The 288,358-nt window shown below is 39.0% G+C and overlaps 2 protein-coding genes across 6 annotated transcripts; both read left to right on the top strand.

Annotated features, from left to right (window-relative positions):
- The first annotated feature begins 6,139 nt into the window (after positions 1–6,139).
- On the top strand, positions 6,140–30,702 carry SERTAD4 (SERTA domain containing 4). Of its 5 annotated transcripts, none has more exons than XM_088147151.1 (4): positions 6,140–6,231; positions 20,380–20,626; positions 24,828–24,943; positions 29,084–30,702. In XM_088147151.1, the coding sequence occupies exons 2-4, from the start codon at positions 20,395–20,397 to the stop codon at positions 29,804–29,806; spliced, it is 1,071 nt and encodes a 356-aa protein (XP_088003277.1). In that variant the 5' UTR covers positions 6,140–6,231; positions 20,380–20,394; the 3' UTR covers positions 29,807–30,702. The 5 variants fall into 5 exon arrangements, with proteins under 5 accessions (XP_088003277.1, XP_088003313.1, XP_088003303.1 ...); XM_088147187.1 differs by lacking the exon at positions 6,140–6,231 and adding an exon at positions 14,710–19,599; XM_088147177.1 differs by lacking the exon at positions 6,140–6,231 and adding an exon at positions 14,710–19,692.
- A 61,801-nt stretch (positions 30,703–92,503) lies between these two features.
- On the top strand, positions 92,504–288,098 carry HHAT (hedgehog acyltransferase). The gene is made up of 12 exons (XM_088132577.1): positions 92,504–92,843; positions 95,646–95,678; positions 103,175–103,242; positions 112,835–112,948; positions 116,122–116,316; positions 119,620–119,832; positions 129,836–130,007; positions 154,301–154,451; positions 178,376–178,411; positions 229,875–230,076; positions 236,011–236,155; positions 286,992–288,098. The coding sequence occupies exons 1-12, from the start codon at positions 92,504–92,506 to the stop codon at positions 287,150–287,152; spliced, it is 1,830 nt and encodes a 609-aa protein (XP_087988703.1). The 3' UTR covers positions 287,153–288,098.
- The last annotated feature ends 260 nt before the right edge of the window (positions 288,099–288,358 follow it).

Below are 288,358 nucleotides of genomic sequence, written 5' to 3'. Positions count from 1 at the left end.
GTACTAATATGCCTATGGACTAGTTTGGGAAGATGGAAAGCAGATTTATTTAAGTAAGGAACCAGTGAATTTATATAATACTTAAATAAAACTAGGGCCAATACTCATCCATGTCTGATTCACCTCTTTACCAGTATTTCTTTGGTAATGTATCATTTGGTCATACAGAGAGAATTAATCAAATGGCAAAACAAATACATGAATGAGTCAAGAGGAACACTGAAGTTATGGTTGTGTAGAGTTGATGAAATCCTCAAAAAGAGAGCAGTGAGAAGCTTGAAGAACAAAAGTCAGTGTACAGTATGAATGATGGACACGGCAGAGGGAAGGCTGTTTTGCAAGGATAGAAAAGTATGGAGAGGTATAGTGGATAGATGGGTGTAAATTATATTTAGCTATATTTCCTTCTTTTCTTCTTCCCAAATTGTAAATTATGGAGCTGTGCAAAGAAATAAGATACAAAAAAGATGTTGTGAAGTGAGGCAAATTGCATCATCTTTGCTTTTTCATCAAAAAGAGTTGGATCTGTATCTCAAGGTGAATCTAAGCCATCTTGCATAGGCCTATCAAGCAAGCCTTAAGGAATGTCTGGCTCGGGAAAGATCTGTGAGCCTTTTAAATGCTTTGGAGTGCTAACCAATGTGTAGATAGAGATGATTTGGTAGACATAATATACAGACTAGAAAATCTTTTGACAAACTCCTTTATTAATACATCTGAGTGAATTTAATTATCATGCAATATATGATTTCTGGGTAGATTAGAATCTGCCTTAAAAAAGAAGCAGGGGTCCATTGTATAATAGCCAGTACTATTTAATTTGTAGGGATTACAGATAAGAAAGAGAATGGCCAGATTTGCAGATGACACTAACTTACTGATGATAATTGAAAATGTTAAGAGTTCCAAATAAGTGTTTCCAAATTGCTTCAATGGGTAAAATAGTGGAATCAAACCATAAAAATGATGGCCAATGTGCTGCACATATGAAAGCAAATTGCATGCTAGGATTATTACAGAAGAAAATTAAAGTAAATTTCACATGAAGCATTCAGTTCAAATGGTCCTCACAGAAATGGAAAATATGCAAAAAAGGGCAACCCAAATGATCAAGAAATTGTGCCATCTTTATTATGATGAAGAGCTTGAGTTATTTAAAGTAAGAAAAAAAGATAACTGAGGAGAGACATAATTAAGGTTTATAAAAGTGTGCATTATGTGGAAAGATGAAAGTTATCCATCTCACATAATATTGCATCATGGAGTAAGCTGGTAAAACCAATTAGCAATAGATTTAGGAAATCATAATTATCTCTTTATAAACTGCATAATTAATGTTATGAAAGTTGCAGCCCCAGGTGCTTGAGTTTGCCACTGTGATGAATTGGTGATGGCCAGGTTTTGAAATACAATTGGACAAATTGATGGGCATTAACTGTGATAGCTAAACCAAGGCTCCAGGTTTTGAGGCTGTATATACCTCTGATGTAAATTAGCAAACGTAACATTTACTTTAGTGAATAAAGACTTAAATGTAATATTTACTTTAATGGAAAGCCTTTTAAATTCTTTTCTTTTCCAGATGAATCAGCTCTATCTATCATCTATCTATCTATCTATCTATCTATCTATCTATCTATCTATCTATCTATCTATCTATCTCCTCTCTCTCTCTCTCTCTCTCTCTCTCTCTCTCTCCACCATTCAGATAATAAAAATAATAATGTACTAAACAATAAAACAACCTAGTTAAAAAGACTGTGCTTCTGTCACTGTGACCCAAGACTTGGGCAAATAGCTAGTCTTCACATGGAGCCAAAACAAACTCAACGTTGGCACCAGCCTGGCCTCCAAGAGGAGGGCATTCCATAATCAGGTTGCCAGAGCCAAGAAGGCATTCTCTCATGTCTTCACATTATATATTGATCCCACTGGTGGTATGCAGAGGTGAGTCCCTTGGCAGACCTTAATATTCAAGCAAGTATATTCCAGAGTGACAATCTCTCAAATATTAAAATCCCAAACTATTGATGGTCTTAATTGTCATACCCTGTACTCAAAACAGTCATACACTGACAGCCAATACAGTTCCTGTCTTGCTTAATAGCTGTCCATTAGGAGCCTGCAGATTAGGATCTAATGAAAGATTCACTGTTACTGATTAGTGAATGAGTCAGGCAAACATGCAAACCATTATTCCAAGCAGACAGGGCGTCAAGTGGCATTAGAATCATAGGGCCAAGGGAATGTAGAGGTCTTTTAGTTCCATCCCTACCCAGGGCAGAAATCCTCATACCAGCCAGGGCAAACAGCTGTCAACCTTTGCTTCAAAACCTCCAGTGATGGAACACTCATCACTCCAGGAGGCAGACTGTTTTGTTGCTTTCATGGTCAGGAAATTCCTCTAGATTCTTTTAGATCTCTCTTTGAAATGCTTCTACATCTTGGTTCTTAGTGTTATGAATACTAACTCAGACAATGTCTAGTCATGCAAACAGCTCAAAACAGGATCCCAGATTGATACAAAAATGCTGATTCGATTATTTTTGCAAATTTTAAAAATGCTTATACTTCTTTGTCTATTGGCTCTCTACTGTTAGTGTCTATACTCCAGTACCATGCCTTTCTTGGATCAGATTCAGATTCTGCAAAGCTGGGTTCCAGTGTTCTGGTTATCTTTTTTCCTACTTCAGATAGCTCCAGAATTCCTGCATCTGAGGCCCATCCTACATTATGTTTCTAAAATAAAAATAGCTATTGTGCTTTGTACTAGCTTCAGCTTCCATAACATATTTAAAATAGGGTTTAAGATAGACCTATATAAAATATATTACAATGATCTAAACAGAAAATTGTCAGTATATACAGCACTATGTCCAAAAGAAGTCCAGAAATTACCTTCAGCAGTGCATCTACTCATTGTAGGGAAAATGCAACTTATCTGGCAAGGCACTTTACAATTTCTGGAGCAATCAACAGAGCCTCCATCTTGAAGAGAGTTAGCTTCAGTTTATTGGTCTTCATCCAATTTTTATATCTCATAACTCCTGGGCTGCAGCTCTTCAGGCTGCATGGAAAATGTATAAATTTATCGGGGTGCTATCCCCAAGGTAATTTTTAAAAAATCCCCATAGAATACAGCTGCTTTTAAAAATCTGCTTTGAATACTCATCACTTTGTATCATCACAGTCAGTGTGTTTCATAGGTGAGCAGTAAGTCTAAATTTATGCTCTTTACAAGAAATACGTTGCAAGTATTTGAAAGATCTCTTACTCAAGACATCTGGAAATATTTGCTCTGCAGGCAACTTTCTTTAATGTGGTTGCTTTCTGAGTGCATTAGACTAAATTAAGGAGTTTTTTTTCCTCTTGGAGCTGATCATTATGGGGCACTGTTTTGGGGCAGTGGGATGGTAGATTAAATGATATTTAGTGTATTGTCAGGTTCAGCGAAAAATCTCTACAATTTTCACTGCAGATATAATTACATTTCTAAAGATTGTAACTCTTTACACTGCTTCTTTCACTTTTAACAATTTTAAACTTCTTTTTGTAGACTTACACAAAATCAGTTCAATTCATTTCAGTTAAACCTGTGTGTGCATAAAAGTACATAATACACAATACAGTTTGCATTTACAAAACAAAATCAGCTTGTCTAAATGCTAACTAAAATAATTCTAAACACCTAGATTTTAAACTGACTTTAAAAAAAAAATTTTTTTTTTTGGTGCCTTTGAGTCATTGTTGACTTCTGGCAACTGCCTGGACAAGTCCAGGCAGTTTTCTTGGCAAGATTTCGGAAGTGGTTTGCCATTGCCTGCTTCCTAGGGCTGAGAGAGATTGACTTGCCCAAGGTCATCCAGCTGGCTTTAAAGTTCTAAGATTAGAACTCATAGTCTACCAGTTTTCAGCTCAGTGCCTTTAACCACTGCACCAAACTGGGTCCCAGACTTCTTAATTATTAAATTTAATTTGAAAATAGGTAAAATACAATTGTCATATTTGGTATATACTTCAATATTCTTTATCATTTTGTTAATAGAATTGGCTATATTTGCAGATAATTCTCCAAACCATTTTTCCTTTACTATTGTACTTTTCCATTCTGACTTCCAAAACTGTATAGTAATATTTTGCTTACTTAATAAAGTAAAAAGTTAAAGAAAGCAACATATTAAGATGATTATTACCTTTACCTTATACTGTCACTTTGGATTAATCCTTGAAATTTAGTAGTATAAGGAACCTATCTGTTCCAGAACAGGCCTGTTGATATGAACAAGCTATTCAACTTTTGTCACTCTGAGATTTATAATCTTATTCTTGTTGTTTGCTTGTCTGCATGCTTGCAAAGGAAGCTTTCACTTTAAATAACATTTTACTAGGTCACTGTTTCCTTTCTTCTAATTAACACTCTCTAGCTCTATTTTTTGCAAAACAAACCTCATTCTAGCTTGTGCTATTGTGTGTGGTATATGTATGTTATTTGATAATATCATGATTTAATAAATCATGCAAAATAGTGTCTTCCTTGTTTTATTTGCTAATCTAGAGAGCTTTCTAACCAGGCTGTGAGATTACAATATTCAGTTAAATTTTACTTCTTTTTAAGTTAATGGAATAAATGGTTTGATATTCATAATCACTATTTTACCACCTGCAGTGCTTTGTTCTGCTTATTCAGTTGAGCCTGGGAACATCTAAGTTTGAAAAGAGAAAGGAACAAAAAGGTGAAAAGATTTAAATTCTTACACTTCAGAGGTAGAATAGGATCAGAATCTTCTCTTAACCTTCTAGTAAACCCTTAGGAATTGGAATTGAATGTTAGTAGTCGTTCTGAAATTCCTTGATGATGATATTTCAGAGATGTTTTAGTTCAAAATAGATGTTTTAACCTGTCCAGCGTCCTCAAGATAATAATCTAACTAAATACTATTTTCATAGCAAAGAAATTCCCATAGATTCACCAAAATGTAAAGCTGAGTGGAGCGGATTTTACGGAATGTATTCATTAAACACTCAGCATCATCAGTGGCAGTTAACTAAAAAGTTATTAGTTCAATCAGTTTTTGTTTTTTTTTAAATAGGCAGCCATACTCATGACTGCAGAGTTCCTGGAAAGTTAATGGTAAAGCCTTGCTAAATTGGACATGATGTTGAAATTGTTTACTAGTTCTCAGTTCCTTATTTGCACGAAACGTTGAAAGAGAGGTTGGTACATGGAGCCAACATTTATTTAATGCATCTAAAATTAAGCACAGAACTATCCTTTGCATTAATTGATTTTATTTTCTTTTATAAATTTATAAGGCCGCCTAACTCTAAGACCACTCTGGGCAGTGTAAACAAAAACAATTATACCAGGCAATTATATCTTCATAACTAGGATTTTCAACGTTCTTCCTTTCAGGGACAGAAAGCCTCAAGGCACAAGCAGGGCAAAAAGGCAAAAGGAGCTGCACAGGAGCATCTGGCAGTCAAAGGTGTTCTGCCTCCCAGACCCAGACGGAAACTCTTATCCTGCAGATCAGCCACCTCCGCTAACCGTTGGCCTTCCAGCTCCTCATCTGGTTCATATCAATGGTGCCTTGGCTTAGGGAGATGAAAGGACTGCAAAGAAAAAAATGCAGGGCTCCATAAACAACAATGGTCTCCTTGATGTGAACAAGTTAAGCCTCAGCCTGGGCAGCCCTTCTGCACCACAAGGATGCGGAAAGAGGATGAGAGAGGGCGAAGGGTCTTAACCTCGGGTGCCAGAGCTCCTTTCGTCCTAGCTGGAGGCTGACAGAGAGGCAGAGATTGCTGAGAGAACAAGAGAGTCTTTCGTCCTGTTCCCTCCCTTTGCCAGCTGCAGCAGGAGCTAGAAGGCGCTGGTTATATGCCTTTCCCTCTCTAACCCCGGGGGCATCCTGAGATGAAATCTGTGTGTGTGCGTCGGTGCGTGCGTGTGTATGTATGTATAATATCATATCCAGGGGTGTACATGAATGTGCAGAAACAGGACTGACTGGTTTCACACGCTTCTTCCTTTGGGAGCGAGTCTCATTAACATCAACCACAACAGCCTCCTGCACACAAGCGAGGGCGGGAGGAGGAGACAGTCCTCCTCCCCCCTCCCCGGAGCAACAGCGGACACTGAGGGCAAGCCTAAAAGAGGCCGCCGGCGGGATCCAGAGGGAGGGAAATATCGCCGCCGCCGCCGCCGCCGCTAGTCACGCAGAGCCGCGGGTAAGGAGAAGGTGGTCCGGGGCAACGGCAAAGCGGCTTGCGTGGCCCTCAAGCGCGGCTGGAGAGGGGAGGCGCTTACGGGAGGCGGGTGTGTGTGTGTGTGTGTGTGTGTGCGCGCGAAGGTGTCCAGGGTTGGCGGGGGCCACGATTTTTCTGGCCTCCGCTCAGCTTCTACCAGGCTGCATCTGCATTCTCTGAGGATGGCTCCTCAGCCGAAGGAAGGGGGTGGGTGGGACGGGATATAAAGCGCGCGTCTCTCTTAAGGTGCCGGGGCGCGGGGCGCGGGGGGCGGGGAGGACGGTGGTCGGAGGGAAAACCAAGGAATTTGCAGTATGACCGATCCTAAGGAGAGGCCAGGATCCCGCTGAGGACTCTGGTTCCCCTCTGGAGCGAAAAGGGGAGACAAGGAAGAGAAGCGCCCGGTGTGTTTGTCTGGGGTCTTCACCGTGAGAGGCGTAGCCGTCTCTTTTCTCTCACCAGCGCCGCCGTCATCACTACCCCCCCCCGCCGGTCTTTGGTGTTTTGGGGGGGGTGCGCGCGTGTATGTGTGAAATTGGCAGCCTCTCGTCGTTTGAGGAAGGGAAACTACGCGAAGCCTTGCGCCCTTCTTGCCCTCTTCGCGCGCTCTCTTTCTGTTTCTCTCCCGTCTTCGCCCGCCTTTGCTAGACACCGCGCTCTGTGCCAGGGTCTCTATGAGGGAGAAGCTCCCGACCCTTTTCAGCAGGTTATAAATAACCGGGTCACTTTAGTTTTCATTAATCGCTCCCTCTCAAACAGCCCCCTCCCTCGTTCAGCCTCCTTTCCCGAGGGCTCCTCGGGTTTTGGCGGATCCACCACCTCGCAGTTCCCCTTCGGGGGCGGGGGGAGAGCTGCCGGTCAGCCTTTTTGGGACTGGCCGGCAGCGCCTTCAGAACGTGGGTACGATTTCTACAGACGTGTCTGAGTGTCTGTGATCATTCACATACACATGTTTTGGTCACACACACACACACACACACACTTATTTTTATATTCTATAGAGATGACATGGCTAGCAAATGGGGTTTAGGCGAAACTATAACATTCAGTTAGAATATCGCCACTGACCTCAACTACTGTAAATGTGGATTATGTATGTGTGTGTGTGTTTGTATGTGTGTGTGTAATGTAGACACACAAACTAAAAGGCACAACTAACAGATTGTATATACAGCCACAAATAATGTACAGTAAGGTGAATTTCTGAAGCTGAGAAGAAAAATATATCTCTTGCAATGTTTGGAAATGAGATTATTTAGTCCACTTAGAAAATGTTGCCAGTATAAGTTGCATCAGTCTAAGAGAACCATTCTAAGTGTACTAAATAAGGCAGTAACAACAGAAAGACAATACAGCATAATACTAAGACATATAATGGCACATGTGTTAACTATGTTCTCTTTTAGCTCTTCTGTCACCTTTTTGTCCTAGCCAATTTTTGGAGGTGTTTATATGTAATATTTTGCTGCAGTGCCTTCGCATGTGAAGACAAATGATTCCCATTTTCCCTGTTTGCCATGATGACTCAATCATTAAAAATGTCCAACTTGATCTAAAAATGGCATCTTAAGTAAAGCCCCTAAGGTAAAGGGTGGGGATTTAAAAGAAGAAAACATTAAAAAGTTGTTACAGTAGCTCCCTGCATTGATTTTAATTTGGAATTAAGAGGTGATGGAGCTGCTGTAGACTTTTGCAAAGAATGGATTTGGTTTTGAGAGCATGTTGCCAATCTTTGTGATTCAGTTCCCTGGAATCCTACTTTTGGTATTTATTTCTTTTAGAAGGAATCTTGTAAAAGTATAATAATAGCTCTTAAACTTCATGGAAAGTAGCACATGATACAGCAAAGACAACTTGCCTTTTTTTCAGAACACTTACTTTGGTTTTGTTTGCATTATTCAGTGGACAGAAAAGAAGGCAGCAATATAATTAACTCATAAACCATCTAATTTATTGTGTCAGTGACATTTGTGTACTGCTGCAATGGGGTACAAATCAGTTGGAAAGGCAATTTTAATTGGTACTTATTTTAAAGAGAATAATTAAAGAATCAAAAGAACCAACATGTGATTTTAGAGATCTTGGTTAAGAGAAGTTTATCAACCCACCCAGGGCTCCCTTGACCTGTTTTTTCTTTAAGCCTAATATTATCAACATGTCATTTTGAATTTAATATTATATAATAACAATCTTATACATGAAACTCAATTGCTCTGCAGGTCTGTAAGTTATGTTGTATTAAGATTGTTTCCCACAAAATATCATGCATGTGATAAATGTGGCCTTTAAAAGTAATCATTCATATAAACGCCTTTGTATAAAAATATTTCATAGAGATTATTTATCTATGTGACTTTTCTGGGGTGAATTCATACAGAAGACAAAATATAATGGAATAAATCTAAGAAACCTGCTAATAGATGCATCTCAAAGTACTGCTGTTCTATTCAAAAAATTCATAGGAAATTGCTTTTAAGATAACTGGAACATTATATCAGAAACAACATTTATATACTCAAAAATATCAGTGTTATCAGTAGCTTGGTAGTGAAGCATGGCACATGGAAAAGATTAGTTTAGAATCTTAAACATTTTATTATTCTCAAAGTACTGACAGGTTCTTAATTGTTATATCATATGAAAGTCTTCCTAGAATTAACTCTATACAGTTCAGGTTCCTAGATACTCTAACAAAACAGAACTTATGAATTTGCATGTATCTTTAAACTGTGTATCCATTCAGGTTTGAAAGGAGACATACAGGTAGTCCTTGTTTAAACTGCCTCATTTAGTGACTGTTTGCAGTTATGACAGTGATGAAAAAGTAACTTTGTGACCAGTCCTTGCATTTACAGCCTTTGCAGTCTGTAAAGCAAAGGAAAGCTGAAGTAAGATAGTAAAATCATGATGTTTCACTTAGCAGTCGCTTCACTTAATGAACAAGTTGCTGGTCCCAATTGTGGTCGCTAAGCGAGGACTACCTGTACTCTTCTCATTTCTTTCACCATGAGTCATTCTTCATTAGGAAGTGTATGTACCATAGTCATATTAGAATTGAGAAGTGAATGTAATGTTTTTCATATTTTGTGCCTTCAGTGACTCTGTCCTGATGTAAAAACACTACAAACTTATTCATTATAACTATTGCAGTTATATCTTAGATATAATATAGATAGTAGATAGTAGATTCTAAAAAGTCTGTGTAGAAATGATGTCAGTTAATTGACATTTAATTAATCCCAACATTTTAAAAAGAAAGTGCAGGAAATCAAGCTATTTGAAACAGCTGTTTATAGGGATTTCAGAAGAATAGTAATGAATCCTAAGGCTATACACAGGAAAACAAGAAGCATAAAATGTAAAGGGTTTTTTTTTTTAAAGGAATTATTTGGGGCTTGGGGTTTTGTTTTTTGTTTTGGTTAATTGGTACCTTAAAATCATCTCTGAATAAGAAGACCACACTGGCATTTTATTTTGGACCTGTGAATACTCAGATTGGTTCCCTATATATTATTGCCCTGGCCAAAAAAAAAAAAAAAAAGTAAGAACTTCTTTTAAAAATGTCTTAGACTTTGGTGAATACTGATAGTAAAATTATTATTGGTTTGGTTGAGATGTAATGTAATTCCAATATTTTTGGAAACAGAGGTATGATAAATTTTAACAACGAAAATTGTTTTGTCACCAATGCCTTTTAATGAATATTTTTTATGAGTATAATTGTAAAACATAAATGTACTGAAAATTTATTATGTACTCAGGGAATACTAATATTCTTGAGTTATTTTTAAATTTGTACAAATCAATCTCTTTCTCTCTCTCTCTGTATGTATATGGCTCTAGACAAGGATAGGAAATCTGTAGCCCTCCAGATGTTGCTAAACTACAATTTCCAGCATTCTTAGCTAGCCTGGCCAATGGCAAAAGATGCTAGACCTGTAGTTCAGTAAGATTTGGAGACTGTTTTGTATTTCTAATTGCCATTCTAATTGCCATTTCCAGGCCAGGGAATTTTTGAATATTTCTCTGGAAAAAGAATGGACAGTTATCAGTGTAGGCAAGGATACTGATCTTGTTTAAAAGATGAGTATCTCAGCACTAGAATGTGATTTTGTACAGTACATGAATGTTGAAACCTGATTTAACCCTGTGCTGTTTTTGGAAAATAATACACATGTAATGCTATTATTATCTACATTTTCAGTGTAATACTTAACAGAAATGAGCTGGGTGATAATTATGTTGCCAGTCAGATCAGCACTTACATGAGAAAACTATGAACCAGTGTAACCTACTCATCACACATATTTAAATTTCCTTTGTTTTATCTCATTTTTTATTTTACCATTCCCTTCAACCCTTTGTTCATGGATATCAGCAAGTTCCTCCTTTAATCTTGAGATATATTACCTGTGGCCACATGTGACTTCCCAGAGCCTTGGGTATTGCTACTGGTCCCTTCCAAAATTGCCACTGAATTGGAATTGCATGCATAGGGACATGGACATCACAGATTATATAGTTCAGCCTATGAAAGAGAGTTCATAGTTGTACAATTTTAGTAATTGACACCTGAAAATACCCTTCTTGGCTCATAGTGACTAGCAGGAGGCAGATTATTGGATAGATCCAGAAAGTAATCAGTGTTTCATGTCTAATTTCAAGAGGGAGTGATTTTGGCCATTCTGAAGTAGGTATCAGAATGCTTTACAGAATTTTAAGAATTTTCCTCTAATCTTGAATGGAAAGATAACTGTGGTTCTTGGGCCCTTACCACTTTATATCCATTTCTTCATTATCTGATGCCATCCAGATATACTGGACTGTGCTTTTCATAATTACATATGAAACTAAACTTTTCCTAATCCCCAGCCAGCATGGTCAATGGATACATGAGTATACTGCCAGACACTCAGATGGGAAATTGGTTGTCTGCTTCTATATTCATTCATTCATTCATTCATTCATTCATTCATTCATTCATTCATTCATTCATTCAATATGTTTGACTACCCACTTGTCATATGACTCTGGGTGGCTAACATCCATTTAAAAACAATAATAAAACCACCAGCAGAATTAAAATACTTCACATCTCATATATCTACATCAATAATCCCCCTGCAGATGGGCTCACCTAACTTCCTTGCCTGAGGGAAAAAAGCAGGGTCTTGGCTTCATGTCTTAGTTCCATACAGAATATATCAAGTATTGTCTGCATTTACATATTTTCCAAGCCATCTTTACAGCCACCAGTGAGGGAGGGAGGGAGGGAGGGAGGGAGGGAGGAAGGAAGGAAGGAAGGAAGGAAGGAAGGAAGGAAGGAAGGAAGGAAGGAAGGAAGGAAGGAAGGGTTCCTAAGAATATTGAATTGTGAAGACAATAAAAATCCTATACTTACTGAATTGGAAGGAAGACATAAAAGGCTTGCTGTAAAATACTGCAAAGCTACTAAGTAAAATCTTTGACAATAGTTTTCTCCTTACATTAGCCATTCCCTGGCAAAATAAAAAAGTAGCAAAATGTTCCATTCTAGAAGCATCTGAATTCAGGGAAAAATTCAGTAAAACCAAGGTTTCCTGAATTCATATGGACTATGAATAGCTACAGCAATGCAGTTTCTCCCATCTTAATTATATGGTGGTAGGCATGGTGACAATTCTGCCTTCTTGCAAATTGTTAAAGGAGCAGCAATTTTGTTTCATATGTAATCTAATAAGAAAGTAGATTTATTACTCAAACAAGTGAACCAAAATACATACTGAAAAGAATTCAAGGTTCCATAAGCAAACTAGTATGTGTGATATAACCTTCCTTGAAGTCTTCTGTGTATCTGACAGATATAGTGAGATATTGCATTAGTGTAAACTACTGAGTTACCTTAACTGTTTGCAGTGGATAAAAATGAATGAATGAATGAATGAATGAATGAATGAATGAATGAATGCTTTCCCCTTGTGTTAAGTGCCTTGCTGAATTTACTAGAAGTCCTGCCCTACCATTTTAAATGCCAAGCTGGAATGACTACTTCTAGATGGATGCATGCGTGAATAGATATACTTGCCATTTGTTGGAGACATTAGAGTTGTTCTGTGTTTGTACAGTACTTTATTAAATTTAAACTAAATGTTCAGGGGATGTGCACAAATGTACAGAAAAGAAGAAACAAAAAAAGAAGAAACAAACAAAAAGCCTGAATGAAATGAAAAGCCAGAATGAAAAAAAAAAAGAAGGAAAATGCTAGTGCTGTTGATACATCCATAATACATCACTTTAAAGATGGAACATATATACTCTTGATTTGTATGCAATGACTTACTCCACTAACTGACATATTTAGTTAAACAGACATTGGGATTATCTCTCCTTTAAATTAATAAGGTTATGCATTATACCAGCCATGTTTTTACCCACTAGACTCTGCATTAGATGAAATGGGTATCAGCCAATACAAATTGATGTTAGTTTTAATTATTACCTTTTAGTCACAAAATTTAAAAATCAAGTAATGCTATTGTCAGATTATTATAAATACACACTTCTTGATCCAAGGGTGCAAATTCAATACATTTTCTCATTGTAAGTATAGATAAAGAAGAATGACTTCATACAACTAAGAAATCAAAGAGTTTGAGAATGAGGAATGCCACATGCTGTTGCTACAGAATATAGGGTAACTAATGAGGCCCTACCAATACCCAACATTGCTTCCATCTCAACTCTACTTTTTGGCCTGTAGGGATTTTAGTTAGATTTGCAGCATTGTTGTAACAAGTATTTTAAATTTAACTTCTGTTTTAGTGGCTTTCTAGAAGTGCATAAAGACCTTTTTTCACTGACATTGTGAATGGCATCATTACAGTTCTCTCATTAGCATCATAATGATTCTAAAGGAATAGTAAGTGAAAATGGAATAGTTGGTGAAAGAATAGCAAGAAAATGGTACTGCAAAATAGTCCGTCACCCAGCAGAACTACACTCATGCAATGAAATTTTAACCTTCAGGCTCCTTGGATGCCTCAGTGTGTTCTCTTAATATATGTAGTTGGCTGGCAACATGGAAAACCCATGGTAGCCTAAGGATTATAAATTGAATTCAATACAAATTTCATCTAGGCTTCAATACCACTGAAGCCCAGACAAAGCTTTGGAAACATATCTTAAATGAGCCTCAACTCATAAGATTCAGCCATCAGTACAAATCAAGCCTAGCTATGGACAATAAGGAAGCAGACTTAAATTTAGGCAAAATTCATTTTAAATGGTTCTTGATATCACTCTTACTTTATGCTCTTTATTATTTTCCTGTTTGCTGTTATTTCAAATGTTTTATGTTATTATTTCAGCTAATTTCATTTTATATTTTACTCTTTTAATTATTTTAATGTAAATCACTTTAAGGTTGCTTTGCCTGGATAAGAAGTTGAAAAGTATTTCAAATAAATACAGTCTATATGTTTAACAATAGCAGTTCCATGATGAAAACAATGTATAGTGACATCCAGACATTGCTGATACAATATATCACTAATGTGGATGGGCTTTATATTGCTAGCTTTTTGCTTGATAACCCTATAATCACTAGCGTGGAAGTCCCCAAATGCTCCTCTATTGTGGAAAGTTAGTTCAGGTTCTCATGGAGAAGACTGATTTTCAGTGTACAAGAAGGATATAGCAGGAAAATAACAGAAATATCCCATTATTCAATCAGGTGATTCTCTCATGGCATTATGAAGCCTACTAGCCTCAAGGATACTAAAGCTAGTATCCCTCCTAAAATATATTGGACATAACATTTATAATAGATTTGGGATGTGGATTCAGGTTTGCCAGATTGACAATTTCCTATTGAGTGAATCTTGCTCATGGGCATTATGTGATTATGATGTCAAAATGATGGCACATTGTAGACACAATTATTTAATTTGAATCAGTTGTGTCATGATGCAACAATGTAAATTGGGTTATTTGCATGATTATGTCATGATGCATGTGCCATCATTTGCCCTCTGCAGAGTCTTATGATCATGCTGGCTTCTAAAAATCTGACATTATGAACACACTATCTTATTTGGTATGGAAATCTGGACAGTGTATTTAGGTCTAGCCAATTGTATTATATATTCCTGGAATTCTACAGTTTTTACATTCCTATATTATATCTCACATGACACAAATTGCATGAGGAACAGAATGGGAACACAGTTGCAGCTACCCTTCCATCAGATCATCTTCATCTAGCCTTATTCCCTGTGTATGAAAGCAGAGAGTCATGTCTGGTACAGGAACCCAGTCTGTATATTTGCATGCAAAGTTTAGGTATCCCTGATCAAAGTTGATGTCTCAATGAATCCCTAAACGGAAGCTGATATAAGCTCCACATGGTGCAAAATTAAACATCACAGCTGTCTGCCAATTTGAATGCATATTCTTTATGTGCATTTGTTGACAGATTAAAATAAGAAAGCAGTAAATGTGGTAGATGCAAAAATTTGGACAACCTTCCAGTTGATTTTGTGTTACTTTTTTTTAACTGCAAAGTTGTTAATAAGTTTTTTTTAAAAAAAGATTGATTCATTAGGCCTACAATTAGCCAGCTGAAGATAATTCTACAGATGAACAAATACTCTGACCTTTCTAACCTTTTAGGTTGTGAATGTTGTTCTCCCTATATATCTATCTTTCATAACCATGGGCTCCTCCAAGCAGCTGTCTGAGCATTTGAAATTGAGGATTTCACTCTTAGAAAGCAGGAGAAGCCTATAAAAAAGTATCTAAATGGTTCCAGATAGTATTTTCAACTCTGAGAAACACTGTCAAGAAATAGAAGTGACATGGTACTGTTGAACTTATGGCAACATCTGGAAGAAAAAATATCTGCCAGAACTGTCTGAAAACTGGTCAGATTTGCAAAACAGAATCCATAGATCACTGCAAATGACCTGCTGAAAAGTTAAGCTGACACTGGAGTGGTTGTCATCAGGTCCATAGTACAACATTGCTTATACAACAGTAGTCTGGATGAGAGAGTTGTTAGAAGTAAATCTTTTCTTTGACCTCATCACAAAAGTCGTCTAAAATATACAAAAGAAAAACTTGATAAGCTTGAAATGGTTTCAACCAAAGAACTCTGAACTGTTTAGCTACAACCATATAAGATACATTTGGAGACAAAAGGCTGAGGCATTTGAATTAAAAACCTCCTTGCTAACCATTAAGCATGGGATGACTTTAGTATGGTTTGGTGTGGTATGGTAGCTGTGGCATAGGAAATATTGTAAAGGTGGAAGGAAGACTGAATTCAACTAAATTTCAACATATTCTAGAAACTAAGGTCCCACAGTTAATGAAGAAATTGAAACTGAAAAGTTGTTGGATATGTCAGCAAGACAAAAATCCAAAACATAACTCCAAATCAACTGTAAAGTTTTTTGATTACAGAAAATAAAGATTTAGATTTGGAATGGCCTAGACGTGAATATTATTGAAAATCTGTAGGGAAATCTTAAACATGCAGTATGTACATCCAAAGAGATCTAAGAATATTTCTGAACTAGAAGAGTTCTGCAAAAAAGAGTATGGAAAACATTCCAAAAGCAAGAATAGAAACATTCTGAAAATCTGCAGCAATGATAAATGCAAAAGCTGACCTTTGTATATTTTCAAGTATTTATTTAGAAGAGTTATGAAGTCAGAAGCACTGGAGCAGTAGAAGTAACATATATAGCTCCTGAACCTCATAATTCCTTTAGAAATTCATTGTGAGATTCATCTATGTAAAATTTTTTAGAACAGACATTAAACATCTGCTTAAACATCTTTATATGATCTCCTACTTCCTCATAAATTATAGGCGTGAGCAAATACTTCAGAAAAATGGACTGTCAGTATTTTAGCTGTAAATCATACACTGAAATGCAGAAGTTAATGATTAGACCCAATCCTAGAAGGATGATCTGTTCTTTATATGAAAACAATTTTCTGCATAATCTGTCTAGATTTTTCTGTTCCCCAATTAGTGTATGTATCTTAACACTTCTATAGCCTAATTTTCTCTTCTAAAATGGAAGTACTCAAGATTCTGGTCATGAACTACCTAAGAGTCTCACTCAATTTTGTTTCAGGAAGGAAAGAGTTGGTGGGTAACTGAAGCTGTAGTCTTATATACTAAGAGTTGAGAAATTGTGGTTTTCTAGGTGTCATTAGGTTTAAATCCTTATCACTTATCTCTCAAGACCACTGGTAAATTTGGCAGGGACTAATGGGATCTGGAATCTAATGACATCTGTAGATTCTGCTGCTCTTTATAGAGCTTAATTCTGATCAGACATGATAGTAGAACTATATACTTTTGCATATTCTTAACATGAATTAAACTGAACACTGGCAATAATATTGAGATACCAATATTCTTTAGGATATTTATTTATAGGTTAATTTATGCAATACAAATAATCATCTAAACAATGAAGTTCCTGATCCAGGGAAAGTTGGTGATACTAAAGTCTTTTGAAAAAAAAAATAGCAGCGAGTAATTTAACCCCCATTCATTTCAAAGGGATTTAACTGTGACTGAATTATTCTGGATTGATACTACTGAGGAGTCTCCTAACTGGCAGGAAATTGGGATCTGGTAGAGATGGAGTTATATGTGTGTGTGTGTGTGTAGTGTACATCCATACACACACAAGCTCGCATACCCATGTATATATACATTCTATGTGGGAAATGTAAAAGTAGCAGAAACCATGGCTATTTTAAAAAAATGCACATATGTGGTTCTGAAATCCATTCTACTAGCTCCTTCAACATATAGAATATGCAAAGGAGCATTGAGCTAAAACTGGAACACATATTTCATCTTTAACCCAATAGAAATATTGCCAAATCTTAACCATTCATGTTTGGCAATTAAGAGAAATAGTCACACGTTAGCCAGTGATTCTGGCCCTAGTCCTCCTATGCGCAAGACTAAGTGCAGCCCCCTTTGATTCTTGACTGAAATGACAAGTTGTTTTTCAGACATTTAAATACAATCCAGAGGAAATCTGGAATGTTCCTCATTTGTAATAGTCATTCTTAGTCTCATAAGAACAATGGTTGCTTTCTGAGAAGAGAGTGAGAGCGCTTCTAACATGCTTGAGGAAAGGGAGAGATGCAGCTCCAGGTTGATAAAAGTCTACAAAGAACCCACCTTGCTATCTTAAATGAATTGAAGTTTCCAGAGCCAGACGAATTATGTTGCAGTATGTTGAAGGAACTGACAGAATTGATTTCTATAAGAGCAAACATAGTTCCAATATTTAAAAAGGGGAGGTTTGGGGAAATATCAGAGCTATTTGTTTAATGGCTGTCCTAGAATAGATTGTGAAGCAACATGTCTGTGAGTTCTTGGGAAAGAGTGCTATATCACTAGGGGCCAGCCCGGGTTTGTCAAGATCAAGTCATATCAGATTAGTATTATGTTTTCTTATGGCAGAGTGACTAGTTTAATAGACTAAGTGAATGCTGTAGATATAGTGTACCTTGATCTCAGTACAGCATTTGACAAGTTCTGTTATGATATCCTTGTGGATAAAATGGATAAATGTGGAATAAAAGAAATTTGGTCCAGTGGATTTGCAATTTGTTGAACCACCACACTCAAAGGGTGCTAGTAAATAGTTCTTTACTGCCCTTTGAGTAGTTATAATTATCAAATGGGGTTACTTGGGATTCCATAATCATCTAAATGATATTTAACAACTTTATAAATAACGTAAGAGGAAAGGGAGGGAAGATGCAGATGACACCAAGCTAAAGAGACTGGCTACTACAAAATCCCAATTAAAAAATGAGCTCAGTAGGCTTGAGCACTGGGCTAAATCCAACAATAACACAAATGATATTCAACTGTGACTTATGTTTAGGTAAGAAAAAATAAATGCACAGGAATAGGATTGAGGAAACCTGGCTTGGAGGCAGTGTGCATGGAAAGGATCTAAGAGAACTAATTGACCATTGTGTGTGTGCCTTCAAGTCAGTACTGACTCCTGGCAGTTTGCTTGGCAAGATTTTGGAAGTGGGTTGTCATTGCCTGCTTCCTAAGGCTGAGAGAGAGTGACTGGCCCAAGGCCACCCAGCTGGTTTGTGCCTAAGGTGGGACTAGAACTCACTGTCCCTCAGTTTCTAGCCTGGTGCCTTTAACCACTACACCAAACTGGTTCTCTGACCATAACATGACCAAAGAAGATGCAACAGCTAAAGGACCAATGCAGTTTTGGGCTGCATTAACAGAAGCATTGTGTCTAGACAACAGAAATACTTCTTTTGTATTTAAGCTGGTTAGACTGTATTTAGGAGTACTATGTCCAGTTCTTGGAATCACACCTTAACAGGGATGTAGACAAGCTAGAGCAGGTTCAAAGAAAAGTTATCAGGATGAAAAGGGATCTAGAAGCCAAGCTTTATGAGGAATGGTTAAAAGATCCGGGCATATTTAACTTGCCAAAGGAATCACTAAGAAGAGATATGGTAGTGGTCTACAGATATCCGAAAGGCTCTCTTATTCAAGAGGGGGCAGATCTGTTTTTTGTTGAAACTAAAAACAGGACTAAGATCATGGTTTAGTGGACTCCCAAGCTCAGCAGGAGATTGGACTGGATGATCTATACAATCCCTGTCAACTCACTTATTCTATGAATCTGCTTTTATCTTTCCTTATTAATTTTGCCCAGACAGATTATAATTCTTAACATAATCCTGCCTTTTCATTCTCTATTTATTACCAGCACCCCTGCATTCTTACTCTGGAGAAAACTTGCCTTTTGGCAGTCATCAGTTGTCTTGAGAATATTCAGAAAGGAAAACAGAATTATTCTTGTTTCTTGAAGAGTAGAGAATAGAGCTGAGGAAACATCTGGCTTGTGCGCCAAGGAGTAGATGAATTACTGTAGAAAGCACATTGTAATGTGGGTTGCCTCTCCTCAGAAATTCTGTTTCTCACCCTTTCCCTCTCCCTTTCCCTCTCTTGCAATGAGATTGGATGGATGGCTTACAGCCTGGCTCTGGCCCCGGAATCCCTGCTCCTGTTTAATATTCTGCTTGCTCCACTGATGTTGTGCTTGGCTCCTGTGGGATTGCAACTCACGGCTTGAAACCGGAGCCAATTTTCTGTCTTAATCTCAGTGTTTTGACTGGAGGCAGATCCAGTTCAGCCCAATCGGAGCTGGTGGAAACAACTACCTAAGAGTCTCGCTCTGTTTCGCTTGGGGAGGAAAAGAAGGAAGAAGGGGGGGGGGGAGAGACAGAGAGAGAGAGACAGAGAGAGAGACAGAGACAGAGAGAGGCAGGCCAACCAACCAGCCACACGTAAGAGACAAACGTACAATGCCGTCGCTGGGATCACTGTATCTGGAGAGAATAAAGTGATTCCTCTGCAATTTGGGAATATCGCTCAGATTGGTTTGTCTGGATTCTTTCTTTTTTTCTTTCTTTCTTTCTTTCTTTCTTTCTTTCTTTCTTTCTTTCTTTCTTTCTTTCTTTCTTTCTTTCTTTCTTTCTTTCTTTCTTTCTTTCTTTCTTTCTTTCTTTCTTCCCCCCCCCCCAGCTGTAGAGGAAATCTGAATTAAGAGTGGAGAGCAGCAGCCAAGGGCTTTGGGGCAGACGGTCAGTGAACGGGGAGAAAGGTTTGCCTTTCTTGGGGAAGGACTGCGATCCTGAACCCTTTGGCTGGAAGTAAGACGAGACCCTGGAATCAGCGGCGCTTACTTCCACGTGAATCGCGGGGGAAAGGGTGGTTGAGTTCTCGGGATCGTCCTCCCCGTTTAAGCAGTAGGTGAAATACAGTGTGCTGAAGGGGAAATCGGAACCGAAGGAGAAGAGTTTTGATCCAGCTGCGCAACTGAAGGCAATCGGCGTCGAGCGGGTGAGAGAGGGCAACGGGTACGGAAGGCAAGCAGAGCGGGAGGAACCGAGGGCTCGGCGGAGATACCAAATGCCAGGCTGACTGCGGAGCGCAGGCACGCAATGGCCGCTGCCGGATAGGGTACGCCAGGGCAGGGCGAGCTCCGCGGGCGCGTGGCGGGGGAGGTAGGAAAGGCGGCGGCTGCCTGACCTGACTGGCCGCGCTATCTTTGTCTCCGTTTGCAGATCGGAGGCGCCGCGATGACTTTGGTGCTGCCCCTGAGCAGCTTCTGCGAGCCCATTGTCTCTTCCGAAGGAGCCGGCGAGTTCCAGCCGCTATGGGAAGCGCGCTGTTGCAATAAGAGCAGCCCCGCCTCGGATGCCGCCGCCGCCGCCGCCGCCGGCAGCAGCACCGCCCAGGGGCAGGCGCAACAGCAGCCGCCGCCGCAGGGCAGCGACGGCCGGACACCGGCTGGGCAGCCTCCACCCTCAGGTAACCCTACAGACCAGCTCGCTGTCCTCCCCGGGGTCCTCCTGGAGCGCAGTGCAGCGAGCCTAGAATTACTCCCCGTGTCATCCTCCCAACTGCCCTGTGGGGTGGTTGGCGCTCAAAGGCAGACTGGCCAGAAATGCCAGCTTCCATGATGGAGGGGACGTGGGAACTTGAGTCCGAGTCCAACATTTGAAGCGCTCCATCATATTGGTTCGATTGCTGTTGCTAGATTCTGCCTTCATTTCTTCCCCACAACCAATCTGTGAGGCAGATCAGATTGGGAGTTTTTAGCTCCGGATTATTCTGTGAGATTTAGAAGAGGTCTGAACTGACCAAAAGTATTTCTGGTTCAGGATTCCATTTCTAAAGGGGGTGAACAAACCAGATGCTAAAGGAAAGCTCACCAGCAGGGCACTGGGGCAAGATCCTTTCAGTCTGGCTGCTGCTTTTCCCCAGTCTCTGGCACTCAGAGGAGAGCTTTGTCCAAACATGGACATTTCATGCAGTTCACATAGTAAGTGGCCACTGAAAGGAAAGGCAGGGGTGGGGTGAGGTGCTGATGAACCAGAAAGAGATGCATTAGGGTAAACTGCGCTATAGAAAAGCTCTGTAAGGTAAAACTTTTAAACTTAATGCTTTTCAAGGAGAAGCTTTTGCTTAAACTGTTATCCTATGGTGGCTGGGTGAGCACCTAGCACGGAGGGTTGTCTCTGTCCCCACTGCTGCTTTGCCTTCCATGTCCCAAAAGCAAAAGGGGGCCAATATGTGTGTGTATGTGTGTGTGTGTGTGTGTGTGTGTGTAGTATGTGGCTGTGATCATGATTTGTGGTGGTGAATTAGATTTACTGGAGGCAAAGGCCTCCTTTGCTGGTTCTCCTGCCAATGGATTGTCTCTCTGATACCCTCTTTGTTCATTCAAGGGTAATTGATTATTTTAAAAAGCATTTTGCACAACTTTCTCAAAGGTCCTTTCTTCACTGTTAAATTTTTCTGAGCTCTGGTGAGAAAAATAGGAATAGGGACTAACTCCAAAGCAAACCCAACTTCTAGACAGATGCTTGGTAGAAGTCTGTTTTAAAAATTGAGAGGCATTTCCCAACATTAATCTCAGATTACCTGTGTGAGTGGTGCAGATGAACCTTGGAATTTATATAAAATACCTGTATTTAAAGAGAGAAAGAAAGAAATGAAGGAGGGTGTTTTTTGGAGTTAGACCTTATAAACAGGATGATATGGTAAAATAGTACATGGACTGTGTCATATTAGACTGTCTGGGGGAGCTCCTTGTATGATACTCCATAAAAGGTACACATTTTTGTTCCAAAGCCAAACCAAAGCTACAAAACTAGATACCAAGTAGAATTCTAGCACAGCTTCATTTTTTCCATTTTGAACTATTTCATTTTTGTATGGCAATAGCATGAGCTCCCACTGTAATCTGAAATGTTATGGACTGTTTGGACAAGTCTGCTAAATCACCCCCATTTAAGAATAATTTCTCTGTACTTAAATATATATTATGCTCTCTCACCTCACTGAGTTCCCACAAGAAGCCCCATCCCCTGTCTGTGTTCAGGACAAATCCTGGGATCTTTAGGGAAGAGGCTTTGACTTCCTTCCAGAGGGAATTTTGAATTGATCTCAGTGTGATGATTTAGGTGAGTGCTTCTCCTGCCTACTGTTGCATGAGAAGAAAAATGAAATAATCTGCTTTTATTATAGAACAAGCCCTAGCTTTGTGCTAGGTCAGAACTTACTGAATTGAAGTCTCCTTTAACCAAAGTTAGCCAAAACAAACTGGAGTCAAGTGGTTCCACATCCTTGCTGATTAACTAACTTTAATTAAAATGAATAGTATTTTCTCAAGTTTGGACATAATGTGGATTGCTGTAAACTAAGAGCAGAAACTTTCATAGTCCTCTTGCAGTAAGGAGGAAAGCAGACAAAGCTGAGGCTTATCATGATTTATTCCTGATCACTTGACCATGGTTTAGATGTATGTGTTGAGGAGCCTTTTCCTATAAAAGGCCATTGACCCATGGGGAGAGTCAGTGGGGGAGGCAGCTTCAAGTGATGATGAATGAAGTGAGATCTTCTGGTATATGAACCCAGTGCCAAAAATAGAGCTTTCAGCCTTGCAGGATTGCATAGTTCCCTTGCTTTCTGCTTCTGCACATTAAATTAGACCATAGGGTGCATGTGGTCTCTTAGCTGCAGATTTCCCACCCTGGTTTAAGTGAGCATCTTAACTGGACTAGAGCCCTGATTCTTCTTTGCCTCTATTCAAATATATGTAAGCAGATCGTAGTTGTTTTATGATTCTAAACATGCTTAAAGGTGCCTTATGTTAAATTTGGCTTTAGATTACACTCTTTTAGTGGTCTAAGAAGCATGATTTTAAATATATGTTACAAAGACTTCTAGGAAAGAAGGCTAAAATTAAAAATCCATATTAATAAAAGTAAGTATAAACTAAGTAGCTACTGATCTATGAGGTTCCCCCCCCCAAATGGTGTTGATTGTTTAGATGCTTTAATATTTTCCTTGTAGTAACTACAAACATTTTGTTAGTTGCCAAAACAATATTTTAGACATAAATAATTATATATACATGACTTATTCCGATACTTAGCATCAAAAACAATACCTGGGCTAAGTCCTGCAGTATCCTCTTTGAAAAGGAAGTTGGTGCTCACTCATCTTGTACACCTTTTATTTCAAGTTTCAATTAACACAGGAAAAAATACAATGATTCCCAAACAGGTGCCCATATTAAATACTAGCAATAATTAAAATTTCACTCTCTGTGGTAGCACACTGTTTGATTGGAGTATTATGACCAGACTAGATTATGGTATCCATCAGTCTCTAAAGAGCTCAGAGTAATTACATTTTGGCTACCTGTTCCAAATCACTTCCTTTATATTGAATTTAAAGAACATTTCAAATTGGTTCAGAGCAAATTATGCATATTTGATACACAAATTACAAATAAGATTTGTCTACCCATAAGGACACTGTTCTTTCTTGTCAGAAGGGGTTATTCAAATCTACTTTATCATCTGTAATAAGAGAGCTGTTGTGAAAGGAGATAAAAATTTGGAAAAATAAAAAACGCATGCCCTTGAGACAGTAGCATCATCATCTTACATTTGTCTACTCACATTTCATGGGAAATTATTTATTAGAAAATTGGTTGCTGAGAAATCAAGTTGTATGAGCAATCTCTCATTTAAAATGCAGTCACGTGGTTTCTGGGGGGCATCCTTGCAGAACATAAAATACTGTGCAACACCCTTTATGGTACAAGGGAAGGCTACCTGCGGAAGTAGAAGCTGGCTGCAGAAATTGTTGGGAAAAATCTGCTACTATGGTGCTCTCAAAGACAGAATGAGGTAGGATCTGGACCAAATAGAGGCTTTGGGTCAGAAAAAAAGATATGCTAGCTTTTGCATCCAAACACCAGTGGAGTTACACGCCATTGCATTGTCTTTCTTCCCTAGCTGTCTCAAGCGCAGCAGATTTTATGAAGTGGGAGTTCCACTTCCATAGAGGAACTCTATAGTTTCTTACCTCTGTGGCTCTTGACTTCCATAGAATTGGTTTATCTCAGCATTAATTATTCATCCTTATTAACATTTTAATAGCATCTCTCAAGAACATATAGGCATAAGGTAAAAGTATGAGATGGTGAAAAAAGAATATAAAAAGTTTTACTTTCAAGAATATCTGCCATAATTTCACTAAACATATTTCTGGTTAAGTCAATCTTGAAGATTATGAGTAGCTACTGTTTACTAGCAATGTATTAAACTTAATTAGTCTTTTTAAAATGGTAGTAAGTGCTAATTCCAAATACCAGTTCAGTGAAGAAAGCTGTAGTTTTTTTCAGATGGATTGGACACATAGAATAAAACTTTCTTAAAGTCAAGTATGTAAAGAATGTTTAAACTGATGTGACAACTATGCTTAAATAAACAGATTTGTTTCTTAGGAATCTTTCAGCAAAACCTTCCATTGGCTCAATATATTTTTCACATAAATTGTTATTAAATACATGTTTGTTTTGTTAATATTACCAAACAATATATAGAAATATATATTAGAGTTCCAACACAGTAAAGACAAGTGGAATATTTTTTCTTTTGTATCTGTCAGACACATTTTACATCATTTATCATATGTAATCTATTTTCCACAGGACTACACCACAGAGGGAATTCAAACCCTATAGCAACATCTAAGATCACATATTTTAAAAGAAAATATGTGGAAGAAGACGATTTTCATCCCCCACTCACTAATTGTACACCCAAAGTAAGTTTCAAAGAGCCATTACTTGTGAGTTTCTGATTTGAAGTTGTATAACTTGCATTTGCTTGAATGCAATGTATTTCAGTTTCCATAAATAGTAATATGTTTTTGTAAAAAAAAGTATACCTGCTTTTTCTAAACTTGTAATCTGTTAGTATATAGTATGAATTGGCTGATTCTTTTAGTTTCTTTATTGATATCAATTCTGTTTTAATGAACAAAATTTGGACTGGGCAATTTCTTTGTACCAGCTCAGAAATTAATACTTGGCTTCATGAGAATGGAATTTTTCATTCTCCTATTCCATACTTGACCACTGAACAAATTGGAAAATCTATGGTTGTTTGAGTACAGAATCTTTCTCACTCAAAACATTGAGTCCATCTCCCATTGCATGTACATCAGAGATGACCAATAACACTGGCTACATTATAGTAAGCCAGAACTAGGAAGAGTGCTGGTGTATCATGAAGAAACAACTTGCAGATGTATGCTACTTGATTGCTCCCACTTGATTCTTCTTGCCACAGAAGTGGCTAAACAAACCTCAGATGCTCTTTCCATCATTTGTTTACTATGATATTTAGGCCAGAGTTGGAAGCCATGGATTGTTTTTAGATCCCATTCTGGGCTTGTTCGGGAGTCTCAGATCAGGGTTTATAGTTGAAACATCAGTTCTTCCCAATGTTAATTTACTATATCTGCTTTCACGTGACATATAAATGCAGTCAGTATCTTTGGCTAGCTCTGATTTTTCATGCTAGGGAACAAGAATTCACTACTGTGAATGAGATATAAAATTTGAAGCAAGTAATCTAAATCTAGAAATCTAATAACAATTTGAAAAAATGGCAATTTACTGTCTTTTAATGACAGAGTAAATCTAACTACTAGGCCAAGGTGTCTGACCTATTCTAAAGACTGTCCAAAGATGAGCATATTATATGAATTTGTATTACTTGATAAATCTAATATCTCCTAGTTCAGATGTTATCTGTTGCCTATAATGAGGGAAGGAGATGGACAGAATGTTTTATGGAGATGAAGACACAAAGGTTCTGACTTATGAACCTGATGGGCCAATTCAAATCCCAGTTCAATGTGATAAATTTACTGAGAGAGCCTTCACAAAAAAATATTCGTCAGCCTGTTTTCTCTCTCTCATTTTAAAATAAGAGTCACTACTATCTTTATGAAGTTGTTATAAGAATGACAGGACAGCTTAAGTATTAGCATGCCTGTGTTTAGCCCGTTCAAAAAACTTGTGGTCCATCCACAATCAGTAACATTTAGGGGCATCTTACCTTTTGCATCACTCAAGGATGTGCCAAGGATACATGTTAGCCCTGCTACATTTAAGAAGAGATTTCTCTGCATAAATGCTGCAGTATTTATGCTCCGGGCAATTGATCCAAGGTTCTGGAACACGCTCTGTAGTTGTACTGCAGATTTGCTTTTCCCTCATGATCATCTTCAGATCTGTCATTAAAAAGTATAGCTAATGATTTTATTCTTTGCTTGTTGAATTTTATACTAAGACATTCATGGTATTCTAACATGCGAGTATGCTTTCATCTTGTTAATTTTCTCTTTTCACACAAAGTACAACAGAGTAGCTTTATCCAGTGGATGGAGTGATGAGTAGCCTCAGGGAATAAAGTCCCAACTTCAAGTGACACAAGTCCTTCCCCTCCAGGGCAAGATCCTGCTGTTAAACAAATATAGCCTCAAATTCACAGAATAGGTAAACAGAGTTGTGTAAAACATAAGGGAAAAAATTCCCTCTTGGACAACTTGTACTATCCAACTAGTGGTCATAAAATAGTGCGCAACCTGCCAAGTTCTTAAAAACTCAAGATGGTAAAATAAACACATACAAAATGAGAAAAAATGTAGCTAAGGCTCAAATCATAAGTTTGCATTTAGTGATAGTCTTGATGTAATACAGCAGTAGGTTATGGGGCTTTGGTCTTGATGTAGTTAACCACATTGAGACTTGAGCAGGAGGCACATTGTTTTTAAAGTAAACAATCATTGTATAAAAGTTTTCATTGGGCTGCAAGTAAGATAGGCCTACTTTGACCCTGTGATCATGTTAACCAAGTGCTTTGAAGATTGAGAAAAATATAGTAGAAACACCTTGACTTGTATACTGGAAGTGGGAAAAAGCAGGCAGAAGGGGATTTACCTGCCCTTTTTCCCCCTGCAAACATCTTTGCAGTCTTCCGGCAGAGTATGGAATATGGTCGAGGGCAGGACTGTGGGGTGGAGAGAAATCACCCAGGTTTTGGAAAAAGTAAAGACTAGACCTGTTAGCTCCCCTTCCCATGTTGCTTGAGGAAGTTCCATAGCGCTCCAGAGAGGTGTTTGGAGGATGCAAGTAGGAGAAGGTGATAGAAAAGCCTTCTGGGGTTTTTTCCATTCAGATACTAAGCATCCATGATAACAACAACCAACCACAACAACAGCAACACTGAATGTACAGCAACAGTAACAATAGTACAATTCCTTTATACTTAACTCTGTAGGGGGCCATGTAATTAAAAAAAACACGACAGTGACATTAAAATGTATTTGTTTCCATTCACCTGGCTTTCTTGATTGGGATAGGTAGTAAAATTACTATCATTGTGTTAATTGTGTATAGATGCTAATTTTAAACAGAAGCAGAATTTCTGCAAAGAGGAAGCTTTACTTTATAGCTTTGCTTAGGAATCAGTGACACAGAGCATGTTTCTGGGTGCGCTGGCTGGAAACTTTAATATTTGAGAACTAACACACATACACAGACACAAACATACAAGTGAAATGTTTCTGCAGAACAGCACTCTAGGACAATAGTATTTTACTGCATTTAGGGTACAAATCCTCACCTGTTTTATTCTCCATTTTCTCTTTCTTCTTCTCACAAGCATCTCATTATGAAATTAGACACCAGTTTAACAATCCTTATGACTGATTTTTTTCTTTCTTTCAGTCTGTAATAATACAGAAAAGGAGAACATTGCAAGGCTGCTATATTGTCTGGACATCTGGAAAATCAAAATTCAGTCCCCAAGGAATGTCAGAATTCATGGTTCATTTAGACCATGACTTTTTTGTTAAGTAGGATTGCCAAAAGTAGTGGTGATTTTTTGTAAAAAAGATAGTTTTCCACTGGGAACTAGACAGAAACCAGTAGATAGTTTTACCCCAAACATGAAACAGCCTGCCAGATGTTTATCAGTTTGTAGTTATAAGCAGTAGTAAGTGCAGTTGAATCAGAGGCCTTGAAGTGAACTATTATGTTTTTTTTAAATTACTTTACCTGGTGCTGAACCTTTATAATGAGATTTTTTATATAGAAACATGTTGATTAGTGTATGTGTATGTATATGTGTGTAGTTAATCCTGAACCTTTATAATCTGCTATTTTTGTTGCTTTCTGTTGCTTTTCTAAAAATAGGTAATTAATAATGGATTGAGCACCAAACCTAGTAATAGTGTATTTATTTATTAAACTTGTATACTGCCATATTTGAAATGACAACATTTTACAGCATAAACTAAATCAAGTATACAATTAAACAGACCATAAAGACATAGCACAAAATACTAATAAACAACCAAGGTGCTGCTACGATCAGTAAAATAATATCAAACTTCAAATGTCCCGCGGAAGAGTTCCATCCTGGCATTCTTATGGAATGACACCAGGTTTGGTGCCAGCCAGATCTCCTAGAGACGGCTGTTCTCCCTAAAATAATTATTCTTTTGCATATATTGTTCTATATAGTGGCAGGTTTCTGTTAAAAGGGCTCTTCAAAGGTGCATTAGTACTGAATTAGTAAACATTCAAGCACTGTGGTTTCTTTCAGTTGCTAGCTAGATCCAATTTCCTTGATTTAGGAAGTCTGACTTTGGTGCATGCGGCCTGTTTGATACGGCAGCTCTGACTCTGGGCAGCTCACAATGATCAAATAAAGAAATTACAATAAAATCAATAAAAGATAAAGATAAAAGTTGGTAGATTCTCCCATGCCAAAGAGCACAGCTGCCCAAATACTATATGATGTTTGGATGGATAAAATCTCAATGGCATGTTTCAATTAATGAACGCTACATTCCTTTTTATTATTATTTCCTCTCTCTTATTCATTTTAGACAATCTCTGTATTTGAGGAGCGGGCACATATTCTTTACATGTCTTTGGAAAAACTGAAGTACATTGATGACCCTGAAGTCTACCTAAGGAGATCTGTTCTTATAAACAATTTAATGAAGAGAATTCATGGAGAGATTATCATGCAAAACAACTGGTGTTTCCCTAGTTGCTCTTTTGGAGGTACTTCAGCTCAAGAGTGGTTCATGTCTCATGACTGTCCTTATAGGAAGCGTCTTCGGATGGCACGGGAAGACTGTGAAAAAATCCACACATGCTGTTTTTATCAAGAATGTGGCAGCCATTATTTAAGTTTACCATTATCTACTAATTCTGCAGTGGGGAATTCCACCTCTTCTTCTGTGTCTTTGCCAAGTTGTTCCCAACAAGTGGAATATGGTATCAACAGTTCCCCTGTTTATAGGAGTGATGAGCAGATACACGCCAATGAAATTTTCATTACAAATGCTGGGCCACATGGTAATCAGGACAAGTCAATATTAAGTAATGAGAAAGGAGGCCATGATATGGATAGAGAACGTGCTTCAGACTGGGAACCTATGAAAAGTGATCATGGCATAGAATGTAAAAACAAATATTACAATTATTTTGACATGGGTCATGATGACAAGAACAACATGAATGAATCTTGGAAGAAGTGTTTACGAAAAAGGGAGTGTTTACCAGGTAGCAAAGTATGTTGCAGTAAAGGAAATAAAATATGAACCATCTTCTGAATAATTTCAGTTTAGAAGCAAGCACAGTGTGTTGACATTATCAGAAAAAAATCATTTTGGATCAATTTTCTTATGCTTTTATAGAACTAATACAATTGTGTCATAAGCTTCATGGATACATTCAGTGACTGTGGAGCAGATTCCATCAAAGCGTATGTATGGTCTGCATCATGAGCTATTTATAAATACATGGGATCCTCATAAAGAGCACAGTTGCATTGTATACTTCCATTGCTGGAAGAACCAATAAACCATATGGAGAAAACATAATCCCTTTCATGTATCCCTTTGGGAACCTGACATGAATTAAGAGGAATCTTCTTTATGCTTATCAATTAATTATACATTTGATAAGCAAATTGTTACCAGCAAAGGGGAAGAATACTTTTTGCCCATCAAAATGGCTATGAGAAGGACTGCATAGAAATGAAATGGAATAGGCCCACCTTATGGTCCAGTACTGACATTATTCTAATGTATTTAAGTCTGGTTTAATTGATAGGGTACAATAATACCTTTTTATGGAGACTTAATCTGAAATGCTACATACAGCTCCAGCACATGCACAGTTTTCAGCTAAGCTGCAAGAATGAACAAGCCTTATAGTGGTTTATTGCTATAATGGCAGAGGTTTTTTTTGGTGCCTTACTTTTTATCTTAATTTTTCCAGGGTGAAAATTAAGTTTAAAAAAACAGCTACAGCAGGGATGTAATCTAAACAGGAAAAAATAATAACAGGGTGGATCAAATATTATTAGAATTCTGTCTCCTTTGAAATACAAAGCTTGATTTCCTATTCAAATGCCGCTAGTCATTCTTTTTGCTCAGTCGCTTTTTGATTTGCCATTTTTAGGAAAGGATTGAAGGAAAAAAAAAAAACACAATAGAGACGTGTCTCTTGTAAACAAGCATTAGCTCCTTGAATATTTCTATGGCAACTGTCTGTTGCTTTGATATTTTTTTTCCTTTTTCTTTCTAGCATAATGAAGTTCATGAACCAGTGGCATGTTTTATACTTTACTCTGTTTCACATCATTTTCTCTTTTCAAAAAATTGTAAAGAGCATGTACTGGGTTTTCATATAACTTTAGGGTTTTTTTTATTTTGGAAAAAAGCACAATGTTAATAAATGATGTGGTGATATAAGATTTTTATCTGAAATGAATGTAAGAGTTTCAATCTGTTTTTTTTTTTAAGATTATCTTGGAGAAAGAGGGGGATAATCTTCAATTATTAGGACTACATTTTGGTCATTTCTGGATTTCTCCATTTTAAAAATGGTCTGGCTAAAGTTCAGTATCTTTAATTCCAGGTAAAGCACACAATGAATTCGGTTCCATTTAAATGTAATTTTTATAGCTGAAAGAATCAATAAATGGGGGTAATCATTATTATATGACTTGACCACTTAAAGTTCTGCCTGAATTAGGAGCAATCATAATTCCAGCAAATACTTCATTTTTGCTGGATCATGCCCTTATTTTTTTCAGCAAAGAGTGAAGAATTTTCATCTGGATCCAACTTATGCTTCAGTAGAATTATGTTCCTAATTTATCAACAGAGATTATACAGTTATAACTTCCAGTGTTCAAAATCTGCCCACTTAATCCCCCTAAAAACTATTTACATTTTTCTCAACAGCTACATGAATTATTCAAACAATTATAAAATAATTTTCAGTTCCTATGCCTTATCCCATAACCTATAATTCCTGTTACTCTGCATGTACATCTTTGATGCAATTAATTATGAAAAGCATGAAATCTTGGATGGATTGTTGCTTCCTTTGTATAGAACATGCTTTGCATATAAAAGATCTTAGATTCATTCCTTACATTTCTCTTTAAAATATGAGGTGACAGATTAAGCAAAAGTCTTCTGCCAGAAAATCACTGCCAGTCAGGGTAGACAATACAGGGTTAAAACACAGTTTCCTTTCCTACATTCAGCATCTGATATGGAAGCAATTTAATTTAATTGCAAATACTGGGAGCTGAAATGTCTACTTTTTGACACTAGGAACTAGCTAAAGTCCCATCTATTAGCTTGTGTTAAGTGTATAGCTTCTTTCTAATCTCTTCGTCATCATTATCTACAGAGAGTGGATTCGTAGACTACACTAAACCATAATGTAGTTTGTTTTGAACTTAGACTGTTGTGAGACCAATTTAGCTTAGCATTGTATAAACCAGTCAATTTGGACAACAAACTATTGGTAAACTGTGTATTAGTGCAATTTATGAAAAAAATCTGAATCAGCTGCATATTTGATGCGGATAAGAGGTAGCATTATCTAGTAGGGTAGCTTCAATATATATTTCTTCCGTAAGATACACACTCAATAATCCTTATCTGTCTTAAATACTTGCTTAACTTAATTACCATTGTAGAAAGAATATTCTAAATATCCAAAGAGAAAACATCAAGAAAAGTTTAATTTAACTGGGAGTACAGATTTAATTTAAATTCACTGCATCCATGACAGATAATTAGCACAGTTTTATAGGAGAGTCTAAGAAATCTAGTTTATCATCATCAGTATGTCCCTGTATCAGGAACCAAGCTTTCCCTACAGGAGTCTGGCAAGCAAGGGAGCTAGAGATAGGATATTGGGGGTGGGAGTGGGGGTGTCAGAAAAGTCATGATGGTCCTTTGATTGCACAGTCATGGCTACCATCTTTACTTTTTTTTACCCTTCCTGTAGACACCCCTGGTTAGAGATTAGGATCTCTCATAAGGCTGTGTGGCTATTCTGCTGTGTATGATAGAATAGAGAGGAAGGCTGCTGAAGTAGCAGCTCATTTGCTGGGATCCAAGACTCACCAGGAAAATCTTAACTCCCTTGGCTCCACATCTAAGGACCAGGAAGCAGTCAGATGAGGTAGATGGGAAACATTTCAGCTCTAATAGTCAGGAAAGGGCCTGCAGTACATTGTGTTGTCACCTTTAAAAAGATGTCATTTACATTACATGACTCTGTCTTCAACTTTCTTCTGTACTTAGGAAATGCAAAGATTTCTAGGGCTGGGGCATTCAATGTGGTGTTGGTGGGCACCATAACAATGATCAGGCCATATTGTGACACCCACTGGACTCTTTCTTCCCTATGCAAACAAATGGAATCATATCATTTACTTGCACTGGGAAGATAAAATTCTGCCCTATTAAAAATGGGGGCCACCAGGGACACTTATAGAAAAGAATTTTGTCACCAAATGGACTTTTCTCTTTATTTCCAATTAATTTTAAGTGGAGAAGAACGCCCCCTGCCAGACTAATAAATGGACCATTCTATTTTCTTTTTCTTGCTTATTTTTTCTCTCTTTCCTTTCCCTCTATTTTTGTTTTGTATAGGAGAAAGGAAAACAGAGATAAAGTGAATAGGAGAATTTCCAACTTTTGTGATTGACTGCACTGACCAACAGTCTGTGGTGTGTTCTCATGACATAAACAATCATCCACTCCCCCTTCCCCCAATAATAGACATACCACGGTGTGCCAGCAGCAGCTGAATGAGAATAGATGGGTCTGTGTGTTGGTGGCCAATTTTAGAATCCTCCTAGCTTCTGCAAAAGGAAACAGGGAGGCTCTCAGTCCCTGCTTTGCTTCCCTTCCAGTTTTTCAAAGTCTGAGTAAAAAAAATTAAGAAACCCACACATGCTTGAAATTAAGGTTTAGGGTAAGGGATTTTCTTACCCAGATCCCATCCATTTCTGGTAATTCTTCATTCCCCATGTGGCCACAAGGAGGTGGATTAAAAACCAAAATAACCATAGAAATTGAATGCATAGACAACCCCCCCCCCTTTTTTTTACAGGACCTCTCTAGGACTTTGTCTTTATTTTAGATGAGATAGGAATTAGCTAACCATCTGGCTAGCAGTCTTGAATGGAGTTAATTTAACCTTAGGCAAGACTGTGTCTCTTTAGATCTAAATCCAACCCCCAAAGATTAGCTGATTGGGTCAACTCACACATTTTTTAATGCTCCTATGACACATACAATGTCCAGTGTATGAATATTCATGCTTCCCTCTCCCATGATAGCCATTTTATTGCTATGTCACAACTGTATGACATGTGCCCATAGGTCCAGAAGCTGGGGGAGAATTAAATATAAAATTGATCTATGCCAGTATTGGAAATTTTACAAGGCTAGCATTTCCATTTTTAAAAGGTTGTCCCACCTTTTTTCTCCAAGACAAAAGCATTTTTATTATTGCTATCAATATTAAATATAGGTCTCATTCATACAGTGTATGAGTAGGATCATTTAGTCATTTGTCCACATGGACCAATTTTTTAAAAAGCTGACTTTTCTTGTGTTATATTCAGTTGAGAACAGAAAGATCTGTTCTTTTTCCAATATATGTCAAACTTTGGATGTTTTAAGCTTAGATATTTAGGTATTTGTATACTAAGGTGATGTTGTAGTAAAGTGTGTTTTTTCTTGATATATATTTATTAAAATGATAAAAATCATTTTCATTTAAAAAATTTAACTCTGCTTTTTTTCTTTTTTTCCATCAAGAAAACATTTAAACACATATTTGAGCAAGTGAAATGTGACTGGTATGGTTTTAGTCGATTAGATCAGCTAAAGACATCAACCCCCCCCCTTTTTTCCTTAGAACATGTTATAATACTGTTTTGTTTTGTACACCAGTTGTACATTCTGAAAGCACTGATACATTCCTGAATGCAAGAAGAACTTAGTTTTGCTTTCCTAATCTGAAAATTGTTTAAGCGTATCTGTATGTTGTCAGCTGTGCCCATTGAAGATTTACCATCCAAGTTGTTCCAGTAAAACCCTCCCACCTGAACTAAAATTGGCTTGGAATTCCCAGACTACTGTGAGGCTGAATTCCTGTTTTCAGTTTTAAGGAAAATATTTCAGATGGTTATAGTCTGTTCTAGTGAGGAGATACACATGTATTGAATTAAATTAAGAGATTTTCTAAGAGACAATCTGTTCATTGAAACTTCCATAATGGAAGAGAGGAAAGGCATTTTTGGCAACTCCTGTGTAGACTCTGGAAATCTTCTTTAGGAGATTGGAGGATTTGCTGAAATGGCCAGGAAGATTCAAGCCATAGGATACAAGGGGAATTGGTTTTTAAGAGGGGTGGCCTCTGTTACATTAACAGCCCCAGAGAAGGGCTGCTTGATATTGAGATTAATTGTAACATAAAGGGTGTTTTCAACTAAAGAGCTCCTAATGCTAAGCTATTTTTTCTTTGCTTCCTTAATGGAGTTTCTCTAGGGAAAAATTGAGAGGTTATGGAAAAGAATAGGAAAGTTACAAATGAAAGGCAGTATTCTTTGGACCAGTGTTTCTCAACCTTGGCAGCTTTCAGGTGTGTGGACTCCAACTCCCAGAATTCCCCAGACAGCCAATGGATTGTCAGCATGATTACATAACAACTGCCCCTCCAACCATATCCATTGCACTAAGTGACAATGTGGTTTGTTTGATTCTGGCTCGGTACAAGTGTGATCCCTAAATTTTAGGTTCATTCACCATGGTTTACAGCTTAGCACAATGTGTGAATATGATTTTAATTTTGTAGATATTTAAAACAATAACAAGAAAAAAGGCTTAATGATTCACTGTTCTCAGACAGACTAGAATCTCTACATTTGAATTACAAAAAGTAAATTACAGCCAAACAACCTTCTCTAGTCTTTCTTAGGCTGCTTTGCCTAGTCTTAGATCCCCAGATAATTTTGAGCGACAGTTGTTCCAAGCCAGTATAGCCAGCATCAAGCTTGGCAGGAGTTATAATAAAATAATATCTGCTGACCCAATAGTTGAAGAAGATGAATTTGAAAATAATTTCCAAAAATCTGAACATTTCAGCAACAGAAGAGCAGATGAAGAAAGTTATGCTCTCTTATATCACTGGAAGTTGTTCTTTTTTAAAAAAAGAGCGCAGGCATTCAATTAAGATGTGAAAAATACTGTGCTATGTGATAATACAGCCCAATATGTATCATTGATTTTTTTTCATATTTTATTGGGATAACAAATTAAAACTATACTGTTTGATTAAATAATATGCCTAAGGAAAATAATTAGAAGACTAGATTATTTACTTGTCAGAAAGGAATCTAATCAACATTCAGCAAAATTAGAGAAGATAATATATTAAAGATAAGATAAGGATATCCTTTTATGGATTTATTTTATTTTATTATTTATTCAGTTTGATGCTGCCCAACTCCAAATGACTCTGGGTGGCTCATAATACACCAGAGAATATAAAATACAATATAACAAAAAAAAAAAACCCAACCCCCCCAAAAAAACCAAAAAAACCACATTATTAATTTGTTATGCCTTCTAAACAAGCTAAACAGATCTGACAACCATGCTTTGAGTGACCAAACTGGAACTAGTGAAATCACAAATGTCATCTGATGTTTGGTTTATACACCAATTGTACATTCTGAAAGCACTGGTACATTCCTGAACACAAATAGAATTTAGTTTTGCTTTCCTAATCTGAAAATTGTTTAAGTGTATCTGTATGTTGTTAGTTGGGCCCATTGAAGACTTACCATCCAAGTTGTTCCAGTAAAACCCTCCCTCCTGCTACCCTCTTTCCGATAACACAAAATGAACTAATTTTTACACTGAGACTTCTAGCATGGAGAGGCTTGACAGAACACATAAACCTGCCTTCTGGAAGAGTCTTGTCAAAGAACAATGCACAACACATGGTTTACATAAGCCATATTGTGATTTCTTTGGTTTGGGCTTAGCATGCTGAGCAAACTTAGCAAACTGTATTTTGTAAAACATGGTTTATAGTTTAGTATATTGTGTGAACTCAGTCAATAGCAGTTATTCAAAAACACATGGCTTAGTGTATATGTGAACCCAGTTCATTGTTGAAATAAACCATAAACAAAGAAAAATACACAGAGACACAGACATAAAAATGTATATATCAATGCAAATTATTACATACTTCTTTGCATGCTTACCAAACAGGATATCCACTTCTCAAATAATGTGCTAATTTTCAAACATCGCTAATTAGAACTATGCTGATCTTCACCATAGCACATAAATCAGAGATTGAAGGAACATGATGGTGAAGCCATTAATTTCTAACATTGTGATCTACAATGATATATAAGGTAGACAACCACATGTTTCCTTATATAAACAAATGATTAAACATTTTGTATGCCGTGTTTGGTTCTCTGTTAATCTGTGATGAGGCCATTATGTCTATTTCACTAATACTAATCAGCAGTGCTAATTCTGTCTTTTGGCATTTAAAAGTTAGCCTAATTAGGGCTTAATCCTGTGCACAACAAAATTTTGACCTTGGCGAGACCTTGGAGAGAAGTCACCATGAGTAATCTTTACTTCCAGGCAAGTACATTTCCAAGCATGAAAGTGACTGACTGATGAAACTCTACTTTGTTATTATGACCTCTTTGTTACCATAAAATATGCATGTGGTTGTAGAATAAGAATAAGGAGTATAACTCAAACAATACAATGAAGACAATTTTTAAAATATATATTTTTATACAGTTAGAAGAACCATACAAATACACACAAACATAGTATTACGAGCTCAGCATATGTGTGGAAAATCTCCAGTATGTTCAACATGTTCCAAATGACTCCACTACCAAGAAGTGGATTAGTGCTTAATATATACCAAAAAATTTCTACATCAGTGTATACAATTGTAAAATTATTCCAGAAGATAATGAGATTTTTATTAAACAGTTGCAGTTGGTCATGATGACTAGGAATTATGAGAGGTACAGCCTGATTTTTTTAAAAAATGGAAGTTTTACAAGCCGTCATCAACAGTGAGTTTAATTAGCAAGTTTTGAATATAGGCATTTCTAGTCATTATTTCAATAAAAATGGAAAATCATGTTTGTTGCTGAAGCAGATGGAAAGGATTGACTGAACTCTGATACATTGAGATTCCCTAGTGATATTGCAAAATATCTTCCTTAGGTCCAATTTTATTTTAATGCAGACTTTCTCCTGGCAGTCTGCCCAGATGTTGTGAAGCAGTTAATCCAGCTCAAGATTAATCTGAGAATGTAAGAGATGCATCCAAGACCATATAAGGCTTGATTTTGGCCCTTGTGAACTAAACAGCTCTAAATGTTGAGCGCGCAGAAGCTCATGAAGGATGTCAGAATGAGGTTTCACTGTTTTCCAAGTTGAGATAATGCCATTCCTACAAGGCAAGATGATTTTCTTTTAAGACTCTGGTAAGATTTGTAATCATATTTATCAGCCTAAATGATGCATTATGGAGTATGAAAAGTAGCCCCACAATTCTAGGAGGTTGTGTTGATTATTGATAACACCCAGTGTTGAAATCACGATACTTTCATTTCCTATGTGCTGGAGCAGGGTTTCTCAATCTTGACAGCTTGAAGATGTGTGGACTCCAGTTCTCAGAATTCCCCAGCCAGCATGGAATAGAATATTTAATTATATTGCATAATAGTCTACTGATATATCTCAGTCTCCCAGTTCCAAGAGGAATACAATGCATAAGAAGTATCAAGAGATTGGAGGAACCTGGCAAATTAAAGATATTAATGAAGAGTGAAGTGGGTAAGAGATCTAAATCAACCTCACAACTATGGGTGTGAAAGCCATAGAATGGAGAGATAAGGAAACGATGAACCAAAGTCAAGAGTAGGAGACATTCTCTCACCACCTCTGCCACCACCAACTGGCATCTTCCACTGTTTCCAAGTTTTAGCATCTGGAGAAGCTATTACCAGCTTCAATCCATCAAGTGTTTCTAGATCCAGATTTACTTCAATATTTAATTCCAAAAACTAAGAGTATGCAGGGAATCTGAATCCATGCTGAGGACCTACAATTTTAGAAGTAGCAGAATATTTAACATAAGGCTACCCTTTCCAACACCCCCCTCCCGCCTCGCTTGTAATGGGTTGGCTGCCTCTTGGCTATGATTGCAGGGCAGCTTGAAGCAGCTGGCAAGCAACTATTAGCATAACAAAGAATGGTATTATAGCATTGTTCTATACACTTGTGAGCCTTCAAAATATCTTGATGTTCATGTGCGTTTTACACACAGTTAAATTCCCTTTAGAACTGGGCAAGTTTAAAATGTGGTTTTGGACATCCATGGGAGAAAAATTATAGCTTTGTAACTTTGCCCCAATTTTACATGGATATATTATCTTTTGCAATATCTGCAGATCGTTGTCACATCCCCACCAACCCCTCATTACAGATGTAGTGCTGTATGCGTCTGAATAGATCCTTTCCTTGTGCTTTAACTTGAAGGCTTCTTACACAGTAATACATTCCCAAAGCAGAGTCAGTACTCAGGATGAGACTTAAGACACAACATACACAGTTTTGGAAGAACTGCAGCATAAATATAAAGGTGCATACTGTACATTCATTTCTTGCTTCTGAGGATGAATCCTTGATCACAGTTTAGATTTAGTGACACTTTAAAATGGCTGAAGATATCCCTTTTCATGGGCAAACTCCCATGATCTATCCAATCTCTTTCCCAATCCATGCCCTCCATGAATATTTCCTTCTCTCTGCTAGTTAGCACTGACCACAGGATTAGTATTGGCTAGTATGGAGTCACAGAGACTCCAAAAACTTAGGCATAAATGGCTTTATATTTGAAGGATCTCCTGCCAAGTCCTTTTGGGAAAACCCCTTTCCCTTGGTGGGACAGTAGCAATTATCTGATCAGCCACCCCTTTGTTTTCCCACAGTGTACCTGATGTGGCATTTCTCCAAGGCACTGTGGGTAATCGTATGCTTCTTAGGCATGTTACAGATACAGTCCCAGTTTCTCATGCCTGAAAGTAAAAAGATCATGAAATTGTACAGTCAGCATCTGTCAGAGTATACACCCAAAGGCCTATCTATATTTATTACACAATTATATGAAATATTCTATATTATGTAGTATTCAAGGTGTCAAACAATAAACTCACGCCCACACTTATGCTGCATAAAAACAGTCAAAATTGCAATTACTGTAGCTCAAATTGAAAAGCCGTGGTTAAAGGAAAAGCCTTGATTCTGTTCCTGAAAGTGGAAAGAATCAGGACTGAACACAGTACCTATGTTGCTTGGGAGCAACGTAGCAGAAGCCCATTTCTTGCATGCTCACCAAATGGATCTAACAAAGTGAAGGCATCTTTAAGACCATATAATCTTAAGTCTTGCCAATGTTTTCATTTGTTATTGTGAACTACATGATCAAACTAGTTTCGTGAGTCTCTTCATTTTATGCGAATACTTTCAACTGTTAGAAATCTTTTGTCCAGTTGTTGTCCTTCATTGGTGCTGTGTGGAAGAATTCTTCTGCATTTTAAAAAATGTTGTATTCAATGTGATGGATAAGAGGTGGCTTTGGATTTTTTAAAAGGATAACCTTCTGGCAAAATTACCATGGATGGAATATGGGTGTCTTGCACTTACCTTACTTAGTTAACCTCCACATATTATGTGTGTGTCCTGTCTTCGTGCAATTAACCCTCTAGAACCTGCAGTCCCTGTGGGTTTACATGCCTTATGAGGGATCTCCTCTCTGTTGTTCCTGTGTGCGTTTGCTTTGATATGCATTTTTACTTGGCTCCCAATCATGGCTCTGCTATGATCTACCATTCCTGGGAAGCAATAGAGTAAGGCATATCTTTGTGGCATTATCAGTGCCCAAGTTCTGACAATAAAGTATAGCCGAGTGCTCTGGAAAATAGGGATCTTTTTCTAAATACTTGCCCAGAAAGCTCATAAATACAGAGCCGACTCCCAATTGCACTGAGACCAGTTCACCCACCATAAGTTTTGAAGGGATTTTTTTTTAAAAAAAGAGTGCTTGTGTTTTAAAACAGATCATTGCACATGGACCAAGCAATTTATTCACCAATTTCAAAGTGATAAGTTCAGACTTTTGACAAGGGCAGTCTGTCCCTTTCCTGGGTGCTTGTAGGCAAGAGAGAGAGGTACCCCTTCCCATTTTGGTTCTGGTTCCACCTACAGCTGACTTTGCCTTTGCCTGTCACCATCAGGCAGCCCTCAGCAGGTTACTTCCACCTTTGGTGTAGAAGCTGCACGAAAACCAGGAATGCAGCATTTGCAGCCGGAGCCAATGTTATCAGAGGAAAGCACCTGGTGAAATGTACACAATGTCAGGACACCACTGTTGACCCCCGAAACTATTAGCTTTTGCTTCTTGTCCTCTTTCCTGCTGTTGCTTGCCTGCTCGCCCTCTTTAATGCATGGCCTACCAGAAGATGCCGAACAGGGCTAGAGTGGCTAATGGATCAGGTGCTGCACCAGGACTGGGGGGAGCAAAATATAATGACTTTTATCCAACTGTGACTGGCAGCTCAATCTACTTGGCAAACTGGTTATTGTAAGGACAAAATTGGAAGAAAAGATGATCACCTGGAGGAAAGGCAGGATATAACTGTAATAAGATTAGGGTTACCAGATATCTGAACAGGCAAAGGAGGAGGAAAGGAGGACACACTAACTGGCATCCATGACAAAAATTACAGTGAAAAACTGCAAAAAAAAAAAAAAAGTACCGTATTTTTCCGACTATAAGACGATACTTTTTTCTAAAATCCTTACCCTAAAAACTGAAGGGCATCTTATTCAAGGAAGTCAGCCAAGAATCGTGGTTGCAAAACTGCCAAACTTTGTTTCTGCAGAGAGGCTTCTTCCTATTGCTAGCCTCCAATCACGAGTGAAATAGCTTGTCTCCCAAACAGACTTCCTCCAATCACGAGCCTGATGTAACTGACGTCAGCTGATGCTGAACAAACCAATTGGAGGAAGGCTGTTTGCAGAGACAAGCTATCTGCAGTTTCACTCGTGCTTGAATGTAATCAGTTAAGCAAAAGAGCCTGGAAATAGAGCTGCAGAGAGACAGTTTGGACCTCCTCCCACCAAGTGTATCAGGTCAATGTTAACTAATTACTAAATAAAAATGTGTCCTGCACTATCTTTAAAATATAGATTTTTAAATTTTGGGCTGGAAAAGTGGAGGTCGTCTTGTACATGGGGGTGTCTTATTGTCGGAAAAATACGGTACTTAGGCCTACATGTAAATGAAATTATTTTTTCCAACATCAGAAAGACTGGTTTTTCAACTTCAATGTTTTTCCTACAAGTTATTTTCAAGTACATATGCTAGCAATAATATAGAATTGACAACATGCTTTTCAAATTTCACAGTAGAAATGTATGATGAGTCATGTGATCTACAGAGATAATAGATTTGAAGGGGTTCTATTGAAACCAACTGCTGGAATCAGGAAATAAATTAAATAATGTGAATCTAGGCTGTTGAATCTGTCAACGGAAAAGGGAAAGAAAGAAGCAGACAACTTACAAGGTCACAATACACAAAAGTTTGAATGACTACTGTTGTGAAAACAATCCCCAAAACAAAGCAAAACAAAACCACCACCCAAGACACTCAAAAAGCCAGACAATATTTGATTTTGAGTGTATGCCTGCCAGACAGGGGACATGAGGATAGAAAAGAGGACATGTCCTCCTTTTGCCAGATATCTTGTAACCCTAAACAAAATCTTCCAGCAGACCCAGACAATCCTGGCCAGGATTAAGAGATACTAGAAGCAAGAGTTCATAGTTGTAGGAGTAATATCCAGAAGGCCATAGGCTTCCAGTCCCTGGTGTAAGTTGTGCTAAGAGTAAGGCAAGTGAGTAAGAGCCACTATCTGTCTTGTTCTTTCCTTTTGGACAGTGTGCAGCCTTGGCCTAGAAGGAAAAGGCAGGTGGACTGAGTGGGACAAGAATGACAAGGAGCAGCCTTGTGCAGGGCATCTTCCCCAAATCTTGAGCCAACATTGTTTTGAAGCAATATTGTTATATTTTTGTCCTGCCTGCAGCTTTTCAAGATACAGGAAGCAATGCCCAAAGGGGAAAAAGGTAGGAACTCTGTTAAGAGGATTGGAAATCATACCTAAAAGAGTAACCAGCCCCCTCCTTTTCCCCCAGACCATCAGCCCTTCTGCATGGAGCTGATGCCTGGTAAGAGAAAGGGGAGATGCCTGAGGCAGGTAAGGGCATGGTGGATAGGGCTACCTGTGAGATCTGCCAGTGGGAGGTGCTGGGCAATGGAAATCTAGGTTATTTTCTGTCAAACCAGTTGCTAAGGGAAATTATACATACCAGGATTTAGAGTCACTGCAGAAAATAAAGAGAGAGCAGCAGAGCAATCAATGGCACAGTTTCCCAAAGCTGATCCTCCCTCGGGTCTTTTGTCTGTCAGAGAGGTTTGCTGCATACAGATGCTACATGCTTTCAGAAGGAGGGATTTAAAACTGAAATCCTCATCTGCAACTTTTCTTGCCTACCCCAGATCGAGAGACCCTGACAGGGCAGAAAAAAAAGTAAATCCCCGATTAGGTGACAGGTACTGTCAGCCGGTCCTCCCACCACCCCTCATGTATGTGTGGCGATGGAGGAAGACTGAGAAAAAGCTATGCCAGCCCTGTGTCATTCATTCCTATTAGATATTCCTGTCAAGCTGAAATATTTTTAACAAAAATATTTAACAAAAATATTAGCTGCTTATATACTGTACAGCACTGAGATAGAATGGAGTTCATAGCACTTGGGATGTGACTAGCCCTTTACAGTAAAATGTAACATTGATTATTAACCAGTATTATGATTAAAGTTCTTGAATACTCGCTTAAAGCTTGTTGATGCCTTGATATAGCTTGTTTTGTAAGCTGTGTTTGAATTCTTTTTGTGGAAAAGTTAGGAATAAATCTCACATATCAATTGCAAACTCCTTTTTTTCTGAGGGATGGTTTACCCACAAAAGCAGTAGTATCTGCAGTGTTGATGAAACCCTCAAGTCTGGGGAGGCATCCCTCCCCAAAGTATTAGGAAAAGACTCACGAAGCAGGGGGGGCAGGGAACCTCAAACAGCTCAGTGTTTGGGAAAGGATGGGAGAGGATGAAACCCAAGAGAAGGAGATAAGAGGGAATGGAGAACTCTGAAAAAAGGCATAGCTGGCAGGTTGGCCAGAACTGTGAGCAGGAACATCTCAACATTTTGTTGCAGGCTCATGTACATTAAACTAAAACCAAGCAATTATGTTTATGTGCATATTTTCAGAACTTAATTTCTGTTCAAGGCTAGCTATTTCACAATGATTTGTCATTTGCTATTTTGCGGGACTGTTAATTCTGCCTGCCCCATCAGATCCAAAACGGTTGGCACATTCCGGGTCCCTTGTATCAAGCAATGCCAGCTAATGGGAACCAAAAAGTGCGCCTTCTCTGTTGGGGCACCTGCTTACTCCCTGAAATTTGATAGTTCGGATCCTGTTGGCTTTTTGAAAGGCACTGAAGACCTGGCTGTTCCCACAAGCTCTGGCCCAGGACGTTGAGGGAGTCAAACTCTGAGTGATATTTATTTTTAGAAGTGCTTTATGGAGTCGAGTGATTGACCTTGGTTGCTAATTGTTTTGTTTTTGAGATTTGATGTTTTTATCTGATATTAACTTATTGTAAGCTGCTCAGAGTAATTTGGAATAGGGCAGCAGGCAGGCAGGCAGGCAGGCAGGCAGGAAGGAATTCTGATTTTGCCCACAGGAAAACTGTGTGTGCTGCCATTTATGAAACATGGCTGTTACTCTGCTGTGAATATCTAGACTTGAACATGCAGTATAAACTTTCGAAGAATTATTGCCTATGCTTTGAATACCTGGCCACGGTTGGTATTTTGCCCATTCCTCACCCACCTTTGCTTCACCCCAGGTTTTGCTCTCCCTTCCCTCCAAATCCTCCCTGAGTCTGCAAAAGCTGCACTTGTCAGGTGGTCTTGGCAACAAATTCCCAGATATAAAGGGTAGACGCTGTTCAGGGACAATCACCTGAGTCAACTAAGGATCAAAAAGCACCCCAAGACAGGAGGCAAACTGTAAAAGGATGCTGGAAGGAATTTGCAAAAAGCTGCTTTGTTTAAGCCTTCTAAACGAGACTGGACAAGAAAGCGAAGAAATACACGTAAGGAACACTTCCGCACCTGCCCTCAGGGAGGGATGGCCTGACCTAATAGCTCTTTTCTAACTTTAATCTCTGTGATCTCGCAGTTAATCATCACCTGTGAAATCCTTGCTCTGAGGGAATGAGAATTTCTCTTGTGGCCAAAACATTCGTTAAATCTTTGTCTAATAAGAGGAGCTTAACGTTCAACAACAAAGAGAGAACTTGGGCATTTTTTTCAGCAAGTTGAAATCATACAGAGTCCCTGAAGTTAAACTCTGCCATTTTATGTTTGATGGGTTAGTCTCATTTTACAATGGAAGCCCTTCCTCATTTCGGTCTCGATGTTTATGGATGCTCTTATGCAGGCGATTTTGAGAAATGAAATAGGGAAAAAATCAGTGTTGGTTCCAGTCTTGAGGACACTCAAAATGCCTTTTACTATGAGATGAATGATGAATGAGCATTGGAAAATGAGGAGTGAAATGATCGGTTCAGTTGATTCAAGTCATAACCCCACCCGCCCACCACACCCCAGTTACAACAGACATGACAGAATGAATCTAGATGCAGAGACTGGAGCAGGATTAGAATGCTGCACTTGGAATATTCTTCTTCCCTTTAGTAATTTATTGTTAAATTCTCTTAATTCCACCAGATTGGATCATAACCTAAAGATCATTATTGAGTTTTGTTTATGTTTGATAGACTGTGTTTGTGTGTCTGTGAGTGAACTTTCAGCTCCAAAGCAGAAGAAGAAATCTAGGGTAAATGTAAAATAATATAAACATCTGATGGATTAGCTGTCTCTTGTCCAGAAACGCCACACCTTGTAATTAGAGAGTCTGTTAGTCTCTGACACAGGAATGTATTGGGTGTGGGCCCTCTCAGATTTACAGGCTTTGGGGTTTATAAAGCAGCCCTTTTGGAGCTGTAGAGTTGATGGGCCTTTGTTTAAACTACAATACTGTTTAGAAACTCTGGCAGTTCCCTGGGAAACGTGGTATCAAGCATTTTCTTGCTAGAAGCCAAGGAAACTTAAATAGACATGTAACAAAAGAGTGCTGCAACTTTCTGAGCCAATCATTTATACTTTTAATGACTCTTGATAACCAAAAGTTATCTGGCCTATATCTTCAAATCTGGGAAAGCAAAATCTGCAGCTAATGGGCATTTTCAGTTCACCCAAACAAAAACTGGACAGTGGTTGTTCATGCTCTGGTTATTAAACTCCCTTTTCTTTACTCTCTTTTTTCTACTGTTAGCCTGATGGCACCTTTTCACTGTACAGTAATAGTACCAAGAGGGTTTAGGCCTACAGTGTGTGTAGCCTTCTTCAATCCAGTGCCTTTCAGATGTGCTGGAAATACTATTTCGGAAATTCCCAGTGTACCTGGATATTTAGCAAAGGCTAGTGAAGCAGGAAGAATAATCAACCTTCTGAATATGTTGGGTTACATGACTTCCAAATATGTTGGGCTTCAACACAACCGAGGAGGCTAAAGAGGATGAGATTTGTTGTTTAGCACATGTGCAGTCCTTGGGGCTCCCTGAGTTTGGCTGTTTTCTTGCAAATGTTTTGTTACCCAGCTAGGTAACATCTTCAGCACTAGAATGGAATGGGGTTTGCTCTCTGTTTATATACTGTGGCATGCCCTGCCAGTGGGGGTGGGGTTTTTTTTCTTCCTTTTCTGGTAGTTCCTTGATTAGGGTATCGTTTACTGCTTGACTGTATGTCTGTGATAATCTTGGTGTTAATCTCTGCTTATCTGGGTGATGATTGCTGGTGAGGAGATGTTCTGGTCTTTTGTTTCCTTTTTATTGTCTCCTTTGAATAGTGTGTAGATGTTGTTTATCTCTATGTGCCTGTTGATGGCTGCCTTGTCTGAATACTAGGCTTCCAGGAATTCCCTCGCACTTTTGGATTTAGCTTGGTCTAAGATGCTGAGAGTTTCCCAGTTGAAACTATGGTTAAGTCTGTCCAGGTGTTGTGAGATTAAGGAGTTTTCATTGTGTCTTCTGACTGCTAGTTGGTGTTCATGGATACACTCTGCTAGGCTTCTGCCTGTCCGTCCACATAGTGGTTGTTGCAGTCCTTACACTGTACATTGTAAATGACACCTGTTTTTTCTTCTTGGGCTACTGGGTCTTTTGGTTTGCTTAAGATGTTTTGGAGGGGTTTAGTTGGTTTGTGTGCTACGGAGATGCCATGTGGTTGTATTAGTCTGTTGGTTGTTTCTGAGACGTTTCTGATGTATGGCAGTGTTATCCTTTTCATAGCTTGTGTTGGTTGTGTTGTAGTAGGTTGTGTGGTCAGGCATTTTTTGATAAAGTTGAATGGATATCCATTTTGTTGGAAGATGTTGTATAGGTGGTCTTTTTCCTTTTTCTGCTGTTCTGGGTTGCTGCAGTGCATTTGTGCTCATTTGAATAATGTTCTTACACAGCTCCTCTTGTGGGAGGTTGGGTTGTTACTTTGGTAATGGAGTACTTGATTAGTGTTTAGCACATCCCCATATTGGGAGGATGAAATTATGTTGTCACTCTACTTACTATGGAAAAGCCACATTATAAGGAAAAATAAAATAATTACTGCCAAAAAGCTTATAGGCCCATAGTGCCCAATAATATATAATGCTGTATACATTACTTTTCTGAAAATTCTGAATGGAGGATTTTTGGCACATTCGTAAAGGTGCAGGTAAGCAGTAAAGGAAAGAAGGATATTAGGGAAATCTTTCCACTTTCAGAAACTCATAATTTAACATTTATAATGGTCAGAGGCAGAGGCTTCTAGATTTTTTTTTAATCGACAACACATTTTCCCCCCTGAGAAAGATGATGAGAGTGCTCCTAGTAATGCCATCTTCTACAGGCATATCTGGGGGAATACATGGCTGCTCCTTTCCAACTCATTTCTGGTACCTTTTTTCCCTAAGTATCAAAAAGAAATTAAGGAAAGGAAGAAGAAAGAAGCTATTGGACCTATCTCACATTGCCCAAATTGGGGAAATTTTGATTGCCCTACTCCAAAAAGTGAATGGCCTTCTATATGTCAAAATCAACTTCTTGTTTAGCTTTAAATGTGTGTCTCAATCAAAACAAAGCAACCCTCCCTACTTTGCCTACAAAGGAAAATAGGAGTATTTCTTTCGGCTTCTCTGCAAAAAAGACTTTTTGCAAAAGCCATTGGTTGTCATCTTGTCAAAAACCTCTTCCATGGTTCTCTGCAAAACCATCCTCATTATGTCACATGGACCAGGATTTCGATGTTCCTCTGATAAAAGGATATGACCCCTGTCCTTTTCTGTATGGAAATCTTGGAATAACTTCTGGGCATTTTTGCTGATCTTGATTTTAACTTCAAGGAATAGAATTTGAAAGTTGAAGAATAACCCACATTGTTGCTACTTTGCCTATCATTTTTGCCTATCATTTTTGCAGATACTTCAAATGTTTGATTTGCAATTTACAGCTTGTAAATTACAGCTACTTACGTTGCAATCCTGTATCCTACATATCCAGGATAGGCCAAACTGAGGTGAATTTGAATTAGCTACTCAGTAGATGTGCATAGGAAGGCCTTGATTATCTCATGATGATACCTAAGTCAGTTTGCTTTTATTTTATTTTAAATTAATTCCTAGAGCTTTGAAGGATGGTTCATTACAGACATTCCCATATGGCTGGTCCACCCAAGAAATACACTTTTATTTTTCTGGCAGGCTTTCTTTATCTTCCTACCATAACTGTATGACACATGAAGATTTAGCAGTTGAAGTTTTCAATGACATTTGTTGTCATGCTGGGAAATGCTTTACCAATTGAATCCATGTCTGTTATATTCCTGCAAAAGATATAGATTTCCTGCTGGGGAAAAAAAAGATGGCAACCCTATACGGCTGTGAATTTTCTGTTGGAAATACACCTTTATCTGCAGAACAGTGTCATGGCCATCTGTTTGAACAGAAGGAATGGAGGCAAATTTTATTGGCTTTGCATTTTAATGGAAACCTATCTAATTCATACTTTCCAAACCAATTAATGAAGTGAAATTGGTTCTCATTTGGTATTCACACTTTGCCAAAGTTTAATGCAGTTGTCCAATTAAAAATGTATATGAAAATTATTTATTTACTTAATATATTTGGGGGCCTCTTTTCATTAAAAATACTGCCAATGGAAATTATTTTTCTACAAATCCATGTATCTGAGAAAATAACATGTACAGAATGCATTATGTATGGGAAATGGGTTGTAAAATGTATAGATGTGCAAAATTGCATTAAAATACAGATTTTAGAGAAAATGTGCATAAAAATGCATATAATTTTATTTTTTAAAAATAAAAAATATGGGCCAAACTAGTTTTACAGGAAGCAGAATGCACAGATTGTGAAATAGACCATGAATTATTGGTTCAAATATACAGGTTAAACTTCAAGAATTTATGGGACAAGGCGTGTCAGTAAATTTGATCTGGAGACCATACAGTTACAATATAAATTCTATGTAAGGAAAATAACCTGTATGCTTAATTTATGCAAAAGAGAACCTGGGGAATTATGGGAAGTGATAAGAAACATTGTGAAACATGAAGAAGAAAACACTTCCCCAAATTTGAAAGGGTAAAAACCCTAAGTGTCTTTCAGAAGAATGTAAAGAGATAGCCAGGAAGGGGCAGAGAATAAAAAGCCTCAGGCAACAAGAAGAACGTGCAATGGATTTGTGCAACAGAACATAACATTTTGGGGCACTTCCACACAGCAGATTTTTCTCTGATGCACCTCCCATCCCTCCCAAACTAATCTAAAGCTGACTTTTGATTGTCTTCACTTCTGCCAGTCTTGAGAAAATGCAAGGAATCCACCAGCCAATTAGTTTCCCTCCTGCTGATCAATGAGAGAGATCAAAACAGGGCTCTCCATTCCATATAGACAAAAACAGTACGGCGAATGCTCTTTATCCATATTTTCAGTACCTATTGCGTGCACTTATTAAGGACTGATATGCTGATAAATGCTGTTTATATAAGCAGGGAAAATCAAGCCTTTTTATAGGGCTCGTGAAACTGACTAGAAACTGGCTAGAAGAATTACCAACTGATACAGTTGCCTGTATTAAAGTTTGGTTGTGGCCTGCCCTGAGGAAGGGCCTGCTAGTGCCCAGGAGGTTGGTGAAGCAACCCAATCTAACCCCATTGCTGCCAAAAAGGAGAAAAAGTCCAGCTTTGCTCCAGCATAGATAAACGTAGATAAACCAACATAGAGCCAGAAAAAAATAGAGTGACACAAAGATTCTGTGTGTGTATGGAGGAAAGCTTTCTTGCACCTGGAGAAAACACTTTTACCAGGACTTAGAATCCCAATGTGTTTTCATAATACTAATAACGTAAATGCCATTACCAGTCTGTTTTATTTACCTCCAGCTTATACATTTTTTCAGAGATATTGAACATTTCAACCTATTCATTTATTTACACTGCTACCATTCTGTTGTCTTTTTGTCTCATTGCTGAGCCTTTATCACAGACTTCATTCTCTTCATCTGCAGTGCAAATGGTAGAATTCACTGGTGGTTTATGAAAGGAAGCTGATGTTCACAAAAAAGCCTGTGAGATGAAATGTTCTCTTTCCTCTCTTCTTCCAATACTACTGAATAAGCACAACCAGCTTTCATGCATCTGAGATTAAGAGTAAAGGATTTTAAGGCTCAATTTTTCAGATAACCTTGAGCCCCGGGAACTCTCATTTTAGAAATCAGATGTTGCTGTCTGTGATAGTAAGAAACCACTGCCTCAGTACTAATAAAACGCTGCTCACAATGGTTTGTGCAAGTCTTCCTCCTCCTCCTTTAAAAACAAGAAGAAGAAGAAATCTGGCTGCAATCTGGCTTGCGTCTTCTGGAGCAAGCGTATGCTTTGTGTGTTCTCGTCTGCATTGAATGCAGATTGATCCTTGTATAATAATTCTGTGGGAAAATCCAGCCCTACCGGCATAACTGATTTGGCATGGCACTCGGCTTTAATTGCTTTCAGGTTTTCCTTGTGAAGGCCAAAAAACTGAAACCCCACATAGCGTTGTGCTGCTTTCCCTCTGCAGATGGAGTCTCTGTGGAATATATGGCTGAAGATTGAAATGTGCACATTGAAATGCAGTGGGAGGCTTTTAAAAGGCCCAGCAGATGTCTGACTGGTGGGCCTCATGGCAAATTAATGTTTTATTAGGCAGATTCTGTTACGAAGCAGGAGCATTTTCACTGGAGCCAGATCTTTCTCAGGCTTGGATGGACTTAGCAGGCCTGAGTTAAGAATGCAGCTTCAACAAGGGCCCGCAAAATAGATCTAACAAGTTGCTTTTTCTCAGCTTTCATTTCATAACTGCAAAGTGGGAATGATAATTACCAGTTGGCCATGTGCTTCTGACAGGGGTAAAGGGCCAGCATAGCTGAAGTCCAGTGTGGTAGAACAGAAATCTGTAGCTAACCATCATTTTTCTTTTTTCTGTATGCATTTATACAGACCAAATAATTTTGCTTTGCTATCCTGTGCACAAGTTTCTGGTGAAATCTCATCTGAACATAGTGGGAATTGTTTTTGGATATGATTTTCCAAATTTAATTTTATTGAACATTCATGTTTTTTTAAAAATCGGACATTAACATCTAAGAGAATTAATATTTACCATTCTCTTTATCCAAACTGTTCACAGATCTAAGAAATAGTGTTGGGCAGCAGTTAAGACATTACAGTATATTATATGACCAGAAAGATACAGATTTTAATTCCCACTCCCTAGTGAAGTTCTCTGAGTGATCTTGTGCCAGTAATTTCAATCTAATCTACATCGCTATGCCACAAGGGAGAAGAAGGGACAAGTTAAGAATGCAAGAAATAAAGATCCTGGGAAACATCCATTTGTACACTTAATAGGATGATTCCTTGGGGATGTTTCACATCAAAGTGGTGTTCTCTTCCTTTCCCCCCATGCCCCCACCCCCATTTGAAGCATTCTGAGCCATTTTCCAAAGTACTGAGTTTTTTCTGCCAGTCACAGAGAAGGTGTAAATTCATTTACACTGGTGTTGGGAATATAGTTGGGGAATGACAGAGTATTAGAGCTCAAGGATACACAATCTACAATCCACCTTTCCCATATTTTCAGATTTAATCTCTTTTTACCTTCCCTGATGATAGCAGCTTCAATACTGGTGAGATAAATAACATTGACCCTCTCTAGTCTTGCTTTACTGGTGTGTGTGTGTGTTCCTAGAAGGAAGGGATGACGAACACTGGGAGTGTATGTGGAGAATATATAATCTCAGCAGGTTCACCCAAGGAATGAAGATCACCCCAACTGCCTAGCTAAAGCGATCTGACACCTATATAATTTGATATTGCATGGAAGAAAGCAGTGGTAAACCATTCCAAGAAAACCACATGGATAGACATTATAAAATGATTGACAATAACATGATGGGCCCCTCAGGTTGGATGGCATTTAACATGCTACTGGGGAAGAGCTGAGGGGTTTTTGGAGAGTTAATGGTGTTTTTGACATGACTAGATGTCTTTGGGATGTCTAGTTGCTGATGGTGTCATGCAAGAAAAGAAAATCCAAAGCTACAAAGATAGAATTACAGTGGGAACACGGAACATAAGAAGCATGAACATGGGAAAGCTGTACATAATGAAATATCAGTGAAATGAAATGGACTAGAACTGTACACTTTCAGTGAGAATATCATTTTGTTTGCTACTTGAAAACAAAGAAGAAAGAGCATTGCTTTCATAGTCAGGAAGGATATAGCAAGGGTAGTACTTGGGCACAATGCTATCAGTGACTGAATAATATCAGTTGGACTTCACAGACAACCCTTTAATATCATGATTATGCTCCAACCACTGATGCAGAACAAATTCAGGTTGATGAGTTTTATGATCAAATTCAATCTGAAATCAACAGAACATGCAAGCAAGATATACTAGTGGAATGCTAAAATTGGAAATAGTAAGGAGGAAAATATAGTTGGACAGTATGGCCTAGAGAACCAAAATGAAGCAGGAAAATGATTTATCAATTTCTTCCAATCCAATGATTGCCAAGTGTACACAGAAATCAAATTGACTATATTATTGGTAGGAGGAGTGGAATATCTTGGTTATAACAGCAAAGTAAGGGACTAACTGTGGAACAGATCATGAGCTGTTCATGTGCAAGTTCCAAGTCAAGCTAAAGTAGAAGAAGAAAGTCAACCAGTTTCCATGATATGATCTTGAACATACACCCACCATTTTCAAGGAGAACATCAGGAATTGCTTTGAAGCCCTGAACCTCATTGATAGGGAACCAGGGGTGCTGTGGAATTATATCAAAGAAGTTGTTTGAGATAAATGTGGAAAAAGACTGCCAAAGACCAAGAAGCAGAAGAAAGCACATGGGATGTCAGCCAAACTGTGGAAATTGTCAAGAAGAGAAGAGAAGCCAAAGCCAAGAACAAAGAATTTCAGAGAGCTGTTAGAAGTCACAAAAAGCTATATTACAACAACATTTGTAAAGACATCAAAGAGGGAAACAGACCTGCAAAAACAAGAATAGTTCTCCAAAATATCTCTGAACTCAGGAGGTTTCAGCCTCAAATTGGTATGCTAAAGGAGACCAATGGACAGGTAGTAACTGATTCAAAGAAGATCAAACATAGATGGAAAGAGTATAGTGAAATTCTGTGCAGTAGAGATGTCAACATTCACAGCACTTTAGGAGATATTCCCTACTTATAAGAACCTCCAATAATGGAACATGAAGTTAGATTCAGCACTATGGTTATTACTGAGTCAGAAGGCTACAAGAATTGATATAATATCTACAGAAATATTGCAAGCAGCAGAAGAATTAGTAAAGGTTCTGACCAAACTATGCCAGGAACTCTGAGTTTATTGGACCATGATGTCACTACTTCCTGTGCTCTTTTAGTTTTGGTGGAGTTGTAGCCACTGTGGGGTTTTTTCCCCCCTATTACACATGCACTAAAAGATGTCAAAACATGAAACATTTGTATGTGCTCATTTTTCTTCATGTGACTTTTATTTTTAAAGACTTCTATACACCCCAGCTAATCTGGAAACAGCATCTCCAGGAAATTACATTCTAGTTAATGGGGCACTTGACATCTGGAGTGCAGCAGAAATCTGCCAACTGTATTTTGGGGCCTGGCAATGTAGATACGGTATTGATGAAGCCCACTGTGGCCCAGTCACAACGCCTCTATTTTCTTGATCTCTGATGTTCTAAGGCTGACAAGAGCACTCAACCACTGGCACATTTTTAAAACAAACAAGTTGGAGCAAATAGTGCATGGTTTTGCTTTGCTGACCTACTTAATTAAAAAAAACAGTTTCTAAAAATGGAAATGCTGTTTGATTTAATATGAAGATGGAGCTGTGTTTTTCCAACATCTGTGTCCAGAAAGGAAGAAAAATCCTGTTTTGACTGGCCTTCCTCCATCACATTTTCCCCCCTATCTTTCAATTCGTGTCTAAAGCACAGTAAGTTACATAAACATTCCATTTCTTTCCATAAATTGGCTCCAGTTTCTGAACAATAGAGTCACTGTGAAGAAGTGAAAAACCACAGACACACCCCACAACTGCTGGTCACACAGCCAAAGAGAACTAAAGATGCATTCTTTGAAAGTACCCAAAAGGAAATCCATGGTCTTAAGGCAAGACCTTTTAATGTTATACTTGGAAATGTTCCTCCCCGCCACCCCCAATCCCGCCTGCTCTTGATTTTCTTCATCTTTGGCTGTCTAGTGCAAAATGCTTGACAGAGAGAGAGAGAGAGAGAGAGAAGGTGGGGGGAGCAGAAGAAAAAGAAAGAGGGCTTGGAGGCAGAATATTATTCTCTTTTAAAATGTTGATAATAGCTGTCAGTATTCACTAACTTCTGAATGGTGTGTGCCAGAAATTTGAAGCACCTCACAAAATTGGGAAATGATTTAGAGCTAATTAACATAATGCAAGCAATGCTGTTGAGAATGCCCCCAACCGACTGCATAAAATATTTTTACTTTGGAAATAAATATACCATGTTTGAAATTTTAAATTGTAACAGCATATAATGATAGCAATAGAAAAATAATCCAAAGCCTTCTGATTTGGACTATAGTAACAATTTACATTCAAGCATTAGGAATATAGTTGCAAATTTATAAGAAAGAAATCCTAGAAAGAAATAAGGGAAAAATAAAGATTAGTTTACCCAGGTTTTACATTATTGTTGCTGTTGCTGTGATGATGTGCCTGAAGTATAGCGTCAGCAATACTGAAGGAAAATCTGGCCTTCTAATATTTAATATTGTTATCTGAGCAATTCTTCTACATGAGTAACCTAAGTTTCCTCTCCTCACAGGATTTAGATAGTATCCCAGTTCTGTAGGCACTGGGCACAGGAGCTGATGGGTACAGGAATTGCAAGAGAAGTAGAATCCATTCTAACGATGCTGTTCCCATAGCCAGAGCTTCTGGTTGGATACAACTCACTCTCTTCTCATTTAAACCCAGAGTGAATCATCTATAACACTACTGACAGAATCCTGACTTATATTACCACAATGGCATCTGCACGGAGGGGCAAGGGGGGGTCTGAGTGATGCAAGTAGTGTTGCTGCATTATGATGGATTGTGCTATCATGTGCATGCCCCAAAGGGATGGAGCTTGTGGGCACAATTGCAATAACCACCAGCCCCCCAGATTTTTTGTCATAAAAATTACCTTACAAAAGCTTCTTGTAGATTCTCCAGGCCTTGTTCCTATTGTCTAAGTCCATTTTTAATTTTGCCTATATAATGGTCCTACAAAGGATAAGCAGCTCTAGCAGTGGTAGCATCTGTCTGATCTTATTTGGGATCAGAAGCTAAAAAGGGCCAGGTCTAATTTTACTTGGATGGGAGACCTCCAGGGAATCCCTGAGCTAGTCAGGGAAGTAAAAAAAAAAAGGCATAAGATGACATTGGAAAGTTACATCTGTAATTATTAATTGTCAGTAACAGTCCCAGGAAAACTGAACAGGGGGGTCCATGAAGCCACCAGGAGAAAAGCTCACTTTGAATGCTTGTATTTTACTTGTAGTAATGACAGAAAAATGAGTTCCTCTTCCATATGGACCAAAGAAACACCACACCTCACTGTTCATTGATATGTACAACAGTATCATAGGAATCCTTTTCGTCTTTCCCAAAATGTTGACATCTGCCTTAGAAACACTGAAGTAGTATTCTTAGAAAGCAAAATGAATGTACTGTATTTACATCTCATTATCTCTCTATCTGATCTGCATTTTTATTTTAAAAGTGTACATTTTTAAGAGTACAAAGAAATAGAAGTCTCCTAAAAATCCACAAAATATTCCTTGTGTAATGAGTGAGTAAGCAGGTGGCCGTAGAGAGTGATTTATCTAATTTATTAACAACATTTCCTGGCAAACAGCAAAAACAAAGGAACAATAAAACAACATAGCAAACCAGTATAATAAATTAGCAAAAAACTTTCCTTCATGGTACTTCCACTCAGCATTGGCCAAAGGTATGATGGTATAGGACTCCTGCAGCAAAGTTTTGCTAGGAAGGTCTCTAGGCTAACTTAGGAGTTATACTTATGCTCTGTATAGAGAAGATATTTCAGTCATCCATGGCATCTATGGTTAATGGTTCTCAAGAAGAAAAGCTGGGAAACACCCCAATAGGTAAATCGAGGGAGTAGTTTCAAAGTAGAGATATAGCAATGTTCCAGCTTGGCATAGGAAGGTCCATATGAGGCACGTATTGGTACCGTCAGCTAATCTGGACTGTGTGGTCTTTGCCCCATCCCCCTCTTTAGATGGCAATCTATATACTACCAAAACTCTCATTGTGCTTATCTGTTTATCTGTTTGTACCCTCAAGTTAGCCCAAATGGTGCATTATGCCACAACAAGTTTTGAATCAAGGTACCTAAAATCTGGCAACTTAAAGAATGTGTAATCTGGGACCCATTACTCCTGTGGAATTGAAATTTCCACAATGTTCACACCAGTTTTATTTGCAAAGTTATGGCCATTGCAGCATCCCCACGTTCACGTGATCGTGATTTCCAATGGTCCTTGCCAGCTTCCCACCAGCAAAGTCAGTGGGGAAGCCAGCAGAAAGTTGTAAGTCACTCCTGCTCCCATTGCTTTTTTGATTGTCCATGGTCATTCTGTTTATCTGTTTAGGTAAATAAATGTTGACTTATTATTGAAGTTTGTTTGCCACTACAATTATTTTTCTATTTATGATATATACTCTTCTTAGATGATCCAGCATTGGGGTAAAAAAATACGGTCAGCCTAAAATGTAATGTTCATTCTGATCACATCAGACTCCACCACCTTTCTCTCAAAGGATGATGCGACAGGTCACAGGTCTGTCTAGTGTCATCTAAATGCATTTGCTTATTCTACTTAATAGAAGATATGGTGATTCGGAGTGAGGAGGATGTAAATAGGATAAAACTTACTGAATAAACTCTCCTGGTACTGTATGCTATTATCTATGTCAATGCAGCCTCAAGACTGGTACAACACATTGCATTTCCAATAGAAACCACTTTAAGCCACTCTATACGATGGCTGTCACCACATGATGAGTGTTGATTTCTATGTAGTGGTTGACTATGTGGGTGCAGTCTGGCAGTTTTCTCTAAGAGTTGTTCCTTGTCCTCCTTCTTTTTCTTTTTCCTGAAGAAAGGCATTTGTGGTGGCATAGAGAAAAATTCTAAATCCTTGTGGTGAGCTGTAGAACACAAACAGCACACCATGTTTTGACAGCTGCACACAGAGTAATTATAAGTGGCCTCCGTTAGGTGGCCACAACAGAAGCCCTTGCCTTCGATAAGTACGTGACAGCAAATGAGGAAAGGCAAGTCAGTAAAAAGCCCAGTGCGGTGCTAGCAAACGTTTAATCACACCCTGAATTTAAGGCAGGAAAAATGCTACTTTCCAAGACAGAATGGGTGAGAGAACAAGGGGATAGGAAGGGTGCCTGCCTAATAAAATGTTAATTTTATTTTAATTTTCACAATCCAGCGTATGCTAGGAACATTTTCTTTTATATACAGTATATATTTATTTTATTGAGTTTCAGAAAAAAGTAAAATACAAAAATATTGAAAGAAGCGAAAAAAAGAAAAAATATATAAGAGAAGAGAAATGGTGATGTGGCAATTTTGAGGCTTGGGCAGGAACCCTTGAGCCTGAAGAATTCTCTGGAGCTAGGAACATTTTCTTATGCATGTGGAATACAAATTAAATACAAAAACCCTTCAGCTAGAAAGTTCACCCAGCAAATCTCTGGCCCTCATCTAATCTAAGCCCAATCTACCACACAGGCATCTTTTGATTGCAGAACAAAACCTCACACGTGCCACACGGGCTTCATCGAAGTAAAGTTGATATCCTAACTTAATAATTAGTCAAATAGGTAAGAAGGTATCTGCTCCAATCAACAAAATTCAGAGACTGCTACAGGTTTACAACAGATGCATTAAGAGCTAGAATAGGTTGAACTTCACTTGTACTGTACTTAGTTATAAGCATATATTAAGTAAAACTACTAGTACTGCTACTACTTATTACTACTGATTAATGCTTAGTAAAAATATGATTTAATACTGCTACAAATAACAGCTTCTGAATTTAGTCTTGTTGCCAGTTAAATCTCTGGATATCAAATATACATATTTAGGTATTTAAGGACTGCTGGCAGCAGATTAAAAAACTAACCAAATACTCTCAGAAGATGTTGATGTTTTCTTAATGCAATGCAGTGTAGAATAAATTATAGCAGAATTCTCCTATCTGGTATGTTGTATAAAGAATTTAAATAAACCTAAGAAGTAAGCATAGAGCTCTCACTGAAATGCATCTGAATTTCTCCCCCACTGTTTCTGGCTAAGAACAATGAGAGGACAAGCATTCAACAGTGTCAAATGAGCTCAGAGAGAGAAAGCTTGTAGTGCATAGCTCTGTGAACTCTTTTCAGCTCCTTTACCAGCAATAGCCATAGGAGGGTATCTATTTTCTTCTCCGTAATTAAGTAGTGTGCTCTGAGTGTGTGTGTTTGGTTCTCTTCTCCTGTTGCATCTCAGTGTGCTTGTGTGCATGAATGTGTGGGGAAGCACAAGACAAGCTGCATATCTTCTGCTGTGGCTCATGTGACTAAGAGGGAGGAGGCTTAGAATGGAGCAGTCGGCAGCATTCTGAACCACTGCCCAGCCTTCTGGGGATTTTTTTCCCAGAATGCTTTTCTCTGCACCCCCCAGCAAGATCCAGCCCTTTTTTGAACTTGATCTCTCCCTTCCCAACTATTCCAACCATACCAATTTAGAGCTGTTCTGTTCAGTTTCTGGAGAATTATCCTGCCAATGGACAGAAACACACACACACACACACACACACACACACACAGAATCAATGAACATCACTTGACAAAACATCTGCTCAAGCCAAGGGCCTGGCCTGGCCTGCTTGACACTCACGGGGAAGGGTGAGGTCAGCTACTGCATTTCAGTGCTGGTAAGGCATTATGGGGGCCCTGTAACTGCAGATTCATCGTCATTCCTTCTGTGTATCCTACATATGCATCTCTTGCTTCTAGTCTTCTCACAGCCACTACCAGGACACATTTGGAAAGTATTTTTCGTTTATTTATGAAGGAATGGGACACAATGTTCAAAAATTTTTTTTAAAAAACCTGCTACTAATAGCACCTTTATGGATCTAGAGACTAGAGCAAAAATGTCTATGATGATCGTACAGCAAGCAAAATTGAGCAGAGGTCACGGATTTTTTGTTTGCCTGCCAAATTGCTCCTTTATTCGTGATATCCAGCTTTCTAGTCCAGAAGCCAAAATTAGCTGGGCCTCACACAGAACTCTAAGCTGTGGGAAAGCATAGCTCAACATGGCTGCTATTGTTTCCCAGTAACCTTATACTTGGCATTTAATATCTTCAGAAATTTACAGAATGCTCAGGATTGCATTTTGGCTTTTTAGGCTTGAGAAAATCTTGGAGTCAACTGAGTTACCTTTTTGCCGAAGCACTGTAAGCCAAATGTTATAAAAGAATAAATTAGCCAGTCATTGCACACTTCAATATGTTTTTAGAAAGACCTTTTTCTTTTTTTGTTCTTTAAAGACGCATTTTAATTCGAAGTTGAATATTAGAGCTACATTAGTTGAATATTAGAACTTGATTAGATGAGAACTGTTCCTATCATTTTATGTATGCATATGTTAGTAGTTTAATTCTAATCCTTTAGCCATTATATTATTCCATTTTTTATTTTATTCTATTTTCACAGAGTTTGCAGTTTTAGTCTTAATGCTAAGAAGTCTTATATTAAGATCTTACATTTTAAGATTAATGTATTAGGTTGGGAATGCTAACTTTTAGATATTTTTTATAGTTCATTGTTTTCATTGTTATTATTGAAATGGTGTAATCCTTACTGATGTTATTTTATATTAGTCTATGATCAAAATAAAAAAAAAGATTTGATTTAAATGTAGAGTGATTAAAATGAGATCAAGGGTGCTAAAGGAATGATATGGACTGTACCAGTGGGTAAAGTGCTTCCAAAAGGTAGGCTATAGTTTGACCCTAAGCTGCCTTCTCTTAGAAGGAGTGTGTGTGTGTGTCTGTGTGTGTGTATGTGTGTATGTATTACGAGGCTAAAAATATTATTTGTTGAATACATTTATTATCAACGACTGCAAATTAATATTAATGTATTTTAGTCAACTGTGTCATTTTTTCAGTGGAAGTATGGATTAGGTTCCTCCTGTCTTGTATGGATTAGGTTCCTCCTGTCTGGATTCCTCAGCCATCCAAAACTGTTCTGGAGAATTAGGAGACTCTACAGAGATTTGGATGTATAGGGGAGGTTCAGGAGGAGGCAGACAAGTAAATGTGCTTGAGTGACATTGGATGAAGATCCACAGATCAGTTCTATGGTGGAAATCTCTTTTGCCATCTGTTAAAATTGAAGGGGTTAGTCATTCTGACACCCAGGCTTGGTCAGGAGAAGGCTTATCTCAGTGCAGGAACACAAGACTTTGGCTGGAGAGGTTCAGTTCTTGATGTCTATATAAAAAGGTATCAGGAAGCATGCTATGGGAAATACCATACCTGAGAACCTCACAAACTGTGATCAGAGTAGCCATAAATCAGAGAGAGGCTATCTCTTTTAGGCTCATGGATTCCCTCTATATTCTTTCCCTTCCCTTCCAAGTAATATAAAATACATGCAACTTTTTTTCTCCTAAAATCAGTGAATGTGTTATAATGGCCAGCTATCAGGCTATAAGGAATCCACAAGCAGGACATAAGTGTAATAGCACACTTCATGCCACCTGTATTCTTAGGACTATATATGGCCTTAGACTAACTTTAAAGGTTTGTGTGAAAGAGTACTTTGATTGATTGATCGATTGATTGATCATGTGCCATCAAGCTATTTTTGATTCCTAGCAACCACATAGATAGATTTTCTCCTTGACAATCTATCTGTAACCTGGTCTTTCAGGTCTTCCAATGGTGCATTCATTGCCACTGTAACTGAGTCTTTCCACCTTTCTGCTGATCATCCTTTTCTTCTCTTTCCTTCCACCTTTCCCAGCATTAGAGCCTTTTCCAGAGAGCTCGGTCTTTGCATAATATGTCTGAAGTAGGATAATTTGAGCCTGGTCATTTGGGCCTCAAGTGATAACTCTGGATTGATTTGTTCAGTGACCCATTTGTTTGTTTTCTTGCCTGTCCATGGGATTCTCAGGAGTCTTGTTCAATACCGAAATTCAAAGGCATTAATAATATTCCCTTTAGGCCCCTAATAAAAGCTATCTTTTCTTTCCCTGTAGTTAATTGCTTGAAAGAGAGAAAAGAGGGAGAATGTGTGAGAGAGAAAAAAAAGGGGGGTCAGCAAGAGAAAAGTGGTATATCAAGTTGACGGTGGATACTCCCTCTTACTGTTGGTTCTGTTCTCAGCCACTGTGTGCTTAAGAATTGCCTACTATGTGGCCCCCAACAGTTTATCCTTAAAGGAATGTGACTCTTGATATTAAAAAGATTGCCCCCCTCCCCCATCCTGGCAAAGGAGTAGCAGTTGGTCTTGCTTGCCCTTTTTCAGTAATGGTATATTACAAGAGAAAAAAGGCTATTGCTTTCACATACATGTGACAATTGCATGTCAGGTTAGAACTTGTCCTTGCTTTAACCAATCTGGACAGGCTTAACATTATCTATATTATAATCTTACTTATGAGAAAAATCCATTCAGCTCTTTTCTGACTCACATTAAAATAAAAAGCTGCAGATGCTTTGATGGTGGTGCTCCAATTCTTTCAACAGCATGTCATCAGTACGAAGAAGAGAGAAATCCATTTGGCTTTATCTTTATGTTAGCTTCCTGAGCCAATATGTCAATGAACACTATCCTTTGTACTGACAGCTCTCTGAATTTGCTATGCAGTTTTTCAATCAAAACCTGCACTTAAAAATTACATATTAGGGGAAAAAGCATGTAAAATGCATATATTAGTGAAACTATGCAAAATTCATGCTTGCAGAAATACGTATTTAGACAAAACAGGTATGGATTTTCATGCTGACCTCTTTATTTTGACAAAAGTTTTAGCAAACTGATGTGATGGTGGGACAAAATGAAATTAAATTTATAAAAGTTAAGAAGAAATTGAATTTGACAGGTTTGTCCATCCCAGATTATTGTCCCTATTGAGGGATGGGTAGAGAAGTAGGAAAAAGTGAGTAAAGAAATGACAGTTGAGCCTTTCTGTTGTATGAACTGTTGGGGACATAGCACAAGAAAGTTTAAAAATATGATCGAAATGAAGTGATGTAGAAGTGACTGTATGAATTGGCAGAGACCTGAGGCAATGCCTCTGAGATATGAATAGTCCCATTAATTTTAATGAATGCTAACTCAAATGCCAGTTACTTGGATTACTACTCTTCTGCTTAATTATTTCAGAGATGGGAAGACTTCAGACTTGATGGATTTGCTTTCTTTTTCATTAGAACCCCTAGCTACAGCAGTCACAGCTTGGTACACAGAACAAGGTGCTTCTCAGCACATTCTGATTCTAGCAATTTACTCACAGAACTGGCATTTCATTCTAAAGCCAACTTCTGGTTTTCTCAAGCCAGCCTTCTTCAGCCTGATGCTCACCAGATATATTGGGGCTATAATTCTCAGTGGTGGAGGGTAGGCAAGGCTCTCCCATGCTTTCTTAATATTAGCTTTCATGTATACCAAGTAATCTAATATTGGAATTCTGAAATAATTGGGAGTCAAAAACCATAGCCAATCTTTTGCAAGTCACCCAGTGACTTACCAAAACTGATCTCTCTACCCATTCTTAAAAAAAAAAGTAAGAAAAATACCACCATGCATTTAAGATTCTTAGAAAAAGAATCACAAACTTTAAACTAGAAGATGAAAGAGATACAATTATTGATATATACAAACATTTATGTAAGACAATAACATTTCAGTAATTTCATATTCCCATTGTACATTAATTCCGATCTCTGGGAGCTTCTTGTTTCTTTGTAACTAGGATGCACTGTGGATAGGCAATCTGGAGCCCTTCAACATTTTGGATTACAATTTCCACAACCACTTGAATTGCCCTTCTGGAGGGCAATCAGCTCTTGAAAAACAGAATACTGATATAAAGGGATAGTTTTTCTCTGCAGAGTCAATCAGTAATAGGGATTCCTCTACTTAACAATCCACTGAATCTTTAGAGCGGAATGAAGAAGTTGTGGCCCTCCAGATTTTGCTGCATTACAGCTTCAAGCCTCTTTGAATGGATTATCATGTAGATCAGCAACTTCACAGGACCATAGGTTTCCCAACTTTGCCTTAAGCATGTCTGCAAATTGGTTGATTGATTGCAATCAAGTTGGTGTTAACTCTTAGTGATCATATGGATAGATTCTTTCCAGAATTTGTTGTAATTTGACCACAAATTGCAACTTTTAAAAAGTTTTGACTCATATCTCAAAGTAAGGAACATCTCTTAATTAAACCCATTACTACACTTGGGTGTACAGGAAGAGAGGAACAAATTACCACTACATTGTTTTCTTTAAAGTACAGAAATCTTATATATTTGTTTTGTATATTCTTTGTCACACCATTTTGATCCTCATACCTAAGATAAAGATTATCTGTGACTTTTTGGCATATAAATAGATTTCTACAGTGCTGAACATGCTGATCATCTTCAGTTAGATCAACCTATTTGAAAGAAGCCAGATAGTCCAATGATGTAAAGTAAATAATGTGTTCCAAATAACATTTGGATATTTTATGTATCTTTCTTTCTTTCCTACAAAATAAATGCATATTGTTATATTAATTTTAATAGTGTTTTTTTAATCACAAATGGGAAACATTCTTTAGAAGTTTGGAATGCACTCAGATATTTCACTGTAAGTGGGAACAGTAGAATTCAGTATTTTGCAAATTGCTTTTTTTGTAATTGTTACCAATAGACCCTCCACCTGTCACTGCCAGTTATGCAAGTAGTAGACACAACAAAACCTTCAGAAATGCCTACTGGGGTGGTTCTCCTCCTGCAACTTGGTGTAAAAATACAAGGGATTTGGGGATTTTGAATCAATTTATCTTACAGCAAACATGCTGAAATTACATATCCTTTTACAAACAGAAACCTCCCCAAGTGCAAATACTTTGTAAAAAGTCTGGTAAACTAAAACTGGCTTCTAAATGATGAAAAAAGGTGGTATGAATATTATAGCTGAAGCTGTATAATATTAACATTGCATATGGTATGGTGAGTATATCAGCATGCACTTGTGAAATACTAGCATTCTGATGCTGATTTACAAAAGGACTTTGAACAGTCAGGACTTAGGAGTCAATAGCAATTTGGCAACTGACGCTAGAGCTTGGGCAAAACCAAGCAAATAGGCAGAACTGGCTACTTTTACCCTGTTGCCAAGAAATCAGTGTGCCTAGATAATGCATATGACACTGTATTTCTGTACTAGGCTCTGAGTTTTGGTCCTCCCTTAGGCACCAAGCCAGTGGGTGACCTTGGTCACTCTCTCTTAGCCCTAGGAAGAAGGCCATGGTAAGCCGCTTCTGAAAAAACTTGCTAAATCGAAAGGGATGCACAAGATTTTTGTTTTCATCAAAATATTTAAGCTATGCCAGCACTTCAAAGTCTGCATTTTTTTTCAATTTTGACAATTAAAAAAAATGAATCTAACCATTTTTAAAAGTGCAAGAAAGTAAAAGTACCTTTATATTACTTGAGAAAAAACATCACGACAATTAATTTTCATAAGAAAATTTCCTGCAAAATGAGTACATGCTACGAAAAGTACAGTACATGTAGAAATGGCTACATTTTTCTCACTTCTTGTCTGTAGTTACTGGCCCTTCTCTGTTCTGTGCTCACAATCTGGAAGAAATTCCAAGAACAGCAGTGGAATTCCAAAAGCACCCTTTGCTATGATCAGAAGCACACTCCTCAGATGGGCTACTCACTACAGACTGTTTACAGAGCGAGGCTTGGGTCTATGTCCGTCCACAGATGGGGGCAAGAGGGAAGCAAAGGACTGGATGTACACGATGGTATCCTCATGCAAATATCACAACTGCTGTACATGGGTCAGATGTCAGATCACAAGTACACAATTGCAAGATTTATGTGATGATGTGAACATGCATGTTGCCATTTTGATGTCATCACAGCTTGCTGCAGACATTGCTGCTTATGGGTAAAACAGCACAGCACCAAAGTACAGTAGAGTCTCGTTTAACCAACCTTCGCTTATCCGACATTCCGTCTTATCCGACGCCCCTAAAAAAAACACAACACGCATAAATCGGTGACAAGAAAAGTGTGCCGCTTGTTTGCGAGCATGAGTGTACTCTTTCTTGTTGCTCCTGACGGTGCGGCGTCGCAACGCAAAAATCGATTGCAACAGGCGCAGCGGATCGTTTTTTTTTTTTTTTTTTTACCGCATTCAATCGTTACTGTGTGTTATCTGACATTTTCGCTTATCCGACGTTCTGCCGGCCCGTTTATGTTGGATAAGTGAGACTCTACTGTAACACAAATGTAATTAGGCTCAGACAGCAATGGCCTCACTAAGTGAAAAATAAGCCTGTGACATTAACAACGAACTGTTAAAAAACATATACCTGACAACTTACTATTCCAGTCCTTGCTAGAATAAGCTATCACTACACAGCACTGTGTTATGCATGAAGAGGCAACAGAAGCAGAATACAGATGCAAATGGCAATGTAATACTGAAGGACAGAAGCAAGAACATCGGTGCTAAGAAGGCAGAGCATAAGCAGCCTGGCTATCATGGGGAATTTTTGTACTTGGGAGTCAGGTAGGCAGACCTGAATGTTCACCTTTCACTTTTATGGAGATAAAAGAGTCGGTGTCACTTTCTCAAAACCACTTCATTGATAAATGCCAACAGAAACTGAGGCAAAATGGGTCCACTGAGAAACAAGAGGGAAATCATCAGCATACTGAAGGAATTCTGTGGTCTGCAACAGTATGCAAAATCTGGTTAAAAACCACTGAAGGTGAGAAACCCTCTGAAAAAAGTTGACATGGGTGAAGCATGTCCAGTAGCTATGAAATATTAACAGCGAGGACAAGAAACAGGGAAAACTGATTGATGATGTGGAATTTTCTGGTTGGAGAGAATGTCTAGCAGACATCCAGAATAGCACCAGTCCTTGGAAGAGATCCACTGCAAAGTTTGGCTGCCCACTAGGAAGCCAGCCTTGTCCCACCACTTGAACGAATGACTGCAAAAGATAGGTAACGAGCAGTATTTAGAAGTGATGGCAGCAGTCAGATGCAGTCAGTCAGAAGAAGAGATGTGCATTTCTTCTTCTTGATCTGTAAGGTATATTCCTGACATTCACCAGCTAAAGAACTGAAAGTATGTATATCTTGCTTTTAGGGTATTATGTGCAAGAAAAACTTCATGAGTGAGTGCTACAATTTGGCATTAGTTTAACATTCACATTAGTTTAGCAAGAATAGGTCATCTTTTTTGCAGCCTAGGACCATGCTTTCGCTTGAAAAAAAGTGGTGGGATGCTGGGAGGCTTAGAGGAATGCAAGAGAGGTGACAATGACATCACTACAGTGAGTGAATCCTAGAATTCCAGGAAATGGATGTGTTTATATTGATACTGCCAGGTCTAATATCTGCCATCACTCATGAGCCTGCCTCTACTTCCTGCAGCACAAAGTTGCCCTGTGAAAATAGACTTTTGGGAAAGGGGGCCAAGCAGAGAGGAGAGAGAGGGATGAGTGGTCCCAGTTCCTTGGTGTACTTTTCCTTTTGTTATGGTCTTTGACCAGTATTACAAATAGAAAATAGAAAAAAGAACATTTTTTTCTACAGAAAACCCATTACCAAAGAAATTATCATAGAATGGTAAAACAAAACATTTAATCCAGAGGTTATTATGGACATGATCTAAGATGTTTCTTAAAATATGTGGCTGATGATGCAGTGAGAGGTTGAGATCTGCCCAGCTCCTATTGTCCACCAGGCTGCTCTGGGCATGCTTCCTCTTTCCAATGTCACTGCCCTACTTGTGACCTGTCTGTTGGGCTATTTCTAAACACAGATCAGATCTTCCTCCAGCTTCAGTGTGTGTCCCTCCTCACATCTCCAGTTTTTCAGTTGAGTTGTTTTTGGATTTGGGTTTAATATTCGTTCAAAAAGTTCCAGACCTTTGTTCAGAAATAGCCTGTGGACAGGTTGGGCAATCTGACAGGTAGCTAACCTGTCATTCAAAGCACACTTCTACACTTAACCAGTCCCATCCAACCACAGATGAGGGAGAATGATAGGTGGCAATTTTCCTAGCCAGCAGGTGACATTCAATGGAAGAGGAATTAAAGAAGGTAAATCCACCAATTACTTTCCTTTATTGTTCCAAATTAAAACAATAAGAACAGAAGCACCCATCAGACTCATTGCTGAAGCAGAATGGAGTAACACACTTTTCTGTTGGCTCAAGGACTGGTCTTGGCTGTGCCCATCATTGGAGAAGGAATCCTGATGCCCTTTGGATTTTGAAATATATACTTTTCATACAGAAGATAAATTATTGAAAGAATGGCATCACTGCCATCATAAACTACCACCATCACTGCATGCTCAGATGTTTTCTTAGGACACCCAGCATCATATATCAATTGCTTCTGAAGACAGTATTTCATTTATCTGTTCCAAATAAAATCAGCTGAAAATGAATAGAACAGAACAGAACAGAACAGAAAGCTGAATTTATATAGTAAATGAATTGGCCTAATTTAGAAACTGTCTGAAGAAAAAAACAATACCTACAATATTAAAGTAGGTAATTTATTATTTATATTGTAATTATCATTTTATTGGTCTTCTAGTAGTTTTGTCTAGGATAGTGGCATTATTATCATAAATATTATTACCTGACACATCGTTGTTAGTAACTTTCCAGTTTACTGATGCCCAACTGATTGACTGAATTCACACAACATATCTGGTTAGTGAATTAACACATTTCTGAGTTTCAATAATACAATGAAGAATGAACTAACTAAATAAACTGAGTGCACACGATATGATAAACCATAAAAAAAAACAACAACCAAGATTAACACAAAGTAAGGTTCAGATGTAGTACAAATGCATTAGGTTTAGTGTGATATATGAAATACAGTCACTGGGAATCATGAGAGCACGAGACCAAATGGCATGGTCACTTCCATATACTTATTCAGTGTGTGAAGGAGGAAGTGGATCTGCCCATGCTTGGCATACACCATCTCCAAAACCGAAAAGGGAACAATGTAAAAAGCCATGCCTAAACACGTGCACTTCATGAATAGACTTGCTATGCAATCAGAAAACCCATTTACTAAGGATTGCTACATGGGTGGAGAGCTTATATGTATGTAGGTAACCTTCCTTTTCAAATGTCATGTTGAAAGTGAGAAAGTGAGAATTGTGCTTGGAAAGCCATCAAACCAGGGGTGAGGCAAAGAGATGGGGTCTCCTTCCCTTCCATATGTGGCATTTATAAATGGAGGTGGACTGGGGTAGAGCTGTACTGTGAGCTGTGAGAGGTCATTGTGAGTACTGAATAATTATTAGAAATGGTACATTAAAATATTTTTGGCAAGGCAGAGTCATCTTCATAAAGTTTTAATTTCCATTTGGATGTTTTACTTCACATAGTAATTTCTTCCATGAGCTTATGTTCTTTACCCTGGTGCAAGAAAATAATGCTCAGTCTTCTTTATTATGAGAACCAATCTTAGTTAATTGGGATATGCCAAGCCTTCAAAAGAGATGCTTCAAGATGCAGAGATGCAATTGTACAAAGCATTTCTTTTTTAACCATTAAAGCAGTAGTGTGGTTTGCAAGGCTCATGCAGATATTTCGAAAGCTATTCTGGGCTTTTCGACCTGCGGGTGCATGTACTACCATTTTGCTTTGCTGCAAAGAAGCCGTGCAAACAAAAATCCTCACAAACTCCATGGCTGTTGTAACAGTTTGAAGAGGGGGGCTTCGTGCATATTCCCATGTACTTGAACACTTCTATTCTGGAGGCTTTGCATAGCCCTATTAGTTACCAGTCAATTTGCTACATTAGCTTTTATTTTATATTAAGTAAAACCTGCATACATCAAAAGATTGGACTGCAAATCAGGCGACATATTAATCAAAAGCAGCTAGATGCAGATATAAATATTAGTGTAATTTCTTCATGAAGAAAAAAAGAGTCATAAATTGCCTTTAAATTTTCTGAGAAACATTGTTTAGTAGTCAAATAACTTTAGTTCTTCTGTTTCTGCTGACAGACAGGTAAAATCTTACCATATTCTGACAAAGTGGCATAACTGTGTAAAACACTACAGTGAATTCTTTATGGCTATTTTAGTAATCCATCAGGATGTCTTTCTCTCCTCCTGGATTAAAGCCATTATCAAGACAGTTGTCAGAAAGCATCAAGTGATGAAATACAGATAGCATACTGAACATTTGTTTAAGTTCATGCTTATTACAATCATGTTCTAGAAAACACTGTATTTAGGATTTTAATAAACTCCCTCTAGCAATCAATTATACAGCTTTGTTTACTGTAGTCACAGTACTGAAATACACAATAAGCTGGACATTTTTTAATCTTTAAAAGAAGTGCAAATTCATATTTTAAAGCTAAATGTTACATTCTGAATTATTAGATCAGAGAGATATATACTGATTATATATTAAAAATTCCAACTGGGCCATTCTAATTATTTTGACTATTATGTTACCAAATATTAATTGAATGGGGGACGCGGTGGCGCAGCGGCTTAATGACGCTGAAAGTTGCTGGCCAGAAATGGTCGACGCTTCAGTGGTTCGAGTCCAGTCTTCGCGTTAAACAGGGTGAGCTCCTGTTTCCTCCCCAGTTCCTGTCAACCCAACAGGTCGAAAACTCACGTGAGTAGATAAATGGGTACTCTCACTCCGGTGGGAGGAAAAATGCTGGCGGCGCCTTGCAAAAAGGAGTTAGAAGCAGTTGCCGGTAAGCGCGAAAAACCGTGCGCGCCCGAAAAGGGCGCAAAGCAACAGAAACCCCGCCTCCTGCGCTCGCCAGCTGGGCTCTGCTCTAGGAAGGAGGCTCTGGCAAACCACTTCCAAAAAACAATTGCCTTGAAAATTGCAAGGACTCGTCCAAGCAGTCACTGCAGGGTCAGCAATGACTGAGCGCAGACAAAAAAAAAAAAAAATTAATTGAATACTAAATTTATCTCCTCAAATTTTTCTTAGTTTAATAATAAAAAATATGAAGTCTTTACATAATTTTATGTATCACATTTTTTGTTGCAAATGTGGTTAATGTATTCATGGAACTAAATACTTGGAACTATAGTGATCAATTTAGATCAAATTATGACTCATTGTAATGACTTCAAGTAATTGAAGACTTCTAGTTTTTCTCTGGTACATCTAAAAGGTTGTTGTTCTTGTGTTAACTAAGATAAGGGGTTTATAACTATTTCAATATGCCAATAAACAAATGAAAGTTTCAGATAACTTACTGAAAGTAATAATAAAATTGAGAATTTAAGCAATGGGAAAATGTTAATTATTACAGACAATGAGCAATTATTATAATTAAATAAGTAGAAGCTAGTAATGTACAGGTGAATATTATTATTAGACACCATAAAAGCATTAAGCATTAAGTTTTTTTTTTTAAGAAAAAACCACTAAAGCTATTTTTTTTTGGCTTAAATCTAGATGTTCTGCTTCAGCTTAATATAAACTTAATATAGTATAAAACTTAACATAGTGTAAAACAAAGAAAAAGTTCAAGCTTGCTGCTATTTTAGTTGTACAAATTAACCAAAGCAATCACATTTTAATTGGTTTTATTTTTTCCAGGAGGGATTTTTTTTGTACCATAACTTTTTACTAAGCAGTCAGGCTTTCTGGAGTAGTAGGGAAAAAGTGACTCTGGGTGGCTAACAATATGTTTAAAAACAACTACAAATAATTAAAAATAATTAAAACAACACACCGTGTTTGGACTGACTCATAATAACACAATCATTTCCCAGAAAATAGGCTCACAGCATCCTGGTCAACTGCCCAAGAGAAGAACCAGGTCTTTAACATCTTACAAAAGGCCAGCAGGATTGAAGCTATCCAGATTTTGGGTGGGGGGTTATTATATAAGCTTAATTTTTATGTGCACTATTCTAATTCTACTTCTTTCTACTCTTCCTCATTCTAGAGTTAAGATAGGCATTAGTGAACATTTTTCTTCTCTTTTTCCCAGTCAAATGAGAGGGCACTGGTCTTGATCTAGCTGGTGATCCTTTGGCTTTTTTTTTTTGGCTCCTCTGTGATGAGTAGGTAAGGTCCTGCTCCAGTACTCTTCCTCTTCAGCACCATTCCCCCTGCTTCATGTCTTTGAAGTACTCACAAATTACTGTAATACAAATTTAGTAGTACAAACATTGCTTAATCTATTTTAGGATCACTAACCACCCCTTCTCTGTTCAACAACCACTAGAGCTACCTAAGTCCATATTAACCATTTTAGCTGTCAGACATTATCTCCATTTCCTAGCTTCTTCATCCCACAATCCTCCCGAGTATTTTTTAAAGATTTTCCTCTTTGCCATCCATATCTGCCATTATTTCTTCTTTTATGAGGACTATTTCCTGTAGTAACACCTACTCCAGCTCCCTATCAGCAAAGCAAGTAAAAACTGTTTTGTTTGGGTATCTGCATGGTCATGTTCTAGCTAAAGAAAGATTTCTAAAAACAACTGCACAGTGTAAGCCAAAGAGTGTAGTCATGTTAATGATAGATAGATAGATAGATAGATAGATAGATAGATAGATAGATAGATAGATAGATAGATAGATAGATATAGAGTCTTCGAGTCAGTGTTGACTCCTGGCAACCACCTGGACTGGTCCGTGCAGTTTTCTTGGAAAGATTTCAAAAGTGATTTGCCATTACCTACTTCCTAGGGCTGAGAGAGAATGACTGGCCTGTAGTCACCCAGCTGGCTTTGTGTCTAAGGTGGGACTAGAACTCACAGTCTCCTGGTTTCTAGCAACACAGAAAAGGTGTTACCTGTACTGTAACAAAGACCATAACAGAGAGAAGAGCAGAAGGTAACAGGTTCTACCCCTTTGATCTCCAAGAAGAATTATCTGGAACCTGAGAGTTTTTGCCAGTCAGTGTAGACTAATCTTCTCTAATCTGGTTCTCTCTAGGTGTCTTGGACTTCACCTTCCATTGACCTGAGCTATACTGAACTAAATGAACCATTTGTATGACAACTTCCTACCTTTATCCAATGGATGCAATGACTGGGTTTCAATGTTTAATATTTGGTGAGAAAGAAGAACCATGAAACGAAATCACGGAATTAGTTCTTTTGTTTTTCCAGGAATTAAAACCATGTTTCCTGTCTCAACTGAATTTTCTTAATACAAGGAAGCTGTTCAAGTCAAGTCTAAAATGTGTACCAGCCCCAAACAGCTGTTTCAAATCTTTCTTCATCCCTGTTTGTACAGCTGTAATGAAAAATTAAGGGAAGACATTATATTCTGCATCTGCTTCCCCAGTGTAGTCCCCTTCTGAAGCACTGGACTTCAAATCCACTGGACTTCATTCCTAGAATAACAACTATGCAGCTGGGAATTCCAAGAAGGAAGTCTGACACACCTGCGGGGCATCAGGTTGGGAGAGGCTACATGGAGGATATAATATGCTTTCAAAAAGCTAGGCACAAATGTTTTGCATAAATTATTTAAAAAACTAGGCATAAATTATACACATTTCAATAATAAATTATACACAATTTTAAATAATCAATTATACACGATTTATGTGTACATTTTTGGGAGAAGATAATATGCTAATTTAGCAGCCTCCTCTTTTACTACCAAAAAAATGTACTATTTGTCCATCATATTGATGCTTCCGGCACAAAGGATAGGAACATTTTTATCTATGTCTGTCTGTCTGTCCAATTGAGATGCCAGATAGAATGTTGTCCTATCTTATCATCTTGGAGACAAAAGCCATTATCTAGGTATTGAAAAAAATCTGCCTGCTATAAATAACTTTTCCACAGCTCAGTGCAAAGAATAAAAAGGAAATCCTCTGTGGAATGAAATGTCATTTCACTCTCCAGTTCTCTGCAGCAATAATCACATTAAAAGAAAAAAGAAGTATAATCACTTTAACAGAAAAAGTTCATATTTCCACGGGGATACATTTCCCCAGAAAGAATTTGGTTGCACCTCGGTATGTCTGTGTAACATCTCTGTTCTGTGGGCTGCGCTGGTTACAGGTGCAATTCAGATGCTGATAGTCATCTTAACGTCCTACATGGCACAGAACCTGGATATTTGAGGGAATCATCTGTCTCCAATTATCTCTGCCCATCGTACAAGATCCGACAGGGTTGGCATGCCCTGGACGTCAAGTAACCAGTGTCACCTGATGAGACCCAGAAGACCTGCCTTCTCTGTGGCCATATCTGCCCTATGGAACAGTATCCCTCCAAGATTTGGCTGGCTCAACCCTGCCAGCCTTTAAGAAAGCTTTGAAGACCTCATCCTTCCCCCAGGGGCTGGGCCAGGTGAATATATGAGCCCACTGTGAATATAGACATATGATTGTTATGTTTTGTTCCCAAAGTAATGTATATTTTATTTCTTCACCGTTGTTTGTATATTATGATTTTTAAAAACCCTGTTACCCTCCCAGAGTTGTTCTGCAAGTGGGCAGCCATACACATTTAATAAATAAATAAATAAATCTAGAGAAGACCAAGTATGTTAGGTATGTGTGGGTAGAGATCCTGAAATTCAGATTTATGGCCTGGCTTTGTCTAAATGGTGGTGAGTCACTATAAAAAGAATATCATCCCCACATCAACCTTTCTCCTATATCAATTGTCTCTGTCAACCATGTTGGCTGGTATTATTAGAGTTGCAGTTTAATGCACATGGAGAGCATCTGGAAGGTGTCCTTGACATCCTGATGGTAGATACTAACCAAGAATTCCATACTTGCTACATGACAATATGAATATAGGAAAGTCTTGCATTAGGTTTTTATTACCATATAAATCATCTCAAATCTTTTCAGCAGTAGCTCCTCTTATTGATGCTTTCAGGTTTTGGTGCATAATAGGCCTCATGATTAAGCCAAGGGCTACATAATCCAATAACCTGTGTTATGCCATCACCAATCAACTACATTCAGAAAGCTCACAAGCATGGCTCTCTTCCACTGTTGCTCTCAGCTGTTGGCATTTAAAGTGTGCTGCCTGTAATTCCAGAGTTAGTAAACCATTGAGATGATAGCCATCGATAGTCCCTTCCTCCATGTATTTGTGTACACCTTTAAAATCATCTCAACTTGTGGCTACCACCATGTATTATGATAGCAGATTATCATAATTCCACAGCTGAACTATGTATTGTGTAAAGAAGTTACTTTTACTGGTCCTGAATGTCCTGCAATTAAGTGTGAGAGGAAAAATAACTTTCTCTACTACACACAATATCTGATTTTATTTACACCATGCATGATCCATTATATTGGGACTGTGCAGTGCTCCAGTTTTAGTTTTGGAAAGGTGCTTTGGAGTCTTCCACAGCTGCTGTATGCTCCATTAAAAAATGCAGCTGCTTTAAGGTGTTCCAGCATAGGAGCGATGCATCCTTCTAAATCAACCCTTGTTTCCAATTTGCACCAAAATTGGGCCAGTGCAAAAATCGCTTTGGGAGCAAGCAACCTTATTCAGAGCACAGAAAGGAGTAAGAAATGGTAAGCCAAAGAAACTAAAGGCATGTGTTAAGAAGAAGAAGAAGAAGAAAAGGAAACATAGCTAAAATTAATTTATACCAACATCATTTACTATTCCTTTCCACACCTTTCTATCCTTGCAAAACATCTCTGCTTCCACCACATCTGTGCAATGCTTCCTAACTTTGCATGTCATAACATTTCTCCATCCATTTTCCCATCTTTACTTATTTCTACTAAAGTGTACAAATTCATTAACTTGCTGTATTTATTTATTTATTTATTTATTTATTTATTTATTTATTTTTGCCATTTATCCATAAAGCTGCTCGACTTCCCATATTTTGTTCATGGCCGCCTTTCATGCTCTTTTAATCAAAATTCTGCCAGGAGTCTTCTTGGACACTAATAGCACTAATCCTCCCATCGTTCTTGCATTCACTTTTTCCACCTTTCTCTGTGCAGGGAATTCTTCCAGTTGTTAGGGTCTTCACACACGTTACAGAAGTTGCATAGCCAACACATAAACTAATGACACCCATATTTTAACATTCCTCAGTTTACACAACCTACACCTGCAGCCTTACCAATATTTAACATTCTGATAGATTTCATCAATTTTATTTGGACACTAACATCACTAGCATTAATTTCAATTCTACTCTTCAACATATCACTAACATTATCTACAAATCTCTAAAATGCACCTGCTGGTATTCCTACACTTCTGTTTCATCCCAGAGCAATATCATCACTTTTATTCATTCTGCTGGAGCCTCTTTCTTTAGTCCTTTGTTGAAATTATTCACTTCTATGATTTTTTTTTCTCACCAACAACATCTTTCATGTTATTGTTCCACTGAGCATCCTTTTTCATGTTTCCCATTAGTTTACCTCTGTACACTTCTGTGCACCCTGTAACAGTTTCTTTCATTCTGTTTCAAGCAGCCTTCACATCCTCTTTCCATATATCCATTTTCCATTTACTCTGTTGGGAGATTAATCTATCTTCCAACACTTTTTTTTAATACACGGCTCATACTTTCTCTTCCTGTACTTGTTCTACCTCTTGTTCTTTCACTTCCATTTCTTCCTTGTCTACTCTCCCCCACCCAGACCCACTTTTCACACTATCAAATAATGGTCTGTTCCACATTCAGAGCCCCTCACCATCCATGTGTCCTTCACTAATGCTTTTGATTTTTCATCATAAACCATCCAAGCAATCATGCTTTTAGATTGATATTCTTTCCTTTGCAATGTGTATGTAAGAACAGATTTATGCTTAAACCATTTATTGGAATACTTATTATTCACTGTACTCATTATTCATTATTCACTATATGATTAGTCCTTGGGTCTCTGAATGATACAACTTTTTTTGTATTGTCTTAGTTCGTTCCCACCCATCCATTCATTCTATCTAGCAAAATTATTTTTCCTCAAGAATGATGCATAATTTCCCTGCAACAGCCAGCCAATAACTATTATCCTCAAGAACAGTTCACCCATTCATTCAGATCTGTTACATTTTTCTTCTTTTTCTTAGTTTTACAAACAAACAAGACATCTCATTTTCTTTCTTTTATTGCCTTCATTAACTCTTGCTGTTTGCCATACAATGTGATCAGTTAAAGTTTTCACATAAAGTTTTTTATTAAGTTGAAGAAGTAGAGCCTAGGTTCCCAATCTTAGTTGTACCTATGGCATGTGTAGCGTTTCCTGCTAACGTCAAGAGCAGGAATGGTCACTTTCAGCACCCTTTGGCCAGGATGCCCCAGATCAAAGCAACTTTCTTCCCTGAGTTTTAAATAGGACATATGTCTTTACTGATTGTCCTGAAGTTTAACATAGTAGGATTCCATGCTGTTTGATTTTATTTTTATGCTGTTGCTTTTTGCATTGCAAAGGTTTTGTTTATTTCGTTTTATTGCTTTGTTATATTTTATGCTGTGATTTTTTAATTCTTTGGGAATCACCTTGTGATTTTTTGTAAGTATAGTACTAATAATACTACTACTGATACTAACAGGTGTTAATTTAAAGGCAGTTACAGATACTAGGAATATCCCTGGGGCTTGCAACGATTTCTACCTTTCAGTGTGCAGTTTTCACAGGTCAGATCCATTCAGTTCCTGTAACTTCAGGACGAATATGCCATAAAGGCACCTGCTGACAGGCTCCCCGATAGAACCTGAAGGGGATATTTCCTCCCTTTTTCATTTAGCCATGTGAGTTGCACCTAGCTTTCCTGTCAGACGTTTGATGAATAAACCCCTCAATAAGCATTTGATTATTCTGCCAAGAATCCTTTACAGTTCTATACAAATAAGGGGTGGGGGTGGAGAAACACCCATTCTAGGCAGGGTCTGTCACAATAGATTTCTTCACGCAATCACATTTTATAAGTAATTTAATCTGCTCCTTTATATATTTTAAATGCCTAATAATGTTGGGCTATGCCATTTCAAAGAAAAGGAACTAACAAATCTGTCTAATTCTCACATTTTAATGAGCCTGGACAGGTTCTTGTTGGATATCTTGGATAAATAAATACTCATTTCCCTTCTTGCTAACATTTTTTTTCACTGTGTACTTAAAAGTTCATTTTTGTGAGATGAACAAACAGTGACAATTATTCTGCCAATCCACTACATTCGGTATTTCTAAGATCTGCTCCAGGACTTTGCTTCTTTGTATGTGGATCCCACCAAAGAAAGAAGGAATATCTGATCCATCATTTGGAAAGAGAGAAGGGAGGGGAATATTGAACCCAGGTGCCCAAGGGGGACCCAGGGGGTATGTGGCTCCCAGAACCTTACTAACATTTGTCAGTGAATTGTAAAGAAGGGAAAATAATTAAATGCATAGTCAATATATAAGAGTATATAATGTGGATAGTTTGCAACTCTTAAGGACAAACTAATCTTTTGCTGCATCTTTTTGGTATAATCCTTTATCATGATTCCATCAATGTCAGTATTGGAGAAATGGAAAACTCTTATATCCAGATCTGATACCATTGATCATGCTCTAAGTAAGTTCAGCCATGTTTTCTGTATTCACTATGGAAGAATCCTAGGTAGAATCAACGGAGGTAGATATTAAATAAGTAAATAAAGTATACCACAGTTCAGAGTCATATAGGTGTGACATATATCCATACGTCTGTGCCATCAGAGAGATTGATCATATTTACAAATAAGCTTACAGTTAATAAGCTGGGCGTAGACATGAATGATATACTCTAGTACATTAGAACCGGGATTTGATTTGTTCCATAGTTAAGCTTTGCTTTTGCTTACTGTCTATACCCATTGTTTGTTTTGTTTTTATATTATAGGATTTCGTGCTATCACTTTCTCTGTTTGAAAGACAAATGCAAATTGTAGGTCTATGTAAAGTATTTGAAGATGAGCATTATTAACTGTGCTGGCGCAAGCAAAGGTGCTTCAAGGGCTTTCCCAGGTTGTTTCTGCATGTGTGGGCATGAAGTTACTTTGCTTTGCCAGGAGTCCCAGGGAAAGTGTGGCCTCTGCAGGCACATACTTGTGCAAACAACCTGGGAGATCCCTTGGAGGAGCCACACCAAGCCTTCTGGGGGCTGCAGCTGCCTCAGCCCTTGGAGGAGGGCAAACTGGCTCAGGAGCATCTGCTTTCCAAAGCTTTCAGTGCTTTGCGTCGTTCAACCAATTGGGTCAAGATTCTTGGGTAGAGATTTCTGGGTTGTCTAAATAGAAGTTAAGTTTGCAAATGTTCATTTAAAAATGATTCCTTCTGGAATCATGAATATTTTTGGAATATTTTGAACAACTTGTGTTCAATTGTGCCTAGCGTATGTGCAGCCGTGCATATGTATATGTGTGTGTGCACAAATACACTCACACTCTCACACAGACACACATATATAAAATGATACAGAATTTGAAAGGTCTGGGTACCTACATCTTAAGACCCTTAAGGGTGATATTATCTTTTTACCACAAACACATTTATTATTGAAGAGAGGGACAGGTTGTAGAAAATCTGGCTGGGAGAAGTTTATGTCAGTATTTTTACAAAAAGAAAAGGAAATTGTCGTATTAATATACATTGTGAAGTTATCTGAAAAAAAAGTTTTGGTTAATAGTTATATCCTAATTTAGATATTCCTGAATAAGGAATTAGCATTTTCTTGTGCTGTCAAGTGAGAAACATAATGGTTATATTAGAAGACAAATAATGTCCTACATTGCATATAGAAAAAAAAGACACAATAAAAGGAAAAACTAAACAACAAAGTTAAGCTTTTATTGTCTCAATTCTCTCAAGCCTCTTCAGATCTTTTTAATGAATCTTCGAATGCTAAATATGGCACTCAGTGGTTGTTGATATATAGATTATACACTGCATAAAAAAAAACACTGATAAAATAAGAGGGGAGCAGGGTGGAAGGTAAAAGCCCATACATGGGGGCATGACATAATGTAACATCTGTATCTCTCTGCTCTGAGAGCTTAAGGGAAGGTGGACATATATACCATTCTGACATCTTCTAGATATTGCTTCCTGCAACTGCTGAGCACCAAGACTTGGGCAGCATCTAAAGCTAATGCACTATACATAGTCATTTAAATTGAGAAGGTCCATGAGTTCAATTCCTGGTAGAGATGTTGAATCCCATAGAATAACATCTGGCTACTCACATCTGAGGAGTCCCAATAAGGACAAAACAGATCAAGTAGTGCCTCCTGGTGGTCAGTGTAATTCAGGAAGTTCATAATATATGTAATCCCTGAAGATATAAATTTAAGATTTCATTCAAACCTTAAGAAAATATGTAACTAATGAGACTTTTATCCTTTCTTTTAGCTGAATTTCTTGTGTTTGGATAATTAACAATATGAGCAACATTCTGAATCAGTGGAGCAAACTAAAAGTACAGTTTGAAGCAAGACCCCCCACCCCACAAAGTCCTGCTGTGCTGCTTCATTGTGGTGGAAGTTGCTCCTGGGAGGGATGAGTGAAGAACACCGGGGTATATGCCAGGAGTATATAATCCCAGCAGGGTTAGCCCAGTGCCAAGGGCATCCCAGCTGCCTACTAAGGCAAATAGGCACCTATACTGGGCAGCAGTGATATAAGAAGATGCTGGAGGTGGAAGATCACTTTACACTTGGCTGTGTGGTGGAAAAAGATATTGTTCCTAATTGTGAGAGATCTGTCCTGAGTTACTGATTGTCTTTTGTGGGTAACTGAATGATTGCTTCTTGCTGGGTAGACAGAAGCTGCTGAAGAAACTTCAGAAGAAATATAAAGCAGCCAAGTCCCAAGGAGTGAGTTCACTGAGGAAATAAGTAGGGTGAGCCAATAAGAGCTTGCCAATAAAGTTCAGCTGGGAAGTTTAAGGAGGAATCCATAGCAAATTCTCCCTCTATGTGAACAGTGTGTATATGAAAAAACCTAAAAGCATTAGAAAGAAATAGCATCTTCTATTAGTGATATATTAAGAAACAAAAGGAGCGGACAGAAGAAGCAACTCTCCACAAAGAAAAAAATCAAAGAGAGGAGCCAGTCCAGTGGATAATAGTGACATACAAAAGCAAGAGACTTAGAAGTTATTCTGCACTGCTGGAACTCAAAAACAACTTTCAGGTTCTTGTAAGAAGACAAATAGTTAACTATCACAAGAACTGAAGCAGATGTAAGCCAACTGGACCTATCAACCTGTGAAGTGTGCCTTCTTCCAGGAACATGGCTCAGGGGATTTGACAGAATGAATCCCAAGACTTATCTCTTCAATAATCCCTTCTTGTTAATCCACGTGGGGACAAATGCACCACAAAGAACATGTACAAGCATATCACCTTCAACTTTGACATTCTAAGCAGGAAGTTCAAGAACCGGGAAATTCAAATAGTGTTCTCATCCATTTCTTTGATCCTTGGAAGAGGACTGGAAAAGGAAAGAACAATACTGGAAATCAGTGACTGGCTGTGTGGAAAACAGTTGTTTTCTGGGACTGTGTTTTGGGTTATCTGAATGGACATGGAATAGCAATAGAAAGGAAGGAGAGTTGTACTGTAGGTGTGTATTGTATGTGAAAAATATCCATTCTTGCTCAGAAATCCAAGTGAATGAGTTTGGAGAGCATATGGGTTAAAATAGCGAAGGAATAAATAACAGCAATATGGTTGATATCTACTATTGCCCATCCAGTGTAGGAGAAGACGTGGGTGGTGCTTTCCAAAAGCAAATTGCAGATCTTTCAAATCTGTAGTCAATGAGCTTCTGTGGCTAAGAGTGGACTTGAACCTGGGTTTCCTTGGTGTCATTTTAATGCCTTGTCCTGTACACCACACTGTTTCTTTCTCTCTCTCTATTCTCTGTGACTAGAACTCATGGTCTCCTGGTTTCTAGCCTGACGCCTTAACCAGTACACCAAACTGGCTGTATTCCTACATCATGCTAATTCATGGTCCTTTGAGTTATGATCTATTAGAATAATACAGTTGTTTGTGTTCACACAACATAGTGAATTATAAACTAACCATATTGGCTGGACTCATACAACAGATTGCACCACAAACTAGCTAACCATATGACAGCTAACCCTTCCTCCAACAGCTCAAGGTGGCTTACATGGGGCTTTCTCTTCATTTTATCCATATTAGACCAATCCCATGACGCAGGTTGGGCTGAGAGCAATGATGGGCTGGAGCTAGCTCACACCAGCTTGCAAGAACCAATTGGTAAATTCTCTGGAATTTTCCAAGCTGTTGACAGCAGAGGTGAAGCCTAGCACACCAATCAGCTGTTCTGCAGCTACGGCGGGAATGGAGCTGGCAGAGCCGGTTGTTAAATATTTAGCAGCACACCACCGGCTGAGAGAGATGGACTAGCTGAAAGTCACCTTAACCACTTCAGCACACTACATCTTTTGTAGTGTGCAAATTCAACCTTTGTTTTTATCTGCCTTACCTGCTAGAGGATCTTTGTTACTCTTCTCCAAGGTGAGCCCTGTGCTACATGTATGTGAATGGAAGATACTCTGCTTGTTTATGATTGAATATATCATAGAGGTCCATGGCAAATAAACCACCTAATTCATGCCAGGCTTGTGGGAACAAAGGAGAAGAAAGAGCTGTTTCCCCTCTTCTTCTAATGATGCTCTTCTAATGTTTTCATTGGATTAGAAATACAGCATGCAACCCACGTTTAGTATACATCATGACTCTGAATCTATCATCCTGCAGAATTTGAGCCTTCACAAATCCAGCACTGAAACCCACTTTAGGCCCACTCAGACTGAGCCGTACCTTGCCATGGTCATCTTCCTCATCTTACAGACCATGTTCTATGGTGCATCTATGGCTACTGGTATGCCTTCTGGAGACAATAATATCACTTCCTAAATCCACCCAGGATTAATGAGAAATGTACTATTTAATTTCCAAGTTCTTGAACTCTTTTACTTTCATTACTTCAGTTAAGGATTTGAAATAGAACCCCAGACTTTTATTTATCAAACTTTCAGCATTTCTCCCACCCATTTTTCAAATAATTTCTTAAAAGTCCCAACTGCAGTATGTGTGTGTGTGTGTCAAAAAAGTCAAGATTGCATGTGTGATGTTGCAATGTGAGCCCTGCCACATTTGAGCATGCACACAATGTTGATGGATGTATAAAAGAGACAGGGTTGGCATCACATCTACAACCGTGTCTTTTTTAACCTTCTCCCTGCAAATGCCACTGGTATAAGTTTCTTTTGACACAAGAAACGTGGATAATAGTTTTAACTCAGCAGGGAGAAAAGACCCCTAGGCACATTAAAATTCCCCTCTCATCTCCATGGCTGGTATGTGTCTTCCTCAATCGCGGGTCCTCTACCAGAGGCCTGGGAGTTTGAGGATTCTGCATAGTATCTTTGCTGTTCCTAGCACTGCACTCTTCTGGACAGAGATCTCTGATGTTGTTCCTAGGATCTGTTGGAGCCACTATCCCAGCTTAGGAGTCATAACCCTGAGTGCTCCTACTACCACCAGGACCACTTTTTGGCTTTTACTTTCCATATCCTCTACAGTTCCTCTTCAAGCCCTGGTATACACACACATACACACACTCGCACTCACACTCACACACACACACGCACTGGTAATAATATTCACTTATTTACTAGTGAATATTCCCCCTCAAATATTGTAAGAGTTACTGGAAATGGAAGGAAAGCACTTGGAAGACGGGAGAAAAATACTGTGTAGATGCTCAGATTAATATTAATAGCTGCTCTGAACACTTGCGTACTGCATTGTATTATGTAATTATGTCTAAAGATCAAATACCTAAAGGATTTAATTTCCCACAGATAATGCCTCAAATTCCCAATACTTATTACCCTGCACATCAAAAGACAATGTGAGAGATGATTTTGGATGGGGGATATGAAGAAAGGCATATTATTGTTATGCAAAATATTCCCATGAGTATCTTTACTGCACAGATATTAAGACTGGAGCAGAAGATGTATTTTAGGAACATCGCATGATAAAACAGTGACTGCACTGACCTTTTGTGACTAATTAGGAAGCTGGCATCTCTTCCCCTTGAGCTGGTAAACACTGGACATTGAGTGTGTTATACCTGCACACTTAAATAGATGATAATTTGACCACTCAGCACTAAAGTAGTGTTTACTCTGTGCTTAGAAAGTCAATTCTTTTGCAAAATACTCTAGACTATGTGCTAGGCCAAGCTGAATTCTGCAGTCTTTGGGCTGTTCCACACTGCTGCTTTAAGCTGCCGGACTCCCATGTGTAAGCTTCCAAAAATGAAGTCAGCTTAAGAGCCCCCTTTCCAGATTTCCACTCCTTCCTCTTCTTTGGTTATGGTGATAGCATGATGTTCTGTCTGGACTGCATTTACTATGGGCCCTGACTGGCAAATTCCCCTCCTACATTATCAAAACAACAACTACAGCAACAACAGCAACAATAACAACACAATTCTACTATTTTCCTGCCACTTGGAGTAGAAGGGGAAAGTGACAGAATTCACCTAGCTGAAAAATAAACAAAAACAAAGATAGATCCACCCTTTCACTGTTCCAACATTCCATCAATGAACTTGTAAAAACAAGCAAGCAAACAAGTCCATGTTTTCATTGTTTCATCAGTGAACCTCTCAAAAACCAAACCTAGCGTTTCACCATTTTCCACTGGTGAACTTGTAAAAATAGCACCATGGAGGGCAATGACCAGCAATCAGAGGGGAGGGGCCACCATAACCAGTAGGATTGGAGGTATTTGACTACAATGAAATGAAGGGCAAGCCAGGCAACACAGCTTTTGATATGTAATAGAAAAAGAGAGGCCGTATGTGCCTTCCTGGTGGATGGGAGCAGGCAGAAATCAAGCATTCCTTGAGAAAAGACCAACAGCCTGTATTTGTGCTGTGACAAGCTGGTCATCTGGTTCAGCCTGCAGGGCAAATGAATCTGCAGTTTCCATAGGGAAAGACATGGGAGCAGGTGATAGGAAAGACCCTTTCTATGACCCCATAGCCCTCACCAGTCAAAGCAGACAATGCTGAACAATGGGCAATGCTGGACAAGACTGTCTGACCTGAGGCCAAACAATGTCTTGTTTAAAAACAAGCCAGTGCATCCTAATAATTTTTCAAAGATGAAATTAGTGTTGCTAGGGAAAAGCTCAGTGTTGGAAAAATAACCGCAGATGTTCAAATCGATATTTTTAAGAAGCCTTTGTACAGTATGATTAGTTGGCATGTATAAGATGAATCAGCCACGGTTTCAAGTAAGCATTCAAAAATGAGCTGCTCAGCTACTCAGTGATGCTAACCAGATGTTTTGCTTTTGTCTGTAGTTCATTTTCTAAATCCTTAAGAAGCATACATGTAACAGGACCCTTACCAAATTTACAGCAACTACCCAATGGCTCACTTTTGCTCTGCTATGTGAAAGAAAAAGAAAATACAGAGAAGTGGCAAAGCTCAGTCATTGATGAGCTTTTCCTCTCAGTTAAGAAGCCTATAAAGGTAGTCTTAACATCTGTTTACCCATAATCAGGGGCCTTGTAGATATTAAATAGTATGGGGTGCAGCCCCATGTGGACACAAGTCAGCATAGTATGTTCATATGCCAATATATAACATATATTAAATAGAATTTGTATAAAATTATAAGTGATGTATACATTTACACATAATTCATATGCAGATTTGCACTTTGGCATTAGATCACATGAAGTCAACAGGTCCTCTTCAGTTACAATTAAAATAATATGATTGGAGGTAAAGAAATTGTTTTGGGGTGGTGGGAAGAGTGCTGGCCTAAGAATGAAACTGTGGAAATAGAAGTGTGCAGGTGGGGTTAAACTTAGGAAAGAGTACAGAGAGGAAGGAAGGAAGGAAGGAAGGAAGGAAGGAAGGAAGGAAGGAAGGAAGGAAGGAAGGAAGGAAGGAAGGAAGGAAGGAAGGAAGGAAGGAAATATTTAGGGCAAGGATCAGAAAGAAGAATAGAGCAAAATTTAGGTGGGGGTGGGCAATCTCCAACCTACATGCAATCCTCAGCCCCATTATGTAGCCTCCCAAATATCCCCCCAAATTGTGCCCTGAAATTTAGCCAGTGATTTTCAGAATCTCAATTTCTGTTATTTTTTAAGCAAAACCAAACTGCGAATAGATGTGTTAGATTTCTGTGAGGCAAAACACATCTATGACCATCTGTAAAATATCCTAGCCCTACAAAGCCAAAACTGAAAAAGGCCAACACTTTTCTGCTGTAGCTATCCAGAGACATCATTATACCATTGCATATGGCATCTGCAATCCTTAGAGGCTTCCCCAAAGAGAACTGAAAAAAATGCAGCTCTCAGGCTGAAAAACATTGACCACCCATGATGTGGATAGCATGGAAGAAACATGCTTGAAAGAATGCTTGAAAAACAAGGGGAGAGAAGGTAGAGGTAAGACGGTGGTGGTGGTTGTGGCCCTTCCCTCCTCTTCCTGCCTACGGTTGCAAGGATGTTTCCCTATATAATGGAACTTGTGGCTTTCTCTCTATCTTGCACACACACACAAGCACAGCCAAAGAAACCTGGAAGCTCCAAACTAAGCAGGAGGAGCCATACCACACACAAATACCATTCCAAGACCAAGATCTTCTAGGTAAGGGATCTTTGAACTTCTCAGATCAGTGGGCACATTGGGATTTTAGAACATGTTGTGGATACTTTCACAAAATGACTATTGGGGGCAGGGGGGGGGGAGCTGCCCATTCATAAAATTGCTGCCATGTAAGACATCACCAGCTACAAGTTTATGCTGCTTGCCACCCCTCCAGTTGCCAGGCTGCTAGAATCAACCTGGACTGGAAGCAGTTACATCTAAAAACAACTATAAGTTCTGATTTGTAAGATTTGTGAAGAAAAGGCTAAAGTAACAACACAAGAATTCTGGCAAATACTCCTCTCAGAAGAGAAGCCTATGGGACAGTTAAGGGCTGGGGAAGGGGGGGCGGCAGCGGGATATTCTGCTTCTTTTACTTACATATTTTCTTTGTAAAAGGGAGAAGACTTGTCTCTTTTGTGAAGGATGGCAGACTGAATTTGCAGTCTGTTTTGGAAACAGCTACTAGACTTTTTATCAATCTGAGAATCAGCTCAGAATCAACTCTTTGACCAACTTCCTGTCCGTCCTACTTTGCTTACCATTGTCTTTTCTCTGGGCACTTGGGCACCCTTCCCAACAAATCACATGCTGGAAATTATTTGGGCTCCAGAGGACATTCTTGGAACTGAAGATGATACTAGAGATTTTCCAGCAGGCCAACTTGCCATTTTTAATTTTTAAATGTTAAAATTCTGGTGGGGCAAGGAGATACCAAAAAAGGCATCTACAGGCACTTTAGGGGAATAAACTAATTTTTCTCTTTCTCCCCATTCATATCTTTTAGAGGCTGAGGCAGGTATGAGTGTTCCTGAGAGCAGGAATCTATCTGGAGCAAAGATTAGTGAAACAGGTTTTATAATTGTAGCATAAAGGAGATTTATTTACTGGAAATATACTGATAGACAAAACCTAGCCACTGGCTAACTATATCCTATCAGGAGAAGAGTCAGAGCATGTGCTATGTGCATGTGTGTCCAGAAACAAATGCAGAAGGAAGTGACCATAGTGTTTTCTTAGATACAGAGCAGGCAGAGTGATAGACAAAGAATGCCCACAGAGTAAATCCTTAACTCTCTACCTACATCCTACTGCCCTTTTGTGGTCAGTAAGTTGTGAGATGCTGAAAAGTCCGTACTATTAGATTTGGATCTCCAACAATATCTCTTTTCCCCCTCTCTTCTTCTCACTTTTCATCTCAAAGAGGATCAATCTCATACTATTAATTTGGCCTACAAGAAAATGGACTGGCTTTTTAAAATTAAAACATAAGCGCCACATTGGTGAAGAATATTCAGGGTTCACAGAATGCTTATGAGAGAATTCTTTCCTCCCCAATGGAATACTATTCTCCTGGAAATCAGACCTGCACAGCAATTAATCTTAATTACATGTTCAAAATATCTTCCCAACCTCCAACTTGGATACCTCTACTCCAACATGGAGGTATCATTCATGGTGATTGCAGCATAGTGTTAACCCTTCCCTCCAGAGCTTTAGTCCTCTGAACAACTCTAATGGTAGCAATGGAGACTCAGGATTTTAAGAAAGAGATCTGGGATCCCAAAAATTAGATTTGGATCTTGGGCCCGTAGCACATGAAAATCATTACTTCATGCACAGCTAGCTAGACTGGGAGAAAATACTTGGTGCGGAGATACAATTGTCCTCAAAACCAGACTAGTTAATGAAATATTAGCTCCAGAAAAGCCAAATTAAACAAGGAGCAGATGGACGGATTCATAGTGTGATGAAACTGAATATTTTCCACTTGGTAGTCATAGCCCTACATTTGGATACTCTGAAAGGAAGTGCAAGTTAGCCTTGACTGAATTGTATTTAATTTGGCAGCTAAACTAGCTCTTTTGGTAAATACCACACCTTTTCATGTATATTTTTCCTATCTTGTTCATTTGGTATTTTCAATACAAAATACAATTAAAAAAGGGGGGGGCATGGCTAATCCCATCCTACCCCATCCACATATCCTCTGCTAAGTTTGGTTTACTGTATAAATGACTAAAAATGTACTAAAAACATGCCAATGGTTTTTATTGATAGGATTAGTCATTCTAGTTTTTGTGGAATATTTGTCCATAAATTGTGCTTTACTTTTTTTTTATCTTTCAGCTTTAACATCCAGTATTCTCTAGCCAGCCAATACAGGCAAAACCAGAGGTGGAGTTCCATGTATACTTCACTGAGCTTGTGGAGAAAAGTTGGAATACACATCCAAAAAATAACAACAACATTGTAAAAATAGCTATTAAAAGCACAGACTTTGTGCTGCAAAATAGACATGCTTCTTATGTGTTAATTTTGAGATGAATTAATGTTGATCCACCAATGTTGTAATATGAACATCTGCTACAACACTAGGAGCATTAGATGTTTTAAACTGCTTTTCAAGGAAAGGAGAAAAGGCACATTTTTACAGTTCAAGCTTCTGAAACTTTGATACACATATGTAACAGAAAATAAGCCAAATAAAGTAAATGGTGAGTAAAAAAAAAAAAAAAAGGAGTGATCCAGAAGTATAATAAGAAAAAAAGACAGGAGATATCCAAGAGTGAACAAAAGACAGTGACAGAGAATAAGGAGATATGAAAAAAAGGAGCTGTCACAGAAATTCAGAGAAGAAGACAGAGAAGAAGTTCTGCTCTCATACTGATTTGACATTAAGAAATACATGCAGAACTTGGTATTTGTCTAGGTTAAAAATATTGCAGTTAGGATATGTGGAAAATCTGCGTAGGCCCAGGTTACAAACTGACTTTGGAGGCAGCCTGGTATACCAAGGCTCTAGGTAATCTGTCTCTTTCTTCTGGGGTGGGGTGAGGAAAGTCATGTTGAACAGAGAGGGAAGAATGATTCTACCCTGAGACACCAAGGGAGTCAGCTCTTCCAGATGAGATCACTGACAGGGATGATCAATGTACTGACCTACTTAACTTGACAGTACCTCTTTACCTATCAGAAAATGGTGGCTGACACCGACATAATAAATATGCATGATTTCCCCAGCATTTTCTTCCCATATGTATCAGCTGACCATGCCTCTTTTAGTACAGCAACACTGCCTAATCTTGGGAAGACATGACTTTTACAGGGCACACTCTTTGTATTCTGCAGCCATCTAGTGGACATGGTATTCAATCGCAATAGTTCTCCACTAGGAAAATGAACATTGATAGCCCCCACCACAGATGGCATCATACATTTGGTAGCTGTCATGCACTCTAGTTGAAGTTGCTTGTAAAATAAGCCACACTGAACTCGTGTTTGCCAATTTATCAATATTTACTTACCATTCTCTTAGGAGTTCACAAAGGTAATGTTAAAATCCAGCGTATAGCAAATTAACACTGTTAAAACTACCAAATAATTGAGAGAGAGCTTTTAAGAGGCTGAGGTTCAGTTTAAATGTCATACTTCATTTTCAAAAGAATGAATGGATAAAACCTGGTGTGGGAAAGTCCATAGAGATGGTAGCAGGCAAAGCTCTTTGGAAAAAGCTATTTCATAACCAGGGAGCTACCACTGAAGATGCCCTCCCTCAATTGCCACCCCTCATTTGAAGGGAGGGTTTGGAGCAGGACCTCTGAAGATAAGATTATGTCAATTTGAGGGAAAAGCAGCTGCTCAGTAACCTAGTCCCAAGCTGTGTGTGAATTTAACTATCTCTTTGAACTGAGCTTGGAAGCAGATTGAAAGCAGGGCAGCAACAACACTTGGGTATAATTGTGGGAGTCTGCAATGAAGGGCCAGTGATGTTGTGGCTTGGATTGGCTGCCTAAGAGTATAATGTGATTAAAATGACCTTTTGGGACCAAGAGTTTCTGAACTATATAAACAGCCCCATATAAGAACAGCACAATAGTCTGAATGGGAGACAATCAGTACATGGATAATTGCGATCAAGCCATGTCCATCCAAATCATGTTGCAGTTGATGTATGCCTCTCGGTGTCTTGGAAGAAAAAGTTCCTACTTCACCCAGATTTCTGGGTTGGCTATAATTCTACAACCTCTGTTCCCTCCTTTTTACCATGTGGAAAACAATGGCTTTTTTAATTTAGTTTTTAAATACATTTCTATACTGCTTACCATACAATTGCATCTTGAAGTGGTTTACTGTACAGTAAGATGGTTATATAAAACAATATTAAAACAATAATTAAAAACATATTCATTTAAAAAGATGGGGGAGAAAACAGAAGTCATTTACCCAATATTATTGATGGAAAGCCTGGATAAAATGGTAAGTTGTTGTTTTATTTTATTTTTTGTTTTGCAACGGATGATGGCAGCAAGGCAGAGATCAGACTTTTATTCCAAAAGGGCTTTAGTGTACAAATGTATAAAAAATACTCTAGATGTCCCCATACTAATGACAGTGGTTTCCTATTTGTGTCACTTTTAAATCTTATCCCTTTACATTTCTAAGGATCTGTTCTTTTTCTATATTAACTTAATTCTTTTAAGTGACTTAGTTTTAGTCTTGAAACTTTCTCTGTAACATCTTTCTTTGCCTAAACAATAAATCCTTCACTTCACCTCTCCTGTTCTCAATCCTCAATTATCTATCACTGGTGAACACTATCATTGTTGACTGTTATCGTTTTACAACTTATCTCCCAGACTTTTATTGCTTTTACTACTCCCTCTTTCCCCAGAGTTTTGCTTCTTCCAGCTTCTTCCTTCAGGGGTCTGAGTCTGACATTGGCTGCTCACGATAGAATAGCAGCCATTCTTCTTCCAGTGATGAAATGCCATTCCACCCTCTCAGCCTTGACCGTGGTCCCAGCAGACTCTATGGGAACTTTCCTTTGGGTGAATGCAGGAATCTCTCTCTTGCTAGCTGCCTCCTTCTTGTTCTGGGTCCTTATGGATTCCACAGTTACTTTCCAGCTCCTCCTTTCTCTGGCCCTGGCAGCCACCACCACTCTGGACCCAGGAGCCATCAATCTACCAGATCTTCTCAGAATTCAACCTTGATTTATTGGATGAAATTATCTCATTAGTGCATCCAGTCATTGGTTTACAATATGTAAAGCCTCTCCTGATCCAGATCCAGAACATGTTGATGACACCTAGCCCTAACACTCCTGATGATTGCTCCCAGCAGTTTTATATAGCTGTAAATTGGACTGAATATACAATAGTGCCTTGTGGCATTCCACCGTGGAATTAGCAGAGTTCTCCAATGCTACTAAGACTACAAGCACAAATAGGAGTATAGCACAGAACCTCCATTCATGGAGATGGCCCAAAATACTATTCATTGATTATAGCAATCTACCTCAAATTTGTACTTTCATTTGTGTTAGACCCATGCTCCCATTACCCCCCCCCCAACCTTCAGGGGTGTTTGCACAAGACAGTTAATACAACACACACCTAAAATCACTCATAAGTCTACTGTGTTCTATGGAGGTTACTAAGGGGGGAGCTGGGGGTGGGGATAAAAGGGCTCCATCCAAAATAAGGTTCAGCTTCCGAATTTGAGCTTTTATGAACTTCAAAGCAGCAAAACGAATCAGTTAAAATTTAATCCCCAGAGGTTTAGTATTGAGTTCCCCACCCGCTCATTTGCCAGGGTATTGACTTAATGTCACGATTAAAACACGGAGGAAAAAACATATTGACGTAAGAAGCAATGAGAAGTAATCCTCAAATGCTACTTCCGGTTTTTGCAGTCTTAAAAAAAGCTCTGCAGGTTGCAGGAACCACCGTTCTTCCAGTGCAGCTAGGCTACCTTGCTCCTCATCGTTGCCCGCCAGACGCCAAAGAGGAAAAGAGAATATGAGACTGACTGCACAGCGCAGACAGGCGAAATGGAGTTTTGAGATGCTGCTCCTGAGCATCCCTGCAGGCGAATGCACGGACAGAAAGAAGCCCTACCGCCATCCACTCCGTTGTCACTGGAGTAAACCCGCCGGGTGAAGACCCGCAGTTGGTAGCGCAAAAACGCCTGCCCCGCGGCGAAGAAGAGGCGGAGCCGCGGCCTATTGGGCCGGAGCCGGAAGCGTGAAAGGCGGGCTCATGCCGCGCAAGGAGGCGGGCGGTGTTTGCTCCGTCGCAGGTCGGTGCATCTGTTTGTTCCGCGTTGTTAGTTGGTTAAGGGCTGTTAGCGGCGATTTGCGCGTCTCTGGCACAAATGCTTGTTTCTGCTCTGAAAAGCGTCTTGTCGGGGAGAACGAACGCTTGGCTGAATTCCTGCCTCGAGGCTTTGAAAGGCCCCGGTGCCTCGTGCCGGATGAAATACAAAGACACGTTGTTAAAGAGACGTCGTTTCTGTGCAGGAGCAAAAAATCCACGAAAAGTAGCGGAGCTGCTGCGCGCGTTATAAGGGCGTCAGTAGGCAAGACTCTGCCCGCTAGGAGTGAGTCAAAGTAAACGTGCTTAATTTGGCACTCCTAACCAGGTTTGCTTAGAAGTGAGTCTCGATGTGTTCACGGACTCCTGTTTCCTTTCGCAGGATCAGCCCGTGCCACGGTGGACTGTCCTCTGGCATCTTCATGTGGCTTCTGGTAGTGTGATGAGTCCCCTGTTCAAGTGCAACCTGCATTTAGGTTCAGCTAGTGGGGTGGTAGAAAGTACTGTAATGTAAAAATCAGATAAGAATCAACATATTTGCTTGTTGTTCTTATGTATTTTAAAAGATGCAATGTTGAAAAAATACAGGGTTGTTTGCCTATTAAGGAGGATGGCTGTCATTTAAAAAAAATATGTATTAACTGATCCACCACCATCCATCAGCCCTTCCAGACCAGGAAACCAAAACTCTGGGTACTAATACTATCTTTATTGTAAGGTTACAGTAACAGAATCTTGCAAGTCTGAAAGTGCATTCCCCCTCCCCTGCCTTCATGTTCCAGAGAACCAGGGAGGGCCATTTCAGAGTTGCTTTCTACATCCCCATTCCCTCTGTGGGCTGAGATATCTCTTGTCTGACCATTGCCCTGGCTGCTGCTCTTTCTCCTGTCTCTCAAGGTTATTCTCACAGCACATTACATCTTCTCAGACTGTTTGTCTGTGACCTGGTAGCCTGCTGGTAATGGTGGGGATATCTTGGCCTACTATTAATCTGCTCTTAGCACCACACGATCTTACTTCACAATATATTTGAAAAGAATTCCGCCTTTGTACTATGCACATAAATGGAGAGGTAGGCTTTGTTGAATTCAGTGAACGTATCGACCATATTTTGAGCAGCTATGTTAGTGTTTTTTTTTATAAGCCAAGGACAGACACAGCAGAAGGAAGCAGATTAATTCAGAATCAATCCAGACAGTTCTTTGACTATGCTATTAAAAGATGTAAGGGCTAAATGTTTTATCGATGTTTCAGATGCCTTCTTCAGAAAAAGAACGAAGATCCGTCTTCAAACTGCAGTGAATGGGTAAGCAGGAAATAAATAAATGGTTACTTTTAGATCTTGGTGTATCTATAGAAGAAACCCCTACACTTTATTTATTTATATATAGCATTTGGGTTCCACTGTTTGCCAAAACAATTTTCCAGAATGGCTTATAAAGATCAGTAGTAAAACAAATCTTGCTTCCAAGCATATTGTTTAAAAACATGAGATATAAATAAGCAAAAAAGAAAGAAAGGAAAGAAAGAAAGAAAAAGGTGAAAGAAGAAATTTACAGAGATTCTGCTATTTGGTTCTTGTAATTATTTTTTAAAGTTAAACAGTTCACACTCTGACTTTTCTTGGAATCAAATCCTTTCAAAGATATTAAACAGGCTTGTGCATATAATACAAACCTATAAGTGTTGATAGACATGTAGCAGACCTGTACATGTTTAGTCAAAAATTTGTTGAAAATAATCAGTTGAATTCAGAAGAGTTTACTCTTATGGAAGTAGGCATCAGATTACAGCATAAAAATTTAATGTTTCCATTTTAGTATTGCTGTTAACCAGTGTTTCACAACCTTGGCAGCTTGAAACGGTGTGGACTTCATCTCCCAGAATTCCCCAGCCAACCCTGCTGGCTGGGGAATTCTGGGAGATGAAATCCACAGAGTTTCCGGTTACCAAGGTTGAGAAATACTGCTCTTAACTACATAGGGTAGGGATGTGGAACCAATGACCTTGATGTTGTGGAAACACCAGGAGCCTCAGCCAACAAGATCGATGATGAAGGATGCTGAGGGCTGAAGTCCAGCAGTAGCTAGGACGCCATGCTTCTCCATTCCTGTCATAGAACCTACTGCTTAGTTGTGATTCAGTAGCAGGATGTGCTATTATACGTTCCTGTCTACATTTTTTGCACTCATAAATTTCCTCTCTCTCCAGTGGGGAAAACGGTTTCTTAACTGTAGTTCAGAAACAAGAAGCTGTCCTGTGTCAGATCAGACCACGATGCTGTCTCCTTCACTGTTGTGTAGCCATAATGGCCATGTTGGCTTTCCGTAGTTCCAGACAGTTCTAGGAAATGCTAGATTGTTTTGCTTATACTTTGCCCATTCAGGAATGGGAAGTCAAAGCAGAAGAAATATTTGGGGGCGGGAACCTGATTTTGGCCTGGAACTTGGGTTGGAGTAAAAAAGGAAATCCGTTATTTTTTGTAGATTTTTTGCCTGCCTGCCTGCCTGCCTATGTATGTTATATATGCACATGCCTTCTGTTCTACTCTCCAGCATCTCATCTTAGGTACTTAGGAACCCAAAGTAAGCAACCCTAATTGGAATCCTAAACTCTTCCCCTTTCCATCTTCCCTTGTCTGCAAGATGAAGGAAAGGAGAAAAAGCTTCCAAAAATAAATTTTGAAATCCTTCCTCAAATTTCAGATTTCTGTGATCCTGTACTGTTCTGACGTTTCGGTATCGGACTAACTAAACTTATTATCTCATTGTTTTTAGGTATATTACTAGGATGTCCTCCTAAGGGTTGAGAAGCCTAAAAATGTTCTTCCAATCAGAGATTTTGCCTAGATGGGAACTGTATCTTTACTTGTTTCTTTCTTTTGGCTTTCATTTTTATTCTTTCTATGAAGTCTTCCAAGCTTCTCAAGGTAAGTCCCAATTACAGACCTATTATCTTTAGGTATTATTTTTTGCTTTTGTACTTCTCAGTAAATTGAAGTAAATTTACTGCTTTCTGCTTTCCTACAGTCCCAAGCAGGATATGGCACTGAATCATTTTGCTTGTGCATATGCTTTCTTTGAGTGAGCAAAGAGCTCTAGAGGAGTCCTTGTGGAACAAGGTATAAGTTAAGTGCCTTCTTTTAATTCAAAGCCTGTGCTTTACCTAGGAAGAAACCACTAGAAATGATAATTTGACACTTGCTTTTTATCTGAAAGAGGCAAAACTGATCTGAATATTGGCTTATGAATGTATTTTTGAGGAAAGAACAATGAAAATGCATTTTTCCTTTTTTAAAAATAATCCTATAGAATATTTTTCTTGTGTAGTGGAAAGTTTTGTACAATATGGCTAACGTTTAACAGAGAAAGGTGCCAGTAAAGTCAAGAACTTTAAAAATAAACATGTTTAAAAACAAAAAGCCAAAGTGGATTGTTGTGGGAGAGTAGATATAGTTTTAAATAGTAAAGTGTTTGTGGGGCGATGAAACTCTCATTCTGATCAGAGCAATGCTGTTTTTTGGAGTAGACTCTTTAATCCCTTTCTCATATGACTTTTCCCTAACCTGAATTGATCCTGCTCACTTCAAGCTACTCTTTTTGGACTGAGGAGAAGGGGGGAAAGATGTTACTTTTATAGTCATGCTGCTCTTATAAAAAACAAAAACCAATCAACAGATTTAACTAAAGAATCAATTAAAGAAGGCTCTTTAAGAAGAATGGAAAAAAAAAGGTATTTCCCTTATAAGAAAAATATCTATGGCTGGGTTCACGTAGCATACTGCTAAAGGGCAAACTAGCAGATCACATGGCTTAATGTGTAACTCTAAATCTACTTTTTGTTTCCCACCAAAAGATATTGCATATTGTGTGTTTGTGTAGAGTTGCAATATGCAAATTGCTAAATTTAACTAGTCCAAAGGCAGGTGATAAACCAAACTATCTTTCTATAGACCATTTGAGCACAAGATTGAAATGTATACAGGGGTCAAGATTTCATCTGGCATGTGCTACCTACATTTTGTTATGGTTTTGCATGAATCACAGCTGTTGAAACATTTTGCACATTGGTTATTAGTTAACTTATTTAACAAAATGTTTAAACCCATTGGTAACAGAAGCTTCCTTGGCTTCATAGAATGTGACAGAAAATTCAGTGCAAAACACCCTTTCAGTTGTTTCTCTTTTGAATATCATAGCCTATGCATATCTGTTTGCAAGCGATAATGTTCTTTATTATTATAGGGTAGAATAACAGAACCTTGAAAGCCTGCCAGAGTTTTTCTCTGTTCCATCTTAGACCAAACAAAATCAAGGCAAGGTTATTTTGGGTTTCTTTCTACTTCTCAGGTCTGAATTCTTTTTTGTCCTCCCTTAATGGTATATTGTTCCCTTCTCCCTTCCCAAGGCCAGGTCTGTATTTTTTCACAGCTTGGGCTAAAGTCATGATGGAAGGGAATGTTGTTTTTACTTACTTAATGAAAAACAGGGAAGATAAGTGTTGCACCTATCTCTGAGGACAGAGTGCTTTACAAAACAGGGGCTACCCCAGAGAAGGTCTGTTATCTCATCTACATCCTGTTTACTTGTGGGGAGGGGTACTCTTAGTGGGCCCTCTCTAGATGACTCCAGATTCACTTCTGGCAAGACGTTGCTTGATATAGCCCAGTGCTCTTCTGTGAAGTGCTCTGAAGGTAACCAGTGCTCTGAAGTAAGCTGGGAAGCCTACTGGAACCAGTAGAATGATTTTAAAATAAATGCTGTTCTACATGGTAGGGTTGTCCCACCAATAGCCTAGTCACCATGTTTTGCATCAGTTGCAGTTTCCAGATCATCTCCAAAGATAGCCCCACGTACATTGTATTGTGATAGTTCAACTGAGTGGTGATCAGGACATGAGTTACGTTGTCAGTGTGTCCTGGTCCAAATAGGGTCACAAGCGGCACATCAGCTGAAGCAGGGCAAAGCCCCCCTGGCTACAGCTCCCAACTGCTGTTTCATTTGGAGCCAAGAATGTGGGAGGACCTCCCAGGGACAAACCACCTTTAATTAATTTAAGTAGTCTTAGTCAGTGGTTGCTAGTTTTCTGTTATAGTCTTACATTTATAAGCTTAACCGATGGCTTCATTATCTTTTTAATTAAGTACATTTTGAAAGATGCTTTGTCTGTAACCAGTTCTTTACACTGAATTGGGGAAAGTTATTTTATATGAGTCTTGTTTTAGATTGTGCTCTCCTGACCTGATGCTGTCACAAAGTCTTGGGACTAGAACTCCCAGAATTCCAAGCCAGCAAGTCTGTTATTGAGGGTTTTTTTAAAAAAATTGTTGTTCTAATTGGTTCTGGCATGATTCTATTTCTCTGAATGTCATAATCATCTTCAGTGACTTTCTGCTTTAGTCAACTAGCACACAAAGCTGAACCCAAAGTAAATTAATATTTCCTAATCATCTTAAATTACTTTAAGTACTTTTTATTACTTCATTACTTAAATTTACTAGGCGATTCCTTCACATTCCTTCAGCCTTAAATTGCTCATATTTACTCTTTAATCACTGTTTACCATCCCTGGATAAACATCACCATTCTTGGGGGACACAACTGACCTAAATTTCCTCTAGTGCAACCAGTTATTAATACACATATCTTTGTTTTTAAAAGCCCTGCTACAGTAAGTGGCTGTAGCAGCTGAAGCCAGGAGAATAAAAGTAAGGTGTGTTTGTGAGGGAAAGCCAGCCCTGTGAGCACAAAAGGAATTCCAGCTCATAAATAAGATAGATAAAAAGGGAAGAAACGCTTAAGGAGACAGGCAAGTTATGGGTCTGCATAAGTTTAGCAACAGGATAAGAAAGCTGGACCAGTCTCTTTTTTTGACCTTCCGCATCCCAATAGGGCTGTGTAGGGACTGCCCAAGCCATTTTGTAGCTGGCTACTGAGCTGTACAAATAGTCTGACCTGCTTCATGTCAGTCTGGAGGTAGTCTACTCTGACTTATTCTCAATTCATCACCCCCCATTGCTCCTGTTTAAAAAGAAATAGTTGTGTATGGCCTGTTTAATGTATTGTCACATGTACAACTGTTTACCTACTAGAAAGTCATGGGTTTGCCCAGTGAGCTCTTGGCTCTTGGCTCTCAGACGAATCTGAGACTGATGATCTGAGAGAAGCAGAACTGTTGACTGACAAGATACAGTATGTGGGAACAGAATACAGTATTATTATCCCACTCCCAGGATAACAGTTTATTTGTTGTCATGGAGGTTTGCTCAGGTCTAGTTCCAATTGCAGTGCAATTTGATAATTCAGAAACAAGATGCAAGTGACTAACTTTATTATGGTCTTAGAACAGCAGGTAGACATGAGATTCTTTGTCATTCATATGTGCAACAGCAAAGGAAGATCTGAACTGGTCTGAACATCATGGAAATTTCAATTCCACAGGAGTAATGAATCCTTGATTTTTTTACGCCTTCTTTAGGTTAGCAATTTTAGGTAACTTGATTCAAAAATTGTTGTGGTAGAATGCACCATTTGGGCTAACTTGAGGGTACAAACAGACAAACACATAAATGCAATGGGAGTTTTAGTAATATATAGATAGATAATCACTGTAAAGTGACTCTTGCTGTTCTTCATTTTTTCCACTAGGAGGAGATAGTAAAACAGTTTTTAGATTGTTGAAATAAGTAATATAACAAGTAACAAGGTGGTTTATATAAACAATTATCATTAGGATGTTAGATGTTTTAACCTCTAACATTTCAAATTATTTTTATCTCTAGTTTTTGATCTGATAATCTATCTTGATGTACAGAAAACAAAATAAAGGTGCTAATAAGAATATCCTTCATTATTTAAATATCCTCATATTTAAACCGAGACCTCAATCATCACAAGAAATGCGTAATTTGTTGGAACAGATTGAATTTAAGATTGGTTTTGAGTAATCTGAAACTCAACATAAGTCTTCAACAATAATGTGTGTAGCATCCGATTCTGTTATGGCTGCTGTCTTGAAAATTGCCAGGCAAGGGCTTTGGTAATAGCAGTGCGATGTGATGGGCCTTTCCAGATACACGGTTCAAGAATGTTTATACTGAGTGGGCAGTTATAAGTAGCTTCTTGAAAATTGTGCTTAGTAGGCATAGTAGAAAATACTATAAAATAGGTAAACTGTCAGTGGTTGACTATGTAGTAGAATTTTGTCTCAGCAGCACAACAGAAAGGTGTTAAAATGGACGAGGCAAAATGGAATGAGATGAACTAGTAGTACAGGGCATTAATGGAGCATGTTTCCGCAGACATTTCTGGATTATTCTGATCAAAATACTAATTGTAACAGAATTGGAAAGTTGAGCATTTACTTTAAATATACCACCTTTGGAGAATGGTTAATTTAGCAGATAGACATTAGTTGTTAATTTCCTCAACCTATTCTGGGGTTGGTGGTACCCATGAAATATCATAAATGCCTGTCATTATGATTCTTATTGCCGATGTTAAAGTTCTCAGATATTTATGCTCATTTTTCCACACCGTACTGTTTATGAAGGCATTGTCTTCAAAACAAATCCTTCTGAATCATCCGTATGAGCATCTCTGAACTGGCAACAGAAACTATACAGAGAGATTTAAAAAAAATATTCCCCTCAGCACTGCAGACTAGAACTATCTGGATTTGAAGGGAGAAATATGTTTTGGAACAAGTGTGGGTGAACATGTTCTATCCGTTGGTACTGCTTAAATCAAATGTGTATGCAGCTATATAGTCCTAGTGTAGAATCCACATTTCTAGATTAGATATTAGGATGGACACTTTTTAATGTAATTATTTAGTTCCTGGAGCCTAGAAATGTTTCAAAATTCTAGTCATGCTAGCTAGATCTAATTGCCAAAGAAGGGAAACAATATTATGCCTCCTGGGATAGACACGAGGCATATTAAGCTTTTTTTTTTTTTTTTTGGTTAAAGCTTTTTACACACCAGCCAACATCTACACACAATTTAGAAAATTACTAGTAATTTTGATGGAGTTTGAGTGGAAGTCATCTCCCTCTCTGTCATGTTGCATAGGAAATTGTTAGGTCCGTGTTTTGTAAGATGAAATGACTTGTAGTCCTTATTTGACTTTATGTGCTTTTATCCCTCTCATTTTCCTGATGATGATTTATTTCACTTAACAAACACCCTGCTGCAATTTGCAGCTAGGAATGGCTACCAAAGAAACTTACAATTATCAATTAAATCCAGACAAAGGGACATATAATTAGAGATACTGATCCCTAGTAATTGGTGATATGAACTTGATTTTCAGCTCTCCTCTCCAGAGATAGATTTCCAGATACTGGTGTTAATCCTTTAACTCTCTAAATAGCTCAGGGCAGTTTTTCCTTCTGCCATTTCTTTATAATTAGTGTCAACACTCGTGGTTCTCCTTCAGGTGCCCCCCCAATGAAATAACTACAAAACAGAGCTTCTTCTGAGTTGTGGCTCCACAATTGTGGAATGTCTTCCCCAAAAGGGCTTACCTGACACCAACATTGTGGTCCGTTTAGGTTTTCCAACTTCAGATATGTTTCTGTTGTTACGCTTTTCAGATCATAAATTTACACTCGGCCTCTGATTTTATTTAGGTTTTATGTGCTTCTTGTCTGAGTTTGTTTTGGATTCAAACTTTTAAATGTTTTCTGCATTATACAAACAAATGCAAGTCATTGAAAGCAGCCTTTCTGTTGATTTGTAGTCTCAATTCCTAAGTTAATTTGTAGTCTAATGCATATATAGACATCTTAGAAATCCCACTGGGCTTAATGATATTCACTCCCTGAAAAGGGTCTCAGTCAGCCTTCTTAAGTCTGATGATCATGCTGGATTGGGACTGTGGAAATGGAAAACTACAGGTTAGTGAAGGTTGTTGGATGTTCTTTCTAGTTGGGGAAAATGAGTTGCAGAGATGCAGAATGTTATAATAATCCTTCCACTGATCTGTCAGAAGGTTGTCTTGTCTCTGTTGGAGTATATTCCATGAAGGTTATCACTTCTCTTGGTAATTGGTTCCACGGTAAAACTACTCTCCCTATTAGGAACATCTACCTGATTATTATTCAGACTGGAATCAGTTGAATTTCAAATACACATTCAACAGTATTTGAAGTATTTGCTTAATTAATCCAGTCAGTGGCTGGAATACTAGGCAGAAACAGCCTTTCATGTTTCAGAGTCAGCCTGATAAAATTTTGTATACTGTAAATAATCCCAAAGGTAAACTATTTTGTTTTCATTTTATGGTTTTTATTTTTAAAATGTAAGCTGCCCAGGGTCATGCAGGAGTCAGGCAGCCTCTACTTCCAATAAAATAAATAAAGTTCAGTATCTTTGGAATAAAATATATCTGATTCTGCATCTTTTAGTTGCTTTCTGCAAGACAGTTGCTCTGGATCAAGAGGGGCTGCTGGGTAACCAGGCAAAAAGAAGAGAAAAAAGAAAAGAAAAGAAAAACATTCTCAAAGAAGATGATGTCCTGCCCCTGAAATTTATTTTGGGTATCAGAAAATAAGAGGAAAAACTCATTCCTTTGAGAGATGAATTTCATTAGGTAGATATTAAGAATCTCCTCAGAAAACCAAAGGTGATAAATCAAGAGTTTAGCTCCTCATTTTGAAAGCTGCTTTCCTTCTAAGCTGTGCTCAGTTAATGGCTTGAACCTTTGAAGCGTTCTTTCTGGTAGGACCCAAAAATGGAAATTTATTGGCTTTTGTTAAGAAGTAATCGCTGGAGAGAATCTATTTGATATCCAATGCATTAGACATAGGAAATGTTTGTAAAGCATTTATTACATTCCCTTTTCTAGCTGTCTCCATTGGTATTTAGTGGACAGTAGCTACAGGCAATAGAAATGTACATATACACTTATTAGAACTATTGATCAATTAAGCAATTATTAGCTGATTTGCTTTTTACTGATTAATTAAATTTGAATAAAGCTCCATATAAAAGAGGAATATATAAAATGAAATACAATAAACATTATTACCAGATATTGTACTACGGACTCTCTTCTTTTCTTTTTAACATATTTTTGCTTAATACTGTTAATGTTGAGCCTTCATGCAGCTGATATTCACTCTTCTTATAACAGTCCTGATGTCATTTTAAAAAGTCTCATTCATATTATACTGTTGCTGCTGTTTGCTAACTTTTAAAGATAGAGCATTCTGAGGAGAGATGGCTAACTTGCTTACATTAGGAAGCCTATAGAAGATGCAGTTTAGTAAATGAAAGTTGTTGCAGTTCTCAACATAGAAAAAGTTCTCTTTGTTCAGATTTTCCCTTCTCTATGAATTGGAAACTTTGCACCTTTTATTTTTGTTCTTTTCTGTGTGACATCTTGATCAAATTGGACAAGTTGTGAGGGTCAGAGATCTCATCTAACAGTTGACAGTTCCTAATATATTAATGTATTCTGTAATAACTCTTACTTCCCTTAGACTCAGTGTCCTTGCAGTTTCATTCCTAATAACAGTACTTGGAATTTAGTTTTTCTTATGTCTCCTCTCTGTAAGAGGAGCTGATAGTATTGTGCTATTGTTGTTTGACTAAAGATTTCTTATTTCTGCAGAATATGAAGAGGAACTTGACAGAGAATTTGAACTGGAGAAAAATACACTTTTTGGGGGGTTGAGGAAGGTAAGGTCAATGAGATTACTTAATAGTTTGAATATGCATTGAAATGTGATTGAGATTGAATGACAGTAAGCAGTGCTTATCTTTGAGGCTTAGTTATTAAATTATGTTCAAGATGAAGGTAGAGCATTTTGGTACAAATTTTGGTCAAGCCTCTGTCCATCCAGCATCAAATGGCTTGTCAAATTGTCATGATAGGACTTGTCAATTAAAATGGTCTGTAGTACTTGAAAGAGAAATAGAATTAGTACTATATTAAATTTTGCATATTTGTTGCTGTGTAGCCTTGAGTGCGGTGCTGTCTGCAGGGTGGGTCAAAAGAGGCAACATGGTGGTTGCAGCATTGCGATTGAAGCCCTGCCCCTTTGTACATGTATGCAACATTGATGTGCATACAAAACAGGTAGCCTGTTTCGATTCCCACTGGGGTACTGATGCTTGAGTGTGCAAACAGCTGCAGTTTTGCAGTTGCACTCACCTTTCAGAGTGTTACAATTATTGTGTAGTACTTTCTTAATATGAGCTAAAATTGCTAGAAAACAATAAAGTTACTCTTTGTATTTTTGGAGGTTACCACAAATATTGAATATTTACTAGGCAAAAAAGTCTCAGATTAGATTTCTTTTATATTGTGTTGCCTTATATCTGAAAATATACCCATAGATTTGGGTGCTTGGGATACTTGAGGGATGGAGGAATGGAAAAGGCAGCTGTAGGTATAGATGTAGGTATAGATCTGATCCAATAGCTTCAGCCCGGTTCTTTTCCAGTCAGCACCTTCAGTAATTTCGGTTGTGCTGAGTTGAGCTAAGTTGCATTTTTATAAATTAATCCATTTGGAATACAGTGGTACCTCGGGTTATGAATTAATCCGTTCCGTGACTCTGGTCGCAACCCGATTTCTTCGCAACCGGAAGCAAATTTTCCCATAAGGTTCAATGTAATTACCGTTAATCCGTTCCGGCGTCCGCGGACCACGCGTCAAGGGTGGAAAAACGGCCGCGGACCACGCGGCAGGGTGGAAAAACGGCCGTGGACTGCGCGGCAGGGTGGAAAAACGGTTGCGGACCATGTGGCACGGGCGGAAAAACGGCCGCGGACCGCGCGGCAGGGCGGAAAAACGGCCGCAGACCATGTGGCACGGGCGGAAAAACGGCTGCGGACTGTGCGGCAGGGCGGAAAAACGGCCGCGGACCACGTGGCACAGGCAGAAAAATGGCTGCGGACCATGTGGCACGGGCAGAAAATGGCCGCGGATCACGTGTCACGGAGGAAAATGGCCGCAGATCCGGTTCGTACCCTGAGGCGGAGTTCGCAAACCGAGGTAAATTTTTGCGGCCGGAGGTGGTCGCAACCTGAAAAGTTCGTAAGCAGAGGCGTTCGTAACCCAAGGTACCACTGTACTTAGTGATATTCTCCACAGAAGACTGTTTTGGCCTGGGCAGCCATAAGCTGAAGAGTGGCCTATCAATTTTAACATAAGCATACATTGCAAAATGTAATTAGGGAGATGGAATTGCTACCAGTCTCTTGGGTCATACTACTGTTGAGCATGCCCAGTTAAAAAAGGTGGCAGCTTTCTGAGTGCCAGTTCATAACCTTCCCCTGAAGACCCTGTCTTGTCTTCTACCCAATAGAGGAATATTATACTACAGTGGTACCTCTACTTACGAACTTAATCCGTTCCGTGACTCTGATCACAAGTCGAGTTGGTCGCAAGTTGAGGTAAATTTTCCCATAAGGTTCAATGTAAATACGGTTAATCCGTTCTGCCCTCCGAATTTGGTCGCACCACGAGGCAAATATCCCCATAAGGTTCAATGTAAATATGGCTAACCCGCCCTCCGAATTTGGTCACAAGTCGAGGCACATTTCCCCCATAAGGTTCAATGTAAATACATACGGTTAAACAGTTCTGAGACATATGCATTTTATTTTTAAACCACAAAAACATGGAAAAAAGCACAGTATGAAGAGGGAGAATGGGGTGGGGAGGCAGTTATTGTTTGGAGGGAGAGTCCCCCTCCAAAAGGACATCAGGGAGGTCTCCTTCAGGGGTTTCCTCTCTTCTTTGCCTCTTAGCTGCAGGCTCAGTTCTGGGGAAAAACCTGTCTAAAGTCCGTTGTTTTTTCCTGCGCTGCATAACCCTCCAGAAATGAGAGAACACGTCGTCGTTCATCATGTTCAACGCTCTGGTTGTCACAGTTCTGTTGGGGTGGTGCTTCTCAATGAAATCCTGGCACTCATTCCATTTCTGCATGATGGATTTTATCGCATCACTGCTCACCTCCTCCCCCTCCTCCTCTTCCTCAGTGGAATGCTCCTCGCCAAGCGCTTTCTGTTGCTCACTCTGGAGCTGAGCAAGTTCTTCTGTGGTCAGCTCCTCCTTATGGTCCTCAACAAGCTCCTTTATGTCCACATCATCCACAACCAGACCCATGCTCTTGCCCATGGACACAATCTCCTCCACTACCTCTGCATCAGACCCTTCAAACTCATGTTCAGCAACACATTCTGGCCACAGTTTCCTCCAGGCTGAGTTTAAGGTCCAGCAGGTGACATCTCCCCAGGCTTTGTCAATGAGGCTGATGCAGTGGAGGACATTGAAATGTTTTTTCCAAAACTCTTTGAGAGTCAAGGATGTTTCTTCGGTGACATTGAAACACCTGGCGAAGAGCACCTTTGTGTACAACTTTTTAAAGTTGCAGATCACTTGCTGGTCCATGGGCTGCAGAAGAGGTGTCGTGTTGGGGGGGAGGAACTTGACCTTTATGAAGTCGTACTCGGCGTCCACGTCATCCACCAAGGCTGGAGGGTGTGCCGGGGCATTGTCCATCAGGAGAAGGCACCTTTCAGGCAGCTGGTTCTCAGACAGGTATTTTTTAACGCTGGGTGCGAACACCTCGTGCAGCCATTCCATGAACAACTGCCTTGTGACTCACGCTCTCACATTGGCCCTCCACATGACAGGCAGTCTGGCCTTGTTCACATTGTGGTCCCTGAACGCACGAGGGGTCTGGGAATGGTACACGAGCAGCGGCTTAATCTTCAGGTCACCGCTTGCATTCGCACACAGCAAAAGGGTCAATCTGTCCTTCATGGGCTTGTGCCCTGGCAGTGCCTTTTCCTCCCGCGTGATGTAAGTTCTGTTTGGCATCTTCTTCCAGAAGAGCCCTGTCTCATCGCAGTTGAACACTTGCTGAGCGACGTATCCTTCCACCTTCATGAAGTCCTCAAAGTCTTTCTGGTAGGCTTCTGCAGCAGCCTTGTCAGAACTGGAAGCCTCACCATGTCTTGCCACACTGTGGATGCTACTTCTCTTTCGGAATTTCTCAAACCAGCCTCTGCTGGCTTTAAATTCCTCACTTGCTGCACTGGTAGAGGGGTTTTCCCGCAGTAAATCACTGTGCAGCTTCCTGGCTTTTTCACAGATGATAGCTTCACTCACGCTATCACCTGCCAGCTGTTTCTCATTCAGCCACACCAACAACAGCTTTTCCACCTCTTCCACCACTTGTGTCCTCTTCCTCGTTAAGATTGTCACTCCTTTTGCCACATCAGCTCCTCTGATGGCATCTTTATTCTTCAGAATAGTCGAGATGGTCGACTTCGCCATCTGGTACTCTGAGGCCAGATCAGTCACACGAATACCACGATCGTGCTTTTCTATAATGTCCTTCTTAAGTTCGATCGTCACTTTTTTCTTCAAAGCCTTATTCTTGCCAAGCCTGCTCTGCATTTTCTTTGGAGCCATGCTGACAAGCACACCAAACACCTTCCAAAACCTTCCAAAACGCCACAAAACACACCACAAGCCTCACCGAACGTCTCCTTGCTACCGCGATCTCGCCCACAGGAAGCCACGACCACGTGGCAGCAGGGAAAATGGCTGCGGATCTGGTTCGTAAGTCGAGGCGAGTTTGTAAGTAGAGGTAAATTTTTGGTGCCGGAGCTGGTCGTATCTCGAAATTTTCGTATGTAGGGGCGTTCGTAAGTAGAGGTACCACTGTATTTACAGTTCTATCCTCCTTCAGACAAGTTGTCTACTAAACTTTTTAAAGGCTACCCTTTAAACTGTTTGGAGAAAGATATAATGACAAACATATATTTTTGTCATCATATATCTTTATGATCACCAAAATTCTTTGCCAAGAAACCTGAAAATCTTGAGGATGAAGTGTAATTCTAAGGTTTTAATATAAAGAAAATGGCATTTTTTGTATGGCTGCCTTGAAAGTTAATATTCCTGTGCTATTGGTATGTTACATTTTAAGTAGTTTATTTATGTCAATTTATATGGCTGTAACTCTGGATGGCTAACAACGATTAAAAATGCTATATGAGTGTGTGTGTGTGTGTGTACATTTCCCAGCCAACTAAGTGCATAGTGGCACCTGAAAACACCACACACCAGCAGCATGGCTCAATTATTCTCTTGGCCCCTATGCCTGTGGAAACAATGAGGTCTTTAAGGCTTTCTAAAAGGTGAGCAGAGTCAGGGCCATCCAAACCTTGGGCAGTATCATGTTCCAGAAGGCAGGCACAGCTATGGAAAAGGCATGCTTTCTGAGTCCTGATAGATGACAGTCCCTGACTGATGGGATCTGGAACATGCTCCTCCTTCCTGACCTAATGGGACAATGGGAGTAATGTGGTCCTTCAAATACCCTGGCCCCATGCTATGTAAAGTTTTATAGATAATAACCAGCACCTTGAATTGCACCTGGAGGCAGATTGGGAGCCAGTGCAGTTTGTGGAGCAAAGGTATAACGTGGCATAATGAGCCAAATCCATAATTGCCCATGCTGCTGCATTCTGGACCAATTGAAGCTTCTGGATGCTCTTCATGGGCAGCCCCATGTCGAGCACATTGCAGTGATCCATTCAGGAGGTAACCAAAGCACTGCCTCCTGATCCAGGAAGGGGTGCAATTAGTGCACAACATGAAGCTCTTCAAAGGCCCCCCTGGCCACCGCTGTCACCTGCTCTTTGAACAGGAGTCGTGAGTCAAGAAGGACCCCCAAATTACCTACTGATTTTGTCTGGGGTAGTGCAACTCCATCCAGGAGAAAATCACCAAGTCCAGAAGTCCCTAATAACAGAAGCCAGAGTGGTTTTGCTAGGATTGAGCTGGAGCCTTCTCTTCCCCATCCAGACTTCTACAGCTTTCAGGTACTGAGACTGAACCTCCACAACATTGCTTGGCCAGCCAGGAGCAGAGATGTATAGCTGAGTATCATCAGCAGATTGATAATATTTCACCCCATGCTGTTGAAATGACCTGACTTAGCAGCTTTATGTAGATATTAAATAGGAGTGGGGAGAGAGTGAAGCCTGGAGGCACCCTACATAAGAAGGGCTGTGGGGCAAACCTTCCCCCCCCAACACAACTTGGAGCCAATTCTGGAGGAACGAGAAGAACTAGCATAAATAACACTGTGTTCCCAGCTCCAAATCCCTGGAGCCAGTCCAGAAAATTACCATGGTCAATGGTATTGAAGGCTGCTGAGAGATCAAGGAGAACAAGGATGGATGCACTGCCCCCATCCTGCTTCTTCCAGAGATTGTCCACGAGTGCAACCAATGCCATTTCAGTCCTGTACCCTAGCGTTGAAGGGTCCAGATAACTCACTTCATCTAGGTCCCTCTGAAGCTGCGAGGCAATCACCTTTTCAAAAGCTTTCTATAAAAAGAGAAAATTGGAGACAGTGCTTGTCTTTATATCTGTTGCTTTCAAGTTCCTTATCCAGTTGGTAGCATTCTTGAGCTATAGGATAACAAATGTTAGAAATATAATTAATATATGATTGACTACAATCGCCATAATTCAATTAAACAAACTATAAAGTCATTTAAGGTATTTGTCCTTCAGCCAGCTCAATCTATTTGTCTGTATCTTATCTGTTATGTACCGCACTCAGTTCTTGCATAATTGCAGAAATATGTGGCTTTAACTGAGTCCCAAAACTTGGGTAGTTATTTCAAACCTACGTATGAACTTCATTCTGTATTTCTGCAGCTCACACCTATGTATACTTTTCCTCTGAGTCTATTTTCTTCTCTGTTCCAATTGACTTTTTGGGACCACTCACTTGCTATTTCCTTTCCTTAGGCTTCTATGTTTACCACAGTGTGCTGATTTTTCAAATGCCTATACGTTTCCAAGGCTGAGCATATTTCTTGTTATTGACCTTTATATGTTTTTGTGTTCCTTCCTTTTTAGAAGCTGAGTAGCATAGTACAGGTAGTCCTTGTTTAGTGACCACAATTGGGAGCAGCAACTTAATTGTTAAGTGAGGCAGTTGCTAAGTGAAACCGCAACTGTGCTTATGATCTTACTTCAGCTTTCCTTTGCTTTACAGACCTGTGAAGGTTGTAAATGTGAGGATTGGTTGCTAAGTTACTTTTTCATCATCATTGTAACTGCAAACGGTCGCTGTACAAGGCAGTCGTTAAACAAGGACTACCTGTAATTGTGGCCAGAAATTCTTAGGTTTAGGATAGCTCAGCCAGTGGTGACTAATGGTATTTATGATAGCTTAGCTTGTGACCCTTCTGGTTACCTGCTTCTCTCTGATAGGTAGAGGGAACCAAACACTTATATGAAAATCCCATAGCATACACACATTTTGTATATAATATGAAAGGGCCATTAGAAGTTGGACATTTATTTTCTTTTCTCATATTACAGGACTGCAGGTGTTAAAAAGCATAAACCTACTTGTTGCATTAAGGATTTTCTGATAGTATATTTTGAGTTTAAAGCAAGAAAGCAGTTCTTGGGGTATATATTTGAAATCTGTGTCACACTTCCCAAGGAATAGAAGCATAAACCAACAGTGATGGTTGTCTGCTTTCTGTTCTAATTTGGAAATTCCTTTTGATCAACACTGTGCAAAGGATGTATTGTTCTTGGTAAGTTTCCTGGGAATAGATTCCAAAAGTGAATGCTGCCTTGCAGAGCGCGAAGGAAATATTAGGAGATAAAAAGCAATAGTTTTGTTTATTTACTGCATGTTATCCACTGCCTTTCTGTCAAGAGAGTCTGCAATTTGAAATAGTGACTTACAATAAAATGGGGGAATAAAGAGGAAAAAAGATAAGTAAATGCAGCTACTAAATGGCACTTTGTCATAGGGTTTTGCTCCCCTCTCTGATGCAATATTTTGGAAAGGCTACTCATGGAGACAATTTTACCAGCCAAATGGCAATTAGGTACAGTCATCATTTTGGAAGGGGCCTATTTTTTTTTTTTTTGCTCTCCTTTGTCCATTAAATTATTTCATTTATACATTAAATATATAAATGCATTGAACATTTCTTTTTTAAGTAGCAGCCACAATGGCTTGGCAAGGGAGATTTTCTGGGAAAGTGAGGTTAGCCATTGGTGTCAGTAGCAGCTTCTGTCCAGAGCTGAATAGCATCTTTTGGGAAGGGCATTCTCACAACAGCCCTCTCCTCCTGTTCAGGTCATATCTTTATGTGAAGATCTGAACACAGGGGTAGTGGTGGGCAGCTCTTTCCCTTGTTAAGCTGTATCGTGACATCAGACAACAGCCAGTGGTCCATGGGTGCAGCACAACTGACTGGGATATATAACTGATTGCAGTGGGAGCTGAGGTCTCTTTGCAAAAGCTTCCATGTGAGCTGGGACCCTGCATGTGGAAGTCTCTATGGCAGTGTTGTCCAAACTTGGCCACTTTAAGATGAGGGGACTTCAACTCCCAGAATTCCCCAGCATGGCTGGGGAATTCTGGGAGTTGAAGTCCACTCATCTTAAAGTGGCCAAGTTTGGACAACACTGCTCTATGGGAATAGGAATGTTCCCTGCTGCTGGTAGCCACTTCTGGAAACAAAAAGACATACAGGACAGCACAAAGTTCAAAGAAACTGAACAACAGTATGGCCAACTCTTCTTAATGGCCATGAGACCTGGGCTACTAGACTTTGAGTCTAAAAAAAATAGATGTTTTTGACCATTGCTATCTACATCACATCCTTGTGGGACTACCTTTCCCCAATTATTTCTGCCCATCCCATCAGTGGAGTGGGCATGCTCCAGGTCCCCTCGGTAACACAATGTCACCTGGTGGGTCCTGGGAATGGTACCTTCTCTGTCATGGTGCCTGCCCTATGGAACAGCCTCCCCCCAGAGATACAGACAACCCCAAGCTTAGTTGCCTTTCGGAAGTCCTGATTCCTCCTCCAGGAATTGGGGCCTGGCTATTAGTTCTGGAGCTCCAGCATGATGTCCTTGAAATTTTAGTTTCTGGAGCTCCAGCATAGGTGTCCTTGAAATTTTAATGAAGGGCCCTCAGCCTTTTGTGTTTGTGTGTGTGTGTGCGTGTGTGCGCGCGCTTTACAACTGTTGATGTTTTATATCTTGTTTGCCACCCATAGCTTCATTAGATAGATGGGTGGCCTTATGAATTTGATCAATCAATCAGTCCTTGGTGTCAGATTTCCAGCAATGATCTAATGTGAAAAAGTCTGCAGGAAGTGTAAAATAGTGGTCACCTTGGGCTTAAAAAATATCAGGTGATGGAAGTGGATCAACCATGTGAGGGTGCCTGACAACCAGCCACCAAGGCTGGCTTTCACCAGCATCAGTGAACCTACATGGAAATGCCCCTGTGGTGAGCTTCATATTACAATGAAAAGACTTGTTCAAAAAGAAGCAAGAGACATTGTATTGAAGCCCCAAAATTAGAATATAGCAGAAACTGGCAAGTTCATGTAGCTACAGTTCTCCCGACTGCATGTAGTGGAAATAAATTAGAAAATAAATGAATGCGGCTCCCATGCTGTGAGGTGCTCATATCTAAGTGGACAACGTAGTGACAATAAGCAAGCAAGTAAGCTGATAGCCAGACTATAACTATAGAGATTGACTCTTCAATGCCATCACTAGTATTTTGTGTTATACTACATTTTCTGCTAATGTCCAAGGTTCCTATAAAGTATTATGTTGAAATCATTTGTTGTTGTTGTTGTTTTGTGCATTTGAGTCAGTCCTGACTCCTGGTGACTGCCTGGACTAGTCCCTGTATTTTTCTTGGCAAGAAGTGGCTTGCTGTTGCCTTCTTCCTAGGGCTGAGAGGAAGTGACTGGCCCAAAGTCATCAAGTTGGCTTTGTGCCTAAGATGGAAACAGAGCTCATGGTCTCCCGGTTTCTAGCCTGGTGCCACTACACCAAATTGGCTCTCATTGAAATCATGACTTACAGGCTATTTATGGAAAAAGAAAGAAAAAAAGAGTAAGTGGGTAAAGGTGCATAGATCTCTCACTGACAGCCTAGCTAAGTCTTACTGTTGTGTTCTGTGTAATAAACCCATTTGTGTTACAGTTCTGTATTTTCCCTGGTTCCCAGCATGAAATATTACAGTAATGTAATATGAGCTTCTCCAAGGTGGGTCTCTACAATGTGTACCCTTCATCTCCAGCTAATATAGCAACATGTTGGAGATGGTAGGAATTTCAGTACCAATATTAACAAAATGCTGGCCCAGGAAAGTATGTTTTATATGTTCAGTTTCTTTATATGTTAGCACATTTCAAACCAGTTTAATGATGGTTTGGTTCCATTTATGCCTAGGATCCAGTTGATTTTGAATGGAGTTTCTGGATGGAATGGGGCAAAGGATATATACTGTGGCTTCTTTTTGGTCACTTGGTGGTATCACTGGTATCCAGCATTTACATGAAAAAGGTATGCTATTTTGAGCTCATCTGTTTTCTACTAAAAGTATAATAATCTGTAATGGTTTGCCAGTTTAGAGTATAAAATGCTTAAATAATATAGTTTGTCAGTTTTTGTTGTTGCTGTTGTATTTGTATCTTCCCTTCCTTCAGTGGTGCTTCAGCGTGGCAACAGTATTGAAAGGTGGGATATAGCTGAGACATATGTTTCTTCTCCTTTATACATTACTCATGTGAAAGGCTTTCTTGCAAGTACAATATTGGTCTCTCCCAATGTTATGCTGCTTGTGTTCAGCAAAGATTGAAGGGGATCCAGCAATGCTTGTGGACTCTCCACTGTGCAACCAGGAGCCCAAAAGAGCTGAGGCTTATGAGCATATGGAGAAGCATCCAGGGGTGCAAACCTGAGCCCCTTCGCTCTTTCCTTCAGCATGCAGGACTCAGTAGCCCAGCCTTGTTGCCCTTGAATCACGTTGAGGCCTTTCATATAGAAAACGGTAATTATCTTCAAGTTGTGCAATAGTGGGAGTGAACTGGCAGAGGCCCCTCCATCTTCCTTCGTAGTTCACTTCTAATGAATTCCACACTGAGCAGTGCTGGAAGGATGCTGTGCTTTAAGATTATTAAAACTTGAGAGGGAAAATTATTGAACAATGGCAGTAAAAAAAGTCAAGAAAGAAAGAAGAAATCTGTGTACTCAGTTTTAGATAGGAGATGAATTCACAATGCCCAGGGGAGAACTAATGTTCACTTATTCCTAAACAAGAAGTTTCTTTGGTTTGCCTTTGCAGATGTGTTTTTTCAGAAAAGCAAAGTTCTTCTTCCCACTACAAATTAGCACTGGATGATAACATGTTTATGCACATTGTTTGTCTAATATTTTCAAGTTGTTTTAAGAGTTCGCTGTATTCTGTTTCACAGTTAGAATGGCTTCAATAATCCCTTCTGTCTTTAAAGATAGACACTTGGACAGGACACTTGATGAGCTTGAATGGGCAGTTGATGTGCACTGTACAGTATCTGGAATGATACCCACAGCTAAGGTTCCCTTGGTGTCCCTTGACTCTTCTTGATGCCAGAGCTTTTCTGAGTGAGCTTAGGAAAAACTGTATTTGGTGGTGATGGGACAATCCTTAATTCAAAGATGGATGGATGGATGGATGGATGGATGGATGGATGGATGGATGGATGGGTCTGTCTGTCCGTCCATCCATCCATCCATCCATCCATCCATCCATCCATCCATCCATCCATCCATCCCCTCTCACCCCTTTGGGTGCTATGCGTCTTCTGCAATCTTGGGTCCTCTACCAGAGGCTGGGTGTTTGAGGGTTCTGCACAGTATCTTAGCTGTTCCTAGCACTGCACTCTTCTGGACAGAGAGCTCTGATGTTGTTCCTGGGATCTGTTGGAGCCACTCTCCCAGCTTAGGAGTCACAGCCCCGAGTGCTCCTACCATCACTTGGACCACTTTGGCCTTTACTTTCCACATCCTCTCTAGTTCCTCCTTCAGGCCCTGGTACTTCTCCAGTTTCTCATACTCCTTCTTCCTGATGTTGCTGTCACTTGGCACTACTATATCTATCACTACCACTGTCTTCTGGTCCTTGTCTACTACCACAATGTCTGGTTGATTGGCCAGTACCTGCCTGTCCATCTGGATCTGGAAGTCCCACAGGATCTTAGCCCTGTTATTCTCCACAACTTTCTGTGGAATCTCCCATCTGGACTTAGGAGGGTCTAGCCCTTACACTGTGCAGATGTTCCTGTACATAATGCCAGCTACTTGGTTGTGCCATTCAGTGTATGCTGTTCCTGCCTGCATCTGGTCTTTTGTGGGATATGTTTGTATTCTTGTTTGCTTAGTCTCAGACTGTAATAATAAAAATCATTCATTCATTCATTTACTGCTTCAGCCCTAGTTAGCTGACATTCATTATTTGACCATATCTCTTGATCTGAGCTAGGCAAAGTCAGCTGTCATAGTGACAAACGCTACTTCAGCCCCAGTTCACTCTCACCCATTATTTTACAGTTATAGCTGTAAAAATTATCATCAACCATGTTATTGCAATATTTTAAGTCCTTATAACTTAATTAATAAATGTAATAACAGAATGCCCGTGTTCTTCTTGGAAAAGGAAAGTAATATATATAGTTTTGTTTGTATTTGGTAGAACCCAGTCCTTGATGATGTTTGATGGGTCTTGAGATGTGAATGGCTAAGAACCTTTGTACACTAGATACATTACAGTACTAATTCAATTAGGTATCCAAGCATTTGCAATAGCAGAAGGAAGGAGAATTCATTCTGGTTGCTTTTTCTGGCATCTGTTGATTAGAGCTGTGTTATACTTTGGTTCCAAAGCTTAGAAGGTGCTTTGGAACAGGCATGGGCAGCATACATGCTGCATTTATTGGTGCCACCTTAAAAATGCTATGTCTTTTCCTGGGCTCTCCTGGTTCTTTGGAGCAGGTGCAAGTATTCAGTCAGCGCTTCCTTAACACAAACCTGAAATTTCTTGGGATTGTGTAGCTATTGTTGGAGCCTAGGAAAACACAGTTTCTTTAAAGAGGTACCAACAAATATGCAATATGTATCCATGCCCACACTAAAGCAATTTTTTGGCTTTGCATCTGAAACACAGCACTGATATTGATGTCTGTAGAGAAGGCCAGAGCTGGCCCTCACTTCAGATGTCATTAAGACATATGAAAGATAGGGCACCATACTGCATTAATCTGCAGTTGAAAAACTTGTTATGACAGTCATACGTTCCTTATGAAGACCAATAGACTACTGAATGGCCAGAATAGGTAAGAGTGAGGTAACAAGCTGGCTCACTGTCAGGATGGTAGCTAACATAATAATGTCTGAGTTAGAAAACCCTAGTTAAATACTTAATTCCATTTATTTTTAATAGTCTGTATAGATTCTTTTTCTCTCTCTGGATGATCACATCAGTGTTACAGTATGGAGCATGTTGTATGCAGAATTTGTTTCATCTCAGGAAGCAAAAATATGTTAAAATGATCCTCAAAAATAAAATGTTAAATTTAGGTTTAAGTGGTCTTGGTTCACATTACTGCTTAGTCATAAATTACACTGGGTAATCAGCTCTTCTCAGCTTAAACTGTTTCTCAGAGTTGACATTTTATCATCCATTTTCTCTGACATTTCAGTACAAACCTTGGTTTCTGATGGTCTATGGAATTGCTGCCTGTTGGTTTCTACTGGGGTCCAAAGGATTGACTATGATTTTTCTACATGTGAGTGTCTCGTATTTAGTAGCCCAATTGAAAAATCCAGTCCTTACATGGTTGACTTCCTTGCTTCTGTTGTCAACTCTGCATCTATCTGCCATAGAAGAAGTGAAGGTAATTATATTTGTAATATTATTTTTTTGTATGTTTAAATAAGTTATTTTGTAAAAGTTTGGGATTTTGAAGAATTTAGAGCAATCACACTTAGAGTACGTTATAGTATTCTTTGAATGTATCTTCCTTAGAAATAAGATATATATGTATGTGCATTAAGAAGGTGGTGGCTTCGCAGCTCCAAAGGGTCCTGGAGGAAATGGATTATCTGGACCCTTATCAGTCAGGTTTCAGGCCCGGCTATGGAATGGAAATGGCATTGGTTGCACTTATGGATGATCTCTGGCGGGAGCGGGATGGTGGTAGTGCGACCATCCTTGCTCTCCTTGATCTCTCAGCGGCGTTCGATACCGTCGACCACGGTATCCTATTGGGACAGCTCAGGGATATGGGGGTGGGCGGCACAGTTTTGTGCTGGTTCTCCTCCTTTCTCCGGGGCTGATCCCAATCGGTGGTGATAGGGAGCGAGAGGTCCCATCCTCGGCCCCTCCTTTGTGGGGTGCCGCAGGATTTGGTTCTCTCTCCGCTCCTTTTCAACATCTATATGAAACCGCTGGGTGAGATCATCCGTCATCGTGGGGTGAGGTATCATCAGTATGCTGATGATACTCAGTTATATATCTCCATCCCTGGTGAGGTAAGTGATACCGTGACCGCCCTCTTGCGGTGCCTGGAGGCTGTGAGGGTCTGGATGGGGAACAACTGGATCCAGCTGAACCCTGGCAAGACGGAGTGGCTGTGGGTCAATGGCTCCTCTGTATCCGGGACGTTGTCATCGTTGGTCTTGGATGGGGTGGCACTGCCCCAGACAGACCCAGTGCGTAATTTGGGGGTCCTCCTGGACTCACGGCTCCTGCTCGAAGAGCAGGTGGCAGCCGTGGCCAGGAGGGCTTTTGCACAGCTTCGGGTTGTGCACCAGTTACGCTCTTTCCTGGATTGGGATGCCCTGCGAACAGTCACTCATGCCCTTCTTGTTTCCCAAATAGACTACTGCAATGCGCTCTACATGGGGCTACCCTTGAAGAGTATCCGGAAGCTTCAACTGGTCCAGAATGCGGCTGCGCGAGCAATTTTTGGGGCCTGAAGAAGGACCCATATAACACCCTTGCTCCGTAAGCTGCATTGGGTGCCAGTTTGCTTCTGGATCCAATTCAAGGTGTTGGTTATCACCTTTAAAGCCCTACATGGCATGGGGCCAGGTTACCTGAAGGACCGCCTCGCCCCCACGATTTCAACCCATCCCACCCGATCTCACAGAGAGGGCATGCTCCGGATCCCCGCAGTAAAAGAACTTTGATTAGCGGGGTCCAGAAGGCGGACCTTCTCTGCTGTAGCCCCCGCCCTTTGGAACATCTTGTCCCCAGGGGTGAGACAGGCCCCCTCACTCCAGGCCTTTCGGAGGGATTTGAAGACCTGGCTCTGCCATCTGGCCTGGGGCAGGGAGGGAGGATATCAGAAGTGGGGTTGGCTGGCCCCTTAGCGGCCTGGTGTGGCCTCTACCGGCCTCTTGGACTTTTTAGCCTTTTTATCTTTGTATGTTTGGTTTTTATAACTTTTAATTATGCATTTTTGATTTTAGTTTGTTGTTAGCTGCCCAGAGTCCTCCATTGTGGGGAGATGGGTGGGGACAAGTCTATTAAATAAATAAATAAGATGATGATGATGATGATGATGATGATAGAAAGTTGTTTGATTTGTGTTTTCATCTGAATTTTTTAGCCAATTTGGATTTCACCTGATTTTTATTTTACAAAAGGAAAACAAAGACAAGTTGATAAAACCTGATATTTTTAAAAAACAAAGCAAGAATCAGGTTGACTCCTTATTAGCTGCAGTGTAAATATAGAACAATTTAAATTCTGTAGAAGTACTCAAGAATAACTGTTACAGTTATTAATACTGTTACAGAACATAAGCATATATAAAATGTTCAAAGGAAATACTGTGCCAGAAATCCTGACATCTAAATTGCCTCCAACAGTCCATGAACAAAATATCCACTGGTTAAAGTTCAGACTTCTTATCTGAAGCTGTAGCATGAAGTGTGAAGGAGATGAAATGTTTCAAAATATCCTGAAGAAAAGTTGAAACAGAGTAGGCCAGATGGATTTCAAATGGTTCTGAAGTGGCAGCAAAATCATATATCAGTTAATATATCTAGTACTCTCGTTAATGTAACTACGAATTACTGCAGTACAGTTGGAAGCAACACTTCATCTGGATTTTTATATATGCTTATCTTTTGTAACAGTAGTCACTCTAAGACAGTGTTTCTCAAAGTGTGATCCAAGGACCCCTAGGGGTTTCCCAAGACCCTCTCGGGTCCATGAAATCAAAATTATTTGCCAGCCTATGTTGAAAAATAATAAAATATTAAAATCCCATCAAACAACTGTGAGAAGTGGTAGTGGCAGCTAATGTGTCAATTTTAATTTTTAATATGGTAAATATTGATAAATATAACCCATACCAACAAAAGCTCTTTGGGGATTCTCATAATTTTTAAAAGTGGGAAAGGGTCCTGAAAGAAAAAGTTTAAGAAACACTGCTCTAGAATAATTTTTCTACAGTATTTAAATTGTTTTACAATTACACTGCAGCTTATAAAGTATTAACCCAATCCTTCTGAATAAAATTTGCTTCTCATGCCACACATAAACTGAACCCCCCCCCGCTGCAAATGGAGCTTTTCTACAAACCCTGCACGCCCCCACAACCCCCCCCCCCAAAGAATAGTGCCCTTCCTGTGATGCAGGCAAGCTTTTGAACAGAACTGGAGGAAAGGCTTTAAGTGGGTCCCACACCAGATGGAACCGGCTTTGCTTACTTGTAATACAATAAAATTGAGAATCTGCAGCAGCGTGTGTATGTATGCATAGATATACACATATATGTTTGAATGTATATACATAGTGTATGTATGTAGGTGTAAAAAGAAATAAACGTTACAGTGTGGCCCTAAGTTGCTCAGAAAAAGGAGTTTTGGATAATATAGCACTTTCTTTTTGCTTCCTGGAAGATTCTTTTCGTAAGTGCATGGGATGAATTCCAAATTTAGGCTGGCTTAGAGTAGATTCAATAAAGTAACTTGGATGGAATACATTTGTTGGATCTATTACAGGTTTGTCTAATTCTACCTTTCACCAGTAAAACCAAGAAGCATTTGGATAATCTGAAGCTATTCTGGGGTCTTTCTTTTATAAACCTGTAGACATGCAGATCTCAGGCTTCTGGCTATGGAATATTCCTTTTAATAGCTATGTGACTTTTCACATAATCTTCAAATTGGTTTTATTTTTTCAGAGAGGCTGGTATGCCAGTGAAAATGAGTACTATCTGCTAGTTTTCACCCTGATTGTCCGCTGTCTCTATTATACAAGCTTCAGTCTAGAATACTGTTGGGATAGGACTACTGGAATGATACAGCATTCATTCCTTTGGATGTTGTCATATACGTTCTATTATCCTGTGTTTCACAATGGACCTGTTATCACCTTTGATGAATTTTATAAACAGGTAACAACACTTTGGATTGCTTTGATGCTGTTGACAATATATTTTTGTATTGCTCATAATTATTATTTCTGAAGCCACTTTCTAATATCTTACTTGATGTTGGAGAAAGTGATAGCCACCAAAATATATGAAAAGTATGTATGTACGAAAGTTTTTGGATGATAACTGTGATAGTAGGAACCTAGCATTCAGATAAATATAGGCACAGCTACAGTGTTGATTGGATTATATGGATCTTAAATTAACATTCTAGCAAAATAGAATTCATTGTAAATAAAGGCAAATGTCTGCGTTTAGGCAAGAGAGGAAAAAAGACCACACAGAATTAGGATGGGAAATATTGGTAGGCAACAGTTCAAATTGAATGAATGTTAGGAATGCAATTGATTAGCTGTCGAGCATCAGTTAGCAATGTGATGTTGCTGCAAAAAAATTGATGTGATTTTACTCTTCAGTAATACAACCATAGTTGTATTATTTTATTATTTATTATTTATTTATTATATTATATTATTTATTATTTATGTATTTATTTATTATTTTATTATCATAAAAAATAATCATTTGAATTTTTTTTCTGTGTAAGCCGCACATCATTTTGGAATACTGTATTGAAATGAGTGCTTCTAAAAATTATGCAGACAGATTCAAACAGGTTCAGGATAGTCAGGAGCATTGAAAAATTGGGTATATTGGCCTGGAAAAATGAGTGGGGATATGACTACATTTTTCAAATACATTGAGGATGACAAAGCCTTGGTCTGTGCTGTCCCAGGAGCAGGGCTAAATCTATTGGTTTCAGTTCCAGAAAGTTTAATTTCAATTCAGCATTTAGCTGGTCCTTGAGGAGAAGCGTAGCTTGATGGTAAGAGCCAATTATAAAGAGTAGGAATTGGCTGTCATGGAAGTAGAGCTTGAAACACCTTTTGGGAATATACTAACTCTAGATTTCTTGTATTGAACAGCTAGATTTTTATGCCAAGCCCTTTTCTTCTAATTCTGTGAGTCTGTGAAAATGTAAATTGAAGCTACAGTGATTTTTAGAATTGGATATTGAGTTTGGAAAAACTTGCTTTTTTAGCTGTTGGATTTAGCCCAGTTTTCTCAAAGATAACTTTGACCATGTGAAACATGAAAGGTGTCTGTATAGAGCTGATTATAAGTATTGCATGTCTGGGGTGGGAGCCCAGAGAGAAAATTAGATTCTTATGCATTCAAAGAGAGAATTTTTTAATAGCTCTGGTATAAGCTCCTTTGGGAATTCAGGCTAGAAAATTCCTTTTGAATTTATACTAGATGATTATTCTCATTATTTTAACTGTTGTTGTTGTTAAGTCGTTAAATCGTGTCCGACTCTTTGTGACCCCATGAACCATATTGCACCAGGCCTTCCTGTCCTTCACTGCCTCCCTGAGTTTGGTCAGTTTCATGCTCATTGCTTCAGTGATGCTATCTAGCCATCTCATCCTCTGCCGTCCTCTTCTCCTTTTGCCTTCAATCTTTCCCAGCATCAGGGTCTTCTCCAAAGAGATCTCTCTTCGCATTAGGTGACCAAAGTATCTGAGCTTGAGCTTCATTATCGATCCTTCCAATGAGCAATCAGGGTTGATTTCCTTTAAGATTGACTGGTTTGACCTCCTAGCAGTCCAGGGGACTCTCAAGAGTCTTCTCCAGCACCACAGTTCAAAGGCATCAATTCTTCGGCGCTCAGCCTTCTTTATGGTCCAGCTCTCACAGCCATACATTACTACTGGAAAAACCATAGTTTTGACTATGCGGATCTTTGTCGGCAAGGTGACATCTCTGCTTTTTAATATGCTATCTAGGTTTGCCATAGCTTTCCTCCCAAGGAGCAAGCGTCTTTTAATTTCATGGCTGCAGTCTCCATCTGCGGCGATCTTGGAGCCCAAATAAATGAAGTCTGTTACTGCTTCCATTTCTACCCCTTCTATTTGCCAGGAATTGATGGGTCCAGATGCCATGACCTTAGTTTTTTTAATGTTGAGTTTCAAGCCAGCTTTCGCACTCTCCTCTTTCACCCTCATCAAGAGGCTCTTTAGTTCTTCTTCGCTTTCTGCCATTAGGGTGGTATCGTCTGCATATCTGAGGTTGTTGATGATTCTCCCTGCAATCTTAATTCCGGCTTGTGATTCTTCCAGCCTGGCATTTCTCATGATGTACTCTGCATATAGGTTAAATAAGCAGGGTGACAGTATACAGCCTTGTATTTTAACTGTACTTTTCTTGAAAAATTCATGTTTATGAGATTTTTAAATGGATAATGTTTTAAGTACTGGCCTGTTTCCATAATTTATTTTAAATGGCAGTGGTCTCTCCAGAGAGGAGCTGGGAAAAATAGAGCCCAGTTTGCTGTTACTGTTGATGAAATAAATCTAGATGTTTATATAACATTTGGGGAAAGTATATTAATACATATGTAGTTCATTGATCAGAGGGAACTGTTTTGTCCTGAATAAGTCTGTAATGAGTGGTACTATTTTTTCAAAGCTCCAGGCCCAGTTTTATCTAAAGTTGCCAGGGATTGAACCCAGGACCTTCATTATTCACTACTTATCATGTTTCTTCCCTGAATTTTTCATTCAGGCAATCATATCTCAACTTTAGCTTAAAAATTATTCACTTACTTACACAGGAGGATTATCAATCATAGCCACAATTTGCAGTATTTTTAAGAAAAACACAAGAAATTTAGAGAAACAAAATCCACCAAGACCTCTTGCCATTCTTAATTCTCGCTCTTGCCCAGCACAAACAAAAAGCATTAACCTTCCTTTATGGTTTTTTTTTTTGATCAACAGGAACCAGGATGTTTGTCTTATGCCAGCACCATTCTTTAGAATAGATTCTTTGCTTTATCAGCATGGTAAGGGAATTCTCCTAAGTGGGATCTCTGGTGGGATGCAAGGGCTGTTACGAAAGGAAAGGACTTTCTTTGTATGAACTTCAGTTATCTTAGGATCTGCGATGGAATATATGTGTGACCTTGGAAGAGAGGGGTGTGTGTGTGTGTGTGTGTAAGTAGGAGATGCCACCTAGGGAACGATCAGATAAAAGAGAAAGGAGTCCGCAACAGAATAATGGCCAGAGGAAAAAACCTTGGAAGGACCCACCCTAACTACTCAGGCAGTAAATAGGGCGGGCAGGAGATTTGTGCTTTCATACTTGCAAGTTTGTTAATGTAGCCTTACAAAAAAAGTAGAGTTAGCTCATCTAGTCATGTTTCCTGTCTGGTTTACCTGGGAGGGCTGACAGGATCCAAGCTTATTCCTGAGCTTTTGGGGGATCTGTGTGAGAGACTGGCTTGCTTAGTGTATGGAAACACAAGTACTTCATTGCGGTCCTTGTGAGTTATACACATGGGGTATGCACCTATATAAAACCTGTTCAGAATCTTTGGCAACTTACAGAATTTCTTGTTGTGAGCCCCCATCCCTACCCCGTGCATAGCACAGATGGCTAGGTTAGGCTGCCATTGAAGCTTGCTTTCAACTGCCACAGCAATAACACATTTGTATTGTCGAAGGCTTTCACGGCCGGCATACGATGGCTGGTGTGGGTCTTCCGGGCTGTGTGGCCATGTTCTTGATGTTTTGTTTCCTAACGTTTTGCCAGCACCTGTGACCGGCATCTTCAGAGTGCAGGAGCACAGACAGGAGCAGTTCTCTCTGTGCCCAGGGTGATGTGACCCTTTTGTGGGTATTTATAGAGATCTGAGGGGGGGGGATTGGGGGTGTGTGTGGGGGGGTTGAGTTACTGAGTGGCTGCTTGTTTTGGTGTCAGAATCTGTGTGTATCTTCCTGGGGATTAGGCAGGGTTTTTACTTCTATTGAATTGTTAACAAGGGGCTGCTGGGGGTGATTAGCAAGTTCATTGTGTGAACTGTTCACATGTCCTGGTGGTTGAGCTGAGTTCGTTGACCTTTTGCAGGCTGTATTTTTCAGGATTGGTAGCCAGGTTTTGTTGATTTTTAGACTCTCCTCTTTTTTATTGAAACTGTGCTGGTGTTTGTGAATCTCAATGGCTTCCCGGTATAGCCTGGTATAGTGGCTGTTGGTGTTGTCCAGTATCTCTGTGTTTTCAAATAGGATTTTGTGTCCAGTGTGCTTGAGAGCATGTTCAGCTACTGCAGATTTTTCTGGTTGCTGTAGTCTGCAGTCCCTTTCGTGTTCTTTTATCCTGGTATGGATGCTGCGTTTTGTGGTCCCGATGTATACTTGCCCGCAACTGCATGGTATGCGGTATACTCCTGCGGCGGTGAGGGGATCCCTTTTGTCTTTTGCTGATTTTAGCACTTCTTGTACTTTTCTGGTGAAGTAAATCTTTTTCTGAAGATTGTTTGGAAATTGTGTTTTTCCATCAGTTTTCCCATGCGGTCTGTGACCCCTTTGATATAGGGCAGAAATACTTTGTTGGTGGGTGGCTGTTTTTCTTCTTCAGTCGCATGTTGCTTTCTTGGTTTGATGGCTCTTTTTATTTCATTTTTGGAGTAGCCATTCGCTTGTAGGACCCAATTAAGGTGGTTAAGTTCAGAGTTTAGGAATTGGGTTTCGCAGATCCGATTGGCCCGATCCATAAGGGTTTTGATAATGCCTCTTTTCTGATGTGGGTGGTGGTTGGAGTTTTTGTGTAGGTACCAGTCTGTGTGGGTGGGTTTTCAGTAGACTCTATAAATACCCACAAAAGGGTCACATCACCCTGGGCACAGAGAGAACTGCTCCTGTCTGTGCTCCTGCACTCTGAAGATGCCGGTCACAGGTGCTGGCGAAACGTTAGAAAACAAAACTTCAAGAACACGGCCACACAGCCCGGAAGACCCACACCAGCCACCAATAACACATTTGTTCTCAGAGCAAATTTCTTCCAGAATTTTTCATTTTCTTCACTTTTCTATTTGATATACTTTTAATATAGTTTAATTGCTTATTTTTTGTTTCACACAGGGAAACACAGACCCTGTTCATGCACCTTCTAGTGTGCTTTTAAGATTTCATTCTGTAAGTGAATAGCAGCTTGTTGTAGTAGCAGCTTCCTGGTTTGGGCACAACCTTTTCCCTTTTGTGCCCTGGGGAAGGCCATACAGGAGACTCTTGTAACCACTGCCCCATGTTTACAAAACTGGCTCCATGCAATGTCTCTCTCGTGTGTGAGATCTACTCTTTAGAAGGAAATTCTTAGAACGGCAGTTTCTGAGGCTATTATAGCCTATTTAACTTCATCCAGAGTTCCTACAATGTCTGATGAAGTTGCTGGGTGCTTCTCAAACCTGTTTCAAGTTCCCTTTCTCCTGCTGGCAGTTCACAGGAAAATTATTCAATAATTTACCAAAATCTCCTGAAAGACCCACCCCAGTCAATCATGGCAAAAAAGAAGAAAATGAAAAGGGATGAAACAACTCTAATGATTCTCACACAAACATCCTAATATCGGCCTCTGTAATTGTGCATTTTTGCCCTGCTAATCTCCTTAATCTTTGTTCTGGCTGGCATCTCCATTGCTGCATTTGTCTATTCATATAATGATCAACCCTCCTTGAGTTAAAGATTCAGTTTTAGTGGAAGAAATCAGTGATGGACCTCCACTGAGGTTTTCCTCCCCACATTATCCTTTCAAGCTTAGGGATGACTCTGACCAGGAGTTTTCTCCTCCATCTTAAGTCTGTTGGGACCAGAGCGACTTCCCTTACAGCTGCCCTGCCTCCAGGGAATCCTGTTTCCCAGTTTCCTTAAGGAGATGCCCTCTCACCCGTCATCACTCTTTTCCATGACTGGGTATGTGATGATGGTACTGATCAATCCCCAAATGCTCCCTGGAGTAACCCAAGTGGTACAGTGGTTAGCAATTCCCAGCAGCGCTAGAATGATACATTTCCTTTCTCTAAGACCTGTAACAGTTGTTATAATATCATCTGAATTAGGATCAGTAGATATTGCCATCACATGTTTTGTCTGAAGTGCCCGTGCCATAAAAGTAAAAAAATAAAAATAAATTGAAAACAGATTTTCAGAATTATGTTGCTGCCTACTTTGCAATGAAATTAACCACTCAGTGGCCTTAAACATATCACCTGATGTACATAATTCAATACTTTATTTTAATGTTGGATATATAGCAGGAAACAGATGTGTCTACATGCCTATTGAAGTCTGATTGGCATGCATCATAACTGAATTGACAACATTGTAGAAATTTGCTTTCTCTTCCCTCCTCAGTACTTTGAAGATAGTAGTTTCTTCAAAGTACTTGTAGATAGTGAGATGTCATTAAAGATGAGTCAGTATAGTGAAAGCATCCGGCAAGCTTGCTGAAAGATGTAATAAGAGTCATTAAGTAATCTTCTATTCTTTATGTAGAATAAGCCAATCATCTGTGTAATCACTTCCTAGCAGTGAACAGAGGAAAAATGGGGGGGGGGGTGAATCAAGTAAAGAAATTGGAAGTTGGCTGAATGAGGTGTTTCCTCATTCCTTTTTCTGTAACAACTGAGAAAATAGCTTCTTTTAAAAAATCTTCATAATTCTACTTCAGACTTAACAGAACAAAAAACTACAATAATCTTGTGGAAGGAGAAGATCAGTAATCCTGTTGAACAGGGATCAGTAATCCTACCAAACAATTTCATAGATGTTGCCAGAAATATAAGAGCGATATATCTAAGTTAAACACCCTCCCCCCCACCCCAGGTCTGTTAAAGTGTTTAGAAGAGCCGATTTAAATACAAAGCAGCCAAATCAAATTGCTCCTGTGATGGTACACTGTTGAAGCTGAGATTCATCTCTCAATTAGTTTAACTATGAAATGCGGTCTCCGTCCAAAATTTATGCCAAAGTTTTACACAAGATTTGGGTTGTTTTTTTTTTGTTATTGTACTAATTACAAGATCTGTACATCTGTATATTTTCTAGCCATTGTAACCATAGACATTTCCAATGCAGGTTCCAAATAAATAAATAAAAAGCAGTGTTAGTTATATTTTCTCAGAACATAACTATTAGATTTGTATCATTTTGATTCCATGTTTAGTTTGCAAATACCTGTAAATTGCTTTACTTGTTTAGGATATAGGACCAGGAAGTATCTTATAGTAATGGTTAAGCTAATCAGGAAGTTGCTATTCTATGCAACTCTTAAGAAGTAAGCTATGATGTAATAAAAATCAAAACAGTCAAAGAGGAGCTTCAACTTTAATGGATTAATAGTGGAAGTTAAACGCTATTGGAATTCAGCCTAGATATAAAAATCTGTATGGTAATTGTTCAAAACAAGATCAAGATAATCCACAACTTAAAACATTTGCAAAAAAATCTATTTTGATGAAGTTGGTTATCATACTACAAAAGACATTGATATCCTAGAAGATCTGATTATTTCCCAGTCTTTTGCTTCTCTTTGTAGTCATATCCAGAACATGTGCATACCACCAGTCTATTTCAGAGTAAAGTAGAGAAAGCAAAGCATAGAATTAGAAAAAGCTGCCTTCATATTAATTGAAACAGCCTGAACAAGTAAATGACCAACAGAAAATTGATTGAACAGAAAGTCAGATGTTGTTGTCACTAGTACTGATGCAAACTTAACATTTTAGACCTTGGCTGGAATAATAGTTGCTGGAGATGTTGCAAGTTAAAAAAAAATCTGACATTCATGTTCTACAGTTAGCACTGCAGCCAAAATAGCTTTCTTGATATTATTTGTTGTTAGGAGGCTGGTACGCTACGTGGAGAATAATGTAATGTTCTAGGCTAGAGTTGTCCATTCTATTCATTTATAATATGGATGGTTTGCTTTTGTATAAAAATGTTGTATGAACTCAGCCATTGTGGTGTGTAAATCATGATTTCTAGCTTAGTGTGTTGTATGAAACCAATCAGTTGTGACTGTATACTAAGCCATAGTTTAACAAAGTTTGATTTAATAAACTGTGTGAACACGGTTGCCTCTGTTTTTTCTGTTTATATTAAAGCAGAATTTAATGTTGTTGAAGTTTCTCTTCAAGATGAAAAGTGAAAATATTATTTTAACCATTGCTTGTATGTATGTATGTATTTATTATTGACTGTATACTCCATCTTTCTATCTCAAGGCAGCTTACAGTAATAAAAAATGCATATGTTCAAAAGTATGTCCCCAAATGGATTTCTGATTAAATATTTTGCTGTATTGTTGGATTGGTCAAAATTTTCCACAGTTTAATATTACAAAACAAATAGCCATTTTAAATATTGGCCAAAATATTTTGCTGTGCTGCCTAAAACCCTTCATAAGAAAGTAAAGGAAAATAAACACATTTATTTTGAATTAATTGCCTTTATTCAGTCAGAATTTCTCACCTCATTATGTTTTTCCTGGTAAGTCACTGAACAAAAAGCTTGTTTCAGAAACAATTATCCCAACAGGTGATAAAAGCTTGAATATTGAGGATATTCAAATCCAACATAGTTCTTTTTGGAATGAGTTCTATTAACTATTATAGATTGAATGAAATGTTACCTAATTATCAAACTTGCTCAGGAAAATTAGCTTGCTTTTCATGATGCAAGTTGACTTTAGACAAAGTCATAAATGTGAAGTACAATGACCATAATTCACTGGTAGTATAAATAAGATGTTTATTATTTTTTTTAAAAAAAAAGGTCAAAGGGTTTTTTTGGGGGAGGGGATGTATCCATATAACCAGAAGGATAACTGCTGTATATCATCATCAAAATGCTTGAGGCAAGGGAATTCTTATGCTAAAAATGCTAGATGAATTATTCTTTTTATGTGATCATAAAATCACGCAATGCATGATGCCCCTTGACTGAGAATTAAAAGTACATACAGAAATATTATTTAAAAAATTAATAATGGTAGGTGACTTCAGTGTTTGAATTGGCAAAAATCTTTTTTAAAATCTGATGTTTGAAATCAGAAAAGGAACCTTTGTAGTGGTACCCATAAGGCTGCTCTTCTGTTTATGGGCACACTCAACTGAAACTAATTCAGTTTACATATGTTTTTGCACAAGAGGGTGTTAGAAATATATTTCCTTTAAGGAAAGTAATTATGTAGTAAACTGTTTCCAATAATGGTTCCACCCATTGTTGGAATGGGTTCCTGTTTTAATTTATGCAGAAAAATTATCACTGAAACTTTGGAGAGCCACCACATAAAGTAGGGATGAGCAACATGGCTTCTGTAAGCAACATGACACACATGATGCCTCCTTCCAGGTGGTGTTTGTGGAATCCCAAGTTTAAATAAATTTTAAAAATGAATTTAATCTTTTTAAAAGTTTGTAACCTACCAAGATTACCAATTCTTATAAAATTTCAGTGTTGCACGTGACATTTTTGGTGAGAATACTAACCTCTTGTGAGATTTAGTGTTCTTACAACATTTTGGCCATTACATTGGCATGCACATAGTACGTGTGCATACATGGATTGGTACACACACTAAGGACCATTTGCATCCCTTGTGGACTACCAGTGGTCCCTGGCTCAAAGATTAGGAATCATTGGATTACATCATTCACAGAATGATGACAACATTGATGTATGGATAGCAAAATACCATATGTATGATCTTCACATGAGAGTCACTATCAGCCTTCCTTTCTTCAACAGCTTGATCATAGGCCTGCTCACAGAGAATTTTGGGAGATGTCTAACACATCTGGAGGACAGCAGATAGGGGAAAGCTGCCCTATAGATTGTTGTTTTGGTAGCATTGTTTTTTCTGTATGTGTTTTGTCTTTTTTCAAATTTCCCTACCTTCATAACTCCTGTATTACACTTAAATGCATATAATCTTCAGATTAAAAAAGTCTAGGACTATCAGCCAGCACAATGTATTTTATATTGTTTACAATTTTAATTTTCAAACATAAAGGTTAAATAAAGATTCTTATTGGAATTAAAAAGGAAAGAGAAGACTGATTGACTCAATAGTCAATTAAAATCCAATTCTATATAGTATTAATATTTAATTTATTCTAATACAGATGAACAAACAGCAATCCTGCAATTGGAAGTCCAGTCTGTCTCTCTTCATCTGGGGAGCCATTCGTATTTTGATTTGGTGGTGGTTGGCAGAATTGATGATTCATTTTATGTATATGCACGCTATCTACAGTAGCCTTTCACACCTGGAAGCAGTAACTTACTGGACATTAGGTGAGTGTATGTCTTTTTGTGTAGAACTGATTGTTATGTATTCCTGGACTGGCTAGTCCTAATCCAGTGTAGGATCTTTGTCCCCAGTGGGCTCACCAACAACAGAAGGCAACAGAATGGGTTTCATCAACAACTGCATAGGTTTATTGATTCAGAATTCCAAAACAATTGCTTTTTTTATACATTTCTTGGTTTCAGCACAAATGAATTCGAGATATTCACAGGTAATTAACATTGTCTTATCGCTAAGGTAAGCAGTAATGTATCTATGTCCTCACTGGGCTAGTAGGAATGGGTCTGTTTGGCTTCTCATTCTAGGGAGGCTGCATGGTTAGGTTAGAATAGGCTGAATAGTATAGTACAGGAAAAAGTAACCACAGAAATGACAAATGGAACAAAAATATTTAATTATCCTCACCAATTTTCATCCATTTATATTCTCCCTCCACCTAGTGTAGTGCTTGGGTAAATGTAATTTGCCACTCAGAGAATGGCCCACATGACTTTACCAGTTCTTGGATCATTACACTGCACAGCCAACGTGGGTAAGCCATCAGTGGTATCTCAGCAGAAGTGCAGTAGATCTTCTACCACTAAGTGTCTCTCTCTTTCCCTTCCCAACACAGTTTATCATGTTCTTTGCTGGAATCCCCAGCAAAGGGCTGTAGTTCCCGCCTTGTTTTCTATTCTCATGCATACATGCATCACACATACCAGCAAAACATAACCAATGAATAGTTGAATTTACTGGCTCCCTTGCATCTTTTTTATATTGATATTGATTGATTGATTGATTGATTGATTGATTGATTGATTAAATAAATAAATAAATAAATAATTATTACTAAGCTGAACAATATGTTGAACTCTGACCAGCAATTTTGAGTTAGTATCTTCATCCATTAGGATGGGTAGTATATCTTTTGATTACTGGATCTCATTTCTTACCGCTTCCCAGCCACTCAGTGCCCATCTTTGATACCAAAATTCTGGTCTGGAATGGAATGCCTTCCTGTTCATTCTTGCACAACTTCTTTCATTAGTCATGTTTGTAAATTCTGGTGGGAATTTTTATTAAGCTGATTGTTAGTCATGCACTAAATATATTCACACATACTACTTTTTGTTCAAACATGGAAGCTGTAGGTTTGCTCAAGTTCTATGTGACCTTCCATATTTTGTCTCTTAATAGTCAAGGTACTGTTCCAGCATGTATTAAAGAAGTGATAATAAAATGTTGAAGTTTAGCCATATAAGAGTAGTGCTTCTGCTCAGAGTTATACTCAGCCAATATGTAATGGAAGGCATGTGCAAGGAGGATACTGGAATGGAGGATCAAGATTATCAGGAGGGAAGGGGAGCATTCCTGGAGAGGTTATGGGGCAAGTGCTTCCTCAGCCCGCAGCAGGACTGTGAGAAGATGAAGAAGCTGAGACTGGCCCCTCCCTAGAGTTTCCTAGTTATATCCACTAGTTGCTTTAGCATAGGTTTAGTCTGGCGAGATTCTGTCTATTAGGTGCAAGCTAATAAAGGAACTAGACTGGACTGGACTGGACTGCCTTGTCATTCTTGGGCTGGGCCTGACACAATACTTCCAAGCAGACCTAGATCCACTCCCCCATATTTTCTTTGTTTTCATTTCTCTCTCTCTCTCTCTCTCTCTCTCTCTCTCTCTCTCTCTCTCTTCTTTTTAAAAAAAATATCTCTTTTGGCTCAATTTCTGTTAACACTTTCAGTGTAGTGTTTAAGGGCCTGACTATTCATTTTGTTCTGTAGAGAAGATGATGTTTTATAGCAGGTATGCTTATATTAAATTCCTTGACCACTTCCATACATGTAAATAGTTTTTACTAAAATTGGGAGACCAACCAGATTTTTTAGCATTCATGTTGGATGTGAGGAGCTGGGTAGAGAGAGGGAAAAGTAGACAGGAGTTTCTATTTTGCTAACTACATACTAATTTCATTTGTTCTTTACCTTTTCTTCTTTTCTTTCCTATAGATAATTATTTAACACCAAGGTTCTAGCCTGAGTGGGGTATTCTCTCTGACTTCAGAAAGCAAAAATTGTGATGCTATTTATTCTCACAATGTGTAATCTGCATTAATTTGATTGTGTGCAATCAAGTCAGTATTGACTCGTAGTGATCATGTAGACAGATTTTCTCCAGGATGATCTGTTCCCAACCTGGCCCTTCAGGTCTTCTAACAGTGCACCAATTGCAGATGTAATCAAGTTCATCCACCTTGCTGATGGTCATCCTCTTCTACTCTTCCATTTATCCTAGCACTACAGACTTCTCAAGGGAGCTGGGTTTTTGTAGGTATAGATACGTTACAGCATCTAAATAACTTTTTCAAGGTCTTCATTGCCCCTACTGAATGCTAGTCTTTGGTGTATTTCTTGATTGTTAGTCCTTTTACTGAAGATACTCACCACTTCAGTATCTTCATTGTCAGTTCTAAGGCTAGTTTTTCTACCTATGGTCGTTAGTTTGGTTTTCTTTATATTTACCCCTAGTCCCATTTTCTCACTGTGCTCCTTGATTTTTATTACTAGAGCTTCCAGATAATTTGTATTTTCAGTTATCAGAGTAGCATCATCAGCATAGTGCAGATTATTGATGATTCTTCCTCCAGTTTTCAAACCACACTCATCTTCTTCCAATCCAGCTTCCCTTGATATATTCAGCATACAGGTTGAAGAAATATGGAGAGTTTATAGTATTTTCTCACTCCTTTGCTGATCGGGAATCCAGTCTGCTTTGTCATGTTCCATCCAGACTGTGACTTCTTACCTGTGTATAAGTTTCTCATGGTGACAATGAGGTGTTCTAGGATTTCCATTTTCCTGAGGATATTCCACAGTGTGATATCTTTGACACAATCAAAGGTCTTTCTATAATAAATGAAGCCCATATTGACTTATTTTTGATATTCTTTTTTTTTCAATTATCTAGCATCCATCAGCAATAACCACCATTATTTTGCTAGCATGTGAAATTAAATATATTGTAGGATAATTAGCACACTCTGATAAGTCTCCCTTCTTTATATAGACTGACCTCTTCCCATCTGTTAGCCACTGTGTTGTTCTCTGGATTTGTGGAGCTAGTTTGGTTAGAACCTTTACTGATTCTTCTGTTGCTTGCCATATTTCTGTAACTATTCCATCAATTCCGGTAGCCTTCTGACTTACTAATGACTGGAGTGGTTACCTAATACTTGGATGTCCTTAGATATGTCATTGTAATAGTGCTTCTTGTCTCTTCTAACAGTTCTCTGAGATTCCTTGTTAAATTTCTTCCTGAGATCTTCTTGTTTTTTTGGCTTTGGTGCCTCTTCTCTTCTTGACAATTTCCACTGTTTGCTTTCTTCTGTTCTGTGACCTTTGGAGAGGTTTTTTTTTTTCACATTCATCCTTAAGAATTTCTTTAATTTCATTCCACAGTTCCTCTGGTTCCCTGTTAATAAGGTTCAGAATTTCAAAGTGATTCCTGATGTTCTCCTTGAAAATTGTGGGTATATGTTCAAGATCATATCTTAGAAACTGATTCGTTTTCTTTTTCCATGTTAATTTGACTTGGAACTTGCACAGAAGCAATTTGTGATTTGTTCCACAGTCAGCCCCTGGGCATATCTTTGCAGTCATAACTGAGCTCTTCCAACTCCTTGTAGCAATAATATCAGTTTGATTTCTGTGTACTCTATCTGGCAACGCCCATATATATAGATGTCATTTTCGGTGTTGGAAGATTGTATTTAGTGATGAAGAAATCATTGGATGGGCAGAAATCATTTTTTTGCTTCATTTTGGATTCCTAGGCTGTGCAACCCAACTATGTTTTCCTCCTTAATAATTTTGGTATTCTGGTCTCCAGACACAAGCAGCACAACTTCTTGCATATTCTGTCAATTTCAGATTGAACCTGATTGTAAAATTCATCAGTCTCCTCTTCTTCTGCATCAGTGCTTGAGCATGAACTTGGATAATCGTATTAAAGGGTTGTCCACAAAGTCTGATTGATAATATTTGGTCATTGACTGCATTGCTCCCAAGTACTGTCCTTGTAATATCCTTCCTGACTATGAAAACAATACCATTACTTCTTTATTTTTCATGTCCTAAGTAGTAAATGGTAAAATATTGTGATTAAAAAGGTCCAATTCTAGTCCATTTCAATTTATAGTGCATCAGTGTGTAGTTGATTTATTTTATTTTTCATAGTGTTGAGTTTTCCCATATTTCTTCCAAGTTCCCACTGTAATTTTTTCTTTGTAGCTTCAGGTTTTCTTTTCCTACGTGGCAACATCAACAACTGGATACCTCAAAGGCTTTAATTTAGCCATGTCATAAACACCATTAGTACTCTGAAAGATCCTCAGCTCTTCCTCAGTAGTATGTTGAGTGCCATTCAAGCTGAGAGGCTCTTCATCTGGCACTATATCATCAATCACTCTATATTTTATATCCATGTGTCTTGGTAAAGTACAGGAGTGGTTTACCCCTGCCTTCTCCCACACAGTATGAAATGATGCCTTTTTCCATTGTCGCTAAAGTAATCATCTGCCTCCCGCATCTTCCTATATCACTGCTGCCCAATATAGGTGCCTGCTTGCTTTAGCTAGGTGGTTGGGATGACCTTTATGCCTTGGGAGTACAAATGTGGCCAAAGGTATTGGTACCTCTCCACTTTTTCCCAAAGAATCCCAATTTGCTGTGAAATAAGTTGAGAGCCAGTTTGGTGTAGTGGTTAAGGCATCAGGCTAGAAACCGGGAGACTCTGAGTTCTAGTCCTGCCTAGGCACAGAGCCAGCTGGGTGACCTTGGGCTAGTCACTTTCTCTCAGCCCTAGGCAATGGCAAACCACTTCTGAAAAACTTTGCCAAGGAAATTGCAGGGACTTGTCCAGGCAGTCTCTGAGACCCAAACACAATCAGACAGATTAAAAAAAAACCTGACAATGTAAATGGCATCCAGCATTCTTTATTCCATGGTCCATAGAACAGATATTTTGCTTTTAATGTAGGACTTAACATATTCTTGTAAATAATAAAACAAATGAAAATGGCATGGAAATAATTATTGGTACTCCTAGTATTTTGTAACACATTTTTTTGAGGCAATAACTGTAATCAAGCACTTTCTGCAGCTCTGAATAAGATTTCTGCACTTCTCAACTGGCAATTTGAGGTTGAGAAGTGCAGTGGGTGGGTGTATTGGGTTTTGTATTTGGGATTTTTATTCCTGTAAGCTGCCTGGAGTCATCGTGAGTGAGTTGAACGGCCAAGCAAATAAATAAATAAATAAATTTGGCCCACTATTCTTGAACAACTGCTCCAGTTGTCTTAGGTTTGATGGGTTCCTTCTCCAAACTGTGAGTTTTAGCTCTTTCCATAGATGTTCTGTTGGATTCAGATCAGGACTCAGAGTAAGCCACTTCAGAACAGTCCAGTGTTTGCTTTTCAACCATTCTTAGGTTCTCCTAGATGCATGTTTTGGGTCATTATCCTGCTGGAGGATCTGTGACCTGTGACTGGGATGGAGCTTTCTAAAAATGGGCAATGCGTTTTGCTCTAGAATGCCTTGATAATCTTCTCATTTCATTGTGTGGTGCACAGATTCAAGGCACCTGGTGCAAGAGGCAGCAAAGTAACCCCACAGCATTATGGAACCTCCTCCATGTTTCACAGTAGGGATGGCATCCTTTTCTTTAAAAGCATTGTTTTTCCTTCTGTGAACATAGAGCTCCTATGACTTACCAAAAAGCTCTAATTTTGTTTCATCTGTTCAAAGGACATTCTCCCAGAAAGACTATGGCTTGTCAACATGCCTTTTAGCAAACTCCAGTCTGGCTTTTTTGTGTCTGTCTTTCAGAAGTGGGGTCTTCCTGGGTCTTCTACCATGGAGGCCACTTTCAGTCAGACAGCAATGGATGGTGTGACGTTGTACCTTGATTTTGGAGATCAGCCAGGATCTGTTTTGAAATTTTCTTGGTTCTTTCTCTACCATTCAAACTATACTTCTGCTCAATCTGGGATCAGTTTTCCTCTTGCAGCCTTATCCTGGGAGGTGGGCTACAGTCCCATTGACCTTAAACTTCTTGATAATATTAGCAACTGTGGTCACAGGAACATGAAATCTTTGGATATGGTTTTGTAGCCTTTACCTTTATGGTATTTGTCTATTACTTTCTTCTTTTCCTCCTCTGACAGCTCTCTGCTTTTCTTTCTCTGGTCCATGTTCACTGTGCTGCACACAATGATACAAAATGCCTGAGTGAGTATTTTCTCCAGATAGGCTGAGTGACTGATTATGAGATTGAAGACACCTGTGACACTAATTAAAATAAATATTCTGCTTGAGAGATCACTAAAGTCCAGTCATATCTTTTAACTTCTAAGGGGTACCAATAATTATGTCCATTCCATTTTCATTTGCTCTTACTCTTTTGTAGATATCAAAAAGTAGTCTTGTTCACTATGTTCACTTCATTAAATTAATCCATTCACTATCTCTTTTATCAAAAACAGATCTTCAGTCAGAAATGAATTGTCCTCATTTCAGCTTATGCTAGTAATTGGTGCTAGATAGAATTGTATGTACAGATTTGGGTATCTGTTGAGTAGCTGTTATGAAGGAGATTGTACCTTCCACTGCAGTTGAGAAATTTTTGAATGCTTTCCTAATGCTTATTAGGAGTTCAGGATACTATTCAGGCAATGAAATTTACTATTCAGGCAATTTAGTTGCTGACATAATTCCTGTTTAAAATGCATAAATGATGGAATATGTTGCCTTATTAATCTGAAGTAAAAGTCAGTGTATTGTTGATAATTTCTTATCCTAAAGAATAAACTGATGTCTGGGAAGAAGTGGTGTGAGGTATACTGAACCAGCCCTCCCTATGTGAATGAGGCTTTTCTCAATAGCAGCTTCCAGACTGTGGAATATTTTATTTTCTGGAATCCATCAGGCTCTTTCTCTTAGTGCTTTTCTTTTTCTTTTTCTGCCAACTGATTTAAGATTTCCTGTTTCTCTTGCCAAGCAGATGCTTTTGATATGGCACAGGCTTCTTTTATGTTTTAGCTGCTGAGATTGCTTCCGATTTGGGACTGTTACTTTATTTCTTTTATGAGATTCCTTTGTGCTTAATTATTGCAAGCCACTATGAGTGATGCAAATATATTGCCAAAAAATAATGTCGCTTTTCTACAGTTTGAAGTAAAAGAGATAACACAGAAATAATTCTGCTTTCCTCCCCTAAATGCTGGGCATCCAAAGAATTCTGGAACTGAGCTCCCTGTGTCCCTGGGAGCTGATATAATTAGACAGCAAAGTTTTAGTTTTGCTTTATCATTTATCTTGTTTGCATAATACTTATAACAGAGGAGGGAAAAACAATAGGTATTGCTTATTGTCCATAAAAATAGAGCAAAACTCTGTTTATCGTAAAAGAAAGAAAATGCACCTACTTGGAATTGTAAAATGAATTCTTCTTTTATTGAATCCCCATTGTAGCTTCTTTATTAGATTCTTAGTTGTCCTTTACAAGGGGCTCACTATGAAATGTTTGGATTTTGTTTCTGTCTCCTTTTTATCCTTACAATAGTATGCTAGCATTTAAAAATATTGGTCCTGCTACTTTAGTTGCTGAATGGATCAGGGAGTAGGTTTGCCTATGCTAAGGTTTTCCAAGTGAGAGGTGATGCTGGAGACAGGCTACAGCTTTGGCATTCAAGAACAATTTAAAGAAAATAAAAGCAATCTGGGTGGGGACCAAATGAAGACAGTACAGAGTCATCAAAAAAGGATCTCCATCTCTCTCTCCTTCCCTCCCCACTTCCAACTTGGGTCCTAGAAAATCTGGCTAGTCTCCCACTTTTTGTGCAAATTTTTATGTGTGTAGAAAAGAAAGTGGGACACAGGATTTCTTGAAAATGTCACTACCACCACTGCTAAACCTTGAAGTTGCTTAGCCGCATTTATCACAGATACATCTATTACTTACGTTCACTCATTAAACATAGTAGAAAAAATGGAATAAATCAAAAGGTGAGGGGGAGTGTAATGGTGTATGGGAATGACCTTGGGAGGCTGGGCCCAGAGATGCTGTCTAGGGAACTGTCAGAAGCAGCATCGTTTGCAGCTGGATAGTGGGCAGGGCAAGAAGCTCAGAAGAGATCCTCCCTAATTTTTCAGGGTGTAAAGGAGATGGCAGGAGAATTGTACTTTCAGACTTGTAAGATTCTGTTAATGTAGCCTTACAATAAAATAGAATTAGCTCATCTGGTTGTGTTTCCTGTCTGGTCTACCTGGTAAGGCTGACAGGGAGCAACTGGGATTTTTCTTCAGACAAGAGATTTCTTAATGGTAAATAGGAGTTGGTGCAAAATACATTGCTAAGATAGTATGTCAGCCCTTCAGGGTAGACCAGACTAGGAGATCAGAGTAATGCATACTAATACTACTTTTATTATAAGGTTATAATAACAGATTTTTGTAACTCTGAATGCACTTCCCTCCTCCCTCCCTTTATCTTAGTGAGGACTAGGGAGGGCCTTGTCTGAGATACTTTCTCAGGTTACAGTTCTGGCCTAGACTCAGATTTCTTTTATCTGACCATTGTCTTGGTTGTGGCTCTTCCTGTTCCTCAACATTATTCCTTCTGCATGTTAAACAGTAAAGGAATATTTCACTTTGTTTATGTGATATGTAAGAGAATCCTCTGAGATACAGAACTGTTCAATTTAGTACTAAAACTCTAATTTCAATATTGTAGTTGCAACACTGTAGTTGCATCCAGGGGAGATCCAAGTTCAAATTTACTTTGAGCCATGAAAAGTCACTGGTTGACTTTCCACCAGTTACTATCTCTCAGCAAAACCTTCCTCATAAGAGCTATTTTGGAAATCATTCTTGGAAGTGCTATAGTAAAATCACTACTGCATTGCTTATTAGTTAATGTGTATCTGTATAGAAATCATGATGGGATAAGGGAGCTTAAGATATAATGACTTTGCTTTTTTAATTGATACTCAATTATTTTCTAGCAAAGTAAGCAGCTTTTTCAGCGGTGAGGACAACTTTAGATATTTAGCTAGTAGTAGGTTAGTTAGGTTAAATTGCTTCTGACCAGTATGAATATGATGAAACATTTGTACCCTTACCAGTTTGAGGTCATCAATTTGTAGTGATATTCATTTATGATGCCTCTCAATCCCCTTTTTGACAAGTGGCACTAACCAGTAAGACAAAAGAACTGGGTTATCTTACATACGTACTACTGTTACTACTGTAAGTGTATGTCTTAATCTTAATAGATCTTAATAGGTAGATTAATTTGGGGAAAGAAAGCTTTGAGCTAATTTGGGTCATGAATATTCATAGCCTTGAAGAAAGATCAAGAATGTTGGGGCTGTGGATATTATTTGGCCTATCAGGCTGGCCCAACTGTCCTATATGAAACCTGAATGAGAATCCTCTCACATTATTAGGCCCACCTTTCTGCTCTACTCATTTCTTGGCTTTCCCTTTGAGGGGGGAAAGAGGAAGCAGGGCAAAACAAGCAGAAGTCAACCCCACTAAATTTCTTCAGGAATGCTAGCAAGACGAGCTTAACTTTGTGCCTTCAAGAGGGAAAGGTGCTCATGATTTCTCCAAGAATTGCCTTGCACATTTCCCAGTCAGAGCAGATGTGAGATGGTTCCTATCTTGATTCACTGGTCATGGGCTTAAGTTCTCCTTTGGGGAGCAGAACATTGGGTGAACTACAGGTGAAACTCGAAAAATTATAATATCATGCAAATGTTCATTTATGTCAGTATGGCAACTCAAAAGGTGAAACCAATATATGAGATAGACGCATTACATGCAAAGCGAGATATGTCAAGCCTTACTTTGGTACAATTGTGATGATTATGACGTACAGCTTATGAAAACCCCAAATTCACAATCTCAGAAAATTAGAATAGTGTGAAAAGGTTCAATATTCTAGGTTCAAAGTGTCCCACTATAATCAGCTAATGAATCCATAACACCTGCAAAGGGTTCCTGAGCCTTTAAATGGTCTCTCAGGCTGGTTCAGTAGGAATCACAAGCATGGGAAAGACTGCTGACCTGACAGTTGTGCAGAAAACCATCATTGACACCCTCCATAAGGAGGGAAAGCCCCAAAAGGTAATTGCAAAAGATGTTGGATGTTCCCAAAGTGCTGTATCAAAGCACATCAATAGAAGGTTATGTGGAAGGGAAAAGTGTGGTAGAAAAAGGTGCACAAGCAGCAGGGATGACCACAGCCTGGAGAGGATTGTCAGGAAAAGGCCATTCAAAAGTGTTGGGGACTTTCACAAGGAGTGGACTGAGGCTGGAGTTAGTGCATCAAGAGCCACCCTACACAGACGGATCCTGGACATGGGCTTCAAATGTCATATTCCTCTTGTCAAGCCGCTCCTGAACAACAAACAACATCAGAAGTGTCTTACCTGGGCTACAGATAAAAAGAACTGGTCTGTTGCCCAGTGGTCCAAAGTCCTCTTTTCTGATGAGAGCAACTTTTGCATCTCATTTGGGAACCAGAGTCTGGAGGAAGAATGGAGAGGCACATAATGCACGATGCTTGAAGTCCAGTGTGAAGTTTCCACAGTCTGTGTTGATTTGGGGAGCCATGTCATCTGCTGGTGTTGGCCCACTGTGCTTCATTAAGTCCAGGGTCAACGCAGCCGTCTACCAGGAGATTTTGGAGCACTTCATGCTTCCTTCCGCAGACGAGCTTTATGGGGATGCTGACTTCATTTTCCAGCAGGACCTGGCACCTGCCCACACTGCCAAAAGTACCAAAACCTGGTTCAGTGACCATGGGATTACTGTGCTTGATTGGCCAGCAAACTCGCCTGACCTGAACCCCATAGAGAATCTATGGGGCATTGCCAAGAGAAAGATGAGGGACATGAGACCGAACAATGCAGCGGAGTTGAAGGCCGCTATTGAAGCATCCTGGTCTTCCATAACACCTCAGCAATGCCACAGGCTGATAGCATCCATGCCACGCCGCATTGCGGCAGTCATTGCTGCAAAAGGGGCCCAAACCAAGTACTGAGTACATATGCATGCTTATACTTTGCAGAGGTCCGATATTGTTCTATTTCCAATCCTTGTGTTATTGATGTCATGTAATATTCTAATTTTCTGAGATTGTGAATTTGGGGTTTTCATAAGCTGTACGCCATAATCATCACAATTGTACCAAAGTAAGGCTTGACATATCTCGCTTTGCATGTAATGCGTCTATCTCATATATTGGTTTCACCTTTTGAGTTGCCATACTGACATAAATGAACATTTGCACGATATTCTAATTTTTCGAGTTTCACCTGTATGCACTGCTCTAAGTTAGCATCTGGAGAAATAGATGACATCTGTGGGTAGAGCTTCCATTGCTTAAACCTTGCTTTGCCCTTTAACATCTCCTGGTCTGATGTAGAAGCTGAGGGAGAGAACTGGATTTGGTCTTTGGATGAGATCCAGTTCCCCATCTGTGCTGTAAGTTTAATACCAGCACCAACATCAAGTTGAACATTAGTAATTATTTTTGAAATTTGGCATCATGTGTTCCTGGTAGTCTGTCCCAAGCACTAATTTGGCAGCTGTCTTTTCAGCTAGTTTTACTTGTACTTTCATAGGCAGCTTCATGTAATTTAGTTTTATGGGATTGAAGCATGAATAAACATGCCTCAGTCTACATTTGTTGTACATCCAAAAGCGATTAGCACAGCCGGTTGATAGTGATTTGCATTTTTAAAAAATCTACATTAAATGCCACATCTACTGTAGCCCTGTGGAGTAAGAAAGCATGAATTTGCATTACACTTTGGTTGTAAGGATATTGAGAAAGTGATGATGTATATCATTGCTTGGTACCCTTTCAAGCACTAAATCGTGCTATTAATTTTTATTGTTAAAAATTGAAGAATAATCCTTCTTGATTCAGAATTAATATGAAATGCTCTGGCTGATGTCTTTAATTTATTGACTTAATTTATTTGACCCAGCAAATTATTTTTTAAATTCAGTTTTAAAGCTTCTAGTCTTTTTTTTTTAATGGAGGATTTTGGTGTCTCTCCATTCATTGACATTCTAATTAACTGTTAACCAAGGAATTTGTTTGCTCCTGATGTTCAAATAATATTGGGCAATATTTAGAAATAGAAAACACAAACTGTGGTACAAGATGTTTAATGAGATCTAGTGGAATTTGGCGATGATAACCATTGGCAGTTCAAGCACTATACAAGTACTTTTTACTTAAGGGTTGTAAATATCCTTAGGGTAGAATATCATGATTGCTTTATAGAAACAGACCCTACTCACCAATCTCATCCAATATATGTAGAGTATTAGCTCAGAGATGTGGGTGGAACAGAGTGGTCCTGTAGCAGTTGGAGTTCGATCTGTCTCTTTTCCCCATAGCCATCCTTCTGTACCTTGTGAACGTGCAGTGGCTATGCTTATTAAAATAAAATATATACTTTTACTATAACACAGAGGGTATTTAAAAGTGCCATTGCTTATTTAAAATCTGAAACACTATTTTCCATCATTTTACTCCGTTTTATAAGTAGAGCAGGCTTTTGAGAGAAGTCTCTCTGAGGCTTAATCTCAGGACTATGATCAGTGGCCAGTTTGGTGGAATTGGAATTCCAGTTAGGGCTTCTTATGAAATGTAATGTGCTTGTAATGAAAAGTTAAAGATATGATTTTTTTTTTTACTGTATTGGATTAATAATGCTCTCTTTTTCTTAAAGAATTGAAGCTTGAAGGACAGATCATGTAGAGCATCAGCAAAAACCCTCTTTATCTGTACTATATTTTGCTTGGGATAAGCAGATTTCATAACTGATGTACAGGGGCCTAATGCTGCCAAAAGCTGAGTTTCTAGTCTGTTTTCAGTCTGCACACTGCAGATATATGGAAAGTTGTAGAGCATCTACTGGTGATGAAGCAAGGACTATTAATGCTGTAGGGACCTAATTAGAAATGGAAAAGATTATTTGCTGGATACTTTTTTTAACCAATTTTATTTACAGATGAATCCAAATTGTAATTTCTTTATTAAATTCAATAGTTTAGTAACCAACTAGTAGTGGCTGGCAACTAAACAAAAGGTTTCTGAAGTGGACAGTAACATACAGTGCATTCTGAAAGTATTCAGACCCTCTTCACTTTTTTCAATTTTGTTATGTTGCAGCCTGATACTACAATTGTTCAAATTCATTTTTTTCCTCATTAATCTACACTCTGTACCCCATAATGACAAAGTAAAAACAGAATTTTAGAAATGTCTGTAAATTATTAAAAAGAAAAAACTGAAATATCACATGTACTTAAGTATTCAGACCCTTTACTCAGTACTTTGTTGAAGCACCTTTGGCAGCAATTACAGCCTCGAGTCTTTTTCGGTATGACACGACAAGCTTTGCATACCTGGATTGGGGGATTTTCTGCCATTCTTCTTTGCAAATCCTCTCAAGCTCAATCAGGTTGGATGGGGACCATCGGTGGACAGCCATTTTCAGGTCTCTCCAGAGATGTTCAATAGGGTTCAGGTCAGGGCTCTGGCTGGGCCACTCTAGGACATTCACAGAGTTGTCCCTAAGCCATTCCTGTGTTGTCTTGGCTGTGTGCTTAGGATCATTGTCATGTTGGAAGGTGAACCTTTGGCCCAGTCTGAGGTCCTGAGCGCTGTGAAACAGGTTTTCATTGAGGATATCTTTGTCATTTGCTCCATTCAGCTTTCCCTCAATCCTGCCGAGTCTCCCAGTCCCTCCTGCTGAAAAGCACCCCCACAGCATGATGCTGCCACCACCATGCTTCACTGTTGGGATGGTATTGGGCCGGTGATGAGTGGTGCCTGGTTGCCTCCAGACATAACGTTTAGAATTGAGGCCAAACAGTTCAATCTTGGTTTCATCAGACCAGAGAATCTTGTTCCTCACAGTCTGAGAGGAGGCACCTGAGCTAAATTTCAAGTGTTGTTGCAAGGGGTCTGAATACTTATGCCAATGTGATATTTCAGTTTTCCCTTTTTCATACATTTGCAAACATTTATAAAATTCTGTTTTCACTTTGTCATTATGGGGTACTGAGTGTAGATTAGTGAGAAAAAAAATGGATTTGAACGATTGTAGTATCAGGCTGCAACATAACAAAATTGAAAAAAGTGAAGGGGGTCTGAATAATTTCGGAATGCACTGTATTTCTCCTTTGCTGTTTTTATATTCCAATCTCCCCTGACTTTAAGGTACATTAAGATAATTAGTCACCCCACACTTTTGTGATTGTTATAGTTTGCAAAATATTTTTTTTTTCTTAGCTCTGTAACAGCCCTGATTAAATATGTCCTTGGAACAGTGTTTGCATGTGAAATACATGCTCAGTGTGTTTTTTCATGTACTTTGTAGAATTCTCCAAGGACAGCTCTGTCTTCTGCCTTTTTGGAATAAATAGCAAATAAACAATCACATGGTGGTAAATGAAAGTCAGCAGAGGATCCCCTCAGTTAAGAACACCTGTGGGAAGGAAGACAATAGGATGTGTCAAACTTATATTTGCAGGAATAAGATTCCTCTTCCTAGTAAAGCTGAAGTGAATTCAGCCAAGCCTGTTGCTTGTTATTGTGGTCTCTGTAATCTTATTCATTGTGGTCTCTGATTTACTTAGGTGACTCACGCACCTGGAATTTTCTAAAACTTGTAGAATTGTTTAGTGGGAGCTCTGTCTCCAATATGAACAGTGGGACTAAGCAGCCTGCCGTCAAATGCCTGTAGCTCCATTTTGACTGCCGTAGCATTGGCATATTTGTCCTTGAGCTGATCATCCTTCTGCTTTATTAAAATTATTTTTTTAATATTTAGTAATACATTGAACAAGTATTTTACATACAGACAATTTTTTTTAACTGTACTTGCTTTAATTGTGTTCAAAATTCTGATTTGTTTGTCAGGACATCTCCAACCATCACAGGTATCTTTAGGGGCCAATGTTGCAGGAGCAAACTTTCTCTCCACCCTGGATGGGTATAGAGTATGTCTTTTCTCCATTGGAAAAAGTCACATAATAGACTTTTGTAAGCACTGCAGGCATTTATTAAATAGGCTTGCTGCAATAATTCTTTTTATTTGTAAGCCACTCACTGGGGAGCAAGCTTGGAAGACAGATTCCGATGCTAATTGTGAGAAACTGTGGAAAGTGGGGGTTGAAGAGTTTGGTTTATGTGAGAAGAAGCAACACAGTCCAGATGTGAAAGACATGAGAAAGGATATTTCAAAGAGACTCCACTTTAATTTTCTCATTATAATTAAGGCTGGGAATTTGATATTAGTTTTCAAGAGTCTTCTTTTGCCACAGACTAGCATTAAAGAGACCTTCCTGAAATTGATGTTATTCTTGCTTCCCTGGTTTCACCTACAACATGTGACTTGACACTATGGTAGCCCACTTCTCTTCTCCAATCCTCCTACCACATCCCAAAATTGTCAGGTAGCTCCCTCATCAATCAGATCAGATTCATTCCCACCTGCAGAAGATCCTCAGGTCTCTGCTGGATTAATGGAAATAATCCATTAAGGGATCGAAGAGATCTTTCCTGCCTGATTTTAACCAGCGTAGAAAGAAAGGTTCCTCTCTATAGCAGCCTTAGCCAACTCCAGTACAGCTGGTTCCTTCATCAATAACTCTCTATTTGCATTGTCTAGTCCTTATCTGCTCCTTTTCATGCTTATCTTCAGCACTGCATGAGCGGAGGCACTAACAGAATATACCAATACAAGATTGTGAGGGGCTATCCAGAGAGAGGTAAGATGGAAGCAGATGCTTAAAAGAATTGTGAAAGGCACACTGACCTTGGTTCTCTGTATAGATCCCAGAGAGCATGAGGTGTATTCAGGTGGATCCCATAGAAACCTTATCTCTGTTAGCAACATTCTTGCAAGAATACAAGAATGGACATGGTGTTGAATATGAAAGACAAAACAATAAATTACTGGAATCCTGACTGTGGTGAACTCATTAGCATTTTTTCTGATTATGTCAGGGATGGAATCATAACAGATATAAAGAACATGCCAAGAAAAGGCTATAGCTTCAACCCAAGAAAAATCAGTTCAGCTAGGCAGTTTGCTGCTCATCCACTGATAGCAAAGTGAATGAAGGCCTGAGCTTAAAAATACAAGAAATTTTTGGGGGCTTTTTGGAAGTACTGTAAATCGATCAGCAACTGGTTTGATGCATAGTATTTTAAGCATCCTTGAAAATAATAGACTGAAAAGTAATGGACTAGTTAGAGGCCAAGGTTATGATGGAGTTCCATCCAAGAGCTACATATGTCCATGGTGTACTGTATCTCACAGCTATGATTTAATCTTGAATATACGCTATGTTGTTTATTCCACAAGTGAGAAAGGTCTTTAGAATTGTAGAAGGTAATTAGAATTAATTTATACTGAATATCAAATCAGTGTCATTTTCTCTCAGTGTAAGACGTCTGTATCCGAAATTATGCTAAAGTGTTTGTGTACAACAAGATGGTCAGCATTTTATGAAGCTCTCATGTCTTTCTGTTTCTGCTTCAAAGATGTCCACAAAGTGCTGAGATCATTCCTGAGAAAGAGGGATAGGATAACACAATCTTGAGTCCTAAACCCTCAAAAGCTCCCATTCATAGTTTTTATTGTGCTGCTCACAAAACTTTTGGAACTTTTGAACTGGGTTTCAGAATTGTTTAGGTCACTACAAACTGACCTAAGCAAATCTGATGAGTTTTTTCAGACTCTCTCAATAACTTTCAAAGTGCCAGAAGTTGGTACAACATTTTATACACTGGAGCTGAAGCAATGGCCCAGGCCCTAAGGAATTTTAAGCCAATATGTCCCAACAGTGAAATTTCAGGATGACCTTTGTAATTATCAAAGACCCTTTGCAGAGAGCCAGTTCAGAACAAATGTGTTCTTCACAACACTTGGCAGGGCAATGACTCAAATAAAATATAAATTTGTTGGTCTGAATAAAGTAGTTTTTATATTTTCTGCCCTGTAGCCATCAACCCCAATGCCAATAACTGATGAGGCTTTGCAGGTAGTTGGAGAATTTCTGGTCAAGAAAGATGGTAGTGACTTGTCAGACACACTTCCTAAGTAATTGCTGTTGTACTGATCATTACCAAAATTCAACTGTAAAGGAGATTGCAGAAAGTCATTTGTTATTATTTTAGTACTATTTATTACTAGTATCTTCGTACATTTCATGTTAATTACATAATATCTTTAATAATGGAAGACTAAAATAGACACTGGGCAAAATTAGAAAATATTAAAGTTACTGGTAATAGTTTAAATAAAATAATATTTTAAGGAAAGATTTGCAGTCTGTAAAACATAGCTAATAGGCTTACTCAATGTGTGTTAAGATATATTCAGCATTAAAAGATTCTTATGTGATTTCATATCTCTTCTAACTCCTTTGCTAATAGGATGCTAATATCCTCTATTTTTTCATTTTAAACAGAAAGAAACAATATATTGCTTGGAAAGGGTTATATTATATAAAAGAGTTCTATAGAAATTCTACTTTTCTAATTAAAGTTGAGTTTTAAGAGATATTGAGAACTGAATTAATTGGACATGGTGAATGCAGATTGAGACTTTTTTGAAAAATTGGGAGGTTTTACTCACTTAGATCACTTAGAGACTATAAATGTGTGCTTAATATGTATTACAATGGTACAAAAGTATATTCTTCAAAAATTTATAAGATACTAAGACAGTTAAAAATTGGAAATGCAAAGTTTATGAAGATGATACAGGAATTTGATTTTGAGAGAGAAATACCAGAAGGAGAATGGAAATGAGTGAGGAAAAACCCATTCCTAGGTTCCCCTTCAATAACCTTGTTGGAAACATACTTAAAGATTTTACATTGTTGGCACCCCATTTTGTGCAGTGTAGGATTATTGTTTACTTTTTATGTTTTTATTGGTTACTGTTGTGAGCTGCTCTGGCTTTATGGGTGGTCATATTAGTCTGTTAAATAAATAAATAAATTCCAAAAAATTTCCTACCTAACAAAAACAAGTACAAATAATAATTATTTTCTGGTAAGAATATAATTCTGAGAAGACATTATTAATGCTTTTAGTAGTGTCTGTTAGTAATTCTAACCCTAAATTTAAAAAAAAGAAATCAACTACCCGTATGACATTACGAGAATGCAACAGTCTGTGAAAGATATAACCTTTGCGAACAGAATATACGTACATAGCACCTTGCTTTTTATAAAATGTTGAAGATGAATTGATTCAAATTAGTGAAATGTTACTGCTTGTCAAATGTTAAAGTAAAAAAAATATTTTTTAGAAAAATTCTCAAAGACTACTAAGTCAGTGAACAATGCTTGGAAGTATGCTACCTTACGATTGTTGGTTTTCTCCTCCCTTTCTTAGTACATAACTAAGAGGTTATGTTTCTCTACACTAAATTCCATTCTGAAGGGAAGTTCCCCAAAGGCCTGAGTTTGAGTTATCTTGTCATTGAGATGAACAATCAAGCCCTCTGAACTTTGAAACTGCTGTTTCACACTGCAGAGAGAGATGGATTTGGTCAAGATGTTGGATAATGATCCATGCAGCTTCCTGAAGTAGTGAAGAAGGTTCGGTTCTACCCGAAGAGCTTTATCCACTGAAAGGCCAAATCAACAATACCTGCCTAGCCCCATCACCTGCCATAGGTCTTTTCTACTCCAGAACAGAAAAGTCAGGTGGCAATAAGAGAGTCAATCATTAGGCTCCCAAGGCTTTCTGAGTAATTTTGGGCAGCAGCTTCCAACAGTGCGTGTTTCTTTCAGGTGGGGGGAATCTGTCTGTCTGGCTGTCTATCTGATTTACGAGGGTTTTCTGAGAACACAAAACAAGTCCAATATGATCTGTAAATAAAATAAGTATGGGCATGTTGGCATGATTATCACACAATACACAAAAGCAATTCTCATTCATTCCAGACAGCATGTAGAAATATCTTTGGAAAGGTCTAACTGGTTTATGCATCTCAGAAAGAAAAGCCATCCAATCATTAGAAACTTATAAGATATTTCATATCCCTCCAACAGTGCATGTTTCATGTGTTGTTCAGCCTTTTCTTAAGATAAGTGTTATATTTGCTACCGCTGCCTGAAAGCATTCTCTATGCTTTTAGGAAATGAGGCTGATGGCTTTTCCCTTGGAAAATGCTGGACCTGGTAGGAGGTGGGGAAGATGACTGTCCAAAACTGCTGAGCACTGTTTTAAAGAGGCTATGTACTTCCTATTCCCAGTTAGTGGTATAACAGTGCAACCAATGCACCAGTATTTTGTGTAAGGCAAATGGGGCAGAGCAGAATACACAGTCTCACTGCTTTGTTTTCATGACTTATATATCTATCAATAAGTTTCACTCATACAAATATGTATCAGGGCTGTAGAAGGACACAAATGACTGACATTTTATGCCTGTCATTGCAACTTATAGAATATACATGACTGACATATGAAGAAATGAGTTATTTTGTATGGTATAATTTATATATATAATGTATGTGTGCGTGGGTGTGTGTGTGTGGGTGTATAGCGACTGGATAGCATAGTGGTTAGAACACCACCTTTGATGCAGGAGACCGGGGTTCAAATCCTGGCTGGTGCCTACCTTACCAGTAGGGGTCCTTAGGCAAAGACCCCCTAACACTTCACCTGCCTACCTCAAATATGAGAGTGACACAAACTAAGAGTCATGCTGGCTTGGATGTCGCCCAGATTAACAAGGTCTGCGTCAGATGTTGGGGAACCAGGACAATCTGATGTTAAGTGGGCTATTGGAACAAACCATACATGGACGAGACGAGAACTTGGAATTGATGGAATGCTGCTACAGCAGCAGACCTAATGAGATGCATGAATGAAACGCATGAGGGAACTATGGGTAGACAGAAGACCTACATCCACACTAACTGAGAAACAACTAGTTACCCAGCGCTTCAACATAGGGAAGAGGAAGCTGCTCTCACAACTTGAGATAGAGTAACTCCACATTACAAATTGGACTCAAGCAGACCTGGAAGAACAACTGGATGTGCAGCCAACACCTGAAGCTGGAATGTCACTGCCACCCCCTCCATTACAAAACACAGCAGCTGATATGAGGCATAAGATCATGGATAAACTAGGTACAGTCAACCCTCGAGACCGATTACCAAGGCTCCGTGGAGAAGTACCATCGGATAGTATGCTAGAAGATGCCAGTAGAGTCCTCTGACAATCCCCACTACCACCATAACTCAAACCAATGCACTGGTATATGCTACAGCCACTGTAATCCTGGAAATGCTTGGCTACACGACCAAGAAAAACAGCAGTACGTACCCCCCTGGAAAATGAGATTGGAGGCTAAGATCAAGGCAACTCGGAGAGAAGTCAGTCAGCTGGTGGAACTACAGAAGGATGTGGAGATTAAGGATAAGACTCGACTACTGAAAAAATATATGGGCCTGACTCCATCTGAAGCCCTAGAGACTGCTAAACCAGTGTTTCTCAACCTTGGCAACTTTAAGAGGTGTGGACTTCAACTCCCAGAATTCCCCAGCCAGCTCTGGGAGTTGAAGTCCGCCCCTCTTAAAGTTGCTAAGGTTGAGAAACACTGTGCTAAACAAAGGCTCACAGCACTGGCTGCCAGGCTAAGGAGATACACTAGAGAAGCAGAGGCCATGAAGATAAATGCCCTGTTCTCCAAGTATCATCCAAAGTGTATTCCCAACTGCAGTGCAACCACACAGTAACAGCAGAGCCACCAGCAGCAGAAACTGAACAGTACTGGAAGAACATATGGGAGAAAGAGAAGACACATAACACCAATGCAAAGTGGCTGCAGGACCTGAAAGCAGATCACAGCAATCTCCCAGAATAGGAACCAGTCACCATCACAGTAGCAGACATCCAATAGCAGGTCAAGAACACAAAGAGCTGGACAGCACCTGGCCCGGACGTGATCCACACCTACTGGCTAAAGAAACTAACAGCAGTGCACGAATGCCTAACAGTACAGATGAACCAGCTGCTAGCAGCAGGCTCCCACAAGGAAGGACAGTGCTGATCGTGAAAGACCCTCACAAGGGAACAGCACCATCCAACTACCAGCCAATAACCTGCCTCCCCACAACATGGAAAGTTCTATCAGGCATCATAGCCGCCAAGCTACAAGACCATATGGGCCAGCACATGAGCACAGCTCAGAAGGGCATTGGGAGCAAGACCAGAAGCTCAAAACACCAGTTGCTCATAGATAGAGCAGTCACCCAAGACTCATGGTCTAGGCAGACCAATCTGAGCACAGCCTGGATTGACTACAGGAAAGCCTATGACTCAATGCCACACACATGGATCTGTGAATGCCTGGTCAACAGGACACTAAGGACCTTCCTCAAGAACTCAATGGGACTGTGGAAGACAACACTGGAAGTCAACTCAAGACAGCTCTCACAAATGGCCATCAAGTGTGGCATATACAAGGTGATGCACTGTCCCCACTGCTGTTCTGGATAGGCTTAAACCCCCTCAGCCAAATAATCACAAGGACTGGATACGGGTACAAGTTCAAGAGTGGAATCACCATCAGCCACCTCCTCTACATGGATGACATCAAGTTGTATGCTAAGAGCGAATGAGACATCGACTCATGCTACAATACCTTGGTATCCCACAGTCACATGGGAACCATGATGAGGAGGCAAGGAAGACAACAACATCCAAGTACCACCAAAGGATAAGACAGGTCCTGAAGAGCCAGCTCAATGGGAAGAACAAGATCCATGCCATCAACATGTATGCCCTGCCAGTCATCAGATACCCTGCCGGTATAGTGAGCTGGCCAAAGGAGGATATGGAGGCTGCCAGTGTGAAGACCCGGAAGCTCCTCACAATGTACAGAGGTTTTCACCCCAAGTCCAACACCCAGAAATTCTACACCAGCCTCAAAGAGGGCGGGCGGGGTCTGATGAGTGTGAAAGCACTGTCCTGGATGAAATCAGGAGCATCCAGGAGTACATCAGTAAGATGGCACCCAAAGATGAGCTGCTGAGAGAATGCCTGAGGCAGCAGGAGACATGGGAGGAAGTTCAAGTGGAGGAAGTACCATGGCAAGACAAGACCCTGCATGGGATGAACCATCGACAGATAGCTGAGGTGGCTGACATTGGGAAATCCTATCAGTGGCTGGAAAGGGCTGGACTAAAAGACAGCACTGAGGCACTGATCATAGCAGCACAAGAACAGGCACTAAGCACCAGATCCATAGAAGCAGGGGTCTACCACACTAGACAGGACCCAAGGTGCAGATTGTGCAAAGAGGCCTCAGAGGCAGTCCAACACATAGTGGCAGGGTGTAAGATGCAGGCAGGAACAGGGTATACTGAACGGCACAACCAAGTAGCAGGCATTGTGTACAGGAACATTTGCACAGTGTATGGGCTAGACCCCCCCCCCCCCCAAGTCCAGATGAGAGATTCCACAGAAGGTTGTGGAGAATTACAGGGCTAAGATCCTGTGGGACTTCCAGATCCAGACAGGCAGGTACTGGCCAATCAACCAGACATCATGATAGTAGACGAAGACCAGAAGACAGTGGTAGTGATAGATGTAGCAGTGCCAAGTGACAGCAACATCAGGAAGAAGGAGCATGAGAAGCTGGAGAAGTACCAAGGCCTGAAGGAGGAAATAGAGAGGATGTGGAAAGTAAAGGCCAAAGTGGTCCCAGTGGTGGTGGTAGCACTCGGGGCCGTGACTCCTAAGCTGGGAGAGTGGCTCCAACAGATCCTAGGAACAACATCAGAGCTCTCTGTCCAGAAGAGTGCAGTGCTAGGAACAGCTAAGATACTGTGCAGAACCCTCAAACTCCCAGGCCTCTGGTAGAGGACCCAATTGAGGAAAACACATACCACCCATAGGGGTGAGAGGGGATTTGTGTGTGTGTGTGTGTGTGTGTGTACTGTAAATAGGAGGGAGTGTCCCCAATTGTTGAACTCCATTTTTTAGCCTTTGCTGTCATGAGCATTGGTGTGCAACATCTATCCATTTTTACCAATCTCAAAGGCTGCAGGTTATCATCTATGAGAGTGCACTAAAAAGGGAATATAGCTGAATATTTTGAAGACTCATCTTTTCAAAAGCTGTAACATTTCCATGAAATATGATTCAATTGGCAAGTCTTTATCCTGTCCATTTTTTTTCCTGGGGTCACATATATCTGAGGCAGCACAATATTAAAGGCTAAAAGAAATTTAGGTGCACAAGCGGTATCAGTAATAACACTGAACATATGAAGTATTGACTTAATATTTAGGACACGTGAAGATTTATAGTTCTTGGAGGGTAAATATTTATCTTTCAGATCTATGTCTTGATTTACACTGAGATGAAAATCAATATTTGCTTATTATATCCATTCCAATCTAGAAATCCCAGCTAGGTTATGGAAGTGTGACGCTCCTGCTACATTCTTACAGTTGCTGGACTCCATAACCAAGAGTGAGAGAATGAATAGTTTTTAAAAACTGATGCCTATTACAGCTTTTGCATTGGTGGTTTCAAGATCACATACTGTTCCTTAAATAGAATTTCACAGTTGTTATGCTAGAAAAAAACATTGAAAAAAAGCAGCAGCTAGGCAAATGAGGTCTGGAGCAGCCATTCCCAAAATTACAAAATAAAATGTTTTCAGGTGGGTAATTTTTTCTGAAAACACAGGATTGATAACAAAGAAAAGTACTGCGAAATAGATGGAGAAGTTTGGGTTTTCTAGACAGACTTGTGCAATGTGATTCATGTCCCCTCACCTTTCACGTTAATACTAAAGCTGATGGCTTGCCGTGAGCCCCCTTATTGTTAAAAGCCACATGTACTATGAAATGGGATGTAATTTTCCAAGATGCATTGTGAAATGACGTATACAACTCCATTCTGTGGAAATCTTATGTGTGAACCAGTTCTATAGTTTCACTGTGAATCAGTCAAACTTTTCTAACTGTTCCAAAGAAGTCCATCCTGGATCTGTCTAAGAGATACAGTTCTGTGCATATCTGATGCAGATAGGAAAAAATATGTACTATATGTCTTAATAAGGTGTGTAAAAGTGCAGTAGCAACCTTATTTAGAAAAAAGAGAAGGACTGTAAATATTACAATAATATACTAAAGTGGAACATTTTTCTCTTGCATTCTTACAGGTGGCCTTGCACTGGCCCAAGTCCTATTTTTTTATGTGAAATACCTTGTACTTTTTGGTGTTCCAGCACTTGTTGTTCGCATGGATGGACTCAAGCCTCCTGATTTACCTCGCTGTGTAAGCACCATGTACAGTTTTTCTGGAATGTGGAGGTTAGCTTTATTTGATTGCTGATGTTTATTGTGGGAGCCTTTTTTATGAAATGGCAATTGGGTGTACATGTGCAACAGCAGACTTCTGCATACTGCTGTTCTCCCAAATTTGTTGGATTACAATTCCCAGAAATATGATTCATTTTCCATTATTGTCCTCTGAAAAAGGCATTTTGTCTAGCAAATTCATACGAATTCAGTTAAGTAACATTTGATTAGGTAATCCTGTAGGGACAGTACTGAGGATTATTTCTTCTGTGCCAAGTTTAAGGTAATGGGCTCTATCTGGAAGGAAATAACTTCAGAGTCACTTTGGAGGTCTAAAAATGTGAAAGATTTCAGTGTACCTTTGGGTTTCCATTGTTTTAGAAGGCTACTTCTGCTATTGTGGATGAGAAGTATAATCTACTTTTACTGTCTAGAGAAAGAGGCTAACCTATGAAGTAAACATCTGCTTAGCTATTTAGTCTGCTCTTCATAGCCTGGATTTAGCAGCTATTCCCAGGAATGCTTTCTATCATCAACCTTTGTTTTGTCAGTTTCATAGTCTTCCAGATGGCATCAGGCTTTCCACCATATTTGTGCAATTGGGTAATGAGGCTGTAATGAGCCTTACAATGGGATTATTTTTTAAAAACTATTCTAGAGCTTTGGCTGTTACAATATGCTCAGTGTAAGATAAGGTAGCCCTAAATTAACATGACAAGAATCGCATTGTTACATAAAATTAAAACCTATTTGTTCCCATATTGGTCAACCAGGTAGCTCTGGGAAACCCAAGCAAGACAAGGGTATCTGTTTATTGCTCTGCTTACTTTATATAAAGTTCTTCATCAAAGCAGTTTACAAAGATAAAACAACTGCACTCATTTACAGCTTTAAAATTAAAAAAATGGTCTAATCCCATTTTGAAGCTGAACTCCTGTTACTTAGGGAAGAATGACTTCAGTTACATATCTTGAGTTCTGCAGCAAAAACAAGATCTGGAATCAACTGCTTGTTTCAAACTGATAGAGAGGAAATTATAGGGACGTTGTTCTAAGTTTCAGAAAGTAGTTTATTTATTTATAAATCAAACTTGTATGCTGCCCATCTCACTGTACAAGTGACTTTAGGCTGCTCACACAGTAAAAAGCATAAAAACAGTTAAAAACACAAAACAAAGTTAAAAAGATTACAAATGGAGTTAAAAAGTGGAGAGAGCATCCTCAGGGCACTAACAACCCCAGTGTGGAAGTCCCCATTAGATCCCCAAGCTAGTCCACAGAGCCAGGTCTTAAGGCTCTTCTGGAAGGCCGAAAGAGTGGGGGCTAGTCTCATCTGGGGGGCAAGATATTGGGGATCCGGAAGCAGACTGGCACCCAATGCAGCTCATGCAGCAGAGGTGTTATATGCACAGCCCTGGGGGCACCCAAAACTGCCTGTGCCACCGCATTCTGTACCTGCAGCTTCCGGATACTTTTCAAGGGTAGCCCCATGTAGAGCCTTACTTTATCATTCCTTGGGGAACAATTTGTATATTGTTGTTTAGCTTTTCAGTCGCCATAATGTTAGTGGCTCATGTTTTTTTTAACAGTTGCTTTTGCTATTTGAGTTAATATTATCAGGTTTATACATTTTGTTCTATGATTGCTATTATTACTTTCTCCATTGTGCGTCTCATGATGTTACTGGACAGAACACAAAAATGCTAAACTGGCAAGGTGAGAATGAGGATAAAGAGACTTGTCATCTCTTTTAGCTCTTTTTCTTTTTTCTTTTTATCTATTTCCTTCCCATTTTGAACCACGGAGATAATTTATTTAGACTAGCTCTCAAGCTGGTGTAGATAGCTCTCTGGGTTGGGAGTATGGTGTAGGCGAGTCTTCATCTTCTCCTTTCAATCATCACTATCCCACATTTCCAATGTCAGGCTTGACACTGGATTTTCCTGTTTGAGGTTGGAACCTTCCCTCTAATCTTGTGTCTCCAAGAGTTACACGATTGCTGCCCAAATGAGCCAATTTTTAAAATTATCCTTGTATTTGAGCACTTGCCTCTAAATCATAGGCAAGAAGAAACTGCACGCATTCAAAGCTCACTAGGATTCAAGCAAGCTTTTCAATAATTGATCAGCAGTATTAAAAGCTAGTAACAAATAATGGCTTTTCAGTGGGACTACAGGTAGTTGTGATCTAGAAAGAGACACTGTCTGACAGTGGAAAGACACAGCTGTTTTAAGAGAATTGCAGAGAGGTGCTATGTTTAGATTCCTGTGCACTCTAAAACACATTTTTTGAATTGAATCTGAAGCACTGCACAGCCCTATTGCCTAGGATAAGGTGATTAGTGCTTTCAGATGTAAATAAACAAACAAACCTGGGGGGATCCTTACCCTCAGGAATAAATATGCTGCCTATTACTGCATCTAAGGATCTTTAGGTTCAGCCATGATCAGGAATGTAAGGTATTCTGTTTGATAAAGAGGTGGTTAAAATCCAAGAGCAGAGATTTTGTATGCTTCTAGTACTTGCAAATTAAGCATTAAAAACAACAACAACAGGATTTTAATGGCCACCTAAATTTGATGGATTTAACTAAGCTTCAAAAACAGGGTAGAAATTACTTTCAAAACTTACAGATTGAAAGTAAAAGGAGCTATCACCCGAAGTGCATATTCTGCTTTTGAAAATATTTTAAAGAGCAGTTTAAATTTAAAAATGAGTTGTGTATCATTCTACAAGTAGATTTAATATAGGGCTCTTCTTCCTTTGGTGGGACATTAGTCACTCATAGATGTTAATGTGGTAGCTGATGGTTACGAATAAGCTATGGACTGAAGCCTTGTTGAAGAAACAGTTGGGTATAAATGAGATACGATAACTTCATTTGTTAATGTTTTAGTATAATTGACTACTGTTTACCTTTTATTTAAGATTATTAGGTTAAACCCATAAAATCAACAAACAAATTTATAATACAGTTAACATTAAAATAAATTATATAGCAACAGCAAATAAAATCTCAGTTTAAAAAATGTAATATTCTGTTGGAATAGAGCTCTTTATATTTTTCCTAAAGGCCAGCAAAAAAAGACTGCACTGATTCCTGTGGGAGAGAGAATATTTCCAAGACTGATTGATTGATTTGAATTATATCGTGACTTTCTGCTTGGTTAAATATTCAAGATAGTTAAAATTTAAAGCAGAATATGTAAAAGTTAAAAGAAAGCCAGTTTGGTGTACTGTAGTGGTTAAGGCATCAGACTAGAAACCGGGAGACCATGAATTCTAGTCCTGCCTTAGGCACAAAACTATCTGGGTGACTTTGGCCAGTTACTCTCTCTCAGCCCTAGGAAGCAGACAGTGGCAAACCACTCCGAAAACCTTGCCAAGAAAACAGTCCAGGCAGTCGCCAGGAGTCAAAAACTGACTTGAATTCACACATACACACAAAAGTTAAAAACACTGTTTAAAATTAAGAATATAATAGATATAAAGAATCGTTTAACAGTTCAAAGCCTGGCAGGAGAGATGAAGATTGTTTAAATCCTGAAAATATGGGTACTCAGTGTAACACCAAGAGAGTACATTTCATAGCTTGGGAGCAATGCAGGAGAAGACCTTCTCCCATCTGGCAGAAAGACTGATAGATTACATTTACTAGGCCACCAAAGCTACTGAAGACTCAGAATGGTTTACAACTGATCACTAAAAGATCAGTTATACAAACGGTTACCAACAGCCCTAACAAGAACATAATATTGATGGCAAATATCAAGCTGAGTCTCTGACAGTAGGAGCATCTTCAAAAGACTTTCTCTTATAGAATTTAGTAACTGGACAGATACATAACAGATTGTAGGTTGTTCTGTGGGGGAAACTAAAGAAAACACCATATTTCTATTTGTTCAACTCTTCACTCTCCAAATAGCACTTTAGGTAGCCTGGGACCAAACCGTGTGTAGCCTTGACTATCATCCAGTCTGGTGTGGTGGCCCAATAACGGGAAGAGCCTTACAGTAATTGAGCATGAATTTGAGGTTTATTTATTTCATTTGTTGCATTTCTATCCTACCAAACCATCAAAAAATGTTAAGGTAGCTAATAATAGTAATAGAATAAAATATGGGACTAATCAAAAACAATAAAACAGTATCATATAGATACAAATATAAAACTGAATAAAACTCTGTTTTCATCTGCCATCATTCATGTCCACTATCAAGTTAACTATTTTGAGTGCAATTTTGCACTAAAATTGAGAATTATTTCTTTCAGGACCTTTTCTACTAGAATATTAACTGCATCAGCTTCTTTTGTATCTGTCTATAGCATACATGAGATGAATCCTCTCTTGGAAGGATTCATCAACCTAATATGAATAGGAAGGATGGAAAAAGAGCTTAATTGAATGCTGTTCAATTGATTCTTTCTGACATAGGATCTGGGGGACATTAGATGCCAACCATAAAAAACATTATAGGTTTAAAATAAATCTCAAGAAAATTCCATGGAAATATGAAATATTTCATATGTCCATCTATTGTAAGTGGAAAGATATTGTTGAGCCATTCAAAAGGATGCTTTTTCAGTTGAGAATTCATTAAAACAACCATGTTGCAAATATAATAAAAACGTAATTGGGGGATAGGGGCATGAATATGTGTCATTACTGAAAAATATTAGTAATAATATGCAGTTATTTACCCCAACTTGGCACCAAGTTGGTTCGGAATATGGAACTTTTACTCTAGCACATCTGGACGTGCCAGATTGAGGAAAGCAGATTTACAGCATTGCCAATTATAATCAGTGATGAATTCATTGATTGTTTAGCTATTGAGAGGAAGATGTAAAAGTAGCAAGAAAGTTTTAAAAAGCTATAACACTATCCTTTCTGGGATTGGAAATATTTTTTTTTCTGTTTCATGCTTGGGGTTAGGCTAGACTGAATGTTGGGGCATCACAACTGGATTTCAAGTTGCTTTCCTTCTTTTTCGGTAAGAGCTCTGGGGGTCAGGCCATTTTTATTCACACAGTGGCATGGCAGCGGGAGGAAAGCAAAGGCATTCCCATTCTGAGCTTAGATCATCCTCTCTGTTTCCTTTTGTAGCCATAGTAAAGATGATCTTGATTTTTTCTTGGGTTCATCTTCCCAATTACTACATCCTTCAGAAGCTAAAGAACATCTTCTGTCATCCCCGCTCCACAAAATCAATGTGTAAAAAGGGGGAGATTTTGATAGGGGAAATGTCTGGTGGCAAAATGTTGGCACTCTTAGTTTCTGCATGAGCCCTCTCAAAGCAGATTTTCCAGTTTAAGAAAAAATAATGGAAAGAACCTTACAGAAATTGAGCATGTATTTGAGGTTTATTTATTTCATTTATTGGATTTCTATCCTACCAACCCATCAGAAAATGTTAAGGTAGCTAATAATAATAATAGAATAAAATATAGGACTAGTCAAAAACAGTAAAACAGAGCATTATATAGATACAAATATAAAACTGAATAAAACTCTATTGTCATCTGCAAGTCATTCATGTCCACTACCAAGTTAACTATTTTGATGTAATTTTGCACTAAAATTGAAAACTATCTCATTTCTTTCAGGACCTTTTCTACTAGGATATAAACTGCATCGACTTCTTTTGTATCTTCATATAGTGTACATGAGATGAATCCTCTCTTGAAAGGAAACATTCAAATATTATATAAAATCCTAAAAGAGATTTGCCACCCACTCTAACCCAAGGCATGGGGAAAAAGCCAGGTTTTCAAAGACTTTTTAAAAATAGTCAGAGTGGCACCCATATGGATCTTTGGGGGGATATTGTTCCAGGCAGGAACCATGACAGAAAACGCCTACTCCCTGGGTCCTGTTAAGTGGCATTGTTTAATTAACAGGAGCGAAAGTGTGTCACTGTCTGATTGTACAGGACAGGCAGAAATGACAGGATAGGCAATCCCTCAGATCTTTAGGCCCTATGCCATGAAGGGCTATATAGGTAGTAACCAGCATCTTCAACTGTACCCAGAAGCTAAGTGGTACTAGTGCAGCTCATAGGATAGGGATGTTTCATAGGCATATTGTAGCATGCCTACCACTGCCTGTGCCACTCCCTTCTGGACAAGCTGCAACTACTTAGTAGTTGTCAGGGGCACTTGAAGATAGAGCCATCAGATTTTCAAGCAGGAGCTGTGAGTCCAAGAAAATCCACAAGTTGCAAAACAGTGCCAGATGGGGTAGTGCAATCCCATGCAGGCCTGAATGTGGAAACTGTCCAGATCCAGGAGGTCCAAAGCCTCACAGCCACTTAATCTTGCTGGGGTTGAATCTATTCCTCCCCATCTGGACTCTTGCAGCCTCCAGACACTGGGACAACAGCATCAAGTGGATGGCTCAGGGTTGAGATATATGCATCATCAGTATACTGATGATACCTAACCCAAGACCAATGGATGGCCTTGCCAAGCAGCCTTAAGACAGACAGAAACTTTATTTTGGTGAATGTTAAACAAAAGGAGTGACAGCACTGAGCCTTGAGACACCCCACAAGTAAGGGTCCTTGGCTCACAGAGAAAGGAAGAGAACCACTGTAGCACATCCGAATTAAACCCACAAGACTTTGCCTCAGGCAGCTCAACCAGACTTGTCCAGTCAGAGTGCAACTCTGAGTGGATCCAAGTGACTTTATACATCAGACAGCTAGAATATTCCTCACATGGCCCTGCAGGTGTGGGTCATCAATCCCCAGCAGGGAACAAGTCATCCTAATCGTGGTTTCCAAGTGGTTGCAGTAAGAGCACAGAAATAGCTGTGTTGTGCCACTCTTATTGCCACAGTGTAATTCTGGATATGGGCTCTTATTTTTTGTGCTTGGTTGGATTCACTCTTCCTCTTTTTCCAATAGCTCTCTAGGGGGTCTTTTCTAGTGCTTCATTTCTTGGAGTTCCTTAGAGAATGAAGGTGCATCGGAGCAGTCCGATCCAAAGCCTTCATCATATCCTCATTCAAACTACACCTATGGCCTCAGTTGAACTGGCCACCACTTCTTTGGGGATAATCCCAGCTTCCACTGGAACTCTTCTGGGGCAGATGGATCTAACAAGTCCTATCTCCTTGGGGATGGGGTGGTACTAGCAAGGCCAAAAAGCAGTCAGTGAGTAATCTGACCATGGCAAAGGACTGATGGTAATGTCCTCCAATGTAAGATCACACTGCAACTGCCCCAAGACAAAACCCAGATCTAACGTGTGATCCCAAAGTGCGTCAGACCTTCAGTGATTTAGGTCAGGTTTATTTATTTATTTAACAAATTTATATTGCTGCCCAATTCGCACATAGTGACTCTGGGTGGCTTACAGAGTAAAATCCCCAATACAAAAAAACCATCAACTCCCACCCCCAGCAGCAGCCAAAAACTCAATCAAAACAACCACTTGATCGACTCCTTTTCAGCTTGGGGTCCCCAGGCCCACTGGCAAAACCATGTCTTCAGGGCCTTCTGGAACAACATCAAGGTGGGGACCAATCTTATCTCAGAGGGAATACCATTACACAGAGAGGGGGCCACCACGGAAAAGGCCATTCTTTGTGGTCCTATCAGATGTACTTCCCTCAACGATGGGACCCGCAACATACCCAGCCTCCCCGCTTTGGTGGGCTGGGTAGATGTGACTGGGGAAAAGCGGTCCTGCAAATAACCAGGTCCCAAGCCACATAGGGCTTTAAAGGTGATAACCAGCACCTTGAATTGGACTTGGAAGCAAATCAGCAACCAATGCAGCTCCCATAAAAGAGGTGACACGTGCAAATCTGGACTTGGGCAGAACTATGTGGGCCACTGCATTTTGAATCAACTGAAGCTTCCGGATACTCTTCAAGGGCAGCCCCATGTAGAGCGCATGAGGACATGTGAGCAGGGTGCACCACTGGGAGGAAGTGTACTTCCTTGTACTTTTCCCCTTTAACTCTTGCTCACAAGTAATCTATCGCTCTCCTAACAGGAATGTTTTGTCTCTTACCCATCTTTTGTCACCTTAGCTCTGACTCACCAGTAATCTTTCTCTTACTGAAAAGCTTTGCCTCTTTTCTCCTTTACTCTTGAGTAACCTTTGTGTTTTACTTTAAATCTGTGACTCATTTGGCTTCTTTGTGTCAAGTTTGTGTGCATGAAGCAATCTATGGCTTAGTCTGTGTTTCTTGCACCCCATATCTCCACACCTTTTTATACCCTTTCCAAACTTTGAGTTTTGTTTCTTCCTCTATGCGTGTAATGGTATGTGGGAATAACTTTGAGAGATGGGGGAAAGAGGTGTTGCCAAGGGAATGATTAGATAAGAGGGGGCATAGCCCGCAACTGCAAAATGGGAATAGAAATAAACTCAGAAAGGATCTTTCGTAACTTACTAGGCTGTAAAAAGAGTTGGAGGGAGTTCTGTACTTTAAGACTTGCAAGATTCTGTTAATGTAGTCACCACCCTGTCCCCATCCTTCCCCCCACCAAAAAAAAAAAAACTGTTAAAATTGTTGTGATGCAATCTTTTGCAGTTGGTACTTGGAATGGTCTCCTTTTGATATTAGAGGAACAGTTACTATAACATCACATAAATACCTGATGAATTCCTTTGTGAATGATAGAAACAATTTTATGTTACTATATTTTCCCAGTTACACACAAATGTGCACACTGAGCTCAGGTCACAACAGTTAAACAGAACAAAACCTCCAACAATATAGGAAGGCAAGAGCAAAGCTTGCCAACAATCCCAAAGCAATACAGTTTTCAGCTTGGGCATTTTAAATGTCTTCTGGAAGGACAGAAGAATACACCCTCTCTTCATTTAGTGATTGAGTTCTGTTCCAACAACTTGGTTGTTAAGCAAAATGGTTGCTAAGTGAACATGTGACTGAGAGAGAGAGAGAGAGAGAGAGAGAGAGAGACCACAAAGATCACTGGTGCTGCCATTTTAGATAAAGTTCTCATACAGTTACACCAGTGTTACTCTCACTCTGGCATGCATTGTTGTCAGGTGCCCAAAATTTGGACGTAAATGCTCACATTGGTCAGAAAATGAATGTTTTATTACCATTTATTACTGTCTAATTTGCAAATGGTCAGTAACCAAGGTAGTTGCTAAATGAGGACTGGGTATACATACAGAGTCTGTAATGCCCACCAAAACTAGTATTTGCAACCCATTTGCATTTGCACAATCTTTACAATAGTGGGAACATTTTTGTGATTCATAGAGGATGTACCCAGACAGCTTTGTGTTATTTGCCTGTAAAATAAAGCACAGCCCAACCTATATGTTAAACCCTCATAAACTCTGATTGTGATTCCATAAACCACAGGAACTCTAAGTTACCGATAAGAATCCTTTTTAAAAAAACAGTCATACCTGATAGGTAGACTCAGACATATAGTTGTGAGTGATCATCTTCTGCTTGGCCATGTTATTAACAGCTGTTTTTCTTTCAACATTTACTCCAACATCACCCCCTCCAGTTCTAAACAATAACAACAGAGATGTGGCTGGTCCCTGCTGCTGTCCTGGCTAGAATAAATAAATTAAAAGGGAGAGCAAACAATCAGCTCACTCACAAACCACAGAACAACAGCCCAGTCACTGTTCTTAGAAGAATGGGAACACTAGCAAGAGTGTTGGAACACTTGAAACGGTCATTTCAAGTCAAAACATTTTACACATCCCTTTGAGGTTAAAAAAAACCCCAGAGGCGTTTTCACAAGGGAAAATGGAGGATAATGTTCTTCATAGTATCAAGTAAGCAATTGGTTGGTTTGGGGAAAGTTTATTGTCAACAGTGGTGATAGCCTCTATCTTTCTAATTTTTTGCCCCCCATCTCTCCCCCTTGGGGCAGTCCCCACCAGTAAATGGCAACAGCCTTCAGTTCTCTATGGAAAAACACGTCTTCAGTGTTCATTTTGTGGCAGCTAACTCACACGTACTTACTTTTCTCTTTTGCTCATTCACTATAGTGCACTGCATCTGAAAAGAATAATTAAATATTATCTTCGTCCATATGGAACTTGTGTCTATATTTTTGTGTTATGAAAGTTAGGCAGAAGCAGAACTTCCCCAAGGCTACTGGTGAATTATGGGTCAATTTCAATTATCTAAAAATCTTACTGAGCTTGCCCTCCACATCCCTTGAGTTATGACTCCTTCATGCCTTTACAGTTAAAATAATGAATCACAGTTACCCATGGGGTTGAGAGAGAGAGATTATTTCTTCTTTGCCTTCTGTATTGGAAGGCAGAAACAAAGTATATATTGGGTGTATCGAAGTCAGGCTGTGCTGTGCTTTGGAATTGGTTGAGAAGAGAGGCTTCAGAATGGGTAGGAGCATGAATGCAACAGCCCTCTAATTCAGTAAAGCATCTGTTTCCATCTGTGTGGATGCAGAAGATGCCTCCCCATAGCAGCCCTGCAGTCCTAGGAAAGCTTGTAGTTTTAATGCCCTGTAGGCAGGAGCAGTATTTGCACTTCTGTGTTTCCAAAAGGGTCTCTTCTCAAGTGAATCTGAAGCACTGCATAACCCCAGTGTAAGTTGCAGGCTGCTTTAAGAGGGGTTGGCTGGCAGAAAGTTGTCTTGTGCTGTTGATTCAGAGCTGCAGAGATTATGCCTGGTTTATGGCAGCTTTGTGCAATTATTTTATCTCTTTGCAACAGAAAAGTGAGCTGGTAAATGTACAGAACAGTAAATGTGTTATTTTCAACCATATTCTAGAGTGCTATCAAAGGAAGACAGCATACCAGTTATATCATTGCAGCATAAAAGCACATAAGGTACACATTCAGTTGGAAGAAAAGAATTCAACGCATGTCTAACTCACTGAGAGCAATCATCCATCAGTCACTTGAAAAATAAGTGGGTAGAAGATAGGGGAAATACATCACATTGGAGTGGAGTGATTATCTGTACAGCAGCATTTTTTTCTCATCCCATTTCCTATGGAAAATCCTCTTCCAGATCTGGATGTGGAGGGGGAGTTGTGTGGAAAGGAAGAGGGGAATTGTACGTCTTTCAGATCTGTACATACAAAGCTTTCTGTCAATGGGATGGTGAAGAGCTTGGCTAACTTCTGGATCCATTTACTCTCTCCTATTCTGACTCCCAGGTTCATAACAATGTGAAAGAGGAGTTATCTTTGTTGTAACAATATATAATGTCTAGCTAGATGGCAGCATTCAGCTTTCCAAGATCAACTAACCAGGGTTGGACCTGGTTAATATTTGTATGGGTAAACACCAGAGGTATACACTGGATGGGAAATTGGGGAAAAAAATCTCAGAAGGTGGCTGTGGCAAGATACTTTTGTTCTGTTGACAAGAAAACTACATGGATTTATTTGTGAAATCACTAGGAATTAAGTTTGGCTCAAAGGAGGCTTTACACTGAATAGTCACAGATTTTCCAGTGATTATTCCCACAATGAAATTGTTGTTGCTTTTATTATAGCATGATCCTGTTCATGCCTACTCAAAAGCAAGCTTCACTGAAAATGGTTTAATCCTATTAATATGTGCGGGAGTGCAGACTTGATAATGAATCTAAGGCTTAGGTTTGAGGACAAGTGCTGATAACATAACATTCAAATGTCTTGAAGCAAAAAAGTGTTTCTAAAAAGTCACACACATTGATTTGACCAGGATAAAAGAAGAAAGGGATCAATAGGCTATCACAGATGCAAAATTCAATTAAAACACTAAGATACCATTTATGTTGACTATGTATAAATCCCCAGATTCCACATTTCCAAAATCATTAAAATGTAATAAACATAGCCTAGCTATGTAGAAAACTAAACAGGTTTGTGCATAATATCGAACTGCAATAAACCTCTAACAATCAATCAACTAAGACACAACCAAGAGTAATGGTTTAATCTGTACCAATAGAAGCGAATATGTGTAGCTCAGGGTTGAACTGTGGAGTCCTTGGGGTTCTCAGAGGAGCTCAGAGAACTCCAAACTCCATGGTTGAATCTGTGTCTGTTGCTATAGCTGTGAGCTATTTTGTTCTGTCTTTAGAATAGAAAGTTAAAATGAACTAGTTTTAACTATTCTTTCCACTGAGTAGATAATGCTGGGCGCGTGGAAACTCCTAACAACCTTCAGATCTGTATTAAAAAAACATGAAACTGATCCTCTGTATGTCTGATTAACATGTCTGTGATTGAGTGAAGTCTGCAACATAGTTACCCTCCCAGAAGATCTTGGGAGATCTCTGCTGACTGATCCACAAGAACAAACCTTTCGCTCATATGGAATTCCTGCTGTTTTCTCTTCCAAAACTGCTGAACACATTAAATATAATTTTGCCAGTATTAGTTCTCTCCTCAAACTGAATCTGGTGACTTCCTTCGAATAGGGTTACTCTAAACTATAGGAGCTTAAACCATGGTGCATTTTTGTGGTTTTGGGCAAAGTCATTAAAATATCCTGGATCTGAGTTTTGATTTCATATTTGCCATTCATCCCATCCAAATATGCAAAATAAATATCAGAGCAATTTTCTACAGCAACACCATTACATATCTGGTGTGGCCTTTACACAAACTCAGAGTTCATTGCTCTTGTAGATCATAGTAGGAAGGTGACATTCAGGCATCTGTTTGAGTTTTAGCTGATAGTTGGAGACAAGATGTTAAAAGATGGACCCATAAATAGGTATCATTTTCTAGTCCTGAGATATAAGCAAGGTGTTTGCTTGTTGGTCTTGGGTGTTCCTAGAATTAACTTGGTCTTTGGGTGTTCCCAGAATTAATAGAAAATATATGTAGTTCAGGATTGAACTGTGGAGTCCTTGGGGTTCTCTGAGCTTGGTTGCTTTCTTGCAAATGTTTTATTACCCAGCTGTATAACATCTTCAGTGCTAGAATGGAGTGGGGTTTGCTCTCTGTTTATATACAGTGGCAGCAAACCCCACTCCATTCTAGCACTGAAGTTATTATCTAGCCAGGCAATGAATCATTTGCAAGAAAACAACCAAGCTCAGAGAACCCCAAGGACTCCACAGTTCCCAGAATTAATCTTACAGTGCATTTCTGAGTGCAATTGAAGTTGCTAGATTTGCAATTCATGCAATACTTAGGATAAATATTTAGAATCTATTAGTTTGGTAACAGAGGTAACTTGCCTTTTCGTTAATCCATTGAGTAACTGTTCGGCACTTAGTCTGGCTGCCTTTATAAGCGGTTACCATGAACCTTAGACAGGAAACATCATTCCCAGGTATCTATATTGCTTAACTTGTTTAATGGCATTCTGTCAGTTTGCTGCCTCTCATCCTCAATGCGTCTCCAAAAACAATGACTTTTTTATATGATTGATTGCACAGTAAGTATCCACACTATCCAATAGCCTTTTCAAGCCTATCTGGGTTGGGATAGAAGAACCTTGTCATCTGCATATGCTACAAGTGCAGGCTTTCTGCCACCAGTAGACTGGGAGTGGTGTTGGGGGGACTGCTCCTATCATTAATGTAAAAATTGAACAAAAAACGGCCAGCATATATCTCTGTGTGATTCTCCTAGATGTACTTATAGGTTCAGACAAAATTAAGCTAGAATCAGTTTAACTTTTAGTGAAGTATTTGCATTTAATGTTCAAATCTGATTTCTGTCCAAATTCATAATATCTAACTTTTTGCATGGCAAATCTTGATTAATAGAACTGAAGGTTGCCTTCAGGTCAGTGAAGATAGCATATACTGTGCCTTTTTCATACTTTGCATATTTACATATTGAATGATCTAAAACAAATCCATTATCAATCATGGAATTGGGTTCCATCAGCCAGGGAATGCTGGCTGGCAGGGCCCAGGAGGTGTGTCTTTTCTGCCATAGCGCTCGCCCTATGGAATATTCTCCCTCCAGAGATTAGGATGGCCCTGACCCTACTAACCTTTCACAAGGCACTGAAGACCTGGTTCTGTGCCCAGGCCTAGGGCCCCGAGGCTGTGAAGAATCTCGTCTCCTGGCTGTGTTAACAACCATTAATAGTGATATTTCCTCAGGTGCTGTGTATTTTAATTTTTGTATCTCTGAAAGAATTAGTTTTTAATTTATTTTAAGATTGTTAGCCATGCAGAGTCATTTGCTGAGATGGGCAGCCATATAAATCAAATCAAATCAAATTTAAAAAATCACGATGTTGTTGTTCTACCCATAAAGTCAGAATTATTGATAAGATTAACAAGTATATCTGTTTTTCTTTAATAATTAAAGCTTAAAATACCAGTCTAGATGTGCATAAGGAGGAGTGCATGGCTTTTCCAGGTGAAGGTCCCACTTCACCTTTGAGTGGTATATCAAGCACCACTTTCCAAATGTAATGAATGGGATCAGTTAAGAAGTATTTAATTTGATTTTGTTTACATTTACATGCAAACACAAATATCATTACTCTTCGTGTCATGTACTTGAGCATTTCCCCCTTCTGTTACATTAAAAGTTATATTGGAGTAACAACTTATGAAGGTTTCTGGGGACCCCAGCCAAATGTTTGGAGTTCCGGTTGTACTCCTCTGTATGAAGACTATACATTAAATATGGTTCTTCTGCAATTTTTCAGTATTCTGCAAAATTGAAAAATTCTGTTTAGTCTGTATTAAAAATACAATACAATATTTTGAAATAAAATAATCCTGGGCATACAGCATGCCAAATGAAAGGAGGAAGGGAGAGAGGAAAGCACTGGACCTTTTCGCTTTTGCAATCAGATTTTAAGTAGAAGGGAATAAAATGATGAAAGGAGTACTGGAAATCCAAGGCTGCTGTGGAAAACTCTACTTGAGGTCTAGCACCAAGAATAGGATGGCTAAGCTTTCTGGGATTGCCAGGACTAGTATGCCCCCTTTATATAATCCCTTTCCGCTAGCACTGCAAAATCCTTTGCCCTCACTCTGTCCAGTGGATATGGATTATGGTTGCTCAATCTTAGATGAAAGCCTAAACTGATTCAGAATCAACCAGTGAAATTTATAATTAAGTCAAAAAATGATGGTCTGCCTGCTGTGCTTTATTCCATCTTCCACATCTTCCTCCATTCCAGTTGGCAAATATGTGCTCTGGCAGGTAGGTCCTCCAAGTCACCATTCTCTGCCTTTGATGGCCATTTCATACTGAGCTGCCCGTCTGTCTGCCATAAAAGGCTGGAGGTTATGGAGGAGGGGTTGGGTGTGTCTGCTCAGTAGTGCAACAGTGTAATGCTGGCCATTTATTTGTTTTGTTTTTTGAAATGTTCAACAGTGGAAGAGTGAAATGCTGGTCCTTTGTTTTAGTTTTTTTTTTTTAATTTTAATTGGGAGATGTGTCAAGAGTTGTGCCCAAAGTTCCCCTTCTGGAAGAACTGTAAAACTGTGGTGTTTTGTCTGCTTGTTTTCAAGTTCAGTGGAAGATGGTGGAATGCTGCCCACCCTCTTTTTTAAAAAAAAAATACATGAACTTGACAAGAGTGCTGCCAGTTGCCTTGGAGCTCAAATGACTGGAAGAACTGTAAAATTGATATATTTTATTTTCCTCCCCACCTGTGCTGAAAAAACATGCTTACCAAGGGGAAACAATTGGCATTTGCTTTCCTGGCATGGGGGTGGTAGAGGAAGAAGCAAGGAATCCATCAATCAAGAGTTATGTGGTCTGGACAGAATACCTGCCATCACTGAGGCCAAAGTGGAAGAAAGAGTTGAAACTTAAAAAAGGATTTCTTCAGTCACATTCATTTCCAGCTAGTTTATGCATGGGGGACAAGCAGCTGAAGACTGCAGAGAGGAAAAGCCTTTAGTCTACTCCAACACATTGGTTGAATGGTTCTGTTATTTTTTTAATAGTAATTTATTAAAAATTACACTTACAAAAAGAATGAAAAGAAAAAGTAGAAGGTGCAGGAAAAAAAAGAAAATAGAAAAGAAATAGAAAAGAAAGAAAAATAAGAATATAGTAAATAAAAGGAAATATATAATGAAATGACTTCCCCCTTCATCACAAGTATAAACAATTTTAGTAACTTATCACCTCCTATTAAAATACAACAAATGATCTCTTCTTCCCATACATATCCCATCTCTTATCTATAAACAAATCCTTAAAACCTCATCATTTCAGTCCTGATGTCAGCAAGAGTCCATTAAAGGTTACCAGAGGTAACGTATCTATTTTAACCTTGATAAAATAAACCCACTTTATATTCCTTCCTTTTACTTTTAACAATCTTGATCTTTAATTGCTTCAAAGAATGTCCTAGAATTTGATTTCTTTTCATTTTTTCTTTGTTCCTTCTCACAAAATTCTTCAAAGCTTTAACAAGCCTCTTTTGTAAATCCAATATAGGAAAGATACCCTGGTCACTTTTTTGGTTCGTTATTTATATATCCCTTTTAATTATTAAGACATCAGCCAGTTTCTTTTGTATGTCCACTGTAGCATCTTTTCCCATATCATTCTTGTACCCTGTCATTTTTAAATCCACTTTCAGATCAGTCTCAGACTTGTCCGATAAAACTTGTTCCTCTTCCATAGCATCTTTTAAGCACAGTCTGTCTTCAGAGGTAGACATTCTTAAAATTAACTTGTGGGTCCATTGTTCAAAAATATCCTTCAATATGTCCAATGTTAAATATTTTGCTCCATTCTGTATTAGTAAGTCAAATTGAAGTGTTCTTCTCCTTTAATTGTGATCTTTAGTTCCTTCTAGCGTCCAATTTTTAAAGTCTTGTCTTACTATTTTTTTTTAATTTAAAAGAAAAACATTTTCCCATGGGAAAGATTCTTATAATTAATTCCAAAATCTTATTTCAAAACTATCTGGACCCTTAGTCTGTTTGTAACTTTCCAAAATCGAAGTTCTAATCACCCTTTTGTTGTTTTTAATTTTTTTTTAATCCTTAAACTTGTATTTAAAACTTCTTTCTCTAAGGATTGAAGGAAACTCACCCGGTGTTTTCAGACTTGTCAATCCAAAAGTTCCTAATAGCTAAAAAACAGTTAACAAGCAATTTTTGAAAGTGTTTAGAAAAGGAAATATGTGAATCCAGTATCCTTTGAAAAGGCACTGACTGCAGTTTGAGCAAGATAGCTATTTTCTTGTCTCCCAGAGCTCTAAATCCACTGGAGACTGCTGTCTTGTGGTCTCCTTGCAAGGAGCAACTGTCTGGAGCACTTGTGGGCAATCTCAAGTCCTCTCCTTGTCCAGAGGGGAATTATGAAGAGCCGGTCTACTCACCAGCTCTTCATTCCGCTGCGGTAGTCAACTCCACTTTTAGCAAAGCCATCTTTTGTTCGCCATATCTTCCCCAGAAGTCCCGAATGGTTCAGTTATAATGCTAAACACATATGAACAGCTTGGATCCATATGGTTTGGATATATGGTGAAAGAATAACGAAGGGACTTAGCTGACTTTAAGGTGAGCCAGAAGATGCCGTCTTGCTGCTGGCTAGATTGAAGATGGAAATAGCAAGGTTTGGGCCAGTCTGCTGTTCTTTCCAGCACTGAACAGTGTGGGAGGGAGAAGTAACAGGATTGCTGACATTCCGCTGTGTAGCTCACTACTCTCCATGGTCAGTTGCTTAGTGCTGCAGACAATTGAAGAATATAAAGTTAGGGGGAGTTGGGGGTTTTCAAAGCACAGGGAGATGAAAATGTATTCCTCCATTTTTTGTGTAGTGAGCTGGGAAGGGTGTGTGTGTGAGTGAGAGAGAGAGAAAGAGAGACTGAATCTACAAAACAAGTTAAGCAATTCATTACTGGCATGAAATCATCCATTTTTCTTAATTCAGTAAACTATGTTTAAGGAAGCTTTGGCTTGGTACGATGTGTGAATGAGATTAGTAGTTGAAGAAAAATGCTGTGTGTGTGTGTGCTTTTGCCAATGTGTGCATGAGTGAGAGAGAGCACAAATACTTGAGGGATTGCCCACTTGCCCGCAGCCTTACCCACCGCCAGCGCATATAGTCCACAACCTGATACCTGCTGCCTGTATTTCTGTGTGAAAAAGACTTATGAATGACACTTTGCAAAAAATGGAAACTAAAACCATATCCATGCTGGTGTTCCACTGATGTGCATTTCAAAGTTCCAGGTGATTTGCTTCTAACTGTGGTTAGCCCCTTATCTGCCCTGTCTCTATGCCTTGACATCTAACCAACCGCGATTCTTTCACCTCTGAGACATTGTTCAGCAGCTGAAGTCTGAAAGCAATGAAAGGGCAGACAAGCTGACATATTCTTTTCTCTTCCTCTGTGAGCCAGTTTCTGAAGATCTTTTGGCTTCTTTGTGCTAAATTAATTTTAATCGAGGTTATTAAAATCTTGATGAGTCCATTGAATAAAAATGAGCTATTTTTTAAAGATAATTTTAGTACTGTAAACATGATTCACCAAACTATTTTACATGCCTTTCACCTCCTACACAGATTAGATTGAATTTAATAAATGAATTATTCCTGAGATTGAGTGTCTGGGAAATTTGCCTATATTTTGGAACTGCCCACAGTGCTAAGATACCCTGGTCATAGGGATTCATTCCTTCAATCAAAAGAGGGGAAAAAAAAGAATTGCTTCTGAAATCTAACCTGAAAGGCCAGATGTTACCTACTTTAATCAGAGAATGTATCATAAGAACTGGGTGTTTTCAAACTGGGTTTTACATCAGGTGGAAAAATATGCAGCTTCGACTATTGTTACAATAATTCATAGTCTTTCTTCTGTTAATTACTTTAGCAAAGAATTTGCCCCCATGGCTTTCAGAATTAAAGTGTTGTATTTTTTAATAGCTGCAAACCTGAAAAAAAGGGACCATATTATCACTGATTTTGCCAGCCTCACTTGAAGAATTTTTGGCTAAAAAGAGTAAGGTAAAAGTGCATGCATGCATGCATGCATGCATGCATGAATAAATAAATAAATTCAGAGTTAGAAAGGTACTCAGCAAAAATAACAATTTGGTTGGCGGGATGAAGGGAGATCTACACAATAACACGCTATGCAATCTTTTAATTCTACAGGATCTATTGATTGCTCAGAAAAGAAAAGATAGGATGGATGATCTTCACATTAAAAATCTATCCGTGGGATGCCCCCTTTTCTACTCCTGCAATTAAGTAATATAAACTTCAATTCACAAAGAAACAGAAAGAAGCAACTTTTAGATAGCAAGTCCAAAGTGCAATGAGGGATGTGCTCAGAGCAATTCATGGAACTTTTATTTTTCTGAAAGCCCAGGAAAATGACATTAAGATAAAAAATTATTTACCCCACACTCAAGTTTCTTTCTCTTCTCTCTCCCTCTTTCATTCTCCCCACCCCCATGCTTTCTCTTATAAATAGGCATCTTCTTCTCAGAATAAATCGAAAGGGGACCTCTAGGAGAGGAGAAAAAAAATTGTGGAGGGTTCAGGAATCATGTCATGGAGGGAATCTGTATAAAAATAATTTGTTGAATCTTTAGGTTCTCCTTGTGATGATGAAGATGATACTCCAAACACAGTGTGCAGTTGTGAGTCAGTCAAGAAACCAGTGCAGAAAAACAGTTTGGGGCTCCTTGCTTTGCATGCACATCCTTCCTGAATCTCCACAAAGGCATTTCACATTTCTTAGGCATCCTAACACACAGGATTCTGATACAGTGGAACCTCGGGTTACGAACGCTTCTGTTCACGAACTTTTCGGGTGACGACCAGCTCCGGCCGCAAAATTTTGCTTTGGTTTGCGAACTCCGCCTCGGGTTATGAACAGGATCCGTGGCCATTTTCCCTCCCGTGACCCGGTCCGCAGCCATTTTCCCGCCCGTGACATGTGGTCCGCGGCCATTTTCCGCCCCTGACACGTGGTCCGCGGCCATTTGCCACCCCTGACACGTGGTCGTAGGGAGGGGGACTCTCCCTCCAAGCAATAGCTGCCTCCCTGTCCTCCCCGCCAGAACGAATTAACGGTAATTACATTGAACCTTATGGGAAAATTTGCTTCGGGTCGCGACCAATTCAGGTCGCGACCAGAGTCATGGAACAAATTAACTTTATAAACCGAGGTTCAACTGTATTTGCAAAGTTCCACAAGAAGTAGAGGCCAAATTTCACTTATTACTCACTGTGAAATGCTTTGCCAAATTCTAGCCGGTAAGACAAATTGTTCTTTTATCACATATTCTTCTTTCCTGACAGAGGGAAGGAAAGATTCACACTTCTGATATGAAAGGTTTATTTATTCATAGGAATAATAGTACCGACACAGAGAGATGGCCTTGTTCGACAAATGCCTCACCATCTGTACAAATGCCCTTTTGGATGGAAATATTGAATATTGATGCTTATGTTTGTATTATTCCTTAACATCACAAAACACAGGAACACAAACTCCAGAGTTTAATTGTATTTCTCTTTGCTTTTGTTTTCATTATTGATTTATTTTTATTTTTCAGCTATGTTTTCTTTTTTATACATTTTGTTTGTTCAGTAAAAACACACACACACACAAAACCAGACTCCCTTCCCAAGCTTCCCCAAACATTCCTGTTGTTTCAGGCTCTTGTGCCAATTTACTGGGAAGGAACTTTGCTTGACCTCAATCCACGCTCTGTTTTCAAGCCTTTTATTGACAGGTTTTAAGCCCCTTTTCTTCCTTCATCTCAAGGTCGACCTGACTCCTCCAACTATTATTTTCATATCTCCTGCTGCATCTCTTCCCTCAGTTGCTCTTGCTTCCTTTTAGGCTATCTTCCCTCCAAACCAAAGCCTCATTTAGGTGTTTAACATTGGAGCCCTTACCATATGAGAGCTCAAGTTAAGACCTGTCCCCTTCCCCCTCCCCCCGCCCCTTGCTCCAACAAAGTGGGCTTTTCATGCTAGATCATCTCCTCCTCATCTGGTCCACCTGCTTAGCATGACTGTCCATAGGCAAAAAGCCACACGTATAAGCTTTCCTTCTGCAGAACTCCTGAGAATGAGGGCACCAATGGTATTACCCAGAATGCATACATGTTGGATACTAGATTATGAACCTTTGAATGGGGGTGTTTTTCTCAGCTGATCGGTGACACGGCTTTAAATTCAGCTATTTATTGGCTGTTGGTACAGCAGTTGCACTGGCCCTTTAAGTTACTAAAAGTTTGGTGTCTCCCACCCCACCTTCTTTGCTCTCTGGGATGGTTTCCCATTAAGTGAAACATTTAGATTTTTATTCTCATGACTAATACACATCATGTAAGATTCCTTAGGTGATATGTTCTGTCCATAAACTATCCTTTCCTCAAATGAGCAATCTATGAACTAAACAGTATACTGTACAGATGAGCTGATGCTGTTCCTCACATGAGACTTAAAGAAAATCTTTACTGAAATCCATCCAGTATCCAGCCAGAACTGGAGTCTTCTCTCTCTCACACACATACACAGACATTGTCCTCCACTTTCTTTTAGACTTATTTTCACGTGGACACTGGGAAAGAAGCCTGAAAATTGCATGAGAACTGGGGAGGTGGTTAGGTGGTTGAGGAGCCAAGTTGTGATACTGACTGCAGCCTGTTGTTTTAGACACTCATTTTGTTCCATAATATGTTGCTATCTTCCCAGTAAATTCTGAGACCTGATCACCATTCATTTATGACAGCAAGAAGAAATGGTCTCTACCAACACCATATTCCATTGCTTTGCCTGGAGACAAATATCATTTCAATAAAGTAGAATAAAAGGCAAACCAGAAGCCTTTTTAGAAAACCTGGCTACAGCACTCATGCTGCACTACTGACTAGACTGGACTGTTTGATGGGTAGCTTATTGAAGTCTGATCTAGGGATCCAGGAGTTCTTGATGATTACTAGCTTCAGTTTCCTCTTAAAGAATTGCCTTTGCAAAAAAGATGAGGAAAGGCGGTTTATTGGTCTAAAATCTTCACAAGTTTCTGAAAATAAATTAGAAGGAAAACGACGTGCATCATGTGTATCAACCATCTCCCATTCCTCCTGACTCTTGGCCATGTTCATTTGTGATGATGAAATCCAGTGACATCTGGAGAGCAGAGCATATTTTGACTACCCCAGTATAAAATTGTTTGCTGTGTAAATAAGATTGTCTCTAGAAGATGATCTCCCTACCCTTTGCCTTCTCTAGTCAATGTGCAGCCCCTTCTCTTCTGACCTAAATTGCTTCAGTAAATAAATGATGGAGAGAAAGCCTGGGCAGGTTTGAAGTGATATGATCTGACATTACGGAGTTGTCTGTTTTTACAAATTAGGGCCTGACCTGTAATAAGCATGATGTAGCCTACATTCTGTTTTATAAGCTGCATGGTAAGGCAGTAACAGTGTCAAACCAAGGCTATTTTAAAAATAGACATGCTGAGAAATAAATGCTACAGGTGAAATTAGAACTGTTGGCAAATAACTTTAGAGCATCTGTGATATCATAGGACAGTGGTTTTCAATTTTTTTCATCTCATGCCACACTAACAAGGTGCTAAAATTGTTAAGGCCCACCATCAGTTTTTTAAAGACTCGTTTTTTAAAAAAATGAGTATTAAGATTGTATTTAACGTTCAATAACTAAAATTTTAATAATTGTGTTATTTTTTTAAGAAAATAAATTTGTGGGAAATCTGTGCTTGGTGATGTTTCATGATGTCCCTTGTCCAAGAGCGGATGGTTGACAAGCATACCCTCAACTCCTCCTCTAGAGTTTGAAGCCACAACCTGTTGTTGCTCTTCATTGTGTTCATAACAGAGAAACCAGCCTCATATAGATAAGATGTTGAGAAAGGAGGAAGTGCTTTAATTGCCATCTTTGTGATGATGGGATATTCCTTAGAGGAGAAATGGAGGCAGTCCACCCCTGGTGATGTCACAGAGGCAGGGTTCTGGCTATGCAGCTGTACAGCACTTTCCGTCATTTAATTGTGGCTTATTGATGTGGCACATCTGCAGATCTTTTGCAGCACACGTGCTGTGGCACAGTGGTTGAAAACCACTGCCTTAGAATCTGACTCATAATTTCCACTGACTTTATCATAATTGAAAACTAGTAGGTTACACACAAGTTTGGCTTTCAGGTGTGAGCAAAACCATTGAATCCTTTTGTTTTGTTTGGCAATATGGCTTTCTGATTGAATGGACTCTTCTGCCAACTGAGGGTTAGACTTTTGTCTGGGTATATTTCAAACTTCCCCACTTTTGAGATAAATGGATGGATGGATGGATGAATGGATGGATATATATGGAGATTTTGTATTTGAATGTGTGCTGAATGTTCAACTGGAGTTTAGATACTTAGGTGTAATGATAGATCTTGGAAATAAATATTCACATACAAGAAAACAACAAGATGCAGAAATCCATGTTTGTATGCATCCACACATATCCTGAGGTCTTTCAAAATTTTGTCATTCTTAATATTCTTTTAGGAGTTGGAGTAGTCAGAAAGGTCACCAAACTTCCAAAATTAGTTTTTTGTGGAAGACAGGAGAACCTGAGAAACCCAGGCAGGTCTGAGTAAAGTGATTGCATAGGCCTTTTGATTCTGTACCTATTTTTAGATCAGTAGCATAATTTCATTTCTATTTATTTTTTAAAGTGTGATTTCAAGCTCATTTTTCAGTCTGAATCAAAGGTCACACCTTCATGTCCCACTAAGCAAAGTTTAAAGGCAGGAAAATCTGTAGTGAATCTTAGACATCAGTGCTTTCTCCATCTATTTTCCTATGTGGCTAGAAGAAAGAGTTCAGAAATATTTTTCCTGCTTTTTGCTTAGTTGTAGTTTTTCATTTCATCAGAACCATGATTAATATTAATTGGATTATCAATTAGAATAAGTTTTCATTATCATAATTTGATCATGCTTTCTAATCCGCCTCTCATACACATTATAATTTTCTTTCTTTCTTTCTTTCTTTGTCCTCCCCTTCCTTCCCCTTCCCTTCCTTCCACAGAAGTTTTGATGTTGGATTGCATAGGTTTCTTATCAGGTAAGTCAGAATGTTTTGTTATTGTATATCAGTCCTGAATAAGGTCTGAAATCCAGTGAGGGTTCTTTTCTTTTTTTTTATCATACTTCCTATGATAGTTTGTACTACTCTGAGGTGATCCACTAGTATTTGAGTTTTGTTTTGGTTTTATTTATTTGATTTCAGCACTGCCCGACTCCAAATAACTCTGCTAAAGTTATGAAGGGATTTCTATCTCAACAAATAAGATGGATTAAAACCCAAGGTTTTATGAGCAGACTTCTGCTCCCTCCAGTCTCAAAAATGGTTCTGGTGGGATGGAGAATGCTCTCGAGTAGACTTTCAAAGTCCTTGACTATAGAAGGGAAAAGAAATCACTTTCTCCCGGCCCCCAGTTCTACTAGTAGAAGGGTTTATTCAGCAGAAACATTTCACCCTTTATGTCAAGAAACATGTAGAATGATTTAGTAGTAGAACTTGAAAACAGGACTTGAATACAAATTGTTTAGCATTCTCTGCCAGACAGCAAATTAATGTATAGGCCCTACAATACAGTTCTCAGGCCATGTTTTATTTATTTAAGCATTATTTGATGCTAAGTACCAGAGAGAAGGACACCATTTCATTGGCAGACTGATGGAGTAAATGTGGAAAAGCGATTTTCCCTCAATGTAAATATAACTTCTCAGTTTTCCAGAAGAGGGGGCAAAAAGAGGAAGCAGATCCAAATTAGGTTCCTTAGTTCATTTAATATTTATTAGTCAAGAAGTAAAATAAATATGAAATGTAAGCGTCAGTGGACAACCGGATAACAGTAAAAAACTGGATAGATTTTTAATGATATATGCAGAAATATTAATATGCAAAATAAGAAAATGGCAGATACCTGAGAGAATCTCTGATATTTTGCTGTTTCATTAAACTGCTGTATGGGAAGGCTTTTTGCTAATGAGAAGAGAGATTGGTGATTTGCAATCTTGCTTCTGTCTGCATTATTATCATTATACCTTCATGATAATGGGATTTGTGGGAATAGTTTCATCAGAAAAGAAGACACTTCATTCTTTTGATGTTTAAGAGGTTGGCGTGACTGCAAAGTTGTTTTTTCCCCCCAGAGATTCATACGCAAATTCACTTTAAAAAAAAAAGCCCTGGAAATGAGCTCTTAAATCTGTAAGGTTATTTGCTGACCTAATGCAAAATTGTGTCTTCTTGAAAGCACTGTTTTGCTGTTGTTGGAGAAAAAAGGGATACAGGAAAAAGTGCCAGAATATATTTTGCTTTTGAGATAGTGCATATTCTTCATATCTGGAAAATGATGCTACAAAATCACTTTTTGTTAAGACTGTAAGATAAAGCATCTGTTTTATAGATTTTTTTTTTAATTTTAAAAAATCTAGCTCACATTTACATCATTTAGAGGATATAGTGTATATTTTGTTGTGATGTAACAGCCAATGATTAAGTCTGTTAACGTTAATTAATACATCAATTTATATCACTTCAGCAAATGGTGACTGGGACCACAGTTCTCAGGTACTTTCATTTTGTGGGAAGTGTGGTATCACTCTGTAAGTATGTGAGAAAAGAACCCTGGACATATTTTTGCTTAATACTACTATAACAGAGTTTCAGGTAGCAGATTGTGACTAATCAAAGTGTTAGTGTTTCTCAGATTTAACAACGGGGCAGTATCTGAATGAAAGGAATATATGACTTATGTGGTATATAGCTGGCCGTTGTGCTTACAGCTATCTGTTTAGCAGTATTTAGTTCTTACTTTCCAATTTGGTATATGATTGTCTGCATTCAGCCATGACTTCCTGCTGGTTGTTTATCCACGCAGAAACCGAAACAAGTGCATTGTGCTAGCCAGCTGATCACAGAAGGTGAGATTAGGAGTTAGTTTAATTTTCCATAGAAAAATATTCTCATAGAATGAGGAAGGGCTATTGGACTGGCATTGGAGTTGTCTCAAAATAGAGGAGCTCTGGGAAGAAGAAGCACTTGGTGGAGGTGTGTAATGGCTGACAAATAAGATGGATCTACACAGCAGTAGCTGATGAAAATTGATGGTTTTGAGAGAGCACATAGATGGCGGATAAGCCTAAATGGGACTGCTAAAGCTTTGTTTTGTTCCTGGGATGTTGGTTTGAGGGGAGCTTAAAACCTGCAGAGCACAATCTGGAGAAGTGGAGAAACAAAGAGGAGAGGTTTTGAGACCCTGTCTACCCTTTTCAGATGACCACTGGTGAAAGTTAAGGATGATGTCAGATAAGAGGTTTCACCAGCCAGAAAAAAAGTCATCTGACAGAGGGAAATTGCTAGTCAGTATTTTAAAGATTATTCTTAATTCTAGATAGTAGTAATTTAAAGTATTTAGAAATATAGAGTAGTACACATACACTAAGCTAAAAGCATGTCTTGCAAACATATATATGGGTAGTCATTGCTTAATGACCATTCATTTAATGATGATTCGAAATTACGACAGCCTTAGGAAGGGTGCTTTACAGCCCATAAAGCACTTCTGGCCATTATAAAAGTTGAGCCACCCTCCCCCCTGCAGTCAGGTGGCCGCATTTCAGGCACTTGGCAACTGACTCACATTTATGACAGGTTGCCAAGCACCCCATGATCATGTGATCACCATTTGCAATCTTCTCTGCCAGCAGGAAAGGTTGCAAGTGGAGGGGACGTGATGGTGGGCAGTTTCGGAGCTCAAATCTTCAGGGTTTGAGGTCCCTGCCTTTGCTCCGCTGCACTGCAAGATTTCCCCTCCCCTTTCAGCTGTGCGAAGGCAGGGAGCTGAAATCGTTGGGATTTCAGCTTAGCGCTGAGAGAGGGGAGGGGAAAGAGGACAGAGCGAAAGTGCTGAAATCCTTCAGCAGACAGCTCTTTTGCTCCATCTGCTTAATGACCACAACCAGGAGTGCCCAGATTATAGTTGTTGAGTGAAGCAGTCATGTGGGCCTCTCACTTAACTACTGCTTTGCTCAATGTCCGAGTTTCTGGTCCCAATTGTTGTTAGGCAAGGACTACCTATATATATTTAGAGCAGCTTTAGGCTGCAGAATTCAGTAGCGGGGGAAGAATCCAGTTACAAGACATTTCATTTCATTTCATTTCATTTCATTTCATTTCATTATTTCAATGGTTTATATGGCCATCCATCTTGCTTCCGTGACTCTGGGTAGGTAACAGTAATTAAAGCCATAACGATCAACTGAAAAATTCAAATAAAAATAATCACAACAGTAATGTTAGTACAATGCAGCCAAAGTCCTCAAAAAAAACAAACCAACCCTTACAACCTACAAGCATACAGCAAGCCTCAGCTCACATTCTGGCCTAATGCCAAATTTTTAAAGCTTTTTAATGTGTTTGTGGATAAATATGTATGGAATGTTTGTGGTGATGATAGAAGTATGTTGTCTGGGAATGCAAATATACTTTTGTATGCAGAAGGTCCTGGGTTGGTGGCTGAGAACCTGAATGATACTCAGTGAATGTCAGGTTGCATGATGCAATGACATGGAACTGAAAACTTATGTATTGAAGACAAATATAGTTGTGTTTGATAGGGTAAATGGACTGCATAATTGCAAGTTATGCATAAATGGCAAAAAAATAGAGCAAGTAGATGAATTTATGTACTCCAATAGAATGTTTACTATAAAGGAGGAAATGGATAAAGAAATTTTTAAAAATGCAATAGTGGTAGAAAGATGGTGGGTTGGATGTGGTCTGTTGCAAAGAATGATGAAAGAAGCTAAAATGGCTGTGTATAACAACCTATTTCCCACCAACCTTCTTATGGAGTAAGAATTGCATGTGTCAGGGGAAACATAGACAAGGTAATAGTGGGGGAATGCGCTACTTACGAAGTATGTGATAAACCATAAGAGATAGGGTAAAGAATGCACAGGTACTGAAAGAATGTGTGCTGAATACAAAAGTGAATGAACAGTACGAAAGAAGTACATTGGTGGTTTGATCATATGAAGAGAATGAAGGAGGATCAAATCTCAAAACAAATCAGTGAAGGAAGAGCAAATAGGTCAAGAGGAAAGGGAAGACTGAGAAAGTCATGGCTGGATGGACCTGATGAGATCCTGAAAAAGAAAGACACGAAATGTTTAAAAAACAAGAGGCAGTGTAAAAGGCATTGTACTGGGGTGGTGGAAACTAGAATGATGCATGGTGTTGCTGTAAACTAATTTTAACTATGTTCCTTGTTGTATGTCTTTAATTTCTTTGGCTCACTATTTCTTACTCCTTTTCTGAGCTTTGCAGAATATGGTTTATCCAAAAGGGAATAATATTATGGGTATATATGCAAGTGTGCGTTCATGCAACCATTCAGGCTTGCTTTCTGATTATAGCTCAGTTGTCTGTCACAGTCAATTTCCTCATGCTGACAACTAACCATCCTTTGCCAGCTTGGGCTCTAACCATTACTGGTTGATAGGCAGCTGTGTGTGTGTGTGTGTGTGTGTGTGTGTGTGTGTGTTTGAACTTGCTCTTGGATTCTTATCAGCAAGTTGCTGAAAACCAGTTTAACTAGAAAAATCTTGCAGAAGATAGATAGGTTTGCTGTCTTCTGTTCTCGCCTAAATAATGCAAGTTGACAGTTTCTTGGTATGACTCAAGTTCCTAAGGGGTGTAAAGAGACAGGTTCCACAAGGTGATTCTATTAAAAACTCTGAATTTCTCATTTTTTTCTAAAAAATTCTATCATGCTCTCACATGCAACCTTGTTAGTCCTAGTAATCTGTTTTAATATTTTAGATGATGATTTTGCATCTGTTCACTAATCTGGGTTATGAATCAGATCCATTTCTCCTTAGCTGCAGCACTGCTATAGCACTGGGTATTCCCAAACAATTCACTGAGTCCAGTTGTTATGCACTGTATTCTTACATTTACAACCACAGATAGTCCCCAGTTGAAGAATGAGTTCTGTTCCCAAGGTCTGTCCTTAAATCGAATCCGTATATAAGTCGGAACAGTATTATTGTATAATACTGTATAAGTAGTATTGTGTACTTAACTTGAACCATTTTGTATTTAAATCATTGCATATTTAACTTGAATTTTGCTACAATAGGTTCCATTCTTAACTATGGGTTGTCCTTAAACCAGGCATTCTTAACCTGGGGACTACCTGTACTTTAAGAATCATGAGATATGAAATTGTGCTAAATTTGTCTGTTTGCTGCTTGTTGTTCTGTTCGTTTCCTTTTAACAATGTCAGAAGGAAAAGAATAACACAAAAAGTTTTCTTAACTCAGCATTGTCTTTGCTACTAAATAAGAATATTGCACCTGCAGATAAAGGTATGATTTAGCCTGTAGAGAAAAGACTATGTAGAAAGTATATTTTTCCCTTAGCCATTAAAGTCAGAAGATACAAAGGGGAGTCTGTTCCAGCCTAGTTATCCTATTTTGACATTCTTTGTGTTTGGGATTGGCACTCCCACAGGGTTCTGCCTATTTCAGTACTGTCCAAAGACTAACAGAATTTGGATAATGAACCATCTGTTGGGTTACTAAGTGCTTTGTGTCTGTAACTGGCAAAGCTGGTGAAGAAGGAGGCGCTGGTTGTCAGCAATGTATCCTCCTGTCTCGTCAGAAAAAGGATATTGTGATGAGTTTAATATAGTGAAGAACTGTTATGCCCTTGTTGAAATATCAGAGCTTTGCTGGATCAGGCCAAAGGCCCAGTAAGTCCAACATTCTGTAGAAAATAGTGATAGACCAGATGCATCCAGAAGGCTGACAAGCAGGGCGTGATTGGGATAGTCCTCTTCCACTGTGGCTCCCTGGCAAATAGAATCTAACTTTTGTTGCCTTTGTGTATTAAAGCATTAATACCCTAATCCTCCATGAATATGTTCAGTCCCATTTGAGTATGGTCTGAATTGGTAACCTTCATACATTTAATGACAGTGCATTCCACAGTAGCTGCATGTCATATAGGTAGTCCTTGAATTATGACCATTTGTTTAATGACTATTGGAAGTTATGACAGCACTAAAAAAAGTGACTTACAACCGGTTCTCACACTTACAACCATCACAGCGTCCCCATGGTCACGTGACCAAAATTTGGGCGCTTGGCAATTGGCATGTATTTATGATGGTGCAGCGTCCTGGGGTCACATGATTGCCATTTGTGACCTTTCCAGGGGGCTTCTGACAAGCAAAGTCAATGGGGGAAGCTAGATTTGCTTAACGACCACATGATTCACTTAACAATCATGGCAAAAAAGTCATAAAATCAGGCATGACTCACTTAACAACCACATCGCTTAGCGATGGAAGCTCCGGTCCCAACTGTGGTCGTAAGTTAAGGACTACCTGTATTATGAAATACTTTGTTTTTATAGCTTCTTAAGTTCCCTGCATTTAGCTTTAGAAGGTAAGAAGTTCTAATATTAACACTTTATCCACATTCCACGCACCATTTAAAATATTTTATTATATTTCCCATGACCTCTCTTCCTTCTGAGGTGAAAAGACCTCAATCTTTTTGTTTTTCTTTTTTGGGGAACTGCTGTTACCCGTTAATTAGTTTGATTGCAACTCCTTCTGCACTGTATGTAAGGATTTGCATATTTGCTGCTTCACAGTAGAAAAGAATTCATAGTCTCATGTTACAGTAACTCAGGCAATCACAATTTGTGGTATCAGCTCCCCTTATTCCTTTCCTTTGTTTGAACAGTTAATATAAAATCATGGTTTGATATCCTAAATCATTTTCACGAGAGAGAGAGAGAGAGAGAGAGAGAGAGAGAGAGAATGAAATAATTGATGAAGCTGTGTGAATACAGGGAAAAAGTGACATTCAAGTTGGTGGCTTGTTCCTGAACTTCCAAACCATGGGTTTCAGGGTATGAATTCAGGGTTTCAGATATAAAACTAAAGTATTAATGGATACATGGATACCTATCACCTAGAAACTTTGTCCTTTCTTTATTCTCACTTACTATCTTTTCCTCTTTCCTTTTTTTAGAATTAAAATTATGGCTGCCTTTTTTATTTGTACTGACAAAATGTGGTGCAGTGGTACAGCAGAGTTTGTAGGTTGAAGTTAAAGGTCTCAAACGTCCTGTCCCAGAACTGCTTTGAGTCTATACAAACTGGCCCTGCCTCTTGCCTTGGGGTAGCAGCTTAGTAGTTCTCGTTTTCAACAACCATATTCCAAGCACCCTCCTCATTAACTCTGTTGTGTAAGGGCGATAGTACTCCCACAGCCTGGGTGCCCTTCTGGCAAGTAAAAGGGAAAAATGATTAAAAGAAAATAAGTTATATAATGCCACCTTTTCTCCCTGTAGTGTTGAGATGCATGGCAATGGAAATCAGCTCCTCTTTCCCCCTGTATCTTTCACAAGAGCTAAATAGAATCAAAATGTATTTTCAAAAGGAAAAGAGAGAAGATGTAGAGAGTAAGGGAGATGACCTTGACTCCATTGCCAAGGCAAGAAGGATTAAAGCATTATTAAAATACAGAACAAGATAACATTCGGAAGTGGCTCAGGCAGATGCCTTCCTAATTCACTGAACTATAAGAAGGATAAGGAGGTAACACCAAATCACATTTGCAAGATTCTGTTATTATAGCCAAGCTGAATAAAAGTAGAGAGCCGGTTTTCTGTGGTGGTTAAGGCATCAGGCTAGAAACTGGAAGACTGTGGGTTCTAGTCCCGCCTTGGGCGCAAAGCCAGGAGGATGACCTTGGGCCACTCGCTCTCAGCCCTAGGAAGGAGGCAATGGCTAACCACTTCTGAAAAACCTCACCAAGAAAACTGGAGGGACTAGTCCAGGCAGTTGCCAGGAGTCAGAAACTGATTTGAAGGCATTTGAAAGTAGCAGTACAGGTAGTCCTCATTTAGTGACCACAATTGGGATCAGCAGCTCTGTTGTTAAGTGAAGCAGTTGCTAAGTGGGAAATCATGTGACTGCAACTGTGCTTTCCTTTTTTCCACTCCCCTGCCCTTTGGAATGGTCACCCTGGCACTGGGAGAATTAGTAAGAAAGGAATTAATGCTTGTATTTGTATTCATTGGAGAGGAAGGGATTACAAGAGAGTAAGCAGGCACACAATGGGGAATACACATCAAAAGCAATGTGCTGGCACTGGCATTACCCCCACCCCACTCCCTTGTTTAAGCAATCTCTCCACTCTGTGAGGGAAAAAATGAAAAAACCAAGCAATTTCTGTAGGCAATCTCTCCTGTGCCTGACCCATTTTTTTTTCTCCCTCCCCTCGCAGAGTGGAGAGATTGGAGAGGAAAGGATTACAAGAGAGTAAGCAGGGACATAATGGGGAATACACTGGCTGTTTAGCATGCTCATGGTTCCCAGCCCAGCGTGCATTTGGGACTGCCAGCACCACCATATTGCTTTCGATATGTGCCTGCTTACTCTCTTATAATCTTTTCCTCTCTAATCTCTCCACTCTGCAAGGAGGGAAAAAAGGAAAAACAACATGTCAGGCACTGGACAACTTGTACTGACTGTAATGGCAATCCTGTGACTGAGAGATGTTGTGAAGGCTATAAATGCAGGACTGGTCATAAGGTTATTTTTCAGCACTGTCATAACTTCAAATGGTTGCTGAATGAGGCAGTGGGTAAGTGAGGTCTACTGGTAGATATCCTGTGGAATTCATTTCATGGTCTGGTCTACCTAGTGAGGCTGACAGAATGTAAAAATGTTTTCTTAACTTTCGAATGGCTGCATGCAAAAAATCAGTGGTGAGGGTAATAAAAATATCGGGCTGTTTGAATCACAGTGTCTTAGAACAATCTCTAGTAGAAAAATATACAGGAAAAGATAGGTTTCTCACCAGAGTTGATGCTGATTCCTGGGTGAGAGCCCACTGAGTGTTTTGCCGGGCTTTATAGAAAAGAAAAACTTTACTCACACATTGCAGTAAACCATATTTGTTTTAACCATATTATAACTTCAATGCATGTGTCCATAGATTATACTAAGCCAAAGGTTTATTATAGTTTAGTGCAATGTGTAAACCCAATCATTTATAATATATTTACAAATATTTGAATTTCCATATATACAATTAGATATTCCTTTTGTACTTTTATAAATTGCCATAGTTTGAGTATGTCAGTAATAATATAATAAGAGAGAATATAAGAGATAATATAAGATAATCTTGGTTATAAGAATTTGGATGGAAGACCCTCGGTCCTTTCTGCCCATAAATATTTAAACATACAGACCGTATTAAAGCTATTCTCAACTGAGATTTGTGTATTTCTTGCAAGGATATAGTGTTTAAATATAAATGAATTCTGTATCTAGAAAACAACAAAGTATGTAGTAAATTTCCTTCCCTTTCCAATTTCTCTTTATGAGCCTCCAGATAATTAAATCTAAATCAGAATTTTAGAGAAGCTAAATCAGAATTTTAGAGAAGCTAAGTGAATTAGCTATTAAGTATGTTGTAAAAATTAATGTTCTTATATCAACACAAACTCATCTTTATGAAAATGTATATAAATATGACATTTTAACTTTTAAAAACAGTGGAGGGGCAGAGTCAAAATCAAGATTAAGAAAGTTGGGCTACTTGTACAGTGGGGCAAAAAAGTATTTAGTCAGCCACCAATTGTGCAAGTTCTCCCACTTAAAAAGATGAGAGAGGCCTGTAATTTTCATCATAGGTATACCTCAACTATGAGAGACAAAATGGGGAAAAAAATCCAGAAAATCACATTGTCTGATTTTTAAAGAATTTATTTGCAAATCATGGTGGAAAATAAGTATTTGGTCAATATCAAAAGTTCATCTCAATACTTAGTTATATATCCTTTGTTGGCAATGACAGAGGTCAAATGTTTTCTGTAAGTTTTCACAAGGTTTTCACACACCGTTGCTGGTATTTTGGCCCATTCCTCCATGCAGATCTCCTCTAGAGCAGTGCTGTTTTGGGGCTGTCGCTGGGCAACACAGACTTTCAACTCCCTCCAAAGGTTTTCCATGGGGTTGAGATCTGGAGACTGGCTAGGCCATTCCAGGACCTTGAAATGCTTCTTACAAAGCCACTCCTTCATTGCCCGGGCAGTGTGTTTGGGATCATTGTCATGCTGAAAGACCCAGCCACGTTTCATCTTCAATGCCCTTGCTGATGGAAGGAGGTGTTCACTCAAAATCTCATGATACATGGCCCCATTCATTCTTTCCTTTACACAGATCAGTCGTCCTGGTCCCTTTACAGAAAAACAGCCCCAAAGCATGATGTTTCCACCCCCATGCTTCACAGTAGGTATGGTGTTCTTTGGATGCAACTCAGCATTCTCTCTCCTCCAAACACAACAAGTTGAGTTTAGACCAAAACGTTCTACTTTGGTTTCATCTGACCATATGACATTCTCCCAATCCTCTTCTGGATCATCCAAATGCTCTCTAGCAAACTTCAGACAGGCCCAGACATGTACTGGCTTAAGCAGGGGGACACATCTGGCATTGCAGGATTTGAGTCCCTGGCAGCATAGTGTGTTACTGATGGTAGCCTTTGTTACTTTGGTCCCAGCTCTCTGCAGGTCATTCACTAGGTCCCCCCATGTGGTTCTGGGATTTTTGCTCACCGTTCTTGTGATCATTTTGACCCCACAGGGTGAGATCTTGCATGGAGCCCCAGATCAAGGGAGATGATCAGTGGTCTTGTATGTCTTCCATTTTCTAATTATTGCTCCCATAGTTGATTTCTTCACACCAAGCTGCTTGCCTATTGCAGATTCAGTCTTCCCAGCCTGGTGCAGGTCTACAATTTTGTTTCTGGTGTCCTTCGACAGCTCTTTGGTCTTGGCCATAGTGGAGTTTGGAGTGTGACTGTTTGAGGTTGTGGACAGGTGTCTTTTATACTGATAACAAGGTCAAACAGGTGCCATTACTACAGGTAACGAGTGGAGGATAGAGGAGCCTCTTAAAGAAGTAGTTACAGGTCTGTGAGAGCCAGACATCTTGCTTGTTTGTAGGTGACCAAATACTTATTTTCCACCATGATTTGCAAATAAATTCTTTAAAAATCAGACAATGTGATTTTCTGGATTTTTCCCCCCATTTTGTCTCTCATAGTTGAGGTATACCTATGATGAAAATTACAGGCCTCTCTCATCTTTTTAAGTGGGAGAACCTGCACAATTGGTGGCTGACTAAATACTTTTTTGCCCCACTGTATGTATTCATGGCTTGTGATTTAAAAACAGTCTTGTGATTGTGGGGCAGATAATTAGTTCAACTGTTATTAATAATGGGAGGTACCCAACTTGGTGACCTCGACATATTTCCTGGAATGTAAAATAATAGTGGCTAAATAACTGTGTGGTGCGTCCATGCATTTTTTGATATTTTTGAGCCCCCCTTTATTTTATGGAATCCCCGCATCACAAAGCAACACATACAAGCAATAATGATATGGAGGCAGAAGGCAAAAGAATACAAACCCATTTTTTTTTCCAGAATAGGAACGATTACATGTATTGTGTTGTATTTATTTGCCTTATATACCACCATAATGTGCTTGGACTCTCAATGGTTAACAAAAAGTTATACATCAAGTTAAAATATCCACAGTAAACAAGCAACAAAACATCCATGGTAAAGAAATACATTAATAAGTAATAATTAATGTGAAAATAAAAATAAACTAAATAACAAACACAAACCATCTCAATAATTAACAACCAAAAATCAAACTTAGATGACATTACGTCATTCAACAAATGCTTTCTGGAAGAGCTGTTTTCTGCAGTTTCTGAAAAATAAAGAAGGAACAAGTCTATTCTCCAAGTTCAGTCTGTTCCAAAGAACAAGTGCTGCTACCAAGAAGCAGCATATCAGAATGAAACCCCTCACTTTACTGAACTGGAGGCACCCACAACTTCTCACAGTATAGGAAACCTGGACAGGTTGATTCTTGCCAGAGTATGTGGTCCTTCAAGAACCTATTAGAAGCCAGTACAGGGCCTATGGTAGAAGTATAATATTCTCTTTGTGATATGTACCAGCTAACCAATGAGGTGCTGCGTTCTGCCCCCAACTGCAGCTTTTGGGTAGTCTTCAAAGTCAGACCCAAGTAGAGTGCATTGTAGTAGTCCAGCCAAGTGGTGATGAGGGCATAATTACTGTGTTAAGATCCTCCCACCCTCCAGGTAAACCTGGAACTGGCACACTATCCAGTTTTACCCTCCTCTAAGTGCCCAATTAGATAGAGGCATGGATCCCGGTGGACCCCCAAATTGCATACCTTTCTCAAGGGTAGTCCTCTTCCCTGTCAAGAGATAACATTGGGGTTGGCAGGATTCTTTAAAGCACAGTCAGCATCACCATATTGCTTAGGATCAGCTTTAATGTGTTTCATTGCAACTGGTTTTTGCAGCCTTCAGACACAGGGACAAGACACCAGTAGTACCTCCAGCATAGCCCATGGTGATGATGCAAAGCTGGGTATCCTCAGCATATTGATGAAATCACAGATCCATCCTCAAACTGATGTATGACCTCTCTTAGTTGGTCCACGTGAATGTTGAAAAGTGAAGGTGAGGAGAGGACTGAATCCTGAATCATGCCATATAATAATGGTCACTGAGCCAGCTTCTCCTCATGCCCACCAGCTGGAACTGCCCACTAAGGAAGTGCCTCTAATCCCTAACCCTTGCAGGTGGTTCACAAAAATACCATGGTGAGTGGTATTTCAAGAAGCAAATATTCACTGGGATGGATGTAACAATTGCCAGCTAGACTGTAGCCTGTTAAAAAATCTTGTTATTGGATGGTATTGTATGAAACCAATAATTTGCAGCATCTCCAGCACTTATTACATGGTGGATGCAGTTCAATACTTTATTCATATGGTGAATAATTTGAAATACATTTGATTCATTAATTTTGAAGGGACTAGTAACCTCTAGTTTTTGTTGGTATGATTTTGACAAGCTAGAGCACATTCAAGAAGGCAAAGCAGAAAAGGGGGTAGGAACTGTTTTCGATCTCAACTTTTTCTTCTCTTTGTCTCTGAAGTACAGCATAGTATCTGTATTCTTCTGCTATGAATTTTGAATTACAACAAAGATCAAGAGCCTTGCTGAATAGCTTTCACATTTTAACCTTTTGTTGAATTGGTGGTATATATTAGTAAATTGTGGGGCAATGCGGTGGCACAGCGGCTTAATGACGTTGAAAGTTGCCAGCCAGAAATGTTTTCTTGGCCTATGCGCCACAAACCAGATGTTCGAGCCCAGCTTCGCGCAGCAGAGTGAGCTCCTGCTTCCTCCCCACCTCCTGTCAACCCAGCAGCTCGAAAACTTATGTGAGTAGATAAATGGGCACTCTCACCCCAGTGGGAGGAAAAACTCTGGCGGCGCCTTGCACAGGAGACAGGACCAGTTGCCAGTAGTGCAGAAGCCACGTACGCCTGAAAAGGCGCGAAGCGATGGAAAACCCACCTCCTGCGCTCGCCAGCTGGGCTTCGCTCTAGGAAGGAGGCAATGGCAAACCACTTCTGAAACACCTTGCCTTGAAAACTGCAGGGACTCGTCCAGGCAGTCGCTGCAGAATCGGTAACGATTGAGTGCGGATTAATTAATTAATTAATTAAATAAATATTAGTAAATTGTAGTTGCAGATGGTATTGAATAGGGAAGGTATTCCCTTGAACTATAGCCTTATAGCTTTGTTTGCCTTAAGGGCAGATTGTTTTCCTTGTTTTCCTTGTTTTTTGAGTTATTCAGATTTCTCTTCCAAGTGGTATTTACATGTTTTGAAACAGTTTGGCAGCAGTCCTATACACACTACATCAGCAGGTGGTGGCAGGTGGGCTCAGAAACTTAGTGGGATCTGGACTAGTTGGGTTTGAACAGAAGGCTACTAAGAAATCTCAGGACAGTAGGGTAGAGGAAGTAAAAACAAATCCTGAAGAAGGTAATGGTACAATACATTTCTTCTTGCCAGAAGGACATGGTAATGTCCATGAAGTTAGCAGAATATAAGTTCAATCTGCTGGTATTTTTATTTTTTTACCTATACATTCTTGGGAGTACATCCCACTGAACTTAATTTACTTTCAAATAAATATGCATGGGATCATATTGTTAAATATTTGCAATTATCATGACGTATTATATTTTGTATTCACTTAGATGCTGTTGAATCTAAAGGCCTTTTTGTGCTTAGTGACAATCCTAAAAGGCACATAGCTAAAGTTACAGATCTCTTTTTCCCAACTAGAGGGGAAAGTGTTTTATTGATCAAAGAGAGAGGGACATGTTTTACTGACTTCATTGAAACAACTCTGTCAGCATGAATAAACTTTTAAAGGGTAAGAAAGGACTAACCAGCTACTTCCTTAGAGAAATAACTAGGCTGTAGAATAACCCTTTGTACACAGGAGATCTTGAAAACAGTGTTTAGTCTGGTTACAGCTTCTTGAACATTCTGTCTTTTACATTTAAAAAGAGGACATACGAAACCAGAGAAAAAATCATTAAAAACATCGGAAATGGTTTTTGTTCTGGATCTTAAATCTTCCTATATGATTCCTGAATGTCATTACCATGTTCACATATTGACTGTGTTGTTTCTTTGCTTGTCAACATGTCCGTGTTTTTCTTAAAATAAATACTATCTAGACCAGTGTTTTTCAACCTTGACAACTTTAAGATGTGTAGTCTTCAATTCCCAGAATTCCCCAGCTGGGGAATTCTGGGAAATGAAGTCAACAGCTGCCAAGGTTGAGAAACACTGATCTAGATGATGTTTTGCAGGAAAACACTTCATATTATGTGGATGTTTAATTTATATAATTCATTGTGTTAGCAAATCTGGTGGCAAAATTAATAAGCATAGTCTTTGACAGAATAAAAAGTACCTGTGTCTCATGGTAGAAAAGTTAAGAGCATTATTTATTTGGAAGTCATCTAGCTCCTCTTATGTAGACAGTTAAGTCGGTGCCATCTAAAAACAGTTTCAGCTCCAAATAAATTATTTTCAATCACTTGCCTGTGTAGTGCCTTTTGTGCCTTTTATTTTATTTCCTACTCTTCGTCTCTCATTTGGCTGACTGGAAGGCAGCTTGCATTTCCAAACAATTAGGATTCAATTGGCATAAAGCTCATTACTATGCTGTCAAGCCAGGCAATTGGTTTCCCAATTATTCCATAAGCAAAGTCGTGTATGATTCTGGGGGCTTTACAAAGCAGCTTGCTACACTTCACCATCATCTGTGGGGATGGCTAAATTTGGACATGAGGAGAAAGCGTAACATAGAAAAGATCACGTTCCACAAAGATTGTAGTATACTTTTGTGTCTGTGCATGTCTGTGTGTCTGTCTACCTATCTGGGATTTGTTCCTCTGTATCTCCGTGTTAACAATTGCAGTATAGTTTTCTTTTATTCTCCATCATACTCCACTTTCTATGCTTTAGGTGTGACCTTTTTAGTTATTTCATGCTGCGTTTTATTGTTTTATCAGGGCGATAGAATCTCAGGAAACTCTTCTGTTTGCTGATACTTTATTGAAGGCATTACAGTCCTATTTATTGCTTATCTCATGAGAAACCAGAGATGGTGCTTTGTGGGGCTCAATTCATGTTTCATGTCTTGGCATTATTAGCAGCATGCTGGCAAATGGAGATATCCAGATTAAGGTGTTCATCAGCAGCTGATCTACCCTTTCTTGCAGACTTCTTTCTTTTTGGCAACACGGCATTTCTCCTCCTGTCTTCAAAGGAAAAGCTTATTGCATCTTTTTGTTGCAATGTTAAGTTAAAGTCCTGAAATGGAAAGATTCCTTCAGCCATTTCATAGGGCACAATTGGCTCATGAAATCCAGAAGATTTGAAGGCTGGTGAGAGTTGCAGAAAAGCATCCTCTATTTGGCAGTAATGGCATATTCTTTTTTCTCCAGGTTTAATAAGCCTAGTGTTCTTAATTTCTGATGTCTGTGGTACTGAAGATTTCTTAGTGGTCACAACCAGTAGTAGTATAGTAGTGCAGTAGTGTGAATGTTGGACTTACACCGTTGGGTGAAACACTGTCTTCCAGCCCAGCCTAGCTCACAGGGTTGTTCTGGGGATAAAATTAGGACAAGTCCTCATTTTAACTTGGCTTTTGCACTGATAGGTAAAGGTGGGGTAAAAGTTCCTTTGAATCACTATGTTCACAAATAACCACTCATAACTCTTAAAAGGGCAACTATTATGCCTTCAATCTATTTTCAATTCCTCGGCAATACCTCTGGTTGCTGAGTGACTGCATTACAACATTCCTTAAAAAAAAGGAGATTAGAGATAAGGGACAGCTGTATTTATGAATCAGAATAGAGGTGGTTTGCCCTTGAGCAAAAATAATTCTAAAAGTTGTGGATAAGTGATAAATTTTAAGGTTGCCATATTGTCTTCATCATGTAGTATATGTGAAATAACTTCAGCTATGCAATAATTTTGCTGTCACTAGAGGGACACCTTGCATTAATATTTTAGGGAACTGCTTAATAAGCCTTCGGCAGCTTCATTGGGACACCCAACCCAGAGAGAGACATCCAGTTACTCAGAGCTTATTTTGGAACATTTTACTTTTAACATACATGAAAGTTAGCTACGTTGTATACCAATTTATTCTGCTGCCTTGGTTGTACCTAGAATTAGATCTATATAACCATAAAACATAGCTGAAGGGTATTATGGCTGCCTCCTTCTCTATTTACCTGCCTTTTCTCTCTATAGAGACTGTAGATAGTGAAGAATAAGTCAGCATTGATAGGCTAATTAGAAGTTCTTCCTCCTGACATGTTTCTAACTCTCATTGTTTGCAGAGGCTGAAGAAAAATAGTGATTATTTTTTTCCTTTTCGTATTACATATAACCAATGTGTCCTTTGTTTCTCTCCTCCCAACAGACATGTAAACTGTCTTGTGGCTTGATTACAATTCATTTAAGCCTTTGTTTTTTTTCTAGTACAACTTGATTCTCATCTGTGGATTTTTTAAAATCAATTTTTGTATTCCAAATCAATTTTTGGAATACAGGAAAACAAACAAAAATATTAGAAGTGAAGAGAAAGAATAAAATGATTTTATCTGTGTATATTTTAATCAGTGCAACAGTATGCATGAACGATGCATTATCGGCCACCAGAGAAAGAATTTTTATGTCAGTGCTTACCTTCTCAATCATACAATTTCTTGGGAGGTTGAATCAGTGCTAAATGTTATAAGTGCATGTGTGAACTGCCTCAGTATGGAAAGTGGTAAATGTTTGAAGTAAATGGCTTTAGGCTATTGCCTAAATCCACCTCTCTTCTTTCTTCTGAGGCAATCATGAAAATTACTTCTAAGTTTCTGGGAATTGGATGCTGTGAGAATATTTTATGAATATAAGTACTAGCTGAGCATCTGAAATTAATCAGTGCTTCCACAGGGAGCATTGACTGTTTCACTTCATAAAAATAAGATCATGAAGTCTTTCCTTTGATGAAGTTGCATCAAGCTTATGCAAGCATGACAGAAACCGAATATTGTCCCTTTTTTTCTTTCTGAATTGCAAGAAGACCGTTGAGAACAGTGTGACAGGCAGAAGCTCTGCTGGTCCAGTTTTCCTTGATATAACAATTCAGTGAGCAGCCATCTGCTCATCTCAGCACTCCTTGCTTTAGTGCTGAGTCACTCTGGGCAAAAACACACACATAGGAACATGGTAAAAATCAGTACATTAGATTTATTTTGGTTTTATTGAATGTTGAAATTATAAAATGTAGAATTATATTTGGGGTTTTCCCATGATAGATAAGCAAGGGTTCAATTATAATATCTCTTAGCAAAAATCAGAATTAAATAGTTTACATGTAACAGAAACTTTTCTGATTGCTTTTGTTGAAACTGCAAATTAAATCTTTAATTGTTGTTGAATAATATTTTGCCATAATATGCAGATCACAGCATCATCTGTCTTAAAGTTTCCCTTCAGTTAATGGCAGATCTGTAATATTTGAAAGTACAATGAATATTTACACTTTTTCTGTAGTTTAGTGGTGGCTATATCCCTGTTGATGTAAGTCACCATAGAATTTTGGACCAGGAAGATAGATTCCAAGACCCACTCAACCATGAAGCACATAAAATAACCCAGGAGCCAGTCATCACCTTTCCGTCTTTGTGATAACTTCTGTGTCTTAAGTATCAGGAGAATGAATGTCATGGGTGAAGCACAAGGAGCTATTGATGCATAGGATGGAGCTGTCATGAACTTTGCTAGCATGGGCTAGCAAAGTTGAAAAAAACTGATTCAGCAGCATGTCCCCAGTTTTACACAAATTGAGAAAGTAAAGGTCTAACTTATTCCTGTAGAGAGAAGCTTGGTTTTCACTAGACAATAAAATGCCTCAAAACAAGTGCACCAAATTATAGCTCACCCTACAACTTTAAATTATTGCCAATTGCAATTGCAGACTTTGTTTTCTAAGTACAGCAAAATTAAGTTATTTTCTCAAGGCTAAATGTGTTCCAGTATTTTTTAATCTTTCTTAAGACCATTTGAGTTGTGAAAATATGGCATATTCCATAAGCTGTGTTGTTTATATTGAAGCTCTCTATATAAAAGTTAGTACTAAAGTCATCTCTTGCAAGTCTAATTTGTTCAGTACTTTTTTTTCCATAGCAGCAAAAAAATTGCCCTTGGAAATTCAAAAGCATGATATGCAGCCATTTTTTTATATGCCAACTGCATCCAATAATTAGAAATATGCTACAGCCCTACATAGAGTGCATTGCAGTAATCCAAACGGGAAGCGACCAAGACATGAGTGACTGTGAGCAAAGCCTCTCTGTCCATGAAAGAGTGCAATTGGTGCACAAGATCAATCTGTATGAAGGCCCCTTAGCCATGGCTGCTACTTGCACATCAAGCAATAGCCGCAAGTCTAGGAGGACCCCCAAATTGCGCTCTAGTTCTGCCCGGGGCAGTTCTACCCCATCCAGAGTCAAAGATGGCATATCACTAGTCCCTGGGGGGGGGGGCAAAAACCCAAAGCCACTTCATCTTGCCAGGATTGAGTCGAAGTCAGTTCCCATCCAGACCCTCACAACCTCCAGGTAGTCAGCACTGTGACAGAATCACCTGCCCAGCCAGAGGTGGAGGTATATAACAGGGTACTGATGATACTTCACCCCATACCAGCGAATGACCTCACCCAGCAGTTTCATATAAATATTAAAGTACTCCTGCTTTTCAAATTGTTTCTTTCAAACAGCCCTTGGTATGTCAAGAAAGAACCTCTTTCAGAATGAGATCGATATAAGTACTTAGAAGTTTGTTGAAAAGAGTGAAAAGACAGTGAATGAAATGCAGAACAGTTGTCCCCAAGTTGTCCCCAAGCTCTTCAGATGTATTGGACTGAAACTCCCAGAATTCTTTGAAAGGAACTCCATTTTGGAAGTTATAGTTCCAGCACATCTGAGGAATCAGGTAGAGGAAGACCAAATTAGGTTATGTTGCTCTGATACAGGAATATGAGAATGATAAGTATGTGTATTTATGTGATTCTTTTACAATCCCCCAGAATACAGAAATAGACAAATCTACTAAATGGCTTCAAAATGGCTGTTGTGGTCAAATGTCAGGGGTCATCAGCATAAATATTATCTGTTTACCTGAAACTGCCATTTCAGTTGCAACTAATAAACTAAATAAATTAGGCTTTTATACTGTTTTCTCACTGAAGAAATAGTGTTGTCTGATAGATAAAATAGAATGAGAGGGTTTAAGCAAAAATGACTGCTATGTTTTCTGTTTCAAGTCTTTCTCCTCTGTTAGCATAAAACTCCAGTGCAGTAGAAAACTTCTTTATGAAACTGAGTGCAATATGCATAAAAAGGAACGCTCTCAGTGCTACAGTTAATGTTTAACTTACGGAGCAAACACTCAAACTGTTTTTATTAATCTCTTTCAGTCTGTCCCACATTTTAAAAGAGTAAAGTAAGCTATTAATATTTATTTCAAATTTCAAATTTTTATTCATATGTGTGTGTGTGTGTGTTGTTTAATTTAGCAGTAATTTAAAGTACTTTAAAGTAATTTGATTTTCTGCTTAGCAAAGGCAAAGCACAATAAAAAGGTCGTTACAGTCTTACAAAAAGCTTAGCAAAATAATGACATAATATTTTTATCTTCTTTCATGGTTATGCTTTTAAATACTTGTTTGAATAAAACAAAAATGAACACACACACACACACACACACACACAAACACATAAATCTATATCCAGAGGGCAGGTATATAGTAGTTTGTTGCAGCAACAACAACTAGAAGAGTTCTTCCCCTTTCAAGACTGACAGTTGTTATTATTTTAAACCTAGAGTCTTGTCTCTAAACTAAGTGGGCCTTTGTCCACAAAAACTAATGGCATTATCAAATAGCTTTTCAGTTGCTGGGAGCCTAGTGTATTGTACGGCTGGGTCCCATAACAGATGTCGCGTACCTGTGTTCCTCTCTGTCCCCATAAAACCTGTTCCTTTTTGTGTGGAGGGCAGGCAAGGGGACTTTCATTAGGAGCAGCAGTCAATCAGGAGACTGTCTACTGATTGAATAATCACCGTCCTAGCATTTTTCCCACAGGTGCAGAGTCGCTTTTTGTATCAATAAATGCCATTTCATGTGACTGAACACAGCGCCTGGGTCAAACTGGATGATTTTCATGTCCGCGTTAATTGTGTCCTGCCACCTTTGCTTTGGTCTTCCTCGTGGCCATTTGCCATCAGTGTCAAAGTGGTAGGTGGTGCAGGCGATGGTGTGGGGTGCTGCTTGTAGAACATGGGCAAACACTGTTTTATTGTATTTTAATTAGTATTTATTCTTGTTTTTATTGTAAACCGCCCAGAGTTGCTCTTTAAGTGAGATGAGTGGTGGCTAAATCTGAGAAATAAATAAATAAGCACGCAAGCAAGCAAGCAAAGAAACCACTGTAGGCATTTTCCCCACATTTTCTCTGTTATTGGCGCAATGCCCATCTGCTCCCAGACTATCATTGCTGATGTGGTAGAGAAGGGAAACGCCTAATGATCAACGGAGCATGTGCATCTCCATGGCATGTAAAGGGTGCTTAGCCCTTCTGGTGGTTGGCCAGCACTCAGGGCCACACAGTGCTATTGGGCGGGCCATTGTTCTATACATTTTCAATTTTAGGCGAATTGGCATGCGCCTATCACAGAGCAGTACAGCAATCTCCTTCCACCATAACCATGTTGCATTCACCCTTGCACTCACTTCCCCATTAATGGTGCTGTCACTTTACAGACGGGATCCTAAGTAACGGAAGGAGTTTGTCTTCACTAGATCTTTGCTGCTAACTTGAATGGTGGAGGTGCTTAGGCTAGTCTCTAGATACTCAGTCTTCTTGATACTGAGGCACAAACCAGATTGGCTAAGACAGCCATTCCATGTCTAGATGCAGTGCTGCAGTTCTTCCCTGGTGATAGCTGCAAGTAGGACATTGTCAGCATAGAGCAAGGCCCAGGGGGCACTGTGATGCAGGTCCCATGTGATGGTATCCATGATGAGAATGAACAGCAATGACGATATTGCTGAGCCTTGGTACACGCCAACTTTCCCAGGAAAGCTGTCACAAAGGCTGGTGGCACATCTCACTTGACTGCTGGTATTAACATAAAGCATCTGGACCTATTTTATGAGTAGCTCAGGCACACCATGGTCATGTAGCGTGTACCATATCAGCTGATGTGGAACACAGTCAAAAGCTTTTTCTAGGTCGAGGAAAGCCAGGTGTAATGACTTTTCTTTTCTCTATGCTTCTCTATGAGCACGCGAGCTGCAAAAATGGTGTTGGTGGTACTCAAGCCTTTGACAAAACTGCATTGGTTGATACTGATTTCAACGATGTCATGGAGGTGCTGGTTAAGGATCCGCTCAGAAATTTTCATTGTATGCAATAGGAAGTGGATTGGTTGGTAGTTGGAGCAATCCGCTGGGTCACCTTTGTTCTTGAAGAAGGGAACTGTGATACTTGTGGCCCATCAGCAGGCACATGGCCAGAGTCCACAATGGCATTGAATAAGTTTGTCAGCCAGTTAGCTCCTGTGCCACGAAGTTCTTTCAGCTTCCAGACATCTACTGGTAGATTGTCCGGGCCAAGAGCTTTCGAATTCTTCATGCTGCTGATAGCTTCGGTAACCTCTTCAGGTGTAGTGCACAAAACTGTGCCAGTGCTAGCCAAGCCATCAGGAATTGGCAGGTGTGGAAATTCAACATTAGAGATTTTGTTAAAATGTTGCTACCAGCATTTCAGGATTTTGAGCTTATCCTGCATTTGCCATCCATTTTTATCCTTAACACACATGTAGTGTTCAATATCTTTTGCCACCTTGGCACCTTCATTAGTCGATAGATGTTTTTTCTCACCTTCCTTTGTGTCCAATTGCTCATATAAGTCCTGGTAGTGATTGGCTTTGGCCTTTGTGACAGCTTTCTTTGCCACTCTTCTTGCAGTGATGTATTTTTGCCAGTTTTTGTTGGTCTTCTGCACATACCAGTTCTTGTAAGCCACCTTCTTTTCCCGTACTTTCTGCTGTACTTGCTCCATCTAGAGTCACACCTGCTTGTCGATTCAATGACGACCTGATCTTGTACTGCCTAGAGTTGTTCTTGTAGCAGTGATAATGGACTCGTGGAGAACAGTCCATTTGGTGTTAATTGAGTCTGCAGTGACTGGAGGAAATGTGATGTGGTTAATGATGGCTGCCTTGTGGTCTTATAGCTTCCACCACTTGATTTTCTCTGGACCCATCATGCTGCCGCCACTCTTTGCATGCTTTATGATCTTCATATTAACAACAAGCATCTTTTGTTGCGGGGCAAGGCAGTCAGATGGAATGACCTTTACATCCATAATAGTGGGGGAGTTATGTTATCGCACGAGGACAAAATCAATCTGGCTGTTGTGGTTGCCACTGTCATAGGTGACCTGCTTTTTGAAAATCGTGTTAGTATGACAAGGTCATTTGCTTCGGGAAATGTCCAGGATTCACTGTCTATCATCATTTCATGTACCATATCCATTGCTGCTGTGACAATTGTAGCCTTCCTGCACACATCCGACATGTCCATTTAGGTCACTGCAGAGAAGCAGCAAATCTTCTTGTGGGCATGTAGATACACAGTCTTGTAGTTCCGTCCAAAACTGTTCTTTCTCTTTTTTATCACATCTGGTTTGTGGGGCATAAGCCAAGAAAACATGTAATTGATGGGCAGCAGCATCAATTACAATTAGCATGAGGCGGTTGGAGTGATGATGGATCTCAGCAACATGGCTGTGCAGATCAGTGCCTACTATGATAGCCACGACTTTGTTGTTGGACCACCATGGTAGATTAATTTGAAGGATATCACCAATGTCACGAGACTTTTGATCTTTCCAACACATCTCTTGTATGCGTGTAATATCCACCTTGCGTTGCTTTGGCATTCCTGCAAGCTCACGGCTGTGTCCAGTCAAGGTGCCAATGTTCAGTGTGGCAATGCTTAATCATGATGTTGGAGCTAGCTTCTTTAGCTGGTTCTGCCCTTGAACTGGTAGCCTTTGTCCACTTGTCGCGGCTGTCAGGCAAGGCCATCACGCTTTGCCTCCAGGGGACACCCTAGCATTGTTCAACACTGCATATGGCTGGTGTGGGTCTTCCGGGCTGTGTGGCCGTGTTCTGGAAGTTTTGTTTCCTAACGTTTCGCCAGCATCTGTGACCGGCATCTTCAGAGAGCAGGAGCACAGACAGGAGCAGTTCACTCTGTGCCCAGGACAGCTGGGCACAGAGAGAACTGCTCCTGTCTGTGCTCCTGCTCTCTGAAGATGCCGGTCACAGATGCTGGCGAAACGTTAGGAAACAAAAATTCCAGAACACGGCCACACAGCCCGGAAGACCCACACCAGCCATCGTATTTCGGCCATGAAAGCCTTCGACAATACACTGCATATGGCTGTTGATCCATTTGCTGTGACAAATTTATCAGAACTTGGAGCAGCATTCCTCAAACTTAGGCTGGGTTGGGACTTCAGTACTTATTTTCACTGGAAATTTGGAAAGTTGTAACCCCAACATATCTGGAGAATGCTAGATTGGGAAAGGGGTTAAGTTTGAGAGCTTAGATAGGGTTTAGAATCTTGAGCCTTGGTATTTAACTTGCCTTGGTTTTGGCTGATAGTTATAGGCTTGCCATTTGACTTAGTTTTGCCACAGTGATTTATTCTGGTGTAATAAATTTCAACTCCTCAAAATCTGCATTGGAGAGCTAAGGAACCCCATGTAGCAGTTATATACCCAGGTATGCATCTCCATCCTGGGTGACCTGGGATGCCATGACCATCTCCATCCCAGGTGACCTGAGTGATGCCATGACCACCCTTTTGCGGTGCCTGGCAGCTGTGGTGGTCTGGATGGGTACAACAGGCATCAGCTGAACCCTAGTAAGATGGAGTGGCTGTGTTTTGGAGGCCCCTCTGTATCCAGGAATTTACCATCTTTGGTTTGGGATGGGGTTGCACTGCCCCAGACAGACCCGGTGCGTAATCTAGGGATCCTCCTGGACTCATGATTCCTGCTTGAGGAGCAGGTGGCAGTTGTGGCCAGGAGGGCTTTGCCCACCTTCATGTGGTGCGCCAGTTGCACCCCTCCCTGGATCAGGAGGCTCTCCAGTCACTCACGGCCTAGTCAACTCTCAGTTAGACTACTGGAGTGCACTCTACATGGGGCTACCCATGAAGAATACCCAGAAGCTACTCTAACCTTTTAAAGCCCTACATGGCATGGGTTCAGATTACCTGAGGGACCATCTCACCCCCATTACATCAACATGTTCTACCTGGTCAGGCAGAGAGGGCATGTTGTGGACCCTGTCAGCAAGTGAATGTCGGCTGGCAGGGCCCAGGAGGAGAGCCTTCTCTGCTGTTGCCCTCGCCCTTTGGAATATTCTCCCCCCAGAGGTGCGGCGGGCTCCTACCCTCCCAGTTTTCTGGAAAGGACTTAAGACAGCTGGCTCTGTCAGTTTGCATGGGGCGACAAGAGTTGTAATCAGTCCTGGGGGTGGCTGGTGACCTAATGACACTCCTCAAGCTATTCGCCAATTTTATCATCCCTTGGAATTTATTTATTAATTATTTAAGATTGTTTTATATTGTATTTTAATTGATTTTTATCTGTTCTGTAAACCACCCAGAGATGTTTTTTAACAATATGGGTGGTGACAAATTGGATATATAAATAATTAATTTAAAATTATTCTGAGAGTGCATGGAGCTATATGGGGAAAAGAACGTTACTCTTCTTATTCGATCAGAGCAGACTGCTTTCCCTGCTGGAAATAATACACCCACACCATGCATGTTTATCTCCTTATATTTGAGAAATTGTGGTGATTATTTGTCACACATAGTTTTAACTGACAGACTATTACTGTAACAAAAAAATGTGTCTGGTATAACAGAAGTGCATTGTTATAAGCAAAGAGTGATAGTTAAATATGCATTGTCCTATTCTGTATTTTTGTAAATGGATTGACTCAGGCAGTCTTCATATTTGCAATCAAATAAGTAATGTTAATAAGATTACTTACTGAGTCAGCATTTCATTTAATTATACTAGAAATCAGTGTGTTACCTACCAAAGAAAGTAATATTGATTTCTACTTCTTGGGAAATTTCATTTGCTGAGCTTCATGATATTATTGAGCCATTACAAATACTAGGGGAAATTAAGCTGTCCCTCCCCTCATTTACATTCAAATACCTGCCTATGGTTTTGGGAAAATATTGATCTAATCATATATCTATATCAGTATCTATATATCTGTGTCTGTATTTATATCATCTGTATCTATCTATATAAACAAGACCAGCACTGAAAATAAGAATGATACATGCAGATACTAAAGGCAACTTTTCCACATAATAAAATGCCCCCAAATGTAAGGACCTTTTTAGAGTCCACATTTTGTAGACAAAAATAATCTTTTGTTTGACCCTTATTTGTGGATTTCTTATTTTGTGAAACTGCTTTTCCTCAAGTTTTGAAATATTGAATATATATTGTTTTATAATTTTAAAATATTATATTGTTTTATAATATTAAAAGTTTCTAGAATTCTAAGCATTAGATGAGCTGTAAACTTATATTTAAGCAAAGCTGTTAAGTCTGCAGACATGATTTATGACTCATGTTCATTTGAATATGCCTCATACATTTTTGTTTTCAAATTGAAAAATAACTTTCCTACAAGATGTGATTGCTAGCCAATCTTTTTAGAAAAGTATAATGAATTTGCTTCTAATTTAAATTTTTCAGCCCTTTATAACCACTTTCAAAGCAATGTAATTTTTGATGCATTCAATCTCTTCCTGTGAATTAAAGAGAGTCTTTATCCTGTAATAATAGGAAGGGGAAGGAAACACCAGTTCTGCAATGAGGTCACACCTGGAGTTTCCAGGTGCTAAGGAATGACCTTATTTGAATAACTAGATCAGCTTCATTGGTTGGGAGCCAGCCAATCATTAGAGATTGTTTCAGAAGTCACTCCATTGTCTGTTTAGACTTGTATACCTGATACAAGGCAGAAGCTTCCTCCTGATTTGTTTGCTCATTTGCAAATTCATTCACAATTTTGTGAAGCAAAATGATTTGGAAAACTATGTTATTTGACACATATTTCGCAATTCTTGAGCCTTTCTGCAAATGAATGGTACTGAAAATGGAGCTATAGAGATGTTACTTGCTTATGTTAAAAATATGATAGAAATCTTGCATGCATCATCTCTTTTTCTTTCTCCATAAAACATTTATGTATAATTTGAGTTTCAGTTCATTCCTTCTGTGACTTTTGGGGCTGTTGCTGCAAAACAAAAAGGTATTAATTAAATATTGATATTAAAGCACCTGGCATCTTCGAATTATTCACTTGCCAATTTCAGGAAGGCGTTCATGCCTTGGCAGCTAATAGCAAGAAGTTAGTGGGGCATTTTGAAAGAAGCTGGTGGTCCTGTTGGGACTGCATAATATTACCTGTCATTCACTATTGTTAGTGGAGCACTGTAATAGTGATGGAATGTTTATTTGTGGATGTTGTTTTCTTCCTGCAGAAAAGAGATGTCAAGATATTGAATCTTTTATGGCAAGATATTTCTGTTTTTTGTTGACTTGTGATCCAGCTAATAATCCTTGTCATGCCCAAAATGAAGGCTAACGCTGCTCTTTTTAAGATGTGTTTTTATTTTATAATATATATTATATATTATATTATATTATATTATATTATATTATATTATATTATATTATATTATATTATATTATATTATATTATATAAATATATATATATGTATATGTATATATAATATATAAATATGATAAAATAAATATTTTATCATATTTATTATGAATTTAGAGAATTTCAGAAATATGCAGATCATTATATTCATGAACAGCAACCATATTTTAAAGAGAGCCATACAGGTGATTAGTAAGTGTTGATACTTTAATATTAACAACTCATATTTATCAGTAAAAGATGCCAGCAATTTTAGGTGTGTTTGTATGGGAAAGCTGCTGTGATGGATGTGGTCCATTACAAAACACCCCATTTACCAGAAAACAAACACGTCTATACTGCTGCTGTCGGTGGAGCAGAAAGTACTCCTTTGCTCTCCCACATAGATGCATGCATAGCACATTTAGAAAATTGTAAAAGAAGATTTAATATTTACACCTTTTTTGCATAGACAGAATTATCCATTATGGAACACACAGGACAGATACTAAGTTAAGTGTTCTTTTCACTTATAAGAATAGGTGTTTTACCACACTGAAGTAAATCAGATTAAGCAGAGTGATTGCTAGATGAATAATCCATATGAAAAATAACAGGAAAAGTGGATCAATACATCTACCATATTACAGGTAGTCCTTGCTTAACAACCACAATAGAGAGTGGAAAATTGGTCAATAAGTGGGGCTGTCATTAAGTGAGTCACCACATGACCGGACATGATTTTACAACCATTTTTACAAGATTGTTAAGTGAATCACATGGTTGTTAAGGAAATCCAGCTTCCCCAATGGACTTTTTTGCTGGAATTCGCTTAACAACCATGTGATCTGCTTAATGACCACATGATTCACTTAATGATCATCGTAAAAATGTCACAGATCATGATTATGTGACTGCAGGGATGGTGTGACAGTTTGCGACAGTTGTAAATGAGTACAGGTCGTAAACCACTTTTTCCGAGGCCGATGTAACTGAACCATCATTAAATGAACGGTCATTAAGTGAGGACTATGTTACTTATTATTTTTCTAGGCTTGCTCTTCAAAGTGAAATGAAATGAGGTGGAGTTGCTTTAAGTTGTATGAAAAACAACTGTATAAAGAATTGTTTTTGGACTCTCTTTGTTTCTCACAGTAGCCATTCCAAGCACTTCCTTTTCCCTCTTTTCCATTGTAAACTTAAGTTTTGGCATTTATCTTAACTGGGTCACATGTCTTGCTCCTTTTCCCTACTCTCCTTCTAGATCATGAAGGCCATCAATGGTTAGGAACTTTTCACATATCTTTTTCCAAGACTGCAGGTTTCATTATTCTGTACCATCGTGGAGAAATGCAAAAGTCAAACACCTTTCTAATTGGAGACAATGATCAATGTTTATCAGTATATATTTATATATGTGTGTGGTGTCCTACGATAAGTTAATTTCAAATGCTGTGTTGCTTTGCGGTAATTTTTGCCAGGTACATAAGTGTCTTGATACATGCAATAGGTCTGAGAACACTCTGAAGTCCTTTTGTATATTTGTGTAGGAGGGGCTTTGTAAACAAATGCAGGGTGGCAATATTCACACTGTGTACTCTAGTTATTTTTATGTTCTTATCTATTTGTAATCATTAACATGTGAATGAAGTGAGTGTAAAATGCTGCTTCTAATTAGATGATAACCCCTACCAGGCAGGTATAAGCTATTATATGGGATGTGAAGCAGAGGAAAAAATAATCTTCCTCACCCCCTGGCCCCAAATCATGACAGGATAATCAAATGACTTGGCTGATGTATATAGAATTTGGAATAAATGTTGACAGTTTAACAGATTGGGCTTTTTAAGTGGCAGATGGCATTAAAATGTCAAAGTTAAAATATGCATATTGGGAACAGGAACGGAAATATTGCAAAACTGTTCCATAAAAAGAGGTTATTTATAGGAAGCACATTTTAAGGCATTCTCATGTTGGGCCACTCCTTGTATGTAAGCAAAGATGATGATTTCGTTCACTGACACTTAGAAGTTCTTTGATTTTTGAAGGGCTTCAGAATTTCTTCCTTGATACAAACATTCAGATAATTGTACAGATTTGAGAGAAGAGGGATCCTGATTCTCAGGACTTCCTGATACCCAGTTATATCTGGCAAAATTCAAATAGGCTTAAAATGTTCTCCTTTCTTAGGTCAACTAAAGAGTGCTGGTCATGAGAACAATTGTGTTTGGTAAATAAGAAGGGGAAATTGAGGGAGAACAACTTCCAAATTATTGCTAAGAACTGGCAGAGTTAATCTGGAATGTCTTTGTAATATCCTAAATGGGGATTTTAGTGTCCAAAAGCATCTACAGTAGTTCAGATTTACCATAAGACCATTTCTTTTAACCTAGCTTTTTAGATTCTCTTAATGTGATTATGTTACTACGTGATTTGAATATGCGAGCTTTTTGTACAGCGTAAAGGTTTTGTGTCTTGTGTCACCTTTTTGTATACGCTCTGTGGTATTTTATGAAGCACCGTGTACATATTAAACAAATATTAAATGTTTGGATGATCATGTTTGTTTCTTGAAGGAAATAATCAAATGGTGTGTCATAAATATACTTGAAAAAATCCTTTCCATGTATTCAGATGTATTCTCTGAATATTATAACAATAAAACTTGGCCTTGAAGGATTAAACATTATTCAAAACTATTTTTTTAAAAAAAATCTTTTCAACACCATCATGGTAAGCTCTTTAGAGAGGCCATTAAATTGATTCCACAGAGAAGTCCAAGCAGCACCACATGTTATAAATGCTAAACAGAGCCTTCAACTAAGGCAGTTATGTCCCTTTTTCCTTTCCAACCTGGGATTACAAAAGCAAGAAGATTGCCATATTTCTTGGGAAGTCTTTTTTCTTTTTATTTTCTTCTACATTAACTTGAAAATGTGGACAATGTTTACAAATATTATCCAGAGCTTAATCACGGACATTGGAAATTAGATAACGGTAATTTGAAAGTGCACATGAGGGGAATTTTAAAAAAATATTCCAAGTGTTTCAAATGCTTCCATTACTTACTTACTTACTTACGTTATTTATCATATCAAATTTGTCACCGCCCATCACATTAAAAATATTGCTGTTATATTATTGTTATATTAAAATAAAATACATTATTTTTATACTTTAATGGACACATTTTATTTGTAACAACTATATTAAATAGAGAGAATAACTGTCCTACAAAACAACCTGTGGGGAAATATCACAGCTTTTCAGTGATTTGAAAAAGACTTTCCACTGTTCAAATCCAATACCTTGGCCTTTGTGTTCAGAACTATCTTTTCAGGCTTTGGTAAGGTAATAGGTCAAGGTTTGAGACCTGCCTTGGGTAAATTCAAGATTAAATAGGAAACAGAATCCCAGATGACTTATTGCTACTTTTATTGTTATGATTACTTTTCTTTGTATGTATGTTCGTGAGAAGTACTAATATCTAGTCTGAAACACTGGGGAGAAGAGAACAAAATGGATGTTTCTCTGCTTTTCCTGAATATTGCCTCTGGATGCAGTTTTTATTTTTGGATAGTGATAAGAAGAGAGCAAACTGAAGATGGTGGCTGGGTAGATCAGGCAGAACTCCTTAGAAGACTACAGCAAATATAGACCAGATACTTCTGGTTTCTGACTCCATACGGTAATGGAGAAACTCAAGTTCACGCATTTGGAAATCTCTGATTTCCTCAGACATTAAGGCTGCAATCTTACAGTTAATTGAGAATAAATTCTACTGAACACAGAGGGACTTATGTATAAGTAGTTATATTGTAGATTGCGTGGCACGGTAAGTATTTTCTGTGATGTTCTTGACCTACCAAAGGGGCTAAATGAATTCTGGTTGGATGCAGCAAAGTAATTCCCTTCTTCTTATAATCCTTTTTAGTTTGAAAATTGTTAGTTTATCAGGCTGAGGCAGCTATTGTATGGCTTTTACTGATGGGTAGCTTTGGCTTCGCTTCAGTTTGGCTCGGTCTTCTTTGGGACTTGACTCTGTGTGTGTGTGTGTGTGTGTTTTGAGGCACTAGCTGTTGTGCCACAGTATCTTACATTTTGAGTGGCTTGCACTGCTAAGAAGGGATAGACTTAGGTATGCAATTGTCTTGATACTTTATATCAAGTGTTGGACATTTAGGGTCCTTCAGTTGTTGCTGAACTATAACTCCCATCATCCCTCACCTTCACTTTATCTATTCTGGGGAAATAATTTGAAGGGCTTCCTTTATTTTTGTTTTTCCTTTTAATCACGTTAAGCCCATCTAAGAGGTTATGTGTATTGTTTCCACCTCAAAATATATTTGTTGACGGCCAAGGGGTAAGGCCAGTGCCGTGCAGGATCTTAAGAATGTGTACAGCAGGTACTTCACTTGTCCACAGTTAAATTCAACCCATGGTGAAATGGGCTTATAATGAATGAAACTAGGAAGAATTAGATCAGAATACCTTATATTTCTCTTGATAAATAATAATAAACATTTGCTTTATTGATATATCGCCTATCAGTATTTACAGATAGCTGAAAATCCTCTTGAATTGGTCAGTGGTGATCAAAAGTTCTAAAGACCAGCTTTGGTTGATATGTGGGACCTCACCTATTCATGGATAAGCCATCACAATAATCTGTGCCTGTGTTACTTCCCATCTAGGTTGCTGTAGAACATTCTCCTCTTAAAAAATGTTTAGAAATCATTATTAATAGAAATTTCAGTGACCTGACTTTAGTGTGGTATGAACAAATAGTGCCACTCTTGAAACAGCATTGTTGACTTCCTGTTGGTTTTTAAGACTAATTGTAAAGCTTGAAAGCTGGAATACCTAAAAGACATCCCCTGTCCATTTGTACTTGTCCAAAATCTATGCTAATCACTGGAGGTCCTCTTATGTATCCCACTTCCTAAAGTGACTCAAGACTAGACCAATAATGAAGTGAAGTGTATTTGGTCAGACCCAGCAAGCCACTTAAGAATGGAATGCAGCATTCTCTTTTATGTTGACAATTCAAATTAGGCTCAGCAAAAGCAGGATATTTTTATAAGTCTTTCATGTTTCATGCCAGCCTTTTCTGTGGTCACTTGCTTTCTATTTTCCCTCCATTCCCTTGACCTTGCATCCTTGCTATGACAAGAAATATAATGTGGAAAAGCATCTACTAAAACACTTTTTGTTGAGAAAGAATAAATTTAGTTGATGGAATAACTGAAATTGTTACTTGTTCTAAAGAAGCTATTTTGCCCTCTTTGGCCAGCTATGGATATTTTCTCAATCTTAATTAAGGACTCTCACCCCAAAAACATACATACATACATACATTTATTTATTTATTCATTTATTTATTTATTTATTTTTCAAATTTATAGATAGGTAAAGGGGATAAATAATAAGAACTGATAGAAAGATAATGTGTTTTAGGTTTAAATTCAGATTTTGCTCCTAAATTGCAGTGAATGTAACTTCAGAATAAGAAAAACAATTGTTCAGAGCAGAACCCTAATTTATAATAATATAATGAGATATTATTATATTATTCTGTACAAAATTCTGTACAAAAAGAGCTATATTTTATATTGTGAGGCTGGGTCCTTTTCTCTGCTCCTCCTTTTCTTTTTCCTCTGTACTTCTGCTTTCTCTATAGTGGTTATGGTTTCTTTCCAGATTTAGTAATACTTAATGTAGAAGCAGTAGCGTTTAGGCTACTCATCTGTATGCTAGATGAATGAATGGTTAAAGAACTGGACTTATGCATAAACCTAAATAATGTGGCTTATTTGGATTTGGAGGCTTGATGTGTGAACATACCCATTGTGATTTGAAAACCACAGCCATACAAGTTTAATAATAAATCAATAAAATAAATATTTTTGGCTTAGTGTTAAAACGGTAGCATTTAAAACTACTTGTGGTTAAACTATAGCCTGGCATGAAGAAATCCAGTCTAAGGCAGGATCTCATCCTGTGCTGCCGATAATAGTTATAAGGTCAAATGGTTAATGGGATGAAGCCAACTTCTATTTCACACAGTAGTTATTTAAAGTTAAGACTCAATTCTGATTTTTTAGTCCTTCTTTGGCTGTATTTTCACTGGCTCTCTTAAATAGCAGTTATTTTTGCTAACATTTATTTATTTAAACACTTCTTAGCAAGAATAGTTTATTGTGACAGAATAAATTACTTTATCTAGAAATAAAACATCTGCCCTTGGTTTCCTTTGTACCCGTGTGTGTTCTGGATGTGTGGGACAGTTTGGGATTGAAGTACATCTTGAGAATTTAGTAAGACTAGTAAGCATACAAAATGTTGGTATTGCCTGAGTAATGAAAATGCTTACCCCTTCTTGTAATGATCAATACCAAGAAATTCTGATTTTTCTTTCAAAGAATTACAGAATCAATATATGCAATAAAGCCAGCTGGAGAACCAAAACCAAAATGGAAGTAGCATAGGTTGTGACATGGACATCAAACAGTGTTAGCTTGTTGAGACTTAACTTTGATACAGAAAGTGTCAATGCTACTAGTACCTCAGCAATTCAATAAGAAATTAGCATAGAAAGATAACTCTTTATTTCTGTTTGCCTAAGATCTACCATAATTGCCAGTGGTTTGTGATCAGGCTGCCACTCAAGATACCAGCTTCTTTGTAGACCATGTTCCTTCAGCTTTAATTTCTGCATGTCAAGCTGTTATAAAGGCACAAGAAGCACCAGCAGATGTGAGCAATAGAGCTTGCAATAATTCTTTTTTGTAGGCTTTGGAAAGGCTCACAAATCAGTGTTGCTTATGACACTCTGTCTTCCCATTGCCAGTGAGGGCAGTCTTCTGAATCATAATATTGTAGAAAATCTGAAAGACAGGATTCCAGTGTTTGTAATGTTTTTCCTCAAAAACTCTGCAAGCAAGGAGGTTCAGTGGCATCTTTGTTCCATTGCTGACTGCCCTCATAATGGAAAATTTTCCTCTTAATATTTAATTATAAAACTGCCTTCCTGTATTTTAAATCCATGTCTGATTCCTTGGAATGTTTACTGTTGTCTGTACTAATTCAATATGGAAAATGCATCTTAAATATAAGATTTGTGCATTCAAAGATAACACCAACTTCTGCTGTTCAAACCACCTTTGTTTCTATTAGCTCAACTGAATTGATGTAACAGGTTTGTTCTGTTGTGTGCAAGAGCTAGGAATTCATATTCTCAACAAACATTTGCTCTAAAAGCCTACTAGAACATTAATTACCATCAACTGATTTATTCAGTTGAGTTTATCTGTGAAATGGCATAACAAATATAAGCAGCTAATCTCCCTTTTCTTTCCACTTTTTCATTTCATTCCTGTTAGTCTCTGTTGGTTGAATGTAGTCTTTATTTCCAGACAAAATGGGCTATGTTAAAGGTGAAAGTTGCAAAAGAAGAATTTCTGCATCTTTTTACATGTCATTTACATGCCATTTTCCCTTCATTTTTCTCTTATCTCTTGTTCTTTGTGTGTTGTATTGCATTCTGTTTTGGATTTTAAAAGCCTTCAAGTGACAGGAAAGTGGATATTCATTGGCTTTTGGCATAATTTCTGGCCCAAGATTTATTATTGTTTGGAGCCATCAGTCCCTTGCTTGGGTCCAAATTCTTTTAAATACAGTGGCTGCTAAACTGGCAATTAGGTCACAGCTTGTCCTAAAATGGACAATATGAATGAAACATTTAGTCACTCTTATTTATTTAAAATATTTTTGTAATACCCTTCTTGTATTAGATTTTCATGACAGTGGAGTTTAAGATTTTATTCAGCAGAACAAAAATCACAATGGTCAGATTACATACATCGAACATGGCATTTTAACTCACTGAATATATCAAAACGTTTCAGTCTCAGCAGTTTGTAATCCAAGTCTATCTTCTTTTGGATGAAGTAGCTAGGTATAGTTTTGTTCAGAATTTTAAGGACATATTCATGAATGTAGGCTTATAGAGAAACAGAAGTACATGCAGCAAAATACAAATAGTATAAATTTCATTTGGTTGCATGAGCATCATATCTTAAAAGGCAGAAGGAATAAGCAAAACTATACCAAATGCAGGAAATCATTAGCATCCTCAAACATTGCCATTTCCCCCCCTCTAAGTGCTTAGTTTCTTTGTAATGCACAGATTATTTAACCAAGCTGAAATTTCAGTACACGTGCTTCTACTGAACAGAACAATTTTCAAATTTAGAAACCAGCCAGCTTTTTACTACCTGTTTTAGACTTTATCAAATCTAATCTACCATTTGATCTGTAGTATTACTAGTAGAACTTCAAACTTTCTTTCTTTCACCTTTAGAGATTGCCTTTTTCTTTTTTAATGCTTTCTGTGTAATATTTCTCCTTCTTCGGGATGTCATGATTCCACTCTGCTCCTTGAAGTGACCTGTATTTCTTCCCCAGTATTTCTTGGCCTGCTAGCCTGAGGTAGTGAAGATTAAGTGGATACAGGCACCAAGTGGAATGTGTATCAGTTGAGGGGTTAAGTCCCCTGTCATGTATTAATTTTTCCCCTTTTTCAAAAAATGACAAGAGTTCCATGTTATTTTGTGCAGCAGAATAGCTCTGCAAATCTAAATCAACAATTAAATCTCAGTTTAAACATACAAAAATGAAACAACTAATTTGGAATCAAAATGCATTGTCAGTCTCTGTTTCCAAAGTCTTCCATATGTACAAGTATACATTCTGCAGCTACACTCATGCTGAGGTTGTGATTATGTTTCAGCTTGTTTCCTCATGCAAACATTAAGATTCCTGTCCTAACACTGCCAATCCCTGATTCCCAAAGGGACTTTCTGATCTACCTCTACGCAGAGCATGGTAGCTCATATAATTAAGGCTAGAGATGGGAAAATCTGTCACATCTGTTTTTTCTCAGTTCATTATTTTTTTCAGGTCCATTCCATCTAGCTTCCAAAGTAGCGTTTTTTAAAGTCAGCACAAAAATCAGTATGTTTTCTCACATGCATTTCTCTAATATGTACATTTTAATACAATTTCTTCCTAAAATGCACCTTTTGGATGGTATTTTTCCTACTACTTATTTTTTCCTTAATAAAATGTATTTCCTTAATTTCTTTAATAAGTACTCTATTTGCACAATTTTGAGTTGTTAATTGCATTACAAAGTGTCGTCTAGTTTCCATGATGGTTAATTAAAATTTGAAAAGAACAAATGTTTTCTCCATCTCTATTTAAACTTGTTTCTAATCCAGAAGTCCCTAATTAAAAAAAACAAAGATCTTAGCTCAGATGTATTTTTTGAAGAAAAATCTTGGGAGCCTTCTGGAAAGAGAAAATGAAAGTTCTTTTATCAGTACCCCTGTAGCTCCCTCACCACCTACTTTGATCTGCATGTTCTCCAACTCCTCAGAGAATATTTTCAGATTCTTCCATTCCATGAATGGCTATTTCACTTATAAAACCCAGAATCTGCTGCACTCCTCCTCCTCTTCCTCCTCCCACCTTTTATATACTATGTAATATATGTGTATATATAGGTCAATTCAAGGAGGTGAACATACTCAATATTCCTGCCTGCTATTTTCCCACAACAACAACCCTGTGAAGTGGGTTGGGCTGAGAGAGAGAGTGACTGGTCCAGAGTCACCCACCTGACTTTCATGACTAACAGAGGCCCAGAACTCACAGTCTCCTGGTTTCTAGGCCAGCACCTTAATCACTACACCAAACTGACTATCTCTGAATGTTGGACATATATGTGTTATTAATAATTTTCTGCAGTTAAAATGCATAGATACAAGGAAACAGGCTTTCCAGTCAGATGAAGCCCTATGTTTTACTTTCACTACCTTCTTAATCACCATCCAAACTCACTTACAATTTTCAGTCTGCATTCAAGTCCCGCTCAAAACCTCCCCCAGTATCTACATAGTACATTGACAGATTTTTAAGGCTCCAGGGAACTACATATTCCCCAGAAAATTCTCAAGAAACCCTAAACCTTGCTGAAACTCTGCAGTTCTCAAGTTTGATCCAGCCATTAGAAGCTCCCTTTAGCCCTTTACCCAGCCCATGTGATTGGGACTAGGTTAAGATAGGCTGTTCTTTATCACTTGGGCTGGAAGACATTTTTTGAGATCATATAAAGGGATTGCACACTAAGGTTGTGCTTGCTTAGACAAGTGAGCTTGATTAAGCAACCTCAGGAATTTGTGACCTCCTGTATTCTAGGTGTTGATGGAATGGCAACCACACATGCGCACACAAACAGATAGAACATACAGAAACACATGAAAAGTGCACAGGGTTTGGTGGGTCACATAAATATTTCTTGAGGAAACATTTGTATTATGTACTATAAAAACTGAGCTTTAAATGTTGATATGGGAAATCATCCAGTAATGGAGACCATATGCATGCTGAATTATTCAAGTGCTTCCTTATAACTTTGCTGAGGCAGTCAAAGGCACTATCTTAATTAAAAATTCTATCTTTGCGTTGGATTCCACCCCTGAAATATCTTACCTTTCCTGCTTGTTGCCACAGAATGTCTTCTAAAAGAAAGAAAAAAGTTGCAAGCACACATATATTAAAAAAGTGGTCTGGTTTCCGTGTAACCGTTATAGGTTGCATTTAGCACAGGGCTGGCATACAAACCATGTACTAAATTTATATTGGGGTTGATTTCTGGTGCTAGGCTGTTTCTCGGTCTTCAGATTAGAAGTTAAGTGGATGGAATAGACAACTTCAAACTGATCCTGACAGCCATGGTAACTACAAACTCTATAAAGCCCCTTAAGCCATCTGGCTTCTGACCTAGATTTATCTCCCCAAATTCAGCACTCCTACAGAGATTGTTCCTGAAAGCTAGTATGATTAATTAAGTAAGAGAAAAGGAACACATACCAATAATTGTTTTTTTAAAAAAGATTAAACATAACTACCTGAAGACAGTTGGACTAATACAATACCTCCCTCTTCTCAATCCACAACACAGTACATAATTAACAAATAATGTAGTAGCCAGAATATGAATATTTTGCTAAGCAGAAACAATAATTTTATGACAGAAAGTCCCCTGAACAAATAGAAAACAAATTCAGATAATCTGAGTGGATTGGTTTCTTTAAGCTGTGCAACCCTAAAATGTATAAATATATTAAAATGCATTAAAAAGCCACCTAATGGTGTCTCCTAGATTAGGTGATGGAACACACTAGTCTAAAGTGCTTGAGAGCAAATAGATGAATTGTGAAAGAGTAAAGGAAAGAGAGAACAATCAGATGCTGATATACACTATAAGAAAGAAGGACAAAGCGACGCTGAAGTGGCTTGGCCTAGGCTTCTCTTTACACATATGGTGACTGCTGTTCTGTGCTGTTGACCAACAGGTTGGCTTCTTCCTTACAAGCAGTATTTCTGTACCATTACTTAGCTTATGTTAATGTTTCCATTGGTGAGTTAGGAACAGGATTGTGCATTTTCATTCAGAAGTGGGTTGAAAGATACATAGATATTGAGAACTAGCTTAAAAGCATTAGGTTAGTTGTGTTTAAGTAATCCTCTCTTATGGGACAGGATTTGAGAGTGGCTGTCAAATACTAAGGGCAAAAGAAAGAACCATGGAACTTAGTCTGATTATGATATGAAGGTTCACTATAACTAATTTGTACAGTTGATCTTGAGAGATAAATCACTTTGCCACCTTATTATCTGCAAATTATTCTTTATATGCTTGCAAATCATCTTCCAAGGACTTGCATAGGCTTGAGCTAGATGGAACTTCATAAACAATTGTGTGCCTGATGGGTTAAGGGGGAGAAATCCATTCCCCTTAGGCTAACTGTGATTTCTCTGTAGGGCATGGTGGAGAAGAAAGCTATCAAAACCCTCTTTATATTTGTCACTTACAAAGTAGGCATATCTCTGAATGCATATCAGAGGCAGATGAATTGAGTAAAAGGTGCCAACTCCATAACTTTCTGCAGCACAAATCCAGTCTAAACTGCACAGGTTTTTAAAGCTTTCATCCTCCTTAAAAATATGGACTTTGAAACAATGAAGTTATGTGCTTAGACTTTGAAGAACTAGGCTTGAGGATATTGCCATCTTCAGAATGAAATAGAAAATGTCTACTACAGGTCATAAATATGATCATCCAATTAATAGTGAATTATTTGATCCCTTGGAAACATTTGCGTATCCAAAATGTTTTCCAAGATAGAGGGAAATATACTCCATCTTAATATATTGAAAAGTCACTGCTGCTCGTGGCACATTTTCTTAGTTCTATTTTAAGAAATCCATTTAATAATCTGATACATCACTAATATTTTCTAAACCTTTAAATTGTGTTCACAGATTGAGTATTTGCAAATGATTTCAGAGAAAAGTACTTTTAGCAGATTTTTAGTTTAGTTTAGAGTTTCCAGTAATATTAATGAAATTATTGCATATGTGCCCTCAAGCCCTAGTTGACTCTTAGCAACCACATAGATAGAACTTACCCAGGATCATCTTTTTCTATTCTAGTCTTTCAGGTCTTCCAATGGTACACTCATCACCACTATAATTGAGTCTATCCACTTTGCTGCTGGTCCTCTTCTTCTCTTTCCTTCCACCTTTACCAGCATTATAGGCTTCTTGAGAGGACTAGCTCCTAGTATAATGTGTCCAAAATACAGTGGTACCTCAAGTTATGAACGCCCCTCCTTACGAATTTTTCGAGATACGACCAGCTCCGGCCCCAAAAATTTACCTCAACATGCGAACTCCGCCTCAAGTTACGAACCGGATCCAGGGCCATTTTCCCTGCTGCCACGCAGTCGCGACTTCCTGTAGGCGAGATCACGGTAGCAAGGAGACGTTCGGTGAGGCTTGTGGTGTGTTTTGTGGCGTTTGGAAGGTGTTTGGTGTGCTTGTCAGCATGGCTCCAAAGAAAATGCAGAGCAGGCTTGGCAAGAATAAGGCTTTGAAGAAAAAAGTGACGATCGAACTTAAGAAGGACATTATAGAAAAGCACAATCGTGGTATTCGTGTGACTGATCTGGCCTTGGAGTACAAGATGGTGAAGTCGACCATCTCGACTATTTTCATGTTTTTGTGGTTTAAAAATAAAATGCCTATGTTTCAGAACTGTTTAACCGTATGTATTTACATTGAACCTTATGGGGGAAATTTGCCTCCTGGTGCGACCAAATTCAGAGGGCGGATTAACCGTATTTACATTGAACCTTATGGGAAAATTTACCTCGAGTTGCAACCAACTCGAGTTGCAACCAAAGTCACAGAACAGATTAAGTTCGTAACTAGAGGTACCACTGTATAATAATTTCAGCTTGGTCATTTGTGCTCAGAAGAAAACTATTGGTGAATTTCTTCAGTGATCCATTGGCTTGTTTTCTTGGCTATCTGTGTTGTTCTCAGGAGTCTTCTTCAACACTCAAGTACAAAAACATCAATACTCTTTCTACCCTGCTTCTTCAAAGTCCAGTTTTCACTTCCATGGTGTCACAGGGCAAACCATTGCTTGCACAATTATGATCTTTCTGGTGTAGACACATCATTATATTTTTTCTACACCCGTAGTCTGCATGGTATTTCCTGACTGCTGATTCTTTACTGTACTGCTGATAGTCAGTCCTCAAAGCTAAAACTGTGAATCATTCAGTATCTTCATTATCAATTCTAAGGCTGGTTGCTGTACCTCTTGTTATTAGTTTGGACTTGTTTATATTTAATCTTAGTCCCATTTTTTCACTGCATTCCTTGACTTTCATTACTAGAGATTCCAGATGATTTGTATTTTTAGCTATTAGAATATGATCATCTTCTAATCCAGCTTCATAAACAATTATCCCAAGGCCATAAGAACATAGTACTGTTTGGTCAACTAAACAGGCTTTTTTTTTTTAATTGTTGCAGGAGGGGCCTCACTCTGCATGCAAGCATGGGGCAAGTTGACCTTCCCTCCCTTCATATCCCCTCCTCTGAATTCTTCATCTACCCTCCCCTGAATACAAAGGCTAAGGGAGGCAAGGTTGTTGTTGTTGTTTAGTCGTTAAGTCGTGTCCGACTCTTCGTGACCCCATGAACCATATTGCGCCAGGCCTTCCTGTCCTTCACTGCCTCCCTGAGTTTGCTCAGTTTCATGCTCATTGCTTCAGTGATGCTATCTAACCATCTCATCCTCTGCCGTCCTCTTCTCCTTTTGCCTTCAATCTTTCCCAGCATCAGGGTCTTCTCCAAAGAGATCTCTCTTCGCGTTAGGTGACCAAAGTATCTGAGCTTGAGCTTCATTATCGATCCTTCCAATGAGCAATCAGGGTTGGTTTCCTTTAAGATTGACTGGTTTGACCTCCTAGCAGTCCAGGGGACTCTCAAGAGTCTTCTCCAGCACCACAGTTCAAAGGCATCAATTCTTCGGCGCTCAGCCTTCTTTATGGTCCAGCTCTCACAGCCATACATTACTACTGGAAAAACCATAGCTTTGACTATGCGGATCTTTGTCGGCAAGGTGACGTCTCTGCTTTTTAATATGCTATCTAGGCTTGCCATAGCTTTCCTCCCAAGGAGCAAGCGTCTTTTAATTTCATGGCTGCAGTCTCCGTCTGTGGTGATCTTGGAGCCCAAATAAATGAAGTCTGTTACTGCTTCCATTTCTACCCCTTCTATTTGCCAGGAATTGATGTGTCCAGATGCCATGATCTTAGTTTTTTTAATGTTGAGTTTCAAGCCAGCTTTCGCACTCTCCTCTTTCACCCTCATCAAGAGGCTCTTTAGTTCTTCTTCACTTTCTGCCATTAGGGTGGTATCGTCCGCATATCTGAGGTTGTTGATGATTCTCCCTGCAATCTCAATTCCGGCTTGTGATTCTTCCAGCCTGGCATTTCTCATGATGTACTCTGCATATAGGTTAAATAAGCAGGGTGACAGTATACAGCCTTGTCGTACACCTTTCCCTATTTTGAACCAATCGGTTGTTCCATGATCGGTTCTAACTGTTGCTTCTTGGCCCACATACAGATTTCTCAGGAGACAGGTAAGGTGGTCTGGTACCCCCATCTCTTTAAGAACTTCCCACAGTTTGTTGTGATCCACACAATCAAAGGCTTTTGCATAGTCAATGAAACAGAAGTAGATATTTTTCTGGAACTCTCGTGCTTTCTCCATGATCCAGCGAATGTTGGCGATTTGATCTCTAGTTCCTCTGCCTCTTCGAAACCCAGCTTGTACATCCGGTAGTTCTCGGTTCATGTATTGCTGAAGCCTAGCTTGTAGGATTTTGAGCATAACCTTGCTAGCATGTGAAATGAGTGCAATTGTGCGATAGTTTGAGCATTCTTTGGCGTTGCCCTTCTTTGGAATTGGAACATAAACTGACCTTTTCCAATCCCGTGGCCACTGTTGCGTTTTCCAAACTTGCTGGCATATTGAGTGCAGCACTTTAACACCATCATCTTTTAGTATTTTAAATAACTCAGCCGGAATACTGTCATCTCCACTAGCTTTGTTGTTAGCAATGCTTCCTAAGGCCCACTTGACTTCACTCTCTAGGATGTCTGGCTCAAGGTCAGTGATCACACCAGCGTGGACATCAGGGACATTAAGATCTTTCTTGTATAGTTCTTCTGTGTATTCTTGCCACCTCTTCTTAATCTCTTCTGCTTCTGTTAGGTCCCTGCCTTTTTTGTCCTTTATCATGCCCATCTTTGCACTAAATGTTCCTTTCATATCTCCAATTTTCTTGTAGAGATCTCTAGTCTTCCCCATTCTATTGTTTTCCTCGATTTCTTTGCATTGTTCATTTAAGAAGGCCTTCTTATCTCTCCTTGCTATTCTCTGGAAATCTGCATTCAGTTGCTTATATCTTTCCCTTTCACCCTTGCTTTTCGCATTCCTTCTTTCCACAGCTGTTTGTAAAGCCTCATCAGACAGCCATTTTGCTTTCTTGCATTTCTTTTTCTTTGGGATGGTTTTAGTTGCTGCCTCCTGTACAATATTACGGACCTCCGTCCATAGTTCTTCAGGCACTCTGTCTACCAAATCTAATCCTCTAAATCTATTCATCACCTTCACTGTGTACTCACAAGGAATATGATCTAAGTCATACCTGAGTGGTCTAGTGCTTTTCCCTACATTCTTCAATTTAAGCCTAAATTTTGCAGTAAGAAACTCATGATCTGAGCCACAGTCAGCTCCTGGTCTTGTTTTTGCTGTCTGTATAGAGCTTCTCCATCTTTGGCTGCAAAGTATATAATCAATCTGGTTTCGGTATTGACCATCTGGTGATGTCCATGTGTAGAGTCGTCTCTTGTGTTGTTGGAAAAGAGTGTTTGCTATGACTAGCTTGTTCTCTTGACAGAACTCTATTAGCCTTTGCCCTGCTTCATTTTGTACTCCAAGGCCAAACTTGCCTGTTATTCCGATTACTCCTTGACTTCCTACTTTAGCATTCCAATCCCCTATGATGAAAAGGACATCTTTTTTGGTGCTAGTTCTAGAAGGTGTTGTAGGTCTTCATAGAAGCGGTCAACTTCAGCTTCTTCAGCATCAGTGGTTGGGGCATAGACTTGGATGACTGTGATATTGAATGGTTTGCCTTGGATACGCACTGAGATCATTCTGTCGTTTTTGAGGTTGTACCCCATTACTGCCTTTCCCACTCTCTTATTGACTATGAGTGCAACTCCATTTCTTCTAAGAGTTTCTTGCCCACAGTAGTAGATATAATGGTCACCCGAATTAAATTCACTCATTCCCGTCCATTTCAGTTCGCTGATTCCCAAGATGTCGATGTTCAATCTTGTCATCTCATGTTTGACCACATCCAGCTTGCCTTGGTTCATAGATCTTACATTCCAGGTACCTATACAATATTGTTCTTTACAGCATCGGACCTTCTTTTCGCTTCCAGATACATCCACAGCTGAACGTCCTTTCGGCTTTGGCCCAGCCGCTTCACTCTTTCTGGAGCTACTTGGAATTGCCCTCCGCTCTTCCCCAGTAGCATATTGGACACCTTCCGACCTGAGGGGCTCATCTTCCGGCGTCATATCTTTTAGCCTTTTAACATTGTCCATGGGGTTTTCTTGGCAAGGATACTGGAGTGGGTTGCCATTTCCTTCTCCAGTGGACCACATTTTGTCAGAACTCTCTGTCATGACCTGTCCGTCTTGGGTGGCCCTGCACGGTATAGCCCATGGCTTCACTGAGTTACGCAAGCCCCTTCGCCACGACAAGGCAGTGATCCATGAAGGGGGGGAGGCAAGGAGTGGCTCATTAATATGTATTCTTTTAAAGGCTTTTAATCATTGGATGATTTTAATTTGTGGCCATCTTAATGTTTTATAAATGTTTACCCTGAATTTTGAAATCCATTTTGATTTCTGCTTACTTGGCCTTCGCTAGTGCACTTATCTATATATTCAAATTCTGAATTGTGCTGTCATATTAAAAAAATGCTTCATTCAGTTAAAAGCCCTGAAAGTTTTCATGTACGTATGTATCATTTATCATTCTGCCTCACATCATATCTGAGAGTAGAATCTGGAAATATTATTTATTTGATTGAGCTATACTTACTGCTAATGCAACCTTATTATACATCTAATCTAAGATTTGGCTTACATTAACAATTTTCACTTGTATGCACAACCACAGTTTCATTGTCCTGGACGTATACCATTAATCTGTTTCCTTTCATATCCTGCATGGGTTCACTGCCCTTCATTTGTACTATAATCAGATAAAGTTTGAATTAACTTGTAAAGAATGCATAAACACTTCCTTGCATTCTAGCAGTAGCCATATTCTATGTGTTGTATGTATGTATGTATGTATTAAACATGTTTCTATTCCACTATAATTAAAATGACTCTCAGTGGCTCACATAGAAAAAATACAATGTAAAACAACTCCCATACAAAAATAAAAGCATGAGAACACTGCTAGAATACAAAGGAAATAAAAAATGGCAAGATCAAATCAAATCAGAAGACTCTCCAAAACAGCTGTCTTTACAGACTTTCAAAAGATTAGTAAAGAGGGAGGCTGTTCCACAATTTCAAGGCTGCAACAGAAAAACAGTGTCTCCTTGCATTTGCCATCTGAAGCATCTAAAAGTATTGGACTTGCAGCAGAATCTCCCTGCTAGATCCAATCAGTCAGGCTGAAGCTGGCTGGAGAGGGAGGGAGGGAGGGAGGGAGGAATCTATAGAACATAGGAAAAGTAGTGTTCAGCCCCTCCCCCTCCTTGTCATATGATGATGCAGGTGAAAAACTTGTTCCTACACTTACAGCGCATGGAACCTTTTTGTACATGTAAATGCTTTTATGTGAGCTGGAAACCTTCAGTATCTGCCCGCATAGAAACAATTGCAGGCAAATGAGACTTTGTGATATTGACAGTTGCCTTATAAGCAAGAAGATTGTTGCTTTACTTGCATCATCAGCATGGCTAGGAGAGAGGAGGGGCTGCTCACCCCTCCTCCCCTGGTGGATTGAAGATGTCAACTGAACAGCATTAAAAGTACACAAGGATGCAGTTGGGCAATGATGGTTGAGAGCAAAACTATTAAAATTTAACAAAATTACAAGAATGCACAATACTTCATAGTTAGCTTCATTGAAAGAATGATGGGTTGTGAAGCCTAATATTATAGTTATTAAGTGACACAGTTTGAAAGTACAGGCAAATTCTTCCAAGAGTTATGATGTTATGCTGTTGCTGGTTTTATTCTTCCTTCCTGGAGTTTGTAAGAAATTGGAAATGGTTGTTGAACTTGTAAGTTTTCATTTAATGCCATTCTTAACTCTTTCAGAAGTTAAGTTTGTGATACAGCAGGGATTTGAAGGGTAATATTTACATAATCTGTCCAATTCAGTAATGGGCATCTAGTGAGTTAAAATTATGATGTGCTGTTTAAATAGAACAGCTTGCTGGCAGGAGATAAGATGACTTAAAAAACTGTCCAGTCTTGAAAAAGAAGCAATATAGTAGTAAAATAGTCCCATGGTATATACAATTGGCACAAATTCTAGTCTCATTTTCAATTAACACTTTAAAATGTTTATTATTTTTGTGTCCCTAAAAAGGCATTACAATTACATTTTAAATTGGCATGATGGCTTTTATTTAGATAGGTAAGAATATGTGGGTGTTGCACACATTATGCAAAGACCTAGCTCCCTACGGAAGCCTCTAATGCTGCGAAAGGTAGCTGGAAAAAGAGGACAACCAGCAGCAAGGTAGATGGACTCTGTTATGGTGGCCATGAGTGCACTGTTGGAAGACCTGAAAGACCAGGTTAGAGACACATCATCATGGAGAAAATCTATGTGGTCACTAAGAGTCGACACCAACTTGATGACTCATAATCAGTCAAAGAATATGTGAGTATGTGTGCATGTATGTGTGTATATGAACTCTAGTCTTTACTCATACATTTATATAGAAAATGATAAAACAATATACTTTCTGTACCAGAATCATTACAGTTCAATTGTTTCCAGCACTGTTTTTTACAATATCGCGCATACCCTGCCATCATAACTCTTGGAGAATTGTCTTGTACTTTCAAACGTTGTTGCTTTGTAGTTGTAATATTAGACTTCAAAATCCATTTGTCCTTTTAATGAAGCTCATCATAAACAATATGTATATACTGTGTGTGTGTGTGTGTGTGTAATATAAAGTATATATTTACAAGTATATATACATACTTGTAAACTTCCTAGAATTTGACCAGATTAAGACTGTGTATGATTTAAATAAATAAATAAATAAATACACAAAGAATTACACCATATCCCCCAGAAAAGATTCACTGTGGTATGTGGAATTATATTCCAAATGTTGTGACTTTGACTTGCTGAATTTATGTGTGAACCCACTTTAGTTTCTAGACTGTATCATGTGTATACCATTTACTGACAGAGAAATGAATATTTTTCTGATAACTTGGGTCAGAATTATTAAGACTAAATTTGCAGCTAGGTTAACTTAATTACTCTGAGTGGAACAAGCTGTGCAAAATTTGCTTTCAGTGTCTTTAGCCTGGATCCAGCCCTTTATCAGCTTTTATTCCTAGCCTAATGGCACTTATTTATCATGTGGCTCTTGGCAATAGTTTACCCATGTCCCCCCAAGGATTCACCTCCACATTTGTAAGCAAAGTAAAATTAAGCCTGCACAATTAACAAACTGCTTATACTAGATAATAAAAGTCTGAAAATGGAATCCCTTTTCCTCTGAGAAGTCACTGGGGGAGAACTAGTCAATGTCATGTAAACTGGACCATAATTGAAAACAGAGTTTTTAATTAAATCTGTCATTTTTAGCCTATTCCTGGGTATAGTCTCATCAGTGGACAAATAGCAGTGGTGTTCTCTGATGTTAAGCAGGCTAATCCTTGCTATAGTTAGAAGACATTTTCATGGAAAATAATGAACATGAATGATCATTTAAGAGGCAAGATTGTGCTCTGGGGGATTTACCCTACTGGCTAGTAGCAATAAAAGACTTCCATTGACGTTAGCAGGCTTTAAATCCCTACACTGATGCAAAAACACATAGCATTGTACCTATTTACTTTTCAAAGATATTGCCATACTTCAAGAAGGATCTGCCGTTTCTCAATTTGGGAGGAAATTAGTTGGATCATGAATGGGAGAGCTTGATAATTCATATTTTATTTTTGACTCAGGTGTAGGAACAGAACATAACATACTTTATTACAGCCAGTAACCAGTACAAAAAGAAAAATACAGCAAAATATCCATGTACATATAGATAATTTAGGTAAATTTAAGATAGCATAAAATTTTTAGACATAAAACCTGATGAGCTGATCTAGTTAACTAAATCCATAAAAAGCTATTCTTTATAAAACTGATCTAACTCTATTTGTTACTTTACAGTCTTTGGTTGGGTGTATGAAGGAATAAGTAAGAGGAAATAAAATGGAGGAAGTAAATAACTTTATAGTATACAATATTAAAGTGGGACAAAAGATAGAATTTTGCCTTGATAAGCCTGCTGTATGGCTTCAGAAAAATCTTACAACTTGTGCTACAATATTAGAGGCTTCAACAATGGGTAAAGATAAAGTTCTGTAGACTGCCCTTTCAACCTTTTAATACATGGAGTTATCTTTTAGTGTCTGATTTGCTCATAGAAAGGGCAGCTTAGAAGAATGTGAGCCATTGATTCTATTTCCCGCTTTCTGCACTGACAGAGTCTTCCTCTTCTTATATCTGTCCTCCAATACTACAGACGGAAAAATATTAATGTGTGGCCTTGAAAAGACATATCTACGATTGTAAAAAATTATGATTTTGTAAATAATTCGCCAGGGCACCATTACAGTAGTACCTTCTTAGGTGTAGGCAACCATACATGCTAGTATCTTCATGGATATCTTTCTTGCTACTGACCAGGCTTCTTACCACACTTTTAAAAAGTTATTTTCATTTTTAAAAATTAAACATGACCCTGGCATCTTGCAGAGCACTAGCCACTAGAATTTCATTTATTTGCAGCTATGCTTTGGATCCCACCTCCCACTTAGAAGATAGAGAATATCCTGGTTAGGCTAACCTGCACCGGTAAGTGGGTGTTTTATGACTGGCCAAGCCCACCATGGTAGTCACTTTTGGAATATACCCACCAACAAATTCTAAAAGAGCCCATGACCCAAAGGTTTGCCTACCCTGATATAGCCCTATATATAGTTTTTCTTTTTACATTGGAAATGGTTCCCTTTTTGCCATTCCACCCTGCTCTCACAATATTAGAATTTAAGAAGTATGGTAGGATTGCAAGCACAGAGGAGGAACTACATCTGAGAGAGATTTCTCCTTGTGAACCCCTTCTCCCAGGTGATTTATGGATTCCTAAATGGTCAAAACAGGAGGGAGGAGATGAAGCTGCAGTGGAACAGCAGTACCATCACTCTTGTTATATAGAGCCGTATAAATTTGTATAACAGATTTATACATTTGTACAGTTTATCTTTTTTCTGAGAATTGTAGAGATTTTGTGCTACCATAGTACATTAGGAATGGGGGATGCACTGCCATGGGGAGGGAGGAACTGTAAAAAAAGATTTTATGTACCATCTTGCAGCACATAGAAACATTGTAGATAGTGGATAGTGGATGCTGGGGCTGTTCCATGACACAAAACCTGACTCATTGGGGAAATATTGTATTTGATAGAAAAATTATTTCTGTTTGGCATTGAAAGACGGGTAACCAATTTATGAAGCTTCGATCCTGTATAAAGCATTTTTAAGATTGCCACTTAACTTTTTGAACAGAAAGACTGGTACCAAACTCAAACTTGAAGAACATTGATTATATCATGTTGTCAGAAGCATATGTGAATAAATTATGCAGTTCAGATTAGATCTTTCTTCAGTTAAGTCTGTATCTCTTTGATTCTGTACAATTTGTTCCATATTTGAAAATGAACTAGGAAAGGACCTTTGTTTTCCATCTAAAACCTTATGGAACTGTCATAGCTATAAATATAAATATGGTTAATTTCCTGCTCTAAAAAGAAAAGGAGTATGCATTGTAGATGTGGTAGGCTTGTGTCACCATTTCACTCTTCTTAACTTGGTCTGTATCCTGTAGTCACTGTACTATATAGATATCCCACTTCTGCCACTTTCCCTGCCAATGTTCTTTATAACTAAGAAAATGTGGAATGCCATGTTATCAGGTTACTTGGCAAGTTATAGGAAAGAGAAAAACCTTAATTCTGCATTTTCATAATGTAGTCCAAATATGAGGTATAAACACAGTGCTAGTGAAAAATAATATTTTAAAAATCCATTTAGCAAGTGTTTGAATTATTTGTAATAAATTATAGTATAATTTGTAAAAAATTATTGTATAATTTTTTAGACTTGGATAAAAAGAATTTCATTTGTATTAGAATGTTCTTGCAAAACAGCAGGATATTATAGAGATGAGAAGAGGGAGAGAGGTGTTGGAAAACAGGCAGAAATTATCAATAAACAAGAGAAAGTGGCTACTGCTACTTTTGCTAGTGGCACTTTGAGTGCAGGTAGTTCTCGGGTTAGGGGGACGCGATGGTGCAGCGGCTTAATGATGCTGAAAGTTGCCGGCCAGAAGTGGTCAACACTTCGGCGGTTCGAGCCCAGTTTTCGTGCAGCAGAGTGAGCTCCTGCTTCCTCCCCAGCTCCTGTCAACCCAGCAGCTTGAAAACTTACATGAGTAGACAAATGGGTACTCTCACCCTGGTGGGAGGAAAAATGCTGGTGGCGCTTGCCCAGGAGACAGGAGCAGTTGCCAGTAACATGGAAGCCACGCACGCCCGAAAAAGGCATGAAACAACGGAAACCCTGCCTCCTGCGCTCGCCAGCTGGGCTCTGCTCTAGGAAGGAGGCACTGGCAAACCACTTCCGAAACACCTTGCCTTGAAAACTGCAAGGACTCGTCCAGGCAGTCACCGCAGAGTCGGTAACGACTGAGTGCGTATAAAAAAAAAGAAAAAAAAAGTCCTCGGGTTAAGAACACCCGGTTTAAGGGTAACCCATAGGTAAGAATGGAGCCTACTGTAGCAAAATTCAAGTTAAATACACAGTGTTTTGAGTTAAATACACAATGGTTTAAGTTAATTACACAATACTACTTATACAATAATACTATTCTGGCTTACATACAAATTCGACTAAAAGACAGACCTTGGGAATGGAACTCATTCTTAAACTGGGGACTACCTGCATAAATTTTCACTGAATTTAAGAAATTATACATAAAAAAATCTCATAAAATTTCACAGAACAAAGACTGGATTTTATCTCTACTTTTCCAGAGAACCAAGTAGTGGTTCACAAATCAATTGTGGATCTATTGAATGTGATATAGCATCTGGGTTTGGTTGGAACATCTTCCACAAGAGGAAAATGTTTTGGCATTTGTTAAAAATGTTATGATCCACTCTGCTCAAGAAATTAGAGTGGGATACAAATATAATATGTCAGGTAATTAGTCAAGGTAAAACTTTAGCATTAATAAAAACAAACAACTCTTGGAAGTGCTTGCATCTCTGAGGTTTCAGTGAAATCCTAATTACTTCTATTTTTAATTTCTCTGGCAGGTATATTTATATCCCAATGGGAGGATCTCACTGCAGCATATTTAAGATGTTGTTTTCAACCGCCATCACGTTTGCTTTTGTAAGCTACTGGCATGGAAGCCATAGCTACCTTTGGTCCTGGGCTGTGCTTAATTGGCTTGGACTAACAGCTGAAAATGGAGTGAAGAGGATGGTTTCTTTTCCAGTTGCCCACAATTTTATTGTAAGTTGACTCTTTTTCATGTTTCTAAGAATCATATTTGAGTTTAGGATTAGTTCTGAAGTGTGCTTTCTGAAAGCATCCTAAGCAGGTTGAGTGCTTTTTAGAACTGCTTGTCTCCTAACCATAGAAGTCAGATATGGAACTAGCCCTATATTGCCCCTAACGTTAAGAAAAAGTAGGACTGATTGTATTAATGCGATGTGTTTAACTGGTGAGTGAGGTTTAAGGTGCTGTGCCTACCAAAACTCAACCTACTAACACTGGGAATTAACTGAAAAGCAATTACTTTTATCCTGAAACCAGGCTAAAGGTCTTGGGGTTTAAGCTTACTTCTCTCAGTCAGTCATGTGGTCTGAATAGGATTGAGAAAGTTAATGGAACATTAATTTTCTCTCCTGGCTTCTGAAATACAGGTAGTCCTCATTTAGTGACTGTCTTGTTTAGCAACAAATCACAGTTATGATGGTGGTGAAAAAGTAACTTTATGACCAATCCTCGCATTTACAACCTTCACAGGTCTATAAAGCAAAGAAAAGCTGAAGTAAGATGATAAGCACAATTGCGGTTTCACTTGGTGACCACTTCACTTAACAACTGAGTTGCCAGTCCTAATTGTGATCATGAAATGAGGACTACCTGTAGTAGTTATAAGAATGTGTAAGCTCCTCCCCCAGTTCTGTTTGCAGTGGTGCTGACTCAATCAAACCACTAAAGTGGGGGGTTTTTTGGCAGGGGGGTTGTTGGAGGAAACAAGGCAGGATATTAGAGTCTCCCAGCCTCCTTAGAGGTAATTGGAGGACTTAGAAAATGGCTACACTTCAGTGTCCTGCGTTATTGGCTTCATCTCATTGCTCATGTGATGCTAGACAACCACAATCAGTCTATTGAATGGGGAAATGGCTGATTCTGTCAGTCATGGTATATGATCACAGCCATTACTTATTTTGCTCTTTAAATGTTTGGAAAGATATAAAACTGATCTTTGTTTAATAACTTTAAAACTTGTAGATGCTGCTAAATAACCTACAGTGTAAGTGATCAACCAGCATCTTTGTCTTGTGAAAGGAACAAGCAGCAAATGTTATTGGAAAATCTGATGGCTGGCCTATGGTAGTGGGTTAGGCCTTCATTCTTATCCCCCCGCTTCTGTGCTGTTAATTGCTTAATCCTGGCTTAGATGAAAAGAAAAAACACTACTAGGGACTACATGTAGTACATGATAAAATTTCCTGGATAGTGAGTGAAAAGCTGGAAAGGAGGTGAGACTAGATGGAAGTAGGAATTAGCAAAGAGAAGAAATATATCACTGTAAAATATCAAGCGGGCTAGGAAAAAGGAGCCCATAAATGACATCCAAGGGTGGAATTCAGTGCTATTTTTCCACTTCTTGACTCAGCAGAATCTAGAAATAACCATTTTCTTTTCACCTATAGCCAGTCACTGTGCTGTTGAAACAAGCTTCGACAGTTTGGGTAGAGAAGCCTACCAGACTCTCAACAAGCATGGTGGGAGTTGCAGGTGGGAGAGAGAATTGGCTCCTTTTGTGCCCGCAGACAGAAGAAATTCTGTAACTGATGAGTTGCCTACAACTGGTTATATAAAAAGTGAGCAACAAGCAAAGCTGCATGCAGATGAGTTATATAAGGATTGGCTGAAATTCATCTCAGCTGAAAATTCCCTAGTGGTAAACTTCATGATTTCTGTTTTAGGGAAAAAGCTAAGCCCTTCTCCTCCAATAGCCACAGATGCAGGAATTGGTCAATATCTGGATCACAGAAGGTAATTGTAGGGAAAACTTACTTTGTAAGGACGCAAATAGGGCCTTCCCTGCCCCCACTACTTTTGGTAGTAGTTCATGCCAGTAGCGGACTGAAATGGTAGTTTTATGAGTATATCATTACTATATTTTTTCTGGGGGAGATGGACAGCATATAAATTTAATAATAAATAAATGATATGCCTTTAACCAACTTGATAATTTATCATCTAAGCAAGTTTGGTTAAATAATTTGCTGCAGTTACATATCTGGTGGAGATACAGCTGCTAATCCTCTATCTCTTGTTGTTTCCTGTATGAAATTCTTGACGTATATCACTGACTGTCTTTTTCAAGAGCTTTAGAACAAACCTTGCATGCTTCATTTCAACCCCCTCCCTCCTTTTTTTTTATTCTCAGGAGACCTTCCTCAACAATTCTGTGCTGTAACAAATTGTTATGTGTATTATAAAATAAATTCTTCAAGTTGAATTCAACTCATGGTGATTTCTTGGACAGATCCATGTAGTTTTCTTGGCAAAAATACTTATGTGGTTTACCATTGCCTTCTTCTGAGATGCTTGTTTGAGTTCTGAGGATAGCCTACAGTCATGGGATTCCTGTTGGTCCCCATCCAAGTTCTAAACTGGTCCTACGTACTTAGTTTTTGGAGCTCAGCCAAGTTGAGCTACATGCTGTCACTTAGCTGGGCTATATCCATTATGTCAATAATGACATAAGCTTAAAATAAGATTTGAAACTGGTACTATCTTATCAGAGGACTGTTTATCAAAAAGCACAGCAAGAATTGATGGGTCTAATTGGTATAAATATTTATGCTAATGTATGAGCATATGGCACATATTCCACACAGACAAAGTTCATGTTCCTCAAAATGGCAGCTTTTGAAGTGAAAATTCAGCACAATAGATGATTAAGATGCTGAACATCTTTCTGTACTTCTGTTGCTCTTTCTGCATTGGGCTTGATCATCCAGGAGGCAAAGTAGTACAAACAATATTTGGAGTCATTTTGGTTTTAATAAACTGCCCATTGAAACAAGCAGAAAGATTGTAGACTCTTAGAACACAAAGAGCTTTGCTTTTGGCTCTAGTGACCATTGATCCCTAGTTACTGGTCAGTTACTACTTCCCCTCTGGTAACATAGGCAGAAGTAATGTTCAATTACTTCCAAATATTTTTATGCTTGTCGTGTATGAAATATGGAATCCTAGAAGTTAAGTTAAAGGGCATCTTTGTGAACTAATTAAAAATTGCCTACTATAATTGGATGTACAAGGCATTAAAAGACATTTTTCTTTTTACAGTTTTTAAAAACATTGACTGTATTTAGCACTTCAGCTGTATCAACGTAGTTATAAATATCTGCTCCAAGGTTTGGAAGGGAAATCAATATGTGTATTTGAAACATGCAGCTGGAGATACTCAGCTAAATTTAACCCAATGCTTTAGAAGAAATACAATTTTCCACTAATACCATAATGTTACACTTGATGTGCAAAACAAAAGCAGGTAGGACTGGTGTTGTTGCACAACTTTAATTTTCATAGTCACAATATTTTGCCAGTACGGTGAAAGCCCAGTAGCATTGTACTGATGCAGATTGCTATCCATGTACTAATTAATGTAATTGTTCTGTAAAGAAGCAAAAACAAAAAACATCACATTCAAGAACCGGCCACGTCAGCAGAACTAAGGCTCCATTTATGCAATTAATGTCTAAAGTGAGGCATCCTGGGATGGATGGATGGCCGTATCCTTAGGTGACTAATGTGGTACGGTACTGCACAGCCCTCCTACGTGAGCTGGACTGCGTCTCCCTTCCTGGCTGGTATTCAGCAGTAGCTGATAATAAATGCCTGGGTTTGTCTTCTCTTTCCCTTGTTAGCGGTTGCTAGGGAATAAAACATTCTTACATGGGAATAACCAATACAGTATCCCAAAGATATGGATTGGATCATAACCGTACAAGGCATAAGGGATTAATGCGTTATTTTTGCTCACAAGAGAACCACAGCCTAGTTGTCATTCATTTTTTACCTTAGAACTTGATATTTTAAAAATGCATGAAATCATATATTTCCTCAGAGGAACTGCCTTTTCTGCAGTTCATGGAGTTCCAGGGAAGCTATGAAAGGAATTTGTATTCCAGCATATTGTTAAGGGTGGCCCTCTTGAGCCGCTTCTCAGAAGTTGGCAGATGAAATTTATATGCAGCATCTTTTCTTCCAGTCAGGCACATCTTTTGCTTAAATTCCATGTTGCATTCAGTTTGTTTTTATGAGAAGAGTCCATAGCCAAATATTCAGTACCATTTCTCACCCGAGCAGTGCTGGGTCACACTCTAGATGGACTTCCAAGAATGGCAGACATTCAGTGTATGCCACATTTGAAGCAAATTATAACGGTATTATTATATTCATATATTTCTTTCCTATGAAATCTTAAGCCTTCCATTTTCATCGCAATTCAAAACATCAACTTGTACATGTTTATTTACAACAGCTATTTGTGCTCTTCGCTGTTTTTAAGTACTTTAAGAGCAAGTGTTATATATAACTATATATATAAACTTTATAATAAACTTTATAATGCTATATAAACTTTTTATCCTGGAGGCAATTATTAAAATTGGTTTAAGTTAAATTATCTGTTAGTATTTAAACATGAAAAAATAGTTCATTACTGCACATGGCACAGGCTACAAACTGGCGCTTCTCATAATGCCAGTCCTGTTGGGACCTTAATGTCTGTCTGTCTGTCTGTCTATCTATCTATTTATCTATCTATCTCATTAGAGTTAGGCACCACCTGACTCCAAAATTACTCTGGGTAGCTCACAGTTTAAAACAAACAATATAAAAATACACATTACAACCTAATTAAACAGGTAGCATCCATCCAACGATACACTATATATACAAAGGCATGTCTATTAAGGGGGCCACATCCATCCTACCCCAAGGCCTGGGAAATTAGCCAGGTTTTCAGGGCCTTCTGGAATGCCCTGAGGGTGGGAGCCACATGAGTCTCTGCAAGGATCTCATACCAGAGGCCATGACAGAGAAGGCAGGCTTCCTAGATTCTGATAGATGGCATTGTTTAATTGAGGCGACCCAGAGCACATCATCTTGGCCAGCTCTTACCAAGCAGACAGAAACCGTGGGAGAGTTACAGGCAAAACATGGTGTGAATATTTTGCTATTTGACTCTTGTTACCAAAACATTATAGGTTAGAAACAGGCTTATGCATTCTGAAAGTCCAAAATGAAATTATATCAATACAAATTATTAAAACATATTGGAGACCTATAGCATATCAGGTAATCAGATCCTAAGAGGTTGACAATCTAAGGGATATAATACAAATAATATTTGAAACTAATTGTATACAGGGCAATCAAATAAGTTAATCTATAAAAATTAATATATTCAGTTCAGTGAAAGAAAGATAAAGCAAGTATTGAGAAAGCACCAGAGAAATAGATGAAATATCAAGAGGTGATTCCCTTTACACAGTTGCTCAGCTATAGAAGGAGAAGGCAGAAAACACAAAATAAGATCCTTGCTGCAACAAAGAACGTCAGAATTTTTAGTTTCCTCCCAGATAAAGAGGAAAGGAATGTATAAGATATAGCGTGCGTGCGCTCTCTCTCTCTCTCTCTCTCTCTCTCTCTCTCTCACACACACACACACACACAAACACACACACACACACATACAAAATGTGCTGAGGAGCCTCTTTTGCATTAAGCAGGGCTTTGCTTGGGAATGGAGAATAAAATAGAGTTTCTGAATTGAAGAAGGAAAGAAACAGAAAAGGAAAAAGAATCAACTTTCCAGCACTGGGCTGGTTGTACATAGAGTTCCAGTCTTCAAACTTCATATAGGAAAACAATGGTTGACTTGAATTAACTTCTGTTCAACCTACTTAAAGACAACTTTCAAAACTAGCACTTTTAAAATATAATTCACAAAGCCGGTGTACTTTGAGGATTACTTAACATTTCACCTGAAAATTATCCCTGGAATGTTTTAACAGTCTGCCCCCCCCCAGTAATATGTAGTCTGGCAACAATAAATAGACTTCAATTAATCCAGCATTAAAATAGTGCTAGCTTTTATTTTAAGCTGTCTTTTAATTTTTATCTTTTCAGAACCAGGTTTTATCCCCAAGAGGAATTCGTCGATTCCATGCAGCAATGGCAGCTGTATCTACCACATTCTTGATTTTTTCTAACCTTATCTTTCTTGGTGGAAATGACGTTGGTAGAATTTATTGGAACAAGATCTTCAAAGAAGGCAAGTTAAGTCAATCTGAATTCTTCTTTAAAAATTATTAAAGATTCCTGCGTGGACATACACTGCTAATATATCTTGATCTTGATGTTATAACAATAATAATAATAACTCTAATTGGGCTTGCTTCAGACTAAACTTTGTTTTTATTTTATTTTAAATGCATTTTCTACCAGAACTACATGCAGGATGTCCTGACAGTAAAAACAGTAATAAATACTGCTTTATACAATTTGGATCTAATTTAGTGAATTCATTAAACTGCAAATTTTTTGTTAACATTAGCTTGGATGGTAAATTTATAGAGTGAGGTAAAAACTAAGTACTTCATTGATGAATGGTATATTAGGATAAGAGTTGTGTTTTATATAATCAAACTGAAGAACTCCATGGAGAGTTTTTATAGTCTTTTGGAATTATAACATTGAAGATTTGGAAAGCCATACAGAGTAGGGCCGTACAGCACTTTGGGAATAATTAGAAGCATGTGAGAGCACAACAGCAACACATCTGCAGCTGTGTATAGTAGGCACATCTTTTCTCAGGAATTTTTAACTGCCCCCTGCAGCTGCTGTGCAGTCCAGGGAGAAGATGCAGCTATTCTGAAGAGCTGTACACAAGTGCAAGGTTTGCATTTTCACATGCTCCACAGCACTGTTTTGGAATAAAGCATTGCCCAGTCCAATATACAATATTGGGATTGATTAAATTCCTTAAATCATTGATTAAGGGAAAAGGATAACATGCTCTTTAATTCCTTATTTTATTTACTGCATTTTACTCTTCCTTAATTTCTATTTATAATGAATTTTATTACCAGTTTTTAAAAGTTGTGGACTTGTTTAGAATTCTTATTTCAAGGAATAACAATTGTTAATGCTGAACAAACCTCAAGTAGATTTATACGTGCTTGGCATAAACAGTTTGGTACCAGGTTAACTGATAGACAGCATATACTCACTTTCCTCAGTTCAGGGCTTCCAGATAACAGGGCTACAATTCTCACAGTGTTCAGTTGTCATGGCAGCTCCATATATTCCTGTTCAAACTATACTGAAAGCTGTTAGATTAATTAGTATCTTTATGGAGATGTCCCCGTATCTCTTATTCCAAGAAACTATATCTGTCCCCCTTGTTGTCCTTCAGGAGGGTCCTAAATATTTCTGGTCCAATATGTGTATGTGGTGTGTGTTTGAATCTCAGCACAATTGTTGTTTTCATTTGAGCACTATTTTTTTCTGTGGGCCTTAAATTGTAGTGGAAATTCAATTTAACATTCAATAGCAGACATCTGCTTTCCCTGTAATTAGGCACATGATTTTGAATGACAAGATTCTTCACAACAGTCTGAGCGAACCCAAGAATGCCCTGTATGGAGTCCCAATATACAGTCCTGCCTAACCTAACATGAAGAGGTTATTCATCTGTTGGAAATCTCAGCAGGACATTCAGTGGGGGATACATACAGTATATGATATGCAGAGCCAAGTCAAGTAGGGCAGCTTTATCTCCTTCAGCCCCAAATTGGGCTTGAACCTCTGAGAAATTTTACCAGCCCTATCAAGCCTGGCTTTGCTTTTTACAAAATTTATCTGTTCATTTTGGCAAACAGAGCCATTCATATTATTTCAGATATTTCACTTTAAGCCAAATTTGAGTCCAGTTAGAATGGATGCAGTTAGTGAACTGGTCAAGAACAACCTGAAAATAAGAGTGATTGTATGATCAAAGAATTACCCTGTTATGTTACTCCCTGCTATGAGTTCTTATCTTTCTATGTTGTGCACTCAAGACCATGTACCTGTGCAAAACCAATACTGGATGAACATACTATTATAGTTATTTATTGCTTGATTCTGCTATGTGGCATTGGAGAAGTTTTAATGCAAACCAACCTGTTTACTTCCCATTAGGATTACGATTTTTACAGTTTTCATAATGTTGCAATGTAGTTCTCAGTTGTTTAAATGTGAGAATGAGGGTAATATTTTAGAACAAAATACATTTGGAATGGTTTTCTTCCAGAGGAAAGGTTTTTACAACTGGGTATTTTGAGAGAAACAATTCCACATATATGCATTTCTTACAATTTTACAGTTTTTTTAAGCCACAGTTTAATAGAAAAGAAAACAGAATAAGCTTGTGAATAAATGTGACATTCACACACACTGGAAAGAAAATGGTACATCCCTCGATCTTTGTCACAGAGCCATATGTAGCTTACTCTTTGTTTTGATTCTTTGTACGAAAATAGAAAATCAGTCATTTTCATAGTAAAATAATAATATTTTTAAAATAATTTACAAACTATTTTTAGAAGTAAAGACACGAAAGCATGATTTCCTCTGAGATTACCAAAGTGTCTTGGCTGTTCAGGCTTCTGTTGAATGAAATTATTTTGTACAGGCATTTCATTTACAACTGATTTGGAGGACTACCATTTTAAATCAAGGAAAGCTTTGTAGATTTACAAGCATGTACCTTAATTTACTTTTATAGACTCTGATTCTGCAGTGGGATTTGTTGGCCTGAAATCTGCAAATGTTCTGGAATAGTTGCCTTCCATTTTTACCTCAAATTTGGCTTTCTTTGTTCTATGAAGCCTTGTAGCTGAAAACTAATATGTATAAAAGCCACAGCAGGCTATTAAATATTTTGCCATCCATTGTGTCTAAGCTGCTCAAGTACTGTGAGAAAACTAGAAAGGAAACAAAATTAACTCTTTTGAATATTTAAAAAGAGTTGAATGAATAAGTAAATGGGTGAGTTAAGTATGCAAGTGACTTTGAGCATATAGCATGTAGCCTAGTCAATTATTTTCATTAAATTAAGTTGTGGTGAGGGAAGCTTTGAGACTGTTCTATTCAGTTCTAGTTGCTGAAGCAAATTATATTGGAGCGCAGGTACTATCATCCCCCAGCATAGGTCATGCAGCTAAGGTGTATAGAGGTTGAAGTTCAACAATTGCAGGAGGACCATAATCTGTAATCTACAGTTTAGAATTGTAACATCTAGTAAGATAGACTGACATAATAGCATTAATAAGATTTGTAAGAAATCACCAGTGTTCTATCCAGTAATAGAAACACTTATTGAAACATTATAATTAGTTCTGTTCTGTTTCAGTTTTTTTTTTAAATCTGAAATTTTTAAAAGCATGAGAATTAAAGCATCAGTTCTTAAACAGCCATGATGATCAAATGAGACATTCCAAGGGTTATCATTGGGGAAGTGATACTATCATGGGCTGGCCCATACATTAGAGCAGTGTTTCTCATGCTGGCTGGGGAATTCTGGGAGTTGAAGTCCACACATCTTAAAGTCACCAAGGCTGAGAAACACTGCATTACAGAAAATATGAAAGCAGCTTCCAAGAGGTAAATGTTAGCACCAGTAAAATGGAAGGCAGTTGTCAGTTAACATGTAAGGACTTCTTTTTTACTGCTTGAAAGCACCGTTAGGATTTATCATTTGAAATCTACACCTGGACACCTTCATATAAATGTATAAAAGTAGAAGTGCTAGAAATATTCATATTAGCTATTGTGCCAAGGAATAGTAATAAAAGGCCAGTAAGAGGATTCCATGTATGGTTTGTGTAAAAGCTAGCTTTTTCCCTTTAAGTTTCTTAAATTAAAAGGAGTAATAAATTAGACATTCAACTGATGTAAATGAAAAATATATAGTTCTGCAAAGATCTGGGCACGGACAAATAGCTGAGCTTAATAAATGCCTGTCACTTGGATGAAATCAGAATTACAATTGGACAGGGGTAATTGTAAATCAAACTGTAGAATGCACGTCTTCTGAACAGCAGAAAACTGTTCCATGGGTACTTCCAATAATCAGAGATGGCTAATTGACCTTAGGTAGAACTTCCCAATAATCCACACAACCACACATGGAATGAATGATTTTTAATCAAGTGACTTGAGGGAGAAGGGATTATTCACAAATGGGATTTTCTTTAACATTTTCTTCTTTAGATATTTTCTTCACTTAAGTAAATCAGGTGTAAATTTTAGGTACACCAAATAGGACAGATTCCTTAAGTGTTGTATGTTGATTCAGTTCATTTCTTTATGGGGACCTTATATCCAAGTCTTTTTCAACATCTAAGAGGTAGGTAACCTCATTAATTTACAAAACTGTTTAAACTGTTTGAAATGAATTTACCAAGTAAAAGATGGTCTTTGTTAGAAAAAAAACCCTTGCAGTGGTTGGATCATCATATGAGAGTGCATGAATACAAGCCCTGAAAAGATTGTCAGTTCCTGGTAAATATGTCAAATCCTGTTGGATTCAGTAGAATTGTGGATCATCTCCTTCGCATTATAGTCTACTACCACTCTGAGACAAGAGGGTGGTAACAGAACATTTATCAGAGGATGATAATTCAATCATGGGTTGTTGCAAGCAATTTAGCTTCCAAGAATTTTGAAACTATTTGGACATTATATTTCATTTGGACATTTTTTGTATGCTTATATTTTGTAACAGTATTTATTCATGGGTAATTTTTCTGCACTATATAATTCATTTTGTGTTCACACTGCAGCTAATAAGGAGTAATTAAAGTACATTAGATGCATTATTTGCAAGACTATGTGTTCTTTTTCAGCATTGCATAATCTTGAACTACACATTAACTCAAAGCTTCTTTCCATGCCATTGTTTATCGCTACAACCAGGCCAGAAATAATGTATGCATTCAAGAATGACTAATTTATTCTTGCAAGGTTGGTGTAAGATGAAGCTTAAAGATTCTTTAGATGAAGAAAGAATAAGTTTGACCAGTGAAGGATGGATTAGCAGAGTTAGGATAGTACAAAGGAAGGTGGGCAATAGATTTAGTGTAATGTACTGTGCAAATATGTTTCTAATAGGAAATTGTAGACTTTGCCATCACTATTTTATATTCATCTCCATTTTATGGAGCTGTGCTACTGAATGAGTTTGAGATACATATATAAAGGTTTGGATATGATTCATATTGCAAGTCTCTGTCAAGACTGACCTATTCCAAACTTTTCACATATTCTTTTAAAAATCATATTTCTGTTTTATGGTAATTGACATCTTAGTCAGTCTGACTGGAGCAATATCTTCAATCTGCCCCCCCCCAAAAAAAATTTATGCCCAGTTGGCTGTTGAATCACAGTGAATGTATAATACTGCTTAAAAAAAAAAATTAGGGAGTAATGTTGAGTAAGACTTGTAACAAAACATAGAGAATGGTTTCCCAAGCCAATGATGCCCATTTATTTATTTATTTATTTATTTATTTATCTATCTATCTATCTATCTATCTATCTATCTATCTATCTATCTATCCATCCATCCATCCATCCATCCATCCATCCATCCATCCATCCATCCATCCAATTTATATGGCCGCCCATCTCAGCAAGTGACTCTGGGCAGTGAACAGAATTAAAATAAAAACAGTTACAAACATTACAAAAGTTAAAATATACAGCGGCCAAGCAACAACAACTCAAATCACTAACATAACCAAGAAACAGGTCCCTGCACACCCTCAGGGCCCCACAAAACCAGGTCTTCAGGGCCTTACAAAAGACCAGCAGGATCAGAGCCATCCTGATTTCTGGAGGTAGAATGTTCCACACGCTGGGTGCTACATCAGAAAAGCCATGTCTTCTAGGCCCTGCCAACTGACATTCTGTAGCTGATGGGACCTGAAGCATGCCCCTCCTGCCTGACTGGATCAGACAGGTAGAAAGAACTAGGGAGAAATAGTCCATCAAGTAACCCGGTCTTAAGCCATGAAGGGCTTTAAAAGTGACAACCAGCACCTTGAATTGCACCCAGGAGGACACTGGCAACCAATGCAGCTCAGGGAGTAGTGGTGTTACATGTGCCAAATTACTGGTGCCATTCACTACTTGTGCTGCTGCGTTCTGCACCAGTTGAAGCTTCCAAATAAGTTTCAAGAGTAGCCCCATGTAGACTGCATTGCAGTAGTCAAGATGAGAGGTCACAGGTGACAGTGAACAGGGCCACCCAGTACAGGAACGGGAGCAGCTGGTGCACAACCCAAAAGTCTACAAAGGCCTGTTACAGGGGCTCCCAGATTTGGCTTATGGTCACTCACACACTCACAGCCTGTTGAGGCACATGGATCTTGTAAGCTCCCCTTGCTTTCTACCTGGGTTTTCCAGAGAGGAAACAAGACACACAGCCCTGGGCAACAGGAGGGAAGTAATTAGGGACATGCATATATCACTTTCAACCGAACACTGAGGCACAACAGGTTCTCTGGAATACACAGAGATCCAGTGAATTTAAAGTAAGAGCAAAACTTTACTGGTTACAATGTACATTTGCTGTTTCACACATGTGCGCGCACACGCATCTACACTTACCCACATCTTTCTCAACTAGGCTGCCAGGCACTATCTAGAGGGATGGAAGCTGCCAAGTCTGGATCCAAAGACGACTCAAGCGGGCGGGCTTCAAGACCCCTTTTATCCCCCAAAGTCCTTGCTTTGTTGATTCACAAAAATGGCAGCTACTCTTGCCTTGTTAATTTACAATTCTGGTAGCTGTTGATGGTATGGGGGGGAAGGTTTTCATGTGCTGGGGCCCAACTTCCTTTGTCTGGTTCAGGTGACATTTTTTCCCTTTTTTTCCTTAATCTGTTTCCTTCTTATCTACCTCCTCGAAAAGATCTTTTAGATAAGATTCTTGGCTCTTTGTCCTGTCTGCTTGCATGTCTGCTTCATCTTTTAGTTATGGCAGCTTCAGCCTAGTCTCACAGGCCTTGCTAGCCACAGCTGCCACCTGCTCTTTGAGGAGGAGCCCAGATTATGCACCAGGTCTGTCTGAGGAAGTGCCAACCCATCCAAGACCAACAATGGAAGGTTCCTAGCACCAGAAGGCCCAAGTACCCAAAGCCACTCATTCTTGCTTGCTTGAGTCAAAGCCCATTGCACCTCATTCAGGCCCCCATAATCTCCAGACACTGGGACAGGATGTTATAACATCACTCAAGCAGCCAGGGGTGGAGCTATAAAGCTGGGTATCATCCGCATATTGGTGATACCTCACTCCAAACCATTGGATGATCTCATGTAGATGTTAAACAGGAGGGGAGAAAGGACCGAGCCTTGCAGCACCTCACAAAGTAGGGGCCATGTACTGGACCTCTCCCCCACTATCAACACTGACTGGAACTGGCCCCAGAGGAAAGAGAGAATAGCACAACTGTGCCACCCACCCCAACTCCCAGAGCCAGTCCATAAGGATACCATGATTGATGGTATTGAAGGCCACTGAGAAATCAAGAAGAGCAAAGATGGACACACTACCCACAGGTCATCCAAGAATGCATCTAATGTTTCTCCCTCCCATACCCTGCTCTGAATCCCAACTGAAAGGGGTCTAAATAATCCATTTCATCCAGAACCTGTTGAAGCTGCAGTGCGACCACCTTCTCTGCAACCTTCCCTAAAAAGGGAAGGTTGGAAACTGGACAAAAATTGTCCAAACTAGTTGGGTCAAGTGATGGCCCCTTGAGAAGGGGGCACACCACCACCCCTTAAGATCTGGTAGAACCACCCCTTCCCTCAAGGAAGAATTAACCACCACCCAAACCCAATCACGCATCCTCTCGCGGGCAGCCTTGACCAGCCAGGAGGGGCATGGATCTAATACACAGGTGGCCATACTAACAGCTGCAAGAACCCTGTCCACTTCCTCAGGCTCAACAGGATTGACTTCTTCCCAGATAACCATGCAAGACTTAGCCCCTGTAGCCATCACTGGGTCTGCTTCAAGGTTGGAATCCAACACAGAGTGAATCCAAGCAACTTTATCTGTCAGATGCCTAGCATAATACAGCCACCCTGAGGGTAAACTTCAGAATTACAGGTTGCCCGAAATAAGGTCACTGGGCAGCTCTCTGAGGATGTAACAAGACAGAGAAATAATTACTTTTTACCACCCCTACTGCCACGAGGTAGCCTCTAGCAGCAGCTCTAGCCTGTGTTTGGCCAGGTTCACCCCTTGTCAGAGGCCAGCGGCGTTCTAGGTATCTCTTCACCCACTTCATCTCCCTCAACTCATCCATAAACCACAGAGAGTTCCGGGATCTATGGATGCGGAGAGGCCTCTCAGGTGTGATCCGATCCAAAGCCTCAGCTGCCCTCCCATTCCAGGCAGCCATCAGGGCTTGCTTTTTTGCAGGAAATGCAAGAAAACATTCACCCCACTTTCCTAGTTTTCTATTTCTTTCCTTTCAGTCAGCCATCTTTTTTTTTTTAGATTTTTTATCCCACCTTTATTATTTTTATATAATTTTAGGCAGTGAACATACCTAATACTCCTTCTTCCTCCTGTTTTCTCCACAACAACAACCCTGTGAGGTGAGTTGAGCTGAGAGAGGCTGGCCCAAAGTCACCAGGTGGCTTTCATGCCTAAGGCAGGCCTAGAACTCACAGTCTCCTGGTTTCTAGCCTGGTGCCTTAATCACTAGACCAAACTGGCTTGGGGCCACTGAGCCTGTCCAATGCTCATTTGGGTATTCTGGCTTTCCTCTCATCAGTTCTTATGCTTTTTTCTAAAGGGGTGTGTATGTATGAATATACAACCATACACACTAATGTAAACATTGGATTTCCTCAAACCTGGTGATAAATGGTACCATTTTGGCTGCATAAGGATCTATGCAGAAAATTCCTTTTTAGAACATAGGATGATGATAATAATTATTCAGTTTGTCTCTCCCCAACACAAGTTTGGCCTTGCAAAAAATGGGTTTTGGGAAAACAGATGATGGCCTATGACATCCATCTATTATGGTACACATATGCTTTTTGCATGGGACAGTTTTCAGATTTTTCCTGAAGAGCAATTCTGTAGATCACAAATGAGAAAGGCATATAAGATGGTCTTTTGGAAGGTGTTTGGGTGATGGTTTCATTATGTCTGAATTCCTTATTCTTCTGTTTGAGTGTATTTAATTTGAAGATAAGCGTAAAAACAACTTCAGTAATCAACCTTTAAAAAGCCTAAGATTCTCTTAGAAGCAGAGGCAATAAACTGGCTTCAAATGGTTGACTCCAACAGGGAGTTTGGCTTTACAAGCATTAAAATGAAAAGCCAGAGAGAACTGCTTTACACTGTTTCTCAGCTTGCCTTCCTCTCTTTGCAGAGCCTTCAGGATAGATCCTGTTGACTAACATACAGTGCATTCAGAAAGTATTCAGACCCCCTTCACTTTTTTCAATTTTGTTATGTTGCAGCCTGATACTACAATCGTTCAAATTCATTTTTTTCTCATTAATCTACACTCAGTAGCCCATAATGACAAAGTGAAAACAGAATTTTAGAAATGATTGCAAATGTATGAAAAAGGAAAAACTGAAATACCACATTGGCATAAGCATTCAGACCCCTTGCAACAACACTTGAAATTTAGCTCAGGTGCCTCCCATTTCTTTTGATGTTGCTGAGCTGTTTCTACACCTTGATTGGAGTCCACCTGTGGTAAATTAAATTGATTGGACATGATTTGGAAAGGCACACACCTTAGAAGCTCTCACAGCTGACAATGCATACTGTATCAGAACAAAAGCCATGAGGTCAAAGGAACTGCCTGCAGAGCTCAGAGGTAGGATTATTGCAAGGCACAAATCTGGGGAAGGCTACAAAAAAATTTCTGCTGAACTGAAGGTACCCAAGAGCACAGTGGCCTCCGTAATTCTCAAATGGAAGAAGTTTGGCACAACCAGGACTCTTCCAAGAGCTGGCCGCCTAGCCAAACTGAGCAATTGGGGGAGAAGAGCCTTAGTAAGAGAGGTGACCAAGAATCTGATGGTCACTCTGACTGAGCTCCAGAGACCCTGTGTGGAGATGGGACAAAGTTCCAGAAGGACAACCATCACTGCAGCCCTCCACCAATCTGGCAGAGTGGCTAGACAGAAGCCTCTCCTCAGGGCAAAACACATGAAAGCCCGCTTGGAGTTTGCAAAAAAGCACCTGAAGGACTCTGACTGTGAGGAACAAGATTCTCTGGTCTGATGAAACCAAGATTGAACTGTTTGGCCTCAGTTCTAAACATTATGTCTGGAGGAAACCAGGCACCGCTCATCACCTGCCCAATACCATCCCAACAGTGAAGCATGGTGGTGGCAACATCATGCTGTGGGGGGGGGGGGTTCAGCATCAGGGACTGGGAGACTGGTCAGGGTTGAGGGAAAGCTGAATGGAGCAAAGGACAGAGATATCCTCAATGAAAACCTGTCCCACAGCACTCAGGACCTCGGACTGGGCCGAAGGTTCACCTTCCAACATGATAACGATCCTAAACACACAGCCAAGACAACACAGGAATGGCTTAGGGACAACTCTGTGAATGTCCTAGAGTGGCCCAGCCCGAGCCCTGACTTTAACCCTATTGAACATCTCTGGAGAGACCTGAAAATGACTGTCCACCAACGGTCCCCATCCAACCTGATTGAGCTTGAGAGGATTTACAAAGAAGAATGGCAGAAAATCCCCCAATCCAGGTGTGCAAAGCTTGTCGTGTCATACCGAAAAAGACTCTAGGCTGTAATTGCTGCCAAAGGTGCTTCAACAAAGGGTCTGAATACTTATGCCAATTTCAGTTTTTTCTTTTTAATAAATTCACAGACATTTCTAAAATTCTGTTTTCACTTTGTCATTATGGGGTACTGAGTGTAGATTAATGAGAAAAAAAAATGAATTTGAACACTTGTAGTATCAGGCTGCAACATAACAAAATTGAAAAAAGTGAAGGGGGTCTGAATACTTTCTGAATGCACTGTAGCATGGAATAATCCATCTACTGATCATATTTGGCTGGAGATAGCAAACCTTCCACGTAAACATCAGCCCAAGGATCTGAATTCTTGTCAGTGTGCTATTGAAGTCTCCCAGGGCACACTATCTAGGGAACTTTCTGAAGTTCACCAGCAACATCTGTCAGCTTCTTTAAACAACAGTTTGGAAGTTATACAGAGGAACAGAAAATCAATGTTAGCTTTGGCTCTGTTCACCTATTGAAAGAAAAGAATTGGAAAAAATCTAAGCAATCTTAAATGAAAAATTATTTTCTCTTTGTTATATATCTGCCTTGTGGTGTTCTTAATCTTCAGGATATACAGTGGTACCTCGGGTTACGAATGCCTCTGTTAACGAACTTTTCGGGTTACGACCAGCTCCGGCCGCAAAAATTTACCTCGGTTTGTGAACTCCGCCTCGGGTTACGAACCGGATCCGCTGCCATTTTCCCTCCCGTGACATGGTCTTCGGCCATTTTTCCGCCCGACATGTGGTCCGTGGCCATTTTCCGCCCCTGACATGTGGTCCGTGGCCATTTTTCCACCCCTGACACGTGGTCCGCGGCCATTTTCTGCCCCTGACACTTGGTCCGCGGCCATTTTTCCACCCCTGACACGTGGTCCGCAGCCATTTTTCCGCCCCTGACGTGGTCCGCGGCCATTTTTCCGCCCCTGACATGTGGTCCGCGGCCATTTTCCGCCCCTGACATGTGGTCCGCGGCCATTTTCCGCCCCAACACATGGTCGTAGGGAGGGGGACTCTCCCTCCAAGCAGTAGCCGCCTCCCTGTCCTCGACGCCAGAATGGATTAACGGTAATTACATTGAACCTTATGGGGAAATTTGCTTCGGGTTGCGACCAATTCGGGGTGCGACCAGAGTCACGGAACGAATTAAGTTCGTAAACCGAGGTTCCACTGTATAGGAAAAATTGATGTTGAACCCACAGCAGACACTATGCTAGTCTTGCTTTCTTTAGAAAGAGATGTTCATTTCTGAGACAGATACTGAGGCTTGAGTTACCACTGCCTATAGAACCCAATTCTCCATCTTCCAAAACTAAACTTGCTTTACCAGAACCACGTGGAACTGTACTACTGAGAGAAGCAGAATTTGCCTTTTGGCAACTTCTTTTTGTGTGTTTCCTAAAAAAGAATTATTAAATGGTTGTTGCTGTGTTGATACCTTTTCAGATGATGCAGCTAAACTACCAAATAGAAAAAAGTTGGGGAACAGTGGAAAAGAGGAATAAGGGAGGCACAAACATAGACTTAAATTTCCAACTAAAGTCAATAAGATTCATTTATTTGATTAGATCCTTAGTTTTAGAATATGTGCTAAGTTTCCATGCAGAAAAGCCTGTTTCCCCAGGCATTCTGGCCAGGACATTAGGCTAGCCCTGTTGTTGATGTCTTTTTATGATTGGAAGGTGTCATTTACCTGGGGTACCTTGGGTTGTTTAATTGTTGGGTTTTAACTTTGCGTGCCACCCAGAGTCATTGATGTGAGATGGGCAGCCATATAAATCAGTTAAATAAATTCAACATGTATACATTTCTTGTTGTATAGGCTCAAGAAACAAAATGTTCAGGTGACTCTTCATTACTTTATTGGAGTTTCCAGCTAGTAAAAAACGGTTCCTTGATGGCGACAGTGTTTTTTTAACCAAGCGTGAAATAATCTCAGTTTCTGACTAGAAAATTACTCGTCTTTAAACATTTTTACTTTACATTTTATGAGAACCAGCTGACTTAGAACAAATAGTCACAATGAAAAAGAGATTAACTTTAAAATGCATGTTTGGGAAGAAAAGATAATACCTGTCTGTTCTGGGTTTCCATGAAAATGTTCTTAGCAGCCACTCTTTATCTGTTCAGTAGATAGGCATTTGTCACAGCAGCGATTTCATTCAATAATCCAAGACAGCAGCCTAACACTCTAAATGGTCCCTCACTAAGTTTCTACCAAATGGGATTTGGAACTAACCCTTGCTTATAATTCAGTTGTGATGCCTGCCCTATGGAATAATCTCTATCCTCCCTAGATTCAACTGGTCTCAACCCTGTTAGCCTTCAGAAAGGTTTTGATAACCTGGCTGTTCCCTCAGGCACTGGGGCCAAGATGTTAGGTGAGCTCATCCTGGGAAATGGGGTGCCTGTTGGTGTGTCCTGTGTGTTTTGCTCTTGTTGATTTTTTTTGTTGGGATATTGTGATTTTGTTTTTATTGATCTACACCACCCAGAGTCGCATTTTTGTGAGTTGGGCAGCCATACAACTTTCCTTCCTCCCTCCCTCCCTCCCTCCATGACTGTTCATAGCGACAAAACATTTCTTGAGGTAATTACACTCATTTCAAAGTGAAAGGAAGAAATACTTTGTCCTGTAATCAAATTTATCTACACAAGTATAGCAAAACTATCCCTGGACAAGAGCACCTATAAGCCTCAGCACCATACTCTGTGGGCAAAGTTTATGGATGAAGTTATCTTGGATACTGGGAGGACAACTTTCTCTGTCCATTCTTTAAGTCTCACCTGCACCACATGACCTATTTTTATCTTAAAAAATAAACTGTCAATTGTAAAGTCTCCTGCAAGATTTGCTCAGCTCCTACTGATTCATGGATGTACCAGTATAGTTTCTTAGCAGCAACACAGAAGTGGTTTGCCACTACCTTCTTCCAGGATATTTTTCAATAACGTTAGTGTTCTTTGATGGTTTCCCATGTAGTTACAATCCAGACCTGAGCATGTTTTTTCTTGTCAGAGAAGTCATCAAGCTTGCCTCCTGGTTGCTGTAGTTTTCTTGGTGGTATTATGTAAGTGGGTTGCCACTACCTTTTTCCAGGCAGTGTTTTGACCTCCCTGCCTAGCTACCAGCACTGGAATTCCCAGCTGTTCCCCCATTCAGGTACTTACCAGGACCATTCTCTTCTGAGATTAGCCAAGGTTGGCTAGATGCTGCCATCTGCTGAGGATGAACATGTATGTGTGCACACTTTTTTCTTCTTCTCCACCATCTTCTATCTGTCATCTTTTCCTGCCACACCCATTTCACTTTCTCATTAAAAAAAGTAAGAAATGAAATTGCTGGAATATATTTTTCGGTAAAACCTAGATTGGAGATTAAATAATGGCAATTATAAATTTGGACTAAATGAAAACAGTGTGTTTCTCAGAACAGTGTTCTCTTAATACAATACTAAAGTGCTAATAAACAGAAATGCTACTAAAATGCAATATTTGCAATGCTTGGGCAAATAATGTTTTAACCTAGCATAGAAAATAATACCTCCATTAGGAAGGTATTTCAGAATTAGGCATCATTACAGAGAAGGCCTTTATTTTTGAATTTGCATTATACACTTCTGTAGACAGAATTTGGAGATAACCCCTCTCTGACAATTTTAGAAGAGAAGCAGATTGATATGGAAGAAGATACTCCTACAGATAGTTGAGCCTTGGCTTTAAAAGTAAACATCATCATCTTCAATGTTGGTTGTTGGCAAGCAAATAGCTGAAGTGATTTCTTCCCAACTGCTTTCAAAGGTAGCCTCTGGAAATTTCCAGAGCATATATCACCCTGGCCAGGCTATCTCTATCCAAGAAGACCATAAACTATGAACTAAATACTTCATACAACAGAGGCTATTGATGAAGATGTTTGAGTAAGGAGCACCTCAAGCAGATTGATCTTCAGAAGGAGTGCAACCCCTCTAAACAATGTAATTCACTACTTAGGGAACTGAGGAACTACTAATATGCTGTGTCAGTATCTGTGTCAGGGTTCAATTTCAGTTTATAGGCCCTCACTCAGCCAATAATACCTATTTGACCATTGCATAATCTCACTAGACTCTGACAATAAAAGACAGATTGAATTACATACTGACTCAAAATCCCTGGATCTCAAAATCCCTAGTTATGTAAACATTTTAGAGATGGCAGGAAATCGGAGGCATATTGCGATATCTTCCAACCTAGTGAGGTTTCATTATGATAGTATAGTTTATTATATCAAAGGCTTCTGAATCAGTTGGCTGGCATGTCTCCTTGTAGTCTTCCATAACAATTACCAAGGCTCTTCCAGTGACAGAGCTTGGCCTAATTCAAATTAAAATGGGTTTAGGTAACTGATTTTATCAGTAATGCCTGGAATTGGGATGATGTCACTCTAGTTTTCTGAAACTTTTGACACTTTAGATAAGGAGGCATATGCCCAAACATTAAACCCTCATGAGCAGAACATTTTGCTGCTCTAGAGATACTCATCTTCTGTTTAAAAAGGTGAGCAGTGCAGTACACTCATTCCTCCATATGGAGACTATTTTCTGAATTATTTTTCAGTAGAAATATCTGAGGTTTTCCCTTCCCTTCTTTAATTATGCAAATTAAGGAGAAGGAAGTGAAGCATGTTCAGTGCTTAGTACTGCAAGTATTAATATGAATTTTCTTTCCTGGCTTCAGTAGGCTATCCCTGCTGTCCCTCATTAAATCAGTTTTTTTCTTGTTGCCAGACAACCTTATTAGACTAGAGGATGGTAGGGAACAACGTAGTTTAGTAAATGTAAGCTAAGCCAAATTTGAGTAAATCACTGGTAATTAGAAAAGTATCAGGAAATGTGAGGTGTCAGGGAACAAAATAATATTTCTTTCATTTCTCAGGGTTGAATAAGATTAGTGTAGAGGCTAGGTGCTTGAATAACAGCCTCTCTAGTGTCTCTGTTAACAAAGCTGTCTATCTGCTTAATCACCCTATTTGAAACTACACAGTTATTTTCAAAATAAAAATCAGCGTTTCAGCATGATAATTTCAGCTTGTAGACTCTGATGAGGAGGATAGTATTCTTTGTGACTTGAATTCTGCTACCTGTGACCTGCATACATACTTTTTGCAGCTCCTTCAGATGGGGGGTGAGGAATGAGTAGATGGATCCAGGATATGGTCAACACCTCACGACAGAAGGTTGTTCAGTCCATTCTGAAGAAGCTTTCCCTATTGTCCCATCTCCTGAAAAGGTGGTGGGATACCAGTTGTAGAAGAATTTGATCATGTAGTCCTCTTTCAGTCATAGCATGGGACCAGAATAGCATTGATTGTTGAGAGGGATGAGCTTTGTTAAGAAAATGCAATTGGTATAAAATGCAGTAGCCTGTGCACTGGTGGGTGAGAGCTGTTACAGCAATGTGACACCTGTGTTGCAGGTGCTACACTGGCAATTCAAAGAGCTGGTTTTAATATGTAAGGCCCTACCTGACTTATCTCCCAGATATCTTCAAGGCTGTCTTCGTCACATGGAAACCATTCTTCACTCACTCCAGTTGGGAAAACTCAAAGTTCCCCAAATTTTTGATGTAAGAGGAATGAGGGTCCATATACAGTGTTTTTGTTATGACACCACTTCATGGAAATTTGGAAGCACCTACCCTAATATCCTTTTGGAAAGCTGTGAAAATAATTGTTATAAGGCTTTGTTTATTAGCTTTTCTGTTAACTGACATTGGGTTGGCATTGATAGTTCTCTTTGGTTGTTTTCAGAATTTTGTGGTATATTTTTATGTTTTTATTTTATACTATAAACCACTAGGAATTGACCTTTTGATTACAACACAATGTAAATATAAACAAATTCACATGGGTTGGAAACTGATTTCATTCTGGACAGATTCTTAAATGAGCAGAGAACAAAAAAGACTAAAGAATAGTTGGATGGATAAATCGCTCCATATTATTAGTCAACAATTTGGATTTGGGAAGCAAGGCTGAGGACAGAGAAAGACGCTAGAAACCCCCATCCAAAGACTGAACAAAGGGATTGATTCCCTATTCCCAGAATTATCAAATAAAAAATAATATTCTATCAAGTCTATTGATATAATCAAGTTCTGTAATACTTATGTAATTTATTTACTTATTCGGTATATTTCTTTGTTCAGATCCATGTACAACTATTTTCATTTTAACACTATTGAGTGTGATAGATGAGGGTGGGCATTATTTGCCAACTGCTAGGAGTTGTGTTGCAACAGCATTTAGAGGATTAAATCCCCCCTCCCAAAACACTAGATGAATTAAAAGCAATATTCCTGAAGGATCAGTATTTCCAATATTAATTTGTGGCCTTTTGAAATTCTCCACCAAATTTGTTTGCAGAGAAATTGATGGATAATTTCTTTAATGCAAGAAGAACTTCATTATTTTCTCGAGAGCAATGGTGTTAACTGCAGCTCCACTACTGAAAAAATATGTGGGAACATTTCCCCTGTCATGTCTTCCCTTGGGATATAAGTGGTGACCCCTGGGAAAATTATTGCATAGTGAAAGAAAAGACACACACACACACACAAGTACAAAAATATTGTAATCTTCCTATGAGAATTTGTCCAATTTCTTATTTTCCTCTGAATTTGAAATCAAATTCTGTTTGATCCATTTGAATGAGAACTGGTAGGAAAAAAATGCAGGAGACATTCTGTGCCTGGTACTAGGAATAGCCTTTCTCAAGAAACAAAAATTACTATATTTTCACTGCCAAATCTTTTGTCAACTGTTGAAAACTGTTATTTTCATGTACTTTACAGTTTTATTATTATCTTCTGTTGTAACTTACTCATTATACTTAATGCTGAAATCTAAAAAGAGACAAAAGTTTATATAAGGATGTAAATTAAACAAACAAACTGAAAGTTTCAGGATTTTTGTGAAAGTCAGTTTGGAAACACCAACCTGATTCAGACATTACGGAGAATGGCTTGATTTTTAAAAACATGCTGCATGCTTGCATGTTCTTCTTTTTGCTTCATAGTAGCTATAATTAATCATTATGTCCAAATTAGGCAAATGCGTTTGCCTCCAAACTGGAATCAGAAGGTCATTTAAGCCATGGTAGTTGATTACTCTTTAACCTAAAATCCATACAACCAGTTCCAGTGTGGAAGTGAGAAATGCACTCTTCACATTGCAAAATCTCCCTCTACTTTCTTCCCCCTTTGTGTGTTTCTGCAAATTGGAACTGTGGTGACTTTATGATCTCCTAATCCTTTTACTTCTGATCTCCCCTCCAAATGATAACAAAATGGAGGAAAAGCTTGCATCACACTTGGCAACCTGAAGAGCAATCCTGAATACCTGGTTCATATATCAGGCCTGTGTGTGCATGTCTATGCACGTATGTGCAGATATTCCAAGGTGTTTTGTGAAACAGGAAGTTAAAGTGGTGCTATCCTTGTTAAAAGAAAATATTAGAAATTAAAATTAAAAGATAGCGATGTGGATGAAAAATATTTAATGGAAATTTGAAGACTGACTCTTCCAGCTTTTCATATTAGCAGGCTCTGTTCATTTACAGCAGTGTTTCTCAAGCTTGACAACTTGAAGATGTGTGGACTTCCCTAGCATGGCTGGCTAGGGAATTCTGGGAGTTGAAGTCCACACATCTTCAAGTTGCCAAGCTTGAGAAACACCTATTTACAGTATTGTGTAACTGATGTAAGTCTTTGAAAGAAACTATTGAGTGGTGATGGTGAGGATCAAGGTGGTTTTCTTCCTGAAATCCTGAGTTAAAAAGATGTCCATGTATAATAAATGGCACAAAATGTTCTGGGGTGAAATAGGGAAGCATCTAGCACTCTTTTTAAAAAGCTTATCTCTGTTAAGGGATGTATAAGGTGCTAAACACATGACAATGTTTGCATAATGGTTTAATGCTGCCTCTGACCCTGTTCTGCAGCTGTCACAGCAACTTTCAAGGTTACCTTTGGTTCCAGGGCATGAACAAGAGAAGCACCTTGTAGTTCTGAGTAGATATAATCCAGAGAGCTGGCTCTTATCTCAAAAGAAGTAAATGCTTTGGGTAGTATGGATGTATACTGACAATCCCTCTGTTTAGCCAAGAGCTGCCCATTGATAGTGGTATCTTCTTTTCTCTCCATTTCACAAGCTCCCCAGCAAGGACTGGGGTTTCATGAGCTTGATAATAGCTTTTCTGATCTTGAATGATGTAATGTATATTGATTGTTGGTTATGGTGCAAAGTAGTTAGAAGTCAGAGAGTCTCTTCAATGGCTACTATATAAGAAGGTGATGTGTACAGGAAAGTTTTCTGGCCAAAGTATCATCAAAATTATTTTATCACATGCTCCTCCCCTTACTATTTCTGTACCAGGATGGAATGTCCCAAGCAGAAGAGATTCTTCTAACTTAGTTTATAACTACATAAAATTACCCTCCAAATAACCTTATTACAGCTCCTTTCCAGATAACATCTCAGTTATACTTTGTTTTTCTGGAGGTAGAACAAAGGATCATTTTTGTAATTTAGGTTTCAGGGGGTCTGCAAACACTTCAGTGTTAGCCATTCTGCAATGATGGACCTCCTGATTTCATATCTATGAACCTTAATTTATCTATGGGCCAAACAATGACCAAATATTCTTTCTGAAGAAATGACATTTATTTAATTAATATGATTAAATAAATACATTTCATATGTATTATTGTACTGTTTGCATGATAAAAAAAATGCCTCACCATTATTATCATATCATTACTAGTTTTTTTAGAACTTTCTATTTATTTGGTTTAAGACTTTTGTACAATTCATTTGATTCTTGAAACCAAGATGATAATTTTTTTAGAAGACCAAGAAATAGTTTTGGGGAAAATTGGGATGAGAAGAGAACAACGACCCATCTATTTTATTTTATTTTATTTTATTTTATTTTATTTTATTTTATTTTATTTTATTTTATTTTACTTTGTTTATTTTTTAGACCTTTTTTTTTAATCTGTTAATATACACACTCATGAGCTTATCTCACCCTTTTAAAAGAGAAAAAATGTATCACTATTTCTGTTTCTCAACAATGCCTCATTATTGATAAATTAATTGTAAGGACAGTTGACTAGACCAGAAGCAGCTTGTAACTGTTCCATCTGTTTTTACAAGAACAGAAAAAGGTTGCCCTTAGGAAGACAAAGAGAAAAGGCTTTCTTTCCCACTTGAACATACATCTCTGTTTTAAAAGGATTGTATACTTAATTGAAAACCTCTTCAAGCACTTTACTATAATTGATTGTAGCATGAAAATCCCATAGAATTATACGGATTGGTATTGGGCAATGATCTTTGTAGGAAGATGTGTATGTGAATGCTTACACATTAATAAATTAAAACATTTTGCAAGCATTCCTATGTCAAACCACAACATTAAATAAAGACCATAAAAGGGCACTAGAACTCCCATAACCAGACTTGGAGATCTGCACAGCTCCCACTCTACAAGAATTCCACAAGTTTTTGAAAACATGGCTATGCTCCCAGGCCTGGGGTTTGGTGGGTTGTTGAGCCCTTGGTGGATTTGTTGTCATGTAATGTGTGTTTTGTCCAGGCATACATGTTATTTTCATTTTCATTGTTTTCCTTTTAATTATGTAAGTTGCCCAGAGTCATTTAGGATACTGGTAGCCTTCTAAGTCTGAATAAATACATCAAATAATTTTTTAAAAATTAGCCAATATTCTGCATTGTTATCCTAGAGTTCTTGACCACTAGATATAAAATTTCCCAATTTCAAATGTTCCTAATAATGAGTCATCCATTGATGCTAAACTATGGTTTAGTGTTTGTTCCAGATGTACATGTGGTCCCTTTGCTATATCCTTCTTGAGTGTAATCATAGGAAAGAGATTATAAGCTTCAATTTTTGCATTCCATACAGTTTAACATGCTCCCTTTTAGGGAAAGATGATTGTCATTAACATGTGAAAAGCCATACTGAAGAATTTTCATGACATCTGGCTGACAAAATCATTCAGATTCAAGACGAGTTGATTTTGGATGGATAGTATCAGTGGAGATGACTGAGTCTTCATCTTGTGAAATGAACTGGGATCACTTTGAGCCTGTGAGTCCAATGAAAGCAGATATGGCTCTTCATAATGTTAACTCTGTCACTTCCCATTTGGATCCTTGCCTCTCATGGTTAGTTAAAGCCTCTGACAAAGTGAGTGAAGGGTGGATTTGCATAGTAATTAACATTTCTTTGAGGGGATGTTCTTTTTGCCTCTGAAAGTGGTACAACCCCTCCTCAAGAAGCCTTTGCTGAGTCTGATTGTCTTGAATAATTTTAGCCTTGTCTCCAACCTTCCCTTTTTAAGAAAGGTTGTAGAAAAAGTGGTAGTCCTACAAGTACTTTTATTAAAGACTGGAAACCTCTTATGGACTTTTTGCTGAAAATGGGAAAAAATGAACTGGTGATTTATGGATTTGCTGATTAAAAAGGGTTGAATTTGGGAAGAAGGGAATTATGATGTAACTTTAAAGAGGGAGGAGAGATAATAAGTTCGTTTATAACTACTTAAAGAAGAGTGGAAGTTGCTTCCTTCTGTATCTTTTCTTTTTTTCTATTTGTACTACTTTTCACATTTTTCTTATCGTTTTTCTTTTCCTTAATCTTGCTTTATATCATTTCATGTTTATCTTTTACTTCTGTGAAAATCTTTAATAAAAATTATTAGAGAGAGAGAGAGAGAGAGAGCGCAAGCCCTGGAAGAAGTGTATTATTTGGACCCTTGGCAATCAGGTTTCAGACCAGTTCAATACCATCAAACATAGTATCCTTCTGAACCATCTCTGAGGGTTTGGAGTGAGGGCAGCTATTTTGCCATGGTTCATCTCCATCCTAAAATCCTGTCCAGTCAGGTTTTGTGGGGGGGGTCTTCCCAGGGAGCTCTACTTTGGCTGTCAGGGTTTGAAAAGGTAAAAACAGATGTTCCGACTGAATTCTTCCAAAACTGAATGGCTTTGGGTTGGCAGGCCTAATTATTCTAGAGAAATACCATCTTTGAGACTCTGGCCATTCTTACAGTTGTCAGGCCCTTTTTACAGTGACTCATGTCCTAGTCATCTCCTGTTTCGATTATTGTAATATGCTCTACTGTAATGCGCTGCCCTTGAAGAGCATTCAGAAGCGACAGCTAGTACAGAATACAGCTGCCTGAGCACTGATGGGTGTATCCTGGTATACTTGGGTGACTCCACTGCTTAGGGAGCTGCACTGGTGGCCAGTTGGTTTTCAGGTGTGATTCAAGGTGCTGGTTGTCACTTTCAGAGCCCTACATGACTCCAAATCGGATTATCCAAGGTACTGCTTTGTCCCCTATTCATCTGCCCATTTAACCATAAGGTCAGCTCCCTCCAGATCCTATCGCTTAGTGATAGTGCAATCTGACAGAGCCTCAGAAGCAGGCTTTTTCAGCTACCCCATACTCTGGAACTCCCTTCCTGCAGAAATTCAGTTAGCCCAATCCCTCCTGGACCTCAGTTCCATCTGTTTCATATAGCAGAGGGGGAGCTGATACTTTGAATCATAGTGGGCTTGTAAGCACATGATTGTTATTTTGCTGGTTTCATTTTTTGATTCTGATTGGCTCTTTTATGTATCTTTGCATCTTTCTCTTCTTTTTTATTGTTAGCTACCTAGTGTCTTCCAAGACTGGACAGCAGGTAGGGCTCTTAATAGTGTTTACTCTGTCACTTCCCATTTGGATACAAATAAAGCAAATAAATAAATATTAGTTATTAGGTATATTGTACAGTTATTGCATGCTGCTTATTTGAACAGCTCTAGGCAGCCTATTACCTCCATACATTATATGGTAGTCCTTGGGGTTCGAAGAAGACACGCTGTTGTGCAGTTCATCTGTGGACACAGAGGTGGTTCTGCAGTCCCAGTCTGGAAGTGCAGAGTCTAGTGCAATGGGGACACTGGAAATCCATTGCTGTAGTAGCTGTGGGTGTTGTTCTGTGATGCTGCTCATGGTTTTCTATCAGTTTTTGGCAGCACCTGTCTTCAAAGCCAATGGAGGCCTCATAGCACAGGGCTCACCAGGCATTTTGTCAGCAGCCACAGGTTCTAGTTCTCTTGGCTGGATGTCACAGTGGTGTAAGGTTTCTTTCACAGCATCTTTGAAGTGCTTGTGTGGTTGATCTCAAGGTCTCTTCCCAAACCCCAGTACATTATAGAGCAACTGGCAAGGCATACAGTGGTCATCCATTCTGATGACGTGTCCCACCCGCTGCATCTGGGCTCTGATAATCAGGGATGCAATGTTGGTGGACTCTGCACGATCCAAGACCTCCAGGTTGAAGACATGCTCTTGTCAATAAATGCCAAGGATGGAGCAGAGAGCATGCATGTGAAATTTCTCTAGTTGCTTGATGTGCCTTCAGTACAGAGTCCAGCACTCACATCCATATACAGGTGAAACTCGAAAAATTAGAATATCGTGCAAATGTTCATTTATGTCAGTAAGGCAACTCAAAAGGTGAAACCAATATATGAGATAGACGCATCACATGCAAAGCGAGATATGTCAAGCCTTACTTTGGTATAATTGTGATGATTATGGCGGACAGCTTATGAAAACCCCAAATTCACAATCTCAGAAAATTAGAATAGTGTGAAAAGGTTCAATATTCTAGGCTCAAAGTGTCCCACTCTAATCAGCTAATGAATCCATAACACCTGCAAAGGGTTCCTGAGCCTTTAAATGGTCTCTCAGGCTGGTTCAGTAGGAATCACAATCATGGGAAAGACTGCTGACCTGACAGTTGTGCAGAAAACCATCATTGACACCCTCCATAAGGAGGGAAAGCCCCAAAAGGTAATTGCAAAAGAAGTTGGATGTTCCCAAAGTGCCGTATCAAAGCACATCAAGAGAAGGTTATGTGGAAGGGAAAAGTGTGGAAGAAAAAGGTGCACAAGCAGCAGGGATGACTGCAGCCTGGAGAGGATTGTCAGGAAAAGGCCATTCAAAAGTGTTGGGGACTTTCACAAGGAGTGGACTGAGGCTGGAGTTAGTGCATCAAGAGCCACCACACACAGGCGGATCCTGGACATGGGCTTCAAATGTCATATTCCTCTTGTCAAGCCGCTCCTGAACAACAAACAACGTCAGAAGCGTCTTACCTGGGCTACAGAAAAAAAGAACTAGTCTGTTGCCCAGTGGTCCAAAGTCCTCTTTTCTGATGAGAGCAACTTTTGCATCTCACTTGGGAACCAAGGACCCAGAGTCTGGAGGAAAAATGGAGAGGCACACAATGCACGATGCTTGAAGTCCAGTGTGAAGTTTCCACAGTCTGTGTTGATTTGGGGAGCCATGTCATCTGCTGGTGTTGGTCCACTGTGCTTCATTAAGTCCAGGGTCAACGTAGCCGTCTACCAGGAGATTTTGGAGCACTTCATGCTTCCTTCCGCAGACGAACTTTATGGGGATGCTGACTTCATTTTCCAGCAGGACTTGGCACCTGCCCACACTGCCAAAAGTACCAAAACCTGGTTCAATGACCATGGGATTACTGTGCTTGATTGGCCAGCAAACTCGCCTGACCTGAACCCCATAGAGAATCTATGGGACATTGCCAAGAGAAAGATGAGGGACATGAGACCGAACAATGCAGTGGAGTTGAAGGCCGCTATTGAAGCATCCTGGTCTTCCATAACACCTCAGCAATGCCACAGGCTGATAGCATCCATGCCACGCCGCATTGCGGCAGTCATTGCTGCAAAAGGGGCCCAAACCAAGTACTGAGTTCATATGCATGCTTATACTTTGCAGAGGTCCAATATTGTTCTATTTCCAATCCTTGTGTTATTGATGTCATGTAATATTCTAATTTTCTGAGATTGTGAATTTGGGGTTTTCATAAGCTGTACGCCATAATCATCACAATTATACCAAAGTAAGGCTTGACATATCTTGCTTTGCATGTAATGCGTCTATCTCATATATTGGTTTCACCTTTTGAGTTGCCTTACTGACATAAATGAACATTTGCACGATATTCTAATTTTTCGAGTTTCACCTGTAGGAGAGAAGGGATAACCACAGCTCTGTAGACTTTCAGCTTTGTGGAAATACGAATGTTATGTTGATTGAGCACTCTAGTGTGCAGCCGCCCCAGTGCCTGGCTGGCCTGCTGATCCTGGAGTCAATTTCTTTATCCAAAGACCAATCACTCAAGATGATGCTTCCCAAGTATTTGAAGCTGTTTACATTTGTCAGCTACGTGTTGTCAACAGTGATTTCTGGTTCTTTGGGGTTGGTATTTGCCATGGGCTGGTAAAGTACTTCAGTCTTGTTCAGGCTGATAGCCAGCTGAAGAGCACAGCAGTGTCTGAGAATTTGTTCAGCATCAACTGTAGATCACTCTCTTTGTGCTCCAGAAGTGTATAGTCATCAGCAAAGAAGGTTTCTTGGATGACTGTATGGAGGCACTTCGTCCATGTGTTCAAGCAACAAAGGTCAAAGAGAGAGCCATCCAACTGGTACCTGATATACACTCCCTCCTTCAGACCCTGGACAGCACATGATAACATATAAGTGAAGAACAGATTGAACAGGACTGGGGCTAGCACAGAACCTTGGTTTACTCCATTGGAAATGGCAAATGCAGCTGATGTATTCTTTACCTTTGTAAAGAACCTGTCCTGTCATTCCGTCATGGAGTAGCTGAATCAACTTCACGAATTTCCTCAGGCATCCATAACATCTCAGGGTGATCCAGAGAACCTCCCTATTTACAGTGTCAAATGCCTTTGTCAGATCAATAAAGACAGAATAAAGAGGCTTGTTCTGCTCAATGTACCTCTCCTGGACTTGCCTCATGGCAAATATCATGCCTGCTGTATTCTGTTCTGGCTGAAAGCCACAATGCACCTCTGGGAGGTTCCTTTCTGAGACAGTGATAAGTCTGTTCAGGAGAATGCAGGCAAAGATCTTGCCTACAATGGATAGCAGTGAGATACCCTGTAGTTTCTGCCATCTGATTTGCTTCCCTTATTTTGTAGAGAACCACAATGAGGGCATTAATAAAATTAATTATAATCATTAAAAATCTCTTGTACTCTTCCACTAAAATGTTGCTTCCCAAATGCCCTGTAGAAGAGGATGGTTTCCACCTGCTCCCTAAAAGAATAAAAGGATGGGGACTAGCTGGGCCTCAGGGGGCAAGCAGGTCCAAAGTGAGGGAGTTGCCACTGAGAATGCTGTTCTCTGGATTCCCGTCCCCTAATCTCTCTAAAGGTGGCACTCTTCCTAGCCAGTTTATGTAGGGTGACAGATTTTACCCGGAAAAGATAGCTGAGAAAGAAACAAGGGCCCAAGCCATATAGGGCTTTATAGATGACAGTGAGCATCTTGAATTGAGCCTAGAAGCCGCCTGGCCACCAATACTTTTTTTCAGAATAATTGTTATTTTATTGAACCCCCAGCCAACAGGCAAGTAGCCACATTCTATGGCAGCTCCAGCTTTCAGATCATTTTCAAGAACAGCCGCATGGAGAGTGAATTACAGTAGTCCGAGAGATGACAAAGGAATGAGACTTTCCTGGCCATGACTTCTACATGTTTTCCCAGCAAAAAATGGCAGTCCAGGAGAACATTGGATAACCACATTTCTTTCAGGGGAAGTGCATATGATTAATTATGCTTAATTTTTTGTTGTGGTTTAGTCGTTAAGTCGTGTCCGACTCTTCGTGACCCCATGAACCATATTGCGCCAGGCCTTCCGGTCCTTCACTGCCTCCCTGAGTTGGCTCAGTTTCATGCTCATTGCTTCAGTGATGCTATCTAACCATCTCATCCTCATGCTTAATTTTAACCATGTTTAATTAAAACAAGCCAAGCCAGCTTTATAAATTTGCTTATATTTGGCTTTTTTCTATGACAGTAAACACCTCCCACCCCACCCCCACCCCCAGTTTACTGAAATGTACACTTAGTCATAATGAGATTTGTTTTCTTTCAGCATATTATATGATATGGCTCCAGCCATTGTGATAAATGGATCCAGGTTAATGGAACAGGAGTATGTGTAATTTATGGCTTATTTCACAAGCTACGGTTATTTGTTTTCTGGGAACCCTTCCCCTCCTGATTATTTTTTATGTTACCTTAGGATATAGTGTTATATTTACAAAGGGGGTAGTATGTTTACAAACATTAATAATTTACATGTCCAGTTTGAGGACATACCAATCTTTTCTGGTTGATGGTCTTGCTCAAATAGAGATACTTCTAAGTTATTGAGCTATCTTGGTTCCCCTGCCTAGTGGCAGAGGCTGTATTGTGCTTCTCCAGTTCTTCACCATCTGTGGACAGCTGGCTCTGTGTTCTTTGGTAGGGCAAAGGGAAGCAAAGTTGCTCTAGCTGTGCCTTCTTGGTCCTATGAAAGGGACCAAATTGATCTCCTGCTTCCCATTAAGTGTTTTTTTTTTTTTTAATCCATCAGCATATGCTGTAGCTGGGATTCTTTTTACTTACAAAGCTTGTGCAAAAAAAGAATGGTCAGCAGAACAGAAATATATAGTTTGGTTCTTTATTCCTGTCATTGAGGAACAGAAGTACAAATGCCTGTACTCTGCTAAGTTATAGGGACATGATAAATAAAATTACTACTACTATTAGCCAGTTGTAGTCCTGGGACTGCATATTATGTAATTCTGTTGTACTTAAAAAAAAACTAAGGGCAGGTGACCCCTTCAAATTCATTTGACATGAAGGTGTTGCACTAGGTAGCAGGGCAGTAGCTCTCCTCTTCAAAGAGCACAGAGGAGTTTTTCTTGCTTCCCAGTAACCAATTACTGGGAAGCAAGAGTTCTTCTATTCAATAATCTATTCCCCACATAGATTAAACAGGAATAATAGAAAGTATTTATCCTCTGTGTATGCAATTGCTCTACAGTCCACCCACTGCTGACTCTCCATCAGAATTCTTGACACGGACTCCCTGCCACAGTTGTCCATCCAGATGCAAGAGTCTGGCAACTGCTGGGTACAAAGAGAGATGAAAATGCTACAGTGCTGTCTTGCAGGGAAGTACCTGCTGGGTTAAATTGCATCAGACCAGGGCAGTTCCTGGAGCCTGCTGCTGATTATGCTGCTGCTGGTGGTGTTCAAACTGATTGTGCAAAGTCCAGCCGATCTGTCGGTCCTGTGGCTAGGCCACGTGTCTTGCCCTGGCTGAGGGGAGCAGGTGCCATAAAGCCCTTGGCAGGAATTAGGTAGCTGGCTGGGAGCACGGCAACACATGGAAGCGTCCTTCCCTCTAGCTGTCTGCAGAAGTGAGGGAGCTTTGCATTTTTGCTTTCTCTGGTGGCTTTTTCCCCCAGAGTAAGTATTTTTTTAAAGGGAATGTGTATGGACAGTTCTCTTACAGAGGCAATAGGGAGGCATCTCTAGTGAAGAATCTTCTGGGAAACACACTGCAGATATTCAAGAGGTCTGCAGCACCTAGCTAATTTTTTAAGGAAAATTAACACTTTAATCAAAGGATATGATTGAAGAGGAGTTTAAGAATGCACCTCTGCTGGGTGGGGGAAAAAATATTGCACTAATATTTTTATATAAGTGAGTTTGTTAGGACCCTATTGTGGACTTTGGACCATAAAGTCCAGCAGCCAGTCTTCATAGACAGTGAGTGAAGCATTTTTGTAAAAACAAAACAACATGATATTGTAACTATTCTCAATCCATATGAAGAAATTGAATTTGGAAATTGTTTTCTAGTGAAGAAAAATTGACATGTCATATGAAGAATTAATTTTCTTCACTTTCAAGTGTTAGTTTCTCAGTTTCAGCTTTACTCTTACAATCTTTACTCAAAGCATTGCACACCAGCTGGGTGAAAAATTCTAGGAGTTCCAGATCCAACACATCTTGGGGAAGGTTGGCATAGATGCTACTGTACATCATCTTTAATATTTTATTTTTTTCTGTTTATTTTTAAAAGTTTCTTTTTAAAAATGGAATTCACATGGATAAACTTCTAGTACAGTTGATGTTTGCTTCCTCAGAAATAAGCCCTGTTTACTTGTATGTTGGATTTTGTCCTTCTCTGGTGGCAGTATCAGCATTTACCAGGCATCTATAGGACAAGAGATAACCAGATCAGAGAGGTAACACTGAGAGCATCTAACTGTTCCTTCCAGTTGTTTTGGACTTCAGTTTATATTAGTGCCAGCAAGCATGTCCAATGATGAAGGACTATAAGACCCACTGCTATTTATTTATTTATTTATTTATTTGGCCACCCATCTCACAAAAAAGTGACTCTGGGTGGCATACAACACTTAATTAAAAAACAATAAATATATAAAAACACTCATTTTAAAAAAACTATTAAAAAAGCATAACAAGAGGATGATTTTAGCCATAGTAAGAGAGCCATTGCAAGGTTTCCCTGGTCCCCTGGGACACCCAGGCCTGAAGGCATAGCCAGGTTTTGAGGGACCTGTGGAATGTTAAGAGGGATGGAACTAGCCTCACTTCTGGTGGAGATGATTCCATAAGGCAGGTGCCACTGCAGAGAAGGCCCATCTCTTGGGACCTGCCAAGTATAATTCCCTAATGGACAAGACCCACAACACGCCTTCTCTGTCAGATCTGGTGGGACGGGCATCCATAATCGGGGAGAGGCGGTCCCTCATATAACCTGGCCCTATGCCACAAAGAGCTTTAAAGGAGGACCCTTAGATTGTGCACTGGGTTTGTCTGGGGCAGCAGCATGCCATCCAGCACCTAGAATGGCATAGTCCTAGAACCGGAAGGCCCCAAAACCCAAAGCCACTCAGTCTTGCCAGGGTTCAGCTGAAGCCTGTTGTTCCCCATTCAGACCTTCACAGCCTCCAGGCACCAGTTCACAGCATCGCTTAATTCACCGGGGGCAGAGATGTATAATTGGGTATCATCAGTGTTACTGATAATGCCTCACCCCATGGCAATCTATGAGCTCACCCAGCGGCCTCATGTAGATGTTAAATAGGGGGGAGAGTACCGAACCCTGCAGCACCCTATATAGTAGGGGCCAAGGGTGGGATCTTTCCTCCACAACTACCACTGACTGGAATTGGCCCCGAAGAAAGGAGGAGTAGGTGACTGAGGACACAGTCCTAAGGACCCTGCCTACTTCCTCAGGTCCAACAGGTTCAAACTGTTCCCAGATAATAGGGCAAGACTCCCCGCTAGGCATCTCCATCAGACCTGCAACAAGGCAGGTGTCCAGCTGAGAAGGAATCTGGGTGACTTTGTCCAACAGATGCTGAGCAAATTGTTACATGCACCCCTGCAAGAAGTTCCCCAAACCCGCCTTACCCAGGAGGTCTCATGTCATCCAGAAAAGGGCCATGAGACAGCTGTCTGTGGATACAATAAGAGTGGAGAAGTAATGACACTTCACCACCTTTACCGCCCTTACTAGGTAGGCCTTAATGGTGGCTCTAACCTGTGTTCGGTCAAGTTCGTCCCTCGTTCAGCATCAGCAACACTCTAGACATCTCTTCTCTCACTTCAATTCCCTCAGCAATTCCATAAACCACGGGGAGTGCCAGGATTGCTGAGAGGGAAGAGGTCACATGGGCGCGATCTGATCCAAGCCTCATCCACCCCTTTATTCCAAGCGGTGACCAAGGCTTCAGATGGACCATGGAGCAAACCAGGAGAAACAACCACTAGCTCCCTCTGGAACCCATCTGGGTCCATTCGTTGCCAGAGGCAGACCAGTCCAATGGGTCTGGACTCCTTGCAATGGATAGTGGCACTAGAAATCAGATCAGGAAGTGATATGACCATGTCAAGGGGGACACCAGAAGCTCCCCCAATTTCAAATCACATAGCCACTGCTCTGACAGGAACACCAGATCCAGTGTATGCCCACTGTCCTGTGTCAGGCTCTGGATGATTGGGGATAGGCCCATGGCCATCATGGTGGCCATGAACTCCCGAGCCATCTCTTCTGACCCCACTGCTAGAGAAGGCAGATTTTAGTTCCCCAAAACTGTAAGTTTGGGGAACTCCACTGCCAGCCCAGAAATGGAGTCAAGGACCTCAGGCAGGAAGGTCACTGTGCAGCAGGGAGGCTGGTACAACAGCAGCAATCCCAATTGATCCCTAGAGCCGAGCTTAATGAACAGGGTCTCACATCCTCTGACCTGTGGTGCAACATCCCTGAAGGCTGTAAGACATTCCCGGATGACCATCGCCACATCTCCACCCCTGCCCTGGGATCTCGGCTGATGCCACATCTGAAACCCAGCTAGGCATGTCTCCAAAAGAGCCACCTCCTTTCCAGACCCAGCCAGGTCTTGGTGATGCATGCCAGGTCGCCCCTTTCATCAATAATGAAATAACCAGTGAGGGGGGCCTTATTACGGACCAACCTGGCATTTAAAAGCAGTAGCTGAAAGTGAAGGCCTCTGAGGAAATGCTGACAGGGTACCAGGGCTGAGACGAAGGAGCTGGAAGTGAGCCTGGTATAAAACAACAGTCCCATGTTCCCTGGGAAAGGCCCTCTCCCTGTCTCCCAACATATCTCCCCATGCCAACCATAATAGCTTGGCCTGCCTTCATTCCTCCAATGACAGCCCCATCCCCATATCCAGGCCCCTCAATTCCCAAGACCTGGAACCTCCCACTGTCTTCACCAGTGAGGGGAAGGGAAGGGAAGCTGGGCACCCTGAGGCACTATAGCTTCACCAGCTTTCAGTGACATCAGGGTACCTAGCAACCACCTCCCCACTTCACTACAACATACACACACTAGCATTCATAGGCACCCTTCCCCTGCTACTCCCACAAGCTGGCAGAGGGCTCCCTTCCCATTCACCTCCCACCAAATCCACCTCTGGCTGTCACCCAGAGGAAGGAGAAAGAGGAAGAAGCCAATTCTCAGTCCATAGTGGGAAACGCACACTCCACCATAAGATGTAAGCCACAGTGTTTCTTCTTCCTTGGGGCTACCAGAGGGAACGCAAAAAGGCCTCTACGGGGGAGGGGGCTCCACAGTAGTCTGCCACTCTACTGCAATCCCTGCCCTGCCAAGCCATCGCCTGCACCTCCAAATCCCCAGCGCCCAACAGCAAGGTGTATGGTGCAAAAGGAGGACTCTCTCCATAGCACCGCTAAGTTCAAACCTGTGGTCAGTACAGCAGGCACAGCAAAAGGATAAAAGCAGCCCATCTTCCAGTGTGGCCCGTCCTCTGGCCCACCTCTCAGCCCACTCCTCCAAGAAACAGCTCACGTGGTCCTCCAGAGCAGCCCAAACAGGTCCTCCAAGCAGCAGTTCCCCCAAAAGCTGCCAAGCTGATCCAAAAAAGCCACTGCCAAATTCAAAAAAGCTGCCAAGATCACAAATGCAGCAAATGCGGTCGGGGTGGTAGGTGTGGCCAGTGCTGCAAGACAGCAAGCGCTTCCATCCTCATGCATGCATCAGGTAACTGCCTTTTCCCAGTAATAGTTTTAATTGCATTTGTTGCCCCCATTGTGTGGTTTTATTAAACTTTTATCAGTTGCAAGCTATAATTCATGTATATACATTCTCAAAATACATTTTTATTTGCAAGGAAGCATATGAGTATTCACCCAGCATTCACCAATCCCAGAACCACTTATTGACACAACCACAATACTTCCTTTCATTTTGTAACCTTTACTTTGATTATGCATGCTACCAACATCACCAATCTAATTTAACATTATCAAGCTTTTTAAAATGTATGACAGTATATTAATGGTGATGTCATTTGGTTTGCAAAGGATCATTCCCAGGCCATCCCTGGCCATCTCTACCTTGACATTTTTTCAATTAACATATCAGCATGTGCACAAGAACAGTGGATACAAAATATGAAAATAGTTGATCTCTAATTAATCTTGTTATTTTACCATAAAATTATATCCTTGTCACTGATTTAGAAAAAGTGGAGTTTTATGGAGTACAATCTGTTTCTTGCCACCAGTTTTAAAAGAGGAAAGGAGAGGAAACACTGAGGCAAATAATTGTAAATCAGTTTCACCATTTTCATTTATCATGTTTATAGGGTGTTTGGAAGGAAAACTAATTAAAATCATTACAAATTCTTTTTGGTTTGGCACATATTAAAATCCTCTTGAATGTACAATTATTATCATTAATATGACAAGAGAAAAGTAGAATGGATGTTTTCTCTGCTCTTCCATGTGTGCCAGAACATATCTTCCCCAGGGCCAAGCACTTCAGATATTATAGGTACAGTACCTAATATTTATTTTTAAGTTACTTCTGTGTTTTAAAAAAATGCTTATATGTCATTTGATCTAACCAGCATCTCATGTCTTGACAATCCAGCAGAAACACAAAATTGCAACAGTGCACATAGTGCTTAGCATCAATACAACCATAACTGTATCCTTTTGAGACAAAATCTGACAGCTGCAATTTTATTTGAGATCCTTAGACTAAGCAAATCCTCAAGAGCACAGGGTTACTCTAATAGTTGACAAACACTAAAAAGTCCCTAACTGAAAAGGAAAATAAACCAATGGAGTTCCAGTTGCACTGGGAACAAAACCAGTGCAGTGAAGAAAAACAATTTAAAATTTAAACAATATATCTGAACACATATTTATATTTTGTCATTTTCTTTCAGTTAAAGCAATTTCTCACACTTCTAAATTTTAGTGACCCAGTGAAAAATATATTTTGTTTTTCCATTTTGCAGCAGCAAAGCTGGCAGCTAATAGCGGGAATTGAATCCATATCTTTTGCTGCATCAGTTCCTAAGCCTTAGGAAGCATAGCCAATAAACCAAAAGCAGGATTCATTACAAAAAACTGTTGATTGATTTTCCCAATTTGTTCAGAAACGTTCAGCCAAAAGGATTAACTAACTGGACATTGTACCAATGATGATAATATGTATCAATTTGCTTTTTACACCAACAACATTTCTATTTCGCTTGCTGAAATAGATATATTTCAGAGGAAGTCTGTGCTACAGAGATAGATCATTATTTAAATTCCATATTATCTTCCCTTTTTTTAAAAAAAAATTTCAAGAGATCCTATTATTTTGAATATAAGAATGAAAGGACAGAAATCAAATACAACTGCTGTTAAGTTAAAATGAAATTGACAGCTGAAGTAAAATAAAGTATGCCTAAAATCAGCCTTTGTGTCTGTCTTCTGTGCTTTTCCTCCTTCTGTGCTGTTGTTATGCTTTCTTCCCAGAAGATCACCAAGAAAAAATTACTTTTTATTGGTTGCCACTCCGTGGAATGCAAATTAATTATTCACTGATTTTTAGAAGATTTTTTGATGCCTCAAACTCCAGAGGAAGTTTTGTCATGTGCACTAATGCTGTATCCAGTCTGCCATGGGTACAGCATTAGTTTGTTGTCCTGTGAAAGATATGTCTTCTTCTTCCTTTCTATTTTAAGAAGATTTTGTTCTAAGGCAAATTATGTGCTGTTATGTCTTGCCAGTTCATTTGTATGGAGTAGAAGTAGGGACAGCGACCCAGATGACAATCGGGAGAATAGAAGCCTTTGAAATGTAGATTTACAGATGATTAGTTAAAATATCATGGCTTGACTGTGTATGAAATGAGACAGTTCTCCAGAGAATGTGCAAAGACAGGGAAATTGTGAATATCATCAATAAAAGCAAAGTGGAATATTTAGGACACACGATATGGAATGAAAAATATCAGCTATTTCAATTAATTAGCTACTAGGAAAGATTCAAGGGAAATGCAGCTCTAAAAAATTACCGTATACTTGCTGAAAAATCTGTGAATATTATTTGGCAAAAATATGCTGTGCTTGTTTTGGACAGTAGCTTCAGAAGAACAAATAACACTCATGGTCACTAAGCTCTAGTAAAAGAAGACACCAACAGAAGAGAGATTAATTGAGATTTCTGTGGATCTTCTCCTGGAGGTTTGGAACTTTATTGTTGAGGGTGATGCAATGGGTGATTGCTTGGAATACATCCTTCCGTAATTCTGAAGCCTCTACCCTCATACCCCAGTCTGAAAAAACAGTGAGAGGAATTTTCTCAAGTGTTTCCCCTAAATTTAATTGAAGCAGGAAGACTGCAGATTACAGAGAGGTAGTTGTACAGAGAAAAATAGGACATTAACACACATTCTTGGCTGCTTCATAACTTCTGAATGATTGAGAAACAGCTGGGGAAAAAAGTATTTTTCTACATGGCCCTTAGGTGCACAGCACAAATCTAGAGTTGCAGCCTGGACTTAGACTAAGTTTCCAGTTAATTAATTCTACTATGTATATTAGTGTTTTCATTAGGATTGTTTCATTTTTTTTTAATCATTAACTGTTACCAACCCCCATTCCCTCCAATTCTCTTAGCAATTATGGTTCAAGTATTTATGATTCAGGTATAGAAATATGATTGAATTATAATTCAGTTATTTAATTCATAATTAAAAGAATTATGAATAACTTTGAATTGCAGTATTAGGGGAGTGAAATGTCAGTCTTTCCCTCCCAAATAGCAATCCCCTTCATAATTGTCCTCCAATGAAGTCATTAGGTTCTAGAGCAGCATAAAAAGACATTGATAAGGGGTATTTTCAAGACTGAGAAGATGGGTTCTTGGGAAGAACCTGATAATTTGAATGGGGAACCTGCAGGGGCATATTCAGCCTACTAGCTATTGGTTCCTCATCTCTTAACTAAATAATCATATGGTATGACCGTGATATGAAAAATCACAGGGAAGCTCAGGGAAATTTGAGTGAACAAACGTTAGGAGTCCTACTGAATTTTTGCTGGGTGCGCTGCCATTTGTTTTAATTACACTTGTAATTAAGTTGAAATAATCTATTTTAAGTCACTTTGTGTGAGATGGGTGGCTATATAAATATGATAGATAGATAGATAGATAGATAGATAGATAGATAGATAGATAGATAGATAGATAGATAGATAGATATTTAAATGGAGATTATCATTTTTGCTGGGTGTGCTGCCATTTGTTTTAATTACAGTTGTAATTAAGTTGAAATCTATTTTAAGTCACTTTGTGTGAGATGGGTGTCATTTAATTAAAAATCATCTGAGACAGGATAAAGCATTGTGCCAAGCGAGGTGAGGTACACTTATTCCCCTCTTCCCCCAGTATAGGGTTTTACTGAGATCTTTAGCAATCTATGGATTTTGAGATGCTTTAGAAGTACTGGTTGGCTTTCTAATATCACCTAATTTTGAAGAACAAGAGGATTATCAGCTACTGTTCATAGGTTTATATCCTGATTCTGAGCTTCTAGTGTGAGTTGCACATAACTAAATATGATCAGAGCAGTAATTAGCAATACAAATTTGATTTCTTTATACTCACTTTTTTTTGGGAACAGTTGGTTTTTGAACCAAGGATATGAGCAATGGATGTTCTTGAATTTTCATCTGCCACTCTTGTTTCTCAGCAAAACTCAAAAGACCAGAAAAACATCCTGACTATATGTGGGAAAAACAATTGAAGAGGAAGGATGTAGGCAGGAAATAGTGAGTGGCAGGGGTATTTCCCCCAATCTTCTCTTTTTCTTTTAGGACTGCTCCAGTTAATTTGCATAGATTTATATACAGAGATTGGGAATCCCAGCATCTACTCTGGAGCTTGACATACTCAACTCCACAGTGATGTGGGAAAGGAGAAGGCCTGTGATGCAGCTATTTTGCTGGCACAAAGCTGCCTGGATTGCAACACTAACTCAATGGGAACCTGCCAGAGTATCCAGTTATCTCGCTTTCAGCTTTGTAATGGAGAATGGTGGGGTATAAAGGTGGGGTATAAATCTACTAAATAAGTAAGATTCACTTACTATGAGCTACTTCTAGGGACAGCCAGATCAAAATGAGAGAAGTATTTAAGACTTTTCAGTATATAAATTAAGTAGTTTCTCTCAGAGAAACTTGTAAACGCAGGGATAATCTGTATTAGCAATTTTTTTTAATGCTAGTCTAACTTGCAACTTCTGAGTAGCAGGCCTGGCACATAAAATATATCTAAATATTATTTCATCTCATTCTTTTTTTCAGATAACTTTTATGACAGCTCAAAGTGTTTTGCTATTTTTCCCAAGTACTTTTAGGCCTGACAGTATTGTCATTTATCATGGAAGAAATGGCTTTAACTTCTAGGCCAGTCTTATAGTTTTTAATCTTTTTGGCATTATTGATTTAGATGTATGCTAACTCAGTATATAACTAATGTTCCTGAGGATTTACTCTCATATTAGATTACAGTATTTTCATGTTTGGAAATTTGTGTTTGTCCTGCACATTCAGCACTGGTGACAATCTGTTGAATGTTCCTTTGATTTTAATGTAGAATTAATTAATTTCTCAATCTTTCATTCTAGCACTTCTACACAGTTATATGGAATTTCCATATTTTTTTCAACAAAGCAGATCAATCCTGTAGCAAAGCTGTATTTTAGATGTTTGGAAGAAGATGACAAGCCATGGAGGCACTAGGAAATCCTTAATTTTCTAGATATTTGGGGAATATAAGATTCAGGAACAATTGGATGCTGTTGTAATAAGTGTACCTGCATTTTTAGGGTTTTTTTTTTTTAATCAGTTGGTCCGTCATAGTCCATCCAGCATTTAATCAAAAGTGAGAAACACACATAGGACGCAAAACTCTTCCAGTTTTCTCACACTTGAAACATTGCATATTGCTCTTGCTTGTGTTATAAGCAAGACATCTATTTTACCATTTTTAATATCTAGCTATAGAACAGCTATTGCAGAGGTAATCCTCATCTTAAATGACAGCTCTCCTGAGTTTGGGAACTGGGTTTTGTCAAAACCCCACTGGGTTCTTCCCAGTTCCTTTGCCCTCTCCCTTTAACCAAAATTCACTCCATTCTTGGGGGATGGTGGGGGGAGAGAAGTTAATAAGAAAAGCTAATTTCCTTCCTCTTCCCTTGTAAATCCACATTAAAAAGCCATCCTGTGTTCCAAAGAGTAAATAGATTTACTACCATTATTACTGAAACAGCTATACAGAAATACAAATGGTTAAACAGAACACCCCTTTTAACATTGACATAGGTTTTGTCTGCTTTAACTTTTATTAGAAATCAATGCCTTCCTCTAAAGCAGGAACTTATTTTGCAGAACTGGCATTCAGACTGCCTCCTTTCCTTGTGAGTGCACACACAACACTCCAAATTGGCTTTCTTTCCTTTGAAGGTCACAACTGCAAATTGTCGGTATGGAAGGCACAGTATATATTAAACAGGCCATTCACCTCTCCTGGGTGAATAACCAAGTTCTTCTCTCTTTTGTCCCTGCTCCACCCCACCAGCTTTATTTATTCTGTTCCTCTCCAGTCCCACTACTCATCCCAGTTCCTCAGGTCAGGACCAACCAGGTTCTTTTTCTCTCTGCCAGCTGCTTTCTCCATCGATCTGTTTGCTGCCAACCAAAACTCCTTATTTTCTTGCACTCCCAGATTGGCCCTCCTGCCTATTTCAGTAGAAAATGGAATCCCTGCTGAGCAAACTTTGCTGTAAGGGGGAAGACTTGTCTTCCATTCTTCCTTTTTACTGCTGCTGCCAAGAGAGAAAATAATTCCCTCTTTTCTCCTGATTCCTCTTGCTTTCCTTTAAATGTTCTAAACTCCTTCTTACTTCTTTAATCTCCCTCCATCTTTTCTTTAGCTTCCTTTCTTTTGCTTCTTTCATTCCAAGGCTCCTTTACCTTTTTGGCTAACTGCTCTTCCTATATACACTACTCATCCCTTTTATAGCCTCCTTCCTTAATGTTCAGTTTACTACACTTCTGCATCTTGACTGCTTGGAAAAAAATCCCCTCTCATCTGGAATCTCTACCTCTGATGTTCTAGCTGTGTCTTTTTTTGGCTGCAGTAGTCATAACAGTACCTGCTATTTATCCTATCCCATCTCCAAAGATCCTTGTTCTCTGATTTCGGTAAGAAATGTGACTTTATGGCAAGTTCTTGTTAGAGATCTTTGCATCAGAACTTCAACTCTCTTAGGTATTCCTAAACTCTAATCACAACTGAAGCGTGCACATGTACAAAAAACACATCCGCCTTATTCCCACAACATACTTAAGGAGACTTAGAGTAATGTGGGAACACCAAAAGGGTGTCAACTGACAAATCAATTAACCCCCATCACATTACATTTAGCGTCAAACAGACAAAGTGACACAGTCTCTACCTAGTCATGAGAATACCTAAACCCTAAACTCTAGAACTCTAAAACCAACTAGAGAGGAAAAACATCTGAAAAAATAGACCCCTCTCTTAGAGAATTAATGGCCAAAGCGTGACAACTTAGAATACACCTTCCAAATACCGACTAGCTGCAGGGGCTAAGTTGTGATTACTGCTGCCACTTGCTAGTAAGGAAGTGTATAATGATATCTTCCTGCAGAAAGTAAGCGGGGACTTTGTATTCCCAAAAGGGTGATTTTTGACCCAGTTAGTTTGATCATGCGCTGGGAGAACCAACAGCAAGGAGATCTGACTGGATAAGTGGCTGAGTGGATCATTGTCACAGTGGTGCATTATAAATGAAAATGCCTCCTGTGTAGATGTTACCCACTTTAACTGTTCAGAAGCAAACACCTAAGTACCACGTAGGAACCTGAAAATGTAACTCTCTGGAATTTAGTCCTAGGAAGAAAAAATGGTAGACGCTATTTGTCCTAAAATCATATAAAGACAGGTTGACTGCATTGCACAATGTGCTAAGCTTGGTTAGTTTCTAACTATGCTTAGCTTTTGTGGCTCAACTTGCTATGCAATACACAACTGGTTCAGTGAAGTTATAGTTCACTATTCTGTCCAAACTCAGAAGATGAGTTAATTCAATAACAGAGATAGGCCTGTGATGAGAACTCAGCCTGGAAACTATTATTTATCAAAAAATTAATTAAGATGCTTTAATCCAAACCTACCTGCAGGGTGAGAGCAGAAAAGAAAGGATACATTTCTAACTTGGCAGAACAAAAAAGAAAAACAAGAAAAAATAAATTGGTACTTACAATCAAACAGCCTTTGTTTGATGGATGAGACCAGCAAAAGTCAGACAGCAAACATTATAGCCTACTTGCTTCCTACTTACTCTTCCTGAGTATTTGCAGATAAACAGAATCTACAGAAATAGCTCAAGAATCCCCCGAATTTTCTCCATGTGAATTAACTGAACATGATAAAACTAGCCCTGAACTGTACCTTGATCAGGGGGTGAAAAAAATGGAAGAGTCACTTGGAAGCTTTTATTGTGGAGACATATACTTTTATTGTGGAGACATATACAAGAACCAATGTACTTTTACAGGAGCTAGTCAAACACCTCCATAATCTGGGTATAGAAAGACTATTATCTTGTGGTTTACATTTCAATGCAAGAGTACATTTATGTTGCTCCATCCAGTTTCTATTCTTGGATTCTCAATATGATCTGACCCATACACATACATTCTTAGTGAAGTGCTTTGGCTAAGTATTTCTTGAGATTTGAGATTCCAATCATAAAAATGGAGAGTTATACTTTGCTTTGAATGTTTACTGGTTGTCAGGGTTTATTATACTCAGAATGCATAAGGCCTGCTTGTTTTCAAAGGCAAATAATGAAACTCTGAGATCTCAGGCTCATATTAATGAAATACCAAAACTCTGCATTCTCTCTAAATCTATTTTGACAATTCAGTTTCATGCATGATAGTACATTAAATTATAAGGACTTGAGTCAAATGAACACTGTTGACTGCAAAGAGAGATCCTGCCATTATCAAGGAAAATGATACTGATTTTGTATTTATACTGATCATAGTATAAAGGACATTCCACTTTCTTTAAGTCATTAGAAAGTCATATGGTGGGTGATTGATGGTATGTTTTGGATAACACTGGTCCACACATGAGTGTAAACGCTGCAAGAAATAATTAGATGTTCTTAATCCAGCTGGATTAAGAAATGTTCTCTAGATCTTTTAAAAAGCAAAAATGGACTTTCTATGGCATGTATCCTAACATAATAGAACTTCATGTGAATAAAAGATTGAAACTTGTAATATTAGAGCAGTATTTGGAAATACTGACAAATACATGATTGAGATTAGTATGTGTCAGTATTTACATTGATAAAAGTATGGTTGAGATTTGATGACTATAGAAGTAGTCATAATCTTGGTTCAAGTAAGTCAGCTATGAGCTTTATTTAAAAAAAAGGGGGGGGGCTTCCAATATACCAAGGAATCAAATTATTATAGTATAAACATTGACAGCATAGTCCTGTGCTTGTTTATTGGGAACTAAGCCTCACATATTAATTCAAGTTCATTCAGAGATAAGTGCTTTTAACATTTTCCCCAATGTTATATTTTCCAGATACTGTATATTTAAGTTCAAATCCCATAATCCCTGGCCAGGACAGAAATAGGTCTCAACATTATAAAAACATACTGTACTCATTCTTTCAGTGACAGCATGACAAAAATTTAAATGTAATGGAAATAGTGATAGAATAGGAATGCAGTATAGTGGCTGGTAGAATTATTGGTTACCCCACAAATAAACTGATCACCATGCTCCAAAACTGTCTCTTTGGCAAGCTGTAAAGGGATTTAGCACGTATTAAGTGGTGCACACATGTATATTTTAGCCCTCGTCAGGCACTTAAAGAGAATAAAGGATGAGCAATAAAATGATTCTTTATCATCTGTTATTTTGATGTGGAAAGTCTATATGATTATATATGCGTACACAAATGTGTTTGTGAGATTATTAAATTAAAAGCTGTACATAGGTGTTTTAATAAATTAGAAGAAATGTGCACACACATTCTATATATGTGTGTACATATACAGACTAGAGAGAGAGGGAGAACAGTTCAAACCTGTAAAGACAGCCCAAATTATTAAGATTTATCTGATTGGTGACTTCACGGATGCTCTTCAGTAGGTTTTTGTTTCATTCAAATACCTACATTATGTATACACACTAATAGCAAATAAAGCATTATGAAGAAAGGAGAAAGGAGTCATCTCACATTTGCTATAGACATGGCTTTATTTCTTTTTAGCACAACCTGGAGAAAAAATGCCAATAACTGAGAAGTTAGAAATATTATGTTGTTCAAAACCCAGAAAACCTGTACAAAACATCAAAACAGCTTTGAAATTGCAATTTCCACACCAAATGTGGCCACAGCGAGTGAACATTCTCAGACTAAGAACAAGATCTTGATTGGAGAGAAAAGTCTGAGATAACAAAGAGAAGTATTTCATTTCAAGAGGACAAGGGGAACCCCTTGCTTCTTACACATTTCAGACCTCCTAAAGTATCTGCATCTCTAACCTGTTTGCTTTCTCCAAATACAGTACAGCTGTGGTTATTATAACAAGGTTCCTATTTCTGCACTTTAATGGATACATAAACAAGCAATTTTACAGAGTTTTGTGATTTGGCATACTTGCCAGAGAGACTCGTATTCATCTGGATATTCTCTCTTTATAAGTTTTTAAAGAAATCATCACAAACCTATTCTAAAGTGTGCTGTTCGTGTGACCATATAAACTTGAATATATCTTGTCATAAACATCGCATCTGGCTTCCCTGGTCTTCTCATGGACCCAATCACTAGAGGGCTAGCCTTCCTGTAAAAGCCACGACCACACTGTCCCCACTAACACATCCTTGATATCAGTCTTAAAAAGCTTCATAGAGATGGACTTGTGCAGGGCTCCCTCACAGGAATGTGAACCTTGACTAGCAAGTAGGTTGCATCACTATGAAAGGGGACCTACACACTTACCTTCAAACATATATTGGCTGCCCCTCAGTTTGATGGAGGCAGTGCAAACTGGAGTGCATGGCAGAGTTCCATTGAGAGTTTACACAGAACATCATAGACAAAGCGCTCAGATCCATGCCAAGCTTGATGCCATTTGGGGCACGGCCATACCTTAGGTGTCCAGAATGCTGCCAAGTAACATCTACTGCCAATGATTTCTGAAATCTTTAACCTAATTCTTCAGCTTAATAGCTTTATTAGTATTAAATTATTAGTATTATTAGTATTTGATTATATTCATGTCTTTTTCTCTGATGTAGACAGTTTGAACTCTTGGCTGCATAATGTTGAAAATCTCATCTCTTTTGGCCCTGCCTTTGAAAATGTGAGAACTAAAATTAAGTTTTAAAATGTCAGAAGCAAATGGAGCACATGAAAATTGGTGATACCTTTTGGGCAGTGAGAAGTAAACCAGCTGCTGGATGCTAATCAGCATAGCTATAAGCTGAGTTCAGATTTAAATCTACATGTTCAATTGAATATTACAACAAATGCAAATCAAAAATCAAATTTTAAGGCAACTGCATGCCACCCACTGTTAACACACACATAGACACACTGCATTTTCTGGAACCTTCTCATTCTGCAAGAAAAAAAAAAACATTATTGATAATAGGCTGATTGGAAATGGTCTTCTCTCTTCCATAAATCAATTTACCCCAGCAGCTGTTTAAACCTGAGCTTTATCAAAAAGCTCTGGAAATTTTAATGGAAACCTCTAAGCTTTGTATTCTGTGTCCCACTTGCAGTCCATCTTGCATTAATTTGCACATACCTCTGAAGGCTGGAAAAGAAAAATAATGACAGCAAGACATTGTTCTTTCAAGAAATCTTCTCCTAGCAGCTTAGCTCTCTGACAAAGCACAAAACTGATTTGGGGGCAAGCTGAGTGCTGGATTTCATGCCGGCTGTTTCTGAAGTGCTTCCTGCCTTAAACCCTCCTGAAGATCCATTGCCTGTCACTAAAAAGGGGAGGGGAAAATCCTGCTCCAACTTTTTCAACATTGATTCACTGCAGGAAATGGTTGTTTTCAATTACTGGACTGCTTCTAGCTTTGGCAATGGCACACACATCTTTGATCGCTTATATAGCTTGACACACGGTTTTTTTATTGTGTGGAACATTAAAATGAGAAAAACTTTGGAGTCAAATGCCATTTTTAGTGAGCAGCATGAGAAATTGATTATTTGAGTTTAACAAAAAAAACGCCGTTTTTTAAGTGAAGAGGAAGTGGCAGTTTATACACAAAATACGACATCAGTATGGTATTTCTCGGTCAAAGTCCACCATAATGCATAAATAGAATATGAGATATAGTGTGCGTGTGTGTATGATTTAACATAAACTCGAATAAAAATTCTTTATATTAAAAGTTGCAGCAGATACTAGTAAGATGGACAAACTCTGAACATCTACATCTATCTGCAATATTAAATATAAAGTGCCTAAAAGTCATGGCATCCCATCGTCTTTAATGCTCTAAGCTTAGATTTTCTTTGGAAAAAAAAATAGACTTAATGCTGTTGCAAAATACCATAATTGATTGTCCTTTGCTTCTGTGTATGGTTGCTGATACAGAATGACATTTATGCCTCCGTTGCATTATTTTTTCTTCTTTCTACAATGGGCCCAACCCAATTTCTCTCTACCCATGCCTTGCAGTCCTTGAGCAGCCCTTTGGAGAGTCCTTCCTCCTTCTGTACTGCATTGCATGAAATATTGCTGGAATTAACATTGTTTGATTAATCTATTGATCTAAGGATTAAATGTAAACAGGCATAATTCTATATAAGTATAATTTTATTTTGATAATAGAATGGAAATAACGTTCATTTTAGTATTCAAAACTACCTCTGTGTGGTTGTGTTCATGGCATGCTTAAAGTTCTTTGCTGCATTGCACATGCTGACATTGCTTAGTGTTAACCTTTGTTGGAGGGGGGGACTTAACCTAACCCAACCTGTTAGGTTAAGTTGGTTTATTGAGCAAACCCCAGAAACCAATGTGAATGTAACCTGCTTTGAGTAAACCCAGTAAAATTACTGTAATTTGTTATTCATTTGTCCCCCTAAGGTAAACTTGTATATACCTATTATATATATACTTCAACCCACCACATGAATGAATCAACTTCTCAAAATCATGTCACAGCTTGGCTTCTCAACACAATATCTACTCTCAGTTGGACATCAGGCAAAGGCAATATTCAAACAAAGAGTCTTGGACGTTAACGCCCAAACTGACATTGAGTCACTTGCAAACATCAGGTCGTTGAAATGACTGACCAAGAATAAAATGTCTCTTCAAACAGAAAAATACCTGACAAAGTCAATACTATAGGATAACCATTACCAGAGCAAGATTTGCACAGCTGGATTCTATGGTTAAATATGGACAATTCTACCAAGTACCATATACTGAGAGAACATGTATTTGTGGAGCACCAGAAATAGAAGACATTGCGCACATCCTATTCAAGGCCCAGCAAGGGCTCAGTACTTACAGACACTACTTGACAACATTTGCTGAAAAACACTAGGAAATGTGTACAGAACAGCATAAATCGCCCCTCCATTGCTTAGAAAAGTCTTTTTTCACTGTTCTTTTCTCTTTTGTTAAAAAAAAAATGACATACTCCTACAGAACATTGCTATTGAACTTGATGGGTCCAACTGAGAACAGTTTTATTTATCTATTTTTTTCCATCTGCCTTTTATTGAATAGCCTGGAAATCTTGAGGGAGAGATGGGAGTAACACATCCTGTTAAAACAATTAGAGCAGAATACACTTGTATACATTTGATCCAAAGGTGCTGCAGTGCAGGAAAATTCAAAGCTCTCTTTCGAGTGCCATAAATTCTTTACCCGTTGCATTCTAATGAGAGTTGTGACTCTCCATCACAGCAGTGCTGATTCCTGCTTTTCCATTGTTAACTGCAAAAGACAAGTTCTCTCTTGTTACAAAAAGAGATTAGCATTAATAGGCAAACAGAACAGGGATATCTGAATTATCTTATCAGTGTTGTTATTACTTGAACTTTGGGGCAGTAATAAGGAACTGACTGATAGAAGAGTTCATGGGTCAGCATATTTCTAGATGTGGGCTCTGGGCCCTGCTTCTGTCCCCAGCATCTCCACTTAAGGAATCGCAAGGTCCTGGGAAAAACGTCTTTGAAGAGATTGTATATCCTGTACCCATCTAAGTAGACAGATTGAGCTAGGTCAGGAACTAGTATACTGATTCAGTATAAAGCAGCTCCATAACTGAACCAGATCTATACATTCCTGTAGTAATCAGGCAAGCAGAATGCCTGGCACACACCCTCCCCTATTGCACGTTGTTTGTACCTGTTTGGTACTTTGTGTTTTCTCCTTCCTGTCTCCCTTCCAGTTGCTTATAATGGAACATTACTAGATTTCCATAATATAGCAGCACTTGGTATGTAAGGAGTTAACTTAAATAATACAAAGGTAGATTTCTTTAAGCCAATAGCTAGGGAGATGTCACAGGTCACAACTTTTGTCCATCTTCAGATTTCTTGTTCGTTTTGCTTGCCATTTTTGTTCAAGCAAATGAACAAAAATACTAAACTTTTTATCAGCACAGAGTATGTCATCTGGCTTGGTTCATTCACTCACACTGCCTTCATATTCCTCGGTCTTGTGGTCCCCTTGTGCAGAAATTTCTATGTAAGTGTAGAAGTACTTTTTTCTGAATAGAAGTTTTGTACCATTGACTCTGACTGGTCTGATCATTTTTTGGAATAAGGAGTGAACTTTATTAATTCATATTAATGAATTAATATTAATATTCTGCAATGTGTCATCTTGTATTCTATACTGGGGAGGCTGTTTTTCTGCTAATTTGGCCTAGATCTGAACTGTAATTTGTGTTCCACTATCTGTTTCCAGAGACAGATCATCTCTCCTAGATATGAATACAGATCATCTTGTTAAAGTCAAACTTAAGAACACCAGTGCAGACCTTAGAGTAGAACACTTGGACTACAGCCTTCTGCAAACTTTTCTGGGAATAAATCTGGAACTTATTTATAAGTAAACATATACATTTGTGTTGTTTGTCTCTCAGATGCTAAGAAAATAAGCGCCATTGCCCTGAGCTATATTCCAGATCACCTGGGAGAATCAGATTCATACTTCCTAGAGGGGAAAAAGGTTCCCTCCCCCCAATGTCCTCCCTGCTTACCTGATGAAGGGTATGGTTCTTCAGAAAAACCAGTGGCTTTTAAATAAACAAGGACCTACTTTCTTGCTGTCACTCTTCCCCCACCCCACTCCCTGGGAAGCCAAGAAAGAGAAATTGCACCAAGTGAAATTAGGATGCCTGACATAGCTCAATGATGAGAGCCTATGCTTTACAAGCAGAAGGTCTCAGTTCAATCTCTGGCATATTCAAGTAGGACTGCAAAAATTCAGACCCAAAACTTTAAAGAGCTCTGTCAGTCAGTTGAAAATATTGTACTAAATGGAACAGTTGTCTTACTCAGAGCAAGGCAAGATCCTCTGCTCCTCCTCTGCCTTTCTAAGACGTAGGGCTTTTTATGTTGCTGATTTTGTCACTCTCTCCTTCCTGCTGCCTGGCCTCCCAGCATGCTCACCAACCTTTCACTATCATCCAAGGGGAAGAGGTACAAAAGGCTATTATGAAATCTGGAATTATTATTTGTTTTTAAAAATATGTATTCTACCTGTGATCCTTACTGTAGAGCCCCAATCAGTTGGTGAACACATCCAGACAAAATACCCTGCAAACACCATCTGAGACCACCTCACTTCATGTATATTACACATTAAGCAGACCACCTACAGCATAATTTGTTAAAGGAACAGCTGTTTCTTTTTGATTTTGCAAGTGAAAACTTTCTTTAGAATTTCAGGTTGGGAAAGTGCTTTGGTCTTAAGTTTGAGGGAAGAACAGGAGACATAACATATGGAGAAGGAGGAATATTTAATAGACTTAGATGATGCCTCCAAAGCATTAATTTCTCAGTAATGTTCTGTATGACATCATGTACCTTTCTCTGTAATCAGATCATAAGAACGCACGACCCACACATCAGCAGCAGTTATTTCAAGAGCGTTTTTGCCATATTTAAAACATTTAGTCCTTCCAGATCTGAGTAAACAAACCTATAATGATATATTAGCCTAAGTGGAACACCATTTATCATACTGTTATTTGAGACCCACATCCTTTCTTTTTTCTTTTTTCTTTTTTCTTTTTTCTTTTTTCTTTTTTCTTTTTTCTTTTTCTCCTTCTTTTCTTCTTTTTTTTTTCTTTTTTCTTTTTTCTTTTCTTTTCTTTTCTTTTCTCTTTCTCTTTCTCTTGCTCTTTCTCTTTCTCTTTCTCTTTCTCTTTCTCTTTCTCTTTTTCTTTGCATCTTCTCCCATTCTTTCACCCAGGTACACTCCAGAGAGTGCATAAATAAAAGAACAGTTAATTTTGCTTAACTTCCTTCCGAAGTCTGAGTGTATTGCCAAAGTCAGAAAAGTCACCTGATTGATTAAAAAAAAGTCACTCCGCACTTAACCTTTTTTGGATGATGTTGTTTTCCATTCAGTGGAAGATGAAAGAGACTGAATTGAATCAAAGCTGTGAGGTGGTATGTCTGATGGATTGATCTGATGTCAATTCAATTACATAAATAAGCCTAATGGCGCGATCCTATCAGCTGATGGGATGCTGCCAATTGCTAAGCTGGTGGGATTAACCCTTCTGTCTTTTTCGCATACATAGATTGCTACATTCATCAAGGGATGAATAACCCTCTTTGGAGAGATCGTTGGAGTGTTTTACAAACTTTTATTTTTATAATCCTGAACAAGTAGGATAAGCAACCTTGGCCAGTACTAATTTTAGTTCATTGATAAGCAAGTTAAAAAAAAAATCAACCCATAACATTCTTGGGGATCCCCACTGCTTATTTCTATCAGGGTGAAAAAGCATTTATTCCCACTCTCTATTTCCTATTTGTTAACCAGTTACAGATCCATCAAAAGGCTTCTCCCCTTCTCCCTTGGTTGTTAACTTCTTTAATGGCTTTTAATAAACTTTTTGGTCAACAGCTTTTTGAAGGGCCTTATATATAATTCTAGCTAATATGTGGTGAGTTTTTGCTACAGCCATGAAAGGAAGAAATGCTGGAAAGGAAGCAACTGGATTCAAATTTAGAGTTTGTTTTCATCCTTTATCTAGTAGTTGATTATTTCAATCTGGAGTCAAATTCAGTTATCTGTCAAACTTGCACAGGGGCCTTGTGAAGTGAATAGAACAACACGTTTGCAGCAGTTAGTGCATAGTGGCTCACACACACCCTTCATACACCTTTCTTGTTTAACATTATCTTAGTACTTCAAGAAAAGAAAAGATCTCCCTAATCTTGGCTATAATTAGGATATGAATTTGAAAGCAGGAAGGATTATCTTGGCTGTTTTTTCTTTCATCAAATCTTTTAGAAGGTAGAGTGTTTGGTAAGGGGTGCACAGCTCATGGCTTCATGGCTACAGCTTTGGGGGTAGCCTGCAGACCTCCTCCCAAAAGGCCTCAAATAGATTGAGGTCCATGATTCTGGGTCTTTCTATCTTAGTGTATTTGGTTAGGTTGGGTGTGTTGTGTAGTACTGCTGCCATGGATTCTTTCACTAGTTCTGGGTCTATGGATGTAAAGAGTGCTGTGACATCAAATGAGACCATATCGAAAAGCAACTCACACTAATCAAGTGCTCCATTACCAAAGTAACAACCCAACCTCCCACAAGAGGAACTGCATAAGAACATTATTCAGAAGAGCACAAATGCACTGCAGCAACCCAGAACAGCAGAAAAAGGAAACAGACCACCTATACAACATCTTCCAACAAAATGGATACCCATGCAACTTTATCAAAAAGCACCTGACCACTCAACCCACTACAGTACAACCAACACAAGCTGTGAAAAGGATAACACTGCCACATCTCAGAAACAACCAACAGACTGTTAAAACCACACGTCATCACTGTAGCACACAAACCAACTAAAGCCCTCCAAAACATCTTAAGTAAAAGACCCATAGCCCAACAACAAAAAACAGAAGTCATCTACAAAATACAGTGTAAGGACTGTAACAGCCACTATGTAGGACATAAGGGAGAAGACAGAGCATATCCATGAACACCAACTAGCAGTCAGAAGACATGATGAAAACTCCTTAATCTCACAACACATGGACAGACTCAACCATAGTTTCAACTGGGAAACTGAGTATCCTAGACCAAGCTAAATCCAAAAACGTTGGGGAATTCCTTGAAGCTTGGCACTCAGACAAATCATCCATCAATAGATACATAGAGATAAACCACACTGACACACCATTCAAAAGGGTTACCTGAGGAACTGTCTCACCCCTATTACATCGACCTGTCCCACCCGGCCCAGCAGAGAAGGCTGTTGCAGATCCTGTCAGTGATAGAATGTTGACTGGCAGGTCCTAGGAGGAGAGCCTTCTCTGCCATTGCCCCTGCCCTATGGAATACTCTCCCCCCAGAGGTGAAGCGGGCCCCTACCCTCCAATTTTTTGGAGGGATTGAAGACTTGGATGTGCCAACTTGCGTGGGGCGAGGAAAGATACAACTGACCCTGGGGATGGCTGGCGCCTTGACAACACTCCCTGAGTTTATTAACACCTAATTAACATCAGCCTTTTGGAAGTATCATATAGGAAGTTTGTTTTGTAGCATATTTTAATTCATTAATTAATTTTTATCTATTTTAATTAATGTTTATTCTGTTTTTACTGTAAACCACCCAGAGTCACTCTGCAGTGAGATGGGCAGTGACAAATTTGATAAAGAAATAAAGAAAAAAGACCAAAAAACGAAGAAGGAAACAAAACAACCAGAACACATCCTCTTCAGCAGCCAACATCCAGATAAACAGAGATTAACACCAGACAAACAATCAAGCAAAAAACAATACCCTAATCAAAGAACTACCAAGGAGAAAACCACACCCCCACCAACACTGGCAGGGCAAGCTACTGTATATAAACAGGGACCAAACCCCACACTCACTAGCACTGATGATGTTACCTAGTCGGGTAATGTAACATCTACAAGCAAACAACCAAGCTCAGAGAGCACCAAGGACTCCACAGTTCAACCCTGAGCTACATATATTTTCTTCTATTGATATCTAAGAATCAAATGAAGCCTCACCTGATTCATGTTATGTAGATACAGGTTTTAGCTCAATTATGTTGACCAGCTGTGCCTTTTATTTCACATATGGACAGTAGGAATTTATGCATTGCTAATCTATTTTTTTTTCCCCCACAGGCTGGCCTTGGGCAACATTCTCTGTTGTTGGAGTCTTATATTGCTACTCTCATGTTGGGATCGAATGGCAACACACACGTTCCAAGGTTAACAATGCTGTCTTTAAAAGAAAGGATTATGGAATTTTGGCACACACGTTTATTTCTCCATCAGCACAATAACATTTCAGTGTTTCAGGAGAATCAGCGTCTGGTAGTGTATGAATTCCACAACACGTAAAACCACGCAACATAAAATAAGGACCTTTCTGAAATCTGGAAGCCACTATTTGATTTTTATATCCATTATCTAAAACACAACTGATTTAAAATATATTTGTTTCCAAAGTTTCTATTTATAATGAAGTTGTGTTTGTAAGAAAGTGATGTGTATTTAGGTAAATACTGTCATTTAATCACAATGAGGAAAAACAATAGTAATGAATCTATAACAGAAAAGTCCCAGAAGTAATTACCATAAAGTAAGAACTTTCACTGAAATCCAGAATTACATGTAATAGAGTTTTCCTTTGCTGGCTCCCCGTCCACCAGTTCAAATTTTTTTGGGTGGTTTCCCCAATCCTCCAAAGCACATATTGAAGGAATAGAGAACACAATCACTTGTCCTCTCTCTACCACACACAAACTTCCTTGTTGCTCTGATAAAAATTCTAGCAGTAGAAATATTCCACTGGATTTCACCCTTTATTTTAGAAATGTTGGAGAGAATATGTTTGAATCCAATTACTTTGTCAAATCATAATTTTACATATGTTTTTAAGTGCTGAATGTATTTAGAGTTTTTCTTTTTTAAAAAAATCTTATGCTTACCTGTTCATGTTGCAAGAATGTGTATGTATGAATGATTATGCAGTTGACAACCAACCCAAAATATGATTAGAACGAAGAAGATCATATGAAGGGAAACAAACAAACTTTAACAAATTATTATTTTTAATTAAAAACCTGTTATAAGATTGTTTGAAAACAAGTCAGTCTCTTCTGTAAAGCATAAACAAGTTGTCTCATTCCATGGAACAAAATTACCAAACCTTGGTTCAGACAGGCTCCATATTATTGCCTAGTGGAACTTCAGAACAGCCTTTTCCTCTGAGACAGAAATAATGGATCTCGAGGTAGCCACTTATTCTTTTGGTATGCAAACCTCCTCTCCTCACATAACAGTGTAGTATATATCCAAGAATTTGAATGGCATCGTCATTCCCCAAGCAAAAATATTCATTGAATTCCTAGAAAGAATAGATTGGACCCATTCACTCTACATTAGAGGAATAGGTCAGTATCACCATCAAGGCTGGAAAAGTAAAGGAACATTCTCTACACCTGTTGGATTCAAATGTGGACATATCCAGCAATTCAGCAATAGGT

Source organism: Python bivittatus, unplaced genomic scaffold (genome assembly GCF_059951505.1).
Source record: "Python bivittatus isolate LINGU-HERP-01145 unplaced genomic scaffold, Pbiv_v1 ctg000020_np1212, whole genome shotgun sequence".
Lineage (NCBI taxonomy): Eukaryota > Metazoa > Chordata > Lepidosauria > Squamata > Pythonidae > Python > Python bivittatus.
Note: the sequence above shows the minus strand (reverse complement) of the source record. Positions and strands in the feature narration are given on the sequence as shown.

Bases quoted from the DNA above. Each gene is read 5' to 3' on its own strand.
- SERTAD4 (XM_088147151.1), top strand. From the start codon at position 20,395: ATGACTTTGGTGCTGCCCCTGAGCAGCTTCTGCGAGCCCATTGTCTCT. The intron at 20,627-24,827 runs GTAACCCTACAG...TATTTTCCACAG, and splicing joins TGGGCAGCCTCCACCCTCAG to GACTACACCACAGAGGGAAT. The intron at 24,944-29,083 runs GTAAGTTTCAAA...TATTCATTTTAG, and splicing joins TCACTAATTGTACACCCAAA to ACAATCTCTGTATTTGAGGA.
- HHAT (XM_088132577.1), top strand. From the start codon at position 92,504: ATGCCGCGCAAGGAGGCGGGCGGTGTTTGCTCCGTCGCAGGTCGGTGC. The intron at 116,317-119,619 runs GTAATTATATTT...TTATTTTTTCAG, and splicing joins CTGCCATAGAAGAAGTGAAG to AGAGGCTGGTATGCCAGTGA. The intron at 130,008-154,300 runs GTGAGTGTATGT...GCATTCTTACAG, and splicing joins AGTAACTTACTGGACATTAG to GTGGCCTTGCACTGGCCCAA.